Source organism: Anser cygnoides, chromosome 3 (assembly GCF_040182565.1).
Source record: "Anser cygnoides isolate HZ-2024a breed goose chromosome 3, Taihu_goose_T2T_genome, whole genome shotgun sequence".
NCBI classification, from domain to species: domain Eukaryota; kingdom Metazoa; phylum Chordata; class Aves; order Anseriformes; family Anatidae; genus Anser; species Anser cygnoides.
This window is the reverse complement of record NC_089875.1, coordinates 33733493-34002668: the sequence shown is the minus strand read 5'-3', so window position 1 is coordinate 34002668 and position 269176 is coordinate 33733493. Positions and strand designations below refer to the sequence as shown.

The 269176-nt window shown below is 57.9% G+C and overlaps 12 protein-coding genes and 2 long non-coding RNA genes across 34 annotated transcripts; 8 read left to right on the top strand and 6 right to left on the bottom strand.

Moving 5' to 3' along the window:
- Window positions 1-53443: 53443 nt before the first annotated feature.
- LOC136790373 (uncharacterized) lies at window positions 53444-61138 on the top strand. The gene is made up of 3 exons (XR_010830204.1): window positions 53444-54508; window positions 54852-56232; window positions 59156-61138. It is a non-coding gene; the product is annotated as an uncharacterized lncRNA (long non-coding RNA).
- A 1747-nt stretch (window positions 61139-62885) lies between these two features.
- Window positions 62886-72525, bottom strand: MRPL14 (mitochondrial ribosomal protein L14). Its single transcript, XM_066993852.1, has 3 exons — window positions 72453-72525; window positions 65152-65245; window positions 62886-63545 (listed from the first exon to the last, which is right to left on the bottom strand). Exons 1-3 carry the CDS (start codon window positions 72508-72510, stop codon window positions 63182-63184), a joined length of 516 nt encoding a protein of 171 aa, XP_066849953.1. The 5' UTR covers window positions 72511-72525; the 3' UTR covers window positions 62886-63181.
- Window positions 71154-107704, top strand: TMEM63B (transmembrane protein 63B). 5 transcript variants are annotated; one of them, XM_048080106.2, is made up of 24 exons: window positions 71154-71308; window positions 89790-89988; window positions 90518-90597; window positions 92096-92134; window positions 95397-95487; window positions 96307-96344; window positions 97084-97226; window positions 97461-97512; window positions 97804-97912; window positions 98449-98519; window positions 99154-99234; window positions 99395-99518; window positions 99635-99768; window positions 99919-100056; window positions 100294-100447; window positions 100765-100871; window positions 102131-102217; window positions 103524-103589; window positions 103723-103885; window positions 104012-104117; window positions 104228-104395; window positions 104515-104630; window positions 104936-105016; window positions 105461-107704. In XM_048080106.2, exons 2-24 carry the CDS (start codon window positions 89812-89814, stop codon window positions 105626-105628), a joined length of 2493 nt encoding a protein of 830 aa, XP_047936063.2. In that variant the 5' UTR covers window positions 71154-71308; window positions 89790-89811; the 3' UTR covers window positions 105629-107704. The 5 variants fall into 5 exon arrangements, with proteins under 5 accessions (XP_047936063.2, XP_047936067.1, XP_047936066.1 ...); XM_048080110.2 differs by having other exon boundaries at window positions 71289-71425; XM_048080109.2 differs by having other exon boundaries at window positions 71297-71436.
- Window positions 107705-108603: 899 nt separating this feature from the next.
- CAPN11 (calpain 11) lies at window positions 108604-120305 on the top strand. Its single transcript, XM_066993849.1, has 22 exons — window positions 108604-108760; window positions 109921-110203; window positions 110741-110810; window positions 112215-112333; window positions 112442-112575; window positions 112681-112849; window positions 113630-113713; window positions 113800-113885; window positions 114091-114165; window positions 114914-115074; window positions 115153-115322; window positions 115466-115477; window positions 115780-115991; window positions 116139-116178; window positions 116419-116484; window positions 116894-116951; window positions 117060-117124; window positions 117828-117896; window positions 117994-118072; window positions 118481-118597; window positions 118703-118761; window positions 118989-120305. The coding sequence occupies exons 2-22, from the start codon at window positions 109958-109960 to the stop codon at window positions 119013-119015; spliced, it is 2118 nt and encodes a 705-aa protein (XP_066849950.1). The 5' UTR covers window positions 108604-108760; window positions 109921-109957; the 3' UTR covers window positions 119016-120305.
- On the bottom strand, window positions 114914-124275 carry LOC136790374 (uncharacterized). The gene is made up of 2 exons (XR_010830205.1): window positions 122557-124275; window positions 114914-118835 (listed from the first exon to the last, which is right to left on the bottom strand). It is a non-coding gene; the product is annotated as an uncharacterized lncRNA (long non-coding RNA).
- A 112-nt stretch (window positions 124276-124387) lies between these two features.
- On the top strand, window positions 124388-141210 carry LOC106048216 (spectrin beta chain, non-erythrocytic 2-like). 2 transcript variants are annotated; one of them, XM_066993845.1, is made up of 32 exons: window positions 124388-124946; window positions 127263-127370; window positions 128696-128830; window positions 129316-129447; window positions 129536-129727; window positions 129813-129896; window positions 130091-130209; window positions 130311-130425; window positions 130672-130758; window positions 130939-131054; window positions 131341-131494; window positions 131721-131812; window positions 131890-131980; window positions 132274-132402; window positions 132544-132800; window positions 132917-133040; window positions 133198-133383; window positions 133510-133665; window positions 134024-134244; window positions 134650-134827; window positions 134997-135143; window positions 135316-135666; window positions 135900-136019; window positions 136254-137786; window positions 138126-138206; window positions 138503-138589; window positions 138695-138786; window positions 138875-138960; window positions 139489-139555; window positions 139749-139909; window positions 140203-140355; window positions 140760-141210. In XM_066993845.1, the coding sequence occupies exons 1-32, from the start codon at window positions 124530-124532 to the stop codon at window positions 140993-140995; spliced, it is 6207 nt and encodes a 2068-aa protein (XP_066849946.1). In that variant the 5' UTR covers window positions 124388-124529; the 3' UTR covers window positions 140996-141210. The 2 variants fall into 2 exon arrangements, with proteins under 2 accessions (XP_066849946.1, XP_066849947.1); XM_066993846.1 differs by lacking the exon at window positions 135900-136019.
- A 1080-nt stretch (window positions 141211-142290) lies between these two features.
- Window positions 142291-168676, top strand: SLC29A1 (solute carrier family 29 member 1 (Augustine blood group)). 5 transcript variants are annotated; one of them, XM_048080133.2, is made up of 14 exons: window positions 142291-142698; window positions 146201-146310; window positions 162051-162133; window positions 162747-162828; window positions 163032-163204; window positions 163388-163527; window positions 163730-163864; window positions 164046-164143; window positions 164510-164600; window positions 164708-164799; window positions 164934-165042; window positions 165172-165257; window positions 167332-167531; window positions 167788-168676. In XM_048080133.2, exons 3-14 carry the CDS (start codon window positions 162105-162107, stop codon window positions 167897-167899), a joined length of 1347 nt encoding a protein of 448 aa, XP_047936090.1. In that variant the 5' UTR covers window positions 142291-142698; window positions 146201-146310; window positions 162051-162104; the 3' UTR covers window positions 167900-168676. The 5 variants fall into 5 exon arrangements, with proteins under 5 accessions (XP_047936090.1, XP_066849951.1, XP_047936091.1 ...); XM_066993850.1 differs by lacking the exons at window positions 142291-142698; window positions 146201-146310 and adding an exon at window positions 150449-150577; XM_048080134.2 differs by lacking the exons at window positions 142291-142698; window positions 146201-146310 and adding an exon at window positions 155415-155763.
- A 1377-nt stretch (window positions 168677-170053) lies between these two features.
- On the top strand, window positions 170054-175872 carry HSP90AB1 (heat shock protein 90 alpha family class B member 1). Of its 3 annotated transcripts, none has more exons than XM_066993843.1 (12): window positions 170054-170167; window positions 170506-170649; window positions 170795-171001; window positions 171283-171442; window positions 171647-171780; window positions 172215-172523; window positions 172921-173086; window positions 173271-173461; window positions 173740-173887; window positions 174075-174343; window positions 174793-175126; window positions 175296-175872. In XM_066993843.1, the coding sequence occupies exons 2-12, from the start codon at window positions 170506-170508 to the stop codon at window positions 175403-175405; spliced, it is 2172 nt and encodes a 723-aa protein (XP_066849944.1). In that variant the 5' UTR covers window positions 170054-170167; the 3' UTR covers window positions 175406-175872. The 3 variants fall into 3 exon arrangements, 2 of the variants coding, with proteins under 2 accessions (XP_066849944.1, XP_066849943.1); XR_010830203.1 differs by lacking the exons at window positions 170054-170167; window positions 175296-175872 and adding exons at window positions 170254-170396; window positions 174463-174574 and having other exon boundaries at window positions 174793-174986; XM_066993842.1 differs by lacking the exon at window positions 170054-170167 and adding an exon at window positions 170254-170396.
- Window positions 175873-177340: 1468 nt separating this feature from the next.
- SLC35B2 (solute carrier family 35 member B2) lies at window positions 177341-183630 on the bottom strand. Its single transcript, XM_066993844.1, has 4 exons — window positions 183509-183630; window positions 181306-181499; window positions 180741-180901; window positions 177341-179509 (listed from the first exon to the last, which is right to left on the bottom strand). Exons 2-4 carry the CDS (start codon window positions 181460-181462, stop codon window positions 178571-178573), a joined length of 1257 nt encoding a protein of 418 aa, XP_066849945.1. The 5' UTR covers window positions 181463-181499; window positions 183509-183630; the 3' UTR covers window positions 177341-178570.
- Window positions 183631-184849: 1219 nt separating this feature from the next.
- NFKBIE (NFKB inhibitor epsilon) lies at window positions 184850-194852 on the bottom strand. Its single transcript, XM_048080140.2, has 6 exons — window positions 194385-194852; window positions 186568-186670; window positions 186090-186321; window positions 185895-185983; window positions 185496-185744; window positions 184850-185373 (listed from the first exon to the last, which is right to left on the bottom strand). The coding sequence occupies exons 1-6, from the start codon at window positions 194732-194734 to the stop codon at window positions 185308-185310; spliced, it is 1089 nt and encodes a 362-aa protein (XP_047936097.1). The 5' UTR covers window positions 194735-194852; the 3' UTR covers window positions 184850-185307.
- Window positions 194853-204146: 9294 nt separating this feature from the next.
- Window positions 204147-220967, top strand: TMEM151B (transmembrane protein 151B). Of its 3 annotated transcripts, XR_007169498.2 has the most exons (3): window positions 204147-204413; window positions 211555-213810; window positions 214524-220967. XR_007169498.2 is itself a non-coding variant. In XM_048080123.2 (2 exons), exons 1-2 carry the CDS (start codon window positions 204321-204323, stop codon window positions 212989-212991), a joined length of 1530 nt encoding a protein of 509 aa, XP_047936080.1. In that variant the 5' UTR covers window positions 204147-204320; the 3' UTR covers window positions 212992-220967. The 3 variants fall into 3 exon arrangements, 2 of the variants coding, with proteins under 2 accessions (XP_047936080.1, XP_066849940.1); XM_048080123.2 differs by having other exon boundaries at window positions 211555-220967; XM_066993839.1 differs by having other exon boundaries at window positions 204404-204514; window positions 211555-220967.
- A 13-nt stretch (window positions 220968-220980) lies between these two features.
- Window positions 220981-230791, bottom strand: TCTE1 (t-complex-associated-testis-expressed 1). 3 transcript variants are annotated; one of them, XM_048080129.2, is made up of 6 exons: window positions 230676-230791; window positions 227776-228046; window positions 225748-226316; window positions 224263-224712; window positions 222134-222336; window positions 220981-221521 (listed from the first exon to the last, which is right to left on the bottom strand). In XM_048080129.2, exons 2-5 carry the CDS (start codon window positions 227954-227956, stop codon window positions 222160-222162), a joined length of 1377 nt encoding a protein of 458 aa, XP_047936086.2. In that variant the 5' UTR covers window positions 227957-228046; window positions 230676-230791; the 3' UTR covers window positions 220981-221521; window positions 222134-222159. The 3 variants fall into 3 exon arrangements, with proteins under 3 accessions (XP_047936086.2, XP_047936087.2, XP_013026480.3); XM_048080130.2 differs by having other exon boundaries at window positions 230631-230685; XM_013171026.3 differs by lacking the exon at window positions 230676-230791 and adding an exon at window positions 230533-230646.
- A 7249-nt stretch (window positions 230792-238040) lies between these two features.
- Window positions 238041-254871, bottom strand: AARS2 (alanyl-tRNA synthetase 2, mitochondrial). Of its 4 annotated transcripts, none has more exons than XM_048080121.2 (22): window positions 254671-254871; window positions 254369-254557; window positions 253532-253677; window positions 252726-252920; window positions 252049-252193; window positions 251482-251627; window positions 251069-251177; window positions 250408-250446; window positions 249534-249645; window positions 248790-248917; window positions 247942-248092; window positions 246019-246188; window positions 244918-245031; window positions 244364-244504; window positions 243960-244097; window positions 243454-243563; window positions 242146-242254; window positions 240528-240650; window positions 240071-240181; window positions 239122-239205; window positions 238807-238982; window positions 238041-238577 (listed from the first exon to the last, which is right to left on the bottom strand). In XM_048080121.2, exons 1-22 carry the CDS (start codon window positions 254833-254835, stop codon window positions 238448-238450), a joined length of 2931 nt encoding a protein of 976 aa, XP_047936078.2. In that variant the 5' UTR covers window positions 254836-254871; the 3' UTR covers window positions 238041-238447. The 4 variants fall into 4 exon arrangements, with proteins under 4 accessions (XP_047936078.2, XP_013026482.3, XP_047936079.2 ...); XM_013171028.3 differs by having other exon boundaries at window positions 238872-238982; XM_048080122.2 differs by lacking the exon at window positions 238041-238577 and adding an exon at window positions 238584-238754 and having other exon boundaries at window positions 238872-238982.
- Window positions 254872-254889: 18 nt separating this feature from the next.
- On the top strand, window positions 254890-267610 carry RNF8 (ring finger protein 8). Of its 3 annotated transcripts, none has more exons than XM_066993840.1 (8): window positions 254890-254993; window positions 256834-256962; window positions 258541-259281; window positions 260451-260513; window positions 262173-262262; window positions 263181-263288; window positions 264289-264493; window positions 266231-267610. In XM_066993840.1, exons 1-8 carry the CDS (start codon window positions 254916-254918, stop codon window positions 266374-266376), a joined length of 1560 nt encoding a protein of 519 aa, XP_066849941.1. In that variant the 5' UTR covers window positions 254890-254915; the 3' UTR covers window positions 266377-267610. The 3 variants fall into 3 exon arrangements, with proteins under 3 accessions (XP_066849941.1, XP_066849942.1, XP_047936081.2); XM_066993841.1 differs by having other exon boundaries at window positions 264289-264500; XM_048080124.2 differs by lacking the exon at window positions 254890-254993 and adding an exon at window positions 255701-255880.
- Window positions 267611-269176: the final 1566 nt, after the last annotated feature.

Genomic DNA, 269176 nt, shown 5'->3' with positions numbered 1-269176 from the left:
GCTCTGAAGCTGGGTCTAATATAAAGATTGGCCACACTTTGAGCAAAGGTTGGACCAAATGACCTTCAGAGGCCCGTTGTAATGCCGAGGGTGTGACCAGGTGACCTCCAGAGGTGCCTTCTCACCTAAATTACCGTGTGAGTTACGAATCTGTAATTGCAGGAGCCAGTTGCACTTCCCTATGTTACAGTGCCCTGTGCAGCACCCTGCAGCAACTTTGAAATTTTCTCTTCCAGTGCATGCTGTCTGTCTTGGGTCACTTGTGGTGCCTCATAGAGAAGCCCAGGTGACTCCCAGTGAAGTGGAAGCTGAAGAGACTGCTCCGACAGTCTCCTTTGCACACCCTCCACCACCTGGACAGCTCTGAGCAGGGAGTGATGGAGCCTGGGTTCACAGCACATCCTGCACAGGGAAGTACCAGGTGGACGTGCTGCCCATGCAGGGATGCTCTTCAATCATCTCACGGCATCATCCAGTCACGCGTTCCCCTGGCTGACCATGCTCCCCACAGCAGTAGGATGCCTGCTAGAAAGAAGGATGCCAGCAACACGGCTCGAGCAGTGCAGGACCAGTTGTTCTGTGAATGCGTCTGTGGAGTTGGCCGTCTGCGTGCCTCGGGGTTTCAGGGATTCCCCTTGCTTGCCGATGGCCTGTCTGCACACTCACACTCTGGCTTGCCTTTAGGCAAAGGCTAACAGCCCTGTAATCATCTGCTAGCCAAGTCGAAAATCCCTCTAGGGTTATTCTTTGCTGCTGACTAAATCATTTCTCTTCCTTACTCCTCCAGCTCTTCAAAAAGGAGCCAGATCACCCTCAAGAGGGATAGTAGCCTCCATCCCAGCATGCTCAGATTTGAAGCCCCTCAGGGTCAGCTTTTGCTTAGGCTGCCACGCTGCAGAAAGAAATTGCTGCCCAGTCCTCAGGGACTAGTGTCTCCTGAACACATGCGTCCAGCAACAGTAGTAAAAGAGCCAGGAGAGGCAGGGAGCAGTAGAATTTTGAGAGGCGTCTTTGGAGTAGAAAGCAGCTGCCACTTGGGGTTTGGACATGGACCATTCCATGCAGATAAATACCTGTGAATATATTCATACATACGTGCCATTTCCCAGCCATCAACATGCAGTACGCTTCCCCATCGCACCCAGCATCCTCCTGGGAACTGTGTGCATCACTGAACAAGCAGCACAGCCCTGAATGAACGCACACCGGCAACTGGTAGGGGAGAAGAAACACCTGGCTGGCTTCCTCCACAGAAATGGCCATTCAGTCACTGATATTGCAGTCTGATCCCCAGCGGGATTTATAAAACACCTGCAAGGGATGAGCTGGGAGCTAGAGTTCACAGTCCCTGCGGACGGTAAAGCTCATTAACTCAGTAAATACACTGTCTTATTACAAGGTACTGCTTATCACTGCTTCTCAGCCCTTATCCTTTCACAGGTTAAAGGCAGAAGTCTTTTCCACCTTTTTCTCAAATTGCCCATCTGACCGCCAAAACTAAATTAAACTCAAAACATTTGTTCTCAGACAGCGCTTAGCAAGAGCTTGCCATATGTCTTTCAAAACAGAAAAGGAGGCTTTTGTGCCTGAAACTTTTCCTGATTTTTTTTTTAAATTATATCATTTGATCAAAAGAAATTGCCCCTGTCTACAAGCCTTTCCTGTTTCATAGCCCTTAGGCACTGGTGGTTGCAGCAGTGCCAGTGCTGCACCACGGAGAAGCTGTGCTGGCCAGAGGAGCCAGTGGGACTCATTTGCTGAAGAGGGCTTAGACCAGAAAGTGAAGGAAACACTGAAATTCACAACAAAGGCCAAAATGGCAACACTGCAAGAGACGCAGACACACAGGGCCAAGATAGAAGATGAGTGGGACAAGGGAACTCTGTGCATATCATATAAATTGGGAAAAAAATATACTCTGTGGCAGGACATGCTTCAGAAACAAAGGTCCTTAGGCTTTTCCATCCAGCTCTCCCACAGCTCCACCAACTATCATGGGAAAAAGGATGGCACAAATGGCTAAGAAGAAGGAAATACTCTCTTGGACCCCGTGAGGATGGAGAATTAAAAAGAGCATCTGGAAGTGGTGCTGTAAGAGATCTGCAGTGTCATTGCAGGGCCCGGGTGCGACAAACGAGCCAGCTGGATCGTTGGTGCCATGGGCTGCAAACTATTTAGACGTGCAGAGATAGGAGCAGGGATGATGCTTCCCATTCAGAGCTTTTCCATACACCACGGAATACCAGCAGATAGTAATGGGAAGCGTAATGGTGAGAGTTAGATGAGTAGACAGACATAATGAAGCGGGAGAAAAATTAGTCTTGGTGTCTGCTGTAAGCATGAACAGCTCGAGGAAGAAATCAGTAAATTCCCACCTAAATTCCACCATCCATAATACTGATGGCAAGGTCCCAGTGCTTGGTAGCCCTGGAGGATTTTAATTACAGTTCCCCCATATCTACTGGGAAATGCACAATGCTAAACACCAGCCAGCAGGGACCTTCTCAAAGGGTTTCAATGCCATTTTCTGATTCAAAGCGCTGGAGAGACGTGTTAGGCTGCTAGCTCAGTAAACCAGTAATGGGATAGGGAGCCTTTCACCTCGGGGTCACCTTCTAGTGACCCATGGTTATTACCAGCTGATTGCTGCTGCCTGTGTGAAATGAGGTGAGGAGCTTGGACCACTTCCTCGTGGCCAAGCGCCTCCGTTGCACAAAACCCACAGCTGCAATTGGTGCTAATTGGCCCCCCTGCTCGAGAGCCTCCGCGGAAGGCTGGGGCACCCCGGGGCTCCCTGCTCCCGGGGGGCGATGTCCCGAGGGCAGCGTGTCCCAGCACCGCCAGCCCCACATCCCTGGGGAGGTGTCAGCTCAGCACCCCGCGATGCTTCAGCCCAGCACCCCCGGGGCTGGAGCAGGGATGGTTGGGTGGGCTGGAGCTACGCCAGGGTCCTTTCCTCTTGGGGGGAGGAAGGCTTTTGGGGAGGAGGGCGATTCCTCCGGGCCGGGGAGGATTAGGAAGGGCCGTCTCCTTTAAGAAAGGGAGAAGCCCCCCTTTCAGCAGGCTCTCCCAGCTGACGCACAATGGCATGCCACCTCCTTGCCGGCACAGAAATGATAATCAGAGGTTCAGCAAACAGGAGAGAAAGAGAGCTGCTCCCTGCCCTCCGCCCCCCCATCGCATGACTGGTGTCACACGAGATGAGGTGGCAGATGGGTCGTGCGGGCCGCAATGCCTTCTTTAACCCCTTCCTCCCCCTGCCAGCCCGCTCCCAGAGGGGTGTGGAGGGAGCCCTGGTCCAGAGGCTGGTTGTGCGGGGAGGGCCGTGCTGTCTCATGGCGCTGTCACACCAGGTTTTGCTCAAAAGATCCTGTCTGCGTCCGCACCGGGGTGTTTGGATCCATCCCGGCGCAGCCAGCGGCTCTTCCAGGCTCCTGCCCCAGCCGGGGGAGGTGGGTACAAAAGGGATGCGGGGAGTGGGCACATCACAGGGGGAAGGCAAAACCAGCATCCTGCCCCACAGCCCCATCTGCTTCATTTTATGGGTGTTAGTCACACAGACTGACAGGGGAAAAGCTCCCCCCGTCCCCTCCACCTTGGCACCAGTGTTCGCTTGGCCAGGTAAACCTCTTTGGCACAAACCCTTCACGGTGGTCCTGGTGAAGGGGCAAGGTTTGCATGGCTCCTGAGGGTGTTTTGCTCCCCAGTTTCTTCCAGGATGGCAGCAGGAATGGCTGTGGGATGATGCACCCACCCAGTACCTGCCTGTCTTTGGTGGCTTCTTTTTTCCAGCTGGGATATGCACCGTCGAAAAGGAACAGCGTGGAAAGCTGAGCTGTGCTCTGCTCCTGATTACACTTCTTCGGTCCTGGCTTGCAGGGACCTGGAGTTATGCCACTGTTTATGACCAGCCTTTATTACTGTTAGAAATAATAGTTCCTGGCACAAAGGTTAAGGGGGATTTGGGGCGTCTTCAATGAATTCTGCGGCATTTCTAGCATTCTTTGGGAGTGCAGTATTGTTGTTCTGTTGTGTCACGCTTAATATGTGCGTGCTGCTTGTACTTGATCCCTCTGGCACATTTTAAAAGGCAACGCCACGCAAAGGGACGCCACTCAGAAGGAGGCCATGTGTGCTCTGTTAACACAGCCAGTGCTTTGCTTCGGGAGGTGCGTGCAGTACATCACCGTGAGCCACGTTTTCACAATGCCACTGCCATCCAGAAGTGCACAGCTTCGCTGCTGCTTTTGCTCCTGCCTTGCGGCCTCACCATGAGCCCAGACCTAGCCCCCAGCTCTGTCCTGCTCCTTGCTCCTGCCCTGCAGCCCCTGTTGAGCCCCAGTTCCAGCTCTGCCAAAGCACTTTTCTCTCGATGGCTGAAATTTTGTTCAGGGGCAAATTCTTAATCTTTATCAAATCAATGCGCCACAGTGGCCATGTCTCCGGTGTCATCTTCAGCAAGAAATCCCCAGTTGACACCGAACAAACAATCCAGGACTCAGAGGCAGCCTCTGGGCATACAAGATGTGTGCTTTCTTTCCTCCTCTACTTCCAGATGTGCCTGGAATCACAGCTGGAGTCGGGCTTGGCCACTTCGACCTGCCAGCGGTGCCACGGGGCATGGGGCCAGGCTGGGAGACGGGGTGAGGAGCAAAGCTGGGTGCGTGGGGTGGCTTTCCCTGCCCCAGCTGGGCACAGGTTCTGTTGGTGGCAATGCCAAAAAGCCTTGCTATTGTTTTCTGGTGACAAAAAGAACCCGCGAAACAGATGTGCGGGGAGACGGGCCGTGCGCTAACGCAGCTCGCTCCGTGCGTTGGAGCCGATGAGCGCCGCTCTCTGTCTCCCGCCCTCCTCCCTGCCCTGCCCTACATGTGTTTCGAAGGGCAATTACATCTGTATTTTACAAAGTACGCTGCTCACGAGAGGAGAGGAAGCCACCGCGCTCCCCGCCCCCACTCCTCCAGGCCCCCCGTGCATGCAGTCTGCTCGCCTGTGGTTTTCTCCAAGCGATGGAGCCCATCTGCTAGCAGTTAGCTACCCGGAGCTTGTCCCGTGCTAACCCCGCTACGGTGCTGACTGGTACCAGCACCGGGTGCTGGTGGTGGGGCCAGGCTCTGTGTGCTCCTGTGGGCAGGCAGGGGATGCTACCTGCACCCTGGGGCTGGAGAAAGCAGGGAGCTGGGTGCGCGCTGCTCCCCGCCGCTGTAATTGAAGACAGCAGTCCCTGCGCCGGGGCCGGCCACAAAGTCATCCTCATCCTCTCCCTGTGACATCACGGTGTGTCACTGTGGAAGCGATGATGACATCCCAGCATTGCCCCAACAACGTATGGAAGGGCAGCAAGGAGCTGGAGGCGGCTATGTGGTGCGGGTCCCACGAAGTTCCCCGGAGCTGCAGCCCTGGGCTTGACAGGTAACACACGGCCCTCGTGTGCTGGGGATGGTTAAAGTCAAGCCCCAGGTAAAAATAAAGGTCCTGGGATGGCTGCATTTGTGGTGCTGCCCTGTCCCCTGGAGAACCGCAGCCAGATTTGGGCAGCTCCCGTAGCCAAAGTGGGAGGTTGGTTTGGTGCTAACAGCACCCCGGTTCAAATCCTTTGGATGATCAGCAGTGGGATGCTATTTCACTTCCAAGAAAAACTGTGTTTTACAGCTAAAGATACCTGTAGTCATCATGCTGCAGTCCCCTGCATGAAATATAGTGACTTTTGTGGCCATCTGCCTCTCAAAGGACGTACGTGCGCATCTGCTCAGGGACCAGCAACACCCATAGTTTCCGAGGAGCCACCCCCATTAACACACACTGAATTTCAAATATTTGCTGTCAAATTACAGGACACACCAAAACGCACACCCAAAAAATAATAATTAAAAAAAAAGACCAATTATTTTTTTTGTCTATTAAATCAACAAACTAATGCAAGGAGAGTGCCACCTCGCAGTGAGTACAGAGCAAGGAAAAGGAGAAGGATGAATGTGACAGGCTGCTCATTGTGAAATATTTGTGCCACTCCTATTATTATTATTACTCTCTCGTTGTACGTTTCCGAAGCAATTAACTCCTTAATCCTCAGAGGGCCCATGGGTGGTGAGGCAGTCATTACCCATTCAGGGAAATGGTTATTGCTGGTGCCAAAAGCTTTGGCTGCGGCGAGGCTGGCAGAGAGGAGGATGCTCTGCTGGGAGGGAGAAGTTCTTCTCCTCTTGGATGCACCCCGGGGGTTGAACCAGGCCATCTGCAGCCCAGGGGGGGTCTCCCCCTGCAGCATGAAAGTGCTCCCAGGCACTGAACAAACGATCCCTGCCTGCACCCTTCTGTGAAGGCCTTTGGTGCAACCCGAGGGAGTGGTGTCAGCTTCCCTCTTTCCCACCAGCCATGCCTCCAAGCTTTCCTGGGCTCCAAGCTCCTTGGTCCTGGGGCTATCCATGGTTTGTGTCCCATGCTCTTGGTCTTGCTCATTGCAAATATCTGACTTCAAGCACAGTTTCCACTCTGGCACTGTAGCATCCCATACACATCACACAATTGTTCAGCTCAGCACAAGCAGCCCCAGCTTTCCCCCATCTCCAAAAGGAAAATAAAGACCCCCCTGTGCCACTCAGCATTGTGGGGACACAGCCTGGGCTCCCGGAAGGAAACACCACGCACCGTTGCTAGACACGAGGTGGGTCCCACCTGGGCACCAGCTCTCCAGAGATGGCTGCATTTCTGCATCACAGCACATTTGAGAAGTGCCTGGCATCCTTAGGGACGACAGATGCTGTAACCGTGCAATTGCTGCAATTACTTAACTGGCTTCTTAATTGTAAGGAATTTTAGGATTGTCTGCCTGGGGAGGGAGCTCAGAAATGGGAGATGCCCCTAGGTGCTCCGGGGAGTGGAAGAAAAGCCTGGTGAATTTAGGGGCTGGCAAAGCTCCGCTGGTGTGAGAGCCTGTTCAGGAGAGTCCCAGCCAGCTGCAACATCTCTGTGCAGAAGTGGCCAGCAGACTTGTGGTTGGAATAGAGGGGAAACAGCAGTCTGGGCTGGCTGTGAAGCTTAAAGCTTTCAGAGCTGAGGAGCAGAAGCTATAAAGCCAGCACTTTCCATGTCTCTGGGCTAGTGGAGCAGTTTTAGGCGACCTTGATATGAAAGAGCAGTGAGAACTCACAAGCCAAATGTTTTTCATTAGTGGCTAATTTTCTTGGTGTGAGGGATAAAAGCACAGAAAGAGCCAAAGCAGCTCCCAGCATTTGGGTGGAGGGGAGGGGAATGACTACAGAGGATCACCCTTTCCCCAGGCAGTGACTAGAGCTTGGCATGACCCTGCAGCTGGGAAAGGGGGAACTGCAAGCCTTATGCTGAGCTTGGCAGTACGTCTGGGAGTCTGCAGTAAGTCTACGAGCCTGCTCCCGAGAGAGAGAGAGACCTGGAAAACTGAGACGAGGGGCTGGGGAGAGGGTTTCTCCAGCAGCACGTAGGTGCAGCAAGGTGGGCGCACAGCAGTGTGAGAGCACTGACATGGGGTGGCGAGAGGGGATTTGAAACCAGGACAGATATGCCAGAGCATCTCCGGTGAGCAAGCCCCTGGCAGCTGGGGAGAAGAATCAGCATTAGAAGGCAGTGGTCTGGAGAGTGGTCCCAGGGCTGAGGACTGAGCTGACAAATGACTGTGTCCTCCTCCGATGGCTGAAAGGTGATGTAGCAAACCTTTGCTGCGCCCCTCTTCCCATACGTCTGGAGCAGCTGTGAAGCAGCTGGCCATGCCGACCTTCCAGTGCCGCCTCCAGACTACAAAAGTTCAGAGCCCTCTGGAACATCTGAGAAGTGACTGTGTTTCGTGGTGCCCCTGCATCCAGCTGTTTGCACGCCTGGGCAGACCCGCTGCCTTGGGACCCATCTGCTTGAAGACTTCACTGTGTGGTTTTGTTGTCTCTTCTGAGCACTGGGATTTTTTGGAAGGCAAGGTGGCAGCGCCAGAAACGAGGGCCAGTCCTTCCAACCACAGCAGGCCAGCCCTGCTCAAGCCCTGCTCGCAGCTGTGAGCTGTGACAGACTGTAAATCTGAGGGCTGGAGTGAGAGAACAGCTGGGTGGCCATCAGAGAAGGCTGGGAGGGGAACAATGACGGGGGGAGAAGCCGCGAGCTGAGAGCCATCACGGGCACTGCCTGGCGTTGGATCAGTCCTAGGAGCTGGCAGCGTTCAGCAGATGCTAATCCCCTCTGTTGGCAGTTCCCAGCCATCAGCTTCCTTCAACAGCTGAAGGAGGAAAAAAAGTTACTTGATCCCAAACGTGAAGGAGCTGATGTGAAACATAACTTTAGTTTGTTTCTGAATTGCTTTAAAGTATAAAAGGGGAGGGTAGAAGAGGGAACTGCAAATAAATACACACCAAATATTCACTCGAAATAATAAAAACTCTTCATTGACTCACGTCCCCTTTTCAAACAGATTATTTGTCTTTGAGTTTTCTGCTGGAGGCTCCACCAGCCCGTTGGGTAGCTTTGCATCTGTGTGCAACCCTCCTGTAAAGAGGGGCTGGAGCATCCCCTTGTACAGACGAGGAACCTGAGAGCCTCTGCTCTTGCTGCAGATCTGTGGCCGGGTACCGAGTCCAGATCAAAAGATCCCAAATGCCTTAGCTGTAAAAGTCTCGTTGTGAAATCCTTTGTTCCAGCTGTGTCTTCAGTTGTGTAGTGCAGCTCTGGATTTGGTGGACCACCCTAGAGCACCCGTTCCCTCCTCAACCCAGAAGTGAATTTAATTGCTGAACAGGGCACGAACCCGAATCACTTGCCGGGGTCGCAAATCTTCCTCCAGAAATGTTCATCAGCTGCAGAGAATACGATGCCCGGTTGAAAATTGAATTCACGGTTGGGAAAAACCAATCCTCTGATGACTGACCGTTTGCATCACAGCTGTCTTAAGGGTGAGGGAGGCTAGGGACTCGCCGTGCTGCACACTTGGGGTAGGAAGCAATCCCTGGCTCAAAGCTTTCCTGTTCACGCAGGGTCCCACGAGAGGAAGCCCCCCGCACGCCCTGGCATGTATGATGTGACTGGAGGCACAAGTAAAGTGGCTTCTCCAATTCTGTGCTTCAAATCCAGCCTATTCAAGTGCAAAACTGAAAACTCCTGAGCCCCAACCCTGTGCCTGACCTGTGGGAAGCTCCTGCCTCTCTGATTTCCCTAAGCTTTTCAACTGGACCAAGTGTGCAGCATACGCCAAAAGAGCCCAAGGGCCAGCTAAGGTTCGGTTCAGACCCTTCCCAGCACAAAGTGCAGCCTTTCAGGGCAGGCTGCTTCCTTAACCAACTTTTTCTTTGGTTTGTGTGGTTTTTGGGGTGGGTGTAGGGTTCCCTCCCTAGATCTGGGAGCCATGTGGTTGCTCTCAAAGCTGCAAAGTGTGTCTCACAGGCCCCGTTCCCTGCACACCTAAGGAAGGAGCTCTCTGGCTGGTTTTGTTTCAGCTGCTCAGAGGCTGAGGGAACACCAGCAAAACAGGGCAGAGCTCAACAGAGAATAAATTTCTCTAGAGGAGAGAGGGAACCGCAGACGCCTGCCCTTCTATTCCTGTTTACCTTTGCTTTCAGGAGGTCAATTGAATTGTGGGCATAAACTTACACTGCGGTTTGCAAACTGATACTCGCCAGAAGAGTGTTCTGGCGTCACAGAACATTTTGTGTTTCGGTTTCTCCTTTCCTAGCTCTTTTACGGCTTCATAATAACTTGCAACATATGTATCACAGAGACTTTATTTACACAACGTTTTCAAAGCATCACAATTAAAATTACTTTGCAGAATTCCCGTGAAGTTGTCCTTCATGCAGTAATGACCAGCAACCGGTTTCAAACTTGGACTTCCTCGGCTTCTTCTTTACGTTATGCCTGCAGGATTTCTTCACAAGCACAGAAAATTCGTAGTCTTCATTTGTGTGTATGCTGGGGTTTGTGCAGTGTGCATTCACTTGGCCTCCATCCACTCCGTAACACCACCTCCTCTTGCGCGGTGCACGGCCACCCCATGACCACCCCGTGGAACCCATCACTGCGGGATATCGTGGGAGGCAAACACCCAAAGAGGTCCCAACAAGGCTCCAGGCAAATTTCTGGAGAAGCCTCTTGTTGTTAAATACAACGGTCTAGCCAAAACTCCATCTCTGGACATGTCTGCCATGCTCGCTGGCAGAAGCCAAGAGGGTCCACAGGAGGAAAGATCACCCCGCTGAGGTATGGTTTTTATGCTGTACCCCTGAAGTCAGGCTTTTAGTTGCTCTCCAAGTCAGGAGGACGAACTAGGTGGACTTTTGATCTGACCCAATATAGCACTTGGTTTAAATTTACACTGGCTGAACGTCAAGCCTGGTTTCTAGCATAGCGTGTTGTGCAATCCTTGCTCTCATTGCTCATGCTGTGTCCACCATCCCACAGGGGTTAGTGAGTTTGCATCCCGGGGAAAAAGGAGAGTGCTTTCTGACTGCAGTCACGTTTGTCCCACCAGGCCTTGCCCGAGCCTGCTCCAGAGCTCTTGCCCAGAGAATTGCTTACGCATATTTCCAAGCAAGTGCTTCAGTTCAGCTGACCTTAACTGAAAGCTGGAGGGAGGTTTTTACCAGCAATGTCCATGCGGTGTGATGGCTCTCCCCTCATTTTTTTCATTTGTCTTCTGTTTGTTTTTGTTTTTGTTTTTGTTTTGATTGGTTGCTTGTTTTTGTTTGTTGTTGTTGTTTTTTTTTTCTTTTCTTTTATCCACAGTCAGATGGGTCCTGGGCTTTAACACAACCTCTCTAATGTTCTCTCATCCCACAGAGAAAATACCAGGTGGTTCAGTCCTGATGTAAAGCAGAAGGGCTGCTAGCACAGGCTCACAAGTCAGAAGGAGTTTTTTGCTGCCACAGGCTGGCCTAGAAAAAGAGTCAGTAGGCTCAAGAAAAGTTCCCCTGCAAGAATGGTGTGTGTCCTGTTCTTCAAATCCCCTTGTCAGGCCCTGAAGTCAAAGGCAGCCTCTGGGAGCACTTGGGGCTGTCAGGATTTCTCTTCACCCACTGCCCAGGCGATTCTGCTGCAGAGCTGTGCTGTCGCATTTGGTGGCAAGTTTGTATTTTTAGCCTCTTGAGATCCCTTGCTTTATGCAGCAATCCCAGATATCCTGGATCTGGAGCCTGACACACTCTCGCCCAGACACAATAACACTTACCCACCACTTACTTTCCACTTTCCTCCCCGTCAAAACTGCCTTGTCGGAGCCAGCAGGTACCACGTGCTGGTTCCTTAAATGATCTAGAAAAGAAGATACAACAATACAAGAAGGATGTGCAGTGAGTTAAGGAAGATGTATAAGGAGGTAAAAGTGATGCAAGTGCCTGCTGGACGTGAAGGGACTTGAGGAAGCCTGGGGAGACACCCCTCAGATGCTCAGTGAAGATCCCAGTTGCAGGAGGAAGCCCAGGGTGGTGAATACAAGTTAATGCAACCTGGAGCCCTGTGGCTTGTGGGCTTTCCAGGGCTCCAAGAGATCTGTAGAAATGCTTAGGATGGAGGTGGACACCACGTAAAAGGGCCTGGGAAAGCACACTGCTGTGGTCCCAACACTTGTGCATCACCCAGCATGCAGCCCCGGCCGCCAGTCCCGTACGAGATAAGGCAGCGAGGACAGCTGGGGGCTAGCTTCTGTCTGACAATACCCCAAAAATGCTGGGATACATTGCCTCAGAAGGAAGAAGAGCAAGAGAGGCTCGATACGAGTGTGCTGATGGTCTCAAGGGGGGCAGCTGGCAACACCTGCCCTTTCCCTCGTGGCCACAAAAGCAGCGGAGGAGAAGTTCAAGGGTGGGGAATTCCAGTGGAATAACATACATTTTAGCACCAGCCATGAACTTAGCAATACTCAGAAGGGGCCTGGATAGCTAGAAGGCACAGGGCCATTGCAAATAGCACTAAGTTATGCAATTTTTGTTCCCATTCTTATTGCTGGCTTCTGAGAGCCGGCCTGGGGATTTCAGTGAGTTTCCCTCTAAGGGGAAGGGGGGCATGCTGTCTGCCTTAAGTTAGCTCTGTACCATCAAGCCAACTTCTGTAATTTTTCATGCAGTCAGCAAGGCACAGGATCGCTGTAAATAATGACCATATGTGTCAGAAGGGTATGAGCTATCCTGCTCCGGGGCCTGTCTTTGGCTGCCCATTGACTGAGCTGCTTAGCTGGATCGGACACCCGTGATGGAGGGTGAAGGGAGGAGATGTGCTTGCTCCACACTTGCCCCCTTTCGGCCCTGACGCCTTCCTTAGGATCCAGGATCTCTACGGACTGTGCATTGAGCTGGCCTGGGAGGGTCAGCAGCCACGGGGGCTGCTCAGGGTTGTCACCTCCCGCCCATCTGGGGACCCCAGAGAGGCTGAAAGCTTGGCTTTGTAAATCAGGTGCTATTTTCCTGTGGCTTTCTCTGAGCCGTAGTCGCAGCCCGTCTAGTCATCAGCAGCTCCAGGCTGTCACACAGGCAGAGGGGAAACTGCTCATCACACATCAAATGTTAGCTTTATTTGTGTTTTTGGTTTTTATGCAATTTTTTTAAAGTGCAAACAGATGTCATGGGATTTTTATCTTCGTTACCTTCGTATGGTTTTTATCCCAATTAAACTTGTAAAGAAAAACATGCATGCAACCGAGTTTTTGTTCCAGCAACTACAAGAAGCCCCACAAGACAGAACAGCCCAAAGCCGGGTAGCCTGGATGCACAAAAAGCCAAAATACTCCAGGACTGGACCAGACTGGGAGTCTTAACAGCTCAGGCTGATCCAAGCTATGGAAAACTGCCTCCTTTCATCGTACGCTCTTATTCCTTCGTTCACAGCTCAGACCACCTTTGTGTGTAATTCCCTCCTCTCCCCTGGAGACCTGCCTGCCTTTGGTGGATGTTGTGTCTGCCCAAATCACAGCCCCCTCAGGGCAGCCCCATCAGCTGGAAAAGGCTCTTAGCCGCGTGCTGCGGACACGTGGACCAGGGCGACGGGAGCTGGTGGGCATCAGAGAGGCCGTGGCGAGTCTGGCTGACCAGGCAATACATCTGGTAGACAGCCCAGAGGTAGGCAGGGGATTTGAGGAGAGCTGGAGGGTGTTGTAGGGGAGGGTATTGTATGGGAGGGAGTTTCAGCATTGCAGTGCAGTTGCTGAAAGCTAGGCTTCAACAGCTCCGCTGCTCCCAACAGACTTCACTTCACTTACCCGAGCTCCTGTCTCAGAGCAGCGGCTGCAGCTGTACGGGAGCCCACGCTGGTGTTCCTCTTCCAAAAACAACACCCTCGGGTCTGCTTTGAAATTGGAATTGAGCAAACCCTCCTTTAAGCTGTTTTACACTGCATCTAGCTGGAGCACCAGCAGGAAATCCATCTGGGGTGCCGTGCCAGCAACCAGCAACTGCAGCAGCATCCAAAGGTGAGGCCTTATCTCCCTACCTCTGTGCTGCCAGCTTGCACGACACCCCGAAATGTACCGTGCCGTGACACACGAGGGGTCACACTGCCCGGGGGGCAGGCACTGCTCACACAGCACGCACAGGCTTTGACTCCCACAGACAAAGGGGACGGGGCCCACTCTGCCACGAAGTGCTAGGAGACAAAAGGGCGATGGGATCGGAGAGGGAAGCGAAAGAAAGGGGGCTTTTTTCAAGATCACAGAACAGGTCAGCAGCATTAGGTAGCACAATGCTGAACTAAATATCCAAGTGCAGGTGCTTCCTGTAGGACTCCTCCTCTACCTAATCTGGTCTCTTTGATCAGGTTTTGATAGAGAAGCATTTAGGGAGATGTTCACTGCTTTCACTCGGGGTCACCAAGCATGTTGCAGCTGCGTATTGCTGGAGGTGAAAAAGAGCAACCGACAGTGCAGAAGGGGGCAATCCAATCCATCAAACTCATAAAACCCTTTTCTGTGGGGTCCAATTTCTAAGAATAAAAGAAATATTTGTGCAATCACACAAACTACTAAACATTCTAGCATCGTTACGCTGTTCACTCCCTTCTGTACCAGACGGGAAGGCTGTCGGACCATTTTCCAATCTGCTTTTTTTGATAAGACTCTTTAAGACTCCTGTAAATCTTGTCAGAAAAGGTATTTGGCATTAAAAAATTGCTAAGGTGAGAAAGCAGGAATGTGGGGTGGTGCTTTACAGAAAGAGCTACCCTCGCTTCCTGGAGAGTTCAGTCTATGTGCTGCTGCAGCTGCCAAGGCAATTCCAGAGGAGGTTGGGGCACCCCGTTGCAGAAAGCAAATGTCAAAAAAAAAAAAAATTTAAGGAGAAAAAAGCAAAAGGAAAACCCGCTTTTCTTCTATTTTTTTCTTCCATGAAATTAGTGAGTGACATACCGTGAAGGGGTGCATAGATTTTTTCCAGTTATTTGCCCTGGGTAAACTTCACCCTGGCAGAATGTTGTTTCACATCAGGATCGCAGCTTCATCAATACAGATGTAAATCACAGCCAAGCCAGCAGGAAAGGTGAGACAACTAAGATGGCAGGAATCCACTGATTTAAGCCATTTTCTCAGAAAGCGTGGGATTTTTTTCCCCAACAGCTCAGAAGTTGTTTTTCTTTTTTCTTTTTTTTTTCCAAAATATAATTAACTTAATCAGATCTTTTTCTTTTTTTTCTATTATTTTTTTTTTTAAAGGAAGGAGCCCAGAGATAGTGTGCAGCCCCTCCCAAGCGCCTTTCTGTCTGGGAGGAACCGGAGATCCAAACATCAAGTGTTCCAGTCTGGCACACCGAATGACACACAGCTATCGGCTGTGGTACGAGTGAAATGCTTTGGTGAATCACTTGGACAGTGCCCGAGGCTGCTAATAGTTCGGTCACATCCTATTGTTACATTAGCAGCCCTGGAAACGAAACAGCCTGAAACCTCTCCAGGATGAAAAAATGTAATAAACTAATTCAGTGCAGATCTCCTAAAAGCAACCAAACACACCCTAAACCTCCTCTTTAAGATCAGCTGCATTATTTCTATATGCAAGTAGTCGTAATTAGACTTTTTAAGGGTTTAGAATGTGCATTCCGAGTAGAGAACCACTGAAAAAAGGAAAACCCATTGGGATTTCTCTGACCACACGTTATACCCAACTTGTTTAGCTGCCTAGGTTCTTCTGTGAGCGCTCACACCCCATCAGATAGCAATGCTTTCGTCATTTCACTGCGGGGCTCCCCCCACTTTCCAGATGCGGAGATTCCTGGAGGGGGAAGGCTTCCTTCTGCTTGTGCAGCCAGTTGTGGGCGAGCTGGGCTGTGGTCCTGGCCCTACTGCCTAGCAGGGGATTCTCAGAAACGTCTTCTCCCAAAGGAGCAAATGCCCACTCGAGACCAGCTGCCTCAAACGCAGTTGTTTGAAATCCAGAGCAAGTGTTTGTCACGAGGGTGATGGACTAACCATGAGAGAGAAGTCAGTCTCTGCTTTAGAGCTGGCTGCCTAAATTACCCAAACTGAAATGAAAAAATGTGCCCTTTTCGGAAAAGCAGTGGCAGTGGGTGTGGTGGATTTCTGGATTTGAAGGCTAATGAGGGCTACGCTGTTCATAGCAGAGGCTGAAGACTTCAGGACCTGGTGCTGCTTTGGGAGGTAATAATGGATTAAAGTGAGAGAGAGGCATGGCTGGTGTCTGCTTGAGGCTGCCATGCAATGCCTCAACTTGCACCTGCATAAGGAAATATAGCCCTGCTGAAGATAATGCGAAGCTGACGCAGCAAGGTGGCTGCAGGTTCAGCTCATGCGGCCGGTGGAAGATGACCTGCAGCTGGACGGACGTCTGCAGAGGGCCGGGGGATGAAGTGAGACTCAGCGGGACGTGGGTGTCTCTTCACACACGGCTTCTTCGATCAGTTTATCCCTTGTTGGCTGGTGTCACAGCTCCCCAGAGGTGTTTGAGGTGCAGTCAGGGTCTGCCTTCACCAGGCTGCTGGCCTGTGATCGCCTCCAGAATCCACGTCCCTCTGAAAGCGCTGCCACCCTCTCCCTTAAACACCTTCCCCTTCAGACTGGTGCAGCCCCAGGTTCCCATGCCCGCCTGTCCCTTCCCAGCCAGGGGACAGCCTGCTGCAGCAGGCAGCTGGCAGCAACATCTGCTTTAAGGCAAGCTGGGACCGAGGGCAACCTCCGCTGCTGGCCCCTGCCCTTCCAAACAGCGCACGTCAGCAGCCTCCGGGTGTATTTTTGATTCAAATATTTTGTTGTTGTTGCTTTATTAAAACACTGACAGTAAATACATTTATTAGGAAGATACAGCAAGTGGGAAACACAAGCTGGGATGGAGAGATTTGACCGGCTATAAATAGCAGCCTGAACAAACAGACAACTGCGAATTATGGGCTGCAGCTCTGGGCTTCGCGTGGAGGCAGCACCTGTTACCAGGAGACTTTTTACCAGTTTATTTGTTTGCTTTTAAAAGAAAAAACTGTTTACAGTGATAAACTCCAGGCTGACAGATTTTCCGCTTTCTGGGAAAACATTATGGCTTAATGATCACCTGCAGGTGTTTTTCCGACCTGCTGTGCAGTGTTTGCACTGCTCCTCCGGCCAGAGGCGAGGCAGCGCTTTCGGCAGGGGTAGGGACCAAGAGCATCCCCTTACCCCCAAGCCCTGGCCAAAGCAAGGTGCTGGCAGCCCCTGCAGCTGCTGCAGGATGGGTCACAGTGCATTCACTGAGCTTGGGGGACGCTTCTCAGGAATTAAGGTTTTGGGAAATGGAGTGAGCACCACCACTAGCCGCCCTGGGGAGCCGTGCCCACAGGCTGAGACAGTCCCTGCCGGTGAGGTGTCAGGGTACACAGCGAATTTTTCCTGCCTCTGTGCAGAAAAGGCAGGAGTTCAGTACCCAAAGGACTTACTAGCCTGGCTTCTGCTTTGCCACACATCACCGGCTGCTGAATTTCGGCCATCGCTGCCGTTTGGAGCTCAGCACTTTGAGATTATCTCCCAGAAAAGCAGGCAGTCTGGACACAAAGGCATCAGCAGACGGGGATCCCCAGGCTCCCCCCGCTCCGTTTTGATGTGTGCCAGCAAGCCACATAAAATGTGCTTCATTGCTTATTTACATTCACCTAGCTTTAAATTGCAGTCCCTGCTGCTTGGTACGCCTCTCTCTGCTAGATTAAAGAGCCCTAAAATGTCACCCTCGCGGTGTTATCAACTGCCCTCTGCTATTACTGCCTCACAGTAAATAAAAGGGACTTTCCAGTCATTATTTTATACCCCGCAATCACGGTGCTCTTCCAGATCAATTAGTTTTCACTCCTCTTATCTACATTCAAGCCTCACCTCCCTTTCAGTGTTTCCATTGCCTGCTCGAGGACCTTCCCTACGTCTCCCGTGACCTCTGGGCAAGGAGCCAAGCGGACCAAGATGGGGGCTCGGTAAGAGGACCCCCCAGCCCAGTGCTGAGCATGGACACTGCTTTTGTGCGTGCCTGAGCTTCTCACTGCGCATCCTGGGAAGAAAACACGATGGCTTGCTTGCCTGCAAAGCTACACCCCTTTTGGCACCCTCGGCTCATACGAGATGTGTCAGTTTGCGTGACTTGCTGCCTATCTATAAGGACTTTCATCTCCCAGCTCATGCCTGATTGCCTTTCAGTAGGACACTGTAACTGAAAATCATTTTATGTCATGCACGTCCCCTTTCTTTCCCGAAGTACGTAAAAACATCAGGGCAAAATACACTCTAACCAACCTTTCTGGGGGAAAAAACGCAAAAGGTAACTCGAGTGGGGGTGCTCATTGGATTTTCTCCCACTCTCCTCTCAATCAGTGTTGCGTTTTTTTTCATTTTGGCAAGAACCCATCCAAATCCACAATCACTACATGGGAAGCAGAAATATGTCTCCAGGAGGTCAGAACAACTTCATATTCCAGCTTGAGAAAAATTTAAAATCCAAGCTATCAAGAATACATACTTAAAAGTGCATCAGAAGCCATTGAAGGCCAGTTTGGACTACATGTTGCTGAAATATCTTTTAAGGGCTGGTAGGAAACTGTGTTTAGCTTTCAAGTATAGCTTTTGAACCTGCCGGTATGGTTTTACAAATTAGAGGCAGCAGCGCTCTTCCCCAAAATATCCTCACCACACCATATTAGAAATGGAGCTTTACTACTTCGCTTTGTTTCCTAGCTACCGACATTTTTTTTAGCTTAGTAGTAGAGATGAGCAGTGAAATCTGGCATTCAGACTGTGACTTCATCAAACCTTTTCAGAAACCTCATGCTATCTATATATATATGCGTGCCTATCTGTAGCAGTTGCAGTTTCTCTCATAGTCACTCTTTTCATAAATGCTCCAGTTATTAGGCTTTATGGTGGATGCCCACCCACTCCTGCCCCACACCCCCAGCCCACCCCAGCCCCCCGGCTCTGCCCAACATCCCTTCCCCACAGCCCCATCTGCTATGGGAGCCCTCTCTCCCCTCTCCGCTCCCCCTTCCCAGCCCTACCAGTCCCTTTACATTCATCACATTAAAGAAAACATTTCATGGTCATCTCTTTTATCTCCTTCAGTGAACAGTTAATCAGAAAAAATGCTTTCATGTTGCTAAATCAGGGCCAGTGGGCAAAGCCAGGCTGACAAGAGACATTTTCCTCTGCTACTAACCTGGGCTAAATAGTATTAATTACAGAGGCTGGGCTTTGATTGCTGGAGTGTGGTGGGGCTGGTGAGAGCTCTCTCCTCCCCCTCCACCGCCGGCCCTCACTGTGCCTCCCTTACCTGCCTGCCCTGCACAGCATCCCCATCCTGGCCTTCCTAGGAGAGCAACCCAAGGGACGTCACCCACCCAGTGGTTCCTAGCCCACGGTCTGAGGGCCATATGAGGTCTGTAAGATGCCAACAGGGATGCAGGATGATGGCAGACGACTTCTGGGGACATGGGGACAGACACATCCATCCTCATGCGCAACAGGAGAGGGCCAAAGGCAACAGGCAGTGGGCAGAGAAGGGAAAGCAAAGGCAACGTGACACAACCCAGCCCATTCTGGGGAGACCTGAGGATGCTTGTTGCTCTTTCAAAGAAAGAAGGGTCAAGAAACACCAGCCCAGCCTAGAGGTGCAGCCCCATCTTCACACATCTCCACTGAGGTTGTGAAGAAAGTGCTGGGAGATGGAGGGGGCTTCCTTTGAGCCTGGTGCCGTGCCGGTAGTAGCATCCCCCCCGGTTGGCGATGCTGCTGAGCTGGCTTTCTGCACATTACCAACAGAGGCCGAATCCCCAGGGGCATGAATCACCCCAAGCCCTGTGTCGTAGGGCAGCGACATGGCTGCTCTTTGACCACTGAGCACCACAGCCTGCCTTCCCTGCCCTTCTCCGAGCCGAGCAGAGGTTTATGAAAGAGACCACAGGAGGAATTTGCGCAGTGGTCAGAGGCCTTCCCTTGGGATGGGTGGCACAGCCGGGGGCCTGAGGCCAGCCATGGTTTAAGCCGATTTAGACGGCCGCCCCTGGTGACCCGTGGTGGTGAGCTCTGCAGCCATGCAGCCGGTGGGCATGGCTGTGTGAGCACAGCAGTGCCGGCACCCCCAGACTCACCGCAAAACTCTGCCGCAGCAGCCAGGCCTACGCTTTGAAACGGGCTTAGCTTGGTTTGGAGGGCTTGCTGGTGCATATAAGGCCTGTTTGCCCAGCCAGCACCCCAATGTGGGAATAGCTTGAGTAAGTAATCAAGCAGGTAGTTGTCCCCATGCTGTTCCTTTTGAAACTCAAAGGTATTTCAAGCCAACAGTGTTATATATATACGGAAGAGTGCAGCTGTTGCATGCGACCCCCCGGAAGGGCTGTTGAGGGGGCACAAACTGGCATTTTGATGGTTAGGAGGCGGCAAGCGTCAAGCAGAACTGTAAAGAGGTTAGGGGGTGAGCGCATTCTCTGGACAAAAGTTTGAGCCAACACCCAGTAGTGAAGAAAGCTAAGGGCCGAGCTGCCATTGCTGAGTTCGGAGTTAGCAGCCTATTGACAGAAGGCAGTTCAGAGCCTGTTGTTGCAGCATACTTCAGACCACAAACAATGTGGTTGCATCTTTTTGTATTAGCTCCAAATATTTAGAGCTCTCCTCGTTGCCAGAAAGATGCATTTTTTTTTCTTTTGTCTTTTTCTTTTTTTACAGTGAAAACATAGAAGATAAGAGTGGCCAGCCTGGATCAAATTAAGTCTCCATCTAGCCCAGTATTTTGTGGAGGCTGCTTTTAGTTGCTGCTGAGAGAAAGGCAAAAAGCTCTTCAGCAGTGGGATAATGTGCTTGCCAAAAGAGTTCCTCCCTTAGAAGTTGTCTCTCTCACTTAGAAGTTGTCTTCTGCCTTGAGGCAGGATGGTTTATGTCCAAAGCTACTTGATTTGACTTTGTTCTTCCTTTGTTTTCAGTTCTGCAGGCTGTCACTGTGAATAATGGGCCTTTGGTTCTGGAATACAATTCTCTGACAAATATTGGCTACCACGGTAAATTCCAGGGCTGTCGAGTTGCAGAATAAATCTTATCTCCATTGAGTGGGTGGCTGGTGTCGCTGGGGAAGGTAGGGGATGCCGGTACAGCACCTCCCCGTCAGCCCACGGAAGGCCGTAATTCCTCCTTGAAGCTGTGCATGTGGAGGGCCAGGCCATCCTCCAGCCTGAGCAACGAGCCAGGCCCCAGGCTCTCACGAGCTCCACTTTCGGGAGCCTGCTGCCACATGGTGGCATCCACTCTCTCCTCCTGGCCCCAGGAATCCCTCCTTGGCTTCCAGGAGGTAGCACGTGTGGGAAGAGCACATCTGAGCTCTGTATTGTAACTACCCTCCGAGTTCCCAGGACCCCTTCTGGAGCTGCTAGGAGCTTTTCCAAGACCATTATTTCCTTTTTGGAGCTACACAAAAGCACCTCGGATGCTGGCAAAAATTCTGAGAGGATCTCAGGTGTTTTGTGGTCAACGGGTAGGACTTGTAAATGAAAGAGCTTAATCAAATCTGACAGCAACGAAAATATTTTCATGAAGCAGACCAAGGTCTGCATCCGTCTGTTTGTGCTTCTGCTTTGCAGCACTTGCAGTCTCAAGGGCAGGACAAGGTGGGAAAGGAAATTGTCAAGATCATTCCTCTTTCCACAGAGACTGAGGAGCAGAAAGGCAGTTGTCCTGAGAGCTGGTGGCAAGAGCAGCATCTCCAAACTGGATCTGCTTTGGACACTGGGGACATACGGTGATCTAGCGAGCGGTGTCCTGCTGTGCACACCACTGTGAGGTTTCAAAGCTGCATTTAACTTCTTGAGACCACAGGTTGTTTCGTCCTGGGTCAGCAGCTTTATGCTGCTCAGAGAGGATGGGAGGTGGCACCCGAGGGTGACAAACCCATGGAAAGTGCCCTGCGGCCAGCTTCCCTTTGGAGACCAGGAGGCACCATGCTGTTCCCACTGTGCTGCCTCAGTGAGGAGGCTTTCATGGCTGAAAAACACAAAGAGCCATCCAGCCAAAGGGAGAGGGTGGCAGAGCAAGGGGCTTGCCTGGCAGGTGACCTAAGTAGGGCTACTTCTTTGCAAAGGATTGCAGAGAACCTGGGCCAAACCAACAGTGCCCAGAGCCTGCAGACAAAAGGACTGATGTCTGGAGTTGAAGGCTTTCCTGCTCTCTCCCACATCAAGACAAAATTGAAGTCCATCCAGCTCATGGATACAGGAAAAAATATAAAATCCGTGAGGATGGTGAGTTACCACAGACTTTCTGCCCATCCCATCGTAGTTCTCTGCCAGGTAGCAAAATCTGCACCTCTTTTCTCTTCCAGCTTCTCCCCGCTCCAGCAGTGAGAGTAGCTCAGCACACCGAGCTCTGCCTGGGGGAAGCGACACAGGATGGGAGCAGCAACGCCTGAGAATGAGGACGGGGAGGTGTGACCCCGGGGGAGGGAGAGGGGTTGTCCAAACACAGAACGGGGTGGGGAAAACGGAATAAGGGTGCTGTGGGCAACGTATATTAGGAAACTCTGTGCCGTGGTGCAATCTCTAAGTTGGCAGGACACTGCTGCCCAGAGGCGCTTCGTACTCAGCCTTGCAGAGCAGGGAATCGGGAGACCATCGCTGCAGTGGGCCAAGAGGACGTCTTCATGACACACACCAGAGCTGTCCCGTCCCCTGCCTCTGCTGTTCCTCAGCTGCCTGAGCTGTAGGGGAGGAAGGGGTGGCCGAGGGGGAGGAGCGGGGGGGTGAGAGGGGGTTGTAAATGCTGGGACAAAATAAGCATCAAAGCCATTGCAAGCTCTGCCGCGGCCATTCCGCACTGCTTGGTCTCCTGGGGTAGTGTGTGCAGATAGGAGGGAGGCTTTGAGACCATCCGTACCCAGCTGCTAGGCACGCAGGCCACCAGGAAGAGCCCTGGGTGCGTGCCATGTCCCGCGGGGCTGCGAGCGAGCCCGCTAGCCCGGCTGAGCCTCCCGTCCTCCCCTAAACCGAGAGCTGCTAGCACTCCTCTGCCTGCTCCCTGCCTCTTGCTTGGTGAGGGACGAGGCACTGTGTGGGGCAGAGGCCACGTCTGTGCCCCGGGGGGGTCCCGCTCTGCCTGGGAGTCCTCAGATTTTGGGGTAACCGGCCTAGGTAATTAATAGCAGGGGAAGGTGCTGGAGAAGTGCTGGGGCTGGTTACGTGAACACATCAAAGGAGGTCTCTCTTTCATGTCGGCGCTCCGTGCAGACAGCCCCGAAGAACCCCTTCCAAGGACAATACGAGGGAGAACTCCAGTAACCTTACAGTGTGGAGCCCTGCCAGCGCTCGGAGCGGCCGCTCTGGCGGCTGCTAAAGGGGCGCCTTCTCCGCTTCCACCCTAATTGCCCTTAATTGGCTCCTGCCTGCTGGCAGCCGAACGGCCAGGGCTCTCCAAGGATTGCTGCGCCGGAGTGACAACGCTTGGAGAGGGATGGCCGGCCCCTGTCCTGCTCCACCTCCCTGTCTCTCCCCTCCCACAAGAGCAGAACAATGACCCTCTAAAATACCAGCTTTTCTGTCTGCTGGGACATCTCTCCAGGCCCTGCTGCTTGCTTCTCTGGAGGGGGCTTTGCTGGGCAGGTGGGGCAAGGGAGCTGTGCAGGGTCTGTGTCCCAAAGCTATAGGGCTGTGCTCGTGAAGGCACTGGGATCAGGGGGATATAAACGTTGTCCCTTCATCTAGCACTGTGACTGCCTTGCTCATGAGCACATGTTGGTGCAACAAGCCCTGCTGCTGGCTGGGGCTGCGAATGAAGTCGCCAGAGCTTTGAGGTCCACCATGCAGAAGCAGCATCCCAGGGGACTCACCTTGTCCCACCCTGCACAGTCCCACCTCCTCTAGGGAGGGGGAAGACCCCTCTCTTCTGCCCCTCTGTGTCCCAGCACCAGGTGAGGGCAGACGTCCCCCACCGCCCCCCTTCCCCAGGAAGGGCTCTCGGGGACACGCTGGCTCTGATTCCCCGTGGCAGACATCTCCGCACTTTCCCCTCTCCGCCTGACACCCACACAAGCCATCCCCTTGTGTCCGCAGCGGGCTGGGAAGCCGCAAGGCAAGGAGCACCTTGTAGCCCCGGCCGGGGTCACATCCCCGCAGGGCTGCCTCCCCGCTCGCGGCCGAGCCAAACCCTTGCCACAGCAGCAAAATATAGCCCGGCGGCTCACCGGTCCCTCGTGGCCACCCGCCTGCCGGCCGGGGCCAGCACCCGCTGGCAGCGGCATCACGTGAGAGACACGCTCGGTGGGAGCTGGCAGGGCCAGGGGAAGGCAAACACGGGCTCCGAAGCAGACCAGGCTCCGATGGAAGGAGCGGCGGTGTCTTTCCCGCAGCGGTTATTTTTGCACTGTTTATCAAAGGCTTGCTGCTCTTGGCATCGGGGCGGAGGGCTATTTTTGGACGCCTGCTTCACCTCTCCGCGGAGATGGGCTGGCAGGGGCTGGTCTCTGCTTCTTCTGCCTGGCACCCTCAGGCCTCCTGCTGTTGCTGAGGTTTGCCCCGCTAAGGTCATCGCTGCACGCTTACACGCAGGGGGACTTTCTAAGCAGGAGGCCTGAGCTCAGGCGCAGCTTCATAATTAATCCTTATTAGCAAAACTCCTCTTATGCTTTCTTGCTATCAGCTGTGACACAGCTGCTTGGGTTTGGGCAAGGCATGCACGTCGTCCTGCTGTTGTCCTTCAGGATGGTGACATTTCTCCTGACCTAAGCCTGGAGCTTTGCCCTCAGATGATGCCTCTGCTGCTGGCCGCCCACGTGCTGCTGGCTTGGCACTTTGCCTCAGCTGCCCATCTGGAAGAGCAAGGCCCTGCTCCCCAGCTTGCTGGGACAAGTAACTAGGGCAGGCTGGCTGAAAACCCCACTCATGTCCTCTTCTCTGTAGGCACGTGAAGGCTACAACAGGTTTCTTTGGGGTATGAGGCTGGGAAAGGTGGCCTGGTAAGGCAAGGGGGCTCAGAGCAAGTGCAAGGAGGCAGTAGGGGTGCAGAAGTGCAGCTGTTGTGTGCTGGAGTCAGTGAAAATACAGACTAAAATGGCAATGTGAATCAAGCTGTCAGGATTTGAGGTTAATAATAGGCTGCTGGAGACTTGACTATGTAGAAGAATATCAGTCCTTAAAAGAAGCTGGCTGTCATGGTGCTTGGCCCTGATCTAGTCATCCACAGGAGCCAGAAGGAGTGACTGGCCCCATTACTGACCTGCTGTCAGAGCACAGCTTGAGATACCCTGGGCTGACACAAAGAAATCAGCACCAGCCGTGCTGCCCTTTTGGTACCAGGACAAAAGTCCTGGAGAAGTGCCCCAAGAATATCAACAAATTCAGGGATTTCCCTTTGCTAACAAAGCAAATCTCGTGCTGAAGGAAGATTTGCTACATTCACAAATGACTTCAGAGAGCCAAAGATATGTGCAGGCCAGGAGACTCTCCTCCAGGAATGATGACAGAAGAAAGCCAGTGCTGGCTCGAGCAAGATTTTGGACTCAGAGAGGAAGGACATGTCTCTTCTTACAGGAATAAACAGGGTGAAAAGGTGAAAAACACTTACCTTCAAATCTGGCAGGGCTGGCTAGGTGTCCTCCGAGCTGTCCAAGCAGGCACGACTGTGCTCTTCAGTCCTGAGAGCTACAGGGAGACCAGTTTCTCTGAAATGAGAGAGCGGTGGGAACAGAAAAGCCCCATCTGCACGTGCTCAGGAGAAAATTAGGGGGAGTCTGTTGTCACCTGTGACAATAACGCTCCCAGTTCCCCCTGGCAGGTCACGGTCTGCATGGACAAGAGAGGAAGAGGGGGGCAGTAACTTTGGGGGGTGGAAGATAACAGTCAGGAGCTCATCAGGAACGTCCGTGGGCAAAGAACCAAGGGGTAAAAGCCAAAGGAGGAACATGGGTCAGGGAAGGGAGATGCCCCTCGGCACTGAGGACACACCGTGGTGTCCAACACCACCCACAAGTGCCGGTGTGTGTAAGACGGCGGTGCCGCCTCAAGGCAATCTGCCCCGGGAAACACGGCCATGCGGATTCCTAACCAAGTTCGGAGCACAACGGGCAGAGTCACTAGCTGCAGACGTGCAGCAGGGGAGGTGACCGCACCATCTGGCTGCCTGCAGGAGCCCGCAGTAAGCGTGGACGGGATAAATCTGCCGGGGAGGACGTGTCGGCGGAGCGAGTCCCTCGGGCATGCTGGGACCACTGGCCCGGGGCAGCACTGCTGGCATGAGGTGCCACGGGGGCAGGTTGCCCCCTGACGTCTGTGGGCATGTGGACGTGAGCAGACGCTCCCGCGGCGAGTAAAGGTTGTGCCGTGTGGCACAGTCAGACAGGCACGTTCGCCGTGAGAAGGTCCAAGGGAAAAGTCATGCCCTTGGCTCTTCCTCTTACCGACAGGGAGGGAGGGACCGCGAACAGCGGGGCGAGCGGGAAGCCTGAGGCGGCGACCACGGGAACCTGGAGCCTGCCTGGATGAGGGATGAGTTCTCGGTTCCCAGCCAGAGACCTCAAGAGGACAGATTTTTTTGGAAGGGAAAAAAATGGAAAAGGAAAAAAGAAAGAGAGAAGGGAAAAAAAAAAAAGGGAAGAAATAAAAAGAAAAACCAGCTGAATGTGTTGTGCTGTGAACAGGATTCACAGGTTAATGAAAGCAAAAGCCCTAAGAAAAAGCTGGGGGAGAAAGGTCTCGGTGCAGGCTGGAACAGGGCCAGGGATCTGAAGGAACAGTGGGGTGATGGACGTCATCTTGGAAGTCATGGGGGACACCAACGGGCACGATGGCAAGCAGCCTCTGCACACCATCAGTGTCCGGAGGGGCCCTGGTGTCTCCAGACCTAGAGACGTCCCTTTTTGTCCCCCCTCCACCCCGAGGCTGTCCCCACCAGGCAGCGTGCAGGCCCTGCAAGCTCCGTCTCACGCTGTTTCTGCCACCGAGCTCCAGGTCACAGCCAAGGCCAGGTTTCGTGCAGCCTCCTGATGGGCTCCCCACCTACCCCAAAGCCTCGGGCAGCATGGCCAGTGCCGTGGGTCACTGCCAGGCCCCTGAGGTGACACAAGGAAGGAGGGGAGGCGGTGGCTTAGCACTCAGCAGCACCCCTCTGCTTCGGGCAGCGGCAGCAGGACCAAGAGGCAGTCCAAGGCACAGCAGCTGGGAGAGACCCGTCCATCCTCTCTGCCTTTGTGGGGAGAAACAAAGAGCCGAGGGAGGGAAGGAAGTGACTTCTCTGGAGGCGTCTGTAGCGGAGGAGTGAGCACCCATCGCTTTCCAGACAGATGAGTGGAGCCCCCAGCCCTTCTCCCGTCCCCTCCACTGATTGCATCCCCTCTTTCTCCCTGCAGGGTGACTGGAAGGGAGGAAAAAAATAAACATACAAAATAGACCAGAAAAAAAAAAAAAAAAAAAGCAAAAGGAGAGCGGGAGGAAGCACGCGGGGCACGCTGGCTGGCAGGCAGACAAGAAGGGCGGCCGGGAGCCGCTGCCAGGGCGCTGGGGGCTGCGGGCACCTACGTGCGGCCGGCGGCGTGCGAGGGCCGTGGCAGCCGTGCTGCTCCGAGCGTCCCCGCTGGCGGCCCCGGAGCTGGCAGGCAGCACGGTGGTGGTGGTGGGGCTGCACCTGGCCACGGGTGGCACGTGCCAGCCGGCACATCCCCACCGCGGGCACCGGCCATCCAGGCCATCGCCAGCTTCTTCTTCCCCGCGGGCCGGCGGGCTTTTCTGGCATCCCGACCCGCCGGCTGGTTTTGGCTCTGGGAAATGAAACCGTGACCTCTGCCATCCCAAGGCCACGTGTCCCCACGATGCCGTGCTCGGGATCATGCTGCTGCCCCGCTGCCCGCGGCTGTGTCAGCACTGCGGGGGCCGGGCCCGGCTCCCGTGCCCTTGAGGCGTCCGCAGAGCGGCCTCGGGTCGGGGGGCAGAGAAAAGAGAGGTCCTGCTCGCACCCTGCTCACAGATGTCTCTCCAAATTCACAGTCTGGGCTCAGGCACCCTTTCCTCTGCATTCACATCAAATCCGTAGGGAAGGGAAGGGAAGGGAAGGGAAGGGAAGGGAAGGGAAGGGAAGGGAAGGGAAGGGAAGGGAAGGGAAGGGAAGGGAAGGGAAGGGAAGGGAAGGGAAGGGAAGGGAAGGGAAGGGAAGGGAAGGGAAGGGAAGGGAAGGGAAGGGAAGGGAAGGGAAGGGAAGGGAAGGGAAGGGAAGGGAAGGGAAGGGAAGGGAAGGGAAGGGAAGGGAAGGGAAGGGAAGGGAAGGGAAGGGAAGGGAAGGGAAGGGAAGGGAAGGATTTATTAAGATGTTTTACTCCTGTGCACGCCTGTGCATTGTGTCATGGGCCATCTGGGAGTTAACTAAGTCTTAATCTCCTTCTCCTCCTCATCTCCCAGAAATGAACGAGGTTTCCAGCTGTTTTGGACAGCAGTGAGCAGCCTGCAGAGCTGGAGGTGTGCTGAACCCATGAGTCAGCAGCCGTCGGTAACGGTTACACGCTGGGGGTGACACCGCTGGGCTAGGAAAGTCCCAGTAATACCAGGCACTGGGCAGCAGGCACGTAGTGGCTTGGCTGCTCCAAAACACCCCTGGCGTGACCGCAGTGAGGTGTCCCATGAGCCGGGCAGCACGCACTGCTCTGCGGCAGCTCCCTGCAGCCATGGCCCTCGTGCTGATGGCTGCCAGCCTGGTGTCATGGCAATCGGTGCTTGCTTTCACCGAATTTCAGCATTGCCAGCCCTCCTTTGCTGGGTACCACCTGCAGAGCAGCCACTTGGGCATTGCCCCGGAGCCCCGGCTCTTTGCAAGGGGAGCATGAAAAGGGCCAAGGCCAGGGAGCAGCAAATGCCATGGGGTGGCAGGAACATCAGCTTCTGGGTTCACCCCGGTTGTGCTGGTAAATACGGTATTCATTTCTCAGCTATCCACTGTAGAGGCCTCTACTTAGCCTCCAGCTATCGGAAGGCAAAAGCATAGAAGAGTGTTAATTATATAAAAGCAGGCCTGAGACACGATCACTGCTGCACAACTCTTCTCACTGCTGTGCGTGCTGCGCTTTGCTGGCCGGGCCCTGCCCCTGCCCCTTGCTCACACACTGCGGCAGCACATTTGTAAGCCAAACTCCCAGTACCAGCAAAATATCCGTTTTATGTGCAAGGGGTGATAATAATCCAGGATTCTTGAAGCAGATGAATAAATATATAGCTATAGAATGTGACAAAGCTCGGTGGCCATCACGTTCCTGTAAACAAGGCAGCCAGCTGAGACAGGCCTCAATCATGTCACAGCAGAGAGGAAGAAGGGGACCAAGAGTAGCAGGAGAAGGAGCAGGGATGAGCAGAAAGCATGGGTGAAGGGTGAAGCAAGTGACTGGGACAGATAGGGGAAGGGGCAGGAGGAAGCAGCTGAGTTAAGGATGAAGGACGGGAAAGGAAGAGGTTGCTCAAGGCAGGCTGCAGGGGTGGTTTAAGCTGAGAACTACCTGGGACAGAGGCTGCCTCCATGGCTGCCCAGCCTCTAGGCCTGGATTGCAAACGAGCAGCAAATTAACAGATTCATGAACTCGAGCACAGTTTAAAAGGGAGATGAATGGGTGGGAATTACCAGCATCCGGAAAACGGAGGAGACGTCCAGACTTAGAAAGGCAAACATAGAACGGAGCAGGAAATGCAGAAGCAGCCAGGTCTCTGCACTGAAATCCCTAACAGGGGATGGGAGAAAGAAGGAAATGATGAAGCGGAGCTGGCACACTGGGAAGCAGCCTGGCCCCGCCACGCACTGCCAGCGCTGCTCTGGGGGAGCTTAGCACCAGGGCGCTCCGCTTGGGAAGCGCCGCTCTGGAAATAACCTGCTTTGTGGTGAGATCATTCATTCTTCTCAGCTGGAAACCCGACCCTGTCTCCAGGCTCATTTTCCAGACCAGAAGTTGACGTTCACGGAAAACTTCAGCCCCAGGGGCCAAATATCATGATCCTGAGCTTGTCAGTGCTGAGGTTCGGCCCCTCGGCAGGCTGCATGGCTAGCTCAGAAGTCTCCCTGGCCTCGCTGGTGGCTCAGCTGGGGGAGAGGAGCTCCCCCAGGGTGACACGGTGGCTTGTCACGCTCCACACGCTGTGGCCAGCTCCCGAGGAGCCCATGGGCTGGCTAATCTCGGGTCTGCGAGAAGAGCTCTGGAGCTCTGGGTGGTCTGCAAACAGATCTTACAGAGGCCAAGTCCCAGTGGTAAATGGCCAGGGTGTAAGAGGGCTCAAATAGCGGGTTTGATATTAGGTCTGCTATCTTCTGCTAAAGGGAGTCAATCCTTCCTGTATCTCCGGCGTCAGCAGGAAGGGACATGCTTTTGGAAGTATTTTCTTGCTCCAAGGATCTCATGTATGAGTGTGGATGTGTCAAACATTCTCAGGCATGGCTTTTGTCACGGAGTCATGCCTCTGCCAAACCACCATCCTGCTTCTGAGGTTTGGGGCAGTTTCCACCCGGCCGTGGCTGAGACATGAGCCATTTTGTGTCGGCAGGGCACCCTGTGCCCTCTCAACATCACCTGCCTTCCACGCTGCTTTTCCAGAAGCCTTCGGCCCATGTCCAAGGAAAACAGCAGCAGCGATGCCATGTCATTGCAAGCGTCTGCGGGAGAGCCAGCTGCGGGCATGTAACCTTCGTGGAGCTGGGGGGGAGCCTGGGCAAGCTCTCGGCCCCGAGCCCAGTATTTGCCGTGACACCCAGATAATATTTGTGTGTGGCTGGCAGGTGCTTTGGCTGAGGCAATGTTTAAGTGTGTGGTGAAGGTGTCAATTATACCTTGTTCCAGGCACTGTGGAGCACTTGAGGAACAGCCAGGCTTGCAGGCATCTCCCCTGCCTCCAGCCTGGGTTGCACACAGGCTCCTGCAAAGCCCTCACCTTCCTCCTCGCTGCAAAAATCACTGTGGGGATGTAGCAAGGTATCTCCCCCAGCAAGTAGGTGTCCTCAGGGCAGGCTGCACTACTGTGGGCATCTCCCAGGCTGCTGCCTTCGTCCCTCTGCCCCATCGCCACTTTTTTTGCTGGGCAGGGACCAGTGCTGTCCCACGAGAGGAAGGCAGAAGGCATCATCCTGCCAGCACCGCGGCCCTGCTCTCCCGAGCTGAAGCCAGGTTTCCTGCTCAGTTTGGAGAGTTTGGAGCATGCCAGTTGGGAGGCTGGAGGGAATCGCCATGCCAGGTGTCCGGATGGAGGGGTGGCCCCATGGGGGCAAGACTCCCTGCTCCAGCCAGCACTGAATAACCATTATCCAGGCTGCCTACAAAGGCAGTGGGCAGACGTGATGGCAGGCACAGCCACAGCTCCTGCGCTTGTGGGAACCCGGCGGAAACCCTCCCGCTTCCCCCTGGCCTCAGCTCAGCTGCGCCTGCAGATTTGCATTGGCAGCGCGGCGGCGTGGAAGCTCGCCCGCCCCTCGCCCGCACGCTGCCAGCGTCCTGCCAGTGCCCGGAGCCTTTTGCCCGTGTGAACTTTTGTCTCTCGTGTGAAAGGGGAGCGTTTTCAAAGGGGTCGTTTAAACATTGGCATCTTAATTAGAAGCGGGCAAACAGCAAGGGGAGCTGTACCTTCTCTTGGAGATGCACCTTTGCCAACACGCACCTCTCTGTGATAGGCACCCCCCTCTGCTACCATGTCCCTGGAGAGCTCGGCTCGTCCAGCCCCTCCGTCCTTCCTTGGCACGTCGTGCCCTGCAGCCCCCTGCCATCCCCAGCCTGCCTCCACATCATGCACAGCTCAGTAAGTGCCCCCTCCGTCCTTGCTGCCAGCTTCCTGCTGCTCTCCCAGCCCCAGCCCCGTCCCTGACTCCTGGTCACCCCTCGCTCCTGACCCTTTTGTCACCTATAGCCATTCAGCCTATATCCATTTCTAAATGAAGCATCCTCTGTGAAGCGGCAGAAAAGCACCGGCTGTACAATGTGCCCGGAGTGAAAAGGGAAGGCTGTTAACACCACTTGGAAAGGGGCCTGCATTTGACAACAAACACGGCCAAGTTTCGAGCTCCTTGCTAATTAGTCTATTAGCTATACGAGCAGAGAAAGCCTCTCACCATCCCGCGCCGCTCCGCTCTCGCGCTGCAGCCCCGTCACCTCAGGAATCCCCTGCCCCGTCTCCGTGGCGCGGTGCTACGTAGGCATCACACCAGCGGCTGCCTGGCCACTCGCCTGCGCCTGGACGCCAGGGCCAGGCGGGGATGGTTCCTCTCCGCGGATTTTCTCCGATGGACAAAAGATTTCTAAAAGACCGAGCCAAAGTCCCAGGTGCTGCTGGGATGCTCGGCCCAGGGAGAAGAGGGCATCCTGCAGCAACCCGTGCGTGCCCACGGGGTGGATGTCCCCAGCATGACGATGCTGGCAGGAGACACCAGGAACACCCCCGTGGAGAAGGTTTTGGGGACTATCCTGGGATGGGGACAGCTCCCCTCGGTGCCTTCAAGCCAGGAGTGAGCAAAACCATCGCCGTCCCCCGTGGCACATGGAGCCAGCCACCTCTGCACCACCAGTTTTTGGCACCTTTCTGGCAGTCCTGTTGGCCAAGCCGGCAGAGCATCCGTCTGTCTGTCTGTGTGTCCATCCAGGGAATGGGTTAAACAGCCCGTGCCCCACCCCACGAGGCTAGCCTGGGCTTCCAGGCATGGAAGGGAGAGGCTTACAGCTGGGGCTCATTACGGGGCAGCCATAAAGAGGGTGGAGGCGCTTCCTCCCACACTGATCAGAGGAGCCTCGCAACTGCATGCCCTGGAGCCAAGGGATGAGGTCCAGGGCTTGTTTACCACCTCATGTGAAACAGGGGAGTGTCCGTGGGGTTTTGTCCATGCTGAGGAGAAAGCTAGAAACCAGAAAGAGATGTGTTCATGTGCTTCCCCAAAGTGAGGGGACCACTTGATGGCCACCTGCACAGCTCTGGTTGGCTTCTTTGGATCAGGAGGGCCGGACTTGGGATATGTATTCACCTGATGTTCCCCCCACGTGTTAAAAAGGGGGGATACTGTGTTTCCTAACCTTTTCCTGAGGGTTCTCTGCTCATAGCGCCTGTTGATGGGCTGCAGGTTTGGATGTACCTCTGCTGCCTGATAACACAGGGCTGGAGCGGCCTAAAGGGTCTAATCTACTCCTGCAACACGTTGTCAACTTGAAAATCAAGTTGAAATCAAGTTGAATCCCTTGAAATCAAGGGAGAGGAAGAGGTAGCCTTTCTGACTTGCCAGTGATGCACATGGGTAGACATGAGCGGCCACAGTGCACTGAGGGACTGACACAAAAATCTTCAGGCTCTGAGCTCTCTCTGCTAAGACAGACTGTTCAAAATACTTGGGGATCTTGGAGGAATTTCATTAAATTCTGAGGGATAAGCTAATAGCAGAGGAACGAAGGAGAAGCCATTTTGTCCCGGGGATGGCGTGTTGCCTAGCCATCAACAGATGAATGGAAACCCACATGCCAAGGGATGCCGGAAGCATGGCTTTTTCCCTTGGAACGACGAGGAGCTGCAAATGCAAAACGTATGACTCATTCTCCTGAGCACCACGGTCAAACATGGAGGGGAGGAGGTCGTGGTACTCCTCCAAGCTCAACCCCCCAAACAGGCTTGCCAGATACCAAAATGAGATGTTATAAGACGTTTGGCTGGTGTAGCTTGTCTCCCCGCTTCACACCCTCGAGCAGCGGAGCGGTGCTGGCTGGTAGAAATCAATAGTGTAGATACAGTCCCTTTTGGTTTCCAGTGAAAGCTGGGAAATTCTGGAGAGTTGTTTGTAGCTCCTGAGGGTTGCTACGTGACTGGATGCTCATGTACCTCTTCGGCCAGATGCTGGGGCAGCTCCCTTTTGGCTGAGCAGGACAGCCAGAGAAGGTACTTTCCGAGGTCTCTGCTGTGTTCTCCTCTGAGACCCCTTTCTTCTCCCTTCCAAGCATGGGGAATTTTGCATTCCCCTTGGGATCAACTTATCTTGACCTGCTAGATGAATCCTTGGAGGAAGGTATTCCCCTCGGTTTGATCCATCACTGTTACCCTGGGGCGATTCAGCCAAGGAGTTTGGAACAATGCTTAATTAAAGGGTCATGAGATCACTGAGGTCACTAATCTGTGAAATCACCGAGGAGCAGAAAATGGATGATTGGCCTCAGATCCTTGAAAATCCTATAAACCTGTGGGGAATGTCTCCGCTCCAGCCCTCCTCTGTTCTTGACAGATGTTTACACCGCAGTGGCCTCCCTCGCCTCAATGCTGTAATCTAGGCAACAGCCAGCCCTTTCCTTGCCAATGCCTCCCTTCATGCGTGCGGCGGGTTGGCTTCTCTGTGTCATCGAGTCTCAGGGCCTAGATTTTCAATCCGGCCTCCACCCAGCCTCTGCGAGCGTGCATGTCCTCCAGCAGAGGCACGCGTTGGCTTCAGCCAGCCTCCGCCGTGTGTTTGGGTTTGGGGGGGCAGTTTGTGTGCCCCGCAGCACAGGCATGAGGGGATTCCTCGTGCAAGCTGCACAGGTGCAGGGTGCGGCGCTGGGCCTGTGTGAAAATGTGGCACAGCCCTGCCCTGAACAGCCTCCTGGTGAAGCTCTGAAGGACTCCTCCGGGCTGGCTTTCCCACCTATCCCTTGAAGGGATAGCTTTGTTTTGCTCTCCGCAAGGCCTGGAGGCGACTAGGCCTTCTTTCTCTTGCCTTCACAAAAGCTCATTCAAGGACTGATGTTTACACCACAACTTGCAATTTGCCCTGGATTAGTGGTTTAGCTTGAGCCACAATAAAGGGTAGTCTTCATCCATCACTTCTCTAAATTTACTTGATATCTAGCCAGCACCGGATGAGGAATCCATTCAGGAAGTCTTCTCATCTGATTCTTGCAGACAGGAATGATGTAATGAGCCTTTCTGGTTGCCCCCAGTTCTGTAGAGTTAGGAGCCTTTGACTGCCTTGGTTTTCGAAATTTCTAGCGAAAGCACTCTGTCTGGAGGAGACAGGAGCACGTAACGGCTCAAAGAGCTGTAAAATTATTTTGACTGCCTAACCGTATGCCTCCTGGAGATGGAAAACAATCTATCCTGTTCCTTTTTAGACACTTTTTACAAATCTGAACGTTGTTACTCTTCCCTTTTCCTCTTCTCCTAGACAGACTAAACAAATGCAATTTTTTCAACCTTTACTCATAGGTCATGGTTGCTAGACTGCTGATCATACTGTGAACTCTAAGAGGTTTACACCTCTCTTGAACTGCATTGTCCAAAAGTGGGCGCATCCAAAAAGCATGAGGCTTATGCTGCAAGAAGTGGGACGATTGCAGCACACGTGGTTTTATAGCACTTTTGTTTATAGGTCCTAGTAGGGACATTTGTTTTTTTTTTTTTCCACATCTGTGTGTTGTCAAGTCAGTAATGACACCCATCACCACAATGACGCCCATGTCCTTTCCTGAAGGCCTTCTTGCCCCCTTGTATATGCATAGAGCTGATTATCCTGCTAAGTGCTGTGGCTTGCATTTGCCCTTACTGAATTGCATCCTGTTTATATCCACTTCACCAACATCACAATCTGCTAGGACTCCCGTCCTGATCTCCAAAGGGTCTGCAGCCACCACATGGCCAATCATCGGCAGCAAACGTAACATGCATCTTTCAATCCAACACCCAGGCAAGTAGCTTGCCATATCAGAGCTAGGACGCAGCTTCCTCATCTCCCATGGCCTTGCCCCAAAACCCTACTGTAGAAGGCAATCAGGCTGTTGACAAATCCACATTAGCTATTACTTCTCATCTTGTCTTACAAGCAGCTCGTCTGCTCCAGGGATCAAAAGATACGCAGTCCCGGGTCTGCATTTCCACCCCTTTAAGGCCAGGTACTATGTCTGACTTTTCTTCCTAGCCATCTGGAACCTCACCCCTTCTTCCCTAGATAATCGCTACCACATTTGAGGTGGTTTCAGCCAGGACTTCAGCAGGGCTGGCTGATAGGAAAGGAAGGGAGAGCCTCCTCCAAGGTCAGAAGCAAGAGGACGAGAGAAGCCATGTCTTTGCTGCAGCCGGGGGACATGCAGCCTCTGCCCCTCTCTGCCCAGCAAAGGGTGCCTGCAGGTGCCATTCGAGCATCTCCCGTGGTGCGAATAGGGTACGTGAGCCTGCAGACAGCATCCCACGGCATCTGGCCTGTTTACATAGCAGGGAGCCTTTGTTAACATCAGGAGGTTGGCCAACGAGGGGAAATTTTACAATTGCACCACACAGCTCTGTTGACTCAAAAGGAAGAGTTAGCTTCAAAGCAAGGCAGACTTCACGTAGCCAGGCTCACGTAGCCCGGCCAGCTGCACAATGAGGCGTTTCAGCGGAGGGCTGGGAGGCTGCTGGATGGATGCACAGCATTCACGCGGGGCAGAGAGCGCTCTCGCTAGGCAGCTGGCAGTCGGGCAGCCCATGGAGCCAGAGCGCCCTGGGAAAGGGGCAGGCAGCGGGGGAACAAAAGCTGCGGGGCGGCTGCAGGAGCGAGGCAGGGCTGGGGTGTGAAGCTGACATCTTCTCCGCCAGGCAAGAGCTGGCAGCTGCCCCTGGGCACCCGTGAAGGGACAGGGGACCATCAGGCCACCGAGTTCCCAGGCCCTTCGGGGGATGCACAAAGTGCAGTGCTGCACATCGGTGAAGGGGGCTGCTCCAGCACACACCCCCTCCGCCCAGAGCTCCTTTCTGTTTCTTTTCCCAGACAGGAGAGGCCCAACTCTTTGGTGAACCCTTTTGCCTTGTCTTTACCTCTAGCCATGAATGAATTTATTCTTTGCCCCGTTTTTTGGTCCAGCGGTTTTCCCAGCTGGGCGGTGAGAGGGGGAGGCAGGGGAGCACTACACCCACCGCTCGCTTGCTTCTCCCCTGCCCGCCGCAGATCCAGGCAGCCCTGCACACCATTAATTACAGGGGACGGAAATGCCCCGTGCCCAATATCCGGTGCGGCTGAGTGATGACAGCCCGCTAATCATTTCCAGGATTTGTGATTGGAATTAAAGGGACGGGTGTTCCCTCAGCAAGTGCGGGCAGGGCAGCTGGGGGAAGGGAGCAGGCCCTGCTTGGGAAGGACAGAGATGAAACTGCACTGAATATCGCTGTGCCGCTGGGGTGATTCAAGCACTGGCCATCTGAGAGGTGATTTCCAAGCCTATGGGACCACCACAGATGTCCCAAGGTGCCTCCACTTCCATCATCAGCATAGTCCCTCCTTGTCTCCTGATGCCTGTGGGAGATGGCAGGTCCTGTCCCCACTGCCCCGGGCAGTCCTTACTGCCTTTTTGCCCGCTGGCCCACCATGTGCCTGCATGCTCCCTCCCACATGTGCCAGGGAGAGGCTCCCCACACACCACCTCCAAACCACCTCCTTGCCACGGTGCCGCAGAGCGGAGGCAGCCTGGCCCCAGGGGCTCTGCTTGCAGGAGGAGCGCTTGGTCAAAAACGGCCCCATCAGCTCCAGGCACGAGGTGTGGCCCAGAGGTGTAGGACACCAAAAAGCAGCAAAGCCTTTTATTGTTATTATTTGTGTCACTGAGAGACAAGCACGCCAAAAGTGAAGCAAGCCTGTGCTTGCTGGCGTGGCCCATTGATCTGGAGCCTCCTGGCCAAGCGCAGCCCTGGGAGGGCCTCCCAGATGCTGCCCTTTCTATGCACAGACCACAGCTCTTTCCCCCGTGGCCCTTTAGGATCGTGTAACATCTTTGCCTGAGGCTACAGATCTAGGCTATAACACAAGAGAGGAGCCTGCAGTTGGCCACCATGGTCTTGCAGTGCATCTCCACCCTGGGTCCCAGCTATGAAGCTCTTCTGAAGGGAGGCTCAGGGCAAAGAGAGAGGAGCTGCAGAGAGTTGTGAAAAGGGAAGCCAGCAAGAGGGTGGGACGCCTGGAGGGCTGCAAAGAGACTTTTAAATAATTGTGTCAGAGGAGGAAGAGATGGGAAATTAATGAGCTGTCAGTGGGCATATGCTGGACAGACTGGGAGCCCTGGAAGCCTTTGGGAGCCAGGTGGCCAGCTCCTGCAGGAGAGACACGGTATGCAATCCCTTGGGTCGGTGCTATGCAAGGAGCTTTGGTGGCAAGCCCATATATTTTGGGATAAGCCTCTCTTCCTGATTTCCAGATAAGGTTTTTACGGAGATTACTTGCTCCCAATTCAAAACCACTGCAGATGTGACTTGTTTCCAAGCCTCAGATGTCCACATTTTCTCGACTGACCCAGGCAGGGCCAGGACATCCTTTAGGGGTCACCAGTGTGGGAAACTCCTTCCCCACCGAGCCTGCCAAACACGAGGGGGTCTGCAGAGAGCCAGGGACAGAATCACCCTCCAGGAGGTTTCTTTCTCCTCCTCGCAGCCCCAGAGCTGAGCTCGGTGCCCAGCTGGGAGCCACTTTACGAGCCCTCGCTGTTTGGTGTGAAATCTCCATCCCGAGCCCAGGCCTTGAGAGAGATACAATTAACAGATTTGACGAAGTAGCCCAGATAAAAGAAGGTGCCTGTTGGATGCCAGGCCAAGCCCTGCCCAGGCTCATGCCAACACACACACATTTTGAAGGGCAAACATGTAATCGGGAGTGGGAATTAATTACCCGGGCCGGTTTATCACAGCTCTCCCTCCCCGCCTCTCGCGGAGGCTCACACCCGTCTCGGTGCCAGGCTGCACGTACGGCGGCAGGGCTCTGACTAAGCCTCGCCTGGGGCCTGCAGGCAGCACGATCCCGCCCCCACGCCCCAGCCACCTCTGGCCTCTCAGTTACGGCAAGGAGGGTGGCAGCCACCGCTTGTGCATCCCCCTGTGCCGGGGAACCTGCTCTGAGCTGGTGCCAGCTCCTGCCAGGTGGCTGCTGGGGACACAGCTCCAAAGCCTTTCGTCCCACTTCTGTATGTCCCTGCCCAAGCTCACGGCAGAGCTGGCGTGTGGGTGCCTGCAGCCAGAGGGGTGGTAAAGGAGGGGGGGGACCCCAGCCGAGCCCTCCTGGGATGTGTCCCACAGCTAACAGAGGCTGGGGTGGGCAGCACACGGCCGCCTCCTGGACCCTCCCCTGGCTCCTGACGGGCTGCACCTCCCGTCACCCCATGGCGGCCTCCTCCACCATTGGCCACCAAGAGCTGAGCCCACTGGTGGTGTTCGGATCAGCCCAGGCTGTTAGGGCAGTTCTGCATCCGAATGCCTGAGCCCCCCAAGTCACCACCATAACTGTGCGCGTGTGCTGCTTATGCCTTTCCGTTGTGCTAGGTCCTGGCTGGAATACATGGCACCTTGATGCAGGGATGCTGCTGAGCATTTGGAAGCGAAGAAAACCCCGTACCACTGCCCAAAGGTCTCCCCCACTCTGAGAGCCCACTCTGAGGGCTATTTAAAGGCCAAATCCATCTGGCTTGGTGGTGGGATGCAGCCACCTCTGGGGCTGCAGCTCGCAGAAGGGGGCTCGGATCTCGAGGAGAGCTTGGACGGTGTTCAGATCTTGGGAGAGAAAAGAGCAGGCTTGGATAGAAAGTGAGCCAAGGAAGAAAGAAATCTTATAACCAGCTCAGTGAGAGCGGTTGGTGGGAGGACACCGAGTCTCGGGGAGTGTGCTGCGAGGGATGGCACGGCACAAGGTCTGCGCACACAGCGGTCCCTGTGTGCAGCGTGCTCCTGGAGCAGCGGCAGGGAAGGGATTCCAGCATGACTCAGATGGGCGCTAACTTGGAGGAAGGAAACAGTCCATGGGACAAACAGCAGGCAGTCAGGTGGAGAGCCTCCTCCCCGAAGCGCTGCTCCGGCCCTCACGTACCACAGGTTGCAAATGGGACCAGGGCAGCCCTGGGGCTCCACCTGCCCTGCTCACATCCGCAGAAATAGGGGAGCCCCTTGGTGGCTAATAAAGCATAGTGGCAGCCCAGGCACCGAGACAAGCCAGTGAGCTGCCCTCTGCAAAAATTCACCCCTCTCCCCGTGCCGTTTGAGCATTCACGGTAAATTTTTGACTGCTCAAACACATGGCAGGGTACTGATGGAGGGGACGGGCTCCCGGGCTCATAGGATGTTTGTTCCAGAGAGCATATGTGCAAATGGCACAGCGTGCTGTGAAGGACTCTCTCTGCCACTCGTGAAGGATGTACCCAACCTAGTGCTAAATCTAGCAGCCCCGAGTGCCAAGAGCAATGAGGCTCCGGTCCCACCGGCTTCCATATGAGTCACTTACCCCCCGCACGGAGCCTGGACCATGTCCGTGTGGTGACGAACCCTTGGCACCACCAGCTCGGAGGTGTCTGTATATGTTGTAGGCCCACCTCACGTTGGTTTGTGCCTGCCCTTGCCCTGGCTCAGAGGCAGCGTAGCTGTGCTGGGGGTGCCCCAGTTCTCCTCTGGGGTCAGAGACTCTCTTCCAAGACTGTGGCAGCAGAAGTCCTCATAATGCTGCCACAAGCACCAGTGCTAAGCTGGCTGCCACCCTCAGTTCATGACCACTGACGCCTGTCCTTTCTGGGACCCTGGCGTTTATTTTCTTGTCTCTGTCAGGGCAGATGACACCAAGTGCTGGGTGTTTAAAGAGGCCCCCGTCTCAGCCAGCAAAAGGTTTCCTTGCCCATCCCAACCCCACCAGCTGATGGGCATTTCACGCATCAATGCACGCAGCGTATTTGGCTCCTGGCCCCCGACCATGTGCACGATGAGCAAAGGGCTCTTCTCCAGTACTTGCTGGGTGGCTTCACCTTCCTTGGTTACTGGAAGATAATATCCCATCAGAAAAGTGAACAAATGAGTATCCCTGTGCCCCCCCTGTGTGCAAACCGACCCTGTAGACACCACCCAGGTTGGAAGGGGGAGACACTGGAGACCCCACAGCTAAAATACGATCTCCTTCCCAGGTGTGGGTCAGCCTGTCACCCATCCCAGCCTCCCCTCCACACACCCCACGGCTGACTTTCCACTGTTGTGGGTGCAGCCTCAGCGCCCCCCAGCTCCATCCCTCTGCCCTGTTCTGCAGTATCAGGGGGAGAGGCCATTCCTGCTGGGGGAACAGCAGCACAAGGGATCTCCAAAAACCCCTTTCCTTCTTCCCCCGCTTCCCAATACCCTCACCGATTCCCCCCGCTCCCTCCCTTCCTGCCCTGTCCATGTCAGCCTGGCCGTGCTGGCTCTCTGATTAAGTCATTTCCTGACATTCAGCACCACGCAGGATGACCAGGAGCAGATGTACACAAGTGGAGAAGAGTGGGAGCTATAATACCGCGTCCAACAGCACGCTGACAGCCTGTCGGGCAAGGGAAGGGGAAAAAAAAATACAGAAGGAGAAAAAAAAAAAAAAACACGAAGAAAAAAAAAAAACCCACACACAGCTCAATACTTTCCATGTGCCGCCGCTAAGGAGGAAATCGCCTCCATTTGCTACGTGCAAAGCCTGGTGTCTGCACAGCGGGGTTGGAAGAGAAGGGAGCCTGTTTCCCAGGTGGGGAGGAGGGGCTGCTGGCAGCATCGCCGCGCCGGGGGAAGGTCCCCGCACACCCACGCGGGACGGGACCGGGTGGCAGGAGGGGGCAGCGGGCTGAACGCAGGTGGCGGGGGGAATGGCCGTGGTCGGAGCCCGGTTTGGCTCAGCGCCCGGTGGGACGCTGCCCGGGCTTCCCCGCCGCCACGCCGCCGAGGAGAAGGGGAGAAGGAGTGGTGGCTGCTGTGCTGCCCCTCCGTGGGCTGTGCCCGAGGGGAGAGGGGCTGCAGGGGCTGCCTGGGGGCTCCCGCTGCCCCCCGGCCTCCCAGCACTAGGGGCTGCAGAGATGGGCATGGAGCTTGGGTTCCTTGCCCAGCACCCGCACACCCTTCCTGAGCTGGGGTGCTAGATGTGCCCCCCGCCTCGTTATACGTGGGTTACCACAGCTCTCTCGCCCCTCAAAATGGGGGCAAGGGGAGGACAGGAGAAATTTCCCAGCCCCTGCCTCCCTGTGAGCAGCACGGGGGGTCTGGTACAAGGGCTGCAATGCCCCCCTCCCTTCCCACGCCATCCTTCCCGTGTGCCACCCCTCCCGGCCGGGCAGGGAGAGCCCCGTGCCAGGAGGTGCCACCACGTTACCTCCTGCACCCTGGGGCGGGAGGCAAAGTCCCTGATTAGAGCAGCCCTGCCACAGCCACCCCCAGCCTCCTCCAGCTGGGGAAAGTCCAGGGACCGTGCGACAGGTCCGGCCGGTGGCGAGGGACACCCCTGGGGACAAGGGCATGGGAGCTCCTTCCTCCAGGCCGTGGGCACCTCTGAAAATTGAGGCGGCATTGCTGAAGTGCTTCCTTGACACCTCACCCCACATCCAGAGCGTTTCTCCAGCTGTGAGCCATAAAGGCTGGGAAAACACCTCCTTCCTCGTCTGCAGCATACGCACAGGTTGTAAGCCGTACAGTCACCCTGGTGCAGCTCCAAGCTGGCTGAGTACCTGCACAGACCCCTCTAGCGCCTGTCCCATCGCACCCACGGGCTCCCAGCTGCTGAATAAGTTACGGCCCTTCCAGCCCCTCGCTGGGCAACCGCTGCTCCGTCCTGGTTTGACCCGTGTCCCCAGGGCCTTCTCTGATCCCTTTTGTACCCGTGTCCCTCAGATGGGGTGCCCTCGGAGCCCGCAGACCTGCACCCACACCAGCTAAAGCAGAGCCGAGCTCCGGGCTGCTGCTGCTGCCAGGGAAGGGGGAGGACGAGCACGGCCAAACATCAGGAAATCAGAACGGCCCCTTCCCAAACTGGGTCTGCTCAGGGAAGCCGTCACCGGGGCAGAACATTTTGAAGGCTGTGGGCCTTTTGAAGGCTTCATCAAATCCATTGACCATAAGCTGCAGAGAATCAAGATGGTGTGCAGCACGACCCATACTGTTTCGGGTGGCCCAAAAGCCAGAACACCCCTTTTCTCACGGTCCTCTGAAGTGCAATGGGTGCCATCACGTTGCAGGTTTTTCAGGACACACTGGGATCGAGGCCGTTTGGCACAGTCTCCCGTGACACACAGAGGAAAGCTTTGGGCTGGCACACCCAAGTCCCCAGCACCCCAGTGGAGAGAAGGATGGTGCTCGAGCTCTTTAAGCAGCTCCTAGTTCACCCCCTGGCACACAAGACCCTCTGGGGGCTATGTGGCCCACAGGACACACCAGGAACCAGGATCCTGGGCAGCCCACCCTGAGCCCCTGGCCTTTTGCAAAGGGAGCAGGTGGGGAGCAGAACTTACCTCCAAACACCTCCTGGAGATGGGACTGCCCGCGCTGGGACGTCTCGCTGTTCTCCTGCAAGGCGCCATGGCTTGAGACCTCCTGTGCACCCACCGCAGAGAAAAAGGCTGTAGGGTCATGCAGCTGCGTGTCCCAGCTCTGCAGCTGCCAGCCAGCTCCTGCTGGAGGGGCTGTCCTGCTCCGTATCCGCTCCTAGATGTCGGTCACCGGGTGCTCTGCCACAATGGCACCTATTTTCTTGCTCCCCTGCCACCTCTGAGCTCTGTGGGCCGTAACATCTGGTCAAGATCTGGTGGTGCCTACCGAGGAAGGTCCAGTACATCTATCTGCAGGTGAGGTGGCCTCCCTCACAAGCATGGGGAGAGAGGCAGCAGCCCCAGAAGCAGCCGAACTGAGCGCGTAGCCAGGAGACAGGGGCTCAGTTTCCCTCGGGAATCAACGAGGTGCCTGCAGGAGCTAGCATTCCCCGAGCAAAGCAGGGGGGCTTCCAACAGGGACCCCGTTCATCTTCCAGGAAGGTTTTGGGAGGTGGTATGTCCTGCCTGCTGGTGGTGGAGGCGCGGTGGGGACAACAGCGCACCACGCTGCCGGGGGGATAAACAGCTCTGGAAGCAAACATCCCCTTCTACGGGGCATCCCTCACTCCGTTGGTTTATGAATTTATTTTTCATTTTCCCTCCCTCCTCCTTGTCCTCCTCCTCCTCTTATCCCCCTAATCCACGAACAAGACTCTCAGAGCTAGAAGAGAGGCGAAACCCAGCACAGCTGCAAATTCGATCAGCCGCGAGCTGGCAGGCGAGCGCGCACAGCTGGGAGAGGGGAGCGCGCTCTCACACACACAGCGCGGCACCAAATGGAGCGGGTGGACAACGGCCAGCAGGGGCTGGTGACTCACACACGCCGGCCTCTGCCGGCCGAAGACCGAGGAGCATGAGCAGATGACTGAGGCTGGCAGGAGGCACGGTGCTGAGCGCCTGCGGGCCACCACGGGCAAGGATGGCCGGGCTCTGCCGCCTTCAGAGGCTGCTCAGCACATCTTGGGGGCACCACATTACCTTCTGTGGGTCCACAGGAGGTGGGGTGTAAGTGGGGGTGGTGGTGGTGAGAACTGCAGCTGCTGCACCAAGAGGCAGCCGGGAAGCACGGGTGTCAGCTCCCATCCCTCCTGCGCAGCAGCAACCTTGCCCTGTCTGCTCCATCTCCAAACCCACACTCCTCGCACCCTGACAGGGCCGGATTTCTGCTCCGTGGAGCAGAGACACAGGGCAGATGCTGCAGATGGGTCCAGTCCTGCTGAGCACCGTGGACACGCTGCCACCCTTCCTGCTCCAAGCACCGGTTTTCAGCCGGTTTTCACTGGGCCATACTTAAACCGTCCGGGCTGATCCCTGTCTTGCTGGTCGTCTGCCTAATGCTGAACTATCTACATAAATATAGATGTAAAATATATAATTTCAGCCAAAATGATTCATCTGCTTCCAAGAACATTGTAAGGGGGAAATACTTTGGTTTCTCTTGCTTTTGCTACAGGGAAATCTGATGACCTTTCTTTTGAAGAGCTCCCGAAGCGGCATGTTTTTGGCACGCGGGCCTGAAGTTTGGCAAAAGGAGAAGCAGGGAAGGCCTTTGGTGGAGCGCAGACTCACCCTTCGCTGCCGCCAAACTGGGCCAAGCCTTTGAAATAATCCGTTTCACATGTGCTGCCTTAAGCCAGCCTGAGTGCGCACCGGCCCCGTTCCCTGCCTGCCTTCCCCACTCGGGATGTGCTCCAGCCGGGGGCCGAGCGGCATTTCCAGATGGAAACGGTGTGGGTCCGGCCCCCCCGGCACGGGGCAGGTCCTGCACCCGCACCTTCCTCATCCTGGCATGGAGCAGCGCAGGCAGGAGGGGAAGGGAGCCGAGAAATGCTGGGAGGAGAGAGGGTGTGGGTGAGGGCTTGGCTGAAGGGGAATCAGTGTGTCCAGGAGGGGATGGAAGGGACGGAGACCTGAGGGTGCAGAGAAGGGAGCTGAAGGAAGGGGATCAAGCCTCTGTGAGGGGTCAGCAGGGAGACCTGGGGCCAGCCAAGGGTATGGCCAAGGATGCAGAGCATCATGCAGGGATGCAGCCCGGGAGAAAGCCTGGGCACACGACTATCTGGAGGACACGGGGAGCAAAGAGGGAGGGGGGCAGGCAGCTGCTGAGCATCACCAGCACTGAGTGAGGCAGGGACCAGGGCAAAACCAAGAGGTCCTGGATCACACCATGCGCAGAGGTGACAGCCAAAAGGTGTGTAGGGAGCATAAGGGCTGACATTCGGGGGTGTCAGGAGAAGACCGCACCTGCAAATAGGTTCCTTTGACACGAGGCATGGAGGGAAAGCCACATATTGTGGAAATATTACTAAGAAAGCTCGTCCTAGCAGGGGATGAGTGAGTCCTGCAGCATGAAGTCAGCGTCCTGCCCTGCTCCTGGGAACCTGCAGGGCTCTGTACCTGTGAGCTGAGGGTCTCGCAGGGGCGTGCAGGCTCCACGCTCTCCAGACAGAGGAGGGGATTCAGCGGTACACGATCAAAATATAAACGGGGACTTTGCTTCCAAACAGGGAGAGACATATCCTGCCCGGTGCGGTGCAAATGAAACCCTCCGATGTTGCCAAGGCTCAGAATAGCTCGATTTATTTGGTTACTTATTTTCATTGTGATGCTCTGGTTTTGCTTGGAAGCGGCAGTGCTGAAATCCTCGCAGCTCCGAGGTCTCTGACCTCAGCCCCTGCCCAAAGGAGGGCAGGAGGTTTGGAGACCATCCAGGCAAACATCTGAAGCTCGCGAGCCTCACGGTGCGCCAGCATTGAGAGCCCCCTTCACCGTCATACCCCAATAGCTCTAGGCACCAGCGCAGGCAGCCTCTCCGTGGATGTCAGCCGGCCTTTCAAGGGACTGCTGGTCTCCACGGATGAGCAGCCAACGTGACCACGCTCTGCTTTTGCTTTATGTTTCCCTTAAGGAGGAAAACTTCCTTACCACTTTCTTCGAAATAAATAAATAAATAAACACGGAAACACCCCAGGTCCACACACAAAGCATACATTCCCATTATTCACTCGGCATCCCACGGAAAGCCCAGGCTGCTTTTTCTCACGAAACGCATCTCCTCTCCCTGAATCCGTACCTGTGCAGGAGCCAAGGGCTTGCACTCGGGCTGTGTCAGCACCCCGGGGGCGACTCGCCCATCTTCCAGCTGGGGTGCCAGCGAGTGACTCATCTGCGAGGGAAATAAGGGAGCGTGAGGCAGGGGAAGAATGGGGCGAGCAGCGGGCCGTGTCGGTCCCAGCTCTGCCGGGAGATGTCCTCCTGCAGGGACAGGGGCATGGGACCGGGCACCGAGCTGTGGGGATGCCTGCAGCGGAGCATGTTCGTGCAGGTGAATGGCTTTGTGAAAAGATGCATCTCCATCCAGCTCTACTTTGAAAGGCTTCCTGGGCACATCGGATAAAAATTATCAGTTGGTTGGAGCTATTTCTTTGCATTGAATTTTGGTCATGTTTTACCTGCACGGTCCGGGTTCTGCAGGGAGGTTTTGGCTGCGTATCACAGAGCCGAGCTCCTGGAGGCTGGATGGTTTTGCCAAACGCCTTCAGTTCCCCAGGCCGTGACCCCAGCGCACTGGTGCTGCCTCCTGTCCCCCCACCTGGCCGTGCCAGGCTCTGCTGCCCACCCAGCACCATGCTCACACCTCCTCGTGCACCACAGGAGCTGCAGAGCAACCAGGGGCTGCTGGCCGTGCAAGGGCAAGAAGGGTTGGAGCAGGGAGGGATGGAGGCAGGGCAGCCTGGGGGAGCTTCTTCCTTTGCAGGAGATGTGGTGGCTTCACAGGAAGGAGCTCTTGGCACCAGGAGAAGGAGCAGATGACATTTGGCTGCTGAACTCCTTCTGCCCTCGGCTTCTCCTCCGCAGCCCGGCTCCTGCCAGCTGTTGCTCCATCTCCTCGCCGCGGTGCTGCCAGCTTTGGCCGAGCCGAGGGACGAGACCTTCCAGCCTCAAAAGCTCCAAGCGTGCTCTGCTAGACCTTAGCGCGGCTCCTCAGCCTCGCAAACCCAGGGCTTCTCCAAGGGGAAGCAGCACTGGGGAGGACAAACGCACCCACCAGGGGTGTAAGCAGGCGAGTGCACCCGACCCTGCGCCCCACAAGATGGGGCACAGCACCAGCCCCTGGGATCAGCGGCCGGGGCACCTCGGGTAGCATCCCTCCGGGCCAGGCTGCAACGGGTGGACCAGCTCTCCCTGAGGCGCAGACACAGAGCACGTAGCCCCAGAATCAAAGGCAAGCTTTCTAGAGGGAAAGGCTGTTTGCAGCCCATGCTCCCTGCTATCAGCTCCCCTTGAACTCACCAGCTAGCTGGTGCCCGGCCAGTGCGACTTACAGTTCCTCCCAGCACATGGCATTCCCTTGCTTGTTGTATCAACTTGCTTATTTAATGCACTCACATGCGGGTGCGGATCTAGGCTCACTCCCAAAGAAGGCTTCCCCTAATCTGCTACGAGACCGTGGGCAAATCTCTTAATCCTTCTGTAGCAAAGATTCCCATGCATAAAAGAAGGCACTGCTTTTTTTCCTGCTCTTGGGCTGCCTCCCATGCTAGTAGAGAATAATCTGGCTGCTTGTGGAGATGGATGCATGCACTGCATCCCACCACGGGAGCTTCTCTCGACTCCCTCCAGCCCATCCCCAGGGTAGGTGTTGTAAATAATTACCCCCTGCTCCTCTTACAGCTGGTGGGAACTGAAAGCATCTTTAGGGCTTGATTGAGCTAACTTTCTCGAGATGTTTACTTGAGGACAAAACAGCAGATGCCGGGTGAGTGCTGCTGGCCTCCCAGGACACGTCGGTGACATTACATGTCTCCGCTGCTGAGATGTGGTCAGACAAATCTTGTTTTCACTGCAGCTGCAGCGTGGAGGCAGGGATGTGCGACCCCGCTGGGTGAAAGCGATGACTTTCCCCCGGTCATCATCCGGAGCAGGGCTTCTCATAAGGCAGAGGGCCCTGCCTTGGCCGGTCACGGCATCGCCGTGCAGGGAACGTGAGTCACAGATGGAGCGGGGTGAATTACGACTCCTCTCTCGCTGATTTTCAAAACGGAGGAAGGCGGCTTAAGCAAACGGAAGGGGCTAAGCATGTGAAAAATGTTCCCTTTTCAAAACTGCCATAAGCCAATTGAAAATCTTTGTGTTTGCGCTGAAAGCCTATGCCAAGTCTCTGTCTGAGGCTCAGTTCAAACACTCTGGCTATATAATCCTTCCAGTCTGGGCTCATAATGGAAACGCCAACAGACCGTTAAGCCCAGCGGTATTGCCAGGTCCTGCTATAATTAAACACACACAGGGAAAGGTATAAATAACGGGGCTAAACGAAGGCGGGGCTGCGGCTGAAGGGATGCGCGGGACAGCCCACAGATGCTGGGGGCTTCGCTCCTGCCCCGGGAAAACCCCTCCAGCAGGCTCTGCTCGGGGGGAGCTGTGCATTAAAATCAGGTTGAACAGCCACAAGGAACCTAAAAGCGTGGTGTCCCGGCGCCTGGTGCAGCCGCGAGGCACGGAGCTGCTCCCTCGCCCTGTGAAGCGCGGCGCGGTTCCGTGTGCGCCGGGACGCCCATGCTGGCTCCGCGGCTCCTCAGCAGGATCAGCCGCACACGCCTCTCCCCGCTGGTTTTCCTCCTGTGACTCCCAGCTCGAGTTTTCCGGGCCAGTTTTTCCAAATGTGTAGAAGCACCCGGGGAGCTACAGTAAATAACACGATAAATATTTGTTCCCGATAGCCCCGCCGCACCAAGACAATGAGGCAGCACCCACGCGGATACGCACGGCAAAATGGCCACGCACACGGCCCAGGCCGGCCACAGCCCACGTCTGAAAGCCGACGCTCACTTTTCTATTTGGAGGAATAAATCCACCAGGATTAACATGAAAAAGACCCCCCTCAACCGCAACCAGATGCGCGCATGCTCCGACGCGTCCATATATCTGTGTATACGCGTCTATTTTCCTGACCACAGCCACCGAGCATCAAATCTGGCACTTTCCAAAAAAAGAAAAAGATCGTTTCCAGCCTGTAGCACAGGCTCTGACCTCAGCCTGCGCTTCCCCAGCCGAGCTAATAACGCTCCCAGCCCCCAAAATATGGAGGCAGCTCAGAATGGAAATGTTAAAGAGACGTAATTCCAGAGGATGTGAATGGCTAATTCTGTACATTCAAATGAAACAGAGGGGAAATATACTGAATGGAGCCCATGTATAAGATCATATGAAATGTAAAAAGACTTGTTGTTCTGCACACACACTGCCTCTTCAATCTAGTTCTGCTTAAATGCCCATTCTTTTCGTTTGGCATCTCCTTGTCCCTCTATGGCTGAATCAAAAGAGGAACGAAATAATGACACAAAGATTTTAAAAAACTCGGCCCCAGCTGCAGCAGGGAGAAGCCTGAAGCGAAACGTGAGAGCGTACGGCTCTTTGTTAGGGTTTCCTTGGCTATAGAATATGGTATATGAAACGCCTGGCGGATCCCGTTTGGTCCTATGGAGGGAGAGCTCTTAAGGTGGCTCCCTTGGGTTCGGGGAGGGCTGCGGGAAGACTGCCCCGCATTTGCAGTCAGTGGGCGTCCCACCTGCGCGGACCCCGGGCTGCCCACCTCCCTCTCCCCGCACCCCCAGGGCCGCGCTCAGCAGGCGGTGGGTGGTCCGGGAGCTTTTTGTTGGGTTTTGTTGTGTTTTTTTTTTTTTTCTCTTTATTGTAGCTGACGCTTTACATCGGGAAACCGAACTCGGCGCTCCTCGCCGGGAGATGGTTCCAATTTATATAGGTTTCCAGGAAATAGATCCATTTTTTTTCCGTGCGCGCTCGAGCAGCTCGGCATCGCTGGTGCCAGCGGCGCACAGCCACCTTCCCCAGCCAGGGGCTTCTCTGAGCTCTGTGTTTCAAAGCCGGTGAACGACACGATGCCCAGAAAATCACAGGGCCCCTGGTGCTACCAGGATATCCACAGCAGGTCCTCGCACCAACTGCTCCCACCGCAGGTGACAACGCTGCACGAGGTGACAGCCACCAAGCCGCTCAGCCCGTGCCATGAGCAGTGGCACCAAGTGCCACGGTGACCAGCGCCCCGCAGCCAGGCAGCTCTGAGCCACATTGCTAAACCTAAACAAACGCTCTGTACACATCAGCACCAACTCATTTTCCCCATTGTTCCTCCTGGAGGCTCTTCCAGCAGCTGCAGCTGATTTCTGCTGGTGCCCAGTGCGTCTTCCACGGGACCCCCCACCGTCACGGTCACCGAGAGGGTTCCCAGCCTGTCCCCTGCGGGACGACGTCCCCTCACAGCCCTTGGGACACGCCGGGAATGGGCTCCTCCCATGGGTTCCCCCGATGGTGCTGGGAGCCCTGCGGCCAACCTGTGCCACCTTGACGGGTGACAAAGCCGTTCAGCGGCGCTGACAGCCCCCTGCACTGTCGGGATGTGGGGGCCCCGCACGTCGTGCCTACCCCACACCGGGGACATCGTGTGCCCTGCAGTCCTGCTCCAGCACCTCTCGGTGCTTGCTCCTGAGCACCGACCGGGGCCAGCTCACACGGGGAGCACAGGGTCACCCCCGTGCCCTTGGCTACCCCAGCTGATCCCCGGAGAGGAGGGATGCCGTGACCACCGCCCCCTCTGCCAGCAGCACGCCCCGGCCACGCGCGCTGCCGGCACGTCAGGAGACTTGTCACCCGCTTTGTCCCCGGGGCCGGTGAGGAGCAGCACGTTCCTCCGCGGCCGCCGAAGCCACCTCATGACGCTGGCACGCGTGGCTGCCAGCAGGCTCGGGCGGTGCAGCAGGGGACAGCCAGCGCGGCCGTGTGACAGGCTGGCTGCTATTCCTGGTCCCCAGGGAGGCTGGGGGACTGTCACACGCAGCGAGAGTCACCCGGCGGCAGCGCACGAGCCAGGTGAGCCCAGCTGTGGTGTCGGCAAATTCCTAATGAGCTCAGCGTGTCAGACCGGCCAGCTGCTCACGGCCATTAGCCGAGGACGACCTACGTGCCGGGCAGCGCGTGCTCCCCTGCTCCCTGCTTCCCAAAACCCCTTCCATCTCCACCCCACGCAGGTGCTGACCCGCAGACAGACGGACGGACAGACGGACAGGCGTGCGCCACCTCCCCACCCTGCTCCAGGGGACGTCCGCAGGCACGACACCTTGCTGAGCGCTTCCCAAGGATGCAGCGCGGTCTGGGAGCAGAGCAGCGGTGCAGAGAGGTGCCTTCCCCGCCAGGGAGGCTGCGGGGTGCCGCGGGGCTCCCCGCAGATGCGGAGGGCAGTGGCCCTGCGGCCTCGGAGGCAGCGCAGGCCCAGCTTCCTTGGCAGGGAGCTATGTATCTTGGAGCTGCTCTCCCCGCAGCGGTAGCTGGAGTTGGTTGTGAATACTTAGCTGGTTTCATGTGCAAACAGAGACTCTCCAGAGCGTCAGCTCTCCCAAGCAAGGCACCATCCGAGGGCTCAGCGAGCACGCGGGGTGGCCCGCAGCCCCGCAGCGAGAGCAGCAGCTCTCCCTTGCTCCAGTCAGGCTCGCCGGGGGTGCCACGGGGTGCCCCAATCCACCCGCTTGCCCCCGCTCCACGCAAAGGATCCTACAGGATTTAGGATGTTGCAGAAGCGCAGATCCTTTTAGGGCGGCACGCAGAAACACCTCACAGCAGACCGCAATGCCATACAACTGGTTTGGACAAGGGGTGATGAAAAATCCTGCATCCTGCTGAAACTGCTGTGGAATTTAGGTCAGGCAGGTGGAAATATGCGGGCTGGAGCGGGATCGGCAGGCAGGAACCGGTGCCCAAACGGTGCTGAAGGTACCACCAGACCTACAAGAAGCCGTGGTTCCCCAGGAGGCAGGATACCACCCACGAGCGCCCCGGCTGTGCCAGGGGGCAAGAGCCTCGTCCGTCCTGAACGTGGCCATGCTGAGGCTTTCTGCGGGGTCTCTCGCCCACCCCACAGCCTGGCCCTGGTCCCCTGCACTGTGGTGGCACCAGGGATGTGCCACAACCAGGACCCAGAGCAAAGGGCTGGAGGGAAAAATGATGCTGAAGCTTCTGTCCTGAAGAGGTGCCCCTCTCTGGGGTCTTCTCCAAAGCTCCCCCTGAGCATTTTTGTACTTGAAGTTCTCCCGAGGTACAGCCAAAGCTGTCCCTGGAGGAAATTTTACACCCCTGTGATGGAGTGAGCAGAGAGGATGGGAAAGCAGCGGTTGCTCACGGCTGGTGCCTGCTGGGGACAGGCAGGGCAGACCTCTGCGCGCACAGAGGACAGGACCTGGGGCTGGGTGCTGCAGCCGCTTCTGCTCCTCCATCGCGCCCATCCCAGAGCTGTGCCAGCGACGTGCTGGAAATCCCAGCAGCAGCTGGAAGCTACGGGCCCATGCAGTCCCAGGTGATGCCTCAGAGACCCCCCAGGAACCTGAAGAAGAAGGGTTTTCCTCGCCTTGTCTCCAAGCACCGAGCACTCCTCACCCCCAGCTCCTCGAGCAGCGAAGGGCAGGCGCTTTCTGAGCTGCCTCTCCCGGCTTTCCCCACCGAGGGGACCTTCTGATGCAGGTGGGAAGCCGGGGGCGAGCAGGATGGGGTCTGTGAGCACCGCCAGGGCCTGAGGCAGAAGCCGCAGGGCAGGGGGATGTTCCTGTGAGAGGCAGGACACAGAACTGTGCCCCCCTGCCCAGCCCTCGCCTTGCCCAAACCTCCCCGGGGGGGTGCACGGGGAGCATCCGAGCGGGCCCCCGGGTGCAAAACCCTTGGGCTTGGGCTCAGCCCGAGCGAGGCTCCTGGGGGGGGCTGGCCGGGACCCCAGGGCCGCCCCCCAGGTCCGAAGGGTGCAGGACGGGAGGCGACAGAGGCACGGCGGCATCTCGGCGAGGACACCTTAAAGTGGAGGCCCGCGGGCTGCCTCCCGCCGCCCGCCTGCTCCTCCATGCTGCTCGCTGGGAAGCAGCTGACTCGGGGCGGCTGCCAGCGCTGCTGGCTGCTGGATCCGGCCGCTGCAACGTGCAGCCTGACATGTAAACCCGGGCAGGCCTATGCTAATGGCTGGGGGAGGGCGCCTGGCGCAGGGGCGAGGGGGAACGGAGGTGGAGGCCGGAGCCCAGCCAGCAAATTCCCCCCCCCCCCCTTCCCTCCGTCCCTCCCTCCCTCCCTCCTTCCCTCCATCACCACCTCCCCGCATCCATCTGCCTCCCCTCCTCCTCCTCCTCCATTCATAAAATCCGGGCGGCACTGCCATCTACCGTAGCGTGTGACAGCCGCCCCGCCATCCCGCTCGGCCTACAGGCAGCCCGGGAGCCCCCAGCCCCATCGGACCCCAGCCCGTACCCCACAAGCCCCCATCCCAGCAGTGCCCCAAGCACCCCTCCAGCCACCCCTCCTCGTGTCCCCCAGTGAGCCAGGGGTGTCCCACAGGGCACAAAGCTAGGGTCTCACCATCCATCCATCCGTCCATCCGTCCACCCATCCGTCCATCCACCCGTCCATCCACCCATCCATCTGTCCATCCTCCCAGCCCCACAGGCCTGCCATGGCTGGAGCTGGGGGGGTCTCCCCACCACCCCCTGCGGCAGCATGGCCACCACCACCGCCCACCAAGCAGTTAGGAGCAATGGGGGGGTGGAGATGGCAGTCTGCCTCAGCTTCCCCACCTCCAACCTGTAGGAAACCCCTCAGCTCTCGATTCCCGGCACTGCCGGGTAACCACCCAGCCCTCTCCCGAGATGGGGAGGTAGGGGAGGTGAAAGCCCAGCGGCTCGTGTAATGAGCCCAGGGCCTGAGGCTTTGAGAAAAAGAGAAGGCTTTGGAGGCTTTTGAGAAGAAGATGGAAGTAGCACGTGCTGGCCAGGACAGGGATGGGAGCTGGCCACCAGCCGTAGCCCCTGCTCGGGGAGAAACCCCCCCAGTGCCAATCTGCCCCTCCATGAGCTCCGTGGTCCGCAGCGGGGCGAGCAGCAGCAGCTCCCTGGCTGAGCCCATGCCCTGGCAGCACCTCGGCTCACGGCAGCCTCCCCGGGCCCACCGAGCTCTTTGTTCACCCACGCTCCCCGCCCCGGGACCGGAGCCAGGGGATCGGGAGAAGGGGAAGGTGGCGAATTTGGAGCAGCCCAGCAGAGCGACCCGCACGTGGGTCAGCGTGTGCGGTGCGTGCGCAGGTGGGAGCGCTGGCTCTGGAGGCTGAATGGGGAGCACTGTCTGAGCATCTCTACGGGGAAGAGAGAGAGGGAGAGGGAGGGAGAGAGGGGGAGAGAAAAAAAAAAAATCTTGTGAGTGCAGCGTTTGCAAAATGAGCTGGCGGTAAATAGCTGGAGGATAGACAGCGTCTCGGTACGTGAGGCGCAGCACGGAGAGCTGCACCTGAGCGAGGCTGGGCCGCTGCTCCCTCCTGCACCGCGCGGCACCTACCCACGGATCGTCCCCAGCTCCCCCTCCTCCGACACCAAAACCCAGCGGGAAAAACGGGTGTCCCCCCCCCCCCCCTGCACCCGGAGTGCCCACAAAGCAAAAGGCTGGGAGAGGCAGGGCTGAGCTCGATTCATGGTCCAGCTTGCGTGTGCCTCCGTTGTGGGGGGCATTCGGCGGCACCAGCCTCACGGTGATGGGGGGACCCCCGAGCTTGGCCTCTCCTTGTGCTAGCAAGTGCCGAAGCCTCTTTGTTCCCCTCGTAGGGCAGCGTCCTCCCGCGCTGTGCAGCCGCCGGCTGAGACCCAGCACAACTTGTCTCACCTCGGCACAGCAGGCGGGATGCCAGCCGGCAGAAAAACGGGGCAGGACCCGCACAGCACCCACGAAACGCGGCACCCGCAGGGAGAGGAGCCACGCCATCGTCCCCTCGCAGCAAGGAGCACGCAGGGCTCTAGGTGACACGGGTAACAGCCGGCTACCTGCTATTTCCCCAGCTTTCCCCCCCCCCACCAAGGACAGCAGTGTCGCGGTGACCCCGCCGGCCAGGGCCAGCCGGCAGCGCGGTGCGCGCAGGGGGGACACGCGGGACGGCGACACGCGGGGCCGGGGCCGCCTCCTCCGGGCTGGGCGCTGCGAGAGCGCTGCCCGCAAAGGCCGGCATCGCCTGACACCGTGCGGCCGCCGCCGGCCTTGCAGCCGGCCCGGGGAAGCCTCTTGCGAGGGGACACGGCCACGCCGCGCGTGGGGACGCGGGGACGGGGCGGGGCGCGGAGGGTGGCTGGGCTCAGCTCCCCGGTTCTCCTGCAGGCTCATAGGATGCGTCCCGGGGGCTGACAACCCCTAACCCTGCGTTTGCAGCCCCCGAGCTCGGAGCTGGTCACCCCCAAGGTCGTCTCCCAGGTGGGCAGCCAGGGGCTCCTCCCGTTCCCTGTGGCGGAGGGGCAGGGACCCCACCGGCTGCTTTCTCTGCACCGACTCCGGTTTCTCCGAACTGGCTGCGGTTCAGAGAGATTTCGGTGTGATACTCTGCCCCTGCACGTCCCTCTGGCTGGAGCCCAGCGGGGAGAACTGAGACGTTCAGCCAGCACATTTCAAAGAAAGGATTTTAATTAAAAAGATGCCCTGGTCAGCGGGGCACAGGTTTCTCTGGGGATGTGGGGAGGAGGAGTGAGCTCGGCGAGTGGTGTGGGGGAAATTTGTGGCTGCCCAGGGCCAGCTCCGGGCTTGAGAGCTTTGCAAGGAAAGCAGCAGGATGAGGTGGTGCCTGCGGGTACTTCCCATGCGCCCGGTGCTCCACGTGCACTGTGTACACCACCACCATGGGCAGGGTGCTCCTGCGAACATCTGCAGTGCCCTGAAAGCCCAGTGCAAAGCGGGGGGTTCCCAAAGCATTTGCTGCCCCCCGATGCCAGCCCCTCTCAGCAACCTGCCAGGGGGGATCTGGGCTTGGGGAGGAATCAGGCTGGGGAAGTGCGGGATGCCCATGGACTGGGAGGCTTGAAGGGGCGCATGGCCCTCGTGTGCATCCTACAGAGCCAGGCATAGTTTGGCCTCTTGGGTGGTTCCTCACCCCCCTGGGGGAGCTGTCACCTTCCCATGTTCCTGGTACGTTGCCGGGATGCTCCTGAAAAAAAGATCCCACATTTCAGACAAGGCAAGGGGTGTTTCGCTCCAGAGGAGCCTTGGCCCGTGCCACTGATGGCTGTGAAGGGCCCCATTTGTGGTCAGTGCCGGTGAGACGGAGGGAGAGCTATGGAAGGATTTGGCTGCCAGGATGGCAGGGGATGGAGGTGCGAAGCCGCAGCACCAGCCCTCGGAAATGCCTGGTGAGGTGCGACATCGCGAGGCAGCGAGGAAAGGGTGGGGAGCGACTACGTGATGCTTCGCAGGGAGAACTGATCTTATTAATAAAAGCTGCTTCTTCCCAGGGTCTTGATAATCTCTCCTGCTGCAGATTATTTACAGCTGTGGAATTTAATACTCCAATGAACAAAGCTCCCCAAAGCAGAGAGGGAGCGGGCTGTTAACCCTTCTGCGCAGCACCGGGCGCTTTCAGCTGGGGTTTTATGTCTCAGTGCCTCTGAGCCAGCAGCTGCCGTAGCCCCACCACATCTCTGCACCCTCGTGGCCAGTATCTGGGCCAGGCTTATCGCACAGACGTGGCTTCTTGGACAGAGCAGTGCCTTAGGTACGTCTGATTTGGAGGGAGAGGGAACGGGGTGGGCTGGAAGCGCAGCCTGGGGAAAGCAGGGGTGAGCGGGGTGCGTAGGACTGGTGGGGCATAGGGCCTGAGCCTGGTTTGAATGGTTTGTTGCTGAATGGGATGGGCACAGGAGAGCAGCCAGGGTGAAGCAAAGGGATGGAGAAGGCTCAGATATTCCCCAAAGACCACGCAAGTCCTTGGTCCAGTACTGAGCAGCAGAGTTTAAGGAGTCACTGTAGCATCTCTTCTGCAAACTACATAACTATAATCCCGGAGGTGATACACAGCCCCTGTCCATCCCACATATCCCAAAAAGCTCACCCACCTCCTCACTAGCCTCTACTTGTCAGCAGCACCCGGCCTTTGCAGAGCACCAGGGCAGCTTACACCTGCCCCGTGTGCCTCCTTGGTTATGCAGTCCCTTTGCTCTCGACTTGCAAGATCCCATTTCCCACCTGCGTGATGCAAGCTGGTGACACAGCGAGGGTCTCCCAGGGCTCTTCCCCATCCTTCGGCCACCCCACACAGCTGGAGTTAGAGGTTGTGGAATGGGGATGAGCCCACCTTCAGGTGGTCCAAATGTTGCACGGGACAGTCCATTAACTCTGCATGTCCTGGTTCTTTATAGTCTTAAGGTTTGCTCGACTTTCAGCAGAAACACAAGATGCTACCTGCCAACCCTGAGCAGAGCATCTTGCCATTGAGCTTGCTAGCAAGTAACATGAGGTGCTGTCAGCACACTGAGCGGAGACACCAGCAGGTTTGGAGACCCTCTCTTGAAGGCGGGAGGCTTCTCTTTCCTCCCTGCCCCGGTGCGTGAGCCAACCAGAAGGGAACTGCCTCTGTGGATCTGGGTCTGATGCCCCTGAGGTCCCTGTCCTTAGCTCACCTGGCTGCAGGTGAGGTCCCCTCCTCCGCAAGGCAGAGCCTAGGTATATCAAGGGCGAAGTGGCAGACCGGAGAAGCCAGTTAAACCAGCCGTTTGCTGCTGTGAGCATCACGAAACACAGATTCAGGGCTGCCCAGAGCTGTCTAGGGCCTCCTGGAGGAGGGCCAAGAGCCGGGCATAAACCTCAGGAAACAAGGGCTGAGATAACATCTACCATCCTACCACCTCCTCTCCTCACTTCGTCTGCTCCTCAGAGCAATGGGTTTTGTGCTGTCAGTGAACCCAATCCTTTCCCACCACCCTCCCGGTGGATGGGGATCTCCAGGGAATGCATGGGGTGATCCTGAGCTGAGGTTGGAAGAGGAAGGCAAACACAGATTTGTCTGGCGCAAAGCTCAGCCACCTGGGCTGCACACAACCAGAGCAATGAATCCTTTAAACCTGAGAGATGCAGCTAATACAGGAAAGCAGAGGAGCCACATGGGACGACAGGGTCCAACAAGCGGCCCTCCAGAGGAGGTTTGGTTCAAACCTGCAGCTTGCCACAGGAGCACCCCGGTACCCAGCCCCATAGCTTGGGGCTTGCATGTTTGTTAGAACCACGTTAGGTGCACGGAGCTTATAGCCTTCAGACGTTTCCAAAGCAAGCTCGTATTCCAGAAACCCAAGTGACAGCCTGCCTGTGGCATCCACGCCTCAATAACTGGGCACATCACTTCCCAACCTTCTGGGGAAGGCGTGCGTATGATTACTGCCATGGAGGTGAGTGTCCAGTTTGCTTCGAGCTGCATCAACCAGTTACTCCTGCTGGTGTCCTGGAGCTATGAGTTCCGTGGGGTAACTTGTGCTATGGGTGACAGGAAAAAAAGAAAGAAAGAAAAAAAAAAGCTGATTTTCTTTCCTCTGCCAGCCTATTTGATAGGATGTCACCTCTACTGCTCTCTCAGACAGGGAGAATGGATGTGCCTGATGTGTTTTCTCCACCTCCTTCTTTTTATCCTTCTATCATGAGCCCTCATTAATCTTCTTTCTCTCCAAGCTAGACACTCCTGAGCTTTCCAATTCTATTTTCTTGTTAGAGGGTGTATCTGCGAGAGGCATAGGAAAATTCCTGTCATCTACCCCTGACAGCTTCTGAGATAAGCTGACCAGCCCGGCATGCGCTAGTTCATTGAGGCTCCACCGCTGATTTATGCAACAGCATTAAGAACATACTCAGTATCATTCACCACCGCATTCCTTACGCTTGAGAAGCTTACATCCAGAAAATGAGTTTGCAAGGCTGCCAGGGCAAGTGTCCTGCTCCTGCGCATCCTCCTGGTGCACCCTGTGCCCCCTGCCTATCCCCAGCAGTAGCTGCGGGATATGAACAAATGCAGCCTCGGCTCCCGCTGCTTCCCGGTCCTCTTTGCTCCCCCTGGGTGGCACAGCCACATCCAGAAGAAGAGCAGGAGGTGGCAGCCCTCTCTCTGCTGCTCAGAAGCATCATCTGCTCATGCTGGCTGTGGGCACAGAGACCAGACCCACATCGTGGTGGCAGCTGGGCGGTGAGGGTCGTGGTCCCCGAGAGGAGCAGGACTGGGCGGCTAGGTGGGGACTGAAGCCACGGCGCCCCATGGGACCACTCCAGCACCCACCTCCTGCTCTGGGACGTGCAGCTCACTGCAGTTTCAGGATTTAGCCCCTCTGACCGCCCTCACCCCACCAACCAAGGGCTGGCTACAAGTCCAGCAACTTGCTTTTGACCAAAGTCCAGCCTCCAGCTGCGTCCCCCTCCTCCCAGCCCCGTAAGTCCCAGCTGCCATCCCCAGCCCTGCGGCCCATCTACCCCACTGGCACAGGGCCACGAGCCAGGGCCGCCTGTCTCCCAGCCTCTGTCTCCCAGCCTCTGTCTCCAAGCAGATGGAAGACATCAGCTCCCCGCGACATCCCTCCGCGATAATCTGTCTCGCCTGCTTCCTTTCGGGACACCCCTTCTCATGGCCAGCTAATCCCCTGTATTTGCCTGTCTCCTTCCAGGCCCTGGAGCTCGACAGAGAGCCCTGCCCCACATCTTTTCCGGGTGAGCATCTCCACAGAGGCCATCTCTCCCTACCCACACAGGACGCCCCAAGAAGACCACTGTCCCCCACCTCCCACCAAAGAATGTCTGGACACCAAGTCCTGGCCATCACCCAGGGAATAGGCACCCTTGGAGGAGCTGAATCCGATGCAAACCCCACATCTGAACACAGGGGAACAGGCCCCTGGGCAGGGCTGGCCAGGGAGGCACATTGGTCACAGCAATATGTCCTAGGGGAAAAAAAAAAAAAAAAAAAAAAAAAAGGCCCTTTGAGGGCTCTGGCTTCTGGCTTCCCTTTCTCTCTGCAGCAGCTCGCAGCTCCCCCAGAGGCTGCTCAGAAGATGACAGACTGCCTCCTCAGCACCATCCCCTGCTGGGCAGTTTTCCCATATAAAACCGTTTTAATGGCAGAATAATGAGCACAAACAGGGAGCAGGGAAGGAGAAGACCGCCGGCCGCCTTCAAGGAAAGGGCCTGCAAGAATTGCTACCCCCAGAGGCGATCAGATTGATTTCCCAGCGGGGTGGAAGCTGAAGGAAAAGCCTCCCCTCGCAGGGCTCCGCGGGCCGGCTGGCAGAGGAAGGATGCCACAAGATGGAGCCCACGAAGCCCCACAGCCACTGCTGGGGAGGCTCGGCACGTCCCGAGCGGAGCGTGGGGCAGGCCACACGCCCCCAGCAAGCTGGTGCCACACAAAATGGGGGACCTGCAGCATGGGGCCTGCTCAGAGGAGAGCCCCTAGTGAGAAGGTGCCGCAGGCGAGCGCCTGGGGGTTGCCGAGCGCAGGCCTGTCACCACAGGCCAAAAGTCTTGCTGAGGCCATCGTCATGCCGTCGCCATCGTCATGCCGTCAGGAAAAGAGGGGCACAAGCTGCAGGAGCTGCTCTGCGGGATGTGCTTAGCTTAGCTGTCTGCGCGGCTGCTCATTAAGTCCCCACGTGAAGGATTTAGCTCCACGTATCAGTTTACTTACAAATAAAGCGCCTCTCCGCGCTTTAATCTCTCGTCTGCTCCATTGTCTTGCCCGCTTCCTCTGGTGCCCTCTCCCCATGAACTTTTCCCCTGCGAAATGCTGGAAAGTTATTAGCAAATATTCTGTGAAATATTTAATATCCAAACAGCAGGGTCCATGCGTCCCATGAGGGACTAATAGTCCTTACGTCTAGGATAAGAAAAACAAGAACTGTGTGTAGGCCTCCGGCTCCTACCAGGAGACTGCTTCAAGGCTGGAGTTGTTGCTAAGAAAAAAAAAATAATAAAAGTAACAAACAAACAAACAAAACCCACAGTAAAATAGCCCTTTAGGTGAACTACAAACGGGGTGAGCTGGAACCATAGGTACTGGGGTGAACCTCTCGTCCACTTTCTGGTGGTCTTTGCACAGAAACTAAACACCTGGTACAAGTGGCATTGGCAAGTAGATTTTTCAGCCTTAAGTGAGTGGAGGCAATTTTCCTTTTCTCAAAGAAAAGATTTTGGGGAGATCTATTCTCCCACTTGTTAATTGTCTTGTGATTTGCTTTTAAAAATACGAAGGTATTTGTTTGTGTGGTTCTTGGGGTTGGGGGACTTTCAAAGGTCGAGGAAGGTTTTCTAAAGGAAAAAAGCAGAGCTGTTAAGTTTCCTAAATATGCATAAACACATACACTCTTTTTTTTTTTTCCACTCCTTAGCCGAACTTTGGTAGATTTATCCCCCTGCAGCTGTGCCCAGTAGCATGTCTGCCCCTATAAAGTTTCTCAGTTGCCAGGGTGGGCCCCGTGTACCCAGCGCTCACCACAGCCGCTTAGCCCTGAGATGCGCCTGGACTGATTTTGCTCCCGAAGCCAAAGCCACGCTTTTCCAGGTGGCTTTGTGTTGGGAATTCCTAAGTATTTCCACTTCTGATAACAGCAGGTTCACATGCATCCTCAGGAATTTGAAGGAATCTTAGGCAGATGATGAACAGTTTTGTTTTGTTTTATTAAGTTTGACTCCGCTGTACTTCATAGCACCCCCGTAAAATCACACAGGTAACAGCCGGACACAAAGACAGCTCCAGCTGCTCACTGAACCGGGGCAGGACCACAACCTGAGCAGCTTTAGGGAGTCCCATCTTCGCAGGGAGAAGACTTCAACGCCCAGGCTTGCAGAGCACCTCTCCAACAGCCCCGGCTGCAGGGAGCCACTAGATGGCCGGCGTGCACGCCCAGGGATGCTCAGCCAGCAATGGCAGCTTCTTCTAGGAAATAAAAGGGGGGAACCCAGCCATGCTCAGTTCTTTCACTGCCCCGCCTCGCAAAGCAGCCTCCACGTCACCTCCCAGCACAGAAAGTCTCTCCTTGAAAGCGACTGTGCTCAGACAGACTGGAAAGGCTGACATCAGCCGGGCGTGCATCTGCTGTGTCAAGCAGGCGGGCTGAGGGCTTACTGGTAATGCCTGTAGGGCCTAGGAGGGTTGGGAGCAGCACATCCAGCATTCGCTGGCCCACAGACAGCAGCAGACAAATAACGTGCTGCAAGCAGCAGCCAGTTTTGTTTTCTGCACCAAACTGAGCAGCCCGTAGGCTTGGGTCCCTCCAGTTCACAGGGAAGTTGTGCTGAGGAGAACAGTGCCACTACTTGCAGGTTAAAGCCAAATTTAAATACGAAGTATTGTCCTGTCTGCATTGCCTGAAGTAATGGAGTAGGAGGAGGTGCAGGGCTCTCATTTTTCTTGGACGATTTGGTTTTGACAGGGACAGCAGGGAGCACACGGCAAACAGACCTGCCAGGAGTAAGCGGTCACATCTGGTGTAGTTCAGCACTGCTGTCTCCAGATCCTCTTCTGCTCCTGAAGCCAAAGCCACGCTGATGAAGTTTCCCAGCACAATGGGAAGGGGAGAACAAGGCACAGGCAGCTGCCACGGCCATCAGATCCATGAAGAGCAGGCTCAGGGGTCCAAAGCAAAGCAGCCTCCTGCCAGCTGCATCTCATGCCTCCCCTTCCCCAGCACTGCTATTTCCATGTCCCTTTACCCATTGTGAGCACCAAGTTGCTCTGCTTGGCTCCATTTAAAGGAAGCTCTGTGGCTCCGGGACTACAGTTGGCACTGAAAACAACCCAGCAGCATTTTCCAACTGCTGTGCCTGAGCTGAGGAGGCACTCATGGACAACAGCTGGTCTCACCAACCAGCACACGCTGCCTGTTGGCAGTAGGTAGCAGGCTAGCCTAGGTTCCCTGATGCAGTCCCAAAAAGCAGTCCAAAAGGAAGTTTCTTCCTAGGGAGGTTTCAGTCTGAGCACAGCCCTTGTGCTGTCCAGAGAAGACAAGGTTAATTTCCTGAGGTTGATCCAGTGGAAAGCACAGGCTTCATCTCAAACCTATCACTTTCCCTTTCCCCTCCCACCTCCTCTTCCCCATCTCTGGCATATCCCGTTCAACCACCCACCAGTAAAGTTGTAGGCCATCGTGCTTTCCCAGTTCCAATCTTTCCTAAAGACTTTTTCTCCTAGGCAAAGATGTGGAAACAAACACTTTTATTGAATGTGCTCAAAGCACCAATAGTTCACCATACTGCTGTCATCTCTCCTACTCCATTAGATGTGAAGCCATTTTGCAGGCCCCAAAGTCACCCCGCCAGGGACTGGGCTTCGTGCCCTGCTCCAGCAGAACTGTGAATGGCAGAAACAGGGAAAAGAGAGCGTAAGAAGTACAACACAACAAGGATTTTCATGTTCTCATTTTAATGGTTAGAGTCCAAAGTAACACCACCAGAGCAGTTAAGAGTGAAGTAGCATTTCCCAAACACACTGCAGACATTTCCACAAAACAAATCAACCATCTTTTGGAGAAAAACAAGGTATTTCAATACTTAAATTAGTTGTTTGCAATTCACAAACAGGAACAGAAACCATTGATGAACCTCAGCTTTTTCACACTTAACCTTCTCAGGTGAAGGACCCAGGAACAGCTACAGAATTATAAAACATGAACAGTAGTGCCAGAAATCTTTCTTAGGCCTCATACAAAGTTGCGGGCAATAGCCAGTACTTTGGAGAACTCTCCTTTCTGTCGCAGGGTATACGGTATGGGTGTTTTTATTCTAGTCCCTATCGGATTTCCATTGTCTTCTATGAGTACCACGTTGTTAGAATCAAATCTAGGTGTCATGCAAGGGCCAGGCATCTTGTGCCCTACAATCAAAGCCTTCTTCTTTTCTCCTTTGATAGCCAGAAGGATCGTATCTCCTACTTTGCCAACTCCAGTCTTGTTATACACGTGGATACATTTTGGTGGCCGGTGGTAGGGCGTGTTCCCCAAGGCGCTGTTGTCCACCACTCGCACACGAGTAAGTTTCTGTATTGCTTGGCATGCTCCGGTGATACTGGCAAAAGACAGGAAAGAATGAGAGAGAGATCTCCCCAATAACCCTTGGGGAGCAAGGGCAAACCCAGCAACAGGATCTTGTCACTACGCAAACCACTCAGAAGACGGCAGCAACATATACATACCATACGGGTGACACATTTACTGCATTCAGTGCGCTCTTTGAAAGCCAGATGCTACTTTGAGCTTTGCACACTCTTCACTAAATGTCAAACATAAAACAACCGTTCTACTCTGAAACATGACTAAAAGATGGCGCGTAGAGTGGCTTGCATTTACTGTTGTGTTGTGTTTTTTTTTAGCGACTGTGGATGATTCAGTTCAATTTACAAGCAAAAAAAAATGTGATTGCTTCTGCCATAGCCTAGAGGAAGCTAAGATTCAAGACGGGCTCTTTTGGTCTTGCAGACACTCCCCAGCAATAAGGACTTTTCTGACCAATCTTTTCAGTGAAATCTATGAGGTGCTCTCACCTTATTGTGCTCTCGGCGAGACAGACCTCTGAGGTCCTGCTGTGGCTCTGCTAAGCTGCTGCCAATTAGAATCTAACAGATCATCACCTTCCCCATGTGGGAGGAACCCCACAGCAGCAGTATCTTCTGTATCTGCTTGCAATGTGCTTGCAATGTGCGATTATCGGGAGTAAGAAATAACAGGAATACACTGAACGGTACTAAGCTGGTAGATCTGATTTTGAGTACGCTTGGGAGCAGCAGGGATAAGCTGAGAAATAATTCAGCCTCCCTTCCAGGAGCAGCTATTCTTTTATCACAGTTTATGCTCCGCTTGCAAGGCTGTGGCTGCACAGCAGGGAAGGCAGGAGGAAGCTGGAAAGGGACACGAGTGCTGCCGCAGGAAGGAGAAGGGGAAACCTAGGCAGGACCAAATCTACAAAGCAGCAGTAGCTCCTGGGACTACCACACAACCCAGCCCTGGGCACTCTCTTAATCCCCTTTACAGACCACAATCACAGGAACGACTATTCTCACCCTGCAGACTGAAGCCCTTCAGGGAGCTAAATGCTAGAGTGTACCGCACCGAGCGTACCGCGGGATGACGATCTAGGCTTTGTGCAGGGCACTGGAGAACAGAAGTAAATGAATTTAACAAGTTTTAAATGCATTGAGCCTGGAACAACCACCTAAAGAAAAATGCCAAAATGGACGGTGTCAAGGTACAAGGAAATCAGTTTTCAGGTTATTCTTGTTCTAAATAGCAGAAATGATAAACTCTGGAGGAATTTTAAACATGTAATTGGCTTTACATCAGCAGGGGCTGGCTGTTGCTTTTTTGCACTTGGCTGAGAAACATGAGCACTTTTATCTTCTGCTTGCAGGCCTCTGCATCACCATCTAAGGCCTGAAAACCTCCTTTCCAGCACAGGAAAAATGCAGAATTCAGACCGTGTTCTGTCTGCCAGGAACCTGCATCTGTTGTTGTGTTTGGGCTCCCTTTACAACCTGCGAAGAGACATCTATGCTATTTTTTGACTATATTATCCTTTTAAAACTAGAAATACTCTATGTTCTTCTTGATCTACTTAATAGCATCTCTTTCAATCAGGAAATTCTCCCAAGGAAACAAAAGCAGGATTTGAAAATTACCTGAAGTGACGCTGGATGACTGCGCTGCTTAGGTGGGTTAAGGAAAAACCCAACTGCCTGTTCAAGAGAGCCATTTGGATTCTGGTACCACAACCTGTGGAAGAAATAAGAGAATTATGAATCCTGGAAGTAGCACAGTATTTGTTTCACTTCCTTTTTCTTATGGGAATGTCACACTAGAGTCTCAGCAACTCTTTAGACATTGCAATCCACAGCGCACAGAGCACTAACGGCATCATTAGCATGCCACAAAGCAGAGCAAGAGCCTCTGCCGGGTTCAGCAGACAATAATTCAGATGCTTAGACTATGCAGCTGGGTTCAGTAACCCCATACTGCAGTCTTCTGTGCCCAGGGTTGACGGTCCTTCTGTGCGCTGTGAACCAGGTTAACAACAAACGGGTTTGAGAATTTTGGATGTGAACAGTTTCTAATTTAGAGACCGGAGTGACCAGCAAAAGCTACCAGTGTTACCTATAAAAAAAAAAAAAAGTAAAAAGCCAGAGACACTCTGCAGAGCGATATCAGAGCTTACACAAGCAAGGTGCTCGACGAGGAACAAAACAGCTCCTCCACCAATGACCCTCGCAGCATACACCAGGTGTTCAGCAGCCTTGTTTAGAGACTGCCCAGAAGGAACAGCTCCCCGAGCCTTTACGGTGCCTGCTCAGCCCCAGCCAAAACAGTGCCCCGGCTGCAGCAGAACTGGGTTACAGGGCTCACCTCTGCCTGTACCGCGCCCTCCTCCCTATCTGCATCCCTAGCTGCTCCCTAACCTCATTCTGTCAAACTGATGGGGAGCAGCCTGCACGCTCAGTCGCTGCGGCTTATCTGATCCCAGATCACTTTGCCAGACAGGTCCAAGCGGGGGAGGAAACAGCCCGGATCTGGATCCCGTCCTCTTGCAGGCCAGCCCAGGTAGAGCTACGACTTTCTCTCTGGCCGCAACCATTGCTGTGACCATGCTTACCTGGCCCTCCGCAGCGTAACCGGCACACGTTCTGCTTCTCTCCTGTTTAAACGTTAAAAATACATTGACCTCTCGTCTCCCTTTGCCAGTTCTGATGAGCACAGGGCCAAATTCCAGAGCAGCATGTTGTAAAACGGTTTGCTTATCTTTTAAAATAAAGCCGATCTAACTTCTCTGGGGGGAAAAAACATCCACAGAGCCTTGCGAGAGACACAGCCTCGGTTGTTCTGACTACAAGCGAGCAAAAGCCAGGCTAGATCTTCACTCTCTCTTTATTCTTTTTATTTTCCCCCAGTGTTTGCTTACCTGGGGCCGTGTATATGTTTTAAGGTTTGCAGCTGTCCTGCAGAGCACGCATTACCCGAGAGCTGGACAAGAAGCCCTGGAGATCTGCGCCACAGCCATTTTGCAGCAGCGCTCCCCGAGCGAGGCGTGCTTCCTCAGCTATGTGACAAGTCATCTCACCTGTCACCCGGGCAGGTTTGGAACAAAGATCAGCCATAATCAAAGCCTGCATTCGTTTGCTAACAAAGCCACGTTGCTGTGGGGCAGAAAATCTCCACATGACTCAGCGCTTCTGTTCAGAGATCACCTGCGCTGTTCCCTCTCTTGAACGAGACCCCAAAGAGGCTGCAATTTTGCACCAGTTCCTTACCTAGATGCGCAGTCCTAACAAAAACAAGGCCCTGCAGTATTCACAGCGTTGCTGGCAGCCACGGCCTGATTACCTGAACTTGCTGCTTCCTAAGCAGCTTCGATTCAGCTCCCTCGCTGTAACCCCACACCCTTCGTCGGCAGGGAGGACAGCAGGTGTCCCATTCCGCACTTGGGTGTACTGTGTCCCTGCGGGAAACTCAACCCCCGGGTGTAATACTGCTCCTAAATCCTCCAGCATCGCACCGAGGCCTTGCAGCCCTCTAGAAGAACTAGGCAAGCAGCAGCAAGTCAGCAGCTCTGTTGTCACTGACGGATGCTTTCTGGGGAGTCCACCGTGGCCCCGGCCTCCATTCCCCACGGTCACCTCTGCAGCAGGAGAGGACGTGCCTGCTCACCTCTACGTAAGACTGATAGGAGCAGTCTGCTGGCCCCTGAACCAAGGCAGGCACGGGCGCACGCTCTGTCCGCTGCCACAGGGACAGCAACGTCATGACCGGCTCAGCGTGCTCGAGGCCGCGTGCCGGAGTCCCAAAGCGCTGCCCAAACCCTGAACTCCCTACCCGGTCCTGGGAGGAGTCACGGTTTGTTTCTACCCTGTGGCAGCAGTGAAGGTTTGGAGTTACAGAACTACCGGCAGAAGCATCAGCAGCGCTAAGTGTCCAAGGACTGTTTATTTTTCCACATGACTCAGTACCCCCTCACTGCTAGGAATTATTCCTCGGCACATTAGGATGTGTCATGCGCTGAGAAACTTTGTATGATTGACTGTTTGGAATGAAGCATCCTGCTAGGAACTGAGTAAACAGGGAGAACGTTTGCAATTTGCAGGAAGGTTCAGGGCGGAAGGAAGGGAAGAATGCATCTGCGGCACCCAGCACAGCATGCAAGGGTGCAAGCGGGTTTGCGAACAGTGAATCACACCTTCAGCTATCATAACACGGTAGCTCCCCTTCCAGAAACGAACAGATGATAGTTTGGGTCTGCTTCCAGGCTCTCCTCGGCCAGACCCAGTTCTGCCTTGCTCGCCCCGTGGCTGTAAGCAGGCGCTTGATATCCTCTGCCCTCTGTTTCCCCCTGCATCGAGGAGCTAGCACCAAACCAAGCTCTGCAGGGCACACAAGTCATTCACTCTGCCACAACGCGTGTACCACACGAGCACTCAGTCGGTGCCGTTATGGAGATGAAAGCCCTGCAGCTGCCTCACACCAGCAGGTCCGAACCGGGCTCCACGAGGAGGCTGCGCTCAGCCCGTGCTCCCTGGGTTTGCTTCCAAAGGCGGCTCTCCCGGAGGGTTTCGGTGCTCAGGGGTGGATGGCAAGGGCATCCCCGCAACCTTCAAGCATAGGAAGATTTGTAGGAACTCCCACAAGGCCCCTGGTGGCACTGCCCAGCTGACCGAGGAGCACGCTCTGCCATGCCCCGGGCAGGGAAACCAGCCGCTGCTCAGCACTTCGTCACCTCCACGCTCCTGGCCAAGGAATTACCTTGCTGGGGACTGCTGGAGGTCGTCTAGCCCAACCTCCTGCTCAAGCAGGATTAGCTTCGGAGCTGTTCACGCGAGGCAAGAGCGGCGTTAAACAGCACCCCGGTTCCAGCAGTGGTTGGTGAGACCTCACTTCTTGAAAGCTGAGCCTTGCTTTGCTTCTCTCCGCTCCACACACCGGTTAAAAGTTCGCACGGACTTCAGACTGAGTTCAGAGCAAGATTCAGGAAGGGGTGAGGAATCCGCGCATCAAATATTCACCGAGGTGACCCAATTTCTACTTCGCTAAGTCTGAACACGCAGTAATCCATACGGCAAACATTCCCTTCTCGAGGGCCCTTCAGCATTACCCCATTCGATGCAACAGGCTCACATCAAATCCGGAAACCGCTCAACAAAGAAACTCTTCACCGGTTTCAAACCTCTGCAAATTGTTTACCCACTGCACCACTTTCAAGTGCCGTACTAAAGCTACCGACTTCACCATTTTCCCAGGAGATTAAAGGAGTGATTTGTATTTACTGCAGGCTGCAGTGGCTTTTGAATGGAGAATTCTGGAAAACTTCATCCCAGGTAACTGAAGTGGGCCAGACACAACATTTTCGTAATCCACATGCAAACACGAGAGTAGACCTCTTCAGGGAGACAATATGAAGCAAGGACATCTTCCAGATACTGGCTCTGAAGCCACGTCGGGGCATGAAGCACCAAGAAAGGAGTCCCGTGTCCCCACAACGCACGTGTCCATCACTTCCCCTGTGCTGGCTCTAGCACGTGCGTCAATCAGGAACTGTCTTCAGCCGGATCAGCACGCCGAGCCACCTCATCGCACAGCCGCACGAATGCTGGACCGAAGGGATGTGGCAAAACACGAGACTTGAATTTCTCCCTCCACTGGTGACCCAGACTTGCGTTGGCTCAAAGTGAGAACATTTCAAGAGAAACACTGGGAGACATGGATAAGAAGACTCTCCTCCATTTCAGCAAAAAAAAAAAAGTGCTTCACAACAGCACTCGGCATGAATCTGCACTATTAACACGCTCACAGGAGCACTGCAAAGATCTGTCTGAACACTCGATGGAACACTGAAGTGGCTCTGACCAAGCTTTTAATCAATGGTGCACAGCCTGAAAACCAGTCAAGATGTCATTCTTACCTTGCCTGCATCCTAGAATAAAAGTACTTTTAAATAGTGCTATTAGCTGGCGATCCAGTATCGCTTTCCTTTTTAATGAGAAGTTTTGGAAATGACACTTGCTCCCTATTCCCCCATCAAGATCTGTAGTTCTGCCGTCGTTCAGTAATTTCTGTTCCTTCCTTCTGCTAGTAACTCATCCACACAAACTGGCCACAGGGAAAACCAGCGGATGTGCTAAGGCCAACCAGGCAAAGCCTGCTGTCAAACATACCAAATGAAACAGGAAGAAATATTCTTCACCTTAAGAGTAGCAATTTGATCTGAACAGCGCAACAGTGGGAGCCAACGTGCCCTTTATTCTTCTAAGAGACCAAAATAGACCTGCTCTGGGCACCGCAAAGATTTGAACTGCATCTGTCATCCATCATTAAAACACAGGAAATAAATCCAAGACAATGTGCACCATGCAAATACCTCACCCCCTGCCCTGGCACTGGGGGGTTATTTATAGGGTGTCTGCCAGGGTGAGCTGCGGGAGCCAGCTGGGAGCTACGGGACTCGATCCATCCATGGCCCTCCTCATAAAGGAAGCGATGTGATTAAGGGCTTGGGTGTGTTAAAAATACACAAGATATTCATTACCAAGACATAATTGGTTTTGCATTAATGACAGGCAGAAAGGCCAAGATTCACGGAGGAATTAAGGCTTCTTGGGTTCCATTTATGAATAGGATTAGCTATTAAACAGGATATTTATTGATCCAAGTTACCAACAGCAGCTCATTACAGGTACGCCTGTTAACAGCTCTGAAGGGAAACACACTAACCTCATTTTCACAATCAGGAAAAGCAGATAAAGAAGGGCTGAATACCTGTAACAGCAAACTTAGATTTGATATGTTAAGTATCCAGAAGTCCCAGCTCGAAGGCACTTACGGCTTATTGTTCCAGTAGCCGAGCACCTTAATCCATTATATACATTCACATCCACGGCGCTGTACTAAAATAGCAGGGGATTATTGCCAATGTACCGGCAGGAAATTAAGCTACAGAGAGGACAACTTCCTGACGAGGGCCAAAGGCAAGGGGTGGCAGGGCTGGGACCCAAAGGCAAGGGGTGGCCTGGCAGCGTGGCTGAGGCCCAGGGGGCTGGAGGTGCAGCCCAGCAGCGAGCTCCTTCCTTGCCGGTGTATTTTGGAGTCATGTGTGGGGTCAGGGAGCTACCTGCAGCCCCCCCAGCATGGCTGAGGTCTGAGGAAGGGGGTCGCGGAGGTGCTAGAAGCTTCCCGTGGCCCCACAGACCTGCCAGGGGTGAGCCTGGGGAGCCTCTGGACCGTGGCGGACACGCAGCGGGCTGCGTTCAGCGCAGCACCCGCACGAGCGGCAAGCCTTCCCCCGTGCCGGCAGGAGCCCCGTCACGCAGCCTCCTTCCCCAAATTCCTCCACGGGCACATTGTGGGGACAGGCAGCCCGGCTGCCGCCCGCACTTCCCGAGTCCCCGTGACACACCGAGGGAAACGTGCGCCCGTCAGGGCGCAGGAATCCCACCCGGCCTCGCCGCCTGACCGCCCCGAAGCCGCGGGGAGGCTCGGGGGGATGAGGCCGGGCTCGGTGCCCCCTCCCCGGGCACAAAGCCGCCCCGCGGCGCCCCCTCAGCGCGGAGCCCCACGGCGCGCAACCCCCCCCTCCCTGCCCCCCGCCGCCCGCCCCACCTCACTCCGGAGGCCGCCGCTCACGCTCCCACCGCCCGGTGCGCATGCGCGCCGCCGCCCCCTCGGCCCTCCCCTCGCCGAGCGGAGCCGAAGATCGCCGAGCGGCGCCGAGCCGCCCCCTCCCTCCCGTCCCGGCCCGTACCGGTCCCGGCCCCGGCGGCCGGGGGGAGCCTGGAGCCCGTCCGCGCCTGGCACCGGGTGAGCGCGGCGGGGCGGGGGGCGCCGGCTGCCATCTTGGGGGCGGGCGTGGGGCTCGGTGACCGTCATTAGCCCGCAGGACGGCTCCTTCCACCCCGAGCCCTCCGCGGTGTCCCGGTAGGGTCCCGGTAAGGCGCCCCCGGGGAAGGGGAAGGGGGGGGGGGGGGGGTGCTGCGTGCCGGTAACCCCGGGGGGGGGATCGGGGGTGCCGTGGTCGTGGGGCGGGGGGGAGGTTTTCGGGGCGTTGCGGTGCTCCGCTGCGTGCCCTTCTGGCCGCTCGCCGTCCCGGTGCCACCGGTCGGGGCGGGAAGGGAAAAATACCCGCGGTCTGCGCCGAGAAACGCCGGTTTCTAAGCTCAGAAATGCCGGTTTCCAAGCTGAGAAACGCCGCCTGCTCCGCCGCTGCTCGTTGTTCCCCTCCTCCTGCCCTCTTACAGCCCCCCCCCGCCCCCCGGCCGGCTCTGTTGGCTCTCCGCAGCGAGAAGACGGGCTGGGAGCTCGCCTTCACGGGTCGGCATTCACCTCAGAGCCACAGCCCCCGACCCCTTCTTCCCAAGAACGGACGGCCCCGGCTCGGGGCGGCTTTGCGGGGGTGCCGCCGGCCTGCTGCTCCTGCCCGCTGGGCTTCCCCCGAGCCTGGGGCACCCGGGGCACCCCGCTGCCGTCCTGCCCCCGGTGCGGGGCTCGTGCCCCGCGTACATCCTCGTGATGCCGTGATCCAGGAGCCCGGGGGTCTCGGGGGGTCCCCGGGGAAGCGTTAGGGGTCTGCGCTGCCCGCCGTGGGGTGCCTGACGGGGGCCGGTTACGGGCCCGATGGGGGATTCGCGTACCAGAGGGTCTGCGGGCGCTGCGCCCTGCTCGTGGAGGCAGGGACAACGGGGCTTACTGGAGACCTGGGCCCGATCTCCCCCGTGGCTTTTTTTGGTGCAGAGACGGAACGTGACGACGGGGATGTTCGGGAAACGGAGCCGCCTCCGGGGTTCGGTTCCACGTCCTTCAACAAAACGGCACCGCTGCTGAGGCCTTTTTTCTTAATCCGCCAGCTGCTTCCCCGAGGGTGGGAACAAAGGAGAGAGGGAGGGGAGCAGACCTCGGCGGCACCCCTGCACCTGAAGCCGCCTCCCCCGAGGCTCCCCAGCAGCACCTGGGTTTGGGTGGCTCGGCGGCTCCCAGCGTGTGCTGGGCTGCATCTCCATCCCCATGGTAACGGGCCAGAAGGGGCCTTTTTCCCGTGGCACCGGGTCTTTCGCTGCCCACCGACAGCAAGGAGGGGCCCCAGCCGGCCCCACCAAGTCCCGGTTCTCGCCTGATGGCGCGGAGGCACCGGGCGGGAGCGTCCCCCCGGGATGCTGCGTGACTCAGAGGAAGGCTCGCCTTTGTCTGGTCTCCTGCTCCTCCTCCCAGCTCCCCAGGCCCGTGTCTGGGCTGGGCAGGCAGGAAGCAAGTGCTTTGCTGCAAGCGTGCTCTCTGCTTTCACCCCAGCTCAGCGTGGCAGCTACAACCACTGGAAACGGGAGAAAGGGGAGTTGTCTTTCCCCCCCCCCCCTTTCCCCCATTTTGCAGGCAGGATTTACCTACCTTGACCCACCCCGAGAGGGCTCAGGCTCTGTGCTTTGGGCTGCACGTTGAGATATGCTGCTCCCATCCTCCCTGCTCCGGGCAGAGGCACAAAGTGGGGCTCAGCGGGGACCCCCTGGTGCTTGGTCAGCCCAGCCAAGGAGCGGGCTGGTGCTGCCGTGCTCTTACTGAGATGGATTCCTGCTCACCAGCCTCCTGGAGATCTGGGGTGTGCAGGAGCTGCCCCGAGCATGTCCTGCTCCGGAGCTCCTCCGCCTGCAGCTCTCACGGAGGCCGTGTGCCGCAGGGTAGCAGTGGAGAGGGTTCAGGGGATGGGCCTGATGTGTTTTCTAGCAAGAAATTGATCAGAAAACAACAAAGGAATGATAAAAACAAATGTGTGTACGTGTACACGCTCTGCAAGAGAAAGAGGGCAAGATCCGTGACGGCGGTGCCAAGCTTGTGGAGCCGAGGCTTGCAGTATGAAGCGGCTTTTCTCCGAGGCTGCAGGCCTGTGCTTGGCACTGCCTCCTCGCTTCGCGTTCCTCCAGTGTGGAGCTGGGTGTCTGCCCTCTGCTCCAGATACCGATCGGCTGCAGCAAGCCCTGGCCTCCCTCGCTAAGCGTGAGATGCTGGATGCTTTCCTCCGGGCTTCTCCGCAGCGTTTGCTCCCCTTACTGGGTTATTTCAGCGAGCTGGGTGTGCTCGTGATTGTCAAGCAGCACCAGAAAGGCTCCCGTTCTCCCCTTTAACGCTGTGTGTCGATGCTGCCCGCCGTTCTCCTTCCTCTGCCTTCCCAGGAAACCAGTGCTCTCCTCGGGCAGATTCAGGCTGGCAAGGTGGGGACCCTGCTGGCACAGCCCTCCGCATCGTCGTAGCGAGGTCTCCTATTCCTGACATGCTTCGGGCTGATTGTGCCGGCAGCCTCTGCCCACGTAGTTAATGCGCAGGGAGGAGAGGTGGGTTCTGCTGTTTTTCCCCTTACCGCCTCCTGACAGAGAGGTCGACGCAGGGTTTTGAAGGATCCCGTTTGTGCAGCCTAACCTGGGAAGACGCCGGTGTTGCGGCGTTGAAGAAAGGGGCTGGGTCTCTTCAGGGCCGGTGTGCTGGGAAGGCAGCGCCTTGCATCAGCACTGGGAAGCTGCAGGCAGCGCTCAGCCTGGCTCTTCTCGCTGCCTTCTGCAGGCGCTTCCTGAGCCACCCAGCTCCTGCCGCCTCCGAGCAGCGAGCCCGAGAGCCTCTCTCCCTTCCCTGGCTGTAAGAGCGGTGGCTGTGAGCCTCCGGAGGCCTGCCTCTCCCCTCCCAGCCTTATGTGTGTGTGTTCCCCGAGCTCCCCCTCTGAGCCCCGGCTGGGTGTGTGAAGCATCTGCTGGCTCTGACACCCCTGCCCCTTCCTGGGAGGATGCTCCTGCTAAATTCCTTGCGGATCTCAGCTCCGGGGTGGCAGCCAGCGGGGCTCTGGCCTGCACTCGGTGCTTTCGTTAATTAAATAGGGGCCGTTAGTAGGCTCTGTCTCTGGTCCCTTCAAAGCCAGGGAATGAGACGATCTTGGCATTATCTGTTACTTAGAGGAAACCCAGATGGCAGCAGGCCTCGTCTGCTGCTTGAAATAGTCGTCAGCAGCTGGTGTCTTCTGCTGGGAGGTCGGGCAGAGCCTCAGTGACACAGCCTGGGGATGGTCTCTGCAGCTGGCTTGAGAATACCTAGGCTCTTGAACCAAAAACATAGTGTCTGTGGGTCCAGAGAAGACCTTAACAGGGTTGGATCCCCCTGCCTTCTGTGTGTCATCTGGATTGCCTTTGCGTGAAACCGTTGTGCTCTGGAGGCTCGCGGGTGATGCTGGCAGGGCTGACGCCTTCCCCAGGGTGACTGTGTCTGCAAGCCGGTGATTTGGTTTTGCTGGGCTCTTCTCTACACTTGAGGCACAGAGCTGGAAACAAATTACTGCGTGCCTCTTGAGCTGCGGTAACTGCCCAGGGGCTCGCTATTACTCACGGTGCGGAGAAGGCAGCTCGAGTCGGCGTGAGTTGCAGCGTTATAAATCTGGGAGGAAGGAGCTGGATTTGTGGCGGACACAAAACGGCGTGTTGGACAGAGGGAGGAATCGGCTGAGAGGAAAAGGAACAAAGAAAAGGTGACGGTGAGTAGGAACCGTCTTCACCTGGCAGAGAAGGTCAGGGTGATGAGGGACTTAGAGGAGTTAATTGTAAAAAGTGAATCTAAGCACAGGTTGGAACAGGTGATGACTGTTGAGGTAAATTAGATGTGGTCAAGTGGACAGAGCCTTATAAAATCCACCTGAGAGTACTTATAGAATAGGCTAAAGCAACTTTTGCGTGGTGAGCAGCCACTTCAGAGAACATCCAGTGGAGGGAGATCCCAAGAGGATCCCTCAGGAGGATCCACAACCAGTTGAAAAGCCCCGTTAAAAAGGTGGTCTGATGTTCCTCTCCGACAGGAGACCCTGGCTGGGATTTCTGAGCAGGATGAGTTGGTGCTTTGCTGGGGGGGAGGAAAATGCAAGGCAGGCCTCGTGTATGTTAGGAGTGTCACTTCTAAGGGACGGGAAGTAATTATTGCTGTCCCTGTCACAGGTGAGGTGTTGCTGAAGGACTAGGCTCAGACGTAGATGGAGTGCTTTGAAGGATGTCCACAAACCAGAGGGTATCCAAGAAAGCAACAGAAATTATTAAGGCCTTTAGAAGTATGATGTGGGAGGAAGGATGGGAAGATGTGGGACTGGGTCAGCCTGAGGAAGGAAAGATGGAAGAGGGAGCTTCTTGGTCTTCCAGCACGTACAGCAGTGCGCTTCTGGAAGACTGGCGTTGATGAAGACAGGGCAGGAATTTACCTGTAACAAGGGAAATTACCTCTAACGGCGGCATCACCATCAGCTGGGGTGCCGAAGCAGAAGAGGCTATCCTGAAGGCTGGGGGTGGGTTTTCATTTCACAGCGGGATGTTTCATATTGTGTTTTGTTTTGATTTTTACCAATTTGGCAAAAAGTCAAGTTATAGCTCGTATAGCCGAGTTATAGCCTGCATGGTTATGGACAAGCTCTAGCTGGCTCTACCTCAAAGTGCAGAATCTCGCCGGATAACCTATGAAGGCCGCTTCCAGGCTGGCAGCGTTAAGTGAAGTGTTTGCTACCTGGAAAGGAAGCAGCCAGTAGCCATGGGAATATGACTTTGCTTCTGTAGGAGGTGCTGGGGAGACTGGTACTAAAATACTCCGTCTAAATCCAGTGTCAGTGCTCAGAAAAAGGATGTTGAAAAATTGAAGAGAATGCAGGAGAGTTACAGAAGGATCTGAGGGCTGGAGAGGGAGCTTTATGGTGAGGAACAGAAGGAGATCAATCTGTTTATCTAGTCAAGGAAAAGATTAAGGTGGGACTCGGTTACCCTGCATAAGCATAACGCATCTCATGACTGTGTATCATTAGTTTGGAAGGGTAGAGATGCCAGGCCGCAAAGAGTGGCAAGAAAAACGTGTGGTGTGGTGCTGGGCTGCGATCACCTTGAGCCATGTAGACAGCTCTCCCTTCTCTTGCTCGGGTGGAGGTCCCTGTAGAGACAGCCCCTTTCTTCCAGCCCGTTAGCACTTTCTCAGCACACCCCTTTTTGGGTTTTGAAGCCTTCCCTTGCTCGCTGCTCCTGCCTTGCTGTCTGCACAAGCCCTTTCCTTGGGGCTTCTCTGCCTTGTGAGGAGGCATCTCTAAAAAAGAAAGCAAGCACCAGCCTGACCTCACCTAACACAGGGTGATGCCCAGGCTCTCCTACACCCACTCTCCATGTATGTGCCTCTCCTTGCCCCAGCCCATCATCCGTCCGACTCTTTGGGTGATTTATGGCATCCCTTCCCCTGTGGCACTCGGCTGCTTGGCCGGACGAATACCCACCGCCTGCTTCAGGGACAGTGATGACCAAAAGCGAAGATCCCCCCTGCCAGCCCGTGGTTCACCTGTAGCTGCTGTTTTATTTAGGGTCACTAGGCCGGTTTCCAGGCCGTGAGGCAACGTTTCTGTCTTAGCCTGCTGAACAAACCTTGGGAGGGAGGTTGGGTGAGGTGCTGCAGCAGATGGCTTGCTAAAATCTCGCTACATCCGCGACTTCCCTTTCACCCACTAACGCTGTAATGCTGTTAAAAATAAAGATGATCCAGTTTGCCTGACAGGATGTACCCCGTGTAAATCCCCACTGCCTAGCGCTCGTGGCATCTCACTCTAATATATATCTCCACGTTCCCTTATCCTTTGTGGTAAGGGGAACTTCAAAGCCGGCAGATAGCTGCTGACTATCATTGCAAGTCAGGGAAAACAAATGCTTTGATGCCCGTTGAGGGAGAAGGGGGGAAGAACAGACAGTGTTTTCACTCTTTTGTTTTCTCTCAAGCGTTGTTCCATTTGGATGGGAGCAGAGTTCTGGTTTGCAAGAGGTACCTTTGGTAAGCGTATGTGTTTGTCCGGGGGGCTGTGTTACCAAGAGTTACGGCCTGAGCTGCTGCAGGAGAGACCCGTGGAGCTGCAGCCAGAGCACAGCTCTCTGATGGGCACGGGGTGCGGGCTGCAGCTCTTGAATGATGAAGGAAGAAGAATACTGTGGTGTTCTGGTGATGCTTCACCTGGGCCATGCCTGCAGCGCGGGTTAGGTGCCTCCTTCAGAACACCTGCAGTCTTCAGGCTGGCTCGGTGTGTGGGATCGCCTCTTTTGATTGCTCTGCTGATACATTCGCTTGGCAAAAATGCTCCAGCTTCCCCGTCTGCCTTATTCCACCACCTCAAAACCCCGAGAAGCGGTTCTGCCAGTAGAACTGCACCTCCATCAGTAGGCTTATGCCTGTGCAGGCATGTCGATCCACTGGGTCTTTGCCTCCCTGTCTGAGACAGCGGTGCTGGAAGGTGTCTGGGGCTGGCCTGGCGCTTCAGACAGGGCGGCTGGCTGGGGGTGAGCAGTGCAGGGAAGAGAAAGGAGTGGGGTGATCAAAGCAGTGGAGACGTGCCGTTTTAGTGAGTTCCCCAAATGCGTGCAAGTGGCTGATCCCTTGGTAGGAAAAGTGCTGAAAGTGCACGGCCGGTAAATAGGAAACAAAGCAGGTTCCAGGTAGCTCCTGGGGGGATTTGCTGTTTGGGCTGTGGCACGTGTGCTCTGTCTGTTGTTGTTTGCACTGCATCTCCTGGAGCAAGAAAAGGGATTTTTGGACCTCTTCAGAGAAGGTGTGCTGCAGCCCATCTAAGCAGTGGTGCGGGCAGGGCTGTGTGTTGTGGCTGAATGGGTGTGTGGACCGGGAACACCCAGCCTAGTCCTGAAAAGCTGCTGGAGTGCTGTGAGCCTGCCTGGCCCACAGCAAGTGTGCCTGCCTGCTTTTTCCTTTGCACCCCACCCATCCCCGTGGCTGTTTTCAGCTTGCCCAATCATCCCTATCAACCTCTAATTGCCTCCCAGCCTTTCAGAGCATCCCTGAGCTCGTCCCTCCCTAGATGCCATCTTGCGCGTTGCTGATTGCAGAGCCCTTCTTTCCCAACACCAGCTCCTTGCCGAGCTGGCTCTGGAGGCCCCAAGCAGAGCTTTGGGGCAACTCCCTCTCCTCCTACCCCAGCACCGGGGCCTCGTTAGTCCTGCTCTGTCTCCCCACATAGAGGTGCATGCATGCTAATGCCCCGTTTTGCCTGCAGGAGCCTTACGCAAGGTGGATTTCGGAGTCAATGAGGGTTTGAGATCCTTAGGACAAAGTGTTCTTTCTCGCTATTTGGAAAAAAAAAATATCTTCACGTCAGTGTAGTGAGGAAGGACTTCGTGGGTGAGGGATGCTTCTGGGCTCAGAGCAGGGCGCTTAACTCCTCTGCCTGGCAAACTCACCCATCGGTGCCATCGCCCCGTCCTTCGAGAGCAGGGAACGTACCCAGTCCTGAAGAGCCTGAGCATTGATCTTTGATGGAATTAAACTAGCAGTGGCAAAACTTCACAGTGCACAACGCTGCTCGCCTGGATGTGCAGGCAGGGAGCCACTCCGGCATCTCCCTGGCTGCCCAGAGCTGACCTGAGCCGGTGGGGGCAGACTGAAACTTGTGCCTTTGCAGTTACTCCTGTAAGCAGCTGGGGAACCATGCAAAAACATCCTCAGTTTTAATCCTGTGGAACCCTCGAGCAGGGACAGGACAGATGTAACTCACCCAGGAGGAGCGGGTGGGCATGGGCCTGCTTCCCAGTGGGCGTCTGCATGCGTTCACCCCAGCAGGACCCTGCCAAGGTGAAGGCCCAGCACCCGAGTGGCTGGCCAGCGCTGCCCAGGGCCTACGTCTGGTGATGTCCTGCGGTCCTGTTGTTAACACGATGTGCTCCAGCCAGGCCTTTGGGCTCCAGGCTATAACTGGACACGCATCAAGCCGTGGCTGAGGCTTTCTGGTAAAGCCACTGGGACCGCCCTCCCTGTGCCCCTTAGGAGGGGTGGAAGCTCAGAAATCGATCCGAGCCTCTTAATCGTCCTCTCCAGTCCATTTGGAGCTGGTAAGTGCGATGGCATAGAGGATGGATCCAGGAAATGACAAAGGGGAAAGGAGCCAGGAGGTCCATTACCCTCTTGGTGGGATGGGAGGTGTGCTGAGTGTTTGAAGGCAGGAAAGCAATAGCTTTCTCTGAGAAGGAGAGGAAAATGCGAGGTTCTAAAAATGAGCCTGGCATGGAGAGACAGCTGGGCTCAGCCAGGAGGGAGGAATGGAAAATGCGGTGGTGGCTTTAGGAGGAGCCAGGAGCTGGCACTGGTTGTTCTGCCTGGATGGGCTTCAAGGCTCTGATCCGCCACCATATGGATGCTCAGTTCAGCAGCATCACTGCGGGGTCTGTTTCTAGCTGCCTGGTGGGGGTATGCCTTGGGCAGCAGAGAGTGCTTCTTGCCTTCTGCTGCTCAGGAGCCTAGCTCCTGGACAATATCCCAAAACAAGAGGTGGTCACGTGTGCCTGGGCTTTGTAACCCCTCTCCCACCCAGCCCTGCTTTGAGACCCGTAACAAACTTTGTTGTGCTCGTCTCTGCCTGCCGCCGAAGGCAGTCAGATGTCCTTGCTGCCTACATCCCCTGAAATCCCATTCCTCTCTCCGTGGGGGTGGCAGGGTGGCAGCTGGGGGCTGTGCTTGCCAGAGGCCCACCAGCCAGCAGCGTCGTGGTCCCTCTGCAGGAGACAGGCACTGCCTGAGCCCCCCTGTCACAGCCCCGTAGCAGCCAGCAGCCCTCCATCGAGCTTCTGGAAGAAGGTCACGGGCTGTCGGGAGGCTTTTGGAGACCCCACATTAAAGCAGGTGTTGAAGACCATATGGCACTCGGTGCTTCCAGAGCCTGGAGCACGCTGAAAGGGGATGTTCGTGCTCTTGTGTGGTGGATCTAATCAACAGGAAGATCTACCCAGAGCTTAGGGGTCTGATATAAAAAATATATATACTGAGCATGCCCTCGAGTATGATCCCATTGGTGAGGGAGCTGCAGGTGATCAACCACAGGTCACCCTTCCACTGTCTCCTGATCCTCCCATGACAGGAGGGGGATCCAGAGCGCTCATGCTCCCTTGACTCATCTCACTTCCACCGAGAGAGCGCTTGGTGTTGGTAAACAGCGTGTTATAAATAGGTGGCTGATGCTATATTGGGAGCTTTGCCTGCTGTCGAGCGCAGGCGTCGCAGGACCTGGGCCTGGGCGCCGTGAGCACGGCTGTGGTGTGATGAGGCCGCAGTGGGCACGGCTGGGAAGCTGCCTGAGCACCAGCTCTGCTCCACCTGGCCCTGGAAAGGTGTCCCCAGCCCTGCTGATGTGTGGATGGGGGCACTGCGGAGACCTGAAAGTGAGCGGGATTCAGCAGGAAGGAGTGATGTGCACGTGGCTGCTTCGGGCTGCAGGTGTTTAATGCGGAGACAAGGATGCCACAATTTGCAGTAGCGGGGTAAAGCTTTGGGCCCAGTCACACATGGGTGTCCCTACACGTGTGCCGTTTTCAGATGAAACTCAAAACCCACAGCATTGCCAGGACCACGGATGTCTGATGACCTGCTGTAAGCAGGAGGTGACACGCGGGTGTAAGTGCAACGTGGAGCCCAGCAGGGTCAACCGTGGCCCCAGCGTTGCACCCTGCCCTCCGCCCCACGTGCGGCGGCTGGCCCTGATTCCCCTACTCGGGATTCCTCGGAGGCTTTGATCGGGATGCCAGTCAGGTGGCATCAGAGCAGGGCAGGCTGCCAGGGGGGAAATTCCAGCCTTGCTGCTTGCTTACGGGGCTGTGGCGCGATTACCCTGACAGGCCTCGAGCACAAACAAGCGGGCAGCTTGGCGGCGGCCGGCCGGCCTCACGGGGGAGGCTGGAGGAGGTGCTGCCCTCCTGCCTCCTTGTACTTTTCCACGGCCTGGTTTAAGGCAGGTAAACCTGCCTGGTGCTCTGCTGGAGTGTCGGGCTGGCCCCTCGGAGCCATGAGGGCGCCTAGGAAGCGCCAGGCTAAAGGCCCCCTGGGAGCATGCTGACTGGTTTGTGAGGCGAGGCGGTGGTGCTGTGCCTTCTCCATTGACAAAATGTCCTTTAAATGGTTCCTACCTTACCTCTGGTGAGTGGCACGAGTCTTTCTGCACGGTGATCTGGAAAGGGCGTGCTGGGAGGACTGTCATCCATCACACAGTAATGGAGCTCTGCGCTTCGTGTCTGGAGATCGCCTTCCCAGCAAGAGGTTTTGGGGGGGTGGTTTTTTTCCTTTTCCGTTGTTTGTTTTTTTTTGTGGAATACCTATGGGGTATTTTGGAAAAAAAAAAAGGCTCTATAACAGCAACAGAAATGCAAAGGCCGTGTTTGTTGTGTGTGGCAGCGTTTGCCAAGAGCCTGATAAGCCCTGACGCTAACGCTGATGATGTGTAGCGAGTCTGGCAACAAGGTTCAAGCGTGTCCCGGTATGCAAAAATGGGACAGCTACGAGGATGTCTGAATGTTTGTTGATTTAAGTGGGGTAAACTGAATTTCATCAGAACAGTTGGCGCTTCTCGAACTGCCGTGTTTATTTAAAAACAAAGAAAGCTCGCTTTCCTCTTCTGCTGCAGACAGTTTGAACGCCATGGGAGGCAGCCGTGCTGGAAGGTAATGGGAAATGAGAGGGTAGGCCAGGGAGAGGGGACAAGGCTTTAGGTGTTTGGCCCCACTGTGACTGAAACAGTGCTCTGTGACCTCTCAGGGTATGAACACAAAGGCAGCATGTGGCAGTTGTCGCTGTAAAGTGTACCACAGGAACCTATTTCTCATCATCAGAGACAAATTCTGGTTAAGCTACTTGATCTTTGCTGCCTCTACCATGAGATGCTCGACTGGGGCTGGGCTGATAACCAGTACACGTAGCCTGGGGTCAGTGAATGGTCTTGGAAAACAGCTGGTGCTTGAAGCAGAGCACAGTGCTCGAGTCTGTCCCTTTTTAGGCAAACACTTTAATTTAGCTGTGTGTTTAAGTTGTGATCACTTCAGTGAGAGCATTTCAAGATAAGTGTGTACTTAGGAGCTTTCCTGAGCAGGGGTGATTTCTTTTGCATGAGGATCCTTGGAGAAATATCTTCACAAGCATTAGCCCGTACGGCTGCCAAGGCTAGATTTGTGTTGGGAGAAATACTGAACAGCAACCTCATCTGGGTTATTAATTAGTAATTAAACTCTGAATGCCATTATCCATTAATTGTTGCTATACTCCTGCTACTGTGATGCGTTTGGGAAGGCCAAACTTTACTCCTAAAAGGAAAACTCTGGAGGGATTGTTTGCTGGTCTGTCATGTTGCATTAGAGGCCGCAGCTGCAGCTTCAACAGGTGATTTGTCATTTCGTGTAGTTGTCCTGTTGCGGTGTGTTGTCCTGATTCAGAAACGAGAGATGGAACAGCACGATCATCCTCTCCAGCATGCCATCCGGCAGTGATCAGCCTCCTTCAGGTCAAGTCAGGATTTCAGTGGTCTTGGTATGTGCGAGAAGGGGCTGTGGGCAAGAGGAGCCCGTGTTACCACCTGCAAGCCTTCGATGGACTTTCTTAGGTTTGATATTTGCCTTTGTGGAGCTGTGCTCCGCGTAAACAGTGACTCAAAGTGGCTTTGCCCAATTAAAGTACCATTTCTTTGTTTATCCTAACGTTGAGATAGGACTCCAGATGACACAAGGCTTGCGCTGCTGCGCCTCGCCTAAAATTCAGTGCCCTTCTTCAAGCCTAAGCAACCGCTTTATCTCCCACACCTTTATCTGCGGCTCTGGGAGCCGGGCTGCTTGCCTTCAAGTGCCACTTCTGTGTCCCTGCTCTTGGCCGGGTGCCGTCAGCTCCGTGCCCAGCGCCCGACCGGCACTTTGTTCCCTGTGTTCCCAGGCTGGGCCCGGCTCCTCTTGCCAAGCCCAGAGGGTGGAGAGAGGCCGGTGAAAAGAACAGCCCGCTCAGCATCTCTCACGTGCTGCTGGCTGGCTGCGGGCCCAGCGTCCCCAGCCTGGCGCGTGTGCGTGGCTCCTGGCTACAGACCCCTGCCCGGCAGTCCGAGATCTACCCGAAAACTCAAAAGGAGGTGTCCAACCCTCGTGCTGCCCAGCAGGTGCAGGGGTTTCCCTGTCTGTGGTGTAGGCCCCTCTGGCAGCGGCAGAGCAAGCATCCTGCAGAAGAGGAACCAGGACGTCTTCCAGCACTGACACACCGAGAGGGGCCCAGCTGTCCATCTGCAGCTGTGTGGATAAGGGCTCGGGGACAAGGGTGAGTCTCAAGGCTGTGTTTAGTGTCCACCTCGCTCTGCTATGACCTTTGTTACTTACTCAGCTCGCAGCAGGAACTCAGAATTGGTTGTCTAGCCCTGCCCCGTGGACCGTGCAACTTCTCTTGCCTTCCCTGATGAGTTCAGTAGCTGCTGAGGCAGGGTATGTGCGGGGAACGATGTGTCGTAAAACCTCAAGGATTTCCCAGTGTCTCCGTGTCCCGGGTTGGACGTTCTCATGGCCAAGGTCACCTTGCTGCGTGTACCAGGTGCTGTGTCAGCACTGAGCTTTCCCCACTGGATGCAGAGTGCCGGTTCCTGGATGTTCTTCTCTAACTGTCCTGGCTTGCTGGCCGCATCCAGACCTCTCGCTGGGAGGGCCCTTTGCTGATGTCGGCTGTTGTTGAGGAACAATTGACTTCATTCCTCCTTTGGCTTTGGCTGCTGAACCTCTTATCAGCGTGCAGCTGTGATGAGAGCTCGGCTCCGCGTGCCGCAGGGCTGCGATTACGTTGCCCTTTGTTGCCTGCCCGCACTGGAGGTCCTTTGTAGACCAACCCTGCCAGGCAAGCACTACTCTAGCAGTGCAGCGAGGAAGAGGTGAGGCCATCCCTGCCCGCAACCACTCAGAGCTGCAGTCTGTGTAAGGACCACGGAAAAGGGCTGATGCAGCAGCACATCCTGCCAGCCCCTGGGGAGGCAGCTCTGACAACTGAGATGTTCCTCGGCGTTGCGCGGTGACTTGCATCACTGAGGGTTTCCTTGGTGGAAGTGCTGATCGCCCTGTAGGTAAGGGCTTGCAATTGTGCCCAGCGGACAAAATTCCTGTGTATTTGAGCTCAGCGCTGCAAGGAGGTAGATTTCCTGCCATGCAGAAGTGAGGAGGAGGAAACAGTGAATGTGACCTTGAGAGACTAGCTCAGAAACCTGGTTTTAGGAAAGAGAGATCCTGCACTTCAGGAGGGAAAGCTGGGTGCGGATGAGAATATCCAGTCTGTGAAGACTGGTAGGGGACAGATACAGGGCACGAGGGAAGGCAGATATGTTAATGCTCCCCTAGGGAGAGGATTAAGATCAGAGATAAACAGGAAGCTCCAAGACAAGGTGAGCTTACTGATGAACAAAGGAAACGGGGATGAGAGGTGCAGAGCTTCTGCTAAAAATGTGAACCTGTGCAAAACTGATGAGATGGCTTTTGATCACTTAAATTGAGGAGGGATGTTAAAATTCAGAGTAAGAGACCACCAGGGAGATCTGTGTTTCAGCCAAGCCAGATGTGATGCACCTGAACAGTTCAGCTTTTGAGCACTGTGAAGGAGAAGTGGCATTTGTGCAGCAAAGATCCCCGATAAGTATTCATTCTCCCCCAGAGAAATGAAACAGCCCGTGTGCTACTGGGATCCATAAACCAGAAGGTGTTTTGGGGGGCTTACGCATATAAGCATAGCACCAAGGAGCTCCCAAGCAGGGCTTGGTCACCCCATGGCCACAGCTCTGCAAAATACGCAGCGAGAAGTCCGGCGCCTCATCAGTCTCACCGCTAAACGTGCGTTGCGTTTGCTGTATCACATCGAGCATATGCTTGCAGGAAATAAGGGAGGCCAAACAGTAAGCAGGATTTGTTTATAAAGTACAGGCTGGCAGACAAACTCGGGTTCTTTCTGCTAGATGTACAGCCTGGGAGCTCGCAGGGAAAGTGACAGGTAGATATATTTGGAACCCAAGCGTTTGATTTGGTGACTCATGAAATCTAGCGCTCAAAATTTAACGCAGATCGGGCTGGCCGTGACGCTGCCGTGCAGGCTGGGAGCCAATTGCTGGATCGCACCTGGAGAAGCGGTGGATGGTTTGGGCTTTGTCTCGATGGCAGGGGAGGAGATGTGGACTGGAGTGGGACGCATGGATGGCCCCATAGGGGTGTCCGGGAGGAGCTGAGACTTGCGGTGTTTCAGGAGGCAGCGTGCAGGCCGTAGTGTAGGCAGGAGGCAAACAAGGTGGGGATGGAGACCTCTTGTAAGTGTCCTGGAGATGCCAGGTGCTGCGTTGGTTCCTTGTCATCGGATGGAGGCAGCCGGGCTGTCCTGCCTGGCAGCAGAGCCGCTGCGTGGCGGTGTTGGTGGGTGAACATCCCCAGAGGGGACGGGGGACACCATCACCCCTTGTCCAGGGCTGCTGAACTGGAAGCTGTTGGGAACACCCGGGAGCACCCAGCAAGATGGGCCATGGGAGCAAAACACAGGGAGGAGAGACCCGAGAGCTTTTAGGCTGGCGGCAGACTAGTCAGCTGTGAGAAGAGGAGAGCAAAGCACGGCGTAGCGGGGTTTCAAGCCGCGGCACAGCTCCGGCGCAGCCCCGCTTGGCAGGGTACGTTATGTTCGGGGCACCGTGCAACTTGAAAGCGCTGCTGACAGATTGGAGGGAGTTCCTGCAGGAAGACATAAACAAGACCTGGCTGTCTGGAGCTAAATCCGTATCGCTAGGCAAGGCAGATGGTTTCCAGTGGGCGAAGGCAGGATGGAGGGTTTTGCTGATGCTCCAGGGCAAGGTTTTGTGATCGACTGTCCTGGGTGTTCAGGCCATCCTGAAGGGGCCAGAGTCATGAAATGGAAAGGTTCCCTGGCCTTCATGAAAGTTAGAAGCCAAAATATCTTCTTCTTACTGAAGCTTATGGATGAGAAAATAGTCTCCAAGAAAGAAAAGGGGTTATGTAGCCTAGTCAAGGCAGGGCTGTCCAGGCAGAAGTGTAGCAAGAAAATGGTTGGGTTGAAGATTTCCCTGCTGCTGGGCTTCCCCAGCTCACACAGTGGTTTTTCCCAGGGGAAGGTGTTCTTTAGACATCTTTGGCTGTGCCTCTGAAACGAAGGAGCAGCACGATGCTGAGCCCTGGGAAGGAAGCAGGAGCCTCAAAACACGCGCCCCTTCAGGATCACCCTCCGGCAGGTTCAGGACAAAATGTACGAAAGAGTTTCCTTTTCCATTCAGGCGGGGAAAACGTGATGCCTTCCCATTTTGCTCATAAAATGAGCTCTGCAGGTCTCAGTTGCCTTTAGGAGAGAAAGGCACCCAGGTTCCTATATTCGAGGCCTGATGCAAAGCCAGCTGGAAGGACTTTGGACCTAGGGCAAGGTTGCATTTGGTTTTTGCTTTGAAGAAGCTGAGCCTGCCAGATCGAAGCTGTGGAGGCCCGGCATCTGCAACAGGAGGCTGCCAGGCTGGACTACGCAGACGGTGAAGCGTGCAGGGAGCTCCGTGTGCGGGCTGGAGGGGATGGAGAGAAGGCAGGGCTTTCGGGGCCCTCCCTCTCCGGTACTACAGAGCTAATCCCGGCCGCGTGTGCCTCAGCGCCGTGTCCGTGCTGGTTCCAAACGCGCCCGTAGCACCTCTGCTTCCTGACGCTTTGCCCCACGGCCAGCGGGTCGCCTGCCTCCTCGCCGCGCCCAGCACGTCAGCGCTGCTCCAGCCCTCGGCTGCCCAAAAGGCCCGTGCCAGGCCTGAAGCGTGGCAGCTTCCCCACCCTCCCTGCAGCTGGGAAGCTGTGTGCTCCTTCCCTGTGCTGTGAGAAGGGCTTCCTGCTAGTCCACGAGCCTCCTTCCCTTCCTTCTGAGGCCTTTCGTCTTACCCGTCGAGAGTCGGATGAGAGAAGAGCCCCTGCTCTCTCTTCGCTGACCTGAATCCACAGTGCCCTGGCCTCGGAGCTGCTGCCACCCTGCTGTGTGTTTCCGTGCCCAGCAGCCTCTCGTGAGGCTGTCACGTTGCCATAAAGAGGCACGCCTTTCCTAATTACCAGCGGGCTGATTAAAATTTGCCGGCGAGAGAACAAATGGACGTCGCCTGCGTGCTTACGTCTCTACGGCTGGCTGCATGCGCAGGCATGTGCCGGATTTATGGATTTATTTTTTTCTACAGGCGTCCTCGCGTTGGGGGGGGAGGACCTCTGTTCCTCCCCATCCCTCATAGGGAAGGGGATGGACTTCAGTATTGCTGAGTAAGAGCCAAAAATGCCTTCTGGCAAGTCTCGCCGAGCTGTCCTTGCAGTTTGGGGGAAGTCAGCATTAAATGCACAGAGTGCAGGAGGGGAGGGCTCCGGGGCTTGCACGGAACCTCGTTTGGTGTCTTGGGGTCCCTGTGCTCCGTGCTGTGGTGGGCAGCAGTGTTCGTGGTCAGGGAAGGGCTTGCAGCAGCTCCTCACCACCGCTGTGCGCCAGGTCTCAGGCACCCGGGTCCTCCTCCAGAGACGGGTGGTGGGACCTGAAGAGAAAAGGGCAGAAATGTTGTGGTGGTTGCTGGAGAAGTCCCCTTCTCCCTCCTGTGCTGCCGGAGGGGATTTCTGCCCCGTAATTAGGAAGCGTGCTGCTGAGCCACAAGGCTGCTTGCTGTGAGCGCCTCTCCAGCCCGTACTTTGCCTAAAACTTTGCGCCCTGCCCTGCTCAGGTCCAGGGGGTGCGCTCAAGACCAGGGACCCCACCGAGTGTGGGGAGAGGGGTATTTACACACCAGGGGTATCGCAGTTCGCACGCTGCCTTTTGGGCCCTGTTTCTCCTGGCCCGATGCCGTTCCCTGCCTGGGAGGCCAGGATGGAGCCCCTCACTGAAGCCTGTGGAGTTTCCCCCATCTGATCTGGTTCTCTCATCCTCGTGGAGAGGTGGCCTGCCGACAGGGGAGGGGGCACGAGGAACTCGGGTGCCTGATTGACGCCGTAACCCCACAAGGGTCTGACCTGGAGGGATGTGACAGGAGGTCACTTCTGGCCTGCTGCCGGCTGTGCTTGCGGAGGCTGGAGGGCTGGGAGGAAAGAGGTGCTCCTGGCATCCCTGCAAGCTCAAAGGCAGCGTACATCTTGGGTCTATGCCACAGCTTTTCTGCTAGGAAGGTTCCCTTCCAGTCCTCCTTCTAGGCTTTAGGAAAAAAAGAATACATCTGTGGGACCTGTTTCTGTAAAACATGGCTCGCGTTATCCACAGGCTTGCGAAGTTTGTCTTGAATGCCTAATTGTTTGTATAAATAACGGTTATGGTAGTGTCGTGGGCAATGAGTGCATGAGCCTCATTTCTTTTAGAAAGGAGACTGAAAATGGGGCTATAAAACACGCAGGAACAAGGTAAACGGTTTGGTCTCTGCAGAGGAAAATCATCCTTCCCTGATATGTTGCGAGTCTTTCGGTACTTCGCTGCAGTAATAGCTAATACTCGAGCAGCTTGTGTGATTTGCTTGGGAGTTCAGCAAACCTCTTTGCAGCGGGCCCTCTAGGCTGGCGCTCAGGTAAAAGCAGCGGGGCATGACCGGTCCTGCTGCGAAGCGCACAGCTTCCCTCGGCCGAGTCCCCGGACCGGTGGTGATGCTCTCACGGGGCTGCTCGGCGGCAGGCTCCCCTGTAGCCTGCTGTCCCTTCTTCTGCCAGCTGCCGTCACTCCCGCAGCCTCCCGTGGAGCTCCTAGTCCTCGCTGGTTCAGCCAGGGTGCGTTCCCCTGGCTGCTCCCCAGCTAGTTGCCAGCTACCGTCCCGTGGCTTGGCTGCCTGCTGCTTTCCCGCTGCCTTCTGGGCACGGTCCTCTCTGTGCTTCCCGTGGAGCTGCTCTGTGCAGGGGGAGGAAGATCTCCCCATCTCCAGTGATGCCGCTGTGCTGGCAGCTCAGGGTCTCGTAGCGTTTTGGGGAGGGCGCTGGGTTAAAAAAAAGATTTTGCCAGCTAAACAGTAGATCCGAAGTCTCCTCTCTGTCCTTTGTGCAGCGCTTGCAAGTCAGAGGAAGGAAAAAACGCAGAGGAGGTGGAACCAGCCTCTGATGGGGGCCCTGGGAGCGTGGGGCTGAGGCCTGCAGCGAGCAGAGCGCGGTGATTCAGCCTCATAAAGCTAATGGCACGCAGCCAGGCAAAGGAAATGGTGGGATCATGATGCAGCAACTGTCCCGTAGCAGTTCGCTTCCATCACCCAGACGTGACTTAACGCCCACCCCACCCTTTTTGTTCTTTCCTGCAGCTAAATGCCCTCCCTGCTGAGGGGGAAGGTGCGGGGAGACAGCACCTTTGGGAACAGGAGTAGTCGGTGAGGAAGAGTTGCACCTGAAAGATGTGGGAGCTGGGGGGCAGGCAAGGGAGGCTCTGGGACTGTGCACAGCGGGACCAGCTCCTGGCCCCCAGCTCTAACGGGGCTGTGCTGTCACCCGGCAGGCACACATCTCACCAGCCCTTTCTCTCCCTTCCCCAGGGAAGACGATGAAGCTGTAGAGATGCTTCCCTACGTGATAGCCACCCTGGGCTCAGCAGGGGGCACCTGCAAAGCCGCCTCCTGCAGCAACAGCACCAAGGATTACTGCTACAGCGCCCGCATCCGCAGCACCGTGCTGCAGGGGCTGCCCTTCGGCGGCGTGCCCACCGTCCTAGCCCTCGACTTTATGTGCTTTCTCGTAAGTCTGTCTGCTGCTGCTTTGGCACCTTCTCCTCCTGAGGTAGTCAGGAAGGGGAGGGCTGTAGCCTCGTGGTTAGAGCTGGAGGTCCCAAATTCCATCCCTGACTTTGCTGCTGACTGGTTTTGTGGCCCTGATCGTGTTCCTTGGCCTTGACTTAACCCCAGTACCGCTGCATAATTACGGTGCCAAGTCCCTGCAGCCTTACCAACCCAAAGCTTGTTCCTCTGTGGGAACTGCAGGACGACAGACATTGCAGCCATAATCTCACCTCCTTGGGACCTGAGGGCTTTTTCAGTCCCGTGGCCGATTTAGCAGTTGTGTATTGCGTCCTGACCTCTGCCTCCCACAGCCAACCCGCCACCCAGACAGCGCGATTTCAACAGCCCCGGGAACTCATGCTGTCCCATGGCCTCTGAGCAGCTCTGTCCCCTCCTAACCCCATTCCCGCACTTCTGCAGGCGGAGGACAAAGAGATAATGTTCTGGGTGACGCTTTGTCTCACGGCTCTCCCTTTGCTCTCCTCCAGGCACTGCTGTTTGTCTTCTCAATTTTGCGTAAAGTTGCTTGGGACTACGGACGCCTGGCCCTGGTGACCGATGCCGACAGGTAAGCGTGGGAGAGGGGGGAGGAAAAGAAAACACGAGAGGGAGGAGAGAGGAGAAGAGGTCACAGGAATGGCGAGGACTGTCACGGTGAAGGCATTGCTAAGCCTCTGGAAGGGGCTTTGCTGGCTGTAGCTCTTGCCACGCTGCGCTTCCAGGCGTGGTGGCATTGCTCTCGGAGCTAAGGCAGGAAGGGCAGCAGGCAGGGATGGCCGAGATGCCTGGCTGGCAGCGTGAGTGTGTGATGTGTGTGCGGCTGGAGCAGGGACCTGCCCTGAGAGCGGAGGCTGAAAGGAATGGTGCAGATATGGAGCTCATCCCGGGTAGCTCTTTCTCCCCAAGGTGGAAGGGGTGGGCCACCAGGCATTTTTGGCAGGGTGAAAAGTGAACAAGCTGCAGCTCATCCCTCCCGTGCTCTGCGGCAGGAGACCTGTGCTGACACTGGGAGCATGACACACCTGGACAGGGCTGCGTGCACCTCTCTGTGGGGACAGAGCAGGGATGGCAGAGGGGACGTGTCCAGCAACCCTCTCGTTTCCCTTCTGGAGGCAGTGTGTGGAGCCGGTTTGTCAGGAAGGTAGCACCGTGGCGAAGCAGGCAGGGGAGCTGTAGGGCCTGTGTATCTGCTCCTGTGCAAGTGGGGGTTTAGCTTGCATCCCAGGTGCTAAAACATCAGTCTTGGTGCTCATCCTCCCTGCCTAAGGTGTGTTTGGGCTACTGTGTCTCCTAGCAAAAGTCAGGGCCCCTTGGGGATGGTGATTCTGTGTTGGAGGCCGATGTTTGGGGCTCCTTTTGGGAGCATACCGTGCTATTCCTGCTTTTGCTGTCAGCAACGGGAAGGACAATTGTCTTCCTCCAGTGCTGAACAAGGAACTCCCCTTGAGGAAGCAGAGGGGTTCTGCAGTGGGTCTGCATCTCTGCATTATACAGGCTCCAGGGACGGTTTGCTTTGCGTTGCTTTGTCGTGTGCAGGAGGCAAAGCGCGGCTTAAGGCTGGCGGAGGCTGGTGCTTCTTCCACTTGATCAGCTCCGTGAGCTCAGTGCACCCGAAGGCCGGGACAGGGCTGAGCTCTGGCCTGTTCAGTTCCTTTGGTGCTACCAATTCAGATGAGTTTGGTACAAGTGATGCCACCGGGTTTGGGATCCTCGGGAGGAGCTCCTGCTGCAGAGGCTGCCCGTCCAAAGAGGCAGGATGAGTGTTTTGGGGGACCAGGATTTTTGACCCGTGACAGATGTGTGTCAGCTGCCTGGGACAGGGAGGAGAGGGGATGACAGGGAACTTGGAGAGCAGCTGGGCAGCCCCTGCAGGCTTTAGGGTGCTGTGGCTCAGGGCAGCACCAAGCTCTGAAGGGAAGGTCTCCTTCCCCGGCCTCACCACCAGCAGGTTTCTCTTCCTCAGGATGGCGTGGAGCCCTGCTGGGTGCACAGTGCCCTGCGACGGAGGGGCCCCAGCACCCGCCCCCCTGGTTGTAACCTCTCCTTTTCTGTTTCTGTGCCCCCAGGCGCCGACGCTGGCAGACGGAGCGAGAGGAGCGGGAATAGTATGTTGTTTTTTCAGGGTCTTGTTTCTTCTTCCTTTCTCTCTGTCTCTCTCTTTCTCTTCTTTTGCAGTTTTCTCTCTTGCTTCTGAACTAATCTAAGTGGCTGGGAGCTCAGGGCTTGGATTTGTGTCTCTCGGGGGATTCACACTTCTCTTCCCCTCCCCGTTGTGTCAGCCACCTACCACAGCTGGGCACTCCCTGGTTTTCCCCTCGTAGCCCTTAGATGCTCCCTGCATGCAGCAGCGCCAAGAAGCTGCCAGCTGAGGCAGAGGGTGCCATGTCACGCACCCTGCTGTGCCTGCCAGTGTCCTGCTGTCTGATGGGAGTAAACGTAGCTGTGATGGAGTAGCTGGAAATAAACCTGACCCTGTGGCATACTGGGGTCACCCAGGCAGAGGGCAGCCTCCTTTGCCTGGTCCATACCTCATGCTGGTGAGCCACGAGGGCTGCTCTCAGGCTCGCTGCAGGAGCACCGAGGTGCATGGAGAGGATCTGGCAGGCCCTTATATGACTTTTCTCTTTCCTTCACCCCTGCGAGGCTGCCAGGACCAAAGTAAGTGCTGGCTCTTGTCCCTTATCACCCACCCCAGGCTGGCGCCATGCCCTGCAAGGCAGCATCTCCCCATGCAGCAGAAGCAGGCTTCCAGCCTCGGCACTGCTGAGGGCATCCTCCAGCACCTTGGCCCGGCATTACCCACGGGGTACTCGCAAGGACTGCAGCTGGCTGCCAGCTAAGCACTGTCACAGACCCTTCCTACCTGGTCTTTCCTCTTTCTTGCTGCTTTTTTGCCTAAGTAAGGATGGTTCCCCTGCCTTGCTGACGTGCCGAGTGGTACACGCTGCAGGGGAGCCAGCCTGCAGCACAGAGCCTGAGGTGGTCGCTCCATTGCCATGTTTTTGTGGCTACTCTTTGCTCCCAAAGGAGCAGAGCAGTGGGAGTTGTGGAAGCAGAGGTGCTGGTAGCTGTGGTACATGGCACAGAGGGGATGCCTTGCTCACACTTGAATGCTTCGCTAGTGGTTGGCCCTGCTTCAGGTATGTCTGGCGGCTCTTGGGTGCTAACACGTTAAAGGTAGCAGAGCCCTCATGCTCCGAGGCTCAGGATGTGGCCTTGCACGGGGGTTTGGTCACCTCTGTTATCCTCCTGAGCGCTTGTCCCTCTCCAGGGGTCCACTTGTTCCTCTTCCCATTGCTCACCTGAGCTTGCTGGGGCTCTCTGCTGTCACCCAGGCCTAGAGCAACCCGCCCACCTCTCACTTGCTTTGTTAGTGCTTTGCTTTAAAAAGCCTCCAGCTAGATGCAGGTACCCCTGAAGCTCCGTCTTCAGCTTCCCATCCTTGGCAAGGTCGGCACCCACCGTCTTCGTAGCACTGCCAGTTGTCCTGGTTATGGTCTCTGCATCCCCCGGAATGGAGCTGGGTTAGTCTTATCACGAGAGGTAGTCTTATCGTGAGAGCCGTGAGTCATGGCTCTCTTCGCAGTTACGCTCTCTAGTGTTTCTCTGCCCTGCCCTGTGCTTTTCCAGCACCAAGGAGCCAGAAGCACACCGTAGCCAGCATGCTGGGTCTCCGCAGGGCTGCAGACAGCAGAAATTCACCCTTTCCCTGTGCCCAGCTTCAGGGTCTTGGGGATTTCAAAGGGCTGAGGGTCCCAGAGCTTGGTTGAAGCTTGAGCTGTCCCTGCAGCAGAGCAAGGCGTCGGGCCGTGCAGTTGCAGGGCTGTACACTGCCGTCTAATCTGTTCTCCTGTAGACCCGTGACCTTCAGCTTAATCTCCTTTCCCCTCTGGGTGTTGCTTCCAGCTAAGGACTCAGCAGGTGCTGCTCCGCTCTGCGAGAGAGGCCACATGTCCCATCCTCTTCCCTTCTGCAGGGTCACAAGTGTCTTTGCTTGTTTTCTTCCCCCTAGTGTCACCACCTTGTCTCTAGTGCTAGCCTCTCACCTGTTTCTTCTCTAGGTTCTTGTCCATCTGATCCTTCTTGAGCCTGTACTGGTTACAGAGAAACCGTGTCTTCATCTTTTTTTTTTTTTTCCCTTTCCTTCTAGCCCTCAGATCAGCCATATTCCTTCTTGTACCTCCAAGGTCCCAGCCTGATGTTGTCACCTTACAAGTGCTATTTAATTTAGGTCTCTGGACCATTTTCCCATCTCCTTTGCCAGCCTACCCTCCACCTTTATTCATACTGGGGGCTGTTATCTGCCTTGGACGCTGCAGGTTCTTCATCTAGGTCCCTGCCTGTGTCTGGAGCGCAGCGGTTTGGGATAGTCACCTCTCCTGCCCCTCAGCCCACAGCCGTTTGCTTCTAGCTGCCTCCCTGCTCCCTCTCTGGGGACCTCTGCAGGCAGCAGACCCAGACGAGGCTGAGGAGCAGCTGGGCTGAGCCTGGCTCATTTTCCTTCTTTCCCTGGGCTTCCCTGCGCTGAAGCACTGCTGTAGTGGGAATGTGGTCCACCAGACTCCCATCCATCCTTTTTCCTGAGGCAACCGAGCTCTGCGGGTGCTGGTGCCACAGGGGCTGGGGAGCTGCTGCCAGGGCCTCTTGGAGCTCCCTCCCTGCTTTCTCCACCGGGGCAGGAGGCTCCTCTGCCCTTTTTGCTGGTTGCACACCGCTATAATGCAGCGTGATTGAACACCTCATCTGGTCACAGTGTCTGCTCTGTGCCCCGGAGGGGTGGCCAGACATCTCAGAGCAGAGGCCTCCCGGGCAGGGAGCCGTGGCTGGGATGTGACTCACCCTGCTCTTCTGCTCCCCAGCGGCTGCTTTCTGCCTCCTGGTGTCTGCAGTCCTCCCCGCTGGGTTTGTCTCTGCGGTTGCGTTGCAGAAGGGAAGACAGGAGCCCTCACCTGAAGCCTGTCCCCACTTGTGGCGCCCTTTCCTTCACGTATCCTCCTCCCTCTCTAAACTCTGCACTAAGCAGACACGATCTCCCCCTGTGGCAGCTGCCCCCAGCCCCTCCTTGCAGGGGCTGGCGCATAATGCGGGCACAGAGGGAGCAGCACCTACAGCTGAGCCCGGTGAGGCTGCCAGAGCCCAGCCCCGTGCTTGGGAGCGGGCTGCGGGCACCATCACGCAGTGCTGCCCGAGGAGGGGTCTCTGCTTACTGCTACCCTCCGCTCTTCGAGGCTGTCCTCTCTCCTCCGTCTCACCTGGGGCAAACTGACCCGAATTAACCGCTGGCCTTCTGGGTGCTCTCGGTTCCTAGCCAAGCTGCCTCCTCTCAGCCTCACCTTCTGACTCTCTCCCTCAACTTTGTCATTGTAGCGTAGCCTCCGCTCTGCACTCCGACAACCACGACCGCTACGAGCGCCTCACCTCCGTCTCCAGCTCCGTGGACTTTGACCAGAGGGACAACGTGAGTAGTGGCAGGAGGCAAACGCCCCTTGCTCGTGAGCAGCCTGGGGACCACAGCTTGCGGGAACTGAGGGCTCTTCAGAAGCAGCGCTGCTTGCTCATCCCGGAGCCTTAGGTCCCGCACCTGGTGGCACGAGAGCATGGTACAGAGCCCGTGGAGACGTGGTAACCACATGGCTTCTAGTCGTGTGCTTAAATCAGTAGGCTGTACATCCACGTGGCTTGGTGGGCATCTCTCCCGTCTGTAATCATAGCTTTAGAAACCCTGCTTGCTGGGGGGAAAACTGCCTGGCTCCTCCTCATGCTGCTGTCTACCTTTTTTGCTGCAGTCCTCTCTGAAGGGGAGGCGCGGCTCAGTAGGACCACTGGGGATTTCACCTCCTGCCCACCACATCCCGGAGACATTCCTCTCCTTAGGTGTCCTTTGAGGAGCACTGGCTTAGCCAGCTCTGCCCTCCCAGCCCCTGCAGAGCTCCTGTCCAGGGCAGTGGCTGAAGTACCTGTGTGATGAATTTTCTGGGCGTCCCTGGGCTGTGGAGAGCTTTTGTGCTATCCAGGAGTCCATGGCTTTGCTGGGAGGCCAAGCTACTTGGCGTGGGACAGCCACGTGGCAGAGTCCAGCCTGCGTTGTGGCCCATGGAGTAAAGTTGTCACCTCCTTCACCTGGGCCTGTCCCTGTGGCTCTGCATGTCTGGGTAGATGCTTGTGGTCTGGCCCCTCTTTGGTGAGGTTTGTGGAGGCGCAAGGACTCCCAGTCCTTTGAAGGAGGGAGAAGGGAGCGCAGAGTGATGTGAGCCCCTCCTGTCTTCTCTCTGCACAGGGCTTCTGTTCCTGGCTGACGGCCATCTTCAGGATAAAGTAAGTGCCCCGGGACCTGCCTGCAGGGGGGACCCGCAGCGGGGAGAAGCAGAGGCAGCGCACGGGCTGGGACAGCCAGCACAATGCAGCTGCGTGAAGTCGTTCCCCTTGGGTGCCCTTCAGAGAAGGGGCTGCAGCAGGCTGTGTGGAGAGGACGGGAAAAGACAGGGCTGGATGAGGAGTCCCAGAGCCAAACCCAAGGTGACAGAGAAGAAATCCCAGCCCAGGTCACCTCTGTCTCAATCCCATCTCAGAAATAGCCTGCTGCTCTCCCTGAGGCTCCTGCTAGGGGCACTGTTGTCCAAGGAAGGACACAGCAGCGAAGGGTGGACTGGAGGATACAGGGAGACACATGATGATGCTCAGGGGTACTCTCCTAAGCATTTCTAGGTTTCAGAGCTCTGTGAGGCCACATCAGCAGTCCCGTACCTTAGCAAGGGGGGAGATGGGACCCACCTTAAGGATGGATATTAGGTGTGGCTCACATGGGCTCAGCTGCCCTGCAGAGGGCAGCAGCATGGGGAGTGGAGCTGCAGTGAGCTTTGCACAGGCAGGTTTCTTCCTGGGCTGGTTCGTGGTCAGATGCTGGAGTCCCTACCCAGGGCCTGGCTGCAGCTGCAGAGCTTGATCCAGGGGTGGTTTGTGGGTTCACACCATGTGGGCAGCCGTCACCCTGTGCTTTTCTGCATGCCCTCAAGTGCTGGAGGAGATTGCCTGATTGTCTTTCTCTCCCTGGCAGGGATGACGAGATTCGGGACAAGTGTGGGGGCGACGCAGTGCACTACCTGTCCTTCCAGAGGCACATCATTGGGCTGCTGGTGGCCGTGGGCGTGCTCTCCGTGGGCATCGTGTTACCCGTCAACTTCTCAGGGGACCTGCTAGGTGAGAGCGGGGAGCCCTGGTCCGCCAGGGAGGAGCAGAGGTTAGGACGGGAGTAACAGAGAGAAACCCTCAGTCCTGTCCCACTTTGGGCTTGGGGTATCCATAGGGTTGTCCTGGGCAGCTTGGGTTTTGGGGTGCTTTGCAGGCGAGGTCCCTGCCATGCCCCTCCCCAGCAGAGCTCTGTGCCCCAGCCCCTCGGTGTAACTGAACGTGCCTGTCTGCCTTTCTCCCCAGAAAACAACGCTTACAGCTTTGGGAGGACGACGATCGCTAACCTGAACTCCGGGTAGGTGTGGGCAGGGATGAGATGGGTAATTGTGGCCCTCAGGGTGCGTTTTCTGGATGCCCACGTGCTGCAGAGCCTTACTCCTTGAAGGCTGCGTTTCTGCCCTTCCCGTGAGGCTGCTGTCCCTGCTCCTACTTCCAGATTGAGCTCCTGGAGGCTGTTGGCAGGGCCTGTGGATGCTCTGCCAGTAACACTCCTCGTGGCCCCAGAGGCTTTGTGGGGAGGTCCCTGAGGGCCGGGGCAGCAGTGGCAACCTTGCATTGGCTTTAAGCACGGTCTCTCTTGTGCCAGGAATAACCTGCTGTGGCTGCACACGTCCTTCGCCTTCCTGTACCTGCTGCTGACGGTGTACAGCATGCGCCGGCACACCTCCAAGATGCGCTACAAGGAGGACGACTTGGTGAGCAGGAGCTGGGCGCTCGCCCAGGCACAGCTTCCCCTGGCCTCCTGTCAAGTTGGGCGGTCTGGGAGAGGATGCCAAGCACCCCCACTTCCCGCAGCAATTCGGGGCTGATGCGTTCTGCCTGGCCAAAGGCAGATCTCCTCCAGAGCAACGGTCCTGATGCCGTGTGGGGAAATGAGAGAGGCCTGAGCTGGGTGGACATGTGGAGTGCCCTATGTCTTCCGCAGGAGTTGTTCCAGCTGCTGTGTGGGTTTGGGGCTCTTCTCCAGTTGTCTTTGCCTTGTTTCTTACCAACATCCCTATTTCTGTTGAGGCGGCTGCAGTGTGAGCCCCAAACCATCATCCTGCAGCACGTCAGGGTGTGAAATGCCAACAGCTAGCAGCAGCGTAGGAGAGAGGGAGCAAAGGTTCTGCAAGTGTGGGGGCTGCCTTCTCCGACTCCTAGCCCAGGCCAGGGCCTTGGGGCTGACTTTTTTTTTCTGCAATCTGGTCTTTCATGCCACCCATACCTATCTGCGCTCTCTTCCCTCCAGGTGAAGCGAACTCTCTTCATCAATGGGATTTCAAAATATGCCGAGCCAGAAAAGATCAAGAAGCATTTTGAGTGAGTCTGACTGTGTTCCTGATTAAAGGCTGCTCCGTAACAGATGTTTTAGTGGAGTGGTGCTAGTGCTACCTGAAATGGCAATAATACTTTGGGGGGGAGGGGGAAGCAGTCAAAATCAGTGAGCACTTTCATTTTGGGCATCTTGCTGCTATTTTTCTGTGCAAACTTTTATCCCAGTATGCAGCATCTTGGGATGTGCCCAGCTATATCTTGCAGAGCCATAGGGGGTCAGCATGGTAAGCAGTGAGACAGGGCACGTGATGAGACGTGCTCAGCTTCAGAGGTGTGAGAAGCAGGCAGGAGGCGCTCCAGCAATACCCGTGGGATGCTTTGCTGCTGCTTCTCCATTGATCATGCTCTTTGTAGAAAACTGTATCTTCTTTTTTAACTGACCCCCCCCCCCCCCCCCCCCGCAAAAAAAAAAAAAAGAGGAGGAAAAAAACGAAGTTTCTCTTCCATTGCCCCACACATTGCTCCCACCATAGGCAGCAGAGCCTGCAGGCTCTCCTTCTGTCCAGCAAGCTTTTGCTGATGCTCAGCCCAAGGCAGGAGGAAGGCCTGAACGTGTGGGCTTTGCTCTGAGGTACAGCTTTGATGCTGTGTGTGAGGAGCCGGTATTTTCTGTCTGCAGGGAGGCCTATGCCAACTGCACCGTGCTGGAGGCGCGTCCCTGCTATGATGTGGCCCGGCTGATGTTCCTTGATGCGGAGAGGTAAGCAGCCCCTGGTTTGGGGGAGAGGGCAGGGCTGGGGTGAGGGTGCACAGGAGGTGGGGAGTGAGTTCCTTCCAGCTGCTTCTCCTGCAAATCTTGTGCCATGAAAGCTTTTCTGAGCACCTTTTTTTTTTTTTTTTTCTCCATTCTCCTGCTTCAGAAAGAAAGCTGAGCGCGGGCGAATCTATTTCACCAACCTGCAGGGCAAGGAGAACACCCCATCTATGATCAACCCTAAGCCCTGCGGCCACCTGTGCTGCTGTGTCATCAGGGGCTGTGAGGAGGTATGGGGAGAGCTGGAGACATTGGGCAGAAGGGTAACATGAGCATTGGGTCCCTGTACTGCCCACGCTGGCTTGCATCCTCAGGTCTCTGCTCTAACATCTGTCCCTCTGCCCAGGTGGAGGCAATCGAGTACTACACTAAGCTGGAGGAGAAACTCAAAGATGACTACAAGCGGGAGAAGGAGAAGGTGAACGAGAAGCCTCTAGGGATGGCCTTCGTCACCTTCCACAACGAGACCATCACAGCCATGTGAGTCTTGCAAGGGGTCCTGCCCTTTCCAGGAAGGTGATGTCTCACAGCTCTCCCTTTAAATCAGAGATCCCAGTCCCAGGGCATTCACCTCGACTTGTCCCTGCTAGCCCTATGTGTCACCATCTCCACTGTTCTCTTCTTCTCCAGAATCCTCAAAGACTTCAACGCTTGCAAGTGCCAGGGCTGTGCGTGCCGCGGGGAGCCCAAGGCCTCTTCCTGCAGCGAGTCCCTTCACGTTTCCAACTGGACTGTCAGCTATGCCCCTGACCCACAGAACATCTACTGGTGAGTGGTTGTGGGGTTCTTCAGGTCCCCAGTGATGGGAAAGGGGCGCACCCTCACACTCTCATAGCTGAAGGAGTTGTTCTTGCCCAGCTGAGCCAGAGTTGTGCCCTGACTCAGAAGGGGAAAGCTTGGGTTCGTGCCCCAGGCAGTGTTGATGCAGGCTGGGCTGTGTCGTGAACGTGTGTGAGGCTTGGTGTGGCTGCTTCTGATGCCCTCTTCCCCCCTCACCCCACGCAGGGAACACCTCTCCATCCGGGGCTTCATCTGGTGGATCCGCTGCCTGGTGATCAATGTGGTCCTCTTCATCCTCCTCTTCTTCCTCACCACCCCTGCAATTATCATCACCACGATGGACAAGTTCAACGTCACCAAGCCTGTGGAGTACCTCAACGTAAGGCCTTCAGAGAAGGGCGCAGGATGGGTAGCACTGAACCCACCACCCTGAGGCACAGCAGCCCCTGCAGGGGAAGGGGCAGTGAGAGAGGTTGTCAGCATGCCTGAGGTCCCTTCAGCCTGAGAGCAAGAGAGATGTCCCCAGGAAGGGGCTAGCACCCTGCCGTGTGCTCCCAGCATCCAGGAAGGGGTGCTAAGCCTGGCCAGGGTGCAGTGGCAGCTGGGGACTCTGCATCAGCAAAGGCAGCTCCAGTGACGGGCACGAGAGCTGCCACATTGCGTGTAATGCGTGGTCTCTTCTCTTCCTCACTGCAGAACCCCATCATCACTCAGTTCTTCCCCACGCTGCTGCTGTGGTGCTTCTCTGCCCTGCTGCCCACCATTGTGTATTACTCTGCCTTCTTCGAAGCTCACTGGACCAGGTAAGAACAGCCAGTGCCTGTTCCCGGCCGTACCAGTCTGCTGCCTGGCATCTTGACGCTTCCCACTGAGGGAAGGCTGCTGACTGGTTCCCCTTGCTTGGGTTCCTGTCGTCCACCCCCAGCGTGGTGTCATGTGGCACCTCTTGGTCACCTTGGGGTCTGCTGCTCTTCTGCCAGCCGTTAGCTGGGCGTTGCACAGTATGGGGTAGTTAAAGCAGAGCTCGACGTACATCTGCAAGAGGAGGAAGGCTGGGAGGAGTTGGGGCCAAAAGCTATGAGAAATGCGGGTAGTAAGGGAAGTCTTGGCTAAGGTGAGTGTGCAGGTGTGCTGTGCCTGTACCCGTGTGTAGGACACAGCTTTTCCAAGGGAAAATTGCCTTAGTTGCCATGGTTTCTGGCGGTGGGGAATTTGAAGTATTTGAAGTGCACGGTACTAGCAAACACGCTATTTGTGAGGCACGTGTCCTGCAGGATGTGTGGAGCTTTTTTGCTCTGCGTGGTAAACGCTGGTGAGGAGGATGTCACCAGCTCTGAGGACTGCAGAGATGCTTGCAGTCTCCTCTGAAGAGTGAAAAGATGATATAAAGTCTGGGAGAGCCCATGAGGAAAGGGGGGAGAACCAGGACTCAAGAACAGAGCCTCGAGGGAAAGGGGCGTATTCATGTACCGGTAGAGGCAAGGCTGGGATTTGGGTTAGACACTGGGAAGTGCCTGACGATGAGAAGGGTGGCAGTGCCTAGAGCAGGCTGCTTGGGGTGGATATGGAATATACGAGGGAAGCCTGTCCCAGCAGTTTTGGCAGTCTGTTGGGAATGGGAGAGCAGAGTCCCTCCTGGAACAGAGCACCTTTACAGATCCCTCTTGGTGAAACCATTTGTGGTATTTTTAACGTGCATTTATGTACAAGACAATTTATGTACAAGACACAGTGCCCCAGCTGCGGGGTGGGACGCTGGGCTCCTCGGCAGCTCTGCCCTTCTCCAGCCTTCTGGGCCTCACCATGTGTGAGAACATAAGCTCCTTTCACCTGGTGTCTCTGGCAGCTGCAGATTACTGAAGCTGCTTATTCCCAAAAAAGCATTCACCTGCCTTCAGCTTTCTGTTCGCTGTTCTTCCCAGCCCTCTGCAACAGCCCCCTGCCTCTGTGGCCAGGCAGGGCACACTCTGGGCTCCCCACCTCTGCTGCACGGGGGCATGTCTCTGCTCAACCCCCTGTGCTACTGGAGTGACAATGTTAACGGCCTTCTCTCCGCCCTCAGGTCTGGAGAGAACAGGACCACCATGCACAAGTGTTACACCTTCCTCATCTTCATGGTCTTGCTGCTGCCCTCGCTGGGCCTGAGCAGGTAGGTGTGGAGGGAAGGGCAAGCAAGCACGGAGACCTGGAGCGTGGTTGAGATGCACCTCTGGTGGTCCTCCTGCAACGCCTCCTCGCCCTGCTGCACAAATGTCCTGGCCACCCTTCCCTGGGTGTTCCTAGAAAAGCAACAAAACCTGAGGTGGTTGATGGATGCTCATAAAAAATCTGCTTGAGGCCTGCTGGTGAAGGAGACACTTCCCGCCTCTGTGTTTTACATGTGCACACTTTTACACAAAACTAGCAACTTCCCCCACTTCAGCCAGAACTGAGTACCTCGTACTGCTCGGCTGGGTGGTCTTCCTATTATTTGTAGGCTACAGAAATGTGAATCCTGCTGGATGCAAGCCCCAAATCCTCCTGCAGGGCGTATAGAAATGTCCTGTGACAGCGGGGCTTCAGCTGCCAGGAGTCAGCATGGGCTCTCAGCACTGACTAGGGGCAAAGCAGAGCAGCTGTGTGACAGAGAAGAGAGGAAAACTGGGAGGTGGAAGCACGATGGGGGGGATCTACTGTGACAGGGAGCTCTTTATGCGTTGTGGGGTGGGGGGATCTACATTCCATAAATTCAGGGTACAGCCCCTCGGTGGCTAAATCGGGCGGTTTCTGAGAATAGAAATAGGTTTCTGCCCTCCGACAGAGGCACAGAAAAATTGCCTTTCATTCCAGTGGGTGCCTACAGCAAAGTTTCCCAGTCAGGTTTAAAATGTCTTGCTGCTTTTAACCTTGTGACCTAGGCAGGTAAATGTTCTCATAGGATTTGCATTTTGGCCGTATACCAGTAAACAGGTCACACTTCTTTCTGAGGACAAAATCAGTCCCGCTGCTGCATGTGGATCTCTGTACTCCACTGAAATCATTTGCCGTAGAGGTGCCAGAGGATTGTACAGTTTTATGTCAAAAAATACAGAATGGGGGCGAAATGAGATTGGTTTCTCTTATTTCTGTGAGGTTACCGTGTACCTGAGTGGTTTCTCCTGTGGTCAGTAACCCATGGTTGTTTCACCCAAACAACCTCTCCCAGCAGCAGAGAGGAAAATACTGATGGGATCAGGGCAAACTGAGAAAAGCACGCCTGAGAATGGGAAGTCTTACATCCCTTTTTGTGTCCCGTAACTGGTTTTCCCAGTGTCTGATTTACATAATTGCCAATGACATATCCTAAGAGGGAACAATAAGGCCTGTGGTCAGAGCTTTGGGTCCTTTTAGAGCAGCTTCCATACATTTGCATGTCTATGTCTGTATACCGCTGCTTCTGACTGTTTCTCTTTTCTTCCCACCCCCTTCCCCCACAGCTTGGATGTGTTTTTCCGCTGGCTGTTTGACAAAAAATTCCTTGCTGAAGCCACAGTGCGATTTGAGTAAGTGGAGCAGGGAAGAAAGCCCCTTCTTTGCAATGGGGGAGGTTCTTGGCGGCATCCAAAGGTGGCACCCAGGACCTGGTCCCCCACGTGGCGGGGGAGCATCTCCTGCAGCCTGCTCTTCGCTCCCCAGGTGCGTGTTCCTGCCCGACAACGGGGCCTTCTTCGTCAACTACGTCATCGCCTCCGCCTTCATCGGGAACGCCATGGACCTGCTGCGCATCCCCGGCCTGCTGATGTACATGATTCGCCTCTGCCTGGCCCGCTCGGCTGCCGAGCGGAGGAACGTCAAGCGAGTAAGTGGTGGGGCTGGGGGCGGTTTGGGGCCTCCCCTGAAGGTGCCGTGCTGGGGGCCGTGCGCCCCGGGGCTCGCCAAGCTCTGGGTGTCGCACCCACAGATGGGTCTCTGCTCTCTCCGGCAGCACCAGGCCTACGAGTTCCAGTTTGGGGCTGCTTACGCCTGGATGATGTGCGTCTTCACTGTGGTCATGACCTATAGTATCACCTGCCCCATCATCGTCCCCTTTGGTAAGCGACACCCCTCTGCCTCCCCGCGTTGGGGGTGAAATATTTCCTTTTGCCCCGAGGCACTGGGAAAGAGGTTGATTCCCTCCTGACATCTCTCCCGTCTCCCTCAGGGCTCATGTACATGCTGCTCAAGCACCTGGTGGACCGGTACAACCTGTATTACGCCTACCTGCCTGCCAAGCTGGACAAGAAGATCCATTCAGGGGCTGTGAACCAAGTGGTGGCAGCCCCCATCCTCTGCCTCTTCTGGCTCCTCTTCTTCTCCACCGTGCGCACAGGTGAGTGCTGGGCTGGGAGGCGTCCAGCTGAGCAGCTTCCCTGGCCAGGCCGGGCTGCAGGTGGCCTCCCCCTGCCTGTCGGGCTCTGACAACCTAACGCTGGCTTTTATTTGCCTCAGGGTTCCTGGCTCCCACTTCCATGTTCACCTTTGTGGTCCTCGTGATCACCATTGTGATCTGCCTGTGTCACGTCTGCTTCGGGCACTTCAAATACCTCAGCGCTCACAATTACAAGGTGAGCTGGGGTGCTGGGCAGGGGTTCGAGGGTGTGGGGGGGGGGTCCTTCCCTTGGGACTGCAGCTGAGCAGTGAAATGGACTTGGGGGGAGAGGGGGATGTCCCAGCCTGTTCCCTGGTAGGGCATCTCTTCACCAGCTTCATGGCAGAGGCTCCCAAGGAAGCTTCCTGGAGCTGGATGCTGTCTTTGCCGTGTGTACGCTGCTCCTGTACCTGTGCAGAGGTCAAGGGCAGCCTTGCTGGAGTGTGGCTTCTACAAATGTGTCTCCTCAGCTTTCTCTTAATCTCGCCTTTTCCTCTCCAGATTGAACACACAGAGGTGGACACCATAGAAAGCAGGCAGAACGGGAGACCTGCCACTAATCTGCCGGCTCCCAAATCCACTGTGAGTTCCTGTCCCTACCTCCGTGCCCTGGCGCACTCCTCACCTGGGTTTAGGAAAGGGGGAGGCAACATTCACAGACTTTCCCTCCTTGCTTCTCGCCTTTCTGAGGCAGCACCCAGAATCTCCCAACAAGAGTGGGAGGCAGGTGTTGGGCCCTGTGCCCCTCACCTGAGCTGGGTGATGAGTTGTAGCACCCCGTGCACACATACACATCCCTTTCCTTCTGCTGCCTGGGTGCTGTGTGCGCATTTTCTGCCTCTCTCTTGGCTGGGGCAGTGAATCCAATGGCTCGGTCTCCTTCTTCAGCATCTTTGGGCTCCTTAATGCTCAACCTCCCGCTTGCACTTTGCTTCACCCTTTTGTGCTCTGCTGCCCGAGCCCCAGGGGCTGCAGGAAGCAGCTGCCCGGGCTCACGCGTGTTTCTGCTGTCCCCCCTTGCCCCAGCAGAAGTACATCGCCCAAGTGCTGCAGGACTCCTCCCCGGAGGGTGAAGCGACCGAGTCGGAGGAGCAGGGGTCGCAGGACGAGGAGCTCATCACCGCCGACGGCATGAACGACACGGATTTCCAGTCTTGTGAGGACAGCCTGATAGAGAATGAGATCCGCCAGTAGGGACTGCGGAGGGAGGGCAGGAGGGAGGGAGGGGATGGAGGCCCTGGAGCGGGGCAGGCTGCGCCCACCGAGACGGGGAGAGAGAAACCGAAGGGAGCGCAGAGATGGGGAGGGGGCCAGCCGCAGCCCTCGCCCACCCCTGGGGCCACCACCTTCAGCGAGGGCAGGGGCCCTGCCCCTGGCTCTCCGCTTCCCTGTCTCCACCTCCGCGCCGCTCTGCGGGCTTGCTCTTCACTAGCTACCTTCGTTAACACGTACCCGGACCGCAGACCCCCAGGGGCTGGGGAGGAAGGGACCATGACCCTGCCAGCACCCCAGGAGAGAAGGGAGGCTGGGTGCTTTGGGGAGGGGTCTGGGGACAAGGGGCACCTCCGGGGCCTCGTTGCCTGCCCCTTCTGTCCCCCGTCCTCCTGGTGAGAAACATAAACACTAATAATTTATTAGATTTGCAGGAAGGTGACAAACAAAGCTTTAACTGATGTATTGGAAGCCCCCAGTAAGACGATGGGGTGGCTTTGTTCCACCTGCACATGCAGTGCTGCCTTCCCTCCTCCCCGTGCCCGCGTGTCCCCATGGGGTGACATGCTAGGTGCTGGGGAGGGGGTGATGGAGAAGTCCCCGTGTGCAGCGGGCAGGCGACAGCCTCACCCGCCCGTGGGACTGCTGTCACCCTGGGGGAGCAGCACGGGGGCAACCCCTTGCAGGGTGAGGGGTGCCCAGGGTGGTTCTCGCAGGCAGGAGGAGGCGCGGGCAGCCTCTCCCCTAAATCGTGCCCCCTGCTCCCCGAGGGCACAGGTGGGGGACTGCAGCATCATTTTAAGTGGCATTTTTTGCACATTTTCCTCCCCTTTCAAGCAAAAACCAACCTGACTTCTGTGTCAGACTGTGGATCCCTTTTCTGCTCTGTGTCTGCACAGCAGGGTCAGGCACGGGAGGGCTGTTTTGGGGGTCTCCTGGGTGCTATGGAGAGGAGAGAAAAGGGCCTAGGCTACAGCTCTTTGGCCCTATGCAGCAATGGGCTGATCACCTGCCTGGGGCTGTTCCTTGCCTGCTTTTGCCCTTGTCCCCTCTCTGGTGATAGCTGTGTCCCGGGGCCACAGAGGGGACAGGAAGGATGGGAGAGGGGCCCTGGGTGGCTGCGGAGGTGGGCGCAGGCAGGAGAGGTGGACTGGAGCCCCTGGCACCCGGCAGGGAGGTTTGACCCTGTGTTGGAGGTTCTTGCGAGGAGGTTTCTGGTCAGCACCCGTTGCCCTCAATTGCTTTCCCCTCCTCCCCTTGTGTAAAATGTAAAGGAAAATAATAAATCTCCCTGCTACTGAGCTATATTTATTTCCCTCAACCCCCTGCCACCATCCTGTTTGGTGCTCATCGCTGACGCTGCCCCTTCCCTCTGCCCAGCGGCTGCGGGGCCTGCTCCTGCTCTGGCTCGCTGGAGCTGTGCCCTGCAGGCCCTCCCGGGGCCGGGAGGAAGGGGACAGTGGTTTACCTTTTCAATCACCACCTCTGGCCCTGGAGCTCAAAGCACTTTACGGACCCGAACAAGAGAAGCGTCAGCCCTCCCCAGCCCTGCTGTTGGGGACAGGCCCTCACCACCGCTGGCTTTTCTCCCCTTGCCCCCTGTTAGATGAGAGGAGCCTGAGACACGGGGCTGCTCCAGGGAGGGTATAGCTGACTTCCCTGTACACCTCTCTATAGGAACCCCAGGCCCAGAGGAAAGGGGGCGTGGAGGAGATGAAATGTGGGTCTTGGAGGTGTGGAGAGGGCAGGTCGGGGCTGGAGTACATGCCGGTGCGGAGAGGCACGGTGTTTGCCACCCCTCCCTTCCAGGGGTGGGCACGCAAGATGAGAGCTCCTGGCCGCGTCCCAGGCTGGGGCGAGGAGGGTATTGATCCCGTGTCCGTGTCTGTGCACCCGCCTGCTGCCCGGGGTGCTCCGGTCTCTGTGCCTGCAGCCCCGGGCTGCTCTTGGGGCGCTGCCCGCGGAGACCTGTGTTGGGATTGGCACTGTCTGTGTAGAGATGTGTATAATACCCTGTATATATTTGTGTACAAAAGAAAAAAAAAATGAAAAAAAGGAGCTATTGTTTGTGCGGTCTTTCTTTGTGCAGGGGCTGGGAGCTGGGAGGGGAGGCTGCAGCAGGGCTCAGAGCATGCGTGCTGCTTGGGACCGGGGGCTTGCGGGCTCCCCCTGCGTCTGCAAGCGCTGCCCAGCCGGGCCTGTGGGCTCTCGCGGTGTGTCCTTCCCAGCCTGGCAGGCTCCCTGTCCCTCTGTCCTGCTGCTAAATGTGTGTGCAGGGGGGGCCGGCCTCATCCCCAGAGCTGCGTGCCTTGGGGTTGGGGTGGGCACAGCGCACGTCAGCCCAACCCCGCCACCCCAGCAGCAGGGTGCGCGCTGCTCACGAGGTCCCTGTTCGTGACCCCGTCTCCCAGCTTGGTTCAGGCGGACGGGGGAGCTGAGGGCTGCCGGGCAGCCCTGTGGAGCTGGGTGTGCTCCCAGCCTGGGTGTTTCCCCAGCAGCTGGTGCCCTGGTGCCCTGGCCCCCAGCCAGGCGCCGGTTGCGTTGGGTAGGGCGCAGCAAGGTGTGGGTTAGCTCAACCCGCGCCCCCGGCTCTCTTCCCACCCGGGGACAAAAAAAACTGGCTTCCCGCAGACCAAGGACGGGGAAGGGGCAACTCCTGGGCGCGGACAGGGGCAGCGCTGCGAGGCAAAGCTCGGGGAAAGCGGCCCGCAAAGCGCGCCGGTGCCTGAGGGCGCCGCTCCCCAGCGGGGGGAAGGATTGCGGGAGCCAGCGAGGAAAGCCGCTTAGAAGGGCCGCCGAGGGCTGACAAGGCAGGGCCGGGACGAGCAGGGGGTCGGGGGGTGCTGTGCCGCCGGGCCGGGCTGAGCCGGGCCGGGCCAGGCGAGGGCACCGCCCGCATAGCGCGGCGCTGAGTCACGGGGGGGGGGGGGGACGGACACGCGTGGGGTGGGCGAGCGGGGAGCCCGGCCCCGGGGCTGCGCCCTTAACGCCGCCGCCCACCGCCACACATCCCGCCCGCCCAGAGCCCTCCTTCCGCCGGGACGAGCCGCGCTGGGCCGTGCCGAGCCGGGCAGGGCCGGGCAGGGCGGTGGCAGCTTCCGTGCGGGGCGAGCGGTGAGTCCCTGCGTCCCCCCCCCTTGTCCCCGGTGGGCTGGTGGGGGGGCTGCTCCGCGGCCGGGCCGAGCCGAGCCGGGCCGGGCCGAGCTGTGCCCCTCCCCGCTGCGGCAGCCCCGCGTCCTCCGGGGGGGTGGCGGCGGGGTTTGGGGTCTGCGGGATTTAGGGGGGGGGGGGAGGTCTCCGGGCCGGTGCCGCCCGGCGCCGTCTCTCCGCGTGCCCGGCGTTGTGCCCCGCGGGGGCCGCAGCGTCCCGCTGCTGGTGGCGGTGCCGGCAGCCCCGCAAAGCCGCCCCCCCCCCCCCCGTTGTGGTCGGGCACTGCGTGGCGTGGAAGGCCGGCCTGGGCTGGGCTCCTCTCCAGACCGCTGCCTGCCTTTCCCTGCCCGTGGCGGGGCCGGCAGCATCTCGGCATCACCGCGGGGAAGCCCCCCGCCACCACGTCCCACCGCCCCGCGACGCGCGCGACCCCGTCCCGCCCGTGGGTCCGCAGCCTTCCTCCCCGCTCTGCGCTTGCGTGACCCCGGCCTGCCACCAGACGCGGCCTCCCCGGGGTATTTTCGGTAACAGGGCTAAGAATAACCTGCGCCGTGCCCGCGTCCCCCTGGGAGGCTCAGCCCGGTGCACGGAGGGGCCGAGGCGGACGGTGCCGGTGCTGCCGGGCCCCGCAGCCTGCGCCCTGTCCCGCTGCACCCCGCTGTGCCTGCCGGCAGGCCGCTGCTCGGCGAGCGGGACTTGAGTCACCCTGCGCGGTGGGGAAGGGCCATCCCGCCTCTTCCTTCCCTCTCGGCCCGGCGTGGAGCCTCTGGGCTCCCCGAGGCGCTCCTCCCTTCCCCGTCCCATTGACTCAGTGCTCAGGCTTTCCAGGCAGAGGAACAGCCCGGCGGGCGAGGAGGAGCCAGCGAGCAGGGATGGGGAAGGTCCTGCGAGTCCAGAAAGCTGTGCCGGGAGACAGATGCAAGCGTCTTAGCCCCGGGGAGAGGCTTAAATCGCTGGGCAGGAGGCCACGGCCCACTTCTGAGCAGCCAGGCACCGCTGTCTGCACCGGGGATGGGGCTTGGGGAGGTCCTGCCGAAGCCAGGTCCTGCTGGGGATGCTTCTTGTGCTGGCAGTCAGACAGGCCCATGCCCTGCCACGGCCTCACGGTGCTTGTTTCTCCTCAGGGAGCGGAGGCGGAGGTAGCGCTGCCGGTGCCCAGCCATGATGCCCTTCGGGGGGATCGCTGCCCGGCTGGAGCGGGACCGCCTGAGAGCCGAGGGGGTCGGCCAGCACCACAACGCCATCAAGTACCTCAACCAGGACTATGAGGCCCTCAAACAGGAGTGCATCGAGAGCGGAACCCTCTTCAGGGACCCCCAGTTCCCGGCCGGCCCCTCCGCCCTCGGGTTCAAGGAGCTGGGGCCGCACTCCAGCAAGACGCGGGGGGTGGAGTGGAAGCGCCCCTCGGTAAGCTTTGGGCTCGCTTCTCCTCACGTTGGGCTCGTATCCCTCGCCTGCAATGTCCGCATTAACGCGGTTTGCCAAGCTGCAGCCTGGCTCTGGTCTGCTCCTCGCTGTGCTTGAGTCCCCAGGTGCTTCACAGCCCCTTCCCCAAGGAAATAGAGCAGTGCCCAGGAGAGCATCGTGTCTGGCAAGCCCTTCAGCCTCTAGGCAGCAGGCCTGGGCTTGAAGATGGGTGGGCTGTGCCACTGCTTCTGGATGTCATAGCATGATTCTGTCACCCTCAGCGACTGGGACTTTTGGGGTTGCCAGGGGAATGCCCAGCAGTCTGTCTAGCCGTTTCCTGCTGAAGGGGATCTTGCCTTTTTTTGCTGTGGTGGCCTTGGGGTGGCAGTCGAGCAGCGTTCCCTGGCAGAGGGCAGGTGGGCACGTCGCTACGGGGCAATACACCCTTCCTCCTGGGTCAGAGCTGCGGTGGGTACAGCCTCACAGAAGCACACGTCCTGCTGAGGTCCACCATCTGATTCTCTCCTCCTCCTGCAGGAATTAGTGGGTGACCCTCAGTTCATCGTTGGCGGTGCAACCCGGACGGATATCTGCCAGGGGGCTCTGGGTGAGTGCTGAAGATCTGTCCCCGGGTCTTGGACCAAAGAGCAGTGCGTTTTCGTGCGCAACCATCCCTGTACTCCTTCCCCATGGAGTGCAGTGGAAGCTGTAAGGTGGGGGGGCGCTTCATGGCTCCCGCTGGCTCTAGGTTAAAGCCTTACAGAAATGGGTTGATGCATGCACAGCCTGACCGTGCCAAGATGAGGGGAGGTACCGGGTGGATCTGTGCCCTGCGTGTGCTGCCAACAAGGCCAGGAGCTGCTCCAAAGAGTTCTCTGCCTTGGTAAATGGTGAGGGATGGTAGCTGGGAGTAATAAAGTGAGGTGAGGATGTGCTGCTCGTGACGGAGTGCTTGCAAAGCAACACGGTGTGACAGAAGGAAATTGAAAGCAGAGCTACGTGGGAGAAGTGGTGATATGTCCTTTCCCCAGGGGTGTCGCCCAAGCCAAGGTGCTGAGGCAAGGAGAGTAGGGCAAACGGGCTGGTAACTGCAATTCAGGGACCATCAAAACCAGATCTGGCTGCCTTCAGCAGTGTTTTCCTGATCTCGACCAAGCTGAGCATTGTGCACCTTAGCACAGCACGCTGGTTTCAGGACTGACCACATTTAATGCAGCCAGCAATTTGGACAAACCTCAGGTGGTAACTGGAGCGTGTAACAGCCCAGGGCACTGCGGTGTTTCTCAATTGATCACTAGGAGGGCAGAGTTTGAAATGCCATTTTGTCTAAACACAGCCCCGTACAGGTTATCCAGGCTCAAGGCTAATGTATGACAGGCTTTAGAGGCGAAAGAGGAAGGGGAACCAAGGGAAAGAATTTAAAAAGGAGTGCTGGCCTAGAGCAGCACTTGTGGTTAAGAGCACTTGGAAGGAGAAGTGCGGTGTTATTTCTTGCAACTTGAAGCCAGGGCACCAGTGTTAAACGTCTCACTTGGTGACTGAAAACAGGGGAAAACTTTTCTTTAAATGCAAAGCATAGCTGCACTGCAGAACTCACTGTCCTGCGATGTGGAGGGCATCCAGGAGGGTCTAGACAAATGACTGCAGGAGGGGCAGTTGATGCTGGCTATGTGATGGTGCGGACACAGGCCAGGGAGGTTTGTTTGGTCAGGGAGGGTTGTTCCCTCTCTGCCTTGAGCTAATGCTGCTTTCCAAGCACCTGCTGTTACTCTGTGTGGGCTAGGAGCGAGGTTCATTGCCAAAGCTGGACGTGTGGCAGGGGAACAGGCTGGTGTTGGAGACACCTGAGAGATTCAAGACCCACACAGCCAGCTGGGCGGCCAGGGCTGGTGCAGGGCACCAAGATGTGTGGGTGCAGCCCAGCTGAGGCAGGCTGAACGAGCCATCTCCATCTCCACCCCCTGGCTAAGGATGCAGCAGGAGCTCACGCCGTTTTCCTCTCCTTGCCCAGGTGACTGCTGGCTTCTGGCTGCCATCGGCTCCCTCACGCTCAACGAGGAGCTCCTGCACCGCGTGGTGCCCCACGGGCAGAGCTTCCAGGAGGACTACGCCGGCATCTTCCACTTCCAGGTGGGCTGGGAGCTCCTGGCCCCGCGCGGTGGGCTGGGGGCAGGATGGGCTATCTGGGGGCGTGCTCAGGGCGCACCTCTGTCCTGCTCACCCCTGTCTTCTCCCCAGATCTGGCAGTTCGGCGAGTGGGTGGACGTGGTGGTGGATGACCAGCTGCCCACCAAGGACGGGGAGCTCCTGTTCGTGCATTCAGCGGAGTGCACCGAGTTCTGGAGTGCTCTGCTGGAGAAGGCCTATGCCAAGTGAGTCCCACCACAGCGGGCACTAGTGCAGCGAGGGATGGGGCAGAGCGGCGGCACGGTGTGTCCTTGTCACCTCACGTGCCCCTCTCGCTGCCCCGTGCTCAGGCTGAACGGCTGCTACGAGGCGCTCTCAGGAGGCAGCACCACCGAGGGCTTCGAGGACTTCACCGGCGGCGTGGCGGAGATGTACGACCTCAAGCGGGCGCCGCGCAACATGGGCCACATCATCCGCAAGGCGCTGGAGAGGGGGTCCCTGCTGGGCTGCTCCATCGACGTAAGTGCTTTTGCTGGGACACTGGGTGGGAGGTGACTTCTTTCTCCTCCTAGCAGAGCACCGATCCCACCCAGAGCCAGTGTGACGGCCCGTGGGCACGGGGGCTACACCCTGGTGCCTGGGAATGGTCTCACTTTAACGGAGTGGGAAACGTCCATCTCGGGCCAGGCTGCTGAGCAAGGGTCTGCCTAGAGCTCTGGCCGTGTCTTGGGTCAACATCTGCAGATCACCTGGAACGGGCTCTTCCGTCTGCTCCCTCTCGGCCACAAACAACACAGCGCATCATCCCTGTCACCGCTGACAGTCGTACCCCTTGGGTTTGCAATTCAAAGTGGGAACAAACGCAGCCCCACCAGGGTCAGCTGCTGCCAGCGCTGAACGTGTGGCTGGGGTGTACTTGTGCTAAAGAGACTGCTGCACCCAGCAGTAGCTGTGCACCACCGTGATCCGTTGTGTAACCTGTTCTGAGATTTGGAACCCACAAGGACAATCTCTGCTCCTAGTGACAGTACTGTGTTCTGGGAAGCATGAAACCTTTTCTTACGCTTTCTGGAGTTTGGGTGGTTTCGTGATGGTTCTTCAGGGTCCTCTGGCAGAGAAACTGGCTTTAAATTGTCCTCGGTCAACAGCTTTTGAGTACAGGGAGCTCCTTCCCTTGGCTGGAGCATTACAAAGCAAGGGTCATTCTCCATGCAGTCTCCCGGACTCCCCTCAAAAAGGGTGGAGATAGAACTGCATGAATTTAAGCATATTCACTCAAGCTTTGCACGTTCTTTTCAGATCACAAGCGCCTTTGATATGGAAGCGGTGACCTTCAAGAAGCTGGTGAAGGGCCATGCCTATTCCGTCACAGCCTTCAGAGATGTGAGTTGGCTGCATGAGACCTTAATAGCCCTAAAATGCCGTGGCCGGTGGCCTGGGTTTGACTTCCTGCGTCTGATGGCTGGCAGGTGAACTACCGGGGTCAGCAGGAACAGCTCATCCGCATCAGGAACCCCTGGGGTCAGGTGGAGTGGACGGGAGCCTGGAGCGACGGGTGAGTTCAGCCGGGACTTCAGCTGAGCTGCTGGCAGGCAGCACACAGAAACAACTGGGACGTGTCTCGCATGACACTGCTGCGGGGGAGTTCACAGCGTGAGGGAGGGGTTCGGTTGAGGGCCAGCTCCAGAGCGCATAGCACTGGGATTGTCTCAGTTCACCTTGAGGAGTCCTCGTCTGATGGTCTTTTCTGATTATTCCAGCTCCCCCGAGTGGGACAACATCGACCCCAGCGACAGGGAAGAGCTTCAGCTGAAGATGGAGGATGGAGAGTTCTGGTGAGTGCCAGCGCAAAGGGCTGCTCTTCTTCAGCATCCAGCTCGGGAACGAGCAGAGGAGCCCAGGAGAGATCCTAGTGCTTCTCCTAAAGCGCATGACCTGCCTCTATCATCTGTGTTTCCGCTACCAGAAAGCCTGTAACATTTTCTTATCTGATCTAGTTAATGATTTCCCTTCCTTCAAGGAAATTAAGCACAAATAAATTCCTAAGAAGGACAAACATCCCTTATTGTACAAACCCAGCACTGGGCTTTAAATGAGTTGTGACTGCTCAGCGTAGATGATCTTGGCACCCTGTAATTCTCTAAAAACACTGGCTGTGACTCTTCTAGTGGCCAAAGAGGGAGCCCGAACACTTGAGAAGGGACTGGAAATGCGGAGTGAGCAGGAAGGAGTTACTTGCCTCTTACCAAACCACGAAATCGAAGGGTTCCCCAGTGAGCAGCAGCTTAGGCAGACGTTGGAAGCCTGATGTGGGACTCCGTGCGGCGGGGTGTTTTGGAGGTCCAAAGAGTGAGGTTCATGGGGTGAAGGACTGCAGGGGTGCCATCCCCGCCAGAGACAGCCTGGCTCATGAGCCCTGTCTCACCACAGGGCACCCAGCGTTCAGCTCACTGCCCTGAGAAGCGGGTTTGGGGTGGTTCCCATCTACTCTTTCCACCTAGTAAAGATAGCCACAGCTGAATCCAGAGCGGTTTGCGTTCCCCATCCGTGTCCTGGCCTCAGCCCCTGCCTGCTTCCCCGCAGGATGTCTTTCCGGGACTTCATGAGGGAGTTCTCCAGGCTGGAGATCTGCAACCTCACCCCCGACGCCCTCACCAAGGACGAGCTCAGCAGGTGGCACACGCAGGTGTTCGAGGGCACGTGGCGCCGGGGGAGCACTGCTGGGGGCTGCAGGAATCACCCAGGTAGCTCGCCCTCCCGCGGCTCCGCTCTTGGTGGCGTCGCTGAGGCCAGGTATCTCACCCGTGTGTCCTTCCTCGCAGCCACGTTCTGGATCAACCCCCAGTTTAAGATCAAGCTGCTGGAAGAGGATGATGACCCTGGGGACGACGAGGTGGCCTGCAGCTTCTTGGTGGCCCTGATGCAGAAGCACCGGCGGCGGGAGCGGCGGGTGGGGGGCGACATGCACACCATCGGCTTCGCTGTCTACGAGGTAACCCCCACCCCAGTGCTACCTCCATGGGACCGGCTCCCTGGACCTTGGCCAGTCTGTGGGTCAGCGATACCCCATCCTGTTGCCCTAAGAGGGAGGGTGCAGGTACAGGGGTTCTGATTTTCTGTCTTCTCTCCCTGCAGGTTCCCGAGGAGGTACGTCCTAAGCTGCCAGAGCCCCTGGAGGGGAGCGCAGGAGCAGGCAGGAGTGGGTTAACGCAGCATGTGCATGCCCTGGGGATTGGGATTCGCACCAGGCTGGCAGTGCTTGGGATGCTAAAGGGTGCTGGGCAGCTTCACGTAGGGTGGGTGGTCCGTGCCGGGCAGGACACCCAGAGCTCCTCCACGGGGCAGCTGCAGGGCTGTGGGGCAGCAGGATCTGTGCCCCTGTTCCAGCCCCAGACCCTGCGGGTCCCTGTCTGGCAGGGCTGTTGCCCACAAGTGCGTGTGCTCCCCAGGCCCAGGGCAGCCAGAACGTGCACTTGAAGAAGGACTTCTTCCTGCGAAACCAGTCGCGGGCGCGCTCCGAGACCTTCATCAACCTGCGGGAGGTGAGCAACCAGATCCGTCTGCCCCCTGGCGAGTACATCGTTGTGCCCTCCACCTTCGAGCCGCACAAGGAGGCCGACTTCGTCCTGCGGGTCTTCACCGAGAAGCAGTCGGACACGGCGTGAGTCCCTGCTGCAAAGCCTTCGGCCACCCCCCACACCCTTGCCTGGCTACGGGACGAGATGGCCCAGGCCAGCCCTGTATCCGTGAGCCGAGGGGCAGACCCCACTGCCCTCCCCTCACTGCTTTCCCCCCTTTGTGCCCCCAGGGAGCTGGACGAGGAGATCTCTGCAGATCTGGCAGATGAGGTAGGGGCCACCGCTCTCCTTCAGTTGGTGCTGAGGGTTCGGGGCTGGGAGCTGTGGGCAGGGGGTGGCTGTGTGGGTTTGGGATGCCTCTGTAGCAGAGGTGGGCTGGGAGGTTCAAGGTGATGGGGACACGGGAAGGAACAAAGGTGAGAGCGGCTTCTCATCCACCTCAAATGTTTGCTGAGCCTCCGAGGCAGGGCAGTGCCTTTATTTGATCGTAACCTCCCTTTCTGGCTTCAGGAAGAAATAACCGAGGATGACATAGAGGATGGCTTCAAGAACATGTTCCAGCAGCTGGCAGGGGAGGTGGGTACAGCTGTGTCACACCAAGCTTTGGGAAGCCCCCAGCAGGTCCCTGGGGTGGGGAAGGGACGGGACCCCTTGCCGTCAGACTGCAGAGAGCAGGGGCTTCCTAAAGAAGGGCTCCTCTGGACTCGGGACGTCCCAGGGGCCTCTTGGTGCCACGCACCAGACAAGTAAACGCTGCAGCTCAGCCCAGCTGTCCCCAGGGACGGTGTGATGGGAGCAGATTTTGGGGAAGGGGAGGTCAGCTGTGGCCCAGGCTCTTCCAGGCATGCAGGGAACGTGGTGGCACCCTGCTGTTCTGTGAATAAGGCGCGGATGTGTGGGCAGGAGTGGGGTGGGGAGCAGCCCTCTGCCCCAGAGGGGCAGGGGGAGGCAAGGGGTGCTGCTAACGCTGCTGCTGCTGCTGCAGGACATGGAAATCAGCGTCTTCGAGCTCAGGACTATTCTGAACAGAGTCATCGCTAGACGTGAGTGCTGCCCTCTTTCCCCTCTTCGTTCCCCATTGCCCGGGCCCGTTAAGCAGGCCGTGTTTTGATGCACGTATCCCCCCCCCCCCCCTCCTTCCTCCTCCTCAGACAAAGACCTGAAGACAGACGGGTTCAGCCTGGACTCCTGCCGCAACATGGTCAACCTGATGGATGTATCCTCTTGGCACTGGGGGCAGGGGACAGCTTTCCTGGCGCGCGGCCTGGCGCCTGGGAAACCTCTCCGTGGGAGCTGGGGCTCGGCTGCCTGCTTGTGCCAGGGCTGCGTGGCCGGGGGAAGGGGGAAAGGCTCCTCGTGGCTGCACCGAGGGTGATCCAGGGATGGCTGCGCGCACCCCCTGGTGCCTGAGCACCTGGTGTTCTTTCCCCCCAAAAAAAAGTCTTGTCCAGTGTTGGAGGATGAGAGGTGTAGAGCAAAAGGAGAGGGGCCACGGGCTGTTCTCCTGCTCCCACAAGGACGTGTGGTTGAGGGGTCAGGCAAGGGCAGAGAAGCGGCTCCAAGCCCTTCTCCAGCCATGCCCTGCAGCATCCCGTTTGCACGCCAGCCTGTTTTTGCTCTGAGCACACCACAGCAGCGTGCTCCCTGCAGACAAAGTACAGCCAAATTTCCTGGTGAGTGGTGCCGCAGCTGGTTTAAGCATCCAGCTTTCCCTTTGGCTCGCAGGCTCTGATCTTGCTTACGCAGCAGGACGGAGAGGGGAAGCTGGAAAAAAAGAGCTGGGCAGGCTGAGCGCGGCCTGGCTGAAATGCTTCCTCTCACCTAAAGAGGCCAGGATCCGCTTGCTTTGCTCTGTCTGTGCCTGCTCTGCTACTCCACCCCTCTGCTGGCCACTTTCTCCTTGACCCTCTGCTCCCCAGAAGGACGGCAGCGCCCGCCTGGGGCTGGTGGAGTTCCAGATCCTCTGGAACAAGATCCGGAGCTGGCTGGTGAGTGGGGCGCAGGGGGAAGCACCCCGCTGGGGTGTGGGGGGGATGGCCGGGGGGAGAGCCTGCCCTTCACGTCCTCTCTGATGGCTTTTTGCAGACGATCTTCCGGCAGCACGACCTGGATAAGTCGGGCACCATGAGCTCCTACGAGATGCGCATGGCGCTGGAGTCAGCTGGTGGGTCTGGGGAGGGTGAGGCTGGGCTGGGTGGAGGGAAGCTGTAGGAGCCCTGGCCCAGGAGAAGCGTGGGACCAGCCTCGATCGTGAGCTTCGAGCCAACTTGTCACGGCGAGATGTGGCCCGTGTCTAAGCTGGGTGTCTCTCCTACCCATCCATGCTGGTTGCTGGCATCCTCAGAGTTAGGGATGCATGCCGGGTTGTCCCAGCCTACGTCCCTGTCTGACCTGGAGGGTCCCATCCTGGCAAAAGCAGGGGCCTGAGATGGATCATTGAGCTAAGAGTCATCCGGCAGTGGCCTGTAGCTCCGGGGGGGAGCGTCCCTCCCTTCCTTGGGCGGGGGGGGGGCTTCCCCAGTTGCATCCTCTTCCGCCCCCGTGGGCGCTGAGCGCTCTCCCCACCTCGCAGGTTTCAAGCTGAACAACAAGCTGCACCAGGTGGTGGTGGCCCGCTACGCAGACGCCGACATGGGCGTGGACTTCGACAACTTCGTCTGCTGCCTGGTCAAGCTGGAGGCCATGTTCAGTGAGTGCCGCCCTGGGTGGGGAGGGCGGGGACGGACGGACAGGGGGACGGACGGACAGGGGGACGGGGGACGGGCTGCTCACCTCGCTCTTGTGCCCCCTGCAGGGTTCTTCCGCAGCATGGACCCCGAGGGCACGGGCACCGCTGTCATGAACTTCGCCGAGGTGAGAGCGCGGCACGGTGCCCTGGGGTGGCAGGGTGTGGAGACAAGGGGCTGACACGAAAGCGAATGGGGCACCTGCGGGGGGTGGTAGAAGGCCTTTTGTCCCCGTGGGTGGGGGAAGAACCCCTAAAAGATCGAGGGCTGGGCAAGGGAGCTGCTTCGGGTCTCATGTGGGCTGCCGGGTCGGTGTGCACCAGCCCCCGCTCACCCCCTCTTTCTCCTTCCCAGTGGCTGCTGCTGACGATGTGTGGCTAGGAGCCAGGACTGACCCGCTGTGCCTAGGACACCCCGGCGGGCCAGGCCCCCTCCAAGTGCCTCCCTTCGGGTCCGGGGACACAGGACAATCTCCCTCCCCTCGCTCCGTCCCCCGCCAAGCCACCAGCCCTGCCTCCCAGTGAGCCTCGCTCCACCCTCGCCTGTGGAGCATTGAGCATGGGGAAGGGCGGGCAGGGGACGCCCTTCTCCTCTTCTGGGCTGGGCTCGTTTTCCACCTCTCCCCTCCTCTCGTCCCACCCCAGAAGAGGAGGAGGGCAAGCAGCAGGGGGTGCCCGGAGGTCACCGCACCAAGCTTCGGAGGCGAGCGAGGGAGGGGGAAAAAGCTGGGGCCAGCTGCCCAGGAGGGAGAGGAGCTGTGGGGGAGAGAGGGAGGGCTTGTATCGCCTGCTCTAGTGCTGTCCCATCCCCTCGGGCACACGTTACCTGTCCCCTTGTGCGTGCCGGGGGGCAGCAGCAGGTGCTGCCTTGCTCGGGCAGGGTCAGCCAGGTCCTGGAAAACCAGGGCTGCCCTGCTGGGGCAGTCAGGCCATGGGGAGGAGGAAGGTCTGCGCTCCCTGAAGCCCTTCCCTCGCGCTTCTCCCCGCTAAGAATGACCAAACCGTGGAGCCCTGGCTGGTCGGCTTCCTCCAGCCGAGGCTGCTTTCTGCGTGGCCTTCAGCACCTCCCTCCCACCTCCCTGCCCTCCGCCCCGCTTTGCCCCATCACGTAAGCACTGAATTTCTGGGGGCTCCCCCTCCACCTCGCACGGCACGTGGGGTTCCTCTCCTGCCACGCAGCACAGCCATGCCCCCACCCCAGCCTTTCCCCCAGGGCTGCCCTGGCCTCTCCCCCTGCTGCTGGGGATGGTGGGGTTGGGCTCCTGCCCCCCAGCAGGGCCGGGGAGGGAACACAAGGGGTGGTGGTGGTGGTGGTGGTTCGGGGCATTTCTCCAGCACACAGCTGTTGGTTTTCCCCCTTCTTCTCCCTCGTCCTCGCACCCTCCCCTCCCCTCTTCCCCTGGGCTCCTCCACCGAGCACACAGATCACCTAGATGGCTCCGGTGCCAATATATTTGCACTCCTCCGTCCTCATCTTCTCCTGTGTGGGAAGGGGGTGGCTCCAGCATGGCGGTGGGCGAGGGCCCATCCGAGGCAGGCAGGCCAGTCGGCCGCCCCCCGACCCGGCGGCCCCGGAGGACGAGCTTGCAGCAATAACCACTGCTGCCACCCGGCAGCTCCGCTTCCTCGCCCCGCTGACCCTGCCCCGGGTAATAAAACGAGCTCCGTTGGATGCGCGGCTCGGCCTCCTCCTTGCTGACTGCAGGAGCCCCCCAGTGAGGGGCAGCTCTGGGGGCGCCTGTGGTGGGTGCCGGGGCTTGGGGCAGGTGGGGAGAGAGGGGGCACAGCTCGGCCCTGGGTAGGGACGGGGGGAGGCTGGCGGTGGCTTCTGCTTCCTGTGGGGCCGTGCAGGCTGCAGCTGGGGACAAAATTGCGTGCGCGGCGTGGGCATCGCAGCCCTGGGGGTGCTCGGAGTCTGGAACAGGAGCGTCCCCATCCCCGTGCCCCTCGTCCAGGCTCCCTGCTCCTCGTCCCCACGCCCGGGTGGGGCGGGCAGGGCAAAGCACAGATCGCTGTCATCGCTGTCCCGGCCGCGGGCCCCATCGCGCACACTGGCCCCATTGTGGGGCAGGCTGCCGCCCGGCTTTGGGGCGACAGCTGTCCCCGTACGGCGGCACCGGGAGCCCTTCCCCTCCCTCCCCGTAGGCACCAGCTGGCAGATCCTCTCCCTCCCCAGCCCGGGCAGCTGGCAGCCCGGCATTTGTGGGGAGGGGGGCAGCAGGTGGGGGCCCAGCTGCCAGCTAATGCCACAACGTGGCTCAGCTCGTCCCCCCCACACACAAAGCACCCCTTCCTGGGTGCTCACCCGCCCGGGGGTCCCCCTCCAGCTGCTCGTGTCTGTCCCCCCCCAGCCTAACACAGGACCGTGGCCGTCCCCACCTGTCCCCAGCAGCTGCCCCAGGCTCTGGCCCCGTCTCCCCCTCGCGTCCCGCAGCCGCAGGAATGTCATTCCCGTGGGCACAAGGGGCCTTTGTGCCAGCAGAGGGCTGGAGGGGGGGACAAAGCCCCCTTCCCATCCTCCTGCGCCCACAGCTGGGTGCTGGTGCGGGGAGCAGCCCCCCCACCAAGGCAGCTCCCCGGTGAGCCCGAGGGACGCCCTGGGTCCGGCCACCCGGCGAGGGGAGCGGGGACCCCGTGGGCACGCTGCCCCTGGGGAGGGCCGGGGGGTCCCGGGGGCTGAGTGCCGCCCGGCAGCTGCTGGGTTCGGCCTTTTTCAGCAGCTGCCGGCAGCACGGGGAATGCTTTTGGGGCCTGGCCACGGTGCGTTAAACAAACTATTTATAGCGCTCGCCTGCCCCGGCACCCAGCGCCTGCATTCCTCCCGCATGGGGCCGGGGCTCGCTTGTCACCCGTGCTCCCCGACACCCTCCCGGCCAGCACAGCTGCCACCAAGGCCAGCAGGAGAGGGATTTTATGAATCCCTGGGGCTCCGGGGCTGTCCCTGTAGCTGGCAGCATGGGTAGGCGAGGAGGGGGTGCGGCCGTCTCCCCCCAGCAGGGGCCACGGGATGTGTCCCTGCATGGTCCCTCCCTGGTGGTTACGTGGGGAGACCTGGGTGCGCAATTGGTATTCTGAAGAGAAATGGGCAGCCTGAGGGGAAACGGCCTGGTAGGTAGCAGGCAACAAAGGAGCCGTCGAGGTGGTGAGGGACTTTCAGCTCCTTGGTGGAGAGGGATGAAGGGCAGGAGGGAAAAGGAGAGAGCAAGAGAACAGCGTGCAGGAGCACTGACAGGTTACAGCAGGGCTCTGCGTGTCCTGAAGGACCTGGTCCAAGCCATAGATAGGGACACAGGACTTCAGTGCCCCTTTTCTTGTTATTGGGGTTAAGAAAGCAGACACCGGTGGGATTTCGTTCTCTTTGCAGACCGCGCTCCCTCTGCAGCTCTGTGCCTGCCCCACCAGAGGAGCAGGGACCGACCGTTCCCCTGGGCCGTGCTCTTGCCCAGATGTGAAACGAGGCTCAAGGCCCTGACCTCCCAGCTGGGGAAAAGGGCTTGGCAACCCTCCGTGTTGCTGGCACAACAAACCGGCCTCTTGACGAGCCCCAGCAGCTTGGCAAACAAGCCCTGCCCCGCTTTCAGCTGGGTGTCGCAAGTACCTGGCTCCGGCAGCGGAGCAGCCGCCTCTGCCGCTACCTGCATTCGTGCCTCGGGAAGAGGCAGGTTTCTGCAATCCCTCTGTTCCAGAGGGGTTTTCCAATCCCCACCCTCTGCGCCAGGTAAGGTCCCCAGGAAGGCGCAGCATCACCTCCGTGCTTGGCCGCTGCCTCCCTTTCTCCTGGGACCGAGCCCCGGGGATCGCCCCCGTGGGCACCGCCGATGGGAGGCTCCCCGTCCCCACCGGCTCGATGTCTTGGGCTTTCCCCAGGGATGGGCAAAGCTCCCCAGGGAGTAAGATCTCTGCTCTCTCCCCTCAGCACGTACCTGCTGGGGAGATCAAGGCACGGAGAGAGGAAAGGGCTCAGCTGGGGTCAGCCACGTAACAGCAGCCCCAGGAGCCTCACCACCAGGCCACGCGCTGCGCCCTCCGCTTCCCCGATAAAAAACGGGGACAGGCTCCCTCCCGGGGACACACAAACCCCGTTGCAGCTGCAGCAAAGCTTCAGGTCCCGTGTCCTTCACTGGGGCTCCTCTTGCTGCTGGCACAGGAGCCCTCCGACCGCAGCGGAGGCCGGGGGAGGCCAGTCCCGGGGGCTGACGTCAGCCCCGGTCCGTGCGGCTCCCAGGCCCGGAGCTGCTTCTGATTCAGGCACGTGGCATCCCTGCGCTGAGGCACGGCCAGCCCTCTTCCCTCATCCGTCCCCGGCTCCCCAGGAGGAATCTGCGGGGCTGGGAAAGGTCACCCTGCCTGCGCCGCCCTGATGGGGCTCCATGGGCACAGGCTGGGACGTGGGGACAGCGGTAGCGTTCAGGCCCTCGCGTCTCCCCCTTCTCCTAAATTCTGCTTGACCGGGAGCCAAGAGCAGGGGCTTGCAGGCTGGGCTTTTGAAGGGAACAACAAGGGGAGGAAATGAAGCCAGACAGCCACCGGGAACAAAACAAGGGTTAGACACAGGCGGGAAGCGGAAGGGCACGGACCTGCGGCACGCACCTTCCTGCCTGCGCCCTCATCCCACCGAGCGTGCCTCCCCCAGCCCGCTGGCCTGTCCGGCACCACCAGCAAGCCTCTCTTCCCCGGGGAGCGCCCCGCGTGCCCCAAACGCCCGTCTGCTTGGTGCTCGGTGCCTCGTGGCATCCCCTGCCCGGGCGCTCCTGTCCCTTGGGGAGCGGGGTGGCAGCTGGCGGAGGATGACAGAGGCGTATTTTGGGGCCGGCTGCCAGCTCGGGTGTGAAACAGGACCCTGCCCCACAGCCCACGTTGCTGCGGTGGGCAGATGTTGTCCCTCCCTCCCCGCCACCGCCACCCCGACAGATGGGGTCGGGGCAGTATCGCTTACAGGGAGGAGGGGGCATTTAAATGGGCGGCCGGCTGCGGGGGCTTTTTGGGTGTCTTTTTTTTTTTTTTATATATACCGCCGTTATCCCCCGCAGCGAAGGCATCCCTGCCATTCGGGCCGGCGGCGGGTCCGCGCGGGGGGCGCTGAGCGGGACGGGCTCCTCTTGGAAAAGAGGCAGAGCGGGGGCACGAGGGCGGAAAGCTCCCCAGGACGGTGAAGAGCATCGGGGAGCCGAGCTGCGCCCCGCTCCGAGGTGACCCCGCTCCGAGGTGACCCCGCTCCGAGCTGCCCCGGAGCGCAGCATCTCCCCGGGGCGGCGGCTCCCGGTGCCGGTGCCGGTGCCGAGGGCTCCCCGTGCCGCAGGGGGGGGGCAGCATGCCCGCCCCACCGCTCGCCGCCCCGCTGCTGCGCGCCCTGCTCGGCCGCCTGCTGCTGCTGGCCCGCAAGCGCCTCCTGCCGCCTCTCCGCCGCCTGGGCCGCCGGCTGCGCTCCGGGGAGAGCCGCCAGGCCCTGCTCACCTGCCTGCTCTGCATCCTCAACCTGCACAAGAAGGTGGACGGCTGAGCCGGCCCGGCGGAGGGGGGGGCCGGGCGCGGCGCCGCCTCCCCGCCTCCCCTGCGCTGCCCGCCGCCGGAGGAGGGACCGGCACCGGCACCGGGGAGGGAAGGGGAAGGGAAGGGACGCGCCCCGGCGGGGGCGGAGGGGCCGGCGAAGCCTCCCGAGCCGCGGGCCATGGGAGCCGGGTCCCCGGAGCCCCCCCCGGCGGCCGCGGGGCCGCCCCGCTGAGCGCCCCCCCGGCGAGGGGCGGCCCCGGCACCGCCGCGCCCGCTCCGGGGCGGGCTCCGGCAGCGGGGGAGCAGCGGCGCCGCTTCGCCCCGAGCAGCCCGAGCCGGATCCCCGGGGCCCCCCCGGCTCCCCCGGGCCTCCTCCCCGTCCCGGAGCCCCGGCCGGAGCGGGAGGATGTCGGGCAGCACGGCGAGGAAGGTGCAGCCCTTCACCATCAGCACCAAGCTCTCCCTGCCCAAGTGCGCCGCCGATTTCGCAGCCGACGCCTGCCCCGGCATCGCCCTCGCCTCGGCGCTGGACAACCACCGGGGCCTCCGGAGAGACCTCAACCAGCGCATCTCCCTCTACCTGGCCCAGGCCAGGGGGGGTCCCGCCGGGCCCCCCGGCCAGCCCCGCCGCGGGGAGGAAGGCGGCGAGGAGGAGAGGCTGAGCCGGGGCTCCCTGGCGCGCTCCATCAAGAAGATCACGCTCTCCAACTGGCACGGGGAGGCCGGCTCCGGGGATGCGGGGGGGTCCGGGGACCCCGGCCGGGCTGGCGGGGAGAGGAACCACAACAACAACAACAGCAGGACGGGGAAGGCTCAGTTCAAGGTAAGCGCTCCCCTCGCACCCCGCTCCCCGTCCCGCTTCGGGGCCGGCTCCTGGATCAGCTCCTGCGGCGGGAGGGCTGCGGGGTGCTTGAGGGCGAGCTGGGGACGGGCCAGCCCGGGGCGAACGTGGGGTGGGAAAGCTTGGCCCCACGGCCCGAGCCCTGGGGGGCTCAGCCCTTCGGATGCTTGCGGTTTGCGCGGTTGCGTGCTGGGAGCTGGGAACTCGCCCCCCGCTCTTTTACCAGAGGGGAAACCGAGGCTGGGAGAAGGGAAGTGACTCACGAAGGGCCGCGCGGTGAGGCAGAGCCAGGACAAGGCTCCTGCCCGCCCGGCCCCCGCCACGGCTGGGAGCAGGACCCGGGAGCCCTGGCAGCCTGCCCTCCACGTTTCGGCACCGGCGGACGCCCCGAGAGACCCCCTGTGCGGCAGGGATGGGGAGCGGGGCGGCTCGGAGACCCCGCCAGGATCTCCTTGTGCTTTAACCCCGACCCGCAGCAGCTGGTTTCGCAGCGGGGTAGCGCCGGGGAGAGCCGTGCAGCCGGCTGCCAAAACCCTCTTCTTCATTGCCAATAAAGGCCAGGCGCAGCCTCGCAAGAGCCGCCGGGCCCTTCAGCACGCAGGCAGCTCCTCATGGCATGAGCCTGCGCAGCCCGAGGGGCATCAGCATGAGGGCTCCCCTCGTTTGTACAAGGCAGGGCCCTGCGCTCACCCCGGAGGTGCTGTTTGGGGTGCAGGACGGTGCCAGGATCGGCCCTCGCTGTCTGCACGGCGTGGGGGGGGTGGAGCTGGGAGGGAGGCTGCAAGATGGAGCTCAGGGAGGCAGGGAGAGAGCCAGGGCACCGGGCAAGCGGCGTGCGGCGCGGGGTGGCAGCCGGAGGAGGGCAGGGAGAGCTGTCCCCCGGGAGGCTGGAGGGCAGGCACGGCAGCTTGCCGGGGCTCTCCCAAGCCTGCCCCGCGGCCCCCACCAGCCCAGCCCCGGCCTCGGCTCTGCTGCGAGCTCCCAGCCCTGCGGGAGGCCGGGACCTCCGACGGGACGAGCACAATGCAGCCGCAGCCTGGAAGGGTTCTGGCACCGCTCCTTTTGCTCGCGTGAAGTCATTGGCACCTACCCTTCTAAGGGACTGCGGTGAGCGTGTGTGCCGTGTTAGTTTTGCTTTTAGCGAGGGGCAGAAACCTCCTCAGAGGAGGCAGCTGAGGCCGCTGCGCTCGTTCCACGTGTGGCTGTGAAGGCTGTGTTCCTGCCGGCGGCCGTGACCTCGTGGGCACCGAGGAAGAAGTTTTTCCTCTGATCCCTAGCCGCCAGCCAAGAAGACGTGTGTGTGTGTGTGTGTGTGTTCGCGTGCAGATGCACACGTGTGTGAGGCCAGGAGCGTGAGCCTTTGCACCTCTGCTTCGCGTGGGAGGCACCGCTCCCTCTCGGCAGCCTTCAGCCTCCAAGGGCAGCGAGAGGAAGGGTTTGTTCCGCCCGAGCGAGGACCCAGCTCCGGCCAGAGGGACCGGCCCCAGTGCGGGAAGGATGAAGTCATCCCTGTGCCGCCAGCACTGTTTTCCTGCCGCCGGCGGGGCGCGGGACGGGGCCCTAAATAAAGCTCCCCCGTCACCTGCGGGCACGGCTCCCGCGGCTGGGTGCGGGGGGCTCGCGGGCTGCAGCCAGCCTGGGACACCGCTGCCTACCAGAGGGGCTTCATGGGGTCCTGAATGGCATCTGATGGGCGTAGAGGGTCAGAGGGACTGCCCTTGAGCACGGTCCAAGCGATCCCACGCGCTTCTTGCCCTGGGCTCGGGCCGTGTGGAGGCTAAGGTAATGCGGAGTTCATCCCGGGCCTCCTCGCCGTGCCTGGCCTGCCTTCCTCCTGCCTCTCCTGCTCACACCCCGGCCCCTCCATCCCGCAGGAGCCCTTCCCTGTGAGTCAGCCACCCTCTTAACTCTTGCCTCCCGGCCCCGCCGGCTTCAGGTGCCGGCAGCCCACGGGGCTCACATTTTCCTCTGCCCTGTAGCAGCGGAGGAGGCTGGGGACGCCAAGCCTGCCCACCGTGAGAGCGGGCTTGCACTGCCAGCAGCCGGTGGATGGGTTTTTTGCTGGTTTTGGAGTCGAATCAAGAGGAAAAAAGAAAAAAAAAAATGCGTGTGTGTGGAAGCTAAAATGAAGACAGCACCAAGCAAAGCAGCTTCGGAAGCTCTCGCCTGCAAGCAGGGGCTGTGGCTGCTGCAGGGGGGTGTGCAGGAGCGCTGCCAGGCTCTCTGCCGCTGGCACCCACCTCCTGCGGCCGCTCAGCTGCTGCCAGGCTGACGGGGCTGCGCCTTCCCCGCCTCTAGGTCTATCTCAGGAAGGATGTGGACGTGGAGGACGACAAGCAGGAGGCTGGGAGCCCCCAGGCCGGCGGTTTCTGCTCCCCGGTGGACAGAGGTTCCCCCTTCGAGGCGGTACGTCCCTGCGCACGCTGCTGGGAAGGGGTGTCCAAGGGGTTGGGGATGGGCAAATGGGGCTGGGGGGTTGCTGCCGAGGAGCACGGAGCCCAGAGGTGCATGCGGGCATCTGCCGAAAACGGGGTGCATCTATCGCCAGGGGGCACAGGGGCTGGGGTTTAGGGCTTGCAGGGGGCTGGGTTACGGGCTCTTCCAGCACTGGCTGTGTCAAGAGGCTGAGGATGACGGAGTCGCAGGAGGGCCTGAGAATCTGTGTTGCTATTTAAAAAAGCAGGAAAAAAAAAAAAAAGAGGAGAAAAAAAAAAAAAGATTTCTCTAGTTCTTGTGGTTAGGCAGAGAGGCTTTGAAAAGCGACTCCCATGTCATCAGCGGGGCAGCGCATGCCAGAGTGGTTAGAGAGCCTGAAGCTCGCCCGAATCCTGCAGCTCTGCACCCAGGAGGTAACACCCTGGCATGCGTGGGTGCGCCGAGCCCCCCCCAGGACTGCTGCCCCGTGCCAGGAGCCTGCCCGGAGGCGACTGGGGGCTCTGCACCCCTGGCTGGGCTCAGGGCTCGGCCTGGGGGAGGTTTCTCCAGCAGGGCTGAGCTGGTGCCCGGGGGCTGCTCCTGCCTCGAGCTGGGGCACAACGAGCTCAGCTCTGGCTTGGGGTGGCCCCAGCTTCGAAAGCAGCCGCTGCGGTGCCCGGATTTGGGGCCAGGGGGAAGCTCGGTCCCCGGGGGCAGCAGGGCCCCGTGCTGGGAACGAGCGCCTGGGAGAGGCCGCGCTCCCCCCGGGCTCCGTGCAGCTGGGCCCAGGGCTGCGCTTGGAGGGGGGCCAGCTCCTTGTGCTGGCTGACCTTCGCCGTCGCCCCCGGCAGAGCTGGAGCCCTGACAGAGCATTTCGTCAGCGCCGCCCGCCCGCGAGGCCGAGCCCCGGGGGCGATGCCGCGCTTCTCCCCCCGCCGCCACCGCTCGCTTGGGCTGGGGGTCTCCCTGGGTCGCTCTGCGCCCTTCTGTCCCCCACGGGGTGACCCAGGAGCACCCCGAGGGTGACACCGAGCGAACACCGTGGGCATGTACACTCCTTGAAACCCCCAGATGGCACAGGGACAAGCCGGGGTGCTGGGAGCGACCCGGGGCTGAGGGGCGGCCTGGCCAGCCCCCTGCAGGCTGCGCCTGGGGATGGGGTGAGCGCGCTCCAAATATGTCAGCAAAGCAACAGGATGAGGGACGGGGCAGGCTGGCGTAGTTTAGTTGGGCCTCCAAAACTCGCTCTCCCCTGGGGACAGCAGGGAGGGCTCCCCGGGGTGACACGCTGACCTCCCCGCCTCTGCCCCCCCCAGCTGGCACCCCACAAAGAGAGCCCCAGGAGCAAGGAGCCGGCGGCCCCGAGAAGCGTTGGGCGAAGTGTCGCGGGAGCACCCACCCTCCTCGACCCGAGCCCCCTGCTCGCACAGTTCAACCGGGAGATGCTGCAGGTGAGCCCGCCCGGGGGGCGCAGGGGGAACAGGGCCGGGTCCGGCCGCCTTCCGCGCGGGCTGCGGGTGGGGTGCGCCGCGGGGAGGGCTGCGCGGCCGGCCTCGAGCGGAGCCATTGTTGCGGCGTGAGATCATCTTTGGCCGCCTCCGCCTGGCTGTCAGCCCCGGGGAGAGGGGGTCAGCCCGCACCGGGGCCCCGCTTCCTCCCCACGTGCACGCTCGCCTCCCGCCCCCGGTCCTCCTCCTCCTCCTCTTCCTCCTCCTCCTGCTTTCCCTCGCCCGCTGCATGGGAACAGGGCGGCGGAGAGAGGGGTTGGGGCAGGGAGGAGAGAAGGGAGATGCTGCTCGCCTTCCCGTCACCGCCGGCTCCTTCACCAGCCCCATGGTGCCCGGGGGGGTTTGGGCAGCCCCCCAGCCTCTCAATGCCATGTCCTCGGTGGGGTCTGGCGGAGGCGTCCGTCCACACGGCTCTTCCCACACCGCAGGCGGAGGGCTGGGTGCGAGGCAAGCTGCGGGACCTGAAGGACGGCTGCGACCTGCAGGGCTGGGAGCAGGTGGCCCAGACCCTGCAGAGGGAGATGAAGGACTTCGAGAACACCCTGATCAAGCTCAGCCAGGTGAGGCCGGGCTGCGGCGCTCACCCCGTGGAGCCCCCCCGGGCTCTTTGCGAGCCCCCCGTGACCGATGGGGTCCCTCGCCCCGCAGATGGGCGAGCAGCTGACGTGCAGGCCGAGCCCCGGCGCCGAGGCGGTGCGGAGGCAGCTGCAGGCCCTGCGGGAGCAGTGGCAGCTCCTGAAGCAGACGGCCGCCAGCCAGAGCCGGGCCCTGGGCGGGCTGCGCAGCCTGCAGGACTTCAGCAGGAAGGCGGAGCGGCTCGAGGCCTGGATCCGCCACAAGGTGCGGGCAGCGGGCGGCAGGCAGCGTGCCCCGGGGGCGGGCTGCCACGTCCCCCCCCCTTGCTCACAGCCTCCCCCTGTCCCAGGAGGAGAAGCCCTGCCTGGCGGCCCTCCTGCAGGAAAGCCCGGACAAGATCCAGCTCACCCGCCGCATCCTCGACTTGAAGCAGGTGGGGGGAGCTCGGCCTCCATCCCCTCCCTCTTACGGCTTGGGATGTGGCAGGCTGGCCCTTGCCCACCCAAGCTGCTCTCCGAAACCCAACCAGTGCCCCCAGGGCTGGGGCACGGCTCAGGTGCGAGGTCTCGGAGAGCGCGGCCGGAGGGATGGACGGTGGGTGCTGATTTCTGCCTCTGCTCGGCTCAGGAGGAGCAGCACTTCCAGAGCCTGCACGAGGAGCTCAACAGCCTGGCTCAGAAGCTGGAGAAACAAGGCAAAAGCGAGAGCAGGAGCGTCTCTGCCCGGCGCAAGCACCTCAACAAAATGTGAGCGGAGGCAGCGGGGCGATGAAGCAGGGGCCTGCAGCTGGCATAGGGCAGCGCTGCGACACGAGCCGCCCTTCACCTCTGCAATTCCCTCTGCGCAGGTGGCTGCGGCTGCAGGGCACCCTGAAGGAGCATCACGAGGCTCTGCAGCTGGCCCTGGAGGTCGCTGCCTTCCTCCAGCAAGCGGATGCCCTGCTGGGTGCCATCCACGCCAAGGTACCAGCCTCGCACAGCCCTGTGCAGAGCATAATTGTGGGGGGGGAGCACCCCGCTCTCGTCCCCTGCGTGGAGGCTGCCGCGGATGGAGCGTCCTCAGGGTGTGAGAGCTGGGGGGCAGAGCCCAGCGTGGGGTGGGGAGACACAGAGCGGCAAATGTAGCTTGGCTGGAGGGACATGCACACGCCAGAGCTGAGGGCAGGGTCTTGTCCCCCTCCCCGCACTGACTGCGGCTTCTTCTTACAGTGGAGGAGCGTCTGCGGTGTGGGGAAGCAAGGGGAGGCCGAGGCAAGCCGGGATCGGGATGTCAGGGACATAGCCAGCCAGGTGATGGTAAGTGCAGGTGTCGGCCTCGTCCTCTGAGCCGTGGGAGCATCCTGGGGGACTGGGGGGCTTGCGTGCCTCGTGGGGTCAGCGCTGGCACCAGTGGCGCTGGGGGCTCGGTGTGCACCCCACATCCACCGTGTGCAGCTCGTCCCCTGCCGGCCCTGCCACCGCTCCCCTGTCCTGCAGATGCTGGACGTGACCGTGTCGCAGCTCCTCAGCCTGCAGCCCAGCCTGGCAGCCCGAGTCACCCCCAAGCACCGAGACGTGAAGGAGAGCTGGGCCCAGCTCCAGCAGGCGCTGAGGTAGGGCAGCCCCCAGCCCTGCTCCCCTGAGGCCTGGAGCAGCTGGTGGTGGCTGCATCTGGCTGTGGAAAGAAGGGGTTTGGGTTTGCAGCTTAGCCCCGGGGTCTGGGCTCCTTGGTCAGGTTCATGGTGCCGTGACCTTAGAGGGTTCCCTCCTTTTTCCATGCCTTGATCTCCTCTGGAAAACAGGGGGTGATCTGGACCATGAAAAGTGAGCTTTAGGGGCTCTCTTTTCTCCATCCTCTGCCCCCCCCTGCACCTCCTTTCACTCCCTGCCCCTTTCCAGGACCGAGAAGGCTCCAGCACTGGCTCTGGGAAGTGGTTTCCCAGGGGGAGAAGCTGTGGCTGCAAACACTGAGCCCCACAGAGATGGCAGCAGGCGGGAGCCGGTGGGGAAGGACGCAGGAGACAAGCAGAAGAGAGATCCCGGCAGCAGCATGGTGAGCACGGCAGCTCAGCCCTGCCTCCCCCCGGCCTCTCCAGGGCCTCCATGGTAGGAAGCCGGCCGAGCTTGTGGGAATCTGGTCGTTGGCCAAAGCCCAAGCCCGGCGCTCTGCCGTGGCTCAGATACAGCGAGCCGCAGCAACGAGCCCCGTGACCGGCCCACGGCAAAGCAAAGCACGTTTGGGGCCGGGCAGAGGAGACATGGGAGCCTTGGTGCTGCAGGTGCAGAAGGACGTGTCGAGGAGGACGGCGGAGCACATGCGAGGCGAGGAGAGCAGCCCCGGCTCTCCGGCAGCGGGAGGAGACAGCAGGAGGTACGGGCTCGCGGAGGTGGCTCTCAGGAGTGGGACGGAGTGGGGGTCCCCGTGGCTGACCGTCCCCCTCTCCGCAGGAGGAGGAGGGGTCCTGGAGAGGTGGAGGCTGAGAGGGGCACGCGGCCCCCCGAGGCCCAGGCGCAGGATGTCTGCCAAGTGGCAAGCACGGTAACGTCTCCCCGAGAGCCCAGGCGTGTCCCCCTGCCCCTTCGCTCCCAGACCATCCGTAGTGGGGTCTCCCTTTCCCACTCCCCATTAATTGTGGGTGCACGTGTCCCCGTGCTCCTCAGCAGGCTGCATCCCCGCTCAAGGAGAGCGTGGCTCATGGCAGCCACCCAGCTCCCGTGGGGGACGCAGAGAGCTGGGAAGGGCAGGGTCCAGCATGGCTGTGCCCCTGGTGAGCCCCCTCTAGCGTGGGGACACGGGGCAGGACCCATCCTGAGCGCTGTCCCTGCCTCCAGGAGGGGCAGGAGGCGGCGGGCGCGGGGAGCCCCCAGGTGGACGCCATGCTGCGGGAGCTGGGCGAGCTGTGGGAGGACCTGCAGAGGAAGCACCAGGAGAACGGCGCCGTGCTGCGGGAAATCGATAAGGTGAGTGACCGGCATCACCCGCACGTTGCTCCAGCAGTGCCGCGGCCACCCGATGTCTGGCCACCAGCCTGGCTCCTGCAACCCTGCGTGGCTGGAAGCCGGGGCGATGGGGCCGGTCCCACCTCCCCGCTGTCCCCGCAGGCACTGAGGCTGGTGGGGGAGCTGGACCGCGCCGAGCGGTGGTTGCAAGCCGTGGCCGGGTCGCTCTCGGAGCCAGCCGCCATGAGGAGCCCCGCGGAGCTGCGCAGGGACCTGGAGGGGACGGGCCAGCTGGAGAGGCAGCTCCTGCTGTGCGGCATCAAGCTCCAGGCGCTGCGGGAGGAGGCGGCGGGCGAGACGCCCGCAGAGCACGAGGGAGCGAGGAAGATGCAGAGGAAGGTGGAGATGGTGGAGGAGAAGTGAGTAGCAGGGGAGGCTGCCTCCTCTCCGGTCCCTGGGTACACAGGGAGGAGGATGTTCCACCCAAGGAGGTGCAGGGGGCCCCGGTGTCCCTGACGGACGCCTGTCCCCGTAGGTTGGCACAGGTGCAGGCAGCCCTGCGGCGCCGAGCCGCCGACCTGCGTGACTCCCTGGTGCTGTCCGAGTTCCTGCAGAACCTGCAAGAGGAGGAGGCGCGGAGCCGGCAGGGATCCGGGGAGGTGAGCAGCGGGGATGGGAGCCCTTTGGGATTGCCCAGCAGCTGGGGCCGGCCCAAGGGTTGGTCTGAGGCTTGCAGGGGGGCTGCCCCTCTCCATCCTGGATGCTTTGGGGGTTGCTCCGCATCTCTCTCACGCCCGATGTCTCTGTTGGCTTCAGCCAGGGAGCGGGCATTGTGGCTCGCAGGGGGCTTTTCCCCTGCTCTCGGCCCAGGCTGAGGACAGCAAGGAGGTGAGCAGCCCCTTGGGAGAGCTGCAGGAGGCCGTGGAGATGCTGAACGACGCGGTGAAGGAGCGGGAGCGAGTCATGGAGGTGGCGGCGGAGACGGAGAGCCTGGAGCGCCTGGTAGGGGACGGGGACACGGGGCTTCAGGGACGCAACCCGGGTGGCCCACACACAGCTGCACGTGCCGCTTGGCTGGGAGGGATCCCACGGCGGGGCTCATCTCTGCCCGCCCTTCCTCCCGCCCAGGTGGCAGAGGTGTCCCCGCGCCTGGAGGCCCTTCGGTGCAGCGCCGAGGCCCTGGCTCGTGACACCGCCCAAGCGGAGAGCGGCTTCACCACGGTGAAGAGCGAGAAGGACCTCCCGGGGCTGCAGGGCTTGCAGAGCCGGCAGCAGGAGATGGAGGTGAGCCCCGGGGAGCCCCGCAGCCAGCCGGGCACGTGGCGGGGAGGTGTCCGGGCAGGATGGGGCCATCCCGGGGAGGCGCTGGCCCCCGGGGGCCCAGGTGTCGTAAGCCTTGGCGCGCTGCGGCGTCTGGGCTGGAATTTTCCAGCCCGGGCCAGGGAAGGGGAGAAGAGCTTGCGTCAGCTCCCGTGTGCCAGCGCCCGGCTGCCAGCACCTCGCTCATCTTTCCGCCGGCGGGCTGGTGACTCAGGCGGGCAGAGCAAGCGGGTGGGGAAACCGCACGGAGAAAACTCTGCCTCGCCATGTCACCCTCAGCATCCTGAGCCTTTTTTTTTTTTTTTACCCTTCTGGTCTTCAGCGTGCGGTATCGGAGACCCTGCAGGGGCAGCTGGAGGAGCTGGAGCGGGCAGCTGCCCGCTTGCAAGAGCTCTGCCCTGCTCGCCTGTGCCCCGTCGGCCGGGAGGTGCAGGACACGCTGCGGGCGTGGGCAGGGCTGCGGGAGCTGCTGCGGCAGACCCGTGCCCACGTGCAGCAGGCCGGCCGGCTGCGGCACTTCTTCAGGGATTACCTGGCCATGATGTAAGTGGTGATGAGCCGACGGGGTTGTCTCTGCGGCGGGGGAGCTGCTGGGAGCGTGGCGTTCCCGGAGCTGGGGATGCTCACACGTTACGTGGGCAGTGCTGGAGCTGGGAGCAGCTGGAGCCTGAAATGAGGGGCTGTGCCCGGTCTGGACGCACACAGCAGCCTGCTCAGGCCAGCCCCTGAGGGCTGCAAGGCCTTGCTTGAAGCCACCCCATCACCAAGACATCCCAAAGATGGTGCCAGCACAGGGATGGATGTCGGGGGGGACCTCAGGCCCTGCACAGCCGTCAGGGCCAAAGGGCATCTTGGCATCCCCGAGGAGCCACATCCTGTGGGAGATGAGGGCAGGTTGGGAATGGCTTCCCTGGGTTGTCCCTGAGCTCGTCCTTCGTGTGCCCTCAGCTCCTGGACGGAAGACACGCGGGCTCAGATCTTCTCCGAAAGCCCGAGCAGCCACGGCTTCCTGGAGACTCAGTGTGAGGAGCTGGAAAAGAAGATCGAGGGCAAGCTGAAGGAGTTTGAGGAGCTGGCGGCGGCGGGGCAGCAGCTGGTGTCGGAGGAGCACTACCTGAGCGCCACGGTAAGCGGCAGAGAGCCAGGACGGGGGAGCCACCCTCGGCATCCCACGGGAATCCTGCAGGGACGGTCCCTGGAGGATAGAGCGGGCGGTGGGCACGGAGCCTGGCGAGCGGCACGGGGCCCTGGGGCCCGGGGTCCTGGCGAGCCACCCAGCATCTCCGTCCCTCCAGATCCAGGAGCGCCTGGAGGAGCTGCAGAGCATGCTGGGCTGGGTGCTGGTGCGCTGGCGAGCGCAGAGGCACCAGCGGGACGCCGGGAGCAAGCAGGAGGAGAGGAGGGACCCCGAGAGCCCCTTGAGAGCATCCCCTGCCGGCCAGGTGAGTACCCAGCTGCGCTGAGAGCGCTGATGGAGCAGGCGGCGCACGAGTAGACGGGGGACGTGCCACGCCTGTGTGGTGACACCCCTGGGACACTCAGGCAGGACGAAAGGAGGACTGTCCTGACAAAGTGCAGCCCGTCCTTCACCTCCCCTCCTGTCTCATTCCCCAGGAGCAGCGTGCCCCATGTGCTCAGGAGAGCATCCTCAGCCCAGCGAGGTGCACTCCCTGCTCCCCCCCCGTGCCCGCACAAGGACCAGAGCCGCGGGTGCCGGCGGGAGCGGCGGTCTCCCCTCCAGCATCACCTCTCTCAGACACCCCGTCGGGAGGGGAGCGGGGCTGGGGGGACCCCAGCATCTCAGGAAGCCCCGAACAGGCTCTGGCCTGGGATCCCTCTGAGACCTCCATGCTGCTGCTGCCGCCGCGGGGCCCCGGCGGGCTGGGGGGCACGGTCAACCTGATCCTGAGCATCGGCAAGAAGGGCGAGAAGAAGAAGGTGCAGATAGAGGAGGCACCGCGGACGGTACGTGGGGCTGGGCGGGGGGCTTGTAGGGCTCCTGGGTGTCCTCCGTGGTGGCACCCAGCCGGGCTGTCCCCAGGCGAGCTGCCTGGCCTGCGTAAGTCTCTGCTGGATGTCGAGCGACTCCCGAGGGCTAAGGACCAGCTTGTGCCACCCCTTTCCTGCACTTCCCTGGCTGCAGCTCCTCACCCCCGCGCACCCAACACCCCTCTCTGTCTCTCTCTCCCCCTGCTCAGCTCCCTGCCACTAAACCCTCAGGCTGTAAAAACTTTTGGAAGCGTTGCCAGGGGCTTGTAGGAAACACTTGGGGTAGTTTAAAGCGAAAGAGAAAGCCGCCTCGCCAGCCGGCGGAAGAGGTAACAGCCCGGGGAGGAGGCCGCATGCGGGGCGGAGTGGCTGCATGGTGTGAACCCGCCTGCTCCAGACCCGCGCTGGGGGGCAGCCCCAAGGGACAGGAGGTGCTCTTCCAGCTCCTCCAGGCAGGGCCCGTTTCGAGGGCTGGGGATGGGGAAGAGCACAGCCCTTGGGGTGCTGGGCGAAGCGTTTTCAGGAGCCGGGGGTCACCCCTCCCCGCCCCTCTGTGCCTGCAGGTGCTGCTGGAGGAGAGCTACGGGGAAAAGGCCAGGAAAAGCGCCGGCACGCCGCAGCCAGCAAAGCGGGCGCCTGCCGCGTCCTGCCGCCCGCCGGCACCCAGCTCCGGCACGCCGGCCGCCTCCCACACCCTGCCCAAGGCCGGCGCCGGCTCCCTCTTCAACAGCCTGCAGAGGAGGGAGCGGGCGAGGGCCGAGCAGGCGCGGCTGCTGACGCTGCAGGGGATCATGGGCGCCAGCTCCCTGCAGCCCCTGCCCGAGGAGCGGCATGGCCCCAGCAACACGTGGCCTCTCAAGTGCGGCTGGAGGAAGGCGGCGGGGACCCCCGCCCCCCCGCTCGGGGAGCTGCTGCTCTACGTGAAGAACCCCCTGGTGCGGGACATCGACGCCGAGTGCGGGGCGGCCCCCCGGCACCCCAAACCTCGCCGTGATCCCCCTGGAGCCACGCTTCGCCAGGGGCTGAAGGCCACGTGCCCACACCTTTCCCTGGGCTCCGTGCTCAGCCTGGAGCTGCCCAAGGATGTGGCAGTGCTGGGGCGCCTCCGAGACGCGGCACCGCCGGAGGAGGAGGAGGAAGAGAGGAAGGGCAGGGGGGTGAGGTGGTGGGAGCCCCCCAGAGAGGCCGGGCGGCAGGAGGACACGGGCGGGCACAGTCCCCGGCAGCCCGGCGATGACCTGGGGGTGTCCCCCAAAGCCGAGCGAGGAACGTGGTTTGAAGAGGTGAGCTTCAACCCCAGCTACGGCCGGCACAAGGCGCGGGGCCCGGAGGCCGCCCGCAGCGCCGGGGAGGAGCGCAGGAGCCCGCGGCACCCCGCCAGCACCAGCCAACACCTCCCGGACTCGAGGCCGGGCCGGCCGCCCCACATCAGCGTGCTGCACGAGCAGCTCGGCCGCGAGCGGGACGTGCTGGCCGCCCGCCTGGGCCAGGACAGCAGCCCCGGTGCCGCCTGCAGGGCCAGGCACCGCGAAGCCGCTCGGCTGGAGATGGGGACGTCCCCCACCGGCACCCCGGTCAGGGCAGGAGCCGTCTCCGGTGTTGCCCATGCTCAGCACCCACCCAGCAGCGCCCAGCCTGGGGGGTCCCCGGCTTCCCCCGTCGCTCCCACCCAGCTCTCCATCTTCGAGTGGGCGCTGGGGTCCCCGCAGCCCCCCAGCCCGGCGCCGGGTGCCGGGGAGGTTTGCCACCCTGCCCACGGGCAGTTCGAGGAGGAGGAGGAGGAGCTGCAGGCCATCTGGGACGGGGCGGGCGAGCGGCGAGCGCCCAGCCACCCGCCGGGGAGCCCCCCCAGCTCCGACACCGCCGGCGGGCCCCTCATCCTCTCGGCGGCCAACAACATGCTGGTGGCCAAGTTCACCCTCCCCACCGCCGCCCGGATCCTGCACAGCCCGGCGGGAGGGAAGGGGCACGGAGGCAGCCCCCACGGGCACGGGGCAGCCCCCTGCGTGGAGGAGACGGTGTCCGCGGCCCCCTCGGACAGCCCCGGTATGTGGGATCGGCGGAGGCATCGGGAAGAGGAGAGAGAGTGCAGCCAGGTCAGTGCCACGGCTGGGGGCTCTCCCTCGGGGTTGGCGGGGTAGCGGGGTGCCCTAGGTGATTCTGGGGACCCTGAGGGGTGAGGTGATGCTCACGCGCTCCAGCTGGGGATGTGGGGAAGAGCGAGGGGCTGAATTCGGGAGTGCCAGCTGCACGGTGCTCCCCTACCAGTGCTCAGCCTTAGCAAGGCAGCACTTGACCCTAAAAAAAAAGGGCGCCCTGATGTAATTCAGCCCCAGTCGTCCCATTTGGTGTCGCCCACTGGTGGGGGTCAGACAAAGCCCACGTGCCCTGGGGCTGATCTGGGGCTCCTTCCCTCACCTGCTGTCTGCTTGCAGGCTCCTGCTGGTAAAACGGAGTTTCAGATGATGGAGGGGACGCTGGAAAGGAAGCACGTGCTGCAGACGGGAGGGAGGAAGGTACGGTCAGTCGCCTTCAGGACCGGGGTGCTGGGCCATGGGGGCTGCTGGAGTGGGGGGCAGTGAGCAGACTCCTCCGTGCACCCCAGCCTCCTGACAGCTGCGGGGCACGGGGACTGCGGGAAGGACCCCGATGGTCCTAATAGTGGCACCCCATAGCATCTCACGGATGCTGGCCCCGCCGCGTGCACAGAGCCCCCCCAGGGCTGCAGGTGGCCGGGGGGCACTGCACCTCGTCCAAACCCCTTCACCCACCATCCCCTGTGTCACTGCTGTCCCCTGCTCGTGTCCCGCAGGCGAGCTGCCGCGCCTGGGGCCTCTTCCACGCCGTGCTGATGAGGCAGACGCTGTGCTTCTACCAGGACCGGAGGGACAGCCTCAAGGTACGGTGCCTTGAGGGGGGGCTGTGTACGGGGGGTCCCTGTGGCCGGCTGGGGAAGGGGGAACTGCAAACCCTGCGGTGGTTTTTGCTCTTCCCTGTGCTGCAGAGCTCCGTGGTGGCCCTTCCCCTCAATCTGGCCGGGGCCGTCTGCACCCCGGACACCGAGTACACCAAAAAGACCAACTGCTTCAGGCTGCAGTGAGTACCCCCGGCCCGGCCCCCGGGAGATGAGGATTCACCTACAAGCCACGCTTTTCTTGCTGCTGACCTCTTCTTCCCCTGGCAGGCTGCGGGATGGCTCCGAGTACCTCCTGCGGGCCCCATCACAGCCCCTGATGAACGAATGGGTCTCCAAGCTGCAGCAAAACTCAGGTGAGCAGCCCCTGGTGTGGGCAGGGTGGAGCAGGCACCTCTGTGTTGCAGCCCCTCTGGAGGTGGGTGTGGGACGGATGAGCCGAAGCACGGCCTCGCCTCTGATTTGTGCAGGCTCCTGACCTGCCTCGGGAGCTGTGCTTCTCTGCCAGCAGGATTTGGAGGCTTTGTTTTCGCACCGCGCACACAGTTAGAAATCGGGAATAACAGGGCTGACGTCAGCCGAGGCTCAGCAGCAAAAAAGCCAGCCTCGGGAAGATGATAAATGGGCTCTGGTCTTCCCGTGCCCTTCGTCTTCCATTCCCGTGGGGCCTGGGAGCCCCTTCCAGGCGAGGAGATCTGCCAGAGCAGCATCTCCCCACTGCCACCGCCGTTCCCCGGGGGGCTCGGGCTGTGCATCCCGGGCTGCTTTGCAGGAGCCAGCGCAGCCCCTGCAGCCGGTGGCCATGGGTGGTCACCCCGCGGGCTCTCTGGGGTGTCCCGTGTGCCCCCCCGTGCTGCAGCGTGCCTCTCTGCCCCTGTGCCCAGGTTTCCCCGAAGTGGATTACTTCCAGGCGGCCGCGCAGTGCGTCGAGGGTGCCAGCGCTGCCGGGGGGTGAGTAGCCAGGGGGGGCTACCCTCTCACCGCCTCGGGTGGCCCACAGCAGGCGGTGGGGTGCCACGAGGCACTTTCCCACACGGAGGGGATGGGTACCAGCCTCTTCTTCCACGTGGCCCTTGCGCTGAGGCTCTGCCCAAGCTCCGTCAGCCCGCAGCAAGCCGAGCTGTGCCTCTCTGCTACCTTCCAGCTTCGGCAAGGCGCCTGGCCCCGGCAGCTCCCACCTGCAGGGTCACCATCAGGCCGTGAGCGCCAAGAGCCAGGAGATCGTGGTGCTACCCCGCTCAAACGCCCGGCTGCAGCTGCCCCTGGACGCGCAGGACGGCCCCGCCGATGGCACGTCGGCAGCAGGTGACTTCCTCGCCTCCGGGCCCTGTGGGGTCTCCCCTACTTGCTGCCCAAATGCAGCCCCAGCGGGTGCTCTTGGGGTTGCTCTGCTCCTGCCCGAGCTCCGTGGCAGAGTGTGAGGCCGGGCTGTTTGGGAGGATGCAGGGCTGTCCTGGGGCGGCCTTGCCTTGTGTCATAGTGCCGTGCTGGCGTCTGCAGGATTGCCTTGGGGTCAAGGCAATCTGCTGGTGGAGGACGTATCCACCTGGGCATGTGTCCCTGTAACACCTCCTTGACCTGTCTCTGTTCTGCTTCAGAGGATGTCCGTGGGGCTGTCAGCCACGCAGCCGGGCCCAGGGAGCAGCAGTGGTCACCCAGGACATCCCCTGGGCTGTGGGACAACGGCTGCCCAGATGACGACGACTGCGGGCTGGTGGCCAACAAGCGGCGGTCCTACTCCTTCACCTCAGGTACGGTGGGGTCGGGGCACACGTGGCTGGGGCAGCCTTGTCCAGCAGCCCCATCGGGGCAGGAGGTGCTTCGCCTGCCGGTGTTTGTCCCGTTGGAGTGGTGGTGGCCACGGGGTGGGTCACCCATCCCACCAGGAGGCATCTCCCCCGCCTTGTGCCATCTCCCAGCGCCCTACAGGGTGGCTGTGCTCAGCCCCACAGCTACCAGTGAGAGGACAACGGCTTCTCTGGGCAAGCTCCTGGTTTTGCTGTCACAGCCAGGAGGTGGCACCAGCGCCCCTGTCCCCAGAGCCACCCGTGCGGTGCTGGTGCCCCCATCCCTGCGCCGCGGGCTGCAGCACCCCGTGCCCTGCTCGGGGAGGGCTCTGGGGGGGCTGGCAGCCTCTCACTGCTCCCTCCCGCAGCCACCTACCAGAAGATCACCCCCGTGGCCGTGCCCCAGGAGCCGCTGGAGGCCGGGAGCAGCTACTCGGTCACGCTGTACATCGGGGAGCAAGCGGCGGCCGTGCCCAGGGCGCGCTGCCACTCCTTCGTGGCGCGGCCGGGGAGCCCGCGGGACGCGCTGGGGGAGAAGCCCCCCGGCCCCCCCCGCCCCAAGAACAAGTCCGTCTTCAAGAAGTTCTTCGGCAAGAAGGAGTGAACCCCGGCCGAGGGGGAGGAAAGCCCCCGCCTGCCCGTGTTCCTCCTCTCGGGTGCCGTCCTCGCACCGTCTCCGCTGCCAGCACCAGCTCACCGCTCGCCGCCTGCCCGGGGGGGCTGCACTACACCCCCGCCTCCCCCTTCCCGCCCCCGGGCCTCCCCCCACACGCAGCACAGGCAGGGCCGGGGGCCTTTTTATTAAAAAACAGATCGACACGCGGTCTGGGAGCTTCTTCATCCAGCCCGCAGAGGGGCTCCCGAAGGTGGGTGGTGGTCATGTCAGAGGAGGGGGCTCCCGTGGCCGGGCTCGGTGCTGCTCGAGGGGAAGCCTGAGCCACCTGGCATCTCCCGAGGAGCTTGGTCCTGTGGTTTTCCCTGTTGTCCCCAGCCCAGCTCATCCCTCGTGGCACCTGGACCCCGTTTCCCTCACTTGCTCAGCCTCGAGCCTCGTGCTCGGTGCAGGATGGCCGCAGGCAGGCGCGTGCTGCATGCTGTGGTGACGGTCAGGGAGCGTGGCCAGACCCCGGGGGCTTCCCTGTCCCAAAATTTTGCAATAGCTTCGCCAGCCCGTGCTGGTGTCAGCCACTCTGGTTCCTGTCTGTGCCGGGAAGGGGAGGGAGCCCAAAGCCCCGTCCGGGTGTGCACCAGCCCTCAGGCAAAAAGGACAGGTCTGTGAGGACGCTCCCGGCAGGCTCCGAGGCTCAGCCTCTCCTCCGCAGGCACAGGATGGGGCTTAAAATAGCTGGGCTGGCTGCCGCCCAGATCCGCAGCAAGGGCTGCAAGCGCAGAAACACGAGTAGCGGGCACGGGGCTGCTCCCACCCCCCTGTGTCCCGCTGCAACCCCCAGCTGGGGACGGGGGCAGCGGTGTCACCCAGCGAGGGGCTTCGTGCTCCCGGAGGAGGGGAGTTGGGGGGATTTGGGGCCGCAGATTTCTCTTGGCTCGGTCTCTTGGCTCGGTCACCTGTTTTCCTCCAGCACCGCCGCTCGGCCCGTGCACACTGCCTTAATGGGAAGAGAGGAGCGGGGCGGCTCGCTCGGGGCTGGGGGGGATGCCCTGGGACGGGGCCAGCCCCGGCCGTGCCGCGAGGAGGCACTTGCAGCCCCGGCCCTGCGCAGCAGCCGCTCGGTCAGGAGCCGCCAGCTCATTCCTGAGCTGCTCAGGGGCCCGGCGGAGGGGCAGCGGGGCTGGGGCCGCACGGAGGGCTCGTCCCCCCTCACTGCTTGGGGTGCGTGACACCCGGAGCCACCGACCTGCCCAGAGTGTCCCACGCTGGCCCAAGTCCAGCACGGCGGCGTGAGACGAGACGTGTAAAACGGAGCAGGGACGGGGGCACCTTGTGACCCCAGGCAGAGCCCACGGCACGCTCCCCGTGCAGCGGGGTGTCGCAGGAGGGCACCGTCCCCTGCACCCGCGCTGCAGGAGGGCGCCTTCCCCTCACCCTCTCCCCCTCCTTGCCCTGGCGCCGGGCCCCGCTGACGAATCCCGCTGGCGGTCTCGATGGCAGGCGCCGCTTCCCCCCGCTAATCCCCGCGTGCACGCAGCCTCCACCTGCTGAGCCAGCGGGAGCCCCACGGAGCCGCTCGCAGCCAGCGCCTGGCTGAGGAGCTCGTGGCACGGTGAGGGCTCGGCAGCCCCCGTCCTCCCTCCACCGGAGGATCCCCGGCACTGGGCAAGGCGGCAGCGGGGAGCTGAGCCCTGGAGGTAACGGGCAGGGTGGCGAGAGGGAAAGGCGCTGGCTTGGGGGGCTGGATGGGGAGGGGACGTGGCTCTGAGAAGCCACCACAAGGACCCGCGTGCAAGGTCACCCCGCAGCCGGGGGCCTGTGCCGAGCCTTGTCACCCACCGCCCCGTCCCTCTGCCTCGGGGCTGAACGGGGATCTGGGCATCTGGTGACAAGGACGATCCGGCTCCCGGCCATGCTGCGGCCGGAAGGGAAAGGTCCGGGGGGAGCAGGGTCTGCAGGGCGATGCCTATAGGGCAGGGCCCCCCCCTTCACAAGGACTTTGTCCCCAGGAGGGCACGGGGCATCCCCGCGCGGGGGGCCGAGGGCTGTCCTGCAGCCGGGTGTCCTTGGCGCGGCAGGCAGAGCGCTAGGACCTGGGGAGAGGCAGGCAGGCAGCGCTGGCAGCTCTCCCCCTGAGCAGTGCGGGATCCGGGCTTGTCAGCCGGCAGCACCGCGGGCACGCAGCCCGCCAGCGGCCCTGCGGACATCGGAAACAAACAAACAAAAATAAATAAAAAAAATCACAACAACATGTAAGCGTGCATGGTCGTGCCCCGGGCTGGCACCGTGTGCCATGGACGGCCGCCGCGGAGCTGCAGGCGCTGTAACTAGGGCACGGGGCTGAGCGGCGGTGCCGTGGGACACAGCAGGTCAGAGCTGGGGCACGGGGACACCGGCAGCGGTGGCTTTGCTCTGTGTGCTGTCCCACAACGGGGCAGGGGTTGGGGTGCTGTGGGGGTGGCAGGTGGTCCGGTGGGTTTTTTGGCCCCGGTGCGCTCGCCCCCATGCTCCCGGCCATACTGGGGTGGTGCCTTGTGTTCCCGTAAGGTCCTTGGGGTACCTGCAGCGCGGGGGACACCACCGGGGAGCCCTCACTCTGCGCCTCCCCGTCGGGGTTTCTTCCCCAGCCCTGCCCAAACCTCGCAAGCCCTTTGTCCCCGGAGCCAGGCTCTCTCCTGTGACCCTTCCGAGCTGCAGGCTGACCGCTGGGAGCTCGCCCTCGGCCCTCGCTCCGCTCCCTCCCCAGCTCCTTCCTCCCCCAGGCGCCGTCCCCGTGCTGCCCTCGGTGTGATTCGGCCGGGACGCGGTGGCCCCGGCTGCCCCCCAGCTTGTTTGCAGGATCCTGACCCCGCGCGCGGGGCGCGGAGGCCGGGGCAGGGTCCGCAGCCTGGCCCTCACCCCCACGCTGCCTGGCCCTCACCCCCACGCTGCCTCTCGGCGTGGCGGCACCGTGCCGCCGTCCCAGCCACAACCCCACACGGGGGACGCGGGTCGGGGTGGGCAGCCCTGGCTTCGGCCCACCGAGCTGCTCCGGCGGGGGGGGGGGCTCGTCGGCTTCTCGGGGAGCTCTGCCTGGTTTTTTGGGGGGGGCTCCCATCACCTCCATAACCACATCCATAATGCACCCATCCCGGCTGAGAGTAGCACCCCAAAATCTTGAGGGGGTCCCAGCTTTGGGTTCTCGCCAAGCCCCCAAAAGGCTGCTCCAACCCCCCTCCACCCCCCCCCAAAAAACACACGGCCCCCCCCCCAGCAGCCCCGAGGCGCCGGGGACGGGCGCGCCGCCGGCCGCGGCCAGCAGAGGGGAGCACCGGGCCGCGCTGCCCCTGCGATGAGTTTGTCGGTGCTTTGGCACGGCTCCGGGGCCCCTCCCGGCGCAGCGGGCTCAGCCCCAGCCCACCCGAAACCCGGGGAGAAGCAGGCGGTGCCCCTGAGGAAGCCCCCCCCCTCTCCACGTCTGCACCCCAAAGCCCGGTGGCACCCCCAAGGATTTCCTTTCCCCTGTTTTTTGTTTTTTTTAGCACATCCCCTGCCCATGGGCGTACCTAGGAGGGCAGGTGCTCACTTGGGATGCACCCGATGTGGGGCTCAGGCTTTTTTCCCCCTCTCCTGGGCAGTCAGCGCGCTCGGCGGCCAGCCTTAGGTTCGGCCTGCCCTTCTGGCAATGTCTCATCATCGCGCCCCGTTGGTTGGCCCTGGGGCCACGTTGTGGCTCGGGAATGCGAGCAAACCCGGCTGGCAGGGAGGGGAAATAATGAGCGGCTTGTGGTGCTGGGAGCTGTGGGAAAGGTCCCTCCTGGATGCCTCCCCGGGAGATGTTTGGGAGCATTCAGCCACAGCTCCACTGCTGAATCGCCCGAAGGGGAAAGCATGACAGGACAGGCTCCGCTCTCCAAACAGGATTTAGTCAGCCGTGCCAGGCGTTTACACAGAGCCGAATTCCTCCACGCCAGCCAGCGGCTGGCGGGCTGGGCGCGGATTTGGGCAGGCACCGCCGTGAAAGCTCCTGGGGCTGCGTGCGGAGCCCTCTTCTGCCCGTGGCCACGTGCCGTGGTCCCCGTGGTGCCATCCCCACGGTCCCCGTGGTGACATCCCTACGGTCCCCATGGTGGGTGGCAGCTTCTGGCCGCAGTGGCGCTCCCCAGGAGCCATGCAGGGCTCTGCCCGCTGGTGTCAGGACGCCTTGGGAAGGCTGATGGGGAGGTATGGCTGCAGGACATCCCTGCTGTCGGGGCTTTGGGCAGGGAGGGGACGACACGGCAGCAGCCCTCCCTTCTCCCTGGCACATTACCCCTTTCCCAGCTCCCCTGGCGCATTTTATGAGCGCGGCCGGGTGCCAGCTGGCTCCTTGGTGGGACGCTGGGGCTGCCGGCCGAGGGGCTGGATGCCCCCCCTCACACCGCCTCAAGGAGCCGGGTGCCCTTGTGGATTTGTGTGGCTCCCTCGGCCCACGCTGCCACCAGAGCCAGCTCCCTCCTCCGCCAAGGACCCCTGGGGCGAAAAGTGTGGTCCCTCAGACAAAGGACCGGGCACTCTGCTGGCCCATGCCCTGGGGCTGCGATTTCCAGATGCCTCGGAGCAGCCAGGGGAGGCCCCCAGCCCACCCCGGTGCCTCCTGCAGGACTGGGAGCCCACACCACGTGTCATGAGTTCCCCCAGGTCTCAGCCTGGCCCCTTGCAGGCAGAAGCAGCCCGTGGTGGGGGTGAGGACGGCACTGCACCGGCAGTCTGGTGGCTGCTGCTGTCACTCAGTAACCAGCCGCCCTGCAGCTCCGCGCCAGTAGCTGTCATTAGGCAGTAAGTGCTTGTCAGAGGAGCAAAGGGGCAGCTGGAGCTGAGCAGGGGCAGGGAAAGGGAGGCAGAGGAGTGGGAATGGAGGAACTGCTGCAGAAAGGACCGTGTCCAGGAGGCAGCAGGGGTGGGAGACCCTCAGCAGTGGCTTTGGCAGAAGGGTTTGTGCCCCTCAGCCCGCACCCGAGGGCTGCCAAGGGGAGCACCAGCGCCAGGTCCCAAAGATGCTGCTGTGCCAACGAGCACCTGGCCCTGCTTTCCCTTGGGATGATGGAGGGAACGGGAGGCCTGAGAGCACCCGGGCCCCTTGCTGAGCTGGTGGACAATGGGTTTTGTTCCTGCTTGCTGAGCTGGAAAGGCACCCACGGCCCCATTTCCACCGCGAGCAGCCTGGCTTTATCCCGGCAGGTCTGGCCGCGGGAGGACGCAGAGGGACGGCGGCGTGCCGGTGGTGTGCGCGGCCCCCTGCGAGCGGTGACAGGCACGGCCGGAGCTCCGGGGAGCATCACAGCACACAGGTGAGCATCACCTCCTGCCCCAAATTGCAGGGCAGCCATCCCCGGGGTCACCGCTGGGAGCCCTGTGAGCCATGGTGGGAGAGCCCTGTCCCCAAATGGGGCTGGCAGCAGCTCCCGGGGACTGCAGCAAGAGGCTGAGGACCTCTGTTGACCATCAAAGCATCCGGGACTGCTGCAGCCTCATTACAACTGGGTCTCCAGGAGCCTGTTGGTTTTTCCCCCGAGGCCATTGACCACGAGGTCCAGCATCTTCTGTGTTTCCCTCCACTGATTAAAACGCTCCTTCTCCTGCCTTGCCCCGGGGCCTGTCCCCTGGCCGTAACCCCCGGGTGCACCAGCAGGATGAGAGCCGGTTTCCCCCAGCCCTGCCGGGGGGTGAGCAGAGCAAACCAGCTCCGCACGTGCCCGGGAAGAGTGAGAGCTCCGCGCGGCGACACGCATGCCTGTGTTTTATAGCCCTGCCTTTCCGCGCACAGGTGCTGCAGGTGGCCGGGGCTGCCCTCGCTCCTGCAAAAAGCCCTCGGCAGGAGGGGTGCCCCAGCAGCACCGCGCCTGCAGGCCTCGCACCAGGCACCATCCGGGCACCCTACGGGCACAGCACCCCGCGTGCCAGCCCCCTGCTATTCCCCAGGCCTGAGGCACGGCCCCGTTTTGGGCACAGAGGCTGATGCTTGGCTTGGATTTGGGATGGCAAGCGCGGATTTGGAACGGGTTGGTGCGCAGGCCCGTGTCCTCACGGTGCCTCGGCTCCCTCCGTCTGCAGCACAGGCAAATGAGGGGAAAAGGAAAATCTCGTTCCGGAGGAGGAAGGCTTGTGGGTTAATTACCGTACGGTTGCAAAGTGCTTGCAAATCTCCGAGGGAAGCGTTTGCCGTGGGTGCCAAGTGTGAAGGATTCTTGAAACGCTGAGCGCATACAAATATTAACTGGCTCCTCAGGCTCTAAAACTCAAACATTGCCCAAGAGGTACAGAAAATATTTCTTCAGATTATTCCCACTGCCTGGAATAAATCTCACGTTTTGCTCTTGCTTTTAAAATCAGCCACTTGTTTGCCTTCCCCTTTTGGATTTAGTCGCTTTAGTGGATGCGGGGAATTGTTACAAGGGAAAAAAACAAAACAAAACAAAACAAAAAAACAGCTTTTGTGAAATGTTTGGCAGTGAGTGTATCTGAAAGGGGAACACTTCTGTTTGTTCTGCCTGTTAAAAACTGGTTAACTAGGTTGGAGTACAGCCTACAAATTGGGCTCCAGGTGACGGCTTTGGCTTGCCTGTGGCACACGCTGGAGGTTTCGGAAGGAAAAACTCAACCAGCCTCTCCGGCAGGCCCCGTTGATGGGTCTCCCAGCATTATATAAGGGAGAGACTTTGCTGGCTGCCTTCCTCCGGGAAAGTACAAGCCTGCCTTCTCCCTGTGCTCCGGGGAGCGAAGCAAGCTGCCAGCAGCAGCGGCGTACTTTGGCAGCACGCTGCTGCTTCCCGACGAGGAGGGTGGGAGAGCAGCAAGCCCCCGGGCTCGCTCCGGGCTGGCTTTTCCCCATGCGCGGGGGAGAAATCCCGCTCCGCGTGTCGTGACGGCGCGGGGCGGTGGCGGTCCCGGTGCCAGCTGTTTCCAGTTCGGGGCAGAAGAGGTTTCTGGAGCTATTTGCTTCTTCTGGGAGGACTTGTTGTTGTGCTCGCAGGAACGAGCTTGATAACACGCGAGCCACTGGGGAGCAGAGGGCTCAGCAAAGGCCGTGCGCCTGGCCCGGATTAAGCAAGGCAGCTCGGCCCTCCAGCTGGGGCGCGTATTTGTTTGTGGGGGGATGCGCCAGCTGTGAGCAGCTGAAGTGTTGGCTTAGTGCTCGCCTCCACCACCTGCCCGGCTCTGCCCAGAGGCCACGTGCTGGTATCTGCACCGCTGCTGCAGGCGGAGGCTGAAGCACCCCTCCTGAGATGGGAAATGGGGTGAAACCCCAAAGCTGGCTTGTAAGGGGTGATGTTTCACAGCCCTGAGCCGCTCTCATGTCCAAGCACCGTGCCTTGCTCGCCCCGGGCCACCTGCTTGCCCATGGGAGGACACCTCTAGACCTGGTCGGGCAAAGCGGTGCTGGCTGGGTGAGGATCTGTGTGCCGAGAAGCAGCCAGGCGGCGGCTGCCTTCCTCCCCGTGCCCCCCCCGGGCACCCTGTCTGCCTCCCGTCTGCCTGCGGTCACCGATGGCTGCGCTCGGTGCTAATGGGTTTTATAGCCCATGTCTCCACCGAGAGAGACGGCTCTATGTAGCCGTGCCAATTCCAGTCCTTGGGAGTGTCGTTAGGGGCAGAGTTGTGAATTAGGCAACATCTAATCCGGTATGTTGGCGATGGTAAGTGCTGTGTACCCTGCTGCTGAAAGCCCGGGGTGAGGCAGCAGCTACACCCACCTGCTCCTCAAGTGGAGGCTTACTGGAAAATCGAGTAGGAAGGAGATGTTGTGGTGGTTTTCCTCCCGACGGGGTCTGGGTCTCTTAATGGTGCTGAGAACTTGCTACCGGCTCCTGGAAGCCCAGAGGTGGCTCGAGCGGGTGCTGGTGCTCTGCACCACGCACCAACGAGTCCCTGGGGGATTGGTTCCCGTAGCATTTAGCTAAAATTGGAGCTTGTAAATAACAGTAACATCTTAACGATGCTCGAATGTTAGCTTGTGCTGCTGAGCTGTGAGTGTGACCTCTCGAGGGGAAACGCAGGGCCTGAGCCAACGCGGCACCAAGGTCCCCGCGTCTCCCACGGGAGCTCGTAAGGCTCCGTAGGCGGCAGCGCGGCCGATCTCACAGCTAGAGGGGCGATTTTAGACATCCCAAAGCAGGCGATGCTGCAGCCTTCCACTTGGTTTTCTGTTTTTCCCTTCCCTGTGTATTTTGAGGTGATCTTGGCTGGTGTTTTTCCCTTAGTGGGGGAAGGAAGGGAAGGGAGAGGAGGACTTTGCCTGCGTTGCAGCTCACCCGGAGCAAGACCTTCCAGACCGGAGATGTTTAGGGAAAGTAGGCCGGGGAAAGGCAGGCCCCTGGGCTTGGATCCGTCACTGCCTGCGAGACACAGCAGGAGCTTAATTGGAGACGGGAGCTTTTAAATTTAATTTGACCCGATATGAATCTTACACTTAGTGCAACAGCCTCCTGCCTTGTTATCCAGCAACGCTTTCTGCTGCTCGTTCCGTGCGCTCAGGGCTGCCTGCGGGCAGAGCCCAGGAGCACGGGATCGCAGTAAATGGGTTCTGCCGGCACCAGCAGAGCTCCTGCAGCGCTGGTGCCGCCAAGCGGGGCGGCGGAGAGGCCACTTCACCAGGGTGACACGCTGCTGCGCTTCGGAAAGCGCCGGTGGCTGTCTCTCCCGCGTCACCGCTGCCTTTTTTTCCGGCTTTGTAGACTGTTTGCTTACACGTAGAAGTTTGCAGTTCGGATGCGAAATAAAAGCTGGGCCTTTGGACCTGTTTCTGCAGGAGAGGCGTGTTGTAGAGCATCTTGCGAGAGTCAGTGAGGATGGGGATCTGCATGAGCACCTGGGGTTGTTTAGCTTCCAATTTTCATTTCTAACCCAACTGATGGCTGTCTGCAGAGTTTCCCAGTTTTCATTTCTAACCCAAATGATCTGCAGAGTTTCCCAGGGAAGTTTGTCAGTGCAGGAAACACTCGAGCAGCCCAAATAAGGGGTACGTTTACAAGCTGCGGTCACCTCCCAGGGCTGCGACGTAGAGGTGAAGAGATCCAGCAGGGAGGGTGGCGTGTTTGACCCAGCAGCCAGGCAGAAAGGATCCCTGCAGCTGCCCAGCTACGAGCCCGGGTTAGTGTGCACACCCCGTCGCCGTGGGACAAAGTACCCTCAGCGCTGGCGTACCTTGGCACTTAAGCAAAACAACAAGTAGGCGTTGAATGCCAGCTATCTATCCCGATCGATTAACGTGAGCTGTTAAAAAAAAAAAAAAAAAAAAAAGAAAAAAACACCACCACACCTCCTGGAGCCGGTGCGAGCGCGGAAAGGGCCCGGAGCCTCCCGCTGCTCGCCCTTTGGCCACCGGGCGCCCCGCATCCCGGGGAGCCAGGGAGGGGGGGACACACCACGGATCTTTTCGCCCCCCCGGGGCTGCGGGACACGGCTCCCCCCCCCCCACCCCGTGTGCCCCCCCCCAGCCGTGGGGCGGAGCGGGAGGCGGGCCCGGGGCGGTGCGGAGCGGAGCGGAGCGGCTCGGCGGGGAGCGGGGCGGCGCGGGGTGCTGCGGCGGGGCCCGGCCCGGAGCGGGGGGAGCCGCAGGTGGGTGCGGCGTCGGGGGGGGGGAGGGTGGGCTCGGGGACCCCCGTGGCCGTGGGTGCCGCGGTGGCCGTGGGAAGGAGGGGACCCCCCCCGGGGCGTGGGGACCGCGTGGCGCCTGGTGGCAGCGCCCAGCCCGGCCCTCCCGGGGCTGGAGGCGGCAAAAGGAAGAGGCGGCAAAAACGACTTGGGGGGGGGGGGGAGAAAAAAACGGGGGGGGGGGCGGCTTGCGAGCGGCTGGGGGGGCCGGGGAGCGCGGGGGGGCGGCGGCGGAGGGCTCCCTGTCGGGGGGATGCGTCCCTGCGTTCCCCCCAGCGCTGCCGGGGCCACGCGTGGGGCGCGGAGCTGCCCCCCGTGGGGATGCTGCGCCCCCCCCCCCAACCCCCGGGTGCTGCTTTGCTCTCGGTGTTTTCCGCCCTCCCGCGGCAGCCCCGAGCCCCTTCCCCTAACTTATTTCAGAAGTGCGAGCCGGCGCGTGGTTTGGGGGGCCACGAACCCGGTTCCCGGCCGCGGGTGGGTGGGGTGCGGGGTTTCCCCGGGGCGATGCGTGGGCCCCCCAGCGCTGCGACCATCCGTCCGCGCCTCGCACGGCGGCGCAGGAAGGCGTGCGGGCTGAGCCCCACGTGCCAGCCGGCCCCACGTGCCGCCGGGTCCCCTCGTGCCACTGGGTCCCCTCGGCTGGTGGCCCCCCGCCAGGAGCCCCCCCGGCCGTGGTGGTGGCGGGTCCCGCACGGGGAAACGCTCCCGGCTGGCTGTGGGACGCGGCGGCAGGTTTCAACAAGTGTTTTTCTGTTCCTGAGCAGGTTGGGCCGCATTAGCAGAGTCTGGCGCAGGCAGGAGCACGGGGGGCTCGGCGTGGAGCCCTTTCGCGCCGTCCTCCCCAGCCCTGTAGCTAAGCCCGAGCCTCTCGCCCCTGCTACGCGCTGAGGCTGGCCAGGCTGACGCCGCATCTGCCTCGGAGACGGGCTGTCGGCTCGTGGGAAGGCGGCGGTGGCCAAGCCCTGGGGCTGTGGGATCTCGGACAAGCGAGCCTGTATCCTTCAGCCCAGCAGATTCCCCGGGGCTGTGGGATCTCGGACAAGCGAGCCTGTATCCTTCAGCCCAGCAGATTCCCCAGGGCTGTGGGCAGCGGGAGGAATTCGTGCAGCTGTCGGCCACAGCTGGATGCGCTTCCTCGCTGCTCCAGAGCAGGAAGCAGCTCGGCTGCCCCACGATTGCCTGTTGCGAGCCGACACAATTGAGGAGACTTCTGTGGATGCCGACATGGGAAATCCCACTCTCCTCTTGCACCCCGTCCCGGCTTGGCGGCATCGTTTCCGCTCCCCAGTCCCTGCGAGCTGCTCCCTCGGGCCTGCCCTCGCTACAGAGCTCTCTCGGGGCACGGCTGCGCGGGGATGCTTTTTTCTTGGGTTGGTCTCAGGTCTGAGGGGTGGCTGGTGCCGAGTCAGTGCGGTGTGGACACCACGCTCGTGCCCTGCTGAGCTCTCCTGCCCCCACCGTTGCCTTTTGCTCCCAGGAAGGACAGGTAGGTTTGTTCTCGGCTCCCTGAGACTGCGTTTTGTGGAGCAGAGGAGCTTTCGTGTGGCTCCAAGGGCTGTGGCATAGGCCCCAGAAGGTGACTTGCAGAGTGGCTGCCCCCCGGGCCAGTGCAGATGAGAGGCAGGGGCTGTGCCAGGTACCTGGAGTGAGGAGGAGGAGAGCAGAGGATGAAGATGTCCACCTCAGCCTGGCCTAGCAATCGTGGCCCTGGCACACAGGGCAGTAGGGCACCTCCGTGCTGCACTTGTCCCTCCTGAAGGTGCATAGTTCATTTCACCATAATGGCATCCCTGCACTCATTATCTTGGGGTGAGATGTCCTTAATGAGTCCCGTCCTCTTTGAAGTTGAGCCATGGGCTTTGTCCTTGTCCCGTGATGACCGGTCTCCCTCCTTGTTGTGGCCAGGGAGGAAGCCGGGGTGCGGAGGACGAGGCACCCGTTGGCCTGGCACGGCACCCTCCTTGCTTTGCCCTGCTCCTCTCAGCTCCCCAGGCAGAGGCAGAGCTGGGTCCAGCCTGCAGCCGTTTGGGGAGGTGCCGAGCCTGGAAGGCAGCGAGCACCTCCTCTGCTTTCGCCAGGAGTCCTTGGGAGTTGTTAAGGAAACTGCGAAATTCTTATCAGCCAGCAGAGCACTGTTTGCCTATGTTAGCAGCTCAGTACTGACCCCGAACTGCAAACTCCATGAATCTTCCCCCCAGCACCGAGCTTTTCCCCTGTCAACATAGCACTAGTGCGTGCAGGGCAGCGAGGAACCACAAGCTCTCATGGTCATGCCCATGCTAATCAGTGTCCCCATGCCTTTTACTCACCTGCCGGCGAGCTCAGGCACAAAGCTCCCTGAGGAGCGCGCTGCAGGCTTTTGCAGTTGAGCAGGAGCCAGGGTTTTAATGGGCAAGGTTTGGTTAAGCAGAAGGCAAAAAGTAAGAGGGTCCCTGTTCCTGTGGGAGGAGTGTAGCTGCTGTGTGAGGGTAGTGCTGGCCTTGCCCAGCTTCATTTGGGATGCGGATGGTGTGCAGGACGTCACTCTTGGTGACATTTTGGTCCTACTCTGGCTTGGAGCAGGCTTTTCCCTGGTTTCGCCACTCCCTGAGGAAGCAGAGGCTCAAAGCACTGGGTGCTGCGGCCAGCAGTGGCACACATCGGTGAGCCTGGTGCTCTGCGTGCAGTGCTCGAGGCTGTTTGTCAGCCTTTTAGCTAAGCTGTGGGTGCACACAGCCGGGCTTTGCCTCCAGGAGAGCTGCTTTCTTTGAGGCAGATGGGGAGCAGAGACTTTGTGTCTGCCTGCTGGGTGACGGAGAGGCAGCCAGCAGGAAATCAGGCTGATTGCCGCAGCCTTGCCTTCTTCCCAGCAGTGCCAGGGGGGATTTATTTTAGTTCATTTCCTTTAGGACTTGTCAGATGGGAAAGCACCTCACTGTGAAATTTCCAGCGCCTCCGTCGACAGCTGGCAATTTGCTGAGCGAGCAGCCCCGGGAGCTGCAGAGGGAGGCACGTGGGGGACACGGCTGGGTCAGAGCAGCAGGAGCAGAGGGGCGTGCAGGGCTCTGGGGCATGCAGCCCACCTTAAAGTTTGCTTGTGGGATACCCCCGGAGCTTGGGGCCGAAGGGGCGGCCGGCATGGTGTGGCTGTGCCCTTCCAAGCCGTTGGGATCCGCAGGTGTTGCGGTTGAGGATGTTGCGTTGGCTCGATCCTTGCGCCATCCTGTGACAACAGCGGCATTCTCCATTAACCATGGGCGGCAGGCCGTGCCAGCAGCGCTCAAATTGCAATGCAGCCGAGCGATTAAGAAGCAATCCGCCCTCCCCTGCAGCTTTTCCTTCCCGTCTTCACACCTGCTCCTCGTGGCGGCACGAGGCCGGGGCGACCGCGCGCCGAGCCACATCAGGAGCCGATCTGCCGGCACGCTGCCGGACAGGGCTGCTACCTGGGGCAGCAGGAACGGGGTGCCTGGGCGATGTGGGGCAGGAAGACACAGATCTTATCGCAAAACCCCAAAATAGATAGGGCTGTGCCTCGCACAGCAGCTCTTACCATTGCCCTCCGTCATCCACAGTGAATAAGAGCTTTCCACGAGAAACAAACCCCAGCACCACAAAGTGCCTGGCTACTTATAAACAAGGACAAGTCGTCTGCCACCTGCTGTCCCTCTCGTCCTTTGGGATATTGTGAAGCCATCGCTTCAGCAGGGTTCGGCCAGTGGGCTGCCTGTCCCGCAGCCGGGCTGTTTGCCGTGCGTCAGCACAGGCCAGTGTGAGGGCGGGAGGTTTATCCTCTGACTTATTCCCTCCAAAGGATGCGTCTTGAGCCAGCGACGCTCACTCTGGCTGCACATGCACCCTTGTTTTTGTGGGGACGGCCGTGGCAGAAATGCCCTGTCTCCTGTGGCAGAGGCGCCATGTCCCCATCCATCACAAAATGGCCACAGCCAGCGGCTGAGGCGGGTTCAGGATGTGTGAGGCACTGTTGCCATCCTTGGCAGGCCCGGCAGCTGGCAGCGGCGCCGTGTGGGATGTGGCAGCTGCCAAAACCCGCTTTCCTGCCCGGCATCCCATTTCCCAGCAGGGCCGTGCGTGTTTCATGTCGAAAGCAGCGGTCAGCCAGGGCCTGTGTTCCCGAGCCGGCCTGTGGGCACCCAAAATAGCCCGTGTATTTCTGTCCCGTGGTGAGGGAGGAAGCTGCTCTGTCCCAGTGCCCTGGGGCCACCCATGGGCGGGTGGCCTCCTGTGGTCCTGCTCGTGTCCCCCTTGCTGTCCCCTGAGCCCTGTCCCTCTGAGGTGCCCTGCGGCTGCCCGGGGTGCAGCCGAGTGATGCCGTATGCACGGACAGGGGTTCCTCAGGCCCGAGCGTGAGCCACGGGGCAGCTGCCGGAGCAGAAGAGGTGTGCCCAGCCGTGCCCCTGGGCTCTCACCAGGGCTCTGCCCCCCCGGTGTCCCCATGGCCATGTGGGAGCCAGAGGTGGCCCTGCCTGCCACAGGGGTGCGGGACAGCCTGGGCCTTGTGGGGTGGCATGGCTGGGCTTGCTCTGCCCTCCCCGCATGGCCGTCCTGGTATGCGGTGGCCTGGGCTCCCAGATGATTTTTGCATTAATGGTGTCCTGCCCCTTCTCCCCATAGGGTTTTCTTGACTCGGGAGCGGAAACCTGGCTTCCTCCCATTGTGCCTCTTCCTGCTGTGGCCCCTGGGACGACCCCTTTCCCCCAGTATCTTGGCTTGTTGTCTCTTCCTTCTCCCCGTGTCCCCGCTTCTGAGCAGGGCCGGGGTGACACCCTTTGCCCCATCGTGGTGTGTCGGGGTGGAGGGGAGGCCTGTGCCCGAGGTGGTGGCGCCTGAGCAGCCAGCTCGCTGCAGGAGCCCCTACCAATCCCTGTCTCCGCAGACAGGCTCCCGAGGGCAGCTTATCTCTGTCCCTCCGATGCTGGCTCTATCTGGGGAACTCCTTCTCCCTGCACAGCAGTGACGGCCCCCCCGACTGCTGCCCTCTCCGGGCACCGTATCTCCTCTCCCACCCCCAAACGCCAGCCTCGGAGCCAACGACGGCTCAGATACTTGCGGGGCTTTACCACCAAGGCGGTGCTGCCCCCAGAGCCCCGGCTGCCCTGTGTGGCCCGAAGCGACCAGGACCCGGGGGCTGGGACCACCCTGCCCTTCTGGTAAGCTTCTTGCCGTGACCTTAAAACGCCTGCCCTGGGCAATGAGGGGAATGGCCACTGGCTTTGGGGTGCAGCGTTTGCTGGGATGCTGAGCAGCAGCACCCGTCTCTGCTGCATGGGGCTGTGTGGGTGCCTGGAGGGGTTTTTCTGGCTGGGGACCCGACACTGGGGCACTCGCTGCATCTGTGGGGCTTCCCTCCTGCTGCTTGGCTTTTCTTGCTCTCTGTATTTTGCCAGCTCTAATGGAGGTCTAGAAACCCGCTCAGCATCCAAGGTGGGGACCCATGGCCTTGGGGTGGGGGAGCTCAGCGTTGGGGAAGAGTCCCAGCAGGGGCAGTTTTAGGGCTGGCTGTGCCCCATCACTGCCACTCTCCATCACAGGAAGCCCTTCAGGGGCAGCCCGTGCCCTGTGTGTTGGGGAGCTGTGGCCTGGGGGAGGAATTTGTGGGCAGCAATGACCACGCTTGGTGTCAGCGCGGTGCAGCCAGGAGCTGCTGCTTAAGGCACAGCGAGCGACCTGACGCCGGGCACGTAAAAGGGGCATAATTGCCAGGTGCAGGACAGCGCGTGGCTTGCTTGTCAAATTAAGAACATAAATGGAGGGCGTGAGAAGAGCCTTTCCGGATTAATTTAGACACCCGGGTGGCTCGACCTGCCGGGGGCCCCCGGGGAGCCTCTCATGGCTCCTTGAACCCTCCAGATAAGGGACTTTGCAGCTGGCTGGTGTGCGTGGTTCAAAACACGCTGCAGGGCTGGACGCTCCCCCTTTGCCTCCCCGCGCCACCCGGCAGCCGAGATAAGGGCCGGGGCGGCTACCGGCAGCGGGGACATCCCCGGTGTCTCCTGCTCGGCGCAGAGCCTGTGGGGCAGCTGTGGGAATCCCGTGTAAGTGCTGCAAGCCAACGGAGTGGGGCTCAGCGTCTACCTTTCCTTTTCTCAGTGAATGGGTAGCAAGGCGAAGCAGGACGCAGGCCAGAAATGGTGCTCTGGGAGGTGTCGAGGAGGTGTAATCGCTGCACACTGTGCAGAAACCCGTGTGGGGTGAGGGTGCCTGAACGGGGTGTCTTTCAGGAGTATTTTCCGCCTGCCAGCGCCTCGCGATGCGAAGGGCAGCAAGGCGATGGGGAGGCCGAAATGCCTCGCCGAGCTCCTTCCTCCAGGTGCAAGGGCAGAGCAGCGATGGGGGAGCGGAGGCTGCAGTGAGCTGGTTTGCATATAGAGGCAGGGCTCAGAAAGGAGAACAACAAGTACAATAGGAAGTGTTACCAGCTCGCTGGTGGAAACAAGCTCGTAAAGCACACCGGGAGTAGAAAGCCAGCCACGGGCTGTTGGGGAGGATCAGAGGAGAGGCTGCAGAAGTAAAGGCAAACAAAGCATTTGCCTCTGCTCTCCAGGAGAGCCTGAGCAGTTGCTTCCACGCTGCGTCCTTCTGTCAGGGGGCTCAGCATCCGAGGAGCCCGGAGGAAGGCTCATAAAACAGACAAAGCAAACGCTGGTAACGTTCACCGACAGGAAAGGGAGGATGAAACAGCCAACCCTTGTGTGCGACGTGCGCTCACTCATTCACTACTGCTCCGGCCCTCAGAGACCGGGAAGGGGGAAGATGTGACGCTGATTTCGAAGAAGGGCTGGGAGGAACTTCAGGGAAAAGCTGGCTGGTAAAGCTTCTGTGCGTACCGCCCGCCTGCACCGGGACCGTAGAGGCCAGCTGAGCCTGCGGGCACGTGGTGGGGAGCTGCCGGGTGCCGAGGTTCCTGTGCGGGCACCCCGGGCCCCCAAGCTGGGTGAGTGCTTCGGAGGGAGTTCGGGCTCGTGGTGGCCGCATGGCTTTCCAAAACGCATTCAACGAGGTCTTTTAGCCCAGTTTTTAAGGAAGCTGGCTGGGCAAGAGGGAAGGTCCTTGCGTGGCTGGGTAATTGGTTCAAAAACAGGAAGCAGGGCGTAGGAGTAAGTGGTCAGTTTCTGCAGTGGAAGGAGATCGCTGCGTTGAGCTCCATGCTTTTTCAACACTGTCATGAGTGACCTGGAAAAGGGAATGAGCAATGAGCTGACAGAGTTCGCCTGATGCTATCGAATTACTCAGGTTCATGAGGATGAATGCCAGCTACAAAGAGCACAGAAGAGCATTGCAACACCAGGCAGCAGGCAGATGAAATTCAGTTTAGATAAATATCAAGTGATACACAAGGGGAAATAATAGTCCCAAATCTGCAAAGGAGATTACACACTGAGCTGGCCACTCACAGCAAGACCTGGGGCTATTGCAGATAGCTCAGTGTGCAGCCAGAGTCATTGAGTGCATCAAATCATTAAGAAAGAGCCTTTGTCACTCTTTGCAAGCGACAAAGGAGCACCAAGGCAGGAAAGCCTCATGCCATTGTTCAGATCCGTGGCTCATCCACTTGTAATGTGGCCCCCTCATCTCAGAAAGGGTTTGGGAGAACGGGGAAGGATTTGGAGAAAAGCAAAGAGGAGGATCAAAGGCGCAGAGCTGTTTCTGTATGACTAAGTGAGCTAGAATTTTTCTGTTTGGAAAACATGATCTAGGGTGGCTAGGATCCACGCCTGGAAAGTCATGGCTGGCACGAGAAGGGGTCTAAAGTGTGTCCAGGCCTTGAGTCTGAGGGCGAGGGAGCCTTGGCGGAGCCGCCTTGGAGGTGCCGCGCGGCGGAGGAGTTCCTTGCTGCGGGACACTGCCCTCACTCAAAGGGCTTTTGAGTTGCAGGGGAAGTGGAAAATTTCACAAAGCGAAACCCGCTGTGGGTTACAAAACACATAACAAGGCTATCTGACTGAGGGGCAGCATTGCTTGGAGGCTGAGAGAGCAGTCACGGAGCTGCTATCCCTGCTTGCGCCGTTCTCATGCGTTCCTGGCGTTGACTTTTGCCCTCTCGGAGACCACATCCCAAGCTGGCCGGGCTCCGTGTTGAGCCGGGGCGCCTGCCCTGCTTTTGCGAGGCCTCGTGTTCGTCCCGGCGCCGCAGCGAGGTGCGCAGCCACGCACACTCACGCCTCTTGCAAAACGCACCAGGCGTGCTCGCGGCTGAAGGCGGAGGCGCGTGGGACATAAAATGACTGCAAACGGAGGGACCGGCCTCGCAGCCTGCTTCCCGGCACCGCGGCACGGCCGGAGCGAGGTAGGGGCACCCCCTGCGTGCGGGTGGCCTGGCCGGAGATGAGATCTCGAGGCGTCTCCCATCCTCCAGCCGAGCCACCGGGGGTTCATGTGGCTTGGTTTCATGGGACCTCCGTGCCCGCAGGTAAACCCCGGCGGCCCCAGGTCAGCCTTCCTGCCGGCGCAGGGGGGAGAGGACGGAAGCGGGGAACGGGGCGATGCCTGGGGAGGCAGCTGGCCCTGCCCCGTCTTGGCTGCGCTGGCAGGAAGTGCTGACCTTATCCCTGCAAAGCGATCCGGCGCGGCCGGCGGCAGGAGGATGCCAAGGTGCTCGCCGCAGTGCCTGCCAGCAGCCCCTTGGCTAGGGACAGCAAGGGTGGCATGAAGGGCTTTTCTTTAAAGGGCTGGCGTTTCGGGGCGAGGCTCAGAGCATCCCCATCCATCACCCCGAAATTGCTCCGCGGAGTCGGGCGCGCGCTTTGCTCGCTGTTGGCGAAGGTGGCAGGAGCTGAAGGAAAGGCGGTGTGTGGGAAGGGAGGGGTGAGGAAGCCTCCAAAGTGGGTGACAAACTGCCGCCTGCAGGCGTGGCGGTCCTGCAGTGCCAGTTTTTCTGCAGAGCTTGGGCGTTTTAAGTCACATCCCTGCCCTGGGCTGCCAGGCTTGGCCCAACACAATAGGTGTCGCCCAGCGTGTGCCTAAGCCTTTGTGCCGAGCAAATGGGCAATTAAAATTGCGCTCTCTCTCGTTTGCGTGCGGTCAAAGGGGATAACTTCCTGCTTGCTAAGCCCATCCTACTCCTCATCCTGCTCCTTCCGCGCTTCAAAGGAGATGGGATGGCCAGGAGCAAGATGGAAGTCCTTACTCCGAGGCCCCGCATCACCCGCCTTGTCCCGTGCCCTCCGTCACAGCTGGTGGCCGCGGTGAGGTCCTCAGGAGGCGGCAGAGGTTGGAGCTGCACTGGGCTCCATCCCTGGTCTGTTATTGTCGGGTCGCTCTCAATCTGTTGTAGGATTGCTCTCGCTGGGTCGGAGCGTGGTTGCCACCTGTTGCTTGTGTTGGTTTGACCTCCTCTGTTTACTGTAGGGTTGTTTGTAAGAGTTGGCAGCTGGATGCGTTTCCTGCCATAATGAGCACTGACCCTTGCGCCCCTTGGCAGCGACCGGCTCTTTGTGGAAAAAATTAGAAGGCACTTAGCAAAGTGAGACAGAAAACAAACAGAGCAGGCAGGAGGCTGCGGCCGGGCATCACCCGCTGAGGTCAGGCTCCTGACGCAGGGATGCTGGCGCTCCGCGGACGGAAGCAGGAGGTGTCGGGGAAGGCAGCATCACAGAAGCGCCCCCAAAACCCCGCTCCCGTCCCCCCTGCATCCTCCCTGCGGCTGGCAGCCCCGCGCCGCCTCGTGCACGATGCCCTTTGCCTGCTGCCTTCTCCTGGGCAGCGGGACCCGGGCCGCCTGCCAGCCCTGGTACCCGACACCTCCTCCGCGGGTGCCACCGGAGCCACATGGCCCCGTCCCCGTGACCTGAGCCGGGGCTGACGCTCGCCCCCAGCAGCAGGGGGGGCACGTGCCGCCCTCAAATACGCTGGACCCGGGGTTAGGATCAGCGTCTGGGGTCTGCCCTGGCTCTGTCCTCCCCAGGTACGCGTGTGCCGTCAGTCACTTCCCCGGCTTCTCGGGACACCGGTGTGACCCGAGGGAAGCTGGTGGGGGGTGGTCTGGGAGCAGAGCCGGGGGTTTGGCTGGGTAAGGGGTGGCTCGTGAGGGCTTGCTGGGGACCTGCAGCGTGAGCTGGGGCTCTCCTGCCTGGTTTTTGGGGACAACCAGCGGCCTCGGCGGTGTTTCTGCATGTGGGGGGTAGCAGTCACGCTTGCAGGCACTCCCCCCTGCTAATCCGGTGCCAGGGCTCGGGGTGTCTCCTGCCTGCAGGGATGCTGGCAGGCTGCCACAGGGGGATTTTCGGGAGGGGATTTTCCTGTGTTTCCTCTGGAAGCCCTGGGACGGCTCACAGGGGCAAGGAGGGAGCTGTCATATCCTGAGCGGGAAGGCAGGGGGGCCTGCGGGCGGCTGGTGGGGCCCTAGGTCCCTCGTGGCACGGAGGTACCGCACTTCTCCCTCGCCGCCTTTCTCTCCTGAGGCGAAGGGCGCGAGCCGTGCCCAGAGGCGCCCCGTTGCCTTTAAGACAGGCTGACCTCGCGCGGACTACAGATCCCGGCATGCTGCTTCCCGCCAGCCCCCTCGGCCGCCCTACCTGGCAGGCGGGCAGGGTGCTGCAGGCAGGCAGGGAGGGATGCTGCAGCCCGCGGCCGCGCAGCAGAGGAGGGAGGCGAGGCTGGGCGGCTGGCGGGGGGCACGGCCGGGGGGCCGCGGCGGGCTGAGCTCCGGGAGCCCCGCTGCGGATGGAGCGCCCTGGGAGAAGTGGCCAGGCCCCCCATGCACCGCCCCGCCTGGAAAAGGACCAGGCAGGCCTGCGGGTGACCCCTCTCTGCCCGAGGGAGAGGGAAGGGGGACAGGGGGCAGGGGATGGGGTCCGGTTTCCCCCTGCGGGGGAAGCGATGCAGGGTGGCGGCAGGGGCCGGACGCGCGGCGGCGGGCGCTGGGGAGGGGAGGGCAGATGCCCTTGGCTTGCCCGGGAAAGGGCTGTGAGAGCCCTGGGGAAGAGGCAATCGGAAAAGGAAGGTTTGCGTGGCTGTGACCCGAGAGGCCACCGGGCGAAAGGTGGACGTGTCCTTTGTCCCTCCGTACCCCGAGCACTGGAAGGATGTGGGGAGGGCGGGGGGAGCGGCCGCAGGCCACTGAGCATATGCTTTGCTCGCAGCCTGGGGGTTGGGGGCAGAGCTGCAGGCTCGCAAATCCCTTCAGAGCCCGCAGTGGAGTGGCAGGCAGCTGGGGTGGAGCAGCGTGGGCATCTCCGGAGGGCAGGGCAGGTTTCCCCGTGGGAGGACAGGCTGTGCCCCCCGAGCAGCAGCACAAAGCCCGGTGTCACAGCGCCTCGGCCACAGGCTCTGAGCCGCAGCTCTCCCACGCTGCCGAGCTGCGCTCCTGCCGTCTGCCGGCTCCGGGCAGTCCTGCGGAGGAGCGCTCGCCCAGCGGCGCAGCCCCGGGGTTAAAACCAGTGCCGTGAGGCCCCTGCCTGGCCTCACGGCCCCATAAAATCCTCTGTTTGCTTCCCAGACGGAGAGCCGCCACGAGACCTGCCGGGACCCGTGCTGACCCTCGCTGCGTAAGATGACAGCAAGAGACGGGCCACAGGATAGGTAACGCCGTGCGGGCGCGGGGGCACACGCAGGATACCAGGAGATCTGGGGGGGGCAGGGGGGCCAGCATGCAGGGGGAACCCCCGGTCCTGCCGTTTAGTGGGCTGCAGAGCTGTAGGACACCAAAGGGCCCGTATGGGCTGGGCCCCTCGGGAATACTGCATCGCTGACAGCCAGCAGCGGTTGTGGGAGAGGCTGGGAGCAGCAGGATCCGTCCCTGCCCGTGGAGTCCGCTCTCTGAGAGGCTCCATCAGTTTTTCCACAGAAAAAGGGCTGTAAACAGTCCCCGGTGCTGGGACGCGGCCACGCTCTTCCCAGCTAGCGTGCCTCCCTCCCCGCTCTGGCAAGGGTCACTCCCCTCTGCCTGGAAGCCCTCCCACGGCCACGGCCACTCCGGGGAGCCCAGGCCAGAGACAGGGAAATAAGCGCCTCGTGCTCTCCTTCGCCACGAATCTCCTCTGCTTATTCAGAGTGCTGGTCCCACAGACGACACCGGGTTGTGAATTTCCTCCTCCTCCTCCTGGTGCTTCCCACAGTGGGTTCGGGGACAGCCAGAAGGGACGCCCGTCCCCTGCCCTGCGTCCTGCCCCACGCCTCTCCGTCCCCTTTGTAGGTACAAGGTTGTCTGGCTGATCTTCTTCATCCTTGGCCTGGGAACGCTGCTGCCATGGAATTTCTTCATGACCGCCCGGGAGGTGAGGGCTTGCCGTGGCACTGACCGTCCCGTGCCACCTCTGGGGACCAGGCGGGAGGCAGAAGCGTGGGTGACCTGGGTGGGATGCGTGGCGCTGAGGCAACAGGAGGAGCCCTGGGCTGGGTGTGGGGCCGGAGTGGGGGACAAAGCTGGCCTGGGGAGGCCTCACAGCACCTCATCTCCTCCCGGCTCCTTCCCCCGCAGTATTTCATCAGCCGCCTGGCGGACACCGAGAACATGAGCCACCTCGGGAACCAGACCGATGGGGCTGCCTTGTCCCACTCCTACCTGCAGTCCATGTTTGACAACTTCATGACCCTCTGCGCCATGGTGCCCCTCCTCGTCTTCACCTGCCTCAACTCCTTCATCCACCAGCGGTGAGCCCGGCCCCGTCCTTGCCCCTGCCAGCCCCCTCAAGGCTTGGCTCGACACCGAGCCAAACTGCTCGGCCCAAAGGCGAAACACCGGCCTCCCGTGCTGTGCTTCGGCTGGGACTCCCGTGGGAGAGCTTCCCGGGCCTCCAGGGGCTGGGCTTTCCTCACCGAGACCCTCTCTTGCAGGATTCCCCAGCAGGTCCGCATCCTGGGCAGCCTGGTGGCCATCGGGCTGGTGTTCTTAATCACCGCAATCATGGTGAAGGTCGCCATGGAGCCTCTTCCCTTCTTCGTCTTCACCATGATCAGCATCGTCTTCATTAACTGTGAGCGAGGCACCGGGGGGAACGAAGGGGGCACGGCCCCAGGGCTGGGACTGCCCTCTGTGGGAGGAGAGCATGAACCTCCAGGGAAGGGGAAGGATGGGGACCCTCCCTGGCCCCGTGGGGCCGGGGCACTGGCTCCCCACAGGGGCGCGGTGTGTCCTTGCCTTTGGTTTCTCATTTCTGCTCGTCTTTGCCCTCGCAGCCTTTGGCGCCATCCTCCAGAGCAGCCTCTTTGGACTGGCAGGGCTCCTGCCCGCCAACTACACAGCTCCCATCATGAGCGGGCAGGGCCTGGCAGGCATCTTCGCTGCTTTGGCGATGATCTTCAGTATCGCCAGTGAGTAATCCCTACCCTGCGGGTCACGGGGCCTTCCCAGGGCGCTGCTGTCAGCAGGGGCTGCTGGGGTCACACCGGACCCGGCTGGGGTGGGAGGTGGTAGCACGGTCTCACTCCCCCCGCCCCTCCTCATCCTCTTCCTTTTCTCCCTGTCCCTTCCCTTCCCTTCCCGCGCTGCCAGTTGGCGCTCAGCAGCCGGAGAGCTTCATTGGTTACTTCACCACGGCATGCGCGGCGATCGTGCTGGCAATCTTCTCCTACATCTTTCTGCCTCGCACGGTAAGGCTTTGTCTTCTTGGTGGGGAAGAGCCTGGGGACACGGGACCTTTGCGCATCGCAGCACAAGGACCTTGGCCCGATAGCGCCCCAGCCTTGGCTCCTGCCAGCCTCCACCTCCTGGGTCAGGGCAGGACCTCCAGCGTCCCGAGGGAGCTCCCTGTGGTACTTCCCACCGCAGATACCCGTGGTATCCCTGGGGCTGTGTGGAAATGAGCCCCTGGGTGGGCGGGAAAGTATCAGACACAAGAGGAAGAAAAACTTTGCCCATCTTGCATGATGTGCTGTTATCGCACGGCCCCAGGTGCCGCTTCCCTGGCATCCTTCTTTCTTTGCAAACAAGCGAGCTCTCTGGCTGTGTCCCTACAGGATTTCTTCCGGTACTACTCCATGAAGGACAAGACAGAGTACCACGTGTACAACGCAGAGCTGGAGACCAAGAGAGACCTGATTAAGAAAGGTGAGGGGCTGAGAAGAGGGAGAGGAAGAGCTGAAAGATGAGACAGGACTAAATTAGGTCTGTGCTTTGTGGGGTCTGCTATGCCCTATTTTTGTCTCTCCCTGCAGATGAGCTCAATGGGATGGAGCAGAATAACTCAAAGATCATCCCTGTCCACAGCCCTGACGAGAAGTCCTCGGTCATCTCCATTTTTAAGAAGGTCTGTGAGTTGCCAGCAGCCCCTGCCCTGCCCGTTGCGTCAGGAGGTGGACGCAGGGCATGGGAGAAGAGACCAGCCCTGCGCTGCTCTCTTGCCCCGTGTTTGGTAGCAGCCTCTTTCTTTCATCTCCCCAGCTCTGGCTCATGGCTGTGTCTGTCTGCTTAGTCTTCACCGTCACCATCGGGGTCTTCCCTTCCGTCACGGCGAAGGTGCACACCAGCCTCGGAGAGGGAAACGAATGGGGTAAGTGTGGCCAGGCGTGGAGGGCTAGGAGGAAACTGGCAACAAGCTAAATGGGAGGAAGGAAAGTGGGGCTTGCGAAGGAGGGCCCGGGGCACCCTGGGCGCCATTGATCTGCTCCTCCTCCTGCAGGTCTCTACTTCATCCCCGTCTCCTGCTTCCTGATGTTTAACCTCTTCGACTGGGCAGGACGGAGCCTCACTGCCCTCTTCACATGGGTAAGCAAACGCCCGGGCGCTCTCCATCACCCCGTGGCCACGGCTCTCACAGGGGTTGTTGTCCATGGCCTGGAGGAGGAAGGAGGCGCAGAGCTGCCTCCTGCCCTGGCTTTAAGTCCCAAGCAGAGATTTATGGGTTAGAACCCAAAGCCACAGCGTTGTCCCGTCCTCCTCCCACCCCTTCTTTCAGTGTGGCTTGGATGAAGCTGTCTCCTCCGTTCCAGCCTCTTTGTAAACAACCCTTCACTCCAGCTATGCAAACAGCCAGGCAGGATGGCGGCAGTGGAAGAGGGTGAAAGGCAGGGCAGCCCAAAATAAAACCTCTGGCCCCCGCGCAGTATGCAGCTGCTTTAAAGAGCCCGGTCCTGGGAGCAGAGCGGGGCCGTGCAGGTCCCCCCTGAGCCCCGAGCCCCCTTGCTCTCATCTCCTCGTGCCTGGCTCAGAGCCGCCGGGGTTGAGCGGTGGGCGAGGAGGGGGGCTGCCCTGTCTGCGTCTCTTCCTGCCCCTTCACCCACCCCCCAAGCGCCATTTCCCCTGCATTGTTCGGGCTGTTTGTTTGGAGAAGCTCCTCACAGCGGCACGCAGCGCGGGGTCTGTCCGGCCCTGGCTGCGCTGGGCTCCCCTGCAGCCCGGAGCCACTTCTCCCCGGCCACCGCCGCTGGCTGCCTTGGCCACGAGCTGCCTTGTCTGTGGCGGTGGGATGACCCAGCAGGAGACGTTTCCAAAACAGCGCCGTGTGGAAAGTCTGACTGCGTGTGGTTTTGGGCCTCGCTCCCCTGGTTGGGGCCCTCCTCTCTGCTCTGCAAACAAAACAGGCAGCTGCTCTTGCTGGTTTGCCCGCAGGCACAACGGTTGGCATCGCCTCCGCCACGTGCTCAGGAAGCTGAGCACCCTCGGCTACCTCCAGGGCAGACAGGGGTCTCCTCCCACCCCAGACCGTGAAGGCCTGTCCAGCTTTGCTCCTCCAGGACCTCTCTTAGGATCCGAGGCTGTAACTCGGTCCGTGCCTTTCCCAGCACTGTCCGAAACGGTCCCAGCGTAATCCCTTTCCCATATTGCTGGATCTCACCCCGCTTGGCTGGGGCACGGCGTAGGAGGCTGGAGAGCTGGTTAAGGCCCAGTTTGCAGGCTCTGGGGTGCCAGAGGGGATTTACCTCAGCCGGCCTTGTCCTGTGCAGCGGTTTGCAGCGGGAGGAGGTTGCGTGTGCGTGCACGAGGCTGTCCTCACCGCCCCTTTTTCCAGAAAGGGCTTAGCAGTTGCTCACAAGCCCAGCTCAGTGTTTCGGCTCTCGTGCTGCCGGCCTCCAAGCCAGCTGGGACAGGACTTTCCAGGTGGTAGCCAGACCCAGTAGGACTGGTGGCCTGTCCATCTCTCCTCTGCACGCCGGCCTCCTCACCCTGTCACGGCAGAGCAGCAGCTAGCCAGGCTGACACAGCACGTCCCACCGAGGTGAACTCCGTCTCTGTGGGGGAAGTAGTGTTCCCCGGTCACAGCCCTGCTGACGAATCCGCAGCGGTCACTGCTGCTTTGGCCTCTTCCTTCTTTCGGGGACCAGAACGCGCCATCTGCAGTCACTCCCTCCCCTCAAGCTACATTCCCACAGCTGGAGGCCCCCAGAGCCTCTGGTGCTGCTGTGGGTCTGTGGCACTTGTCCGCTCCTTACCCTCTCTGCCCCCTGCTGCAGCTGATGCCTGTGGCAGCGGGAGCCTTCTTGTGAGCGACACGCTACCAAATACCACCAGGGCTGGGGATAAAGAGGGAGAGAAGCACCGCCAGCTTGAAATAGCAGTCGCTGCTGCAGGGGCAGCCCTGAGAGCCAGGTGGTGCGTGCTAAGGACCACAGGCAGGAGCTGCGGGTCTGGGAGTCTTGTGCAGAGGGGCTCAAGAGATGCCCTGCTGCGTCCCTTACACCAGCTGGTGATGCTGGGCTTTGTTGCAGCAGGAATAGTTGGCAGCTTTGCCCTCTGTGTGGTGGCTCCTCTGCAGCTGCAGCGCAGCAGGGACAGCCTCTGTAGCCCTTGCTGCTGTGCCAGCCACCTCGGAGCTGCTCAGCGCCCTGCGTTTCTCCCCCAGCCCGGGAAGGACAGCTACCTCCTGCCAGCGATGGTGATCCTCCGCGTCATCTTTATCCCCCTTTTCATGCTGTGCAACGTGCAGCCCCGGGACTACCTGCCTGTCGTTTTCTCTCATGACGCCTGGTACATCATCTTCATGATCTTCTTCTCCATCTCCAACGGCTACCTGGCCAGCCTCTGCATGTGCTTCGGGCCCAAGTGAGTACAGGCTGGGGACGAGGGAAGAGCTGGTTACAGCTGCGGGTGCCCAATGCGCTCTGCCTCTCTCTCCTCCAAGCCCGGGGTTTGGAGGCAGGTGCTTGGAGCGAGGTGGGGTTTGTTCTTGGTGGCCTCCTGCCATGGAGGAACACAGCCTCTGCCTCCTCGGTGGCCTCCTCTTGCTTCTTAGCAGAGCTGATGCCAGGGCACGGGGTGTGTGTCCTGGGAAGGGGTCCGACACCTGTTTCTCCCCTAGGAAAGTGCTCGCCCACGAAGCGGAGACAGCTGGAGCAGTCATGGCGTTCTTCCTGGCGCTGGGCTTGGCCCTAGGAGCCTCCATCTCCTTCCTGTTCCAAATTCTCGTCTAGCAGAGGCACCCAGAGGGTGCAGGGACACCGAGATGGCTCCGCATCCTCCTCCGAGGCCCTGGACACCGCAGCGCTGTGGGGAGATAACACCTCACGCCTGCCCCTGCCAACTCACACTGCCATGGCAGATGTTACACCCAGGGACGGTTCCACTCCTCCAGGGTTGGCCTGGCTCCTGCCACGCTTGGCCTTGTGATGCCTTCAGGCCTATGTGCCTTCGCCTTCCCCGTGCTGTGTGTAAGACTCCTGGGACCTCGACGAGGTCCAGCCGCCTCCCGTGCTGCGTAACTCCCCCAGCTCAAGGCCAAAAACCATGCTAAACCTCCTCATCTCTGACAGGCGGAGTCGAAGGCTAGCATCCAGTGTTATTTCCCCTCTTGCCCCCATCCCTAAGGCCTCTAGTGGCTTGCTCCTCTCTCCTTCCAGCGTGCCTGGACGCATCCCATGCCACGCATCATCTCCTACCAGGGAGAACTGGGGCAGCAGGAGCTCCAGCCACACCCAGTAGCTCAAGGGACACCCGTGTGGTGTGACCGAGGGCCAACACCATGACTCAGTCTCCACGCTTCGCTTTCTCCCTCTCCTTGCCTTCGTTCCCTCCCCACAGATCCTGCTGTTATTTCCTTTCCGCCTCCCAGCCGTGTAACAAACAGGAGGTCCCACCTGCAAACAGGAGAGGGGGCAGCTCCCCCCCAGCTCCCTGCCTGCCTCTCCCCTCCCGTGTCTCTCTCAATGTACCCGTACATTGCCCATTTTCTATAAAAAGACTAAAACCTGTGTCCGTCTCTATCACCGCAGGGGCTTCCTCATAGCATTCTCCTTGAGAAACTGGCTGCTCGGGGCTTGGACTGGCGTACGCTTCGTTGGGTTAGAAACTGGCTGGATAGCCGGGCCCAGAGAGTTGTGGTGAATGGAGTCAAATCTGGTTGGAGGCCGGTCACTAGTGGAGTCCCCCAGGGCTCGGTACTGGGGCCGGTCCTCTTTAATATCTTTATCGATGATCTGGATGAGGGCGTCCAGTGCACCCTCAGTAAGTTTGCGAATGACACCAAGCTAAGTGCGTGTGTCGATCTGCTTGAGGGCAGGAAGGCTCTGCAGGAGGATCTGGATAGGCTGGGCCGATGGGCTGAGGTCAACTGCATGAAGTTCAACAAGGCCAAGTGCCGGGTCCTGCACCTGGGGCACAACAACCCCAAGCAGAGCTACAGGCTGGGAGATGAGTGGTTGGAAAGCTGCCTGGCAGAGAAGGACCTGGGAGTATTGGTTGATAGTCGGCTGAATATGAGCCAGCAGTGTGCCCAGGTGGCCAAGAAGGCCAACAGCATCCTGGCCTGCATAAGAAGCAGTGTGGCCAGCAGGTCTAGGGAGGTGATTGTCCCCCTGTACTTGGCTCTGGTGAGGCCGCACCTCGAGTACTGTGTTCAGTTTTGGGCCCCTTGCTACAGGAAGGACATGGACGTGCTCGAGCGAGTCCAGAGAAGGGCGACCAAGCTGGTGAGGGGTCTGGAGAACAAGTCTTACGAGGAGCGGCTGAGGGAGCTGGGGTTGTTCAGCCTGGAGAAGAGGAGGCTCAGGGGAGACCTCATCGCTCTCTACAGTTACCTGAAAGGAGGCTGTAGCGAGGTGGGGGTTGGTCTGTTCTCCTACGTGCCTGGTGACAGGATGAGGGGGAATGGGCGAAAGTTGCGACAGGGGAGTTTAAGGTTGGATATTAGGAAGTACTTCTTTACCGAAAGGGTTATTAAGCATTGGAACGGGCTGCCCAGGGAAGTGGTGGAGTCACCATCCCTGGAGGTCTTTAAAAGACGTTTGGATGTAGCCCTTAGTGATACCGTTTAGTGTAGGACTTGTTAGTGTTAGGTCAGAGGTTGGACTGGGTGATCTCCGAGGCCTCCTCCACCCTAGGTGATCCCGCGATGCTGTGAAGGAAGCACCCGAGGCCTGCGGGCGGTGAGGGGCTGCGAACAGCCGGAGCGCCCCCTGGCGACGCGGATCTCCCCCTGACAGGGCCGGCTCCGCCCCGGCCCCTCACAGCCCCCACAGGCGGCCGAGCCCCCTCAGCAGCGCGGGACCCACCCGCCCCCAACGGCCGCCCCCCGCCCTTCTGGAAGCCTCTGGAAGAGCCGCCGCACCCCCTCTCCCCTCGCCGTGCTCCTCCGCCGCCGCCCGCGGGAAGTAGTCCCTCGCCCCCCTCCCGGCCCGCCGCCGTTAAACGAGCACCGGGGAGGGGGGGGGCGGGCCACCGGCGGGACTGCCGCGCCGAGCCGGGTGAGAGCGGGGAGAGGAGGGCACCGCAGCGTCTGATGAGCCGTGAGGAGGGAGTGAGGGGTCGGGAGGCCGTGGCAAGGCTCCGCTGAGCGGCGGCGGGAAGCAGCGCCGGCCGTGGCCGTTTTAAGGCGGAGGGAGCCGCCGGCTGGGGCGGGGCGGCACCGAGCCTATAAAAGGGCGGCGGGGGGGCGGGGGCGGCTCCTTGCGGCGGACGATCGCGGCCGGCACGGTGAGGAGCGGGGCTGGGCCTTCCCTTCCCTTCCCTTCCCTTCCCTTCCCTTCCCTTCCCTTCCCTTCCCTTCCCTTCCCACCCCTAGCGCCCTGCGCTCCCCCCGCAGATGCCCGAGATGCGCGGCGAGGAGGAGGAGGCGGAGACGTTCGCCTTCCAGGCGGAGATCGCCCAGCTCATGTCGCTCATCATCAACACGTTCTACTCCAACAAGGAGATCTTCCTGCGGGAGCTCATCTCCAACGCCTCCGACGTGAGCAGCCCCTCGTCTGCTGGGGGCGTGGGGGAGGCTGGGGGGGGCCCTCTGGGGAGACCTGGGTGGCTTGCGAGGCTTGCGGCGGTGAGGGGAGGTGGGTGTTGGGCAGCGAGGCAGCAGGAAGCATCGCCTCCTCCCCTAGGCGCTGGACAAGATCCGCTACGAGAGCCTGACCGACCCCTCAAAGCTCGACAGCGGTAAGGACCTCAAGATCGACATCGTCCCCAGCCCCCGGGACCGCACGCTCACCCTGGTGGACACGGGCATCGGGATGACGAAAGCTGATCTCATCAACAACCTGGGCACCATCGCCAAATCCGGTACCAAGGCCTTCATGGAAGCCCTGCAGGTGGGTTATTTAGGGGTGTCCGGGATCCCAAAGGCCTGGGCGCAGTCTGGCATTGTTGTATAACCCCAGCCCTGCTGGCTTTCCGGCCGTGGGAGCTGCTGGCCTCCTGGAATGTGTTTTCCCACCTCTACAGTAGCAGGGAGGTGCTGAGGGTAGGGCTGGCTGCCTGCTGGCACTCGCTCCTTAATGTGTGCATACTGATGCAGTTCTTTGTTGGTTGAATCAGTTGCTCACCTTTTCTGTGTCCTTTCTACTCCATTAGTGTTTCTCCACCTCTACAGGCTGGTGCAGACATCTCCATGATTGGGCAGTTTGGTGTGGGTTTCTACTCTGCATACCTGGTGGCTGAGAAGGTTGTTGTCATTACCAAGCACAATGACGATGAGCAGTATGCTTGGGAGTCTTCAGCTGGGGGCTCCTTCACTGTCCGGACTGACCATGGTACGTGTCGGACAAAGCCAAGTGCATCTCTCTGCTAGGCATGACCCTTTCCTTGGTTCTCCATAGAGCTGGGCTGTCCTGTTAATCACTCTTGTTAATTTTGAGATATCAAGCAGCGGTTAGGCTCAAGGAGTTAGTCCCTGTTGTACTCTGCCCTTTAAAACAGTGCTCTGAGGCAAAAATCTTTGTCCTCTAACGCTACAGGTGAGCCCATCGGACGAGGCACCAAAGTGATCCTATATCTGAAGGAGGACCAGACAGAGTACTTGGAGGAGAGGCGAGTCAAAGAGGTGGTGAAGAAGCACTCTCAGTTCATCGGCTACCCCATCACGCTTTATGTATGTAAGAGAAGAACTGGGGGGACCCCGGGAAAGCTGGAGGAAGGAGTGAGGGGGGTTGAGAGGAGGAAGCAGCCAGAAAAGAGCAGCTTCCAGCTTGTATTGCTAGAGGTAAGATGAGGCTGGGGGCTCATTTTATTGGAGGTGAAACATTCAGCCACGCTGAATTGGTGCAGCTGGAGCTCATCCAGACCAGCCACAGAGAGAGGAGGGTTTATTGGCCTGCTATTCTCTTGACCAGTTCTTGGTTACATGGATACTGGAAGCTGAGTGCTGCTTTAGTGATGAGCTTTGTTTCCAGGTGTTGCATATGTTGGACCTTGCGTTACGCCCAGGAGAATACCTGTTTGTCTCATGGAGCAGGATTCCTAATAACGTGTGCTTGGTGCTAGACCTGGGCTCATGGTCTGATTTTCTTGTCCCTTCCTCCACAGCTGGAGAAGGAGCGTGAGAAAGAGATCAGTGATGATGAGGCAGAGGAAGAAAAAGGTGAGAAGGAAGAAGAGGATTCCAAGGATGAGGAGAAACCCAAAATTGAGGATGTGGGCTCTGATGATGAGGAGGAGGGAGACAAAAGCAAGAAGAAAAAGACCAAGAAGATTAAGGAGAAATACATTGACCAGGAGGAGCTGAACAAGACCAAGCCTATTTGGACCCGCAACCCTGACGACATCACCCAGGAGGAGTATGGCGAGTTCTACAAAAGCCTCACCAATGACTGGGAGGACCACCTGGCTGTCAAGGTGGGTCCTGGGCCACGCAGAGACAGGGGGCCCCTTCCCGGTGTGCACAAAAAGCCATCACTTGCGTTGTGCTTTGGTACAGAGCTGAGGGCTCCTGGGCCTCTTAGTGGTGCCCCAGCCTGCCCTGAGTCCTGCGGAGGCAGAGGGGTGGGCAGTGCCCCCCTAGAAGCAGGGCAGGGGAGTGGTGGGCCGTGGGGAAGTACGGCTTCTCTCTCCAGGGCAGCAGTGGGGCTGAAGAGGGAAATGCCAGCTGTTGGCACGCCGCAGTCCCTGCTGTGCCCCTCTGCTGTTCCCAGCGCTGAGGAGCGGCAGTTCAGCCTTGCCCTGTGCGGGTCCCAGGGGAAGGTGTTGAAGGGGGAGCACTGAGGCAGCTGTTTTTTTGTTCCTGGCCCCGCAGCACTTCTCCGTGGAAGGGCAGCTGGAGTTCCGGGCCCTGCTCTTCATCCCGCGCCGTGCCCCTTTTGACCTCTTTGAGAACAAGAAGAAGAAGAACAACATTAAGCTGTACGTGAGGCGTGTCTTCATCATGGACAGCTGCGATGAGCTCATCCCTGAGTACCTGAGTAAGAGCCCCCTTGCCTCAGCCTCCCAGCCTGGGCTGGGCCCCCTGCACCCTGTGGCACTGCTCCCAGTACAGGGCAGCTGGCTGAGGCACCAGCTGGTGTGGGGGCGCAGCAGCCACTGTCTTAGCACTTCTGGGGTGAAGCTGAGAGATCTTAACCTGACTTTTTTGCCTCCTTTACTCAGACTTCATCCGGGGTGTTGTGGACTCGGAGGACCTACCTCTGAACATCTCCCGCGAGATGCTCCAGCAGAGCAAGATCCTCAAGGTGATCCGCAAAAACATCGTGAAGAAATGCTTGGAGCTCTTCTCGGAGCTGGCAGAGGACAAAGAGAACTACAAGAAATTTTACGAGGCCTTTTCCAAGAATCTGAAGGTGAGAGCTAGGCAGCCTGCCCCTGAAGGAGGGAGGGCCCTGTGACCTGTCTGCCGCAGGAAGAAGGTTGTTCCAGTACCACGTCTTCTCTGCGTGGGGTGTTGGGGTAGAGGGGGGCGTCTCTAAAGTGCCCCGGAGAGCCTCTTTGTGTGCCTGGCCCCTTCAGCTGCCCTCAGCCTAGGACTGATAGGGTTAGGAGATGGTTGTGTCTCGGGGGGTGGCCCAGGTGTGTGCAAGTGCCATCCTGGGGACCACGTGGATCTTTTCTCTGCCCCCAGCTGGGCATCCACGAGGACTCGACCAACCGAAAGCGCCTTTCGGAGCTGCTGCGCTACCACACGTCCCAGTCAGGCGAGGAGGTGACTTCCCTTTCGGAATACGTGTCGCGCATGAAGGAGACCCAGAAGAGCATCTACTACATCACAGGTGAGCCGGGTCTCTGTACAGCGGTGCGGCAGGTCACCTGCCCGCTAGCCCAAACTGGAAGCAAATTCTTCCAGGCAAGTCCTGCTGCCGGTTTTTACGCTGGGGGCTGTGAGAGCGGTGCTGTTTGTCACGCTGTTGCCAGCTCCTACATCTCGGTGACACCTCACTTCTAAACCCACAACCACAGGGGAGAGCAAGGAGCAGGTTGCCAACTCGGCCTTTGTGGAGCGCGTGCGGAAGCGTGGCTTTGAGGTGGTGTACATGACGGAGCCCATCGACGAGTACTGCGTGCAGCAGCTCAAGGAGTTCGACGGGAAGACGCTCGTATCGGTCACCAAGGAGGGGCTGGAGCTGCCTGAGGATGAGGAGGAGAAAAAGAAGATGGAGGAGAGCAAGGCCAAGTTTGAGACCCTCTGCAAACTCATGAAGGAGATCCTGGACAAGAAGGTGGAGAAGGTGAGAGGGGCGAGGGGCGAGGAGCTCAGCCCAGGGCTGTGTTGTCTCCTGGGCCGCTCCGTGCTGCAGACGAGGGGCCCAGCTCAATGCCCGCCTCTGATCTCCCTCATCTCCTGCAGAGGAGCCGCTAGAGGAGACTGGAGGGCCCAGCATGCACTGCACCATCTTGCTCTAAGCAGCCAGGCTGCAGGCGAGGGGCACTGACCCAAATACGTGCATTGATGGGAGAGGGTAAGTGCGGGAAACGCGTAGTGGGTGCTGAAGGTGCTGGCTGAGCTGTCCAGACTGTTGCGTGCAGCGATCCTGGAGCTGCTCCGGAGGATCCCTGCTTGCTTCGGGTTGTCCCCAGGTGAACCTGGGGCAGTGACGTGGGTTGTTGTTTGTTGTGGCTGGGCGCAGGCTGGGGCGCGTGGGGACCTTGCTCTGCTAACCTTTGGCCGCCTTGTCAGGTAACCGTCTCCAACCGCTTGGTCTCCTCGCCCTGCTGCATCGTCACCAGCACCTACGGCTGGACAGCCAACATGGAGCGCATCATGAAGGCTCAGGCGCTGCGGGACAACTCTACCATGGGCTACATGATGGCCAAGAAGCACCTGGAGATCAACCCCGACCACCCGATCGTGGAAACCCTCCGTCAGAAGGCTGACGCTGACAAGAACGACAAAGCTGTCAAGGACCTGGTGGTGCTGCTCTTTGAGACCGCTCTGCTGTCCTCTGGCTTCTCCTTGGAAGATCCTCAGACCCACTCCAACCGCATCTACAGGATGATCAAACTGGGGCTGGGTAGGTGACCTTTGCAGCTCCTCGGGCCTGGAGAAGGCCTTGGACCAGGCCAGCTGGTCAGGCATGAGCTTATTGCGGGTCTCCTCACAACGGGGTTTTCTTTACCTGCTGCGAAACTGCCTGCCCCCGTCACCGTGATCCACCTCTCCCTTCCCTCTCCTCTCCTCAGGTATTGATGAAGACGAGGCGACCGCAGAGGAGCCCGGTGCAGCTCCCCCCGATGAAATCCCCGCTCTGGAGGGAGGTGAAGACACATCCCGCATGGAGGAGGTGGACTAAAGTAGGGGGAAACCTCTCGTGTCTCCCGCCAGGCCTCCGCCCCACCTCGCCTCTGTTGAGAAGGGGGGCTGGTCCCGCCAGCTGCTGCTGACCCCTTGGTGGTGTCTTTGGATTTGCTTTTATTTGGGGGGTGGGAAGGGAGACACGGTTCCCTGCTTGTCAGTAGTGAGTGATTCAGGCAGCTCTAGGCGTGCCTGTTCCTGTGTCTTTCTGCTCGTGTTAAGCCACTGATGGGGAATGGAGCTGCGGGTGGGGTCAGGCTTCTTCCCCCTCCCCGTGGGACCCCACGGCACCGCTGGGCATCGAACGCTCCCCTTGCCCGGTCGGGTGGGGAGAGCCCTTCTGAGCTGCTGCCTCCCCAGCCTCCCGGAGCAGGATGCCTTTTGGTTGGCTTGGTTATTTTTCATGTGTTTTTTCCTGATGTTTTGTTCTACTGGAATTAAAGTACCAAATGGACTTGGTTTACACGGAGGGGTCCCTTGTGTTCGGTGTCGGTGGCCGAGCCCTGCGGGGCGTGTTGTGCAGGTAGGTGACACGGGGCCCTGCTGCACGGGGGACATCCCCAGCTGGGCAGCAGCTCAGCCAGAGCCCCGCGGCCCCGGAACAAACGTTTTCAAGCTGTGCCCGCCAGCTGGGCACGCTGTGCCAGGATGTGAGCGCACACTGCTGCGGGCTGGTCTAATCTGAGCGGCTCTGTGGGCTGAGCAGTGGCAGGAGCCGTCCGCCTGTCCCCTGCAGCGCAGGGCTGCGGCGGGAGTGACTGCTCGCGACTACTTGGCTGCCTGCGCGCAGCTCTGGTGTCAAAGGGTTTTTGCTCGGGGCTCAGCTCCACCTTTCCTCCCACCTCTGCCCTGCTGCTTCTGGGCTTGGCATCTTGCTGCTCACTTTCTTCTTCCAGCGTCCCGGGTGACCGAGAGGCCTGGGGCAGCACCTCCGGTTCATCTGCCCTTTGCACTATAGTCATGCCCCAGGTGTGGGATTGTCACCCTCTGCCACGCCAGCTTCTGGGTTTGGCATCTTGCTGCTCACTTTCTTCTTCCAGCGTCCCGGGTGACCGAGAGGCCTGGGGCAGCACCTCCGGTTCATCTGCCCTGTGCACTATAGTCATGCCCCAGGTGTGGGATTGTCACCCTCTGCCACGCCAGCTTCTGGGTTTGGCCGGGGACAGGGACACCGAGTGACGCTGGCTGCTTCCCAGCAGCCGCAGGCACAAGATGGAGTGGGTTCTAGCCGGCCTCCATCTTGAACAGTTCCTCCAATTTGTTTTAAATGAGAAAAGGGTCCCGTTCCCAGCATGGCACAGAGAAACTTCTGTTTAAAACCAAAATACCTGCTCTATTTTAGGCTGGCAGCACACTGGGAGGGTGACAAACATTTGGGGGGGAATTTGTAGCAAATAAGTGGAGGCAAAGGGAAGGGTGACGGAAGGGAGCTTAGATAAAACTCCTGGAGAGCCAAGTGCTAGGAAGCCAGGGCTGTGCTTAGCACCAGGTCTGTTACCCTTACAGGCTGCTCCTGTGCCTCATCTCTGTGTCTCCTGCCTCTCCCAGTTTCTCTGGGTGTTAGGCCAAGGTCCTGTTGCTCACCAGGACCAGACAGCATCAGCTTGGAGCCAAGGCTTTTCACAAGGCATGCAGTGGGCGGGTGGATGGGATGTGTGGAGCTGGTGTTGGTACAAGTGTACCCCGTAAAGCCTGTTCCCTGTTACTCCCGTAAGCAGAGACGATACTCCCTGACAGCGCTGCCCAGCTGTGTGTGCAGGGATCTTGCTCTGAGGTGCCTTGTAGCTGTGGGTGCAGCTCCGGCTGACCTCTGTTTGGAAAGGAAACCCAGAAAGCTTTGTCCCAGAGAGACTAGGGAGGGGGTTGGGGAGGCTCGTTCCCCTCCTTCCAGGTACAGAGAGAAGAAGAAAATAAAGAACATTTACCCCTAGGGTACTATATGCAGCATATCTTTAATTTAATAAAATAGAGAAAAAAGTTGCCTTTCAAAAGTACCAAAACCTGCTGGCTTGTCAGTCAGGTCGCGTGGGGGAGGACAGGGTCAGCCAGTAAAAGCCGGGCTCCTGGGGAAGAGCGGTGGGAGCGGCCCCCCTGCCCCTTCCCCTGCTGCTGGTGCCCGCGTGCTCCATCCCCTGCGGAGCGGGGACAAGGCACCGCAGCGGGCTCTGCCCTATCCCACAGGCCTCCAGGCACTGGGGGGCTCTGGCAAGACCCCCAAGAAAGTTGGGGTCAATGTCTCCAGTTGGCAGGGGAAAAAAAATAAAAATGAAGAGGGTGGTCGTTGTGCTTCTCTGAATGGCAACTACACAGCCCAGAAACCGCTGCGCCAGCCTGGCGGTGACGCTGGGGTTCTGGGCGCTGCGGCCTTTGGCCTGTAACAGCAGCGGCTGTAACCGAAAAGTAACCTACAGCAACTCAGCGAGCCCTGGGAGCTGCGCCAGCCAGCCTCCGTCTGCATAAACGTCAGCCCGGACTGGGAGGCGCGAGGAAAAGTGACTTGGAGCTGGGGCGAGGGACTGACGAACCCAAACGGAGGCCCTGGCTTCGGCTCCAGCTCTCCCGGAGCAGATCCCAGGCCTGGGGTAGGACAGGCTGCCTCATGGCCGTGCCTGTCCCACCTGGAGCACCTCCTGGGAAGGGGGGCTGGAGGGGCGGGGAGCGTCTGTCCTACTGCTCCCAGCCCTAGCACAGGCTCAGCTCGGTGCTTCCCTCGTTGTAGAGACGTTTCAAAGACAGAGCTAGTGTTTTTCTTCCTCCTGCTGAGCTCTGTAGTAGCGACAGAAACGGAGACGTGTCAGCCAGAGGCAAGATAGGGCCGGAAAAAAAGAGCTCCCTTGTTCAATCAGTGACCTTGGAGGGAAGCCACGAGGCGCAGGCGGGGCAGGGGCACCAGCAGTTCCACACTGGCTTTCCCCCGGGGGTGAGCCTGTGCCTCGGCTGGAAGCCTCTGACCCGTTAAGGCAAAGAGAAAGGTTTGGAGCTGTGGCAGCCTGGGCTCGCTGCAGCCCCTTCCCCAGGAAAAGCAGTTGGAAAAGCGAGTCACTGGTCCAGCCTACCCGTACCCCACCCTGCTCCTCGGCGGGGTCCGAGAAATCAAGCGAGTGCCCCCCGGCAGAGGCAGGACAGCAGGCACAGCTTGGAGGCCGCGGCCCCCCCCGGCTCCCTAGACCTTCTGCACGGGGGTCTCGCCGGGTGGCAGCTTCTTGCTGCGCTTCTTCATGCGGCTGCGGGCGTAGACGCGGAGGAAGAGCGCCACGAAGACGACGGCTACGCCCAGCCCGCCCACGACGGTGACGGTGTGCCCGTAGATGAGGCAGGAGAGGAGGATGGCGAAGGCCTGGCGGAGCGTCATGATGATGGTGAAGACGGCCGCGCCGAACTGGTTGATGGTGTAGAAGATGAAGAGCTGGCCGCAGGCGGAGCACACCGACAGCAGCACGGCGTGGGCCGTGAACTCCGAGTGGCGAGCCATGAAGCGCAGCGACTCCAGCAGGGCGCCCTGCTCCAGCAGCGAGCCCACCGTGAAGAGGCAGGAGAAGACGTTGACGCCGAACATCATCTGCACGGGGGACATCTTGTAGGTGAAGAGGGCGTCCTGCCAGTTGGAGGTGAAGCTGTCGAAGATGATGTAGCCGGCCAGGAGCACTACGCCCGAGAAAGTGGTGACGGTGGAGGCATGCCGGTTGGGAGCGCTGGAGAGCAGGAACATGCTGACCCCCACGGAGATGAGGGCAGCCGTCAGGTACTCCCAGTACTCGTAACTCTTGCGGGACACCAGTTTACCCATCATCATCACTGGGATCACCTTGGAGGCCTTGGCCAGCACTTGGGTGGGGAAGCTGATGTACTTGAGGGCCTCGTACTGGCACCAGCTGCTGAGGATGTTGGAGAGGGAGGCGAAGGAGTACTTGTACATGGGAGCCCCGTGGCGCGGCTGCTTGGTCAGGGCGCAGTACAGCCCGGCCACCGTGAAGGCCAGGATGCGGTTCATGAACACGAGGAACTGGGAGTCCTTGAACTTCTCGCCGGGGTCCGTTTCGGTGGCACCGTACGTCCTCGTCATCACGCGCTCCTGGAGGACGCCCCACGTGAGGTAGGAGGCCTGCGAAGCGGGAGGAGCACAGGGAGTCAGGGCCCTGCTGGCAGCTGCAGGCAGCCACGGGAAGGAAGGACAGAGCCCAGGAGATCCTCGCCTGCCCCTTCCTTGCTTCAGCCTCTGCGTGGCAGCGCCTCCCCGCGATGCTGGAGACGGGGCCGCCCTGCCTCACCCACCTGCGGGAGCCCGCTGTTTCTCGTGGTTACAGCTGGGAACATCCAGTCCCAAACTAAACCAGCCCTGCTCCGTTTTCAGCCTCTTCAAGGGAAGAGAAGCCCAGAAAGCGACACCCCAGCGCGCAACGAGCGGTTGTTTTGAGCTGCCTGCTGAACCAGACGGGCAGGATCAGGGACCGTTACCGACGCACAGCCGTGGGTTCGGTGCCAGCTCCCTGCAGTAGGGCCTGGCAGTTCTCCCGGTGGCCTCTGCATCGGTTTTCCCTTCCAACTCCCCAGGCCCATCCAAATCAAATCTGGTTTCAAACCCAGCAGATGAGATTTTCCTCCGGGGATGATCACTGTGCTGGCTGCCACCTCCGCTGTTTATGCAGCCCTGGTGCCACAGTACCAAGCCCCTCACAAAAGGAGCACAGACATCCCTCATCACCCAGCCCCTCCTGAGAAACCGAGGTACAGAGACGTGAAATAACGTGGGTGTCCTCGCAGCAAGGCTGCGTGGGCTGGGATAGTAGGCCAGGATGTGGGTGTCTTCTGCTGGCTGCGGGTTTTGTATCACAGAAATTATTTTTAGTCCTCACAGACCCAAAAAGCGGCCCTTCCTAATGATGCTTAGGCTGGAGATGAGACCTGAGGAAACTAAAATTAAAAATTCCTCTTTTTCTGTAGCCGAAGGGCAGCAGTACGCAGCAGCCCCAGAAGGTGACCCAGAGGAGAGCCTGGGAATTAAGTGGGCTCAAACTACCGGCCGCTCTGATGAGGGCCAGAACAAAAGCAGCCCTAATAATCCTGCTGACACTGAGTTTTCCCTATTCATGGCGGCAGCGGGCTGTGATCAGACAGATGAGCTGTCCCAACTCAGATATCTGACGCCAGCTGAACAGACGTCCACAGCTCAGAGGTGACACAGCAGCCCTGGAGGAGAGGCTGTGTCCCAGCCTCCAGCCCTGCCATCAAGGACAGCGCTGCCTCCTTGGCCTTCAAGGGGCTGGTGGCACAAACCCGGAGTCCAGCTCCCCCTCCCGGAGCAGGATGGCCATACAAACACGCAGGGCCCCTACCTGCAGACCAGCAGCACAGAAGAGCAGCTTCAGGACCTGTCGGGCTGTAGAGGACTCCGCGGGCTCTGCTCGGGGCGGCAGGGAGCCATCGTCCGGGTGTACAGACTTCACCTCGGAGCCGAACACGCATGACTTGATGACAGGGAAGCAAATGCCTCGGCCTGGAGGGGGTGAGAAGAGAATTAACCACAACAGCTGGAGAGGCGTAGCCTCCCTCCTTGCTAACCTCCGCCACTGCTAGCCAGGTCGCTGGGATACGTGCACTGCGAGATGGAGACTGGGGCCTTTAGCAGGCTGGGAGCCAGCTCCTGCCCTGCACAAAGTCGTGCCTAGCCTAGCAGAGCGAGGAGATGGAGACCGGTTCTTGTACTATTTATGCAGCCCTGGAATAAATTTGTTTTGGGGTAGCTCCTAGACTTCTCTAGGACTCAAGTCCGTGCCCAGCCCAGGCCTGCTCCGACAAAGCAGGTGAGGGACCCACCTGCCAGCCCTGACTGGGGGTGGCAGAGTAGGTGTGGAGAGCTCCCGGGGAGGCAGGATGTGGAAGGGAAGCTGCTGCCCTTACCTGTCTCCAGGTAGTTCCTTCTCTTGAAGTACTGGATGAGGAGGAATCCTGGCACCACAATACTCGCGTAGCCAGCAGCATTAACGAAGAAACGGAAGAGCCAGAAGTCCCCCCACGCGTCCTGCAGGGCAGGGGGGAACGCTTCACCAGCAGCCATGGTGGGGAGAGCAGCCAGCACGAGGGGAACACAAAATCTGTGGGGATGAAGAGGCAGACGGTGGGCTACCAGCGTGCAGCCAGCACCCAGATCCCACCCCAGAGACGGCAGCAAAGATGACAGCGTGTTGAGCAGGAAAGGCCCTTTGGAGGTTGTTAGCAGCTGTTAGCTGTGTTTGCTCTGGCTCGGGAACACTCAGACTGGGAAGCATGGGCTTCCAGGATCGGAGAGGATGTTTGAACACTGCTGTAAAGGGCTGGTTTTGACAACGCCCTTGTTCCATACGCAAGGAGCACCTCGCGCTTCACCTTCTCAGGTTAAACTTTAGCGCAGCTAAATGCAGTTTGCTTTCCTGGGTGGAAAAAAGAAAAGGTCATTGAGTGGAAAGAGCAACTCCTACCTGGCAGCTCACGTTTCAAGCCTGTGAACAGAGCAGCCTTCCTCTCAGGAAGAAAACGGTTCAGAGCTTCCCCTCGGGCTGCGCCAGGTGAGCTGGGAGGGCGCGAGGCTGCCAGGCTCCCCCACCTCCCCGCAGGGGCAGCAGGCAGCCCTGGGGCTGAGCGTGCCAAGGCACTCCCTGCACCTCAGAGGAAATTACCAGGGCTTACCCGCTTGGCAAGGCGCAGCCAGGGAGCGAGGCTGGGAAGGAACCTCCCCATCAGCTGGCTGCTTGGGATTTCACCAGTACTATCCGAGAAGGCACCTGATATTGTGCAGCTTTAGTCCTCTGTGGTCAGCCAGGCAGCTTTAAAACAGCTGTAGGGCTCCCCAGAGGAGCTCGTCTCTCCGCTGTCCCCTCCATCGCACAGCCAAACCAGGGCTACTCAGGGGCCACCCAAATGTGATCTCTGGTAGCCCCACCGTGAATCTCTGAGACTTGGACTTACAAACTTAGGGTTGGAAAGGCAAGAAAGTCCCCAGCCACCTCACGAACAACAAGCCCTCCCTCCCCGCTGCCCTCCTGTCCCTTTGGGAAAGGCCTCGGGGGCTTTTCTTATCCTCAGTTGCTGTGGCCAGGGCTCTGGAGTCGAACAACCTGACCGAAGCCGGGGCGTGCTTCACCCTGAAATCTCCCTTCTCTGACTTACAGGACCCAGAAATTCCCAACCTGGGGAGAAGTGCAAGCAGCCGGGGGTGGGTTTCCCTGCCTGCTTCCTACTCCTCCCCTCTCCTCCTGTTAGGAAGGGCAGCTGGACACCTCTGCCCGTCCTCTCCTCCCTCAGAGCCGTGCGGCAGGGGCACCGCGGGCTGTCGGGGAGCACTCAGTGCACCCGGGGCCGGGGCTGCCCGCGTGCTGCCAGGTTTCCCTGCGGGAAGCGAGGCAATCCCGGCGGCTCGCAGCAGCCAGGCAGCGCGGGTGGGGAGGCCGTTTCCCGTTGCAGAAGCCAGCTGTAGATGTGGGGTCGGTTGCTACACTCGCAGGCCACGTCTCCCTTCCACTTGATGGAGACGGGAAGCCGGCCGGCCCCGTTCGGCGCGGCCACGGTGCCGCCACCCCTCCGTCCCCCCGAGCGCCGCCGCGGGAGGAGAACCCACACCGCTCTCCCAGCGGCGGCGGCGGAGGGGAGGACGGAGGGACAATGGCTCTCTGTGCCTGCGCCCACCTCCCAGGCCCCGGGAGCTGCTTCAGGGCCGAGGGAACAGGGCCGCCAGTGTTACAGGTGGAAGCGGGGGGGGGGGGGGGCAGCTGAAAGGCGCCTCAGTGCGGGGCGTGCGGGCAGCCACGGTGACGGGCTGGCTCCAGCTCCTGCGGGCAGCCGGGCAGCCACGACGACGGGCTGGGCTCCTGCTCCTCGCCGCAGCCCCCGGAGCCACGCAGGGCCCCGTGCTCCCGACCCGGCCGCTCCGCGATGCTCCGCGATGCTCCGCTCGCCTGCGGCCGGAGGGCTGCCGGACCCCGCGGCAGCACCGCGGAGCGCTGCGGGCACACGAGCGGCACAGGCGGCCCCGCGCCGGCGCCTCGTTCCTCCCCCCCCCCCCCGGCCCCCGGCGCCTCTCCCCCAGCCCCGGCCCCCCGCGGCCCCCCGGCCCGGCCCCGCTGCCCACCTGCGGCCCGCTCCGGCCCGGCCCCGCTCCCGGCCGGCTCCCCTCGGCCCGCTCCCGGAGGCGGCGGCGGCGGCGATCCCCCTGCCGGCCGCCCCACAGTGCCCCCTGCCGCCGCGGAGGGGCCGGGCACCGCTGGGGGAAGGGACGTGGAGGCCCCGGGCTGGCAGCCAGGCCCCGCGGCCCCGGCCGGGGTTGGCCCCACGGCCCCACACCCCACACCCCACACCCCACAGCCCCACAGCCCCGGCACCACGCAACCCCATAACCCCCCCCCCCCCTCACAGTAAGCACGGAGAGGCAGGGCTGGCCGTAGCCCCCAAGAGGCCGCCCAGAAATATTTTGCGACACTCATTTAAAAAAAAAAAAACACTTTTATTAAAAAAAAAAGTGCAGATGGCTTGATTCTGCCTTTTTCCTAACCCCCCCCCCCCCCCCCCAAGCTGGTGTCCCCTGGGGCACCTGGTGCTGGCCGGAGCCGCTGGCACAACACGGCTTGTGTTCGGCAAGGCTGAGGCCCTGCTGGAAGGCGGAGATTTGAAATAAAACAAAAGCGAACCCAAGCGATCTACCCCAGGGCTGCTGAAGAGCCCTGGGAAGCTTCAGGGAGGGCTGGGGGGAGCAGGCGCTGCTTTTCCTGGCAGCGTTGGTTCCCTCGCGCCTGTCCTTCCAAGAAGGGATGAGGAAGGTGAGCGGCTCGGGGGCATCTCGGTCCCGGGATTGCGCCACGCAGGACTTGCCCCAGACAATGGGAGCTGCTCCCAGGCTGCAAGCGGGGGATTTCCCCGGCCGAGGTGGGGTCAGGCACGCTCGTGCCTCTGTTCCCACAGCACCTTTGGTGCTGGTTCCCTAGGGCGTCGCACGTTCCTCGCATCGGAGAGGGGGCAGGGAAGGGAGGTGAGCAACAGGAGGGATGTGGAAATAACCCCGCCATCTCCTCGGCCTGGGAGAACGCAAAACCCAGGGAAGACCTATGGCCTGTGGCTTTTAAACAACCTCCTGTGCCGGGAGGCGGGTCGGGATCTTTCATACTCGTTGCAGAAGAGGAACCGCGGTGCGGTAAGGCAGCGGGATGTCAGGCGTGGTAGCAGAAGCAAGGATCCGTCACCCACTCTTCTGGCACCTCCCGTGCCCTGCGTCTTCAGCCCCGCTGCCAGGTGCTTGGTGGGACAGTGGGGGAACAGAGCACTGGGCTGGGACCCCCAGGCTCAGCCTTGAACCCGAGACAGGCTCTGCAAGCGGGGATCCCCCCTCCTCCCTGCTCCCCTCTGCGCCCCGGCTCCCCCTCACCTTGGAGCCAGGCGGGGAGCGGGGTGGGTTGGATCACACAAGACCTCGAGCGCCCGCAGTCAGAACAAACGTTTATTAGAGCGAGTGGTAACTGCTCACCCCACACTTGTTCTGCTGGTGTTTGGGGGTGCCAGATGATGCTCCGTCCCCTGTGCAGTGTGATAAAGGAGTCCTCTCCTGCTCCGTCCCGGGGCAAGCTGGAGCCCGCAGACCCCTGCAATTCAGACCCGTGGCAGGGAGGGGAAATTCAGTCCTGCTGGGCTGCAGCACAGACCCTGCTGGGCACGAAGCCTAGAAAAAAAAAAGCCTTCCCTGTGTGTAGTGCTCGTGGTGCCACCTCCCGCCGTTCAGGAAGGCAGCCTGAGGCCAACAAAACTTCTCTCCTGGGAGGGTAAAACGTCTCCCAGCATGGCTCCGCGCCCACTGCACTGCGGGCAGGCGAGGTCCCGGCGGGCATCAGGGCAACAGCGCGGGGCGAGGAGGCTGCCCGCCGGGCCAAGGAGTCCAGCCGCTCATTCAGAGCACACGACGGGCTTCCCCGAGATCTTCAGGTCGTCGAAGGGCAGCAAGGCGAGGAGCTACAGAGACCAGAAGTATGAGGTGTAAGCATCCAGGCCGTGCCTCCACCGGTCCGCCCGGCCCCCCGCCTCCCAAGGGAAGTGCCACCCCACTACAGGCTCGCAGCACTCCCCGCACTCACGTCGTCGTTGCCGTCAGCCAGGTCCTGGGCCGTCTCGTTCTCCATGTTCCTCAGCAGGGTGTCAGCCCCGGAGTGCGAGAGGATGGCGGCGATGGCGGTGTCCCTGCGGCCCACGGCCAGGTGCAGCGGGGTGCAGCCGTTGTACATCTGGGCGTCCACGTAGGCCCCGTTGTGCAGCAGGAACTGGACGGCTCTGCGGTTGTGGCACTCCACCGCCAGGTGCAGCGGGGTCTTCCCGCTCGTGCCCTCCTGCAGACAACAAGCACGTGGGTGTGGGGTCCCTGTGGCACCCATGGGCCACGGTCCTTCCTCTCCACCCCATCCAAGCAGAGCGCTTCCCAGCCACGCAGCACCCCTGCCCCAAAGCCGGGGGACGTCCACGCGGCGGCCCATCCTCACCTGAACGTCGATGTTGGCACCGCTCTGCAGCAGCAGGGACATCATCTGGATGTTCCCCTTCAAGGTGCTGATGTGCAGACAGGCCAAGCCTGGGGCGGGGAGACAGGAGAGAGCCACCCTCAGCACGCCGCGCTGCCGGATTCGCGCGTACGCAGCAGAGCCTCCGAGGCAGACCCATCATCCGCTAGGTCTCACCTTGCCAGTTCTGGAGCTGCAGGTCCTGGTGGTGCTCGGGGGGCTCGGCCGTGCCTTGGGGCAGGGCCGTGCCCTGCAGCAGCTGCTGGGCGCAGTAGAGGCGCTGCTGCTCGCAGGCCAGGTGCAGCGGGGTGTTGCCGTTGCGGTCCTGCAGCCCCGGGTTGACTCCCTTGTGCATCAGCGCCTCGACCACACTGGGCTGCTCCAGGTACACGGCCAGGTGCAGCGGGGTCTAGCGAGGAGGGGGGGGCAAGAATTAGGAGGCTGAGTGGGCATCCCTTCACCCTCGGTGCTGGGAGCTGCCAATCCTCCCTCCCCGGGGGTTGCCTTCCTCCTCCCCAAAAAGGGACTGCTCACACGGGACCTTCACTGTGCTCTGCAGCGTGTGGGTGAGCAACCCCCAGGGAAAGGGCAGGTGGATTGGGTGCCTACACGCGGTGGCACCTGCCCTCCTCTTCCGCCCATCACACCCACGTACCTGGAAAAGGTCATTCTGGATCTCCAGCACCTCTCTGGGCAGCTGAGCAATGCAGCAGAGAGCCACGTCGGGGACGCAGTGGATAATGGCCAGGTGAACCAACCTGCAGAGGGGACAGAGGTGGGAAAAAAAAAAAAGAAAAATCGGTCCCAAGTGACATGCTCAGCGGAACAGATCCCCCAGCGCTACAAAGCGAACTGAGCTCCCCACCTTCCCCAGCCACCTGCCCTTCCCACCAGCTCACAGCTCCTCCATCCTGCCCTCTCCCCAGGGAAGCTCAGCCACAGAAGACAGGACCAGAAGACAGAAACGCAGCCTTATGCTCCCCGGGGTGGACCTTTGGGCTGACCCCCGGTGGATGTGACCCATCTGTCCTCTCTGAGCAGCGGCGGGTCCTCTCTCTGGCCTCATCACAAACACCGGCCTCCAGCCCTGGGAGGACGGAAGAGCCTGGCAGGCGTATCGGAGAACCTGAGGGCTGGCTTTGGCCACTGGGCGGGAGGTTTGGACCCGGGCGGCTGCCAGGGGAATTCCAGTTCCCCGCTGCTGGCTACGCAGGACGACACTTCTGCTTTCCCCTGCACCAAGGCGGTCAGCAAAAGCCGGGCAGGAGCCCGACAGCGATCCAAGTCCACCTGTGCGGCACGGTCCCCGTGCCAGCCTCTCCGCCAGCCCACGCTGATTTCCTCTTCTCTCTTCCACATCCTTCCCCTTCGGCAACGCCGTAGCAGGGCTGGCGCCGAGCAGAGGGACACCAGAGCTCCCCGCAGAGCTCGGTGGCCAGCGGAGAGCCCCAGTCCCCGGCACCCACGGCTGTTTGACGCCCTGGCAGCCTGGGCTGCCCCAACCCAAGGGCAGATTTCATTCCCATCCCACTCGTCCCTTCCCCTTCCTGCCGTGATGCTCGTGCGGGTTTCGCGACGGTCCTCGCTGTCCACGCGCAGTCAGAACAGAAGTGAGAGCAGCAGCAGCGAGCCCGGAGGGAGTTTCCAGCCCGGCAGCGCTAACCTGCTGTGCCCCAGCCCCTCCTGCACAGGGGTCTGGGCCCCTGGAGGGTGTGGGGTAAAGGTACAGGACAGCTCTTGAAGGCAGGAGGGAGGTGGAAGGGCGCGGAGCCCGAGCAGCCCAGCAAAACCACCTCCTCCACGGGCCAAGCCGGTGCCTGGCACCCCGGGCGCCCTCAGGCGAGCCCCATTTTTGGTGGCGAAACAAGCAAGTTCCTCTTCGCCCCGCTGCCTGGGGAGAGGCTGCGCCCGAAGGGCCGCGTCCCCGGGGAAGCCCCGGGTCTCGACGCAGCAGGGAATTCCCCGTGGGAAGCAGAGGACACCCACGTTTTGCCTCCAGGAGGCCGCCGGGTGCACCCCCCCCACACCAATGCGCAGGGGGAGGGCAGGGGGCTGGTGGGATCCATGCCAGGACCAGCTGCAGGTGCTCCCCCTGCCCTCGGCAGGCTCCCACGGCTCCGAGCCCTGGCAATCAGGGCAGGGAGATGCCCTGATGGGTTTGCACCTGCACCGAAGTGGCCTTTGCCCGCTGCCGGGGACAGCCCCTGCCTCTCCAAGCCCACTCCCGGGCGCCACGTGCGAGGGGACGGCAGGATGTGCCGCTCTCAGGTACGGAGCGCTCAGCCCGGGGACTTTCCGAAGCAATTCAGGTTGAACTTTAAACCTCTGCTGCTTTCACTTTCCAGAGCCAAACTTGGCTCCCGGGGGAGAGAGCTGTGCCCAGAGGCGGCGTGCCGGGGGGGGGGGGCACCCGCCGCCCACCCAGGAATCCCCCGCGCCCCACGCCACCGCGTCCCCACGTGGGGACAGGTGGGGCGGCCGCACGGGGGAGGTGGAAACCCCAGCCCTGCACCAGCGGCATCTCCCTCGCCCCGGGACGGGTGGCTTTGCAGCTCCACGTGAGCCCAGCGTGGAAGCTGACACCTGGCGAGTCGGGACATCTTTGCTGCAGGGGGGCTGGAGGCTGCACCACCAGCGACCCTTCCCGCAGCTCCGGCTTTCACCTCGACGCTGGGACGTGCCCGCTTCAAAGGGCTGCCATTTATTTTATTTTATTTTTTCACCCCGTCTTCCTTCTCCACCCAGGCACAGCCTCCTCCCGTGCTTTCATTTCTGCATTCGTTCCCCTCTTTCCTCATTGCCAGGCCTCAACTTCCCGAAATGGCTGCAGGGGCAGTGAGCTGCTGGGGGGAATCGCGCAGCGGCCACCAGGGCGGGATGAGCCCTCCAGGAGCACGTGTGCAAGCACCCTTGGCCACGGAGAGCCGTGCGAACCAGGATTCGGGATTGTCTCCTGCTAACCCCAGGAAACCTACGACGCCCATGACAAGTGCCCACGTGCTGCCAGGCACCCTCCTCGTCCAGCCTCAGCCCCTGCCCTGGCCAGAAGCTGCCCTCCACCCCACCGTGCTCCGCACTTGGACCGCCGCACGCCTCTCCTCTGCCTCCCACTGCTTCCCTCGCCATGCTCCTGCCTGCAGCCACGCGGGTGGGTGGCCAGCGGGGGCTTTTGGAGAGGCCAACGCAGAGTTTTGGAAAGGGCAGCGAGCAAAGAGAGGAGCTGTGGGCAGGGGGAAGGTTGCCAGCCTACGCACACAGGCTGCTGGGCTCCTTCTCAGCTTCTCCACGTGCTGAGCAGCTCCGTCCTGGCATGAGGGGACTCTGAATCGCACAGATCCCATGGACACAGGGCATCAGCACGAGGCGACCTACCCATCGTCAGACAGGGAATGATCCTGGAGCAGGGGGTCAGGGCCGCCCCTGGGGCTGTCCCCGGGTCGAGCACCCAGCACCACCATGTCCCCGGAGGTCCCCATTTAGGTGCACCCATTTCCACCCTGCTGTCCGTCTCCCAGGCTTCTGGGCCCAGGCAGCTGGTAGGGAAGGTGTCCGTGGCACCCTGGGGACACCTGCACGCGGAGGCGAGGGGGACAGGGTAACGGTGACACCCTGCTCCGACACAAGCAGACGTAATCAAGTCCCATCGGTTCTCCGGATAACCTTCTCCATCCCCTCAGAAAAGGGGCTGACCGTGCAGATCCCCCCATCCACGGGGCAAAACAACTCGACCTCAGAGCAGCCTCTCCCTTCGCCATCTCACCCCGAAGGTATCTAGAACAAGGGACAAAGCATTCGGCGGGACAATTTGCTGTAACAGATCTTTCTCCCTCCCTCTCCAGGTAAGCTCCTTGTCCCCAGCGGGACCAGTTTGCTCCCAGCTCCTCCCGTTGTCTGAGCAGAGGAGTAGGAAGCCACGCGGGCGATTTGCACAAGAGGAGCTCGTTACCAGGAGGAAATGGCATCAGCAGCAACACAGAGGAGCGCGAGCGGGGAGGAAAACAGCGGGGGAATTCCAACGCTTGCCCCGCTCCCCTGCTCCAGCCCTTTAACCTGCGCTGCTAACCGCTTCCTCAGACACCAGCAGGAACCCCTGCCAGAAGGCGCAGCGAAGGCAGCCCAGCTCCCTGCCTGCAGAGGCAGCGCCGCCCCGCTCCGCTGCACCCGAGCCCCAGAGGGGATGCAGGCAGCTGGGGGCTCTGGAGGCTCACCTGGTTTTTGCCCCGAGGTTGGGGACAAGGAGGAGGAGGAGGATGAGATGAAGGCGCCTCTGCTCCCAGATGCGCACCCTCTGGGTTCTGAGCTCACTAGCGACCATTCACGGCCCTGCTCACGCATCCCCGCTGCCGCCGGGTTTTCTCGAGATGAGGCACCAGCCTCGGGTCTCGGATCAACCAGGGCCCCCCTCGGCCCTGCACCTGCCCCCACGGCGGGACTTCCCGGCCCCGGGGCGTGGGGGCCATCCCACACAGCTCGCCCACAGCCACACGGCCTCACAGCTCAGACCCCACAGCCTCCGTCCTGCACGGCCACGTCCGACCTCTCTCTTACCCACCGAACACAAAAGAAACAAAACGCACCAAACCTACAAAACCCGAAGCTTTCCTCGTTGATTCAGCTGAGCTCAGGCTTTTCCCGGCGGTGGCCGAGCGAGGGCTCAGAGCCCTCCCCAGCCCAGCTGGTCTGTTACAGCCAGGCTTCTGCATCCCGGCACATGGAAATTTCCAGCCTTTGTCCTGAAGTTCCCTGCGCCTCTCCCCAGCTCCGAGGTGAGCCTGTGCAGGCGGAAAGTCTGAGGAGGCATCCTCGAGGTCAGGCTGAAGTCATCAGAACAGGGAAAAACCTCTCGCCAGCACTGCCTCAAGAGGACTTGGCTGCGTTAAGTCAAGTTTGCAAGTGTGTGACCCCTGCAGATGCCAGGAACTTTAGGGGCCGGGGGAAAATTGGTTAAAAGTGGCAAGAGGAGGCCTCATACTCGATGGCTGCCCCAGCAGGCGAGGGCTCAGCAGGGAAGACCCCCCCCGACCACAGTCACGGGGAGCCCAGAACATCACCACTTGCGGGGACCCAAATTTACTCAAGCAGCGGTCCCCCAGCCCTTGCCAACGCATCTCAGCCCACGAGTCACTGGCACGTGATTTCTTATCAGCAGACGGGGCAGCGCTTGTCGCTGGTGGAAGGAGGAAGTCGGGCTTCCTCTGCTCCCCCCTTCCACGAGATGCTGCTACCCACCGCGCACAAGCCTGACCAAAAGGGCTCCGTCCCCTTTTCCAGCAGATGCGTGCTGAGATCTGCCTGCCGGGAGCGAGCCGGGGACCCCCGAGCATCCGCCCCGCTGGCTGGCTCACCACGAGACCACCACCGCCCGGGGAACATCACTGTGGTCTTGGGTACCCGTGGCAGAAGCCCTAAGAAAGGGAAACGCTTCAGGCAGAACGTGTAAGTCCTGGAGAGAGGAAGCGCCGCCTGATTTCCTGCACTGACGTACCAATTCTGCCTCCCCCGAGCTCGCAGGGGCTGCCACGGACCCGAGCAAATGGGGAGGTCTTCCCAAGTGCGGGAACGCTACGGGCCATCCCTTCACATCCCATCCTACCCCAAAGGAGCCGTCCCACACCCACCCCTTTCCCAGGACGCCGGGCTCCTGCGTCTGCCCGGCGAGGCCAGGAAGGAGGGGTTTTCCTCGGTGACTCCTAACAAAGGTTGAGCTTGTTTGGAGGCCAGGGCACGACAACAACGCTGCCTGCTCGGAGCTCGCCATCCCTGCGGCTGGAAAGCCCCTCTCTTCGCTTCCACGCGGAGCAATCCCAGCGGGATTCAGCGCAGCAGAAAAGGAGCCGGGCTGAAAGGAAGAGGCGGATGCTCGGAGGAGAACGCCTGAGAGCACGGGAGCAGCCCTGGCTGGGCTCGCTCTCTGCCCTGCCACGCAATAAGGATGTACATCGATGCCCTAAGCACACCCCATCCGTCACCCCTGCCCCTGCCGGCCACCGCAGCCCCACCGGCCCCTCTCTAGGAGCACTGTGCACTTGCCCAATTACTACAGCCCCGACTTCCCCGCGGCAGGGGGCCGCCGGTTGCCCGGGGGCGGCGGGGAGAGGGCTTTTGAGGCTTCTGCAAAGGCTTCTTGGAAGGCGGCTGCTGGCGTAGGGGCGCCCACGCGTTTCGCTGGCCGTCACCCCCACGTCCCCCGTGTTAGCCAACTTCCTTCCCACGCAAGCAGGCCCCCTGCTAATTTTGAGTGAGAAACCCTTGGTTTTAGCCCCGTGCCTTCGCCCTGCCTCCACTGGCGCTCTCCTCCTGCGGGAAGCCATCCCGGGAAGATCCTGCTGACTCTCTAGCTGGCCTAGCGCGCTCCTCGCCTCTGCCACCCCCTCGTGTGCTTCTGCCACAAGTGCCAGGCTGAAAAACACAGCCCCTGGCACGCACGCCTCGCTGCCCACGACATCCCTGCCGTGCAGGTGGGAGGGCAGTGCCGTGGGCAGCCGATACTTTTGGCAGATCCTTCTGGGCAAACACGGTGCCCTTCTGGGTACTGCTGGGTACCAAGCCGGGGCAGCTGGGGAAACAGGAACTGCTCAGCCCAAACCCTGAACTTTCTGTGTTTTCAGAATTACAGCGTTACAGAGAAGCGTTATTGCCCAAGTCTTCTGAAGTGCAATGGTGGTACGAGTCTCACTCTCAGCCTGGGTCTGCTTTGGGGCAGACGTTGAAGCACGGCGTGCGAGGAAACGTGCAGCTGACTGAGATGAAAAGGAGTCGCCAGGTTTGCCTGGCTGGATGGAAGGGATGCAGCCCGTGGCCACCTGATCCCTTTCCTCTGGGGATCTTCCGCCACCCTGATGAGCCACCGTTCCCTAGACTTCTACAGCATTTTGCTCTCAGCCCCGGTTTGGTTTTGCATACAAAACTGACGGCAGCTCAAGGCAGTGCTGGAGCGGTGGATGCTCAGCAGTGCTAAATATAAACGCCGCCTACCTCTCCCGCAGGGTCAGGAGGAGAGCCAGGAATAGAAGAGGCAGAAGTCCACAGCCTGGCCGCCCCGACCACAAGAATACAGTTTCTTTCCAGCGCTGGGAGCAGGCTCTCTGCGCTGACCTCTCCAGCCCCGAGCTGCGCGAGCCGCACCAGCAGGCTTTTTGCTCCCTCCCTTGCCCTTTACAGATTTCCTGTTCTAAGCTGCGTCGTCGTAAAGAGAGAAAACAGAAGAGCAACTGCAGCCATTCGGAGAGCTCTTGGAGAGCCTCTCCTGCCTAGAGCAACTAAGGCGCCACCAATTCGTGTTTCCCCAGTTAATGACATGCTTGCGTTAGGTTAGGCTCTGGCCAAGCAAGTCTGACAAGCAGCGGGCTCAGCCCCTTTACAGACCCGAACAGCGTCTCCAAACAGCCGCATCCACTGACGAACGCTGCCGACGGGTGAGCCCCGGGTGCACCACAACCCCGCGGGCTGCTTTTCTGCCGCGTTATTTCCGCAGGCCTGCCTAAAATACCCATGGCTCTCCCTGCGGGCACGCTGGCCGTGGAGTTACGGCCGGGAAAGAGGGTGAAGCACCACGCAGGGGAGCTCCAGGCTGGCCCGCAGCTGGGGCAGCAGCAGCCTGCACCGTCCCTGCGCCCGCCGGGAAGCGTAGGCGGCCGCGCGCAGGCTAACCTTGCTCGCTGCCAGGCTTCCAGCCAATCCTCGGAGCAGATCCCACAGGGAGCGTTAATGAACTAATTAGCAGCCGTGCAGGCTCCCTCCTAACCAGGAAGTAAACACCCGGGCTCGCTCCCGTCTCGCCTTCAGCCTCGGAGGCAGCTGGCCCTGCTGGGCGAGGCCGGTCTCCCTGCAGCTCCAGCATCAGCCCGCTGCACCGACACGACTCTAGACGTTTGCTTCCTCGCTTGTACCAGTGCCTCTGAGTTTCTCTTCCTCCTGCACCATTACTCAGTATTAAATGCCAGCCTGGGCTCGGGGCAAGGCTCCTGAGCTGCGAGCACACTGCGTGCGCTTGCGATGAAAACCTTCCATCGAGGGGAACGCAGGACAGGAGAGAGACGTGACTAGCTGAATGCAGTTACCAGAAGCCGAAGCGAGTAACCCCGGTGCGATGCCCCTGCCCTTGAGGAGGGCACTGCAGCCGCGGGAAGCCCCCTGCCCTGAAAGGAGCCGGTCCCCTCCGTCACGGCGCTGCCGCCCCGCAGGCCACCTCCACCGGAGAGCAACCAGCTCTCGGGGTGCTCGGCTCAGCACCACCATCCATCCAGGGGCCTCGGGGTGCTGCGCACAGCCCAGCTGGTTCTGGGTCTCGCCCACCCACCGCGTTGGACGGCCAAGCTCTCCCCACGGCTCGGGGCGCTTCGCACCCCTGGCGAAGCAGCGCCGCGGGGCCGATGCGCTCCCACCCCAGCTCCCCGGCGCGGCCCCATGGCCAGCAGCGGCTGGCACCCCGTGCCGGGCCGGGCCGTGCCGGGCCGCCCTGGGCTCACTCACGTGTCGCCATCCTCCGAGACGAAGGTGAGAGCCTCCAGCTGCCTCCGGCTCAGCCCCTCGGCTGGCGGCGGCGGCTCCTCGGCCCCGCAGGCTGCCGGCAGCCGGGGCAGCGCCTCGGGGAGGGCTCCGGAGCCGTAGCTGGAGTCCAGGCGCTCCTCGGCGGGGGGCTCCTCGGCGGGGCGCTCCTCCGCGGGGGGCTCCTCGGCGGGCACCGGGGGCTCGACGCCAGCCGGGGCTTCCCGGCCGCCGGGCAGCGAGCGCAGGGACTCGATGCCGGAGTCGCACTGCCCCTCGTCGCCCTCCCAGCCCGCAGCCTCCTTGCGGCACCCGCCGCCCGCCGCCCTCGCCATGGCGCCGCGCTCAGCGCCCACCGCCCGCCCGCCCCGGGCCCCCCGGCACCGGGGGGCTCATGGCCGGAAAGCCAGCGAGCGGCGGCCGGCGCACAGGCAAAGCGCCGCGGCTCCTCCTCCTCCTCTTCCTCCTCCTCCTCCTCCTCCTCCTCCTCCCCTGCCCGCACTGACTCAGCCGCGCCCGGCCCCGCCTGCCCGGGATTCCCCCAGCGCCGGGGGTGCCCACGCGGGTGGCTCCTGGGTCCTGAGCCCCGGGGTGCTGAGCCCCGGCACCCTCCGCACCGTGGGCTGCGAGGGGGGCTGCTGCCGCCCCCCCCCCCCCCGGCCGATGGGAGCCCTGGGGGAAACGGGTGCGGGGTGTCGCTTGCTGGCAGGGCCCTGCGAGGGTTTTGGTCGCCCCTCTGTGCACGGTTCAGCTCGTTTCAGCCGCTTCGCGCTAGCCAGGTGGCCAAGGTGGCCGCTGTGTGCTGTGTTTCGGAGCTGGGGTGGCTGCAGGGGCGCTCGCAAGGGCAGGCAGTACGCAAAGACCAAGCTGAAACAGCAGCTGGACCGAGGGCCCGGGGCTGTGCCCGTCAACTGCTAACCAGGCTGCATCTCAGCGCTCTCCTCCCGAGAGCAAAACTGTCCCTGCTCCTCACGGATCTGCTTTATCCAGTTGCTTTCCACTGCCCCAGGCAACGGGCTTTCCTCAGAAGGCTATCTAGATAGCTCCGCGTGCAGGTGACACTTTGCAGTCGGTGTCACTTGGTTCCTCTCCCCCTCTGCAAGGCGCACGCCTCCCCAGCTGGACGCAGCAGCAGGGGACGGAGCCGCTCGTGCCCCACACCTGCACGGGAGCTCACCTGGGAAGAGCTCGGCGGTGGCTACGGGGCAGAGTTCGCGCCAGCCACATGCAAAGTGCCAAGGACTTCCCCTCCTGTGCTGCAGCTGCCGCTTCGGCTCTGCGTCACTGGCCGGCCAGCCCTCCAACCGCAGGCTCGCTGCCAGCAAGCTGCCCATGAAAAGTGCCTCCGAGCAGGCAGGAAGAGAGGTTTAGGGGCACGAGGACAGGGGCAGCGCAGCAGGAGGCGGGCGGAGGAAGTCTCCGTCGGCATCGATAACCTCCTGTCACAAGTTTTCCTCCCACGCTCAGGTTCTCTTTCAGTTTCGCCAGTCGTGCGTCGCGCTGCCTGGGTGCGAGATGACAAGTGCCAAGGGAAAGGAGCTTCTGCACCTCGCCAGCTCTGCCCAGCGCAGGGCATGGATCTGGGCCGTGCCTTCACGCCACCCCCTCCTGCGCCCTGACGGCGGCTGCATCTCCGTGCCCGCAGCTGTCACTCCTCATCCCGCTGCTTGCAGCTGATAACCCGCAGGGCCTCACGCGGGGCAGAATGGGGCTGGGTCTGTCTGGGGCCTGGGATGTGGACTGGGCCATGGCAGCCAACCCGAACGGCAGCACAGAAGTCGTGGAGGTAGACGATCACCCCGGTGTCTGTAAGCCATGTGCCACCAGGGCCTTACACATGTCCTGTGAGATCCAGAGTGAAGCCAAAAGGTGCCCCCTTTCTTCCCACGCACCCAGAGTTTCTGCTCTTTCAGCTTTTTGTACCCAGCTGCTACCCCAAATGCCTTTCCTGTTTTTGTTTTGTTTTGTTTTCCTAGTACCATACTACAGCTCCATCGCAAAGTTATTTCGTATAGGCATTTGCATGGATGAAATCAGTTATTTGGAGAAATCCACGTCAGTCAAATCGGCCCAAACCTGTATGGTGGTGCACAAAGAATTTGCTTTTCTGTGAGCAATTTGCTGCTTGGCTTTGCAGCAAGTGTCAGTCCACCACCCAGGCATCCGGGTCTCTCCTGTGCTCACTAAAACGTATCTCAGCCACCACGTTACTGCCATCTCGCTTTGGTTGGGCGTGCTTCTACTATCCCTTGTTTTTGGGGATTTTGAATGGTAGGTACGAAATATGAACCTCGTTGGCCAGTCTGCCTTTTAGTTTGCTGTCTGACACTCATTCAGCAAGGCTTGGGTTCATTGCGTGCTGTCCTACCAGGGAGCTGCCTGGCCGTGGTGGGTTTGGACAGAATATACGTTACACATGCGGGTAGTGGTGGAGGGACTATGGACATTTAAATATACGGAGAGGCCAAATCAGAGCGTGATTTGCTTCTGAGGATTTTAAAAATGAAGCTCTAATTCTGGGCTCTCTCCAGCCCCCTCGAAGCAGTCACTTGAGTGCTTAAAATCGCAGGGAGAAGCACAGAGGAAAGAATCCGTTCCCACTAGAGGTCAGTGTCAGCACATGGCGCTCCGAGCTGCTCCAGGGGACCTCTCCGGCAAGAAACAGCCCGGAAAGGCTGGCCCAGAGCCTGGCCCCCGAGCAGCCGGGGGCATGGGGGCACAGCCCTCCCATTTCCAAGCGAAGCACATGTCTCTGCACCTGCCTTCTGGCACCCAAGCTCTGCACACAGCAGTCGCAGCCTGGGCCTGGCACCGTCTCCTTGTCTTCTCCACCTCTCCGCGAGCTGTTTGCTGGGTGAGATAAGTGCAAGGAGCCTGAAAGAGATGGAGAGAGATGAAGCCTGTGTCTGGTCTGAGGGCAGAAGGTCAGAAAGGTGCCAGACCCCAAAGCTCCTACCACATTTCCAGCACCAGGGATATCTTCAGGTACCTTGAGCAGCAGCCCAGACCTCCGCCTGGGGCTCCAGCTCGGGAAGCTGAGCTCCAACACCACAGGCACCGGGCTCCTAACGTGGAGCAGAGGCCCCAGGAGAGCAAGGAAAGCTGCAGGAGAAGTGACGGGGCTTCTCCTCGGGCTGCTGCTCCGTATATCTCGCTGCAAACCAGCTCTGTGGTACACCTAACTGGATCACTTGGCTTTCTGGCCCAACAGGGTAAAGCAGGAACGTGCCTTTCAGAGGAATCAACGCCCCAAGGCAAGGCCATATTCTATCTGACCAGGGCAGACAGGGTGCTCCTCAGGCACCCATTTTTTGGAAACGGGCCTAGCAAACGCTGGCTGCCCTCTTGTGGTAGCTCGGACTGAACTCACAGTGTCACTGCGTGTCCCCAAGGACGCCTCTCTGGGCTCCTGCTCCAGTTCAGCACCAGCTCTGCAGGGTTTTTCCCACCCGGAGTTTTCCTCCTTGCAGTCCATGGTGGTTGCCTGTCTTTGTCTAGGTCTACACTCCTGTAATGTCAGGAGAACCATGGCTCCAATAAGTGACACAGAGGTCATCCTTAGGTGTCCTTGCCTGGTAGGAGGTCAGCAGGGCCCCAGCCGATGCTCTCCCCGACAGGGAAGCGCAATTCCTGCTGCCGCACCGAGTACCGCAGTGCAGAGGGCAGCTTCCAGCTCCTCCTGTCCTTTGTGTCGCGCGTAATTGGGTGTGTGATGGGCAGAAAGTTGGACACGGCGGATCAGTTCCTTCCTCGAGTGGGGCTCTCACCTAGCTCGCCCTCCTCCTGGCCACTGCCTTGGCTTCCAAAAGCATAATGATGGGTATAAAGGTGCACGGTGGATATAAAGGTGCAGGAAAATCCTCGAGCTCGCAAAGCGAATGAACAAAATCCTCAGTCATTTTAACAAAATTTCGTTCTTAAACTCGCCTCTCCAGCAGCAGTGCTCTCTGTTCACCTCCGTGCGAACGCACGGGTGACAGCGCCTTGGTGTGTACTCGTTTGCGCGCTGCTGTGCGCGCTGCAGATCTCCCAAAGGAGACGGCAGGTGCGGTTGGGAACGGGGAGGGGGCGGCAGATGGCCTCGGAGCACAGATAATCAAAACCATGCATAATTAGCTGGTGAAACTCTGCCCGAGGTGAGAGATCTTGTCACCTGGGGCTCCCTTTGTAGCTAGTGGGAAGCAGACTGCCTTCCAGAGGGTGGTTCTGGTCACCGGCGCCTGGCCGCCCCGCCGAGAGGAGACATTTCCTCCCTCCCCGGGGGTGGTTACGGGGCAGGGGCTCCCCTCCCTGCTGCCTCAGCCCCCTCTCCCAGCGGTGCTCCAGGGGGCTGCTCTGGTCCCCAGCAGGCCGCGCGGCGCTGCCAGGGGTATTACTCATGCACGCTCAGCTCCGCTCTCCGGAGAGCGAAACCTCTGAGCTGCCAGGCCGCATTAGGGCTTGTGTCTCTCCACACTTGCAGCAGGGTGATTTGGGAATAGGCTCGGGCGAGGCACACCGCTGCAAGCAGGCGAGGAACCCAGGAAGGGGTTAGGAGAGGTGGGTGAGCAGGGAGGGCTGGCTCCGGGGGGAAAGCAAGCTGTTTGCCTGCTGAGATATTCAGGTCACACCGCTGCCGCTCTCAGGACACCTGGGGAGGTCACCGCTGCTCCGGAGTTTTGTCAGACCTGATGGATGTCCTGAGGGCTGTCAGGCAGCATGCGGGTAGCTGTGAACCCCCTTTCCATTGCTGGGGGGGGACGCGAGGGAGGCACCAGATAGCCTGCCGGGCAGCTGCAGGGAGGAAAGCCATTCAACCTGGGCCTGAAAGCCCTGTGGAGCCTCATGGATAATTGCGGTGATGGAGAAATAGCCTCTCATGGGGCTGGGTGGAAAATAAACAAACTGCACGCAGGCAGCTCATTGGAAAGGGAAGGAGGAGAGCACGAACCTGAGAGTTTCCAGGGACAGCAATCCCCATGTGTGAAATGTACCGCCGAGCACGAGCAGCAAAATCACCTGCCTCACCCTCCCAAAATCGGCACATCCGTGGACCGCCAGCATCCTGATGGTGGAGATGTGGGGCCTGTCTGCTGATGCTGAACGGGACGGCTTTTCTCAGCTGCACCTCACTTCTGCTCATCAGAAACTCCCTTTTCATCAGAAACCGGTTTCCCTCTCACAAATTTGCGATTTGGCTAGCTGCAAAGACCCCTGGGGGTCTCAGCGAGTTTCCCTCACGCAGAAAAAAATCAGCAGAGAAAGATGAAAAAAAGGGGGAAAATCAAATACACGCCCTTGGATCTCCTGCCAGCAGACATGCAGTCTGAGTGTAGTCGAGAAAAATGTGGCTAATGGCACAGATTTCCTGTGAGGACAGTGATCACGGAGGTAAATGGCACCGGAGCAGTCAATCTGGCCAAGCAGCAGCAGCTAAGGGATATTGTTTAACTGGAGCAAGGAGCGCATCCCATCACCCACACTCCCCTTGTTGCATTATTAAGGAGTAATTTAATTGGAGCGGCACATTCGGGAAGGCTCACGCAGTCTGCACAAAATATCTTTGAAATTTCTAAATATAATAGGCTGCAGTTTCCAAGCTCAGAAAATCCTGTGTCCAACACAAGGGGATTCTCTCTTACACATCTTTTTAAGACAGGAAAAGAAGCACAGCACTAGCTATTGTTGATTGCTTAGGAACAAGAGGTTAAGGCTTGATCATGCTTGACCTTTTGGACATAACAAAGCTAGAACCAGTATTATTTATATATATATGATGCTACAGAAGTTTGTAGCAAATACAGCCTTACAAGTGTGAGACCTTTTCTGGCTTGGCATATTATGGAAAATGAAGGGAGAACACCGCCAGTACGACCTAGAGTTTTGACCTATCTTCTTGGAACAGATACGAATGTCTTTCAGGGTGGCAGATACAGGGTACCTGCAGAATACCCCTGTTGATATCCCAGCAAGGACGCCAGCTCTACTTCAGTTGCCATGTCTTCCTAAAAGCTTCACGACTTCTTCCAACCATTTTGTCACATCAGAAATGCCGTGCTCTCCAACATCATCTTCTCGCAGAGCATCCCCAGACCCGCAGGGATAACCGTGGAGGATTCCCACACGTTGGAGCAAAGATGGTTCTGCCTTTTGTCCTCGAGAGAAAGCGGGGTCGAGTGGCCTGGGCAGTGTGCTAGAATTAGGGCTCCTGGGTTCTCTCTCTGGTGGTGACACAGGACACAGCCTCGGGCGTTGCCCCTCTTCCTTCAGTTTTCTCTGGAAAAGCTAATTCCCAGGAATTAAGTTATGTGAGCTTTGGGGAGAGAGAGGGTATCTGAAAGAGCTGCAGTGCAGGGATGTCGCAGCAAGTTGTGGTGTGGGGTTCTGAACACCGAGGGCAACGTTTTAGAGCACTGTTTTCATTTCAAAGAGAAAGAGCGTAGGGAAGGAATAATGCCTGGGAGTCATGTAAAACCTCTCCTGCCGTCCCTTTTCAACCAGAGGGACGTTCTCCTTTGTACGCAGCCGGCTGCCGGTCTGCAGAAAGGTGAACTGGGCAGAAGAGACCTACGCATCCTGTAGCCTTATTTCTCCCATTCTCTGCGGGGGGCTGTGCTCCTTTCAGCACGTTGCCGGCTGTGCCCTTGGATTCATTTCTGAGGATATAAACCTGCCACATGCCTCGTTCGTGCAGAAGATGACTGAGAACTTGTATAACTTCATTTCAGATAGAGCAGGGTACAGAACTTCCTTGTGACACCTCAACTCAGAAATAGCACAGCTGACGATGTGCTTGGCACTGTCGTCTCCAAGGCACAGAAAGCAATCTGCCAGGGCCAGAATCCAAGATGCTCGACGCAAAAAAGCCTCCTTCTGGCTCACCGGTAGCTGCGGGAGGAATCCACCGGTAGGAGATCCATGGCGTGGATGGCTCCAAAGGGTTGGTAGCAGCGCGCATCCCAAGGCTTAGCCCGAGCAGGTAACGAGCCCAGATAAGAAGAAATGGGCAAAGCGTAGCGAGATGCTCCTTGCAGTTTGCGGTGGTGCTGGGCATCCTGCTGCAGCAGGGTGCGTGAAGGACGTCAAAGTCAAAGGTTACCATGAATTCAAAAGTGAAGGGACAAATTCACTGTTAAATACAAAGACTCGTGTCACCTTTTTTTCCTTCCCATCCTTGAGAGAACAACAGCGCTGTTCCTCCAGGATGATCACCCCACACATGCCCTGCGGTCCAGCTGAGGTCACTTCCCACAGGAGCCCCCACTGCCACAAAAAGCAGAAATGCATACATGTATGCAAATTATTTACAAATGTCTGCTGGTGTGCATGTGATAGCAGACAGTGCTGCTATGGAAATCCTGGTAGGTGAGGGCTTGTGCCCCTTTGCCTTGCTCACACCAGTGAGCACTCCGTGGAGGCACGGGATCCATCACGTGAGGATGGGTCCGAAACCCCTGAGAGCCAAAGTCAGCCTGCAGGGTCAGGAAGGGGGTGCCTGAGCAGCAGGCAGTGAAATTCAGAGCAGGCTGTTCCTGCTTGCTGCTGTTCCCATGGAAACAGGGGAAAGGAGAGAGGAAATCCATCCCCAGCCTCTTTGGAAGAGGAGCTCCTCCAGCAGCACCCCGCCTGCCACACCTCTTTCCATAGGAGGCAGCAGCTGCATCATTTCCCCCTAGGCGTGTGTCTCCTTGGGCCTCCTTCCCTTCCCTTCCCTTCCCTTCCCTTCCCTTCCCTTCCCTTCCCTTCCCTTCCCTTCCCTTCCCTTCCCTTCCCTTCCCTTCCCTTCCCTTCCCTTCCCTTCCCTTCCCTTCCCTTCCCTTCCCTTCCCTTCCCTTCCCTTCCCTTCCCTTCCCTTCCCTTCCCTTCCCTTCCCTTCCCTTCCCTTCCCTTCCCTTCCCTTCCCTTCCCTTCCCTTCCCTTCCCTTCCCTTCCCTTCCCTTCCCTTCCCTTCCCTTCCCTTCCCTTCCCTTCCCTTCCCTTCCCTTCCCTTCCCTTCCCTTCCCTTCCCTTCCCTTCCCTTCCCTTCCCTTCCCTTCCCTTCCCTTCCCTTCCCTTCCCTTCCCTTCCCTTCCCTTCCCTTCCCTTCCCTTCCCTTCCCTTCCCTTCCCTTCCCTTCCCTTCCCTTCCCTTCCCTTCCCTTCCCTTCCCTTCCCTTCCCTTCCCTTCCCTTCCCTTCCCTTCCCTTCCCTTCCCTTCCCTTCCCTTCCCTTCCCTTCCCTTCCCTTCCCTTCCCTTCCCTTCCCTTCCCTTCCCTTCCCTTCCCTTCCCTTCCCTTCCCTTCCCTTCCCTTCCCACACAGCAGGCAGGAGCAAAGCACTCATCCCAACCCAAGGCTCAGAGCTCAGAAGAAGTGAAGCCATTTCCAGCAGATCCTGCAGCTTAATCCTCTCCCCCAGTTTGGATTGGGGCAGTGGAGGATGCTCACTTTCCCAAGACTGTCAGGGAGGCTGGGCTCTCCCGGCAGTATCTAGAGCTAGGTGAGTCCGCACCCTTCCTGAGCCACGTGCATCCCCCGAGGATGCTGCCGTGGGCTTAGCATCACAGCTGCCCCCCAGCAGCGCAAGGCAGCGGGTCTGGCCCATGGGTGCACCGCACCGCACTCAGCTCCGCGATGTCTAGCTGGGCACCCCGGGCCTGCTGGAGACCCCGAACAGCAGTGAAGACGGTGCCCGTTGGCCATGCTGAGGCCTTCCTCAGGCTCCCCCAATATGGGGCCGGCAGAGAAGCCCCTGAAGATGTGCCGGGCCCTGCTGGAGCTGCTGCTGCCCGTGGGAAAATCCCGCAGCCCCCTCCCCAGCCAGCAGGGCCGAGCTTTTGCAGCCCCCCGGAGGGTCCCCACTGCTCTCTCTGGTGGGGATGATCTGGGGAGAGGTGCAGCGGTGTGTCCGTCCTGGGGCGTTGTGTTCCAGGGCAGTGTGTCCGTCCTGGGGCAGTGTGTCCCATGGTGGTGTGTCCATCCCAGAGCGGTCTGTCCATCCTGGGGCGGTGTGTCCATCCCAGGGCGCTGTGACCATCCTGGCACGGTATGTCCTGGGGCGGTGTGTCCATCCTGGGGCAGTGTGTCCATCCTGGGGCAGTGTGTCCATCCTGGGGCGGTGTGTCCATCCTGGGGCAGTGTGTCCATCCTGGGGCAGTGTGTCCCAGGGCAGTGTGTCCATCCTGGGGCAGTGTGTCCATCCTGGGGCGGTGTGTCCATCCTGGGGCGGTGTGTCCATCCTGGGGCGGTGTGTCCCAGGGCAGTGTGTCCATCCTGGGGCAGTGTGTCCATCCTGCAGTGGTGTGTCCATCCTGGGGCGGTGTGTCCATCCTGGGGCGGTGTGTCCCAGGGCAGTGTGTCCATCCTGGGGCAGTGTGTCCATCCTGCAGTGGTGTGTCCATCCTGGGGCGGTGTGTCCATCTTGGGGCAGTGTGTCCCCGGGCAGTGTGTCCATCCTGTGGCAGTGTGTCCATCCCGGAGCGGTCTGTCCATCCCGGGGCCGTGCGTCCATCCCACAGCAAGGTGTCCACCCCACGGCGGTGCGTCCATCCCGCGGCCGTGTGTCCCGGGGCGGTGCGTCCCTCCCGGGGCTCCGTGCCCCGCACCGGGCTCCCTCCCGCGCCCTGCCCTCCCCCCTCAAGGTGACCCTCCGGCCCCCCGCCCCCTCCCGCGCCCCCCTCCCCGCCGTCCCTCCTCCCCCCGCGGCTCCGCCCGCCGCCCTCCGCCGCACCGGGCGCGGGTGCGGGCTCGGGCGCGGGTGCGGGCGCTGCGCTGCGGCGGGGCCGGGGGCCGCGGGGGGTGGGGGGGGGCCCGGTGGGCGGCCGGTGCCATGCCGCCCCGCCGCCCCGCCGCCTCCCGGGGGGGCAGCGCCCGGCGGCGGCCGGGATAATGCGGCTGCGGGGCCGCGCCGCCCAGCCCGGAGGCATCGCCAGCGGGGCGCCCCCGCCGCCTCCACCGCCACCACCATGTCCCCCCCGGCCTCGGCGGCCGCGGCCGGCGAGGGAGGAGGCAGCAGCGCGTCGGTGCCGCCGGAGGAGGCGGAGGGGGGCCGAGAGGAGGTGAGGTGCCCCCACAACCACCAACCCTAGCCGGCTGCACGGGGCCGGCTGTGCGCGGCGCGCCCGGCGGCCGCTAGCCGCCCCGCGCCGCGCCCGCACAGGTACGGACCCCCCAGGCCGGGAGCCCCCCTCCCCTGACGGCCCGGAGACGGGTGGGTGCCTCGGGGACCCCCCGCCGGGCTCCGAGGGGAAGCGGAGCCCGCTGCGGGGCGGTGCGGGGCGGCGCGGGTCTCGCTTCCCCGCCGGAGCCCGCAGGTGGGGAGAGCCGGGTGGGCTGCGGGGGTCGGCGGGCAGGGGTCTGCTCGCCTCCCCCCCCCCGCCCGCGCCCCCCTTTTCCATCGCTGGGATTGCGCTCGGGGGTCGTACGGTGCGAGGAGCGCGGTCGGGGGTCGTGGCGGGGCGGGAGATGTGGATGGGGGCCGGGGTAGCGAGCGGCTGGGGATGGGGAAGGAAGAGGGGAGATCCCAAAAGGAAAGCGAGGAGGAGGTTGCTGTGCCTGGGAAGGATGGGTTGAGACCCCGCTTTCACCCCTCGGGTGCTGGGGGGGTGCCAGGGGGTGGCACAAATGTGGGGCCACTGTGAGGGAAGCCTTGCGGGGGGACTTGGGGACTGCTCCCAGCGGAGGAGCCAGGCCCAGGATGGCACGGGGCAGCCCCCGGGCACGCTGCAGTCCCCCCGGCTGGTGGCTTTCTGGAGCCCAGGCTGTAGGTGCCAAGGGGTAGGGATTGGGGTGCTTTGGGCACGGGGAGCAGCACAGGGCAGGCAGGGCTGCGAGCCCCTATGTGTCCCCCAGATCGTGTGTCCCAAGGGGAGAAGCAGCAACCGCGCTGAGAGGAGCCACCGTGTGCTGTGGGGCCGGTGGTCCTGGAGGGCAGGTAGGCAGTGTGGGGAGGATGGTGTTGTCCTTGTCCCCCGAGGCGTCCCAGCTTGGTGGGGTGCTCAGGAGCCGGCACATCGCTCGTCCTCTGCTGCTGCCGGGGAGCTGCCACTAGCAAGTGCTGCATAACCCCGGTGTTCTCTGCCTCCTCGGCTCCGGGAGAACATACATGCAGACGCGTAGTTGTTCTATATATACAGACTTATATTTAGATGGAAATAATTGTGGGAGAGGAAAACTGGAGTGCAAGGACTGGGAAGCTGTACAAATGCTGTATGCTCCGCTCTGCGGCTCTGCCTCAGCTCCCATCTCCTGCTGCCGCCCAGCCACCCCTGAGCCCAGGGCTCCAAACAGACCCCGTGAGATGGTTTTTTAGCACAGGGACATGCTTGTGCCACGCTGGGACGTGGTCCCTTGCCTCCTGTGCCCCGGCTGTTTGTGTGAATCAGCGCTGTGTCCAAGAGTGTAGTGGCTTATGAGAGGTGCCAGCGCAGAGCCGGTTTGGATGAAACAAGAGCAGCAGGAGCAGTGCCCGGGTGAGTGTCCCTCGCCTAGGGTGTCCCCTGCCTCGCAGGGGTTACGAGAAGATTGTCTGGGCTTCGACTGCTCTGCGGTGGCTGCCAGCCGGGGTGTCAGTATAATCGTACCCCCTGGGAGCAGACAGAAGGGCTGGAGTCCATGACCCGCATGGTTTAGGCTAGGGGCACGCTTCCCTCAGCCAGCAGCTATCACAGACTGGCATGAAGCAGCCTGTGGAGGAGAGGGAAGCGGCATCTTCCCCTTACAGAGATGTCTGGGGACTGGAAAATGGGAAATGAGACCGGTCCTTATTGAAGGTGCCTCAACTCGACATGTCTCAGGTCACCATACCTAGGAGCCCTGTAAGGCTTCAGGTGCTGCTCAGCCTGTCCCGACAAGGCAAGTGGCAAACCAGAGCAGGCTGTAGACAAGCTGCTTTTCTGTCTGAGCTCCTGCTTCCTTTTGGCATCACATGCATACACCTACACTTAGCAGCGTTGAGCTGAATCTCACTCAGCAACTCATTTCCACTTTGGAGGGGATGAAATGCCAAGGGACTAGCCCTTCAGCCTGGGAGCAAGCTAAAAAATCCCCTTGTCCTGCAGCTCAAGTGGGATGTGCTGGAGGGAACCAGTCCTCTTCCAAGCTGCCGTGTAAAATGGAGACCTTGGTACCGTCGCAGGCGCGGAGTGCTGGCAGGGTTCCCTGGCTCCTAGATGCTCTGCCTTCCCCTTTCCTCTGCAGTTGGCAGCACTGCCAGGCTGGGGCCGAGCCAGCTGCTGCTTCTAGGCAGGTAGTTCCCGAACCTGGGCTGTGGGCACGTGGGGGTGAGCGGGGCGATAGCTGGGACCCTCCTGACCACGAGTGGCCAGCGCCTGTCCAGGGCCTTGGGAGATGGTGGTGGTTCCTCGGGATGACTGGATCCTCCCCACCGGCCTTCTGGGGGTCTGAGGTCAAAAGGGACAAGGCTTATTAATCTGTTGCATGATATAAACCAACCTGCAGGGCCCAGCCCTGGACACCAAGGCTCTGGAGTCACACCAGAGGCTCCTGCAAGCTGCTGCCACAGCTGCCCGGGCCTTCAAGCTGCTGCTCTGGGCCTTTGGATTCTGTTTGTTTTGTTTTGTTTTGTTTTGTTTTGTTTTGTTTTGTTTTGTTTTGTTTTTCTCGGCCCTGTAGAGAGGTGTCTCCAGGACCCTGGGCCACCTTGTAAAGTCAGTAGGGTTCTGGGTGTGAATCGGAGATTTCAGGCTGTTTCAGAGAGGAGCTTTGTGGAGCTTGGAGGACTTCTGGAGTTGTTCAGTGCTTAGAGTCACAGGATCAAAGAGGTAGGGGCAACAAAGGGATTTTTGCCCATGTGCTTGGCTGCCGCGGTTCTGGGCAGGTTTGTCCCCTTGAGGGACGGTTGAGAGGTGGATTCCCCAGCTCTTCATATCAGGAGGTCAGAGGTTCTTGGCTCTAACAGTGATGGGGGCCTGCTCTTCTGCTGCCTCTGCCCTGTGTGTTGCGGACATTTCTACTTACTTCACGGCTGCTCACAAGTCATCACCTCCATCCTTTCCTGTCCACCCCAGAGCAGCAGCTGCGGGTGTGGGACTCCACCTCCTTTCACCTCAGGGACAATTTCAGAAACAAATGCCATGTGGGGCCCAAGAGGGCCTTTTCCAGACGTGCTTTCCACACACGCTCAGAGAAGGGCAGCTCCTGGCGGGGCTGTCCAACATGTGCTATGCGACGGGAGAAGACGAGCGGGGCGAGCCTTGTGCCTGGTCCCGTCAGACTGCAGCAGGCAGGCGATGGTGGCATTTATGTCACAGCCCGCGCTCCTCCGAGTGACACCGTTCTGGGACAGAAAGGATTTCCCTGTCCCCAGCTTTCTCGTCTGCATATTCACTTGTGTGCTGTTGTGGGCTTCTCCAAGGCTGGGGAAGAGCTCGAGGAGGTGACCTTATTCAGCTGCTTCTGCGGGGGAAGCCTTGGTGCTGCTTGTTTGCTCCCGAGAGCCCTGTGCAGCCCGGGAGAGGAGCAGGGATGCTGCATTTCCTACTGGGATTAGCCTCTGCAGCTGGCTCCTCCTCCGTCTCTGCTGTGGTTGTGTCCCCTGTTATTGGCACTTGAACGGCTTTCAGAAACCCCACCGGCGCAGCCGATGTCTGCGTGTTTTACCTCAAAAGCCTAGAACAAAACTGGATTGTAAACAGTTTACGGCAGGGGTTAGCGTGACCCTGTAAAAGCGCTGCAGTGTCTAAATGCTGCGTAGTCTTAGGAGGAGACTACAGCGTGGACTAGAGCCCTGCTAACACAGTTCCTGGAAGCGAGCCGCGGCTGCATCATCCTCCCTGCTGCCGTGCCCCGGGTACGTACCTGCAGCGGGCTCTGCCTGGATCCCTGCAGGGCTACAGCCAGCATCTCCCTCCTCCTGGATCCCTGCAGGGCTACAGCCAGCATCGCCCTCCTCCTGGATCCCTGCAGGGCTACGGCCAGCATCGCCCTCCTCCTGGGCAGGACCAGGCAGCCGGTGCAGGATGCCAGGGCTCAGGGAGCAACCAGGAGGTGCAATTTGTTTTTCCAAGACCAAACTGTCTCCCAGCTGGCCTGGCGCCCCTTCCCCAGCTTGCCAAATGAGGAAGCTGAGTGCTTTGCTTTGTTTCTTACGCTCTGTTTGCAGACCCCCCTGAGCAAGGCACTGTCTCCATACAGGCCCTGACGCCCCACATATACCCCAAGGCTAGCATATGGCTTGCATCTCCCTGAGGCCGCTGCTCAGACCCCACACATCTGTCCCCCTTTGGCTGAGCAGTGCCCTTATTTCCACACAGCTGGGACCACTGCTGCTGCTGGGGAAGATGTGCAACGCTGAAGGCAGCTGGATAGAGAGGAAACCTTCACCTGCCTGGGTGCTGGCACAGTGCAGGAGAGCCGTGCTGCGTCGGGGCCGAGCAGCCTGGCCAAAGCAAAGAGGTCCGTGCAGAGCCTCGTAACTGCAGCAGGGACCTGAGCAGGGAGGACAGAGCACAGGCAGCTCCTCCTGCTAGGTGTCCCCCTTTCCTCTCCCTGCTCCCTTTTCTCTTCCTGTGGTTCCTATCATTCCCCGTCACCTGCAGGTGTGGGTTGCACTGGGAAGGCGGTGGGGTGCCTGTGCTGCAGCTCCAGGGCAGAGCCACCCCACAGAGCCCCCGTGTCTTCCCCAGCTCTCTGCCTCTGCCACCAGCTCCTGCCACTTCAGCTGGTTGCCACAGAGCGGGGTCTCAGTGCCACCGATGCCTGGGACCCCCAGAGGGCCATGCTGTCGTTCCCCTCCTGGTGTCACCATCCCTTTTGACGTGCTGCCTGCTCCGCTCATCGAAGGCAGGCTGCTGGGGGCAGCAGGGAAGGGAAGCGTGCTGCCTCCGGGAGAAAAACCTCTGATGGAGACTTGGGCTGGGTCCAGCCCTGCTCATCACCGTGGCAGAAGTCCCACTGGCATGGGGTGGGCCAGGCTTTGGCACGGAGCAGGGAGGAAAGATTGGCATGTGGGACTCTACGGGATCAAGCCAAGCGGTGAGGGGCTCTTTAAGGAGAGTGAGGGGGACTTTTTCGAGGGAAGAAGAGGCCCAGATCACTTCCTAGGCTTGCCAATGCTTTGTGACCTCTGGTTGCTGCTAAAATTTTCTTTTTCATGCCAGAAGTGAAAGTGACCTCCTCCTGTTTGGCAGCGTAAATCCATTAAGCCCTTTGGGATCCTTGGATGAAAGGCTCCAAACATCTAGTGTGCTGGGAAGCTGTGGGACAGTGCCTGGGCCGTGAAGCTCATAGTCTGCAGGGGTTCTGCATCTCCTCAGCCATGGCACCCCAACCTGTGTGTTTCTTGCTCTCCTCAGGCTTTGTGGATGTGCCTCTTGTTGTTGCTTTGCCTTCCGTTTGCACGGCATCTCACACATCGGGGATGCTGATCGCTGCCCAGGGCTCCAAGGTGCTATAAAGAGACCGATGGCAACAAGGCAGCAGGCTGACGGAGAAGCAGCTTGGTACAGGGAAGCATTGCTGCTACATCTGGAAGGCAGCCACTTCTGGGGATTTCCTGGTTTTCCTTTAATTGTGCTGGGCTGACAGGGCACCCCAGCCCATCATCCATGCCTCAACAGAGAAGAGAGGGCTGGAGACCCACAGCGAGCCTGCCCTGGCGCTGCGGTGAGCCATCTGGCTCTCCAGCTGAGCACAGCCGGGAACAGAGAAGGGATGAGGCCAGGCTTGAATATCATTGCCACCAGTGATGGCATTACAGCTGGCTTTACCCCTGCAAGGGCAGAGGTGAGCTCAGGCAAAGGCAGCACGGCCTCTGATGCCTTCAGGCATTGACTTGCAGAGGATACCTGGGCTCAAGCATAATTCAGACACTCAGGAGAGAAGGGTGCCTGAAGCCATGCCGCATGCAGATGGAGATGGGACGCAAAGCTGAAACCCTCTTAGGGACCTTTGTGGCATCTGCCCAAGGCTGGGTTTCCCACCTCCTCTCTCAGGACGTACCTTTGGAGATTGCTGTGTTGGATGGTGTTTGTGCTGGAGGAAGTCTCGTGTATAAGAAAACGAATAACCTCTTTGCATGTCCTCCCTTGGGGTTTGGTAATTGGCCATTGACCAAACAAGCACCTGCTGGGTCAATACATGAGACTTCAGGGTGTTGCAGAGTGTGACAAAGGTTTCCTTAAGTGGAGGGTTTCCCAGGTTTTTATGAAACCCTGCATAATTTCTGTGGCAAATGCACCGGTGCAGTCTCTTTAAGAAGTCCTGTTGCGGAAGTCCTGCCCCTTGATCATCATTCTAGCCCTGAGAGCAGTTCTTCCAGAAAGAGGCACGGGCTTTCACACCCGAATCCCAGTGCAAGCAATTACATTTGCTGCCAGCCCTGCCTTGCCCCTCTCCCCTCCCTGCTGTTGCAGATTAGGGGGGTGTTCTTCGCTTCCAGCCCGAACGCCTTTTAGGATGCTGCTCAGTATTTGCCTTCTCTCCCCCCAGGGGTGGCTGCCTTTCTGTTGTGGAGGAGTGCTTTCCTGTTCGTGTGGTTTATAAAGCACTTCAGAAGCACTTTGGAGCCCTTTGGGCTGCTGAGTGGTGTTGCTAGAATCGCCATTACCAAAGTCCTTTCCTGCTGCAGGAGGTCTCCGTGTTACAGGCACCCTAGGCCTCCTGTGCCGCCCTGGTAGGAGAAACCTGGACTTGAACTATGAGCGGTGGTTGGGACGGGGGAAGACTCGTGAGCAGGGGGCCACAGGGGGAGCGAGCTGAGGCTCAGTTTAGTGTCTGGACGACATGACCCTTCGTAGGGCTGGCTGTGCTGGTGGGACCAGTGCAGGAAGCGGAGGCATGCGGGGGAGGACCACGAGCCTCCATCTTGCCATGCCTGCCCGCCTGGGCCAAGCCTGCCGGCCCTCCCTGAGGTAGCGATGGCAGGAGTTGCTCCCTGCTGATGAAGGGGGACATTTTATGGGGTCCACCACAAAGGCAGAGCTTGGTAGCGGGGCTGGCGTGCCCCAGGCCACCCCGCAGAGCTGGGGCAGCAGGACGTGGGATATGCCCACCACCAGGGCAGCGGAGGAGGGGGGTCTCACCCGGGGTGGCAGTGGCCTGTACTGTGCCACCCGCACCTCTGCCCGCTCCGTTCCCCGTCCAGGGCATCCCGCTGCCTGCTCGCCTTCCTCCCGCCGCTTCATCCCACTGACCTCTCCTCTTGTTTTCTCTCCCCCTCTCCCCGGCCCCCCGGAGCAGCAGCGGCCGGTGAAGCAGTCTCTCAGCAAGTCGCTGTGCCGGGAGTCCCACTGGAAATGCCTGCTGCTGTCGCTGCTGATGTACGGCTGCATGGGAGCCATGACGTGGTGCCACGTCACCAAGGTGACCCGGCTGACCTTCGACAGCGCCTACAAGGGCAAGTCCATGATGTACCACGACAGCCCCTGCTCCAACGGCTACGTCTACATCCCGCTGGCCTTCCTGGTGATGCTCTACGTGGTGTACCTGGTGGAGTGCTGGCACTGCTACACCCGCAACGAGCTGCAGTACAAAGTGGACGTGGAAAGCGTGCACGAGCGAGTGCAGCGGATGCAGCAGGCCACCCCGTGCATCTGGTGGAAGGCCATCAGCTACCACTACGTCCGGAGGACCCGGCAGGTGACCCGCTATCGCAACGGGGACGCCTACACCACCACCCAAGTGTATCACGAGCGGGTCAACACCCACGTGGCAGAGGCCGAGTTCGACTATTCCAACTGCGGAGTTAAGGACATCTCCAAGGACCTCATTGACCTGGAGAGCTACCCAGCCACGCGGCTCCGCTTCACCAAGTGTTTCAGCTTTGCCAACGTGGAGTCGGAGAACTCCTACCTGACCCAGCGGGCCCGCTTCTTCACGGAGAACGAGGGCCTGGATGACTACATGGAGGCCAGGGAGGGCATGCACCTCAAAAACGTGGACTTCAAAGAATACATGGTGGCCTTTTCCGACCCAGACAACCTGCCTTGGTACGTATCCCACTATGTCTTCTGGGTGGCTGCTCTGCTGACCCTATCCTGGCCCCTGCGGGTGCTAAACGAGTACCGCACCTCCTATGTCCATTACCACGTGGAGAAACTCTTTGGGTTTGACTATGTGGCGGTGACGCCGGCCGAGGAGCGCTCCTTCTGCCGGAGGATGCCCCGCGTCAACACGGTGGACAGCACCGAGCTGGAGTGGCACATCCGATCCAACCAGCAGCTGGTGCCCAGCTACTCGGAAGCGGTCCTGATGGACTTGGTGGGGCTGTCTGGCTGCACCAGCTACTCGGCGTGCCGCTACGGGGGCTACCGGCAGAACTGCGAGCGGTGCCACAGGACTATAAGCAGCTCTTCCATCTTCTCCCGCAGTGCCCTGAGCATCTGCAACGGCAGCCCCCGCATCCCCTTCAGCAGCAGCCGCTTCTCGCTGGGCCGCCTCTACGGCTCACGGCGCAGCTGCCTGTGGCAGAGCCGGAGTGGGAGCCTGAACGAGCAGAGCTGCCCCACGGAGCAGACCCGCCTCTCCAGCCAGGTCACGGTGGAGGAGGAAGACCCCCCTCCTTACCAGGACGCCCTCTACTTCCCCATCCTCATCGTGCACCGCAACGAAGGCTGCCTGAACCACGACCACCGTCACCTCCACCGCAACGGGTCCTGCGTGGAGACCTCACTGTGAAGGCGGGGGGCAGTGGGATCTTGTTGCCAATGGCCTGGCCCGAGCCAGCACAGGATTTGGGGAGAAGAGTGCCGGGAAGGGAGACGGCCCGGGAGGACGAGGTGGGACGGAGCGGTGGCTCTGACCTCCTGGGGAGGTGAGTGATGGTGCTCTCCCTGACATGGCACAGAACTCTAGACCGACCACCACATGCAAAAAAGAAACCCCAAAACCATAATTCAGCAGCATCGAGATCAAAAGGGGGGAATGAAAAGACAGGCCTGTTGCAGGGAGGGGGGTGCTTCGGCTCCCAGCTCCATCTCCAGGCTGGCTTATGCTCCGAGGAAGCAGCGACCACCAGGCAGCACCCTGCTGCACTTCTCGCCAGCCCTGCTCCCAATTGTGCCAGAGCCAGAGCCCTCGCAGGGTGGAGGGAGCGACGTTACCTGCCCGTGCCTGAAGGCCTAGGGTGCCCGGGCATGTGGAGCTGACGGGCAGGTTAGAGAGAAGGCTGAGCACCACAAATACAGCTTCCCCCTGCCCCAACCGTTCCCCACCCTCCCCGTTTGTTTTTTAGACCATGCTCCGACTGTTACGTGCTCTCGCTGCCGGGAACGGCATCGTCTCCAGAGGACCCCAGGCCCGGCTCCCGAGGAAGCTTCGGGATGCCAGCTCTGAGGGTCAGCATCCCGGGGGCGAAGGACTGTGTGCTCGGGATGAGCGCGGGCAGGCAGCGCTGGGGAAGGGATGGAGGTGCGGACCCAGGTGGAGCGGAGACCGGTGGCAACAGACCTGCCGGCTGGAGGAGGGCTCAGCTGGAAGGAGAGCGGGAGGCCCCTGGTGAGCTGGGGAAGGGGAAGGGGCTGGGGCTGGGACAGCATCGTGCTAAGAGCTGGTGTGTCTGTTGGCAGAGGTCCCCAGCCTTGAAGCGGGTCCTGATTGCTTCAGGCAGGCATCAAGGAAGGCTCTGGTAGGTTCAGCTGCAGCTCACCCATTGGTAGTAGGCCAGCAGGGTGGTGCATGTCTGCAAGAGGGTGTTGTGCACTAAATCAGGCTGGTTTCTGGCTGCAGACTGAGCCGCAGACTTCTGGCAGCCTGGTTTTGGCAGAGAGCTCTGAGGGGCAGTGAGGGAGAAATGCAAAAACACGCTAGAGAGTTGGGAACCCCGGGCTGGGGACGTGGGGAGCACAGCAGGGAGGCGTCCGCCACCAGAACAGAACCTGGGGAAGTGTTAGAGGGGAGCCTGCTTAAAACCGGGCAGCTTTCACTACAGGGGTATTTCCAGAGAGGCGTCAGGCTGCGAGGAGCAAGGTGGGCTCTGTGTAGCTCCCCCTCTTATCTGCCTTGCTCTGGTCAGGGCACGCTGGCCTGCACGGAGCTCTGTGCTGTCCCCTGCTAGGAAGGAGCTCGGTGGCGCTGGGCAAGGAGCCTTCATGTCACCAAGTCTGCATCAGCGCCTGCAGCACAAGGGCATCCAGCTTTTCTTTTCCATCAGCACATCTCCAGGTCTCTCGTGTCACAATTCTCAGAAAAGCTGTCTCCTTTTCCATCAGCTCTTTTGGGAGGTGGATGCCAAGGCAGCCAGTGACTTCTCCTGACAGCACTTCTCAGCCTCACCACACTTCCCTCATCTGCTGGGGCAGAAGACGTCCGAGAGCAAGGTGTCGTGGATCGCACGAGCAAGTCCATTAGCGCCTGGTCACTCAAGCTTGGTGTCTGCCTCCACATCCGTATCGGAAGGGCAAGACCTAACAGCAAACAGCGAGGCACTGTGTTTAATCCAGCCACTCTTCCTCCTCCCAACTTGTTAACAAAGGACCTGTTTCTCTAGTCATGCCACTGCATTGCTGCACTGACCAGGTCTTGGGGACCACGTCGTCTGACTTTTGAAAATCATCTCTAGTGGATTAAGTTTAGAATTGCAGGATCCTTCTCTAACGATCGCTGCATCTCTGCAGGGTACACAGACAAGCAAGGCTTGGCTTGGCTTTGCCCCCAGGGTTGTTCCTTCTGCTCTGTGCCGGCATGCCCTGGACAGCATCTCTTGCCCTCCCAGATTGATTTGTCCTCCTGGGTCTCAAGGGCTAGACTCCAAACAACGGTGATTTGAACACGAAGTCCCTTAAAATCTCACTCTGTTATGCTTCTGTCTTGTAATCTACCCTTCCTCTCGCTGCCAGATCTAGATGTTGGCTTAAATAAGAGGGCCCCTGTGGAAACAGGGAAGCACGAGGTCTCCAGTGTGGGTACATCCTCCTCTGCTTTTTGTTCTCGTTATCATTGGCACAAATTCAGGCCGGGTAGAAGTGCCCTGTTGGCTGTCCTGGAATTTCCTTGCTCAGTGATTACATTTGGCTTGCTGGGCGCTTGTGCTTCTCTCTCCGAGGGCCCGATGTAAGCTCAGGCCAACGCTGAGGATCCTGGTGAGTCTCAGGAGGTAGTGATGTGGGCTTGTATGTCCTGGTGAATCAGGAGACGCTCAGCCAGTGGAGCTACTGTGGGTCACTAGTGAGGCATGTGTGTCCTTTCCAACGTATTCTCTTTGAAATCTCCTCCGCATTGCTTACATTCAGCTGCAGTGGGTCATCCTTTTATCCCTAGCCTCCAAGGTGCGTTGGACAGATGGATTTATGACAGGTTTGGCAGGCCTTCTAGCTCCCTAGGGCACGGAAAGTCCTCCAAACAGGGACAGGTTACTGGGGTGTCTGTGCCCCCTTACCTTAGCTGCAGCGCTCTGCTGGCAGATGCCTCATCCCTTGGCCCTTTTTGGGCTTCCTCATGAGGTTTCTTCAGGAGCACACAGGCCCAGGCTCCGGAAGGCTCTGCTTTTTTCCACGTGCCCTTCATCCCTTGCAGCTTTCCATGGCTGTGGAGTCAGACTCGGCGCGGCGCTTGCCAGCGGGTTTTCCTCTCGTGCCAGGGCAGGGGAAGTGGGAGCACGGCCAGCTCCTTGTCCCGGCGCGTCGTGTCGCTGACACAGCCCCCGAAGAGCGCTGCTGCACCCTGTCACACGGCCGGGCAACGCGTCGGGGCTGCTTGGTGTTTCCTCTTGCTGCCAGTGCACTTGCCAAGTACTTAAAAGCTCTCCAGCTTCCTTGAACTAGAGAGAACTGATGTGTGAGGGGCTCTGGATTAGGCGATCCTCAAGGGGCATCTCCACCCGTTTATCCATCCTTCAGCACGCACTGGACGCTTCCCAGATGGTGCCCAGTACTTTGCTGATGCAGAGCCAGGCAGTGAAACCGACTGGCCTGGGCGTCCTTCTTGAGCCCCCCCGAATGTCACGCAGGCTGCACCAAAAGGGGAGGTTTCGGGGAGGGCTTTTGGGCTGAACGACTGTGGGGCCGTTCATTAGGACAGGGGGAAGCAGTCTCAGACTGTGGCCTACCCCAGGCCTTCCAGAATCACACTCCAGGCAATTACTCAGGGTTAGTGCTGGGGAAGCTGCTGTTTGACTTCAAACAAGCACAAACCCCTCCTTCCTCTTCCCCAGAAATGCACATTGGAGACCCACCCCCCCCCGCCCTCCTTGTTGCCTTTCTCCGTCCGTGCTCAAGAGGCTGCAGAGCTGTTTAATAACTCTGGTGGATGCCTGTGGGGAGGGAAGGCAGGAGGAGGTGTAAGTGGAAGCCAAAGAAGGTTAGGTAGCGTCTGATGGCAGTACAACATGCCTGATGATTAGCCCTAGTGCAGAATAACACCTTTTAAGCTCTCCTCCCAGCCTTTCCAATCATGGCTTCGGTTCTGTCTGATATCACCAGGATGCTGCCTTACCTCTAGCCGGGCAGAGCAGCGTGCTCCTACTCTGCTGCAGCAGCTGCAGGGTACGTGTCTGAGACACTGCAGTGGCACCAAGGAGCTGTGTCACCAAAGAGCTACAAGTCACAACGTGTGGCCTGGGCTTTGAATCACGTTCCATTTACCGTCAGTGGTTTGAATAAGGCCTGTGTGAATATGAAGGTGGGTCTGATCAGGATCCGTGTGATCACAGAAACGTGGCATGGTTTAAGCACAGGTATTAATGGGCTGTGGTCATTCCTGGTGTAACGTTACTGAAGCCAGTGGTACTGTACCAACGCGAGCATGGCTTAGCAACTCCCCGGAGTGATCTGTCCTTGAATCCAAATTGATCTGCCGCAGTGGTGCTTTGATGCATAGAGTTCATGTTGGGACTTGGCCAACGTGAATGAATGTTGAATATCTGCTCTCTCTTCAAGCCATGGGTTGAATTGTTCTGCTCTGCTGCCTCCACCGCAGCTGCTCCGCAAAGGGAAATGTTATGCCCATGGATGTGATCTCGTCAGCTCCCTCAAAAGCAGGCTAAAACGAGCGAATTGACCTCTACCGCACTGGGAGAGTAGGCTTCTTCCACAGCACCGCAGCTACACACAAGGGAAAAGAGGTCCCAAGGTCAGAACTGAACCTGCAAGGCCCATGGCCTCAAGGACTGCCCTTCTTCCTTCCCTCCTCACCTCCTCCGTCTTACCTGGGGGAGGGACAGCTTCCTCGTGGAGGTGAGCCAGCTCCACGTCCTGCAGCCCCAGGGCAGGCCCTACTAACAGGTACATCATCCGCCTATGCAACACTCCCAGGAACTGCCAAGTTTTCAGGAGCCCATGACAACGTGCAGCATGTCCATCCAGCACTGAGAACAAGCACAGCTGCTGCTAAACGGGTTTTATTCCTCCCCTCCTAATGAAGACTGTTTTTGTTGGGGCCTTTTGTTCATTCGTTTGGTTTTTGTAAACTCCAGACTCCTAGGGAAACGAAGCTTGCGAGAAATCGGTGCCCGTCCTGAACCATCCCCAGTCCTTTGAACTTTGGGAATGGGTGGATCACCTGCTGTGACTGTAATTTAGTGGACTTCGTAGAGCAAAGTAACTTCACGCACAGACACACAAGGTTCTTTCACTCTCCATCAGTGCAAGCTGCTTCTGCAACCTTAGCTACTCGCATTAGTGAAAGAAAAAAGCCTCGCTAGAAAGTGTTGAGATGACTTAGTATTTTGCATCAGTCCCACGGTCCCAATGGCCATTAGCAGCGCTGTCAGCTGACGTGCCATGAATTCAGGCTTTGGATGGCAGCCCACGAAGCGGTCAGGGTGAAAAGGTTTGGAAGACCCAAGGCTGAGTCTGTACGCGTCTCCAGAGCACACGCAGAGAGCAGCGGCTGAAAGCAGCCATCCCCCTGGCTCAGCACGGGGAGAAGTGGTCGGGTTTTGTTTGGGCTGCACCTGCCTTCCCAGGGAAAGCCTGCCCCCGGGGGCTGACGGGAGGGGAAAAGAAAATCTTGGGGCATCCGATGAAGCAACGTGCACGGCACTGCCGAGCCAGCTGGGGAAAAAACGGTGACGACTAAAACCCAAACGACCAGGATTTCGCTTTGAAAATGAGAACTGCTTTTTCAAACTGAAATGAGGCTGAGAGGCCTTGAGAGTGTTTCAGGTTGCTGCTCCTTGCTTTAGAAATGTAATCTCTGAGGATGGTGTGGATTTAAGCACCCTGCTCCAGCCAGCTCTGCTAGAATTGTGCAGTGCAGGTGGAAAAAAGGATGCCACAGGAAGGTTTGGATAGTGCAGCAGGGGCTTTGCCGTGCGGTAGGGTGATCAGGAACGGAGGCTGGAGCTTAAAATCCTCCTCTGCGCCTAGATAGAGGTCTGGGCTTGACATCCAAACGTGTACAGATGTGGGGCAGGGCATGCTGCTGGGTGCCCATGTGCACTGCTGGGGGCTGCTGCCCTGCAGAGGAGCTTGTGTTGGTGGCTTCGGTCTGGTACGGCCCCTCCGTTCCCGTAGGGAATGGTTTGTGGGGTGGCGGGGCACTGCTCGTGGCCTGTGGGAGGAAACTCCTGACCTGGTTTTTGTAGGAGGATGGTGCGAAGTGTCACATTTGCTGCAGTGACTGGCAGGGAGCCGTGATAAGAGCATGGAGCAAGCTGTGTTTGAGATGAAGCTGATCCCCTGCCGGCTGGCTGAAGCGCGAGAGCTGTTGGATCTGCTCCCTGGCCAGCGCGCTGCGGCTCTGCTCACCCTCCCCAAACCTGGTGTGAAAATTGTCTCTTGTGGCTGTGCGGGACCAGGGGGCCTGCAGAGAGGGTGTACGGGGTCAGCCCTCAGAGGCTTTGCAGGTGGGGTGATTTCCGTGGGAGACGCGAGGCCAGGCGGGGTGGGACACTGCTGTGCTGGAGCAGCGGTGTTTGGAGGCAAGGAGAGGGAGCGGGGCATCGGGTGGAGAAGGCCTGGGACAAAGCAAGCTTTTGGGGCAGGCTGTGCGTGCCCAAGGGGACGTGCAGGAGGTATTTCCCAGCTGAGGTGCCCAGGCCAAGCCTGGCTGCATCGTCAGAGCAGCGATGCTGCCTCCGAGCCCCGCGCTGACAGCTGGAGCACGTGTCACCGAGCCGCAACGGATGATGCAGCCACAAGGTGTAAATGTCACTAATGAACAAATTGCCTCGTGCCAGGGAGAGGCTAATCCATCACGGCTGGGGACAGGGATCTGACAGGGCCGGCTATTTCAGGTGCAGCCTGTGGGGAGGAACCGCTTCACGTCTCAGCTGTCCCCTCTGCCCAGGGAGGCCGATGCAGGGCTTGGCTCCGCGCTGCTCCCCGCCTCCCCTCCGCACCAGCTCGGGGCTCAGCCCTCTCCGTGCCACCAAAGGAGGAACCAGGGGGGCATTTGGGCTGGCAGGAGGAGCAGACAGACCCTGGGTGGTGTGCCCAGGACAGGGCGAGTTTGGCAGGAGGGTGCTGCACACAGCATGCCAGCACCGGAGGGCTTTGTCAGTGGTCCGGGGTGCAGGGCTGTGGCCAGTAGTGCTTGCTGCGGTGTTTTACAAAATGCCACTTGCTCCCCAGTTCAATCTCATAGTTTGCCCCTATATGAGGTGCCCTCAAGGCGATGCTCCAAGCCAAGCCCTCAGTCAGAAGTCAGGGGACACAGCCGGCTGTACTGTGCTGCCTCGGGGCCGTGCACAGCCCCGGGACTGAGTTCAGTGTGAACAGACGAGGCAGAGGGATGCCGAGCGCAGCGCCTATCCCCCATGCACCCTCCCGCTCCTCCACCCCCAGCTGGTGCCCGAAATCAGCCCGCCGTCCTGGTGACGACATATGCCAGCGTGACACCTCGCAAATCGCTGCCTCTGCGGCTGCGAGCAGAAGCCGAGAGGCTCGGGGAGCTCCTGCCCCCCCTGCATGAAGCACGGCTCGCCATCTGCCGCAGCCAGCAGCCAGCCCGCGGCACCCGCCGCTGCGTGCGCGCGGTGGAAGCCCCCGTGTCGCTCCCCTCCCTTTCCTCCCCGTCCTCCCCCCGTCAGTCTGGCACAGACCCACGCACACCCCACGGGCGACCCGCCGGAGAAGCTGCTGGTGGGTGCTGTCAGCTGTCGGGCTTTAATTTTAGCGGTGTTTGGAATGGTTTGAAGCCTTGCAGAGTGGTGGTGATGGATGGCCGGGCGGTGTGCGGTGGCCAAGGGGCTCACGGGAGGGAAGACAGGGGGGCTCCAGGCCCCAGGAGGGCCTGCACGGTGCCCCAGGAGCGTGCTTGGATGGGGGCTAGAAGGTGTTAGCAAATCTTGGCTGTGCACATCAAGAGGAGCTGGGAGTATCCTGGAAAGCAATTCAGCATTTTTTCTGGTGATAAATTTTCCATGAGCCCTTTCCTTTCCACCCTGCTCCTCGCTGGCTGCGCTGGCTGCTTACTCCTCGGCGTGCTGGAGGGATCCCACCGCTGCCCTCCCAGCACCAGCTCTCATCGCCCAGCCCTGTGCCTGGAGCTACGTGCAGGCTTTCTCCGGACCAGGACACCCCCATTAAGCCCCCCCATTACTGCTGGAGCCGCTCCTTCTTCAGCCTGAACCTGACCTGGGTCTTTTCTGCTGTTTCTGAACACGAGTTCTCATCTCATTCAGGTGTGTCATTCAGTGGAAATATTTTGTAAATGCAAACAAAAAGAAACAAATCTTTTCAATACCTCGGTCTCGAGGGTGCGAAACAAGGCGTTGGAGATGCCCGGGTGGGAAGGACTGGCAGCGGCTGCCACTGGCTGTATTTTCTTGCAGACGTAGCCCCTGGAAGCATCCATGAGTGGTTTGGAAGGGGGCTACCCTGATCTGCAAGGGCTTTGGGGTGACCCACACGGGCATCCCTCGTGTGGCCGCTGCTGCCAGTGACAGCCTCGTGCTCGATCCTTTCTGATCCATCAAGCGGGTGGCTGTGGGTGGCAGAGCCACCGGTGTCCATGTCCGTCAGGCAGAGCAAGGCACAAGCGGGCAGGTGGCGAACAAATTCTCTTGTGAGCACTGGGAACAGTTTTTACTTTTCAGCTATGTCAATATGATCTAGCTCTCTCCGTCTCTCTCTATATGTACAAACAGTATATCACAATGTTGCCTTTTTTGTTGGAAATATCAAAGTACAAAGATTGTAAACCAAATCGGTGTAATAAAAGTTTCAGATGATTCACGGAGGCGGCTGTCAGCGGTGGGTCTGTGGGCACGGGTCGTGGTCAGAGCTGGGAGAGAGCCGGAGCCCCCGCGCCGCTCCGAGGGCAGGGGCTGAAAGGGGGGAAAGGCAGCCATAAGGGGAGTGTTTTTCTCAAAAATGCAAATAAAACCAAGCCTCTGAAGGACAGGCTGACTTCCCAAGGAGCGCTAAAGCACTGCTGATCCTAGCACTGAAGCGCTGCGAGTGGATGCCGTTCTGCAGCAAATTAAGGATGACAAACGGCATCCTAGGACGAGGCTTTGGACAAAGCAAGATATTTAGAACCAGAGGAGGCTGAGCAGGTGAGTGTCTTTGCTACTGTCAGGTACTGTCAGAGGCTGCCCCCCTGTCCTGTCACAGCAGAAGACCCTGCAGCCAGCTAAAGGCAGCCCCGGGCAGCGGCTGTACCGTGGTGTCCACCACGCGACCTTTTCTCCCAGCTCCAGGCAATGCTGCCTGTTCGGGGGGAGCAGAATGCCTCTGCACGGAGACACACTGGTGCTTTGACCCCTGGGGGACAGCAGGGATGTGTGGGCAGCTGGGGAAGCAGCCCCAGAGCCCTCCCCTGGGGGTGCAGGGGCTGCATTGCCGACCCCAGGTGCTCTGCTGGAAGCCCTCCTGCCCCCACTTGTGCAAGGGGAGGTTTGTCGGCCCAGATCCCACGCGGGGAGCAAAACTGGTACCTGGGGAGCTTTCTGCGGCTTCCTGGTCAGAGGGGCCCGGCTGGTGGCTGCGGCTGAGGTCCCAGGCGGGCGGCGTGCCGGTTGGCCCACAGCATCTGCCCGATGAGGAAGTCGCTCTCCTGGCCCACCTCTGCCAGGCGGAGGTCGAACTCGGTCAGCGTCTTGTTGCCCGCCAGCCCTTCCAGCAGCTGCTTGCCACCGTCCTGCAGCGGGTTGAAGAAAGGAGCCCAAGAGTGAGCGAGGCTTCACCCAAGCCTGAAACGTTGCTCCCAAGAGAAGGACAGGGAAGGAGCGTAACCTTATGCAGCGCTCAGCGATACGACACGTGCTAATGACTCCCTCTGGGTATCGTGTCAGGAGTCCTCAAGCTCAGGCTGGTTAATGGCACGGACGGAGAGGATAACCTGCGAGGAGTCTCTGCTCTACCCTGTCCCCCCGTCCCCAGCTCCCTGCTGGGTGGGGACACGTGGCAGTGCGACTAGGTGCGCTGTTCCTCATCCTGCTCGGTGCCTTTTCCATGGCACGGATGGATTTTGTGGGGGGAACATCTCATGCAGCTCAAGTCCAGCCTGCATGGGGTCAGACAATGCAACGTAGAGAACTCTAGGGAGGCAGCTTGCCTTGGTACATTTCCTTCCCTTGCCTGAAATGTGGTCTTTAGGGATGCAACAATTTGGCATTTTTTCCCACAGCTCTTCTCTTTCACGTACCCAACGCACGTCCCGACCCCATCGCCTCCATCCAGGCAGCCCCCTCTCCCCAGCACCCTGCCTGTTAGACCTCTTGCTAAAAAGGACAAAATGTGAGAAAGGAGAGGAACCTCTTTTTAAAGGGGTACAGAGGATTTGATGCATCCCTAGCGAACACCTCCATTTTCCCATATGCAAAACAAAGACGAAAACAGCAGCCCACTTCCTGGGGTGCTACAGAGCTTCACAAACGGGTACCAGGAGAGCTCATCAGATGGAAAATGCTAAGCACAAAGGTTATTATTTACTAAGCAAAAATCCTGCTATCCTTTCCAACACTTGTCCCCTTGTATCGTTACACTCAGATGGTTATCCATGTCCAGAACCATAAAAATGAGGACTCACAAAAGGTTTTCTGCCATCAAATCCTTTTAAAACCGTTGTCAAACATATTGATGCCAATATTCCTGCCAGCAGGGACAGCTGGTCTTGCTGTCTCTTTCTTTATTGTGACAGTGAGAAAAATTGAGGCAGCATAGAAAGTTTAAAAGCCAGCATGATTGCATTTAGCTGTCTAGTTTCAGATTTCTAAAGCTCTTTTTTAATCAGCAGAAGAGAATTGGTCTGCTTTGTGGGCATGTTGCACACTGCAGCTCTTAGGGATGCACTAAGATTTGTGGATGCTTCTCTGCCTAGAAAATGTGAGCCTGTGGCTCAGGAGCCATAAAGAAGCATCCAGACATGACACTTTTGACCTAGCACACCACACCAGAGCTGCGGGGTGAATTAAAGGAGCTCAACAACAGAGCCAATTTTCTAACAATCTCCTCATGACGGACAGGAGAGATTCTGGGGAGGGCAAAATCTGCCCGTGTGCTGCTGCATGACAGATGGCACAGCAGATCCGAAGTACAGAGGATATGAATAAGGCCCTCGTCTTATGCCACCTATCATTTTTACTACTCCCACGTGGGTAAAGGGGCTGTGATTTCCCCAGGCATACTCCCTGGATTTCAGTCTCCTGTGGGGAAAATCCCTCTCTGCCCAGAAGCCTGGAAGCCAGCATCTGCCTGAGAGCCCCGTGAGAAGAGCTAGACATGAGTGAGATAAATGTGTGTGTGTCCCCACAGAAGAAGATGTTCTCCTTTTTGCTGTCTGCTGTAGTCTCTTCACTGCTTGCAGCTGATTGTTATCCCAGCAAGGTTGAAATGTGGGGGATGCCTCTGCCCCGTGGCTTTGAGGCAGACCGGGCTCAGCATCTCCTTTACAACTGAACCACACGATCACAGGATGCCTGAGGTGGGAAGGGACCTCTGGAGGTCACCTGCTCCAACCCCCTGCTCAAGCAGAGACACCGAGGGCAGGTTGGGACCGTGTCCCAGCATCAAACCTCACAGCCACGCGGGCTGTCCAGCTGCAGGGAGCGGGGGTTTCTCTTACCGGCCCTATGTGGTTGCACGACAAGTTGATGCAGGTCAGGGTGGCGTTCTGAGCAAGGACCTGGGAGAACAGCACAGCGCTTGGCTCCGACAGCATGTTGCTGCCCAGGTGGATGGACTTCAGGGTGGTGTTGGCCAGCAGGGCACGGCCCATCGCCTCCCCGCCCTCGTCCTCCAGGTAGTTGAGGCGCAGGTTCAGGGAGGTCAGGGTGCAGTTCTGAGCCAGGGCCTGGGCGAGGGCCTGAGCCCCCGCGTGATGGATCTTGTTGTTACACAGATCCAGGGTTTCTAATCTGCTGCGGTTGATCAGCTTGCCGACAGCTTGTGTCCCCGTGTCCCCGATGAGGTTGTGGGACAAGTTCAGCTCCACCAAGGAGGGGTGATCCAGCAAGCTGCGGACCAGCAGCCTGGTCTTGTCGTCATCAACATTGCTGCGTGTCAGCTTGAAAACCTGTGGGGTAAAGGACAGGGACACTGAAGCAGGTGCTTTGGACAGAGCTTTGCACAAGGTCTCTAGCCTGTGGCTCACCAGAGATGAGATTCATCTCCCTTTGCTTTAGACGCCTTTAGCCAGTGGGCTAAAGTAGGTGTTTTTATTGTGGAGAGGGCAGGACACGACACTGAGGTCCCCTGCCTGTCCCAGGGTTCATCTCTTGGAAACTCCCATTCCTCTCCTTTGACTCTGTGGGATCTCTAACACATAGGGCAAAATTAAATGAGAGAAAGCTGTCCAAATTTCTGCAGGGACTAATAGCTAAATTCACCCCCAATCACAATCCGATTGTCCAGACGAGCACATGCACTGGTGGTAACCCACAGTGCTCTTCCTTAAGGGCAAGGCTCTGTGTGGCCAGGGCACCTCAATAGCCATGTGAGAGGTGATTTCCCTTCTGGAAGCCACACAGAAAAGTATTTCCTAAAGCATGTCAATTTGGAGAGAGTGTTCGGCCAGCTCGCTCTGGTGAGTGATGCCTGTTGGCGTTTAGGAGAGGCTAAATATCTGCACTGCAATTGTCAAAGAACTGAGGGTTTTGTTAGCATCCAGAAAGAAAAAGCCCCCTCACTCTATGTGAATATTTCCCCATGCTCTTCCTGGAGGTCTCTGGGGTATGTCAAGATTTATTTACTGAGCCAAAACCTGTCCCTATGAAAAACTCTCTGGCTTTCTCCTCTCTTCTCTCCCAGAACCACATACGGAGTTAAAGCAGGAGTGTTGCTTTCTCTTGGGCTACAGGGAACAAGCTTTGAGGGAGCAAATATGGTTTTTACCCTCTGGCAATGTCTTCTACCAAGAGCATAAACAGAAAGAGATGCTCAGCAGTAGGCCAGTGAGTTAACCTCTCTTCACTTGGCCAGACAGGAACTTGCAAAGGGAAGGATGCTGCCAGCAGGGAAGACTGAGCCTAGGGTTTCTCCCCCTCCTCCCCCTCCAAAGGGAATCTGAAGATTGAGCTGAGGAAGAAAGATTTATTTTGGGATATATTACCTTCAATTTGTGACACTTCTTCACGGCATCAGCCAGGTTACAGCAGTCCTGGTAGGTGAACTTAAAGAGGTTCCACTCGAAGTTCATGCCGCAGTCCTTCACGCCGTAAGTAAGATGAAGCTCTTCAAGGTAAGGGAGAGCAGTAACGAGGGCTCCCAGGTCGTAGTGATGCATGGGGACCTCGCCAAACCCCAGATCGCTCCCTGAATCAGAGATGTCATCTGCCTCCTCCTTTGGATCCACCTTCAGCGGCGGCAGGAACTGATCAACCTCCAGTTTCCGCACATAGTCTTTGCAGAGCGGGATGAGCTCCAGAACCTGGTTGGGGTCCGTGGTGTTGGGGACAAAACTTTTCAGGATGTTCTCCAGGTGACGTTCGAAGAACATCCGTTTCCAGCTGCCCCCATAGCTGGAGATGTCACACACTTGCCAGCGCTCGGTGCAGCACCGCTTCCAGTAGTCCTTGTCACTTACTAGGTTGGCAGTGACCGCGAGCGGAAGGCCAGTGGGGAGCCTGTCAAGCACCTTCCTTTGGTGCTGAGGCAGAAGATGGTCTAAAATAGGGTTCTCTGGAGGGAAAGGAGAGGAGGAGAGGTTGGTCTGGGCTGTAGGAAGTCGGGCTGGCCCTGTGGTTCTGCCCAGACCCCCAGCTGCTGATAGTGGCTCCCCTCTCACTTGCTATCAGCTGGTGCAGTGAGCTAAGCGGGCAGAAAATGACTCATTTTTGTGTAGGATTTCTAACTTTTATAACAAAGCATGAGTGTAATTGGGTTTACCCTCATAATATTTGGGAACTGCACCAGAAACTTGGCTCCCGGTTTAAATTTGGTTTTAATGCGGTTGATATTCAGAGCAGGACTTCTGCTGCCAACAGAGCTGCGCCAGGCTTACAGTGACGGAGGAACTCGGCTTGCCAGTTGCTGAATTTTCTCCCTTTGGTTCCTAAACATATTAAAGGATATTTGAGAACTGAGTTACCTGCGTGCTTTTCATGCAAGTCCTCATGCCTTTTTATTTGAAGTCAGGTGTCTGTCTTACCCGTGTGCCTATCTGCACATGGGGAATCAGATTTTGAGGCACAAAGTGGGGTTAGTCTTACATTTTCTCTCTCTCTGTGGCATTCCCTTCCTAAGGACACCCAGAGTCCTACCACAGGCTCCTCCTAGAGTCTCTTCTCCATGTCCCACAGCTGGCACTGCAGGACTTTCTCTGCAAAGTCCCACAGCACAACCAGCGGTGGGACAGGTACCGGCAGAAGCAGGATAGCTTCCCTCTGGATCGCATTTGGCATCGGACTGACTGATCAGGCTGGTAGGACCATGAGGTCTGTGAGCTCGGCCCCCCCAGGCACCACACTGTTTTACAGCCCCCGTGTGGACACATCTTTGGGCCTACCTTTGGGCTTTGCTGCTGCTCCGCTGAGTGACGGCTAGGCCCTTTCTCTCCCCCTCCCAGCCCGTTCCCAGATGAGATGTGCTTTTTACGTTTTACTATGCTTCACCCGTCCACCTGCTTCGAAAGCACATTCCCTGCCTGAGGGTGCAGCCTGTCCCATCGCCACCAAAAGCTGTGGAGGAAGCCTGACGCCGTGAGCACCACGTGTGTTCGGAGGCGCCTGGGAGCAGGGCCCGTTTCTGCACCCCTTGCAGAGCACTCAGCACGACAGGGACTCCATCCCTGTGCCGGGAACCAGGCCCGTGTGTGACCCACGAGAAGGGACCAGAGACCTCGTAGCCCTGCTCGCAGCTGAGGGGAGCGAGGCCAGCAGAGCATGGAAGGAAGAAGAAAATACGGGACAAGGATAGGGCAGCCGTGTCCTGGATAGCAGCCCGGAGGGCGAAAGCCATCCCAGGAGCATGCAAGTACATACTTAGCAACTAAACATTTTGTCTAACCAGCTGCCTGGGGAGGTATTTCCCCCACTGCTCCTTTGGGCTGGGTACCACACTGTGCCTTCCGGCTGCCTCTGTGCCTTGCTGGCCCTCCGCTCCCACACACCCCGGGGGAGAAGCTCTCCCTCCCGCTTACGGGTGAAATTGTGGACGATGTGCTGGAGGCAGAGCTCGGTGAGCCGGGGGACGGCGGCGAGGGACCACTCGGGGTCCTCGATGATGCGGTGTACGCAGAAGGAGTCGGCGGTGAGCCTGCCCTGGGAGCGCCGCAGCGAGGGAACGGGCCTGCTCCTGCCAGCAGCCACCGCCTGCTGCATCCCGCTCACCAGCCACGTCTCCTTCACGGGAAGCACGAGGGAAATTGCTTGCGGTCAGGAGAAGGCCACCACGTTTTCCGCCTGGGCTGCCTGAAAGAGAAAAAGGCAGCCTTGGAAAGAGACCGGCTGTAAGGGTGCCCTGCTCACACAGCTCTTCTGTCCTGCAGTTTCCCCCTGCCCTTCTTCCGCTTCCTCTGCTCGCACTGGAGGCACTGCAGCAAAGCAACTATTATTTACCCTTATCTTCATACACTGCCTTGCACAAAGAGGTCTCTAAACACTGCACGTAATAAACAGATAATAGGGGGGTGTTAATTCAGTGTGCTGTTGAAGAGGATGGACAGGAATTGATAGCTCACTGTCTTTTCCAATAAAATAAATAGATGAAGCTGGCAGGAGCTGGGTTTAAAACAAAGGGAAAAAGGTGGTTCTTCACGCCGCCTACGGTTAAGCTGGGGAATTCCTTGCTGCAGGATGCTGCGGATGCTGACAGCCTGTGGAGGCTCCAGGACAAGTACAGGGAAGAAAAACCCTTTGGAAATGATTCAATGCCCAGAAACAACACCTGTCAGAGTCTGAAAATGGTTGGAGGTGGGAGAGTGCAGGTGGAAACAAACACATGTACTTGCATCCGTTTTCCACTCCTCTGGGGGAACCGGCTGCTGTCAGAGAGGGACACTGGGCCAGATCACCCCCCGGTTTGATCCAGTGTGCCTGCCCTCATGGCTCTTCACAGGCAGATGCTTACTATAAGTGCATTCATTTTTTCTGCTTTGCTCAATTATTCTCCAGCTGAACTCTTTCCAAACATCCATTAACTGACGAGATGGGTCAGACCTCTCCAGACCCACACTAAGCAGATATGAGCTAAGAGAACCAGCCTGGACCAGAAGGCAGGATGCCCATCTCTATTAGCTCTGCAGAGCTTTCCCAGACCAAGTTTTCCCATTTGCTGCTTCCCACCCCAACCTCAGGAGCAGTGCCACAGTTAGCATGAGTCCCTCTTTCTCCGAAAGCTCTGTAAGGCTTTGTGAGCTTGCCTGCCTCTGCTCCTTTCCCCTCCAAAAGAGACGTAAGGAAGGGCCTGCAAAGGAACCTGCAAAAGGGGAGGAGAGGAGATCTGCGAAATGCCAAGAGCTAGATGTCAGAAACAAAATGATCCACATTGTACTGCAGCAAATGTGTCCGCAAAGGCTTCTTCAAATACGCTTGTAGCAGGTCCAGGAAGAGAGGACCCATTTCGGGATGAGAGTCAGGAGATGGGGTGAGGGAGAGAGCAGCAGCAGGGCATCCTCTGATGCAAAGCAGGAGGACACAGGTGCCAAGGGGAGCTGAATTTCCTGGCAGGCACTGCTACAAAGATGGCAAAAGCAAAAGCTGTAGAAAAAGGGAGCCTAGTCTGAAGAAGGGTGGGTGTGGGAGGAGAAGGAATGGACCACGTGCAAATGAGAGAGCTGGGAGTCCTTCCTCTGACCTCCTCAACCCAGCTGAAAACCCAGCTCATGGTGCTTGCTGGGCTTCAGCAGAAAGGCACAGCACAGCCAACACTGGCAGAGGAGAGGTGACTGGGAGAAATGCTTTCTCCTTGCTCAGCCCTTCATCCCACTCAAAAAGCATCTGTGTCACTCTGCCCCCCGGGCCACTCACAGCTAACTGGGGCTTCTGACGGCTTTTCTGACCGTGGCTGCGTCCCCTCGCCTGGGCTGCAGGAGGCTCATCGAGCCCATCCTCATAGCTGGGATGCTGAGCATGTATTTAAACGGCAAACCAACATTTCACTTACACCTCCTCTGATCTGGAGATGGGACATCTGCTGAAACCTAAATTTCTCTGCTCTTTAGATTCACTCCAAAGCCTAGAGAGCCTGATCAGGAGTCGTGTGGGAAGCGGTGACCTCTGGCTGGTGCCTCCTACCAGCAGCGTGGCGGTCGATGATGTGTGGTGACAGTACAGACCGTGTTTACTGGAGAGTGTGGGGATGTGGGGGAAATTCATCCCGAGTACGGCTATGCCTGCAGCTGCAGTGGCATTCACCCCGAAGCTCAGGCCACACAAAAAGTGGGGAAGCTCTCACATCATTGCTGCAGCACTCTGAAAATGCTGGCTGTCCTGCAGGCGTCCCTGCCTCTGTGCTGTGGGCAGAGGGAGATGTTGGCCTGGGGGCCTAGTGCTGGTGAAGGCTGCTGATGCCACCAGCACTGCTCCCTGGCATTAGGCTGATGCAAAGGATCCATTAGGGCAGCGTATCGCACACTGCCTCTCTGCAGTGGGCCTTAAGTAAAGAAAAAAAGAAGAAGAAAAAAAAAAAAGGATGCCAGACGAGGAATCCATTTAGCTTCAAGCATAATGAAATTTGTCTGTAAATGGATATCAGGCAGAATTAGGCCAGCCAGCCACTTGGGAAAATGGCTCATGTCGCCACCGCCCTCCAGCTGGTGCTGAGGGCCAACACCGCGGTCCTGGATGACCGTCAGCACGCCAGACCCCTGCCCCCTGAGGGGCTTCAGCGGCAGGAAAAGCCCTTTAGGGACCGAGCATCACCCCCGCACCCCCTGCGGCTGTCTCGCTCGCCTCACCCCGGGGACCCGGGAAGGCGTCTGCACTCCGGGAGGCACGGCACGCAGCCAGCCGCCTCCCAGCCCCCGGCCCCCACCAGCCACATCGCCCAGCTCACACTGGTGGGGTCTCCGGGCATCACGGCCCCCCGAGAGCCCCTCACCTGCCACCCGCTGCCAGGGACACGGCCACTGTTGCCTGGTCACGGATGTGTATCCGGGGCAGCGGCGGCCACGGCTCCGGGGCGGGACTCTGGCACCCGGGTAACCCAAAGACATCGCCCCCAGCCCGTCCGGCACCTCCGGGCGTCGCCCGTGGGGACCCCACGCTGCGGTCACGCGTGGAGCCCCCCCGGGGAGGCCCCTGCAGCAACGGGGGGCACACGGTGCTGCTGGCACGGTCAGGTACCAGAGCCACACGCGGGTGTTTTGCTGTTGCCCATTTGCACTCTACGTCTCACCAGTAACAACTTGCCGAGGGTGTGCTGTCAGCTCCCGAAGCTGGTTTGCTTCCAGGCCCTAATTTTGGGGCAGTCACCTGCAGGCGGGTCACAGGGGGAGGCGAGCAAATCCGGGAACTCCCCTGAGGGCAAGCAGACCTCGGTCCCTCTGCTTCACGCCCACCTCTCTCTTTTTTTTCCTGCTCTTTTTCCCTCCTGCTAACAAGCCCCCTCTTGCAGAGTACGGCAGGGACCCGATCCTGAGCAAAACAGTGGCTGCACACATCGTACAAAGGGATGTAAACATGCGTCTCATTTTCCCCCTTCCTCAGACCCGAGCGTTTTGGTATTCGCCAGTAGCTTTCCAGGCTGAAATGCGGCTTTTGCTCTTTCAAAATGCTGATGTGCTCGGCAGCGGGTACATCACAAGCCCAGCCAGCGCGTGCCCTGTGGGAGCACGCATAATGCTGTTGCCAGCTCTCGTGATATTCCTGCGAGTCCCCAGATAGCTGGCATTTTTGGGGAGCTGCACCGCCTCTCGGTTAAAATATATCTCCTGGTTGTGAAGAAGAGGTTACAAATGCGATCTGAGATTACCCCAAAGGCTTCACTACGAGACAGCAAATGGGAAGGCATTTGGATTAAAAAAAGAATCAAGATCTTGAGGCCTACTTCGTGACTTTCAGTGATGTGCAGCTAGACTTGAGCAGCAATGTAGGAGTGGCCTGATGCTGTCTCTCCAACTCTGGAGAGGAGTATGAGGCAGCCTGGGATTCAAGCTGATGTTTAATCAGGGGGGATGCCAGAGCCATGGCAAAGCCCTTCCCGAAAGCTGGCCCCACACTAACCATTGTATTTCTGGGAGCACATCTTCAGGGCCTCTAAGATCTTGCTTTTGAAAAAAAAAAAAATATCGCAGAGACTACATGGCCCAAGTATTGCAGTCAGTTGTGGAGCTGGATGCAAGCAGGTGTTGAATCATTTGCTGAAAACAAGCAGTGGTACCTTCAAAATGGCCGGGTTAACATCTCCACATTTATTTCCAAGCACATAGACATTAGCATGCGCTTCCAGCAGGGTTTGCAGTGGTAGGCACTTCAGATGCCAGCTCAAATGCAGCTGGCTAAGTGTGGAGGGTAAAACACCCATCCCATTCCCATTCCCATTCCCATTCCCATTCCCATTCCCATTCCCATTCCCATTCCCATTCCCATTCCCATTCCCATTCCCCTCTTCGCATCCGGGATCACTGCCATTCCCGAGTGGCTACAGCTCGGCAAGATGAGGACCCCGAGGAGTGGGGAGAAGCTCCAAAGCCCCTTCTCCAGGCTCCCCTCCTGTTGCCTTCTGCTAGAGAGCACTGCTAAAAAGCGGTCAGCACCTCCTGCAGCCCTGGGGGAAGCAGCAAAAGGATCAGGAGGAGGAAATAGCCCCTGCAAAGCCAGCGCTGAAGGGACGGGGAGCACGGCGTGCCCGCGTGCTGCCTCTCCTCCCAAAGCCTTCCGCTCTCCCCAGGTCCCAGCAGGAGCCGTGCAGCTGCTGACAGCTATTAATAGAGGTGTTGATCGTGGGTTCTGTCTCCTACCGCTCCCTGGGATGAGCACTAATTACCCTTCATTAGCCCGGATTTGGCTCCAGCTCCCACCTTCCAGCCCCCTGCCCGGTGCTCGCAGGGAGAGGCGGCAGCGCAGGAGCCAGCACGATGGGGAGCGGTGCCCGGCTCTCGGGGCATCCCGCAGCCTCGTCCCTGGGTGCTGAGGGCAGCGAGGAGTTTATCTCAGCCTGGCCTTTCAAATGTGCCCCAGGAGCCAAGCAGGCGGTGAGGTGAACGTCCCCACCAAAGCCTGAGGATGCTGGCGGGTGGGACGCTCTCTGTTTAAAATTAATGAAAGAAAGAAGGTGGGGAATAAATTATAAACGGCAAATCTGGTCTGCTCTTGTAGCTGGCGTCCCTACAGCCACCCATCACACCCAGGTCTGTGAGAAGGGGCATCCTTCCTCCGTGGCTGGCTTAAGGCCACCCCAGCGTGCACCTTGACTTGTCCCCCATCCCTGATGGGGCACAGCCCAGCTGCCGTGGGGATGGTGTCGGAGGGGTTAGTTGGGACATGACCTGCCCAACGGGGGGCCTTTCATCCAGGTTACTTTAGCTCTGGTGCAGAGACAGTGCTGGAGGTTTTCCTTATCCATTGAGGCTGTGCCTCCCAGGAATCGTGTCTCAGGACAGTGGAGGCAAAGATGGATGGATGGCTGTTAAATATTTATGGTGCGTCCCAGACTCAGGCTCTGGGGCGGGACATCCTCAGTGCTGGTGCCTCTCTGGGATGCTTGGCCAGACTGCGCTTCGCCAACCCCACCTCTGTGCCATGCTGCCCATCTGACCAGCTGTCTCAATAGCCAGCCAGATCCTCGCTTCTCCCCACAAAACTTGATGCATCCCTGCCTGGTCCAGCCAGCAGCTGGCAACACGCCACCACGGGGACCCCTTTCCTTCAGCAACCCTGATCCTGCCCCACTGGAACTCCCCGGGCTACGCAGTTTAATCGGCTCTTCTTACGTTTCAAGTACACTTTTCAGTTCATGTGCCTTCTTGCCTGAATCATGAAAGCCTTCAGACGGGCAGGATCCGTGCCCAGGGCCCCAGCAGCTCCTGCTGGCAGCCCCCTCTCCTTCCCTCTCACCGAGATCTCTCCAGCGTCAGGCCAGAAGATGCAGGCCCCTCTGCCGACTCCCACTCAGCCCCCGGCATCGCATCCCAGTGCCAGATGGCAAACTAGCTCTGGCAGGAGCTGTGCCAGGCTCCCCTCCCTCCCTCGCCACCCTTCGAGCTACAGAAAAAGGCTGAGGGGCCAGCACAGCTCTTCCAGTGGGTGCAGACTTCAGGCTGCCCCGCTTTCCCCAGCCTTCAGCCCCGCCGTGGTGGGCATCCCCATGGCTTCCGTGCCTCTGCATTAGCGCTGCCTGAGCTCCGGGGTCTCCGCTGTCACTCCTGGGTCACCGAACGTCCACGCGGAGGAGGGACAGGATCTGGTTAGTGAGCTCTATTCCTGGCTGTGTTTCTTGCAGCCTTTGGGGGATTCGGAGCAGGTGTGAAGCTCTTCCCTTCCCTGGCTGGGGATGCGAGCCGGTGGGAGGCTGTTTCCCAGCGCCTCCTGGAGAGACTCCCTTCGTTCTGCACGTCCCCTCGTGTCCCCGGGGAGGTCCACGCTCTGCAATTTGCCTTGTGTGATCCGCGGCTGCAGCTGGGGAGGGGGGCAGGGAGGGGACCCCATGCACCCCACCGCATCAAGGACAATGTCAGCGCGGTCGCTGCGCCGGGACGAGGACGCTGATGGGGTAGGACAGCCCGGGAGCTGACATGCCAAGGGCTGCTGAACTGATGCTGTCCTTCGCTGCCCTCTTCCTCCACTGCACCTTGTCCCTGCTGGGGCAGCGCCGGGGGGCCGGGAGCTGCCAGCTGCCATCACCCCCCCTCCGGTGATGGGTGCCAGAGCCCAGCCCCTCGTCACCTCCTTTTGTCCACCTCTGCCCGCCTGACACCGCAGGGAAAGCCACCGGGCTTCCCTCCGCATCCGGGGACCCCTCATCCCAACAGGGCCAGCTTGGGCTGGCTCCGGGTGGGCGACCTGGGGGCTTCGACCAAGGCAGGGGGAGGAAATTAAAAGCCCAAAAGAGCAACGCAGCTGGGCTGAGCCAGGAAACGTCAGCGGTGCCTCTGTCAACACTGCAGCCGAGGCAGGCAGGCAGGCAGGCGGCTCCTTAATTATTGATAGTGCTTATAAATAAATGCTGGGACAGGGAAGGGAAGGTTATGGCAGAGAGCCGCTCCCAGATGGGGGAGGGAACCCGAGAGCTCGGTTGTTTTAAAGGTCAGGCCGTTTTGCATCTCCTTCCCCCTTTCTGTGCAACACTCAGTGATATTCGAGTCAATGGGTCATCTTCCTCGGGCATCTTCCCCGTGCACCTGCCGAAATCGCCCGGCTGGGAGGAGCGGGGAGGGAGGAGGCAGGCGGGCAGCAAGGGAAGGGAGCGGGGAGGGAACGCCGCCTGCAATGTGGGACGAACGAGGAGACGACAAAATTAGTAGAGCAGCAAATCCCAACCCGAGTGTAAATAATTCACCATGTGAAAAGAAGGTCTACGTAGCCTCTGATTTACCTTCCTCTTCCTGGAGCTCCAACGCATACAACCTCCGATGTGAAGGAACAGCGGAGAGCATGAAATGAGGCTGGGCGAGGAGTAGGGGATGCCAGGACCTCGGTCGGGGACTAGGGCAGTGACCCCGTGCCCAGGAGGTCGGGCTGCAGCCCAGCCTCTCCTTGCTGCTCCCAGCGAGCAGCACAGAAATACCAGCTGCAACCTAAGTGTTAGAGCTGGCTGCAGAGCGTGGCCGCCCTCACGCAGCCAGCTCCACATCTGCTTGCCCCACGGTCTCTCCCTGCAGGTCACCACTCAGATGCTGCTGAGCGGTGGGCAGAGCCAGGAGAAGGCTCTTGGTGGCACCCACGCTCTGCTTGCGCATGTCCCCTAAGCGCCAGCCTCTCTCTGCAGCCCAGGCTACCCAGAGCAAAGCTCCTGCAGCAAAGCAGGCCAGGAGAGACGAGCAAGGGCTTCCAGTTCCCCTGCTGCCAACACCAGGTAGCTGCCTGGGATCGGGGCTGGCAAGCCCTTGCATTGCGTGTGCCCTTAAGGGGGACCTTGGGCGTCCATCTGGACTTCGAGCGCTGTTGCCAACTCGACAGCACCTGCTCACGGCAAAAAAACACCTTGCTTCTTAATTAGCTTCCCGCTTCCCACTGTCCTGCGTGTGCGCATGCAGCCTTTGCTGTTTGGAGCTGCGATGTGTGCCCAAGGACCTGCTTGCACCTTAGATCCCTCGTGAATGAATGCAGGCTGCTATCTGGCCGGAGAACTCTATCTAAAACTCATGTTACGTGCCCTCGAGCCCTCTCAGCTGAGCATTGCTCTAAACTGCTTTTTGGTAGGATGAAATCCTTTTCCTCCTTGAATTACAGAGCAGGTTTAGTGCTAGAGTTATGAGATGCAGTAAGATCATGACTTGGGTGTGCTGTGATCTCATCGATGACCACTTAAATCTTGCAGGCTCAGAAAGAAGAAAGGAAGCACTGACTTTCATTCCCAGGAAGGCTGAGAGCAGCAGAGGAGACAGAAAACAGGCTCTGGGCTGGAAGGTCCCCCCAGTGAAGGTGCAGGCTGGCCAGCCCTCGGCTCCTGGTAGAGCCAGGGAAGATGCTGGAGGCAGAAGTGGCCCAGGGAGGGGAGAGCAACGCAAGCCTGGAAGAAGGCCAGGCTGCCCTGTTTTCACACGTTGCTGCAGCCTTTGAGCAGTTCTGGGCTGAGGTGAGCCGGGAGCTGAGCAGGCACAGAGTGCAGCCCTCCTGCACCTGGGGCTGGTCCCGTCTCGGGCCCCTTCTGCACGCAGTGGCTGCCAAAGGGACCCTGGGACAGCTCGCCATGGAGCTGCTCTCCCTGCTGGACAGGACAACTGGAAGAACTGGGTAAACACACTCCTCGGCTTATTTTGTCTGCAGTAATGTCCTGAGTTGTTGCAGCCTTGCTCCTGAGAAATCCAAGCAGCAGCTGATACAGCAGTGGATACCAAGCTGGCAGGGAGACAAACTGGCCTGATCCCACATGGCATTTGGCTGCTGCAAAGGATCCACTGTAAGGGGCTAGGCAAGAGTTTACAAGGGGTCAGCAGCTATTAAGCGAAAAAACAGGCCAAAGGGAGTTAATTTTGTAAGGCTGCTGCTGGCAAGCTCAGGCTCTGCTTTTGGAGCACGATGCAGGAGCAGCTCAGGCTCTTCTCTCCTCCTCTTCACACCTACTCTCCAATACCGACAGCAGACATCATCTCCAGCAGCAGCTATTAATACAGCAACATGAATGCACTCAGAAGCACCTGGGAAAAGCATTTTCCCAGTCAGGCAGAGCATCCCTTCCCCTCCCCACAGCCTGTACTGCTGTGGCTGGAGCAAAACACAGCAGCTGCTCAGCACCAGGCACTAACAGTGCTTTTAACCGATGGCATGAGCTGTCCCCGTCGTCCCTGCCTCGTGCACCCTCTCCAGCACCCCTCTGGCCATGTCACAAGCTCCTGAAGCACCAGGGCAGCTGTTCCAGCTCTCCCTATCATGCTCAGGTTTCCTGCAGAGATGCTACATGTGCCAGCAGCACCTCTGCCTCCAGGGATGGAAAGAGGTCAATGACACCACAGATCCCACCTCTTCCCACCATGCTGGTGCTCTTCTGAAGAGGACAGCATATGCTCTGCCTTCCAGCACCAGAGGCTACTAATGGTAGCAAGGGGAGAGCCAGCGAGAAGGTGGCTGAAGGAAGGGAAAAGGTTTGAGACAGCTCTGAGCTGCAACACAGCATAAAGTATGGGGCAGGGTGACGTAAAGTCACTGCGCACTCTGCTGACAGCTGAATTCTCTTGGCAGCAAGGGCAGATGCCTAAGGACCTTGGCTGGCAACCCCTTTGCAACAAGCTCTGCCTTAACTTCCATGGCTGGAAGTAACATTGAGAAAGTCCAAGGTCTGCTCTCTTGGGGCAGTCACAGGAGCTGTCAGTGCTCTGGGGAAGCACAGGACAGCGGGGAGCACCACCAACCCCTAAAGACTGCTCCCCCTTCCTTCTGCCTCTAAGTCCTCACAGGAGTTGGACTTGATGATCCTTATGGGTCCCTTCCAACTCGGGATATTCTATGATTCTATGATGTCAGGCACTTACTGAAGTGCAAGATGCTGCTCTTTACCTGATTAACTTCCTGGCACTTAGCAAAGATGAGTAGGAGCAACATTAAGTCTTGGGGACCACGTGAGATATTTTGGGCTGAACAGCCACTGAGATGGGGAAGAAAACCCCTCGTCCTCTAAGGTTGTGCACAAAGGCTAGGGGAACTTCTCTTTCCATTTCTACATTATAGTAGCATTTTTAATCAGAGAAGGGTGCAGTGAGTCCTGCAGCAGGTTGGGACTGCTTAGAAAGCAGCATGTGCCTAACAAACCTGCTCTGCCAGAATATAGCAGAAAAGAAGGTGCAGATAAAAAAAACACCACAGGAGATCAAACATTCTCGGCCCTTTAATAGTGTTGGGATAAGAGTGTGCCACCCTCCCATGCTTTCACAGAGCTTCCCAGTGCCGGTCTTGTGGCAAGAAGTGCACTCTTCCAGAAGCTGATGCTTTCTGAGGCTCAACCCCCAAACGCCCATATTGAGAACAGGCAGCACCGTTCTGTCTCTGGTATCAGGAGCAGACTCTGCTCATCGCTGATAGCCAGAAGCCGATTGCTCCAGTGCAGCATTTACAGCAACATTCAGTGTGGGAGCTGCTAATCCTCTCAGATCAGAGTATAACGCGTGCTCTGGATCAAGTATCCACGCACCTTGCACTGGGGGGCACGCAGCTGTCCTGCCACCAAAGCATCACAGTTATTTCAGAGTTTACTCTGAGCGAACTTCAGCGCGGTAGTCAGGGCTCCTTGCATGCCTTTGGCATTTCCGCTGCCCTTAGCGACGATAGGAGAACCTCCTGCCTTGCCTTCCATCTGCGTACAGACAGCCACGGCCCAGTCAGCAGCAGAGAACACAGGGAGGCAGTCCTGGGGAAGAGACGCAGAGCAGAGTAATTCTGACTGTGGAGCACTCCACAGGTTGGTGAAGAAAGGTGGACGTGACCTGGAGGATACAGTGTTATCTGTGCCCAGCAAAGACTGAAAGCTTATCTGGTCCAAGTATGGTCATCTCAGGTCCTACCCAAGCAAGATTAACCAGCAACACTGAGTAGAATCCCACAAAAAAAAAAAAAAAACCAACTCAGTTGGGACTTACTGAGCAGTCAGCCCAGCCTCTCTTTGCAGGCAGGTTCCCTGTGACTCTTCCAGGGTTCTGCTCACCTTGGACACCTGACAGGCACAGAGCACCTCTCCGGAAGCCTGAGGGCTGAGCAGCAGGACTGATGTGCCAGGAGACTTGTCACACAGCTGGTTCACTACCTTCATTAGGATCTACGGGAGGCAGGGAGAGGAGGGGTCAGGCTGTGGCAAAGGAGAGTGGGGTGCAGCAGAAAACACAGCCAGCAGCTCCCCTTGACTGCATGCAGCGCCCGAGGTATTGCTGAACCAACAAGCAACGTGGTTTACTCACAGACAGGGAGTCAGCTGGGACAGTATCTACGATGACAGGTTGGTTGCAATGTTTTGTTAGCAGGCTTTGTGCCTTCTCTTCAGCCTGGAGGAGGAAACACACAGCACTTGAGGGGCTACAGGTGGCACAGGTGAGCAGGATGGGTATACGTGCATGTAACGTGTACACAGGGAGTGGAAGTACTGCTCTGTGGGACAGAGGGGAGATATATGCTAGCCGAGGTTAAAATAAAGCTGGCAGACTGAAATCTCCACATGGAGACCTCTGCTTGCATTCGAGTAGGAGGGTTGTACAGATGAACCCCTTCCAAGAGGGGAACAGAGACCCACACTGTTCTCAGCCTCTTTCCTCTGCCTACTCATTGCCACATCTCAGGCAGGTTCTTGTAATAAGATGCTGCTACTTTAAGAAAAGGATAGATCTTACTGAGAGTATTAAGTCACCAATAAGCATTTCCTAAGGGCTTTTAATGTAATCACGTAAATTAGCAAGACAAATGCAGTGGGGAAGCAGAACAACATCCATACGGCTGAGAGAAAGGCTCTGTCTGGCCACTCTCCTACTGCATGACCCTGTAAAGCCCATTTTCAGGGCCACCTCATCTTCTCCACGTATTAAGAAGGAGGCAATGCCTACGTGCCTGTTGCTGTTTGATAAAAGCACTGATAGGGGGTCCTCTATCCTCAGAGAGAGACGTGGGGATTTTGCCTGTGCCAAAACCGGTCAATCCTTCACTGTGTTTTAAGCGATGGCCCTGGTTAATGCCCGCGAAATCAACCCAACAGAGGGCTTGTGCTGTACTGTATGTGATTGTACCTGCGTTCCCTTCCCTTCTGATGGGACCCCACTCACTGAGTTGCTGTGAACTGTGCCAAAGACACCAGGTTCACTGGTGTAAGCCACGCAGTGCTACTAGCAGACTGCAGTGAGCGTGCTGCTGCCACAGTACCTGCCGTATCTCCAGTTTCCTGATGGCTGTGTTGGCGGTTCGCTGCAGTGCTTTGAGGATGGTCTGTAGTTCTTTTCTTTGCCACTGGGGCATTGCAGTGCTGGCTACCACCTGCAAGACAGTTTGTTGTGTAAAGACACTAAATAGTACCTAGGAATAAACTACTCGTTCTCTGGGAGGTCAGAAGCTTTTTCCAGCTGGGCATCTAAAACCTGGGGAGAAGCCTGGAAACCCTTTTTCACTGCTTTACCCTCCCCACCACTTCCTCCTCTCATATTCCCTCTGGCAACAAAGGCACCTAGACTCTGGTTTAAATCTTTGTGACCAACGAGGCACCAGCAAGTAGCAACTTCTCCTTGCTAGTGACCCCGGTAAGATGTGAGCCTACTGGGGAAGAAGTCATGGGCCTCAGGAGAGCCCATGCCAGGATCCTCCTGTACAGGAACGTAATCCTTACTTCGGTCAACTGGCCCACTTCTTTGGAGAGGTTCTGCATCTCAGCAATGGAGGTGCTCCTCTGCTTCATCCGTATGGAGACAGAGTCCACTTCCGTAGCCAAGCACTGGCCTACCTCTCGGGCCTGGAGAGAGGGAGAGAAAACGCTTCAGGTGCAGCAACAGAAAGAACGAGCAGGGACAGAGTAAGCAGGGAGGTGGCAGGGTCATAACCACTGAAGTGCTGCTCAGTATCCAGGGCGAAAACACCTACAGATAGGTTTTAAGAACGACTGTCCCCATCAGACTCTGGAACAGAAAGCTCCTCTCTACATTTGCAACCAGTGCTAGATGTTCACACCCACGGGACCAAGCTGTCACACAAGTTATGTATCCTTAGTATCTCACACCAAATCATCACGATTTCAATGCAAAAAACTTGGGTATCCATTTACTTTTTAGTGCATTAGCAAGCGCACTCTTGAAACTAACTGAAGAAACTAAAGAACACTAAGACTAAAGAAACACTAAACCAAGATTAAAGAAACCCCATCAGCTGACGTTTCCCTGAGGATGAGTTCAGCTGGTCTTGGTGCATTTCTTACTGCTTTTGCCAACACCAATGCTACTATTAATAAAAAAGCTAATACAAGCTTTTTTGCCACCAGTGAAAATCATTAGTGTTTGGACCATTTCTGCCCTGCCAGATCTTTGTGCCCGTGATGGTCCTGGGAGACTACACACCAGAGCAGCAAAGAGTATAGAGGAAAACCTGCGGGCAGAGAGAACTGTTGTGCCTAGCTAAATACCCATTGCTTGTTCCAAGTTACACCCTCATGCCTGCAGTCTCCTTTGCCTGATTAACACATCCACACACAGCTCCTCTCGGGGGCTCCTCAGGTCAACGCTTCCAGCAAAGCATGCAGATGTGCCCTGCAGCTTTTCATTCCTCTGCATCAAGAAAAACTGGTGGGAACACAGCTGTGCATGGGACACAGCCAGCCAAAGAGCAACAGATTTGAGGGGTGAGCTTTGCTTTCAGTTTTCCCAGTTCTGATGGCAGTGGGTCACTCTCCTCTGTCTGCAGCCTTTAAGGAAGCAGTCAGGGTGTAGGGCCCCTGACGCTTCCAGACACTCAAGAACAGAGATCTCACAGACACAGTAATAGGTTGATTGCTTCTTATAAAGACCTTATCAGACCAGAACTACGGTTTGGCGAGAAAGAGACTGAAAAAAGAAGCAAAAAGGCTGTAAGAACGAGGGCAGAGCCCTGTAGTCATAAAGTACAAATCCAACTGTGATAGGTAGGAGGTAAAAGCAAAGCACAAAGGATCACACCTTTAAATACCTACCTGGAGACTGAAATTTCTATTCCAGAGGCTTCCTGATATTTTGTGCCAAGTTCCTATCTTGGAAAAGGGGGGTCTGGAGTGAGGAATGAAGGTCATGGAGACAGGAGTCTGGGACAAGGGCGAGTGGATGTGAATAGTGAGGTATGGCAGCAGAGCTGTCCCCAGGGTAAAGAAGGAAATAAGATCAGGTGTAGCAGGGGGGCTCCAAGCCAAAGCAGAGGGAATCTACCTGTCTAAGCAGGAACCTGTAAAATTGGGACCGGCTGAAATCTCAGTACCCCTTTCTTACCTGTTTGGCCTGTCTCCCTGTCACTGCAATGACACGGCTAATCCCTTTCACGAGCTGACGCTCACTGACGATGGCCAGGTCCTCCATAGCGCCTGTTTGGAGAAGGTGCCTGCAAAGTTGACGGAGAACAGGAAAGAAACAAGTTGCTCTCTGGGACCAGAAATCAGGAAGCCTACTTTCATTTCAGACGTGTCTTCAGTACAGCAGCCCCTCCCCAGTCCCAACAGCTTCAGTCCTTTCCATCCCTAAAATCCTGATGGCACCTGGTCAGGCAAGAGACAGCAGAGCTGAGGCTGCTCCAGAAGAACCTCTGTGCTACCAGCTCAGCAGGCTGCTGCCAAACGTACCTAACAGCCAAGTTCTGCCTTGCTTTCCTTTCTTTCAGCAGTAGGATGGACTGGAATTTTTCCTTTCTACTCAGCCACTGCTGAACCTTGTAGAAAGCCATTTTTTCCTCCAACTCCCCCACTCCTTTGTCAGACCAGCTCGCAGAAAGGCCAGTCATCTCCAGACACATTGCAGCCATGCAGACAAAGGGCACTGATGACTTTCCCTTTCATATCCATTGTTGAACAGCCAAGAAGGAAAACAACTACAGTGTCTCAGGTTCTCTCTTACCACACGTAATCATTTCAGACAGCTTCACTAGAATTGATCATCTCCACTCCCTTGCAGTTTCGTCCCACTCCTCCCACACGAATGTTCTCATGACTAGAAACTTGCTCATTTCCAGCTGTATCAGCTCAAAGGCCAATTTGTTCCTTTTTGTTTTCACGGTATCACTGTCCTACGATTATTAACTCTTCTTCTACTCTCATTAGTGCTAAAAGGGCTGAAATAATTAAAATAATCAGACTGGCCTCTAGTTCTTCCAACCATCAGAGTCTCCTGGTGGGTCCCCAGCCCTCCTGCAACCCCAAAACGAAAGCTCCCTCACTCTGTCTAGCGTGAGAGGACATACACCCTGTTCCACACTGCTGAAGCCCTTCAGCTTCCAGGTGGGCTTCAGACTGTGAAACAAGGCAAAATGCTTTGCACTTCGTTAATGTTTTGGTATTTCTGAAGCTCTACAACCAGCCTACTCTGTTCCCATTTCAGGTGAGGAAACCTAGTTACGAAGGATCGGAGAGTGGAACTCGGAATTATGTCTTTACCTCAGCCACCAGCGCTCACACACAAGCCTTGCAGAGCATACCGAGATCCTCACACAGGCCTGATCCTGGGGTCAGGGTGGGAAGCAACTCAAGAGAATCAGGAGGACAGTCTGCACACAAACACACCATCTGACTGTACGTAAAAGACACTTACGTCCCACAGCAGAGCTCCACAGAGGTCTGCCTTGCAGCCTCAGAGTCGCAGGTCAGCACAGTCTCCACAGGGACCCCGAGGGACACTATCCTCACTGGGTCTGGATACTCCTGACAGAGGAGACAGGGATCAGCAGCTAACCACACAGTCCTTCAGGGGCACTTACAGACTAACTTCAGGTCCCTGCCTTATACTTTACCCTTATTCTAAAGCACTCCCAGAGTCAGGGGCAGCTCTGCTGCTCCCCTACAAACAGCCACCATGGGAGAAAGAAACAACGGGGTGACACCATAAGCTGTTGGTCCAGATAAATGAGCAGAAAGCCTATGCACCACCAGTCTCCGCATATCACAAAGCAGTGCTCCTGAGATCTTATCTCTGTCCCATTTTCCCTCCCGAGTTTTGAGAGTCATTTCCCTTACAGAAACCTGTTGCTTCAACTTCTCTCATGACCCAGATGATTCCTGCTGAAGGAGAAGGCTCAGAAAAACACGTTCTTGTCATACCTCATCCATAGCACGAAGTCCCTGAACTCTTCTTGCCAGTGCAAGGGGAACCTCAGCCATATGCACAGCCTCATTTCGTTTGATCGCATCCTGGACCACCTGCTCAACTTGCTGCAGCTGCTCCACAGTCACAGGACTCTGAGGAAGTAAATCAGCCTTCAGGAGAAGCCTCCCAAAAGGTACAGAACAAAGGAGGGAGAACTTGGGCTCACAGACAACTCAGCTTAGACATACCACCTTCCCCATGTCTCACCTTCCCTGCTTGTACAAGGCAACAGTGAGCATCATGACCCTCCCACCTCTCTGTAGAAGTCACTACAGCGAGAGGAGAAAGACCCCCAAAGCGAAGGCCAGTACTGGGGTGCTGGTACTGTTGAGAACCAAGGAGACAAGTCCTGAGTCACCTTGACAGCAAAGTCGAAGCGCAGCCGCTCTGCCGTCACGTGGGACCCTCGTTGCTCCGTGTTGTCACCCAGGACGTGGCGGAGCGCAAAGTTTAGCAGGTGGGTCGCGGTGTGGTTGGTCATGCAGGCCAGCCGTCGGGCCTGAAAGCACAGACAGTTTACCCTGGTGGGCTGGTTCTCTGCAGCTTGGGGGAGTAGAGGATGGCACGAAGAGGTAAGTGAAAGGCTGCATGCAAGGGGATGGGGGATGATGGTGACAAAACAACAGGTAGCACAGCTGCCAGATGAATTTATGTCACAGGGCAGATCTAACTTCTTTTCCCACGGGATCATCTCTGTAAAACAGCAAGGGTAGGCTGAATACTTCTGGACAGACCTGTAGCTCATAGAAGACTACAGACAAACTCACTTGTGAGTCCTCCTTCCCACTGCACATTGCAATAAAGAAGTCTCAGGAACACAAGGAACAAGGCTCTGCTGTGCCCAGGTTACTCACGACATTAAATGACTTTCAAAGAAAGGCTGGAAAAGGGTTAAGAGCATGGAGTTACTACCTCATCCACAAAAAGCTGAACTTGATCTCCAGCACGCAGGGTTTCCACAGCGGTGACCGCATGGACCACGTAACCACCACAGAGATGAACTGACTCTACAGGGAAGAGGATGTCCTGAACAGAGAGACACAGAAAGATGAGTTAGGGCACAGGGAACATCCAAAGACCTGTGCTAGATATCTGCTTGATCCTACTGGGAAACACAACCCCTGTTGGTCCCAAAGAGACAGCAATGGGGTGTGAAAAGCAGGGACAAGCTTCCAGCCAACATAACCAGAGTGCCTCAGCCCTCCCTTGCAGCCACCCACTCACTGCATAGCATGTCGAGACTGCCAGTTTGCAGTGGAGGGGCAGCAATGCCAACCGTGCTAACGAATTTTCCTAGCAGGGATGTCTGTCCAAGAGAAAATGGACAGCAGCTGCCAAGGCACCTGCCTCAGGCATCTAAGGTGCCACTTCTGCTTCACCAGGCTGGCAGAGGAACTTGATCCCCCTTTCATCTTGGGGAGACATGCTAAGCAAGGCACTATCACATTCTGCAAAGCTAAAAACGGCAGCACGGCTGCCCAAAGGTGACTGTCAGGAGCTGGAACATGGGAGGGAGAAAAAGCTGCACCTCTTCCTAGAAGAGGGTCAAAGCTCTCTCTCTGTCAGCATAGGAAGAACTTGCTGCAGAGGCAGACGTCCTGCCTGATGGTTTTGGGAGGAATCAGTTTTTACACAAGGTTTCAGGTTGGACACTGCTTGCAGCTGTCCAGGACTGGCTAGAGACCAGTAACTCCACTCACGGACTCCCTTATCATTGTCTTCTCCCTGCATTGCCACCCTGCTTGTTAGGAACACAGCACACTGAAGAGTGCCCCGTCATCCCAAGCAAGAAGAAATCGCAAAAGGCCAAGAGAGACAACCAGAGCAGCAGGTCCACCTCTGCGAGGTTAGTGCTGCTTCTTCCTCACCCCACCAACCCCAACACAAAGTCAAGCACACTGTCAAGAGCTAGCAGCCTGCTAATTAATAGAGCAAAATTGCTCATCATTTGGGGAGGTTTGCCTGGCCTCGATATCCAGGACTGCCTTGGGTTCAGGCAGCAAAGGGTCTCACCTGCTGTCCTAAGCGTATCAGGTAGCCTTGGTCAGAGGCTTGCCCACCCTGCTCTGCATAAAAGTTAGTCCTGTCCAAGATGACACCACAGCGCTGCCCTGCCCCAACCTCCTTCTGGAGAGACTGATCTCTGTACAGCATCAGGATGGTGGCCTGGCACGGGCTGAACTCTGCCGAGGGGAAGAAGATGGCAGCAATCAGTGCGAGCACCCTGTCAGATCACACCACTAAAGGGGGCACCACTTCTCCATGCCAACCCTGCCAACACCCAGCCTATCATGAAAGCTGGCACTTTCCTTTGTAGGACAGGAACAGCTATTGGCAGAAAGGACAAAGGATCTGTTATTTGGAAGCAAGCCACCCCTCACTTACCCAGTGAGGCACTTGCCAGGTAAAAAGTAACCAGGCAGGGCCCACATGAGCCTGATAGAACAAGATGTGGCACAGACACATCTCTATTGTGCTACACTGTGTGCTTGGCCAACCTGACTGCCTTTGACAGGGATGACTGGCTTGGTGGACAAGGGAAGACAGCAAAGTCACCTTCCTTGACTTAGCAAGCTTCTGACATACCCTGTCTGAGCAACCTTGAAGCCAAATGCAGGCCAGATAGTTGGGCCCCACAGAAAACTGCTCAATGTTTCAAAGTTCAGCTGACACTCAGTTACTAGTAGAGCGACTTGTAGGCTGATATTAGGGCCAACGCCTTTCAACATCTTCATTAACAACCATCAGTGACGGGATGGGATGTACGCTTATCCTGCTTGTGTCTGGCAGCAAGTGGTCAGGACCAGACAATACACTGAAGAGCAGGGCTGCTTCTCAGAGGGATCTGGCAGGCTACAGAAATGGACTGAGAGAAACCTTGGGGTTCTCAAGGGCGAGTAAGCATAGCGCCCTTGCAGCAAGGAAGACTGCTACCTGCTGGGCTGTATGAACACAAACATAGTCAACAGGCCAAAGAAAGTGATTATCTACCTCTATGTGGCATTTGTGACACTATGTCTAGAGTACAGGAAATTCTGGTTGTACATAAGGAAAAAAAACTTCACACAGTGATAAAGAACTGCAACAGGGACCAGAGAGGCAGTGGTATCTTCATCCTTAAAGATACTGAAAACTTACGTGGAGAAGGCCCTGAGCAACCTGATCTGACCGTGAAGCAGATCCTTTTTTCATCAAGAGATGGGACATCCAGAAGTCTCCTTCAACCTGAATTATTCCATGATTCAGTGACTGAGAAGGTGAGATAGTGCTAGCTTGGAAATTTCAGCCAATGCCTCCGATGGGCTATTCTTCCTCCCCTGTGCTCTTGCTGTAGTACTTATAGTTTGAACTACCTCACTTTTCACTTCATGTGGGTTGCCATCAGCACGCTGGGTAAGATGGAGCTGGCTGTACACAGCTATCTAATTGCTTGTGACAGCCACATCACCTCTTACTCTCTGTGGTTTAGCTTTATGCTTCCCCTGGAGCATCAGCAACCCCAGTTAGCCCAAACGATTAAAAAGCCTGCACTGTCATCTAGTGGCCTGCCAAGGAAATAGCAAGTGCCTGGCTTTAAGCAACTACCTAAACTCCTTGCATAATCTTCATTCTCCCTAGCACTCACATCCAGGAGCCTGATTGCTGGGGACAGTCTCATCTCTGGCAGAAATCAAGTCACTGCTTCAGCACAGTAAGACCAACCCAGATCTCACAGCCTTGTCACTAGCCTGAGCTTTCCTGGGGACACACCACCAGAACGGCAAATACCTTGGAAAAAGGTATAGGGGCAAAGAAAGGATGTAGCAGCAAAGTGGGCAGGTTTGAACCACAAGATACAAGTCCTCCTGCGTGCACCAGGCCAGTAAAAGCAGTCTGCTGAGGGATTCCAGCACCCTTAGGCAGAGTTTGTCCTACACACAGGACCTGGCCACTTACCGTACTGCCCGTGCTGCCCAAGCTTGTAGGAGTACTTTGGAGAGTCATCAGTAGCAGGCACGTTGTCACCCCGCAGCTCAGCCAGCGAGTGCACATCCAGGCGCACATCTGTGCCCTCCAGCTGTGCTGCCTGCGCGCCCTGAGCCTTCCGCTGCAGCAGAGCAAAGGCAGAGTTAGAGGGGAGGTACCTGGGGGAATCCAAACCAGTAACTGGAGTTTTATGGCTAGAAGCAACTGCTTCCACCTTCCTGGGAACGTCCCGTGTGTATCTGTGCTGATGCTAAACCAAACCCATTCCTTCCAGCCCCACAAGCACTCAATACCACCCATAGGGGCAAGCCATGAGCAACTGCTAACAAAGCCCAGCTTGCTGCATAGCTGTGAAACTTGCAGGCCATTAAAACCTAGAAGAGCATGGCCTTGATCTGATTACTGCACAAGGTGGGCAGTGCAAGTCTTCCAGCACTACAGAGGCTGAAAGGATTACGCAAACTCTTCACAAATCACTTGCTGTTTGGGCTGTCTAAGCTGGCTCTGCTTTGTGTGGAGCGTTGGACTACATGACTGCCAGAGGGCACCCCTAATGCATGTAATTCTACAACCGCCACTCCAGCCAGTGTCGTAAAACACTGCTACTGATCTGACAGGAATCACCAGCCAGCACTTCTCAGTTCCACACCGACAGATGAAGTCAGTATGACCCAGCTACTGTTTCAGACCCACTTCCACTTCAGGGAAAAAGCAAGCGGCCTTGTGGTGCATCTGAGGAGCAGTGAAAGGAATTCTGCCTCCATTACCACAGGAAAGGACAGGCTCTGAATTATCCTCATGAGGAGAGTCTCTCTTACCTTTGCATCCTCCAGAACAAGTTCATTGAAAGCATCTGAATCCAAACGGATTCCCTTTTCTTCAAGCATCAAGTCAATCAGATCCAGAGGAAACCCCAAATTCCCATAGAGAGACCAGGCTACGTCAGCTGTAGGACAAAAAAAGAAGGGCATGAACTCTGTGTGAACATGGAATGCAAAGACATCTCCAAAGTTGCTTGGACAAGACCAATCTCATGTGTGCTTTGGTAGCCAAGTTCACTTTTATTGTGTGCAACTGCACTGATAATGGGGAAGGGAAGAGAAGCCACACAGTTCTTTTAGTACAGGACTAAATGTTAGTGGCGCCCCAAAACCACATCCTGTCAAAATTCAGTGCAGCACATCTAGATAGGTAGCTGCTCTGGCTGGGTCCTCCTTTTGGCTACATCTTGTAAAGGCCCAGTTAATCAGTAAATAAAACAGCAACAGAATGCTTCTAACTTTCCCAGTACCTGGTTTGTTGTGAGAATGATGCTCTAGGAAACAATCACGATCTGGAGAAAGGAGCAATATCTACTTTTAAATTTGGCATTGGAGTTGCCCAGGGCTGGAAAGTTCTTGAAGGCACGTGGGGGAGGCAGACAGACACTCACAAGAACAGAACAGTTCAGTTGGAAGGGACCTTCAAAGACCATCGAGTCCAAAAGAGTTTTGACTTAAATGCTGGCAATGACATGGATCAAACCACCTTTAAGTGCAGCTTGGCTGAGGGAGGAGACTCACCTGGGAAATTTGTGGAGGGCTGCATCTGCTGCACTGTCCGCTCAATGACGCGCCTCCCCCGCTCAAGGGAGGACAGGAAAGCAGCTTCATTCTCACTGATGATATCCACGACCTGCCCAAAGAGCAGAAAAGGAGTTGGCCATAACACCTCAGGGAGTTCCCCAGCTCAGCTCAGCTCAGCCCAGCCACCACTGGGCTCGCAGCTAGAGTCAGATGAAGGCAATCAAGTGGGTGTATAATTGGTGCCATCTGCCTGAACCAGCCCTCTTGTTCTGTAAGCATCCGTCACAGCGTGGCTCCAATGCGCTATTAAACAGTGCCAAAGTCACTGTGACTCCGATCACCATTCCCGTTAAGGAAATATTGACCATCCACCTGGGGAAGGCTGGATGCTGACAAATGCTCCTTGTCATCCATTTGTTATCCGTGACCCAATTAAAATTGCATGGCTAGAACAGCCAGAGAAATTGCTTGTCACAGCCGCTGTCAGCTGAAGCTAGGAGGGACTACCCTTGAATCCCCAAGCCACTTTGGACAAAGGGTACCCAAGCTAGGACAGACCGTACTTGGATTCAACAGAAGAGCTGCCCCTAGCTTTTTCAGAGCAATGGCTGCCTTATATTAGAACAAGGCGTCCCTGCTAAGGATTTAATGGAGCTCCCACAAAGAAATCTGCCACAGATACTTTTCACGCCCAGGCAGTGCCCATGATGCAGACGTGCTCCCTACACTTCCCAGCCTACCCACAAGAACCCAGCTACGGAAACTCCTCCAGCTAAGTCCTGAGACAGGGCTGCCTTCTGCCTCTGAGAGCCGTGCCTCCCAAAGACAGTAAGAAAGGGGGTTTCTCTCCAGCGGTTTCCACATCACTCACCTGGTCTGCATTCTTCCTCAGCTCTGGGTAGGCATCTCCCTGTGGAGTGAGCCTCAGTTAGAGATAACATCCTCAGCAGCTTCCTCAGGAGACCTCACAGAGTGTCACAAGCATTATAGAGGTTTCTCAGGCAGATGAATGTGAAGGGAGCCCCAGCGCACAGCCACAGAGACAGCATCACAGCAGGAGAATCACACCTGGACTTACAGCTGCTGTCTCCTGGCTACCTCCCCATGACCCTCCTCTGCTAGACCCTGCAAAGCATCTCTGTGGCAAATGTGTCAGTTCACAACGGGAAGAAAGCCCTGTCATTTAGGATGCTGTTAGTAACCACAGGGACCAATTTCAGAAAGCTTTAACCAGATATGACAGCTTAGAAGCTGCTGCCCTCAGGAAACAAGCGTGCCCTTGCATACACTTACAGACACACTCATGCTGACTGTTACCACTGGCCACACTAGGCACCCCCTGGCCCCTTTTCCCCCATCAGAAACGATCAGGAGACAAGAGGTTTTTACTGTTGCAATGCACAGCACCACACCCCCCCCTCCTGGAGCTCCTTTCCATCCAAGATTGCCTCCTGATGGCGTACAGGAACGGAACACGGGGCTGAATAGGACATGTGACACCCTTCTTCCCCAGCACAGTATTTTTTACTCACCAGCACTTCCACTACAGTAGGCACAAGGGAGGCCAAAAGCCCAGGCGGAGCGTGAAGGACTTCAGAGCAGAAGCGGACAGCCCTGCGCAGAATCCGACGCAGCACCAGTCTGAAAGCAGGGCAGAATGCCCCAGGCAGCGCATGAGCATCCCTGCCCAGCTCCCACATCCAGCACACCCCACGTGCAGCCCCTCTCGGGCCTGACCTATGGCCAAAGGCTAGCTGCTCCACACACTCTACACCCACCAAGGATGAGATGCAGATCTGAACCTCTCCCAGGCTCTCACCTTCCTGTCTCCCCAAAGCTCACGTGCACCCTATCTTTGGCTCACACCAGAACCTCTCCCCTAGCTGCTCACGTTCCCTTCTGGACCTAACTCCCCCCACACCGTGCCATTTCCACAAGTCCTTACTCTGCTCCGGAGAGGCCTGGGTAGATGCCATCAGTGATGCACACACACAAGGTCCGCACGTGATCTGCCACCACGCGGTAGGCCATATTCACACGCCCAACGTCAGCATCCCCGACCAGACCTTGGTACTTGGGCGCGCCACAGCCCTAAAAACAAAAGGGGAGAGACAGATCAGTACAAGTGAATGGCTGCAGAAGGAAAAGTTGCACTCCTAGGGGCAGCCAGACACACCTGACATCATGCTTCTCAACTACCTTGTGCATCTAGGATGTACTCATTAAATCCTTCCAGAACATTACAGACCGTATGTAACACAGGCCAGCCAATGCCTTGGCCCTGAGCAATCTAAGAAGCTTTGAAAGAAAAAGGAAATGGGCAGTGCTGATATACCAGCGGAATTTTCCCTCAGCTCCCTTAGACGCTGCTGTGGGCCTGACCAGACATACCTCCTGTCTCAAAATACAGCACGGTACCACATGTAGAGAAGGCTGTACTGTGGTACCAGGCAAGCAGTCTGCCTCCGAGGAGCTTTTGCTTAGCTGTAACTCTGAGCAGGGGCACTGTCACCTTGTGAATGGCGTCCAAGATGGGCGTGAAGAGATCTGTGTCGTAGTTGGAGCGTTTATTCTGCAGAACAGTCACCAGCCTTTCCAAGCCCATTCCTGTATCCACATGGTGCTGAGGCAAGGGAAGCAAATTCCCTTCCACCTCTCTGTCAGCAAGCCAGGAAAAAAGGCAAAAGAGAACCAAGGGTCAGGTCAGGGGCAAAGAAAAGGTGCAGGTGAGTCACAGAGAATAGGAGAGTGACAAGGGATGGAAACAGCAGGTGACCCAACAGAAAGATGCTCAGGGACAAGACTAACAGCAGCCTGCCTTGGCATTGCCAGGTAGTCAGGCTCTAAGGGTCAGGCAGTCAGGTACACTGTGACATACAGAAAAGGGGCTTCCTTCAACAGGGGCCCCAGGCCTTCTCCTCATTCTGCAGGTTTTTCTGGGCTGCTGCAGACCTGAAGAGACCTCTGGGATGCAGCAGTGAGGGACGAGAGGCAGCAGAGGTTGAAGAATTACAGGACAAACAAAGCAAAGGGGGACCACGAGCCACAGTGGACATGCCTCCACAGCTTCCCCCTTGCTCCTGTACTGCCACCTCCCAGAAAGCAGTGAGATGTCTGAGGATATACATGTACAGTTCCGATGTCATTCAAGGGGGAAAGGCTCTGGAGTTTAGTCAAAGTTCCTGGTACCTGTTATACTGCATGAAGACCAGGTTCCAGATCTCCACCACGTCAGGGCTGCCCTGGTTCACCAGTGCTGCAGCATTTCTGCCACCACCCACGTGGTCATAGTGGATCTCCGTGCAGGGACCGCAGGGACCTGTGTCACCCATCTCCCAGAAGTTGTCCTTCAATGGAAAAGGCAGCACACGACTGGCAGGCACTCTGGAAAGGCAGACAACAGAGGTGGCAGTGCTGGGGCATGCATGAAAAGCACACAGTAGCCTGTTATCCCAGGGAAAGCTGGAAGGAGGGATCCTTTCTGACTATTGCAACTCAATATCCAAACACATTAGGACTCAGTTGCTTCAGTTCACACAGAATTATGCTCCTTAGCAGAAACAGACTGGCCCAAACCAAACAGGACCCTCATCACTGCTCCGAATAGCCAGCAAACTGAATCTGGCTCCCGCTGATGGAGACAGGCGCTCCACTGGGTCAGTGGAGCCACTTTTCTCCATGGAAAAAAATCTAGCAGAGCTAAGATGTGATCAGGATGGAAGGAAAGGACAAAGACATTCTTCAGGCGCGTCACCTAGGTCAGACAGGCTTTGGTGTACGGCCCCAAACTGACAACATCTGAGCAGCAGCTTAAACATGAAATGCCCCAGAGTGCTCAGACTTTTAGCAGCCCAAACAAAGCAGAAACTAAACGTGTTTAAAACCCAGTTTTTGACTCCTACATCTGATTCCCATCAACTAAACAGCAAATGAGAGACTACGGAGGGTGGAACGTCAGTACCTGCTGCTCAGGACCTTTTCTCTAACACACTCACCCCAGCTGGAGCCATACGTCCCTGCACTCCTCGTCAGCGCTCAGCCCCAGTGAGGAGTCTCCGCCAAAGTACGTGACATAGAGACGATCTTTGGGGATCTCGTAGACCTCTGTCAAGAGCTCCCAGGCCATGCTGCATGCTTCCTCCTGAGCAGACAGGGGACACAAAGATAGCACAGGAATCCAAGGTGTGGAGTGAGACAGAAGGTTCTTCAGGACGGGAGTCAGACGCCAAAGAAGCACATTTCGGCCAATCTCATTTTGTGATTTTAAAGTGTATTCGGAGAGCAGCATGATGGTCAGACAAGCGATACAGCTCATCTCTATCATGTAAACATGACATTCCTAAATTGTTGGGAGACCTTCAGGATCACAGTGTGGTCGACACTCACTTGTTTACCACCAGAAGCATTTCTGTTTATTCAACAGAATATTTATTAAACGTTTCTGTTCACTTAGCTGGTTATTTCTTCACAAGGAAAATCATATTTGCGAGCATAACATCTAGCATCTTTTATCCTTTTTCCCTTTTCCCACCTTTCTAGCACTGGAACTGGAAACCTTCTCTCTTTTCACCCACATGAACAGTGGCGTTCACCCAGAGAACTTTGGTTTGCATACACTGTCTGAAGCTTCAAAAGGCTATTTTGAGAGAAATAAGCTCTTTGAGGGAACATTTAGAGATTCAGCACGCCGACCTCAAACCGTGGAGCTGCCAATGAGGAATGTGGCGCTTGCCACGCCAGCTAGCGACAATACGTTTCTTTTTAAAGCAGGTCTGCAGCACCCCGGGCAGAGGTGCTTCTTTTGGAAGAAGGGCTCGCAGCGGCCGCCTCACCTTGAAGTAGTCCCCGAAGGACCAGTTGCCCAGCATCTCGAAGAAGGTGTGATGGCAGGTGTCCCGGCCCACGTCCTCCAGGTCGTTGTGCTTCCCCCCGGCGCGCACACACTTCTGGCTGTTCACCACCCGCCGGTACCGCGACAGCTCGCTCCGGGGGTGCGCCGTGCCCAGGAAAATGGGCTTAAACTGCGAAATAACGGGGAGAGGGAGAGAGATGGGAGGAGGGGAAGGGGGGGAGGCAGGTGCAGCTGGCGCTGCCGCCCTAAGGGGCGGAGGGGGCGAGGCGGGCTGTGGCGCACCTGGTTCATGCCCGCGTTGACGAAGAGGAGGCTGGGGTCGCCGCGGGGCCGCACGGGGGCGGAGGGCAGGCGGCGGTGGCCGTGCCGCTCCTGGAAGAAGCGCAGGAAGGCGGCGCGGGCCCGACCCGCGGGTAGGGACAGGGGCAGGCGCCCGCCCGCCGCCATCTTACGCGAGGGCGGAAACAGGAAGGGGCCCGGCGCCATGGGGGGGGGGGGGGCGGTGCAGCGCCGGGCGGGCGGGCGGCATGGCGGCGCGGCGGGCATGGTGCCTGCGGCGGCTGGGGGCCAGCGGCGGCTGGCTGCTGCTGGAGGCCGGCACGCAGGTCAGCCGGGGGGAGCGGCCCCAAGGGCGGGCCGGGAGGCCGCCCCGGCTTCCCGATGGTGGAAGAAAAGGGGGAAAAGCGGGGCTGGGGTGGCTCGTCGCGGGGCTGGCAACGCGCGGGGGGGTGGGTGGGGGGGGGCGTGTTTGGGCTCGGTTTGCTACGCCTCTAGCTGCTCTTGGTGTTAGTTTTTGTAATACTTTGTGTTGAAGTAAGAGCCGCTTGTATGGCGTCGTAACATAAGGGAAAAATCCCTGATATATTTGGCTTTGTGCATAATTAACTTAGCTGGGTACAGCGTCACGTTTTAAACCTGTTTCCCTTATGTTTCAATGTGGTATAGGAAAAAGCCTTTTTAGGTGTTTGTATTTTCTAATCAGAAAGCCCAGGGGGGTCCTTGCACCCATCCCCTGCAGCTCGGCTGGCTGTGGAAGGCGGGATGCTTCAGTTGCAAGGGATCCAAACACTTGCTTCAGTGCTGTGGGTCCGTGCTGTACCGAGCGCCTTTGGGCTTATGCCTTGCAAAGGGAATCCCTCTTAACTCCCCTTTTGCCCCTAGGAAACTCTTCGGGCAAGTGCAGAGCTTTCTTGCTCTATCAGGGGGGCTCTGGAGCCAGGAGGCGTGCAGGTGCGCTCAGCTACGGACCTGAGTTAGGGAATCCGCGAGGCTTGCGGCGTGGACTCGGTTAGTTGAGTGGAGAATCTTGTGTGAGCTGGTTTTGCTTGGTTGCCCGCGTGGTGTTACGTGCCTCTCTTGGAGGAGACCCGCTCAGGTAACGTGTGGTGAATGGACCTTTCCTCAGCGCAGCACCTTGCCGTCATAGAAGGTGAAAGGGGTGATGCCAATGAGTTGAGATTGCCGGGGAAAAGAAAAGCGGCCTTCATTTGAGGTATAAAGAGTGCACTTCTAGAATATCTTCATCCGGTTTAACTGTGGGTTTCTGCCAAAAGGTGTTTTGTCCTGCTCTCCTTGGCTACGTGCTCTTGTTGCATTGGAACCACACGGTTGTCCAACTCCATGGCGAGCTGCCTGAGCTGGCTGGAAACTTGTGCAGCGTGCAGATGAATAATAAAAGCGTGTGTGATAATTAGATCTTGCAAAGGAGGCAGCGGAGAGAGGGAGAACAGAGCCGTGCTTTAAATGGCAGCCTGCAAATAGATCAGATTTAATAAGATACTGTGAAACTGTACCATTAAATTATATCTTCTTCCAGAAGGTGCAGTTGGGTTCTAATCAGATTATTTAGATCACTTTCACTGCTGGCTATGAGCTGCATGTAGTGTAGTTTCTGAGCCTTGAGATGATTGTGTGATTTACAAAAGTAGCATGCTTTAAGGCAACAATTACATATGCATTTTTTTGATGGCAGTTTTCTGGGCTATTTTTTCCTGTGTCTTTCCTGTATAGAGAGTTGAACAGATGCTGCTAGCTAAAGAAGAGGATAAGAAATAATCTTGAGGTCCATACGATTCTGCTGGTTTGAAGAAGTATTGTTCAGTTAGGTCATGAATAAGGTGGGGTATGGATGGAGAGAGAGCTGCTTAGAGCAGCTTTACTGCTGAGGAAAATTTACGTGAAACCAAGGCTGTAACCTGCCTAAGAGCAATCAAATTTTTGTCAATGTGAGAGAAGGAGACTGCTTCAAATTTTTGTACAGTCTTCCATTTTCTAATTACTCTTAAATTTAAATGCAAAAAAGTGCCACCCAACATTATCCTGAATTCTTGGGAAATGCCTCTATGGTGCTAATCCAGATAGATTTCTTCTGTACTTAAATTGAAACCATATGAACCAAATTTACTATGTTGTTGGTGATTTTAATTTCAATGACTTTGTTTTTAGGTGACTATAGGTCGAGGATTAGATCTCACGTACCAGCTGGTGTCAAAAACATGTCCCTTGATGATCTCTCGTAAGCACTGTGTTTTCCAGCAAAATGCAGAAGGGCAGTGGACTGTCAAGGATAACAAGGTACAGAAGCTGGCTGAAGACCTTGTACTCTCACTTTGCCTGTAAACAGTGCCCTGTTTGGGTTCAAACAACATATGGTCTTTGATTATAACATGGTGTAAGTGTGACGAATGGTCTATGGGAGCATGTCTTGTCTGTTGTGCACTTGTAGCAGGAAGCTTCAGTCTGCTGCAGTTGGGATGCAGACCTTAGTGCTTTGTGTATGTAGTTTGTCTCTTTTGTGTATAGCATTTTTCAGACAATTACAGTCCCACACAGGCACTTTGCTGTCTGTGAACCTGTTTTGTGTTGCTCTTTTTTAAAGGAAAAGAAAAGAAACAACTATGATTTTTGGCAGCATTCAGAAAGGTAACGTTCTTGTATAACCAATAAAATGGTAAACTGATGTTCTTTATTGCAGTGACAAAATTGCTTTTATTATAATAAACTACAATGAAAATCTGCTGTTGGAAAAAATCATATTTTGTGTGATCTTCAAATGTATTTCTGCTAAAGTCCTCAGCTGATTAGAACACAGAATAAAGCGTTGAGAGAAGTCTTTTGCTTGGTTTCACTTCGGCTTCAGTAGTGATCTGTTCTTTAACGTGATCTTTGCTCTTTCTCGTTCATGCTGAAAAATGCAGAATCTGCAACTTAATTTAGAACAGCATTAGTAGAACAAGAAGTTTTCAATACGTCATACAGACTTGAAGGTTGTTTGGGTCAATGACAGATACTACAGAAAGAAACAGAGTGGCTACCACTGAAATTATGCTACTCTTAAACAAAACTCTGTAGCGGTAATTGTATCATCTTGAGAACTTAGTGTTTGTATGATTGAAAACATCAGTAGTAGATCAATTATTAACACCTTCTGTGTTATCACTGCTACCATTTTGTCAAGTTGTTTTATTGAATCCCTGGGATATCTCAGTTACTAATGATTCTGCAGTTCATCTTGAGCACAGTTCGGTTTCCCTGTCTTTCAAAACTATTTCTTGAGCTAGTGCCTAATTCAAACAAACAAACAAAAAAACTCCTGATGGGAACATCATCTCTTGAAGAGAATTTTCCCTGTTGTTTATATTCACCTTGTATGTATGGAGAACTGTTTTTTTTCCTTGCATTCACCAGTGCTAGCTATGCTCATTTTTATTTTCTAGTTTCTTCTGGGATTTCAGGTGTCATTAATCATCAAAAATAATTACATCAACAAGAACATAGAACATTCCAGTACTGTGGAATCTTTTCTGTTGGATAGTTCTTACTGCCTCTGAAGCTTTTGGGTAGTTTCTTTCCCTTAGGCTTAGTTCTTTTCTGTCTGCACAAGTACATATATTAGTATTGTTCTTAGTGCTTGTACATAAAAATCTATAATGTAGTACTAATACAAGATAAATATTATAACGCAGTGACTGTAATAAACGGGATGCTGAGGCAATAAATAGGATGTTGCAATGTTTATTTCAAGAGTTAGCTTGTTTCTATTGCAGTACTGCAAAGACTGGATATGTTTACAGTTGCCAGAAATAACTTGCAGATGACTTAGTATATTGAACCTTGCATATTGAATCTTGCCGATTCTTTGTTCGTTTGCAGAGTCTGAATGGAGTTTGGCTTAATAAACAGCGCCTGGATCCTTCAAAAACCTATCCTATAACTGAAGGAGACCGTATCCAGTTGGGAGTGCCTTTGGAAAACAGAGAGACCGCCGAATATGAGTATGAAGTAATTAAAGAGGAATGGGAGAAAATCAGACCCTATTTAGCCCAAAGGAATGACCTGGGGAAAGCTAAGAGTGCGAGAACTAAACGTAAATTTAATCTGGAGGAATCAGAGACATCTGGATCAGAAGGCCCTTCAAATTCCAGATCCAAAAGAGACAGAGTGTCCTATGACAGTGGACCTTTGGGTAAACCATGTGGAAGGGTAGAAGAGGTAAAAGAGTTGACAGAGAAGATGGATGTCAAGCTGCCTTCTCCTGGTTCAAGTGAGGAGGACGGTGGTCCAGTGCGTAGCACTCCTGTGGAAGCCGAGAAAGCTGTGTCTGTCGCACCTAAGGACCAGAAAGGCTCTGTTCTTTCTCAGTCGTGGACTGGCCTGGAAAAGCTGAGGAAAACTCTAGGAGATATAAAGGAGTTAAAAGTCAGAGTGCAGGATAAGCAGACAGCAGTTCTGAATGCGAAGCAAAAGCGCAGGAAGGCTGCTCAGAAGACGATCCTAGCAATGGAACAGGAGCTGCAGGAATTGCAGGAGCAGCTATGCACAGAACAAGAGCAGCATCAACAGCAGATGGAAGAGCTGGAGAAGACGTTCTCCAAAGAGCAGCAGAATCTAGAGGTATAATGTCGGTGATCTTTTTGGTCTGTGTGTTTTGGGTTTCATAGAACACCTAATATGACATTGATCCAAGTAAGATCTTGAACTATACAAAAATAGTAACAGAAACAATGTTCCTGTTAATTAATCCAGTGTAAATTGTTACAGAAGTATTTTACTTTTAGGAATGTGTACCAAAAGAACATGAGAGACAAAGCATTGGGTTACAAATGGAAAAGATGCAAGATTTAAAAAAAAATAAGTACAGCAGGATAAAAAAGCATTTGTTAATTTAAAAAGCAAACTTTTTTTTAAATACAAAATCAAAAATCTCTGCCTGATCTGTGGCTACAAGGAGAACAAGTTAAAAATTATTCACCTTAAGAGGGAATTTCTCTGGTGTATGGCTATTTCAGAATCAACGCTAAATTCACATGGGAAATCCATTCCCTTTCCAAGAGCTTTATCATATTCCTTTACCTCTTAATTCAGAGTTTGAGGAAGGGGATGTTTTTCTTGCTTAGAAACAAAACAAAAAGAAACCTTTCTTGGAACTGCAAGTTCCTTCAAGCAGTAAGTGTGTGTCGACAACTAACTTTTCTAGCTAAGAAGCTACAAGTCTACCTTTCTGTTTGTGTTTACTTGAAATCTGGTTTAAAGGAAATAAGAATTCATCTGGGGTTTCTTCCATAATTTATCAGTTATTTCCTTTAAAGTCTGCTGCTAAAGGAGAAACACCTGCATTAGAAATACAGGAGGTCTGGAGTTGTGTGCTTAGGCACAAAGAGAAGTTCAGCTGGAGCTGTAGATATGTCTAATCTCTTTAAATGCATTCAGAGATAGAGGTGCAGCTTTTTCTCATGTTTAAGCTGTTGCTGACCTCTTGGCTTCTGTGAACATTCCAGTGCCTTTGGATCTGGAATAACTTGGAGGAGTTCCAAGTATGTAACTGTAAATGATACGTTCATTTTAACTCTTCGCAGTAAATGATAGCTGTAATTTCAGTAGTGCTTATGAAGCACAAGAGTGGGCCTTCTCAGGTTTCACCTAAAATCAGTGTTGTTTCTTTAAGTATATTCTCTAAAGGGAATGTGCAAAAGAGTCATTTTTATTCCCATGCTTTCTTTGAGTATTTCTTACTTCTTCCAGTACTTCCCTTCCAGCAAAAATGTCTCTTTGGTTTTTCTCAGGGAGTAAAGTGGCAACATGGAGAAGAGAATCTGAAGGAGCAGCTGGCCCAGGTCCTGCAAGAGGCAAGTAGTTACGAGTCTTAAGTTTGGTCTTGCTGTGTAACTCATATATTTAAATCTTTCTTATTGCTATGGCCTCTTGGTGGAAGACTAGGGCTGTGGCTCAAGTGCAGATCAGGTGGTCTGCATCTTCTACAGAGCAATTTGCTGTCAGAAAGTGACAGGTTTCCCTTTTTGGGAGTAGCTGTTTGCCAGCTAATAACACAAAAGAGTGTGCTCATTGAAAGCATTCAGTAGCTGTAATGAATTTGTTGAATTTGTTCCGTAAGTCGGTGGGCTGTTTCGTGAGGTCTTTCTGCTGGGTACCTGTTCTGGGAAAGTTGCTTTGGCAGTTTTAACTAGAAGAAAAAAAAAATCAGAGAAGTTCCTATCCTACCATCTGGTGGGCAGGATCATTCTGTAGTGGCACTGGCTATGCCTCTTATGTGCCGTGTACCGTCAAATTTTCATTTTTACTTCTGTGTTCTACAGCGAGTTTTACTGTGAACAGCATGAGCTCATTTGCTGTACATTTTAAGCCTTTTTGTCCTCATTCATGATGTGGCATGTGTGTATATATATATCTTGTTTAGTGCTGCTTGCTTCTATCTTGTAAAACTGTGGGAGTTTACATGTCATTTGTGTCACTGCAAAAAGGGAGTTGACTCATGATACACAGAAAAAGAGTAAGCTGGGAGAGGGAATGAGAGGTGCTATGACACCAGGAAGGTCATAAACGACTGACAGCACGTTCCAATTTGAAGTTCGTGGCAGTCAGGTGAAGTCCCTGGTGACTGGAAAAAGGGAAGCATCAGACCCATTTTTAAAAAGGGTAGAAAGGAGGACCCAGGGAACTACAAACCAGTGAGCCTCACCTCTGTGCCTGGAAAGATAATGGAACAGATCCTCCTGGAAGCAATGTTAAGGCACATGCAAGACGAGGTGATCCGAGACAGCTTCAGATGGCAAACTGTGCCTGACCAATCTGGTGGCCTTCTATGATGAAGGACTGCATCAGTTGATAGAGGAAGACCGACTGATGTATCTACCTGGACTTCTGTAGGGCCTTTTACGCAGTTCTACATGACATCCTGATCTCCAAATTGGGGAGATATGGATTTGATGGGTGGACCATTCAGTGGATAAGGAGTTGGCTTGAAGGTCACACCCAGAGAGTGGTGGTCAATGGCTCTATGTCCAGGTGGAGGTTGGCAGAGGACTTATAAAAAATGAAGAACAACTTTATGCTTGGGAAGATAACGATAGGAGAAGGAGGAATGGTTTTAAACTAAAAGAGTGGATATTCAGTTTAGAGGTTAGGAGGAAATTCTTCACTCAGAGGGTAGTGAGGCACTGGCACAGTTTGCCCAGAGGAGCTGTGGATGCCCCATCCCTGGAATTGCTCAAGGCCAGTTTGCTTTGGGCAACCTGGTCTGGTGGGAGGTGTCCCTGCCCATGGCAGGGGGGTTGGAACAAGGTGGTCGTTAAGATCCTTCTAACCCAAGCCTTTCTATGGTTATGTGTAAACTGCCTTAACTTAATGCCCCAGCTCATACAGACACGGTTTGCTCTTCTAGGAGAAGGTAGGAGAAATAAGTATGCTGAACTTCATGATTAAAGCCATGTATATTTAATAGGGTAGTTTATAATGACAGTTTTATTTCTGGGATGGTATCATTACAGCATCATGCTTTGATGGAAGAACTGAGCCGTAATAAAAAAGATTTCGAAGAGATAATTCAAGCCAAGAATAAAGAACTGGAAGAAACCAAGGTAAGGAATAAAATTGAGCTTTCCGTAAGCGAAACGAGATGCAGCAGCAGCAGAAATGGTTTATTTAATGTTTGCCTTGACTGTGTTGTCTCTTATAGTGGAAAACTCAACGTATTTTGAGCTGGCAGCTGACGCAGCTTTCCAAAATTTGAGTGGGTGTGGAGGGTGCATGGGAAGATACTCTGCCTTGTTCATAAAGTAGTATTGAAGAGTCATTACCAGATCTTTCTCAGTCATACAGAAAAGAGGGCACTTGAATTATGTGTTATGCAGGAGAAGTAGACCCATTCCGTCCTTCATTTAAGAAAAAAAAAGTGGGTGCTTCATTTTCAGTTAAATGTTTCAGTTTAAGTAAAACTGCAGTGTGTTCCTGCCATCCTACAAGGGGTGTAGGACTGAAACATGACATTTTAATAATGCGTGTGATAAGCCACGTTTCTTCCTGCCCTTGTCACAAGGTGATGAGTGGAAGATAATTAAGGGATCCTGTGCTATGTCTTACCCATGGATATTATGACGTTTCATACCTCTGGCTGTTGGTTTTGTTTTTGTTTGTTTGTTTTGGTCATCCTTGCAATTGTTGTTTAATGTATAGCTTCAGCTGGAAGAATTTCTGTTGTTTTTAGAAGATGGAACAGGTAGGAGCCTAATTAACTGCAAACAAAAAATGTTGGGCAGTTAAATGCAAGTAAATGTTTTAAATTTTCACATTTATTTTGTTAATATTTGAGGTATTTTGTCTGTTGGGTGTTTGGCTCTTTACATCAGGCATCAAAAGAATCATTCTGTTAACTTAAGCCAAACTCATGTCACAAAGGGGTTTCTACCTGTACTACATTGCCCCCCACATGCACTTCCCACCAATATTATATTGAGTAAAACCTTGTTGGTAATTGACCGTATTTGTTTTTCCAATAGGAAGAGAAGGAAAAGGTGAGAGCCCAAAAAGAAGAAGTGTTGAATCAGATGAATGACGTGTTGGAGAATGAGCTGCAGTGCACAATCTGTTCTGAACACTTCATTGAGGTATGTTTAAACCAGGATGGCTTTGCCAGCAGAGAACAGAGTTGAGAAGCTTTCACTAGCTCTGCTAAAGCAATAGTGGAGCTTTTTTTCTTTTCTTCTTTAGTTTAACAGACCAAACAGGTGACTCGTGGTAAGGGTTGGTCCAGAATCCCATTCTGTCTGTTTTAATGTTCTGCTGGACAGCAAGTTCAGCCCTAATGTCTCTACCTGCATAGAGATGAATGCTTAATCCTAAGATGCACACAGGCTTGCAGAAGTTACTAGCGTGTCTGAACTGGTGCTCTGAGCTGCTGCTGACAAGCCTGCTGAGGCAGGAGTCATTTTGTAGCGGACCTTGCTTTAAGTTGACTAGGATTGGACAGCTTCAGGGTTAGATATATATGAAGAGGTTAGTAAAGGAAGGGGGGATGCAGTGTTCATCAAGTTCTGGATCATTTATATTGTTTGGATAAAAACTTTTGAGAAGTTGGCCGGCTTTATTTCATCAAATAAAGTTATAGGTAGACTGCTGCCTATGCTATGTCAGAAATACCAACTGCTACTTCTGTTCATGTTGTGCTAGAACTTCAGCTGCCTTACATTCATTTCTACTACAGGAAAAGTGCTGCTAGCCTTCTTATAATGACTTAAGAGCTAGCTAAAATTTCAGTTTCTGATTTCAGTAATTTAACATGCTATTTTGTAGTATCTGATTTTTTTCTATAATTTGACCCTTTCAAGTAAATTTATTCATTCTCTCTGTCTCTGCCTTAGCTATAGACTTGCTATGATTTACTGTGAACACACTAACCAGTTTCTAAAACTTGTCTGTACTCTGGCATAGGAGTGTTATTTTATGTGCGACCCCTGTAAAAGGTCAAGGAAGGGCCCTTATGCTTCTTCCCCACCCTTACCTTATAAGAAGTGTTCATCTAAAATTTTTGTGACCTCGATGTTACTTTAATTTTGCAATGGTTGTGTGAGCATGCTCTGATAAGTATCCTTCCCTTAAACTCCCCAGGCGGTCACTCTGAACTGTGCGCACAGTTTCTGCTCCTACTGTATCAATGAGTGGACAAAACGTAAAGTGGAGTGCCCTATCTGCAGGCAGGAGATTAAGTCAAAGACGCGCTCTCTGGTGCTGGATAACTGCATTGATAGGATGGTAGAAAACCTGGATGTGGAAATGAAAGAGCATCGCCTGTCCCTGATCAGAGAGCGGAAAGGTGAGAGGTGGGTGGATGTGGCATGATGAGTACAATCTCTCATTTCACCTATTTTGTACACTTTTCTTTGGCACCTATATACTAAGGAGATGCTCAGAGAATGCTGCAGAAATACTGGAAAATGACTTCCTATTGCGTATGAGGATAAATATTCATTATTGACAGAATCAGCAACAATTGAGATGGGGAAATGATTTTAAGATACGTTGCATAACAGGCAACCTTTTGCCTGGCGCCTTTTGATCAAACTATTGACTACACCATTGCAGAAACTCAGGAGAGCAGTGCTTCACGAGAAACTGAATTCTCTTCCATGTACTAGACTTACATAGGAATCCCTGAAAAGAATGTTGGCACGTGGCTGAAATGGCAGCTGCTTTCCCATACTCGTTCTTACAGAGTTTACCTCTATGGCCTTAATGCAAAACCTTGTGTCTAGTTGTAGCTAAAAGACTGTGCATGACAGTAAGGGCTGTAGGTAAAATTCCAGTATTCCTATTCTGCTTCCCCCCTTCCAATTTTATTTCTAGAGCACTTAACACTGGTATCTAGGTGCCGAAACATAGAAGTCTTTTCTTTCTTGCTACCCCTTAACAAATTTCTGTTGCTCTGTTCCCTTAAGTAACTGTCCTGATTTCCCGTTGTAGACATAAGTGCATGATCCTTTGTTTTGCAAAGTGTTGAGCCTTTTGAAGTCCTTCATAATGAGAGCTGCTTTCGAAATGTTTCAGATCCTTCATGGTGACATAAAATGACATCACTAAGCAGTGTTAGTTCTAACCTGACAAAATCACCTGTTTAACCAACTTAGCCTGATTCTCTCAGGAAATGCTGTGCTGTTTGGAGGCTGTGCAGCATGGCTTCGTGATTTGCTTTCACCTCTGCAGAGCAGACACCACTCTTGCATTATGTGCACATCTGCAGAGTATGCTGTAGCACCACTGAAGTGCCTCATCAGTTATCTAGTCGTGATTGGATGAAGTGTTGCCTTTGTTGGAGCACACTTCACTTCCATGTGGTGGAAAATAGGCTCGTAGCATACCTTCACATGTGATAGATGCTGTAACTATATAAAATTGGTCAGTTGTAGGAAATCATGTAGATTTGCCATGACACCCTTCAGGAGAAAGGAAGAATTGCTTTGTGTGGTCATCTTATTCAGTGATGGAAACGTTATTCAGATGAAGGTAGCCATATGTCTAATTAAACATGAAATCCTGAGAAGGAATCAGCTGACATGGAAATAATGATTCAGGTAGCACTTGAGAAGCCTAGTCAGATAATAAACCTTAGCATAAGGGACACCAGTTTACTGCTCTTAAATGTGTGGAGGTTTTCATGGGGCCTTCAGTGTCCCTCAATAAGTAATGGCTGTGCACTGCCATTACTTACTGAGAGCTCCTTACCGTGTTTTGTTGCTTCTTCCTTTCTTACCTGGCAACGTGCTGTAACAGCTAGCTGCTAGCTTCTGCCAATTGTGTGCCACTGAAGGGATGCAGAATGTCTCCTTCTCATACGTACTATATTAACAGAAAGAGGCATATGGGAAACTGAAAACAAATAAAAAATAGTTATTTAATGATGAAAGTTAAAATGAAAAATACTTATGCCCTGTAGCTTGAAGGACCTAATATAAACTGACAGTGGGAGGCTGTAAGATTCAAAGAAAACTAGTAATTTAGCAGCATTTGTGGGTACAGTGGTTGGTGCTAATTTTTGTATCTGTTTTGAATGCAGAGAAATGGAAGGTGTTGGTGAACCCAGCTGTGGACAATGACAGCAGTGTCATTCCTTCCATCTACCCCATCTTGTCAGTGAGCAGCTGTGACAGTGAGGACTCTGAGGAGGATTCTTACCATGGTGAAAGCTACTGCATTATCTAAACACTAACTTTGGACTGGTTTGCCCGTACGCTGCCAAGAACCAACTTAATGGTATTTGGTTTACTACTGCTGGAGGGGTGGATTGGACATCTGGAAGGAGAGATTCTGTGAAGAGGCCGTAACTGGAGCTGAGAAGTAGCAGCGTTTGGAAGAAGGACTTTATTTTTTAAATGAATGTACAGAAGCTTAATCTCTAAAATGAAATTTGGATTGTGAAAGAGCAAGCTGGTGTTATGCTAGATAGTTGACATAAAACCCAGGTTACCATGATCACTTGTGACCTACTAGTTAGTGTGGTATATGTTTGAATGCATCATTGCTCTTTCCTGAGTGAATGACGTGTCTTAAATGTGTACACCAGGTCCCCTTGTTTCAGCCAGCAGAGGAAATGGCACAAGCTGAGAACTTGGTCATTCCCACCACCTAACAGGAGAGGTATACCGGAAAAACGTGCCAATGTGGGTTTTCCTCTTGGATTTTGTATGTCAGCTGGAGTTATCCTAGGACTCTCTGGCACTAAAGTTAACAGAGAATGGGTTATGGGTCATATCAGCTTTAAGTGCTTACATGCATCATAAGCTAAACTGCTGGCTTGTTTGTTCAGATGATATTACTCATTTTCTGTTGGGTAGCGATGGAGAATATTAAATCTTCCAGAATTCCTTAGCTCGTGCTCTTTTCATATAGCATCTTTGGTTTGTTCCCTTTCAGGCTTTTGCATAAAGGGTTTTAGAATTTTGAAGCAGCACATCCAGAAACTATTAGCAGTGACTTCAGAAACACGTTTAGTTTTTGTCGGTACCAGAGAGGAATCTTGGCCTCTTCAGAAGTACTGCTAGCTGAATGAGTGAAATGTTCTGTTGGCCTGGTAGGAGAGCAGCATCTGTAGTCAGCCACAGACAGAAGGAAGTGCTTAGGTCAATTGTTTACAAAACATTGCTGTTGAGCTGTCTTGTGTTGCCCTCACAGCAGGTAATGCATCCCTAAGACTGCGCAAGTCTTGCCTCATCCTATCACCTATGTGAAATGATACAAAATTGTCTATGAAATTCATTTTTCAGAGGTGTATGCTTTTGACTTTGCTTTTACTTGGAAAGCTTTTACCGTTACGTCAATGAGAGAAAGATGGAGAAAGCTTTTCTCATCTGTAGTATTTCTTCGGCTATTTGTATGTATTTCTTGTTTCTATGTTTATTTTGTTTAAGACGGAAAATATAAACCCATTTGTGCATTAGTCTTCCTTGGTGCAACCTCTGAGATAAATGTCTTTCTCCTAGTTACCTTAGAATTTTTTAGAAAACCCAGATTGTCTCATTATTATGACCTTGTTTGCTTCATGTTTTGATTGCTGTAAGCAGTTCGACTATTTTGAATTTATTTGAAAGACTGTTGTATGCAGGAGTTGATAAAAGACGTCCCAGCTCTTTAAGCCCATGTTAGCAGTGGCTATCTTAATGGCAATGGTATCTTTAGTAGATACAATCTTATCTTCCACTAAAGAAAGATAACATTAAAAAGGTGCATGAATGATGATGCTATTCTAAGAAAGTAGTGCATTCTGGCAGGTTTGAATGGTAGTACGGGGAAAAATATGTGATCTGTGGGCCAGGTAACTTTCTTAAAGCCTTAATGTAAGGTTGTTCCTGTGAAGAAGCTATTACATCTTGAATTTTCTTCTTGTCCTTTTAATGTTATAAAATATATAGGCTGTTGAAAGTTTCTTTTCTGAATATATGCTCTCTAGAATGTCAGAGAGAAAAGGGCTCCCCGAAGCACTTATGAAATATCCTGACATGGAACAGGCATTACTGTTGAAGAGGAATAGCAGGAAAATATTCTGGTTACCTTGGACTGCAAATTCTTGTATGCTGTATCTCTTCCATGTTGCTTTGCTTTTTTTTTTCTTGTTTCATTTTGCTAAATATATTTATTTTTTTTATGTTGGTGTTTATGAATATTCTAGAAAAGGATGGTACTTCTAGTAACAGAGCAGTTCTTTGGTGTGCTTTCTGAGCGTGTCCCCTTCTCACTAGAATATAGAGAATATTCTTCATATTCTGGTGAAAAGGGGTGTACTTAGAATACAAGTGGTATACTAAACCGTTTCAGCTGTTACCTATAGGTGCCCCAAAATACAAGTGGACTACTAAACCTTTTCCACTGTTACCAAGAGGAGCATAAAGTGTAAAGGTCCAAGGAGAGAGGCTAAGTAGTAATACTGTTTATTTGTGAAGGCAAGATAGTAATTATCAAATGAGCAAGATGAAATGAGCTCAGTGTGACTTTTTTTCCTTCATTGAGGTTGATTTTAATTACATAGCTTATAAATACTGGAGGGTGACCAAGGAGCAAAACTGTAACCATAGGCTAACGGCTAGAACAGTGAAAGAACACATTAGACAGTACACAGACTAGGTATTTCCATATGAACTGAGCAAGATGAAAAGAATCCTAGAATGCTGTGAGTACTATTATAATCATCAGAGAATGGGTAAGGTACTAGAATTCTGAAAATAGATGCACCTGCCTATCTTTAGAAAGAAGGAAAAGGAAGAAAGATATTGTAGGCCTGCCAGCTTAGTTTGAATTCTTTATCTTCCACCATCCACTCATTATTGAAGTAAACTTTTTTTGTATGCATATAGAAGATAAAATGATTAATGATGAGAGTATTCCACTATTCTATGTCAGGCACAAAACATGCTAAAATAGTGTTATTTTGATAGAGAACAAATTAAGCTATAACTATCTTAATTTTTTGTCCACCTTTTGACAGTGTTTCATACAAGCTGTGGAAAAG

What these genes read in the sequence shown, in the direction of transcription:
- LOC106048216 (XM_066993845.1), top strand. Translation starts at nt 124,530, where the DNA reads ATGTCGGGCAGCACGGCGAGGAAGGTGCAGCCCTTCACCATCAGCACC. An exon ending in TCTGCCAAGTGGCAAGCACG is followed by an intron (nt 131,981 to 132,273) that starts GTAACGTCTCCC and finishes CCCTGCCTCCAG; the next exon opens with GAGGGGCAGGAGGCGGCGGG. An exon ending in CAAGCTGCAGCAAAACTCAG is followed by an intron (nt 138,961 to 139,488) that starts GTGAGCAGCCCC and finishes CCCTGTGCCCAG; the next exon opens with GTTTCCCCGAAGTGGATTAC.
- CAPN11 (XM_066993849.1), top strand. Translation starts at nt 109,958, where the DNA reads ATGATGCCCTTCGGGGGGATCGCTGCCCGGCTGGAGCGGGACCGCCTG. An exon ending in GAGAAGCAGTCGGACACGGC is followed by an intron (nt 115,992 to 116,138) that starts GTGAGTCCCTGC and finishes TTGTGCCCCCAG; the next exon opens with GGAGCTGGACGAGGAGATCT. An exon ending in CAAGCTGGAGGCCATGTTCA is followed by an intron (nt 118,598 to 118,702) that starts GTGAGTGCCGCC and finishes TGCCCCCTGCAG; the next exon opens with GGTTCTTCCGCAGCATGGAC.
- TMEM151B (XM_048080123.2), top strand. Translation starts at nt 204,321, where the DNA reads ATGTCCCCCCCGGCCTCGGCGGCCGCGGCCGGCGAGGGAGGAGGCAGC. An exon ending in CGGAGGGGGGCCGAGAGGAG is followed by an intron (nt 204,414 to 211,554) that starts GTGAGGTGCCCC and finishes CCCCCGGAGCAG; the next exon opens with CAGCGGCCGGTGAAGCAGTC.
- RNF8 (XM_066993840.1), top strand. Translation starts at nt 254,916, where the DNA reads ATGGCGGCGCGGCGGGCATGGTGCCTGCGGCGGCTGGGGGCCAGCGGC. An exon ending in GTTCTGAACACTTCATTGAG is followed by an intron (nt 263,289 to 264,288) that starts GTATGTTTAAAC and finishes TAAACTCCCCAG; the next exon opens with GCGGTCACTCTGAACTGTGC. An exon ending in CCTGATCAGAGAGCGGAAAG is followed by an intron (nt 264,494 to 266,230) that starts GTGAGAGGTGGG and finishes TTTTGAATGCAG; the next exon opens with AGAAATGGAAGGTGTTGGTG.
- TCTE1 (XM_048080129.2), bottom strand. Translation starts at nt 227,956, where the DNA reads ATGCAGCAGGCGGTGGCTGCTGGCAGGAGCAGGCCCGTTCCCTCGCTG. An exon ending in AGAAGTGTCACAAATTGAAG is followed by an intron (nt 224,713 to 225,747) that starts GTAATATATCCC and finishes TTTACCCCACAG; the next exon opens with GTTTTCAAGCTGACACGCAG. An exon ending in CGTGCAACCACATAGGGCCG is followed by an intron (nt 222,337 to 224,262) that starts GTAAGAGAAACC and finishes AACCCGCTGCAG; the next exon opens with GACGGTGGCAAGCAGCTGCT.
- SLC29A1 (XM_048080133.2), top strand. Translation starts at nt 162,105, where the DNA reads ATGACAGCAAGAGACGGGCCACAGGATAG. An exon ending in CAGCATCGTCTTCATTAACT is followed by an intron (nt 163,528 to 163,729) that starts GTGAGCGAGGCA and finishes TTGCCCTCGCAG; the next exon opens with CCTTTGGCGCCATCCTCCAG. An exon ending in ACATCTTTCTGCCTCGCACG is followed by an intron (nt 164,144 to 164,509) that starts GTAAGGCTTTGT and finishes GTGTCCCTACAG; the next exon opens with GATTTCTTCCGGTACTACTC.
- TMEM63B (XM_048080106.2), top strand. Translation starts at nt 89,812, where the DNA reads ATGCTTCCCTACGTGATAGCCACCCTGGGCTCAGCAGGGGGCACCTGC. An exon ending in CCCTCGCTGGGCCTGAGCAG is followed by an intron (nt 102,218 to 103,523) that starts GTAGGTGTGGAG and finishes CTTCCCCCACAG; the next exon opens with CTTGGATGTGTTTTTCCGCT. An exon ending in AGCGGAGGAACGTCAAGCGA is followed by an intron (nt 103,886 to 104,011) that starts GTAAGTGGTGGG and finishes TCTCTCCGGCAG; the next exon opens with CACCAGGCCTACGAGTTCCA.
- AARS2 (XM_048080121.2), bottom strand. Translation starts at nt 254,835, where the DNA reads ATGGCGGCGGGCGGGCGCCTGCCCCTGTCCCTACCCGCGGGTCGGGCC. An exon ending in AAGTGGGCCAGTTGACCGAA is followed by an intron (nt 240,182 to 240,527) that starts GTAAGGATTACG and finishes ACTGTCTTGCAG; the next exon opens with GTGGTAGCCAGCACTGCAAT. An exon ending in TCCCAGCTGACTCCCTGTCT is followed by an intron (nt 238,983 to 239,121) that starts GTGAGTAAACCA and finishes TGCCTCCCGTAG; the next exon opens with ATCCTAATGAAGGTAGTGAA.
- SLC35B2 (XM_066993844.1), bottom strand. Translation starts at nt 181,462, where the DNA reads ATGGCTGCTGGTGAAGCGTTCCCCCCTGCCCTGCAGGACGCGTGGGGG. An exon ending in AAGGAACTACCTGGAGACAG is followed by an intron (nt 180,902 to 181,305) that starts GTAAGGGCAGCA and finishes CACCCCCTCCAG; the next exon opens with GCCGAGGCATTTGCTTCCCT. An exon ending in TCTGTGCTGCTGGTCTGCAG is followed by an intron (nt 179,510 to 180,740) that starts GTAGGGGCCCTG and finishes CCCGCTTCGCAG; the next exon opens with GCCTCCTACCTCACGTGGGG.
- HSP90AB1 (XM_066993843.1), top strand. Translation starts at nt 170,506, where the DNA reads ATGCCCGAGATGCGCGGCGAGGAGGAGGAGGCGGAGACGTTCGCCTTC. An exon ending in AGGACCACCTGGCTGTCAAG is followed by an intron (nt 172,524 to 172,920) that starts GTGGGTCCTGGG and finishes CTGGCCCCGCAG; the next exon opens with CACTTCTCCGTGGAAGGGCA. An exon ending in TGGACAAGAAGGTGGAGAAG is followed by an intron (nt 174,344 to 174,792) that starts GTGAGAGGGGCG and finishes CCGCCTTGTCAG; the next exon opens with GTAACCGTCTCCAACCGCTT.
- MRPL14 (XM_066993852.1), bottom strand. Translation starts at nt 72,510, where the DNA reads ATGGGGATGGAGATGCAGCCCAGCACACGCTGGGAGCCGCCGAGCCAC. An exon ending in GCCGAGCCACCCAAACCCAG is followed by an intron (nt 65,246 to 72,452) that starts GTGCTGCTGGGG and finishes TTTCTTCCACAG; the next exon opens with GTTGTGGTACCAGAATCCAA. An exon ending in GTCATCCAGCGTCACTTCAG is followed by an intron (nt 63,546 to 65,151) that starts GTAATTTTCAAA and finishes GTCTTTTGCCAG; the next exon opens with TATCACCGGAGCATGCCAAG.
- NFKBIE (XM_048080140.2), bottom strand. Translation starts at nt 194,734, where the DNA reads ATGGCGAGGGCGGCGGGCGGCGGGTGCCGCAAGGAGGCTGCGGGCTGG. An exon ending in TCCAGAATGACCTTTTCCAG is followed by an intron (nt 186,322 to 186,567) that starts GTACGTGGGTGT and finishes CCTCCTCGCTAG; the next exon opens with ACCCCGCTGCACCTGGCCGT. An exon ending in GCAGCTCCAGAACTGGCAAG is followed by an intron (nt 185,984 to 186,089) that starts GTGAGACCTAGC and finishes TCCCCGCCCCAG; the next exon opens with GCTTGGCCTGTCTGCACATC.